Source organism: Ictidomys tridecemlineatus, unplaced genomic scaffold, assembly GCF_052094955.1.
Source record: "Ictidomys tridecemlineatus isolate mIctTri1 unplaced genomic scaffold, mIctTri1.hap1 Scaffold_85, whole genome shotgun sequence".
NCBI lineage: Eukaryota > Metazoa > Chordata > Mammalia > Rodentia > Sciuridae > Ictidomys > Ictidomys tridecemlineatus.
Window position 1 is genome coordinate 6,556 of NW_027526100.1, and position 207,427 is coordinate 213,982.

A 207,427-nucleotide genomic window follows, 5' to 3' on the forward strand; every position below is an offset into this window, starting at 1 on the left:
AAAATGAAAACAATTAAGTGCTATGCAGTAGGTCAACAGCTGATCAAACAACCAGCCAACAAAGTCCCTGCCTCTTGATGAGCTTATAGATTTATTAATAAGACAGACATTTATTAGATAACGATACACAAATATGTCATGACAAACGAACTTACATGATCCTTCTCCTGCACATCTCTTGAACTTTATATCTAACTCCTCTATGACATTACCCTTAAACTTAATTGGTATATTTTTTCTTCTGTTAGACTTAGTTGCTTAAGGGCAGGGACAAACATTTGTGACTATAATGTCTAAGTGGATCAGTTTCTGCAGTCAGACAATCTTAACGTACATCCTGTCTCCACACTTATTATGTATCTTTTGGATAATTTTTTGGCCTCTCGTGCCTCGGTTTCTTAATATATAAAATGAATGGGGATAGTTATAATATTAACCCTATAGTGCTGCAAAAGGATTAAGTCCTAGGACACGTACAGAACTGAGAATAGTGCTTGACATATGGTAAGTGCTTAAGAACTATTAGCTATAATCATCTTTCCAGATCTAGTGTAAACATTTTGTAATGTCTACTGCCTAGCTTAATAGATAAATGCATTTAACTCTATCAATAATTCTGAGTTCTTTAACATAGTCAACAAATTGATAAATGACTAGTCTTAAAAATTAATATGTGCTTTTGACATGACATTAAATTGAAAGTTTGATTATAATATAATCATTATTTTGCCTCTAAGAAAAATTGTTGTCAGCTAAACAATGGCATAAATTATAATATCAAGTTAAAGAGTTAATTCAAAGATGCAACATTTTATGTGCCATTATAAGTGAAAAATCATTACCAATTAAACTGTAATAATATTTTTTGTTACTTAGAATTTTTATTTTATGTTTATTGAAATAATTTTCTTAAACTTATTTGTTCTTGGATTTTTATCGTGCATCACAATATAAAGAGCAATGGACAAGTTCATGCAGTCCCAAGCAATGTAATTGCATCACAATTGCTGCCTAAGAGTGATTGAAAACATCATTTATTGGATGGTATATTTTGATTTTAGAGATGATAAAAGGCACATGTTAGAATTGATGATATCACATATATATTTATATGTTACATATGATAGGGAGACCCTTAGAATATAAAGATTACTGATTCCCACACTTTCTCAGAAGTTGGGGTAGTCTGTGATGGGTGATGGTTTTAGCTTTGCTGAGATACATATTGCACATATTTTCTGTCAGGAGCACAGGGCATGGTTCTGCAGTCAGTGAATCAATGTGGTGGGTTAAGCACTCAATTCACATAGCTATGAGTGCACCCATGCAGAAACTCACACTTTCCTTGTCATTGTATTCCTAAATATAAGAGCAGGCAAAGATTTCCTGTAGCCCTCTTAAATAACAAAAGTCTATTGTGGAGTAGTTATACACAAACAAACAAGCAAAACTACTCTCGAGGTGAGGTAAGGAAGCAGGGCTGGGGTACACTTAGAGGGCAGCTGGAGCAGCATAGTTCACGTGGCAAGTGAGGTCTTCCTGAGGAGCAGCCTGGGCAACAGCGGCAGCCTCCTTCAAGCAGTGAGGTAAGGTAGTGAGGCTGGGATCAGCATGGAGGGTAGCCGTCGCAGGGGGGGGCGGCGGTGCCACAGCAGGGCAGTTTAGCTCCCACCAGGAGGTAAGGGGCTGGGGAGGAGCCTGGGGTCCGCTTGGTGGTCATCCAGGGCGGTGGCAGCGGAACCTTCTTTCCCACAGGGAGGTAAGTTGGCAGGGTTTGGGTACGGTGGTCGTCAGCCAGGGCGGAGGCTGCAGCTTCATTCTGGCCCTCGGGTAAGGGTCGGGGCTGAGGTCTGCGTGGGGGGTAGCCGGGCGTGGCAGCAGCAGCTTCCAAGTCCACGTGGGGGCAGTGGAGGGGGGGCGGCGGCAACTGGCTTCCTTCAGGCAGTGAGGAAAGGCAGGAGGCTGGGGTCTGCATGGGTGACACAGCAGCAGCGTCCCTCCCGCCTTGAAGTAAGGCAGCGGGTCTGGGCTCCCGTGGGCGTCACCCTGAGTGGCAGCGGCTGCTTCCTTCTTGCCCCAAGGTAAGGCGGCCAGCAGCCGCAGCGGCGTGGGGGCCGGCGTTGGCGAACTCAGCGGCCTCCTTCGGGCTGGCATGGGAGGGCTGGCCAGCTGGGTTGGGGGGGCCGGCCAGCGGGGGTGGGAGGGCCAGCCGGCGTAGGGGCCTTCAGCAGCCTCCTACCAGCCGGACGGCGGTGTTGGGGGGGGCCGGTCTGCGTGGGGGCCTTCAGCGGCCTCGTTCCGCCGACTGGCGGGGTTGGGGGGGGCCGGCCGGCGTGGGGGCCTTCAGCAGCCTCGTTCAGGCCGGACGGCGGGTTTGGGGGGGCCGGACAGCGGGGTTGAGGGAGCCGGCCGGTGTGAGGGCCTTCAGCGGCCTTCTTCAGGCCGACCGACGGGGTTTGGGGGGCCGGCCCGCGGGGGGTGGTGGGGTCCAGCCGGCGTGGGGGCCTTCAGCGGCCTCTTTCGGGCCAGCCGGCGGGGTTGGGGGGGGCGGCTGGTGGGGGTGGTAGGGCCGGTCCGTCCACGTTGCAGGGGCCTGCCAGCGTGGGGGCCTTCAGCAGCCTCGTTCCGGCCGACCAGCGGGGTTGGGGAGGCGGCCGGCGGGGTTGGGGGGGGCCGGCCTGCAGTGGTCGGGGGCCGGCCGGCTGGGGGCCTTCAGCGGCCTCATTCCGGCGGACCAGCGGAGTTGGGCGGGGCCGGCCCGCGGGGGTGGGCGGGCCAGCCAGCGTGGGGGCCTTCAGCGGCCTCTTTCAGGTCAGCCGGCTGAGTGGTGGGGGCTGCCGGCGAGGTTGGGGAGGCCGGCGGCGTGGGGGCCTTCAGCGGCCTCGTTCCGGCCCACCGGTGTGGTTGGGGGGGCCGGCCGGCGGGGTTGGGGGGGCTCGGCCGGCGGGGTTGGGGGGGGCGGCTTGTAGGGGTGGAGGGGCCGGTCCGTCGTCGTTGCGGGGGCCGGCCGGCGTGGGGGCCTTCAGCAGCCTCGTTCATGCCGGCCGGCGGGGTTGGGGATCCGGCAGGCGGGGTTGGGGGGGCCGGCTGGCGAAGTTGGGGGGGGCCGGCCAGCGGTGGTGGGGGGGCCTGCCGGCGTGGGGCCCTTCAGCGGCCTAGTTTCGGCGGACCGGCGGGGTTGGGGGGGGCGGCCCGCGGGGTTGGGGGGGGCGGCCGGCGGGGTTGGGGGGGCCGGCTGGCGGGGTTGGGGGTGGCCGGCTGGCGGGGTTGGGGGGGGCCGGCCTGCGGTGGTGGGCGGGCCGCCGGCGTGGGGGCCTTCAGCGGCCTCATTCGAGCCGGCTGGCGAGGTTGCGGGGGCGGCTGGCGGGGGTGGGGGGGCCGGTCCGTCGGCGTTGCGGGGGCCGGTCGGCGTGAGGGCCTTCAGCAGCCTCGTTCCGGCCAACCGGCGGGGTTGTGGGTCCCGGCAGGCGTGGTTGGGGGGTGCGGCCGGCGAGGTTGGGGGGGCCGGCTGGTGGGGGTGGGGGGGCGGCTGGTGGGGGTGGGGGGGCGGCTGGTGGGGGTGGGGGGGCCGCCCGCGGTGGTGGGGGGCCGGCCGGCGTGGGGGCCTTCAGCGGCCTCCTTCCGGCCGACCAGCGGGGTTGGGGGGACCGGCAGGCGGGGTTGGGGGGTGCGGCCGGCGAGGTTGGGGGGGCCGGCTGGTGGGGGTGGGGGGGCGGCTGGTGGGGGGGGCCGCCCGCGGTGGTGGGGGGCCGGCCGGCGTGGGGGCCTTCAGCGGCCTCCTTCCGGCCGACCGGCGGGGTTGGGGGGGGCTGTCCGGCGGGGTTGGGGGGGGCTGGCCCGCGGGGGTGGGCGGGCGGCCGACGTGGGGGCCTTCAGCGACCTCATTCGGGCCAGCCGGCGAGGTTGTGGGGGCGGCTGGTGGGGGGGGCCGCCCTCGGTGGTGGGGGGCCGGCCGGCGTGGGGGCCTTCAGCAGCCTCGTTCCGGCCGACCGGTGGGGTTGGGGGGGCCAGCAGGCGGGTTTGGGGGGGCGGCCGGCGAGGTTGGAGGGGCCGGCTGGTGGGGGTGGGGGGGCGGCCCGCGGTGGTGGGGGGGCCGGCCGGCGTGTGGGCCTTCAGGGGCCTGGTTCCGGCTGTCCGTCAGCCGGCGTGGGGGCCTTCAGCGGCCTCGTTCTGGCTGACCGGCTGGGTGGTGGGGGCACCCGGTGAGGTTGGGGGTCCGGCTGGCATGGGGGCTTTCAGCGGCCTCGTTCTGGCCGACCGCCGGGGCCGGTGGTGGGCGGTCTGGCCGGCGTGGGGGCCTTTATCGGCCACGTTTTGCCTGACCGGCGGGGTTGGGGCGGCCGGCCCCCGGGGGTGGGGGGGCGGCCGGCCCCCGGGGGTGGGGGGGCGGCCGGCCCCCGGGGGTGGGGGGGCGGCCGGCCCCCGGGGGTGGGGGGGCGGCCGGCCCCCGGGGGTGGGGGGGCGGCCGGCGGGGTTGGGGGGGGCTGGCCGGCGTGGGGGCTTTCAGGGGCCTCATTCCGGCCGGCCGGCGGGGTTGGGCGGGGCCGGCCGGCGGGCGTGGGCGGGGCCGGCCGACGTGGGGGCCTTCAGCGGCCTCATTCGGGCCGGCGGGCGAGGTTGGGGGGGGGCGGCTGGTGGGGGTGGGGGGGCCGGCCGGCCTGAGGGCCTTCAGCAGCCTCGTTCCGGCCAACCGGCGGTGTTGGGGGGGCCAGCAGGCGGGTTTGGGGGGGGGCGGCCGGCGAGGTTGGGGGGGCCGGCTGGTGGGGGTGGGGGTGGGCGGGGCCGGCCGGCGGCGGTGGTGGGCGGGGCCGGCCGGCGTGGGGGCCTTCAGCGGCCTTGTTCCAGCGGACCGGCGGGGTTGGGCGGGGCCGGCCCCGCTGGAGTGGGGGGGCTGGCCGGCGTGGGGGCCTTCAGGGGCCTCATTCCCGCCGGCCGGGGGGCGGCCGGTGGGGTTGGGGGGCGGCCGTCGGGGTTGGGGGCGGCTGGCCTGCGGTGGTGGGCGGGCCGGCCGTCGTGTGGGCCTTCAGGGGCCTCATTCGGGCCGGCCGGCGAGGTTGGGGGGGGCGGCCGTCGTGAGGGCCTTCAGCAGCCTCGTTCCGGCCGACCGGCGGGGTTGGGGGGGGGCCGGCAGGCGCGGTTGGGGAATGTGGCCGGCGAGGTTGGGGGGGCCGGCCGGTGTGGGGGCCTTCAGCGGCCTCGTTCCGGCCAACCGGCTGGGTGGTGGGGGCAGCCGGCGAGGTTAGGGGTCCGGCTGGCATGGGGGCCTTTATCGGCCTCCTTCCGGCTGACCGGCGGGGTTGGGGCGGCCGGCCCTCGGGGGTGGGGGGGGCCCGCCGGCGGGGTTGGGGGGTCTGGCCGGCGTGGGGGCCTTCAGGGGCCTCATTCCGGCTGGCCGGTGGGGTTGGGCGGGGCCGGCCCGCGGGGGTGGGCGGGGCCGTCTCGCGGGGGTGGGCGGGCCGGCTGGCGTGGGGGCCTTCAGCGGCCTCGTTCCGTTGGACCGGCGGGGTTGGGGGGGGGGCCGGCCCGCGGTGGTGGGGGTCCGGCCGGCGTGGGGGCCTTCAGGGGCCTCGTTCCGGCTCTCCGTCGGCGTTGCGGGGGCCAGCCGGCGTGGGGGCCTTCAGAGGCCAACCGGCGGGGTTGGGGGGCTGGCCCGTGGGGGTGGGGAGGCCCGCCGGCGGGGTTGGGGGGGGCCGGCCGGCGGGGTTGGGGGGGGCCGGCCGGCGGGGTTGGGGGGGCTGGCCGGCGTGGGGGCCTTCAGGGGCCTCATTCCAGCGGACCAGCGGGGTTGGGTGGGGCCGGCCCACGGTGGTGGGGGGGCTGGCCGGCGTGGGGGCCTTCAGCAGCCGTTCTGGCGGACCGGCGGGGTTGGGGGGGCGTCCGGCGGGGTTGGGGGGGCGTCCGGCGGGGTTGGGGGGGCGTCCGGCGGGGTTGGGGGGGCGTCCGGCGGGGTTGGGGGGGGCGGCCTGCGGGGTTCGGGGGGCCCGCCGGCAGGGTGGGGGGGGGGACGGCTGGTGTGGGGGCCTTCAGCGGCCATCGTTCCGGCCGACCGGCTGGGTGGTGGGGGCAGCCGGCGAGGTTGGGGGTCCGGCCGGCGTGGGGGCCTTTAGCGGCCTCGTTCCGGCCGACCGCCGGGGTTGGGGGGGCCGGCCGCGTGCGTGGGGGGGTTGGCCGGTGTGGGGGCCTTCAGGGGCCTCATTCCAGCCGGGGTTGGGGGGGGCGGCCGGCGGGGTTGGGGGGGGCGGCCGGCGGGGTTGGGGGGGGCGGCTGGTGGGGGTGGGGGGGCCGGTCCGTCAGCTTTGCAGGGGCCTGCCAGCGTGGGGGGCCTTCAGCCGCCTTGTTCTGGCGGACCAGCGGGGTTGGGCGGGCCGGCCAGCGTGGGGGCCTTCAGCGGCCTCTTTCGGGCTGGCCGGCTGAGTGGTGGGGGCTGCCGGCGAGGTTGGGGGGTCGGCCGACGTGGGGGCCTTCAGCCGCCTCGTTCCAGCCGGCCGGTGGGGTTGGGGGGGGGCCACCGGCAGGGTTGGGGGGGCGGTTGGCGGGGTTTGGTGGGCCGGCCGGCGGGGTTGGGGGGGGCCGCTCGGCGTGGTTGGGGTGGCCGGCCAGCGTGGGGGCCTTCAGTGGCCTCTTTCCCGCCGGCCGGCGGGGTTGGGGGGTCGGCCGGCGTGGGGGCCTTCAGCGGCCTGTTTCCGGCTGGGTTGGGGGGGCGGCTGGCGGGGGTTGGGGGGCCCACTGGCGTGGGGGCCTTCAGCGGCCTCGTTCCAGCGGACCGGCGGGGTTGTTGGCAGCTAGGGCTGTGGTGGTGGCGGCGGTGGCGGCAGCTTCCTTCCCGCCACGAGGTAAGTCAGCGGGGCTGGGGTCCTCTTGGGGGGAAGTAGGGGCGGCGGCAGCTTCCTTCAGGCGGCAAGGTAGGGCAGCGGGGCCGGGGTCCTGGGGGGTGGGCAGTTAGGGCACTGGCGGTGGTGGTGGCAGCTACGTTGTCACAGGGTGTCCGAGCTACCGGTGTCCGGGAGCTGCGGGGCCTTTTGGATGCTCCTATAACTTGGCAGCTGGGGCTGCGAGCTGTCTGTGGGCTGCCTTCCCCACAAAGGGCTGCAGAGCTGTGTGGTCATCTGCGGCAGTAGCGACAGCAGCTCGCCTATGAGGGCGCAGACATTTGTTGCAGTTCTTGGGTCTTTGTTGTTTTTCCTTGGGTTTTTACCCTTCTTTTCATTAATTTTGGATAAAATGACCCCCGTGATGTAAAGATAGAGCAAGGAACATTGGTGACATGGGGAGCTTTGCAGAAAGTGCAGTTTGGATTCTGCTTTTTCATTGGTGATGGCCAGATGAATCTTCACTGCTGGCCCTGGAAAAGGCTAGGACAGCTTGTTAGTTGAGTTTTAAATTTCCCAGTTTGTGTTTAAAGGTTTTAAGTGCATAGAAGAGGAATGTTCGCCTTAAGTAAGCATATGAGCGGATAACAGGGAATGTTTTCCTCTGGAAAGGGAATTTGGTAGCTCTGACCCATGTCAGTCTGTGAATATTTAGACCTGTAGTGACTTTTTAACATTTTTCATAAAAATCTGTTATTTACAGTGTGTCATATGTTGTTAATACTCCTTGCCTTAAGTTCCCCAGCAAATCTTTTTCATGTCTTCTGAGAAAGTAGACAATTGATAGATTATCCAAGGAATGGAAAAAAACGTGAGTGGGTTATTTCCACAGTCCCTGAGAGCTGGCATTGTAAGACTCATCCTATCCCCAGTAACATTTTCATACAATAAATGTGAACACTTTTGAAGCCTTTTTATAAAGATACAATTTGGGAATGATATTAAGATAAGGAAAAGCTCTTAATTGATTTCTTAGATTAACATGTCTTCCCTTTTCTCTTTTCTGTTCAGTGGCCTCGTTCCTGCTAGAAAACTTGGAAAACTTATCACTTAGAAAACTTCATGAAGATGGCCAGTGATAAGCAAATGTCCGATGATGATGACAGCCCCAGCACCAGCACTGGCAATTCAGATTCAGACCAGCAAGACCCTGCTGCTCCAGAGCCTGAAGATCATGAAGAAAGAACCTTCTGCCACCCAGTGGAAGAAGAGCACCAAACTCTCTAGCAAAACCACTGCTAAGTTATCCACTAGTGCTAAAAGGTAACATTGTCAGGTTGTCTTCCAAGCAATTAGATGCTTCCTTTTGTTTCCTTTTGTGAGTTATACTCTTGAGTGAAATTAGCATGTGTCCACGTGGGTGTCAGTCCAGGCATCTGTGGTGGCAGCTTCATAAAAAGAAATGTGTAACTTTTCATGAAAGGAAATGATCAAAAAAGTTTATATTTGCTAAAAAATGTTGAATGTCAGGAATTGGTTTTTTTTGAAAGCAGATTTTAAATTTGCTTAGTTTTACAAACAAGTCTTTAAATCCTGCATAATAGATATAATTTTTTGTAGTTATAGTTATCCCTCCTTGTTCTTGTGAGAACAAATAAAACTGAAAAGTAGCCATTAACAATCTCAGGTGTCACTTTGCTGTTAAAACTTTGCACATCTTTAAAACTCGTGGATGTTCTTGACATAGTAGTGAAAATCAACAGCAGGAAAAAACATTTTGTTGGTTGTAAGTGAAAGATTATTTGTTTCCTGCTGACTTTTATTTTCTATGATGGCAAAAAAAAATCCATCAATGGGACTCCATCAGTGATAGTGGTTGTATTGAGTAGAACTCTTGTATCAAACATAAAATGTACCTATAGCATTACCTAATGTTGATGTTTTGTTGTTTTTCATTGATCACAACTAAAAGAAAAAGAAAATATAAAAACTTATTATTGTATTTTATAGCGATTCATGTTCTTATTTTTCTATACATTTTTACCGTCATTGCACCATTAACCAAACACTAATGAACTTGAGAATATTATATTGAATAGCAGCAGTCTTTGAAATAATTTAAAATTCTTCTCAGTGTGTTGTAATCTTATGGAGAGAACATTAAACAACTTTTGAAAACATTTTAAATTTCAAGAAAATCAGAGAAATGCTCTTTTTCCCCTTACCTCAAGGCCCTCTTTCCTCCAAGAGTATGAAATTTAAATTTACGTGCTGTACCTAAGATCAGAGAAAAGAAATGGTTAAGATTGCTAAAATAGTCCTTGAAAGTTTTTCATTGGTAAAGGTATTTGTAAATTTTAAACTTTTTTTTAAACAGATAAAATATTGACAAAACTATTAATGTACTCTTGCAATAGCTTTCTAATTTTTACCACAGTAAAAGTGGATTGAAGTCATTGTCAAAAATATTCTAGTGCTTTTTCTCCTTCCGTTTTGTCTCATTTGCATATAAGCTTGAAAAGAGAATTTCTTTGGTAAGAAGAGTTTTAAAATAGATTTTATATCCTTTTGTTGAGTAGTAGTGGAGGACTTTCTCAAATCAGGTGTAAATGACTTATCTATTTACAGTAGCAAGTGAGAAAAAAATCTGCAATTTTCTGTTAAGGAGTTTGGGTTATGCCTCTGAGAACAAAGAGGAAGCAGCCATGTTAGCATTACTGAAGGCAAAACCAGCCTTGCATTTACCTGCATGATGGTAGAGGGCATTCTGATTTTCTGGTTATTCTGTAGACTGTCTCAAATCTTTTTTGTCTGTTCTCATTTCACTAATGGAATTCAGAAGGATTTAGCTGAAGTAACCCTTAATCCTCTCCTAACTGCAGGTAAGAAACAAATTTTGTTGTTTTGATTTCTAAATTGTGGAACAATATCAGGAGATGAATGTATTATCCTTGTATGTATGTGCAGCAGAAGAGGCTAGCTAGCTATGTTTGCTTCCTTAAAGCTTTGCAAGTGCTTTAAACAAAAATTGCCTAGGTGAATTAAATTAGGAGAAAAATACTATTAGCATGTATCATATATTCTGTACTTATGAATATAGTGATCTTGTGCTTCTTGCTGAGATTTGTTTGAGTGGTGTTGATTTTTCTGTTGTTTTCATGTGGAATATATTTATTCACAAGTATTTTGTAGAAACCTGTAAGGTTTTAAGATTTAAAGTTAGTGCTTGTGTGCAATCTGAATTGATTTTCCAAATTTAGAAATTTTTAAATATGCTGTTACAAAATGTAAAAGCATTAAACAGGAGTATAGTTGTATCTGTTTGATTTATTCAGTAACTTGCCTAAAGGAAAAATTTTATGTGCTAAGCTATGGTTGTAGTTGTTATTTTCTAGAAAACACATTGTTGGAATTATTTACATTTTAAGCAAATATCCTAATGACTTGGGAAAATTCTTAGCAGTAAATTAATTGGAATTGTGAGAAGAATCAAATTCAGTGGAACTCAGAATTTAAGATTGGTTGACAAATTGTATTAAAAGTAGCTGATTGATTTTTTTATTTGTGTCTTATATAGTGTTCTGTTTATTTTTGAATGGTGACTGTGTGGTTGACAAAATTTATCAAATTTAGAGAGCAATATTATAAATAAATTGCATAGAAGTATGTGCTCAAGAATGAGAGGGGAAGGGATGCTATAATTAAGGAAGTGTTATGATTTGATATAAAAATATTTTGGTGTTTAACCTGTGTTTTTGCTACAAATTGTGTTTGCTCATGTTGATCAGCACCATCTCTGAAGTCTACTTGAGACATAATAAGGAATAATCCATTTGCTATTTATTGTGTTAACCAGATCCCCAGATAAAGGGGATCTGATCCTGATTTATCCAGTGAATTAACAGTTTTGCTTATATTTGTAGTCGCAGCCATTTCAGTTTAAAAGGAGACATGAATGTGAATTATAATTATTATATAATTATAATTATAAACAGAGTGATATTTCAGATCTCAAAGTATTACTTAAAAAGTATACTGCTCAATAGTGTAGCCACTAGCCACATTCTGACTATGGACCAGGATGTTGTGGTTAGTTGAAAATGTGATATGCTGTAAGTGTGAAATGCATACTGGATTTTGAAAACTCAGTACAATTTGTAAAAGAATAAATATTTTAAAGATATTTATTACATGTTGAAATAATATTTGGCATGTTTAGTAAGTGTTTTAAAAATTGTATTTTTATCATTTTAGCATAGTTATTAGCAAATTCAAAATTACGTGTATAACTTGCATTATAATTTTGTTGAACAGTATTGCTTTAGAGAAGAAGTAAATCAGTATTTCTTTTAGCCTTCTAAATGGTGTGTCAAATCTGTACCATGTAGGAGGTCAAGTTAAATTTGTTCTGTGGAAGAATCACTTAACTTTCAGAGTATATTCTGATAATTTCCATTATGAAAGATGTAAAGATCTGTCAATTTAAAACTCACATGTCTTAAAGTTGCATGTCAGGTCAAACTTTTTTAAGGGTTTCTGTTGATTTTCTGCAAATGGCTTAAACCAGTGTATGAATATACATCTAGAGAACATAGTAGACATATTGAATGCTTTCAGAGCAGTAATGTATTGGTACATTTGGTAAAAGAATGTACTTTAAGTGTTTAACCCAGGACTGTTTCCACAAGGTCACAGGATTATTTTAGATGGAGTAAAATCTTTCTGTGAAATAGAAAGTAAGTTTCACTTATCGCATATTTTTTCTCTTTATATACCAGATTTCATTTAAGTTCATGAAATAATGCTTAACATTTAGTGATTTAACTAGTGAAGCAGTAAAACTTTGGGCTTGGCTTGTGCACAGTATCGTGGAATACTTATATCTATTTTCTTTTGTCACAGTCTTTGGTGACTGTTGGCTATTGAAAAGGACATCTTTTAACTTCTCTTGTTCTTTAATATCTGAGTTTCTTTGTGGCTGTGTATTCAGGAAAAAAAAAACAAATGTAAAATACAAGTTTCTTAGGAAATTAGAAGTTGTTTCTTACTACTTTGGGGAGAGACTTTTTTCCATATACCTCATATGTAAAATAATGCAGATGTTTTGTGTGTCTTTGGTTTCTTCTGGGTAGAAGGTTACTTCTTGTAATTTTGATAGAAAAGCCTAAATTTGTATTGTGTTTTTGCTTTCATGCCAGAAAATGCAATAGATTTTGGTATTATATTTCTTTTAACTCATAGCTGCATAAATGAGAATTTTAGCTTTATGGTGGTTGTATTATTAGATTTGTTAATTTATGTTGTAATTAAAAATGGGATTCCACAGTCATAAGTACATCTATAATTTGTGGGTTAATATTGCATGAGACCTTTAAAACCTTATGCTTGCTACTTCCAGGTACAATTATTTAATTATGGCTTTTGGTAAGGTGTGTGTGTGTGTGTGTGTGTGTGTGTGTGTGTATAAACTTGTCAAAGTATGTGACAGTGTTAATTATCCCTCAGGGAAGAAATGTTAATTGTATCTGGGTACATTCAGGAAAATGTTGAATGAGATATAGGAAAACTAGATTTACTTGTACTAGGGAGATTTGTCTTAAACCCCATCTTTTGTTTTAATTAATAAGTTATTCTTTAGTTACATAATTAGGTCTATATACACATCCAGGATGGCCTTTGGGTAGATATCATTGTCAAATTAAATGCAGGACTTTAAAAGTGTTTGATTATATGTCAATAGGAATACTTCTTTTTCTTTTAGTAAAAAAAGGTTTATAAATATTTAATTTCTAATGATTTGATGGTATTTTAGGTTTTAAGTATTGAAGGCCTGTGGGCCAATGCATTTTAAACACAGGGAAATAATATATGTTTTTTTGGTTTACGTTTATACTTTTTACATTCTATATTTTAGATTAGGGTATAAAAATCAATTCACCAGTAAGGGGGAAGGGAAATTATTATGAACATCCCTTTGTTTTACAGAAAGTTATGGACGATAGTTGTTTAGTAATGTGTTGACATTTATGTTCTATTTTTCAAAGGATGTGCTTCCTTTTTCACTTACAGTCAGCACTTGTGTAAACAGCAAAAGTTTAGAAAGGAGCTGGATTTCTAAGTTAATCTTGAATTTCTTTTCCTGTATAGAGGGTACAAACATGTACTCCTAAATATTAATGGGTTTGGACTGAATCTATGTTAAAGAAGATATTCAAGAGTAATTGTAAATCATTTTTGGTTAAGGAGAAGGCCTTATGGGGGGGTAGATATTACAGCTTCAAGTTTATATTAATCATATGTTGACTATCAAAACCTGAAATCAGCTACAATGATACTTGTAAATATTATAATACTTGCAAATTTTGTTAACTTCCCTTTTTAAAAGAAAGAAAAAGAAGTAGCATAAGTTCTAAGTCAGATGTTGGCAATTTGCACATAAGAGTAATTTTCTGAGGATAAACTGTGTTTCTGATGGTTGCCATATCTCTCGCTATTGTCCAGTGTAGATTAGAACTTTGCTAATTAAAGGGTGATCTTCAGACTAGCAACATCTGTATCACAGGTGTGATTGTTAAAACTCAGTATGTTGTTTTCCCCTAACCAGAAGTACTGAGTCCAAATCTGAATTGAGTAAGATTGCTAACTGAATTGTATGTCTATTGAGGTTGGAAAAATCCTGCTACTGAAGCAAGACTGTTCAGATCCATGCTGTGCCACTATTGGCATGCCACTTTATAATCCTGCTACTGAAGCAAGACTGTTCAGATCCATGCTGTGCCACTATTGGCATGCCACTTTATATAAGTTATGGGATATTTTTGTTCTTCAGTTTCCCAAGTTGTAAAATGAAGATTAAGTTGATCTCCCCATTGTATAATTTTTGTGAGGATGAAATGAATTTCTTGAAAGTTTTGTTAACCACATAAATTGGATCCCTAAAGTGGATACAGCATGATAAAAGTAGGTGAGACAGTTTATCAGCATGCCCTCACTCTTGCTGGTGTTTGCTCCAGTGCATCCACATCCTACTTATAGGAATAATTGCATCTTAATTCATCATCTAATTATTCAGTATATATCAAGCAGTTTGTTTTTAATGTGAATAAAAGCAGGATTTTAAAAACTTGAGTTAAAACAGAAAATTAGCCTAAAAGTGTTGATCATAGATGAACAAATACTCAATCCCTTCCAAAAAAATATCTATAAACTTAATGATACTTAAAAAGAATGCCTTGGGGCTGGGGCTGTAGCTTAGTGGCAGAATGCTTGCCTAGCATGTGTGAGGCACTGGGTTTGATCCTGAGCATCACATAAAAAAACATAAAATATATGCATTCTGTCCATCTACAACTACAAAAAAAATGTTTTAAAAAGTATTTATAAGAATACTATGACTATGACTGCCCAGTAAAGTATAAAAAAAAATTTTAGATAGTTGTATTAGTTAATGTTTTCCCCTCTTTAAATATCCCATTTTAAGAGTTTGTGATTTCATTCAGAACACAGTAATTTCAATATTTGTAAAATTTACACTCATAATAGTATAGTTTACCAATTACTTCAACATAATGTAGTGTAATTCCAGGCAAAACAGTGAGTTGGAATTTGAAAAAAATATTAAGTAACTCATATTCGTTACTTTTTTCATAATTGTGATATTTAATATTAATCACTTAAAGATTTTTTAGCTATCATTTCTATTTGCTTATAGAAAGTAGTTGATAATTACAATAATCCTAATTGTGTCTCCCATATATGCCAGTGGAGCAGAAGGACTCAGTTACCATTGAATAACTCAAAACATTTATCCAAAGAGTGATTGATTGAAAATAATATCTCCCCCACATAAGGTCACATTTTTATTAGCTGTCTATTATGTTCAATGACGATAATGTAAGGAGAAAGTGGGTGAAAACCTTGGGTACTTTTTAAAAACCTAAATGGTTATTTCAAAGCAACATGAAGTAAATTGTTAATTTTCTTTCTGCAAGTAAATGATTGGTACCTTATTCTCTCCTTGAATGTGTTGCTGTAACAAAATGTAGATTATGTTTAATTATGAGGAAAATCAACAAGTCTTGCTTAGAGTACAAGAGCATTCAGATTGAGAAAACTGAATGGGAAAACTTTATCTTCCATTCTTCTCTTTTCTATAAATATGATATAACAAAACCACTTGTAGATCTATTAGATCTACAGGCATATAAAGTGATGATTTTTCTTTCCGTATTACTTTAGACAATAATTGTATTTGGCGGGGCTGGGCTTGTGGCTCAGTGATACAGTGTTTGCCTAGCATGTGCGATGCCCTGCGTTCAATCCTAAACACCACATAAAAATAAATAAATAAAATTAAGCTATGTGTCCAACTACAACTAAACATTAAATTAAAAAAAGAATTGTGTTTGGGCATTTTATTAGAATTTAAAAGATGAAATATCTTTAAACATTTAATGTTTTTTTGCATCTTGATCACAGAAGTTTTTGCCTCTACCCCATATTCATAGTCTAGGAGATAGTTGACAATACCTGGAGACATTTTGCTTTTCAAAACTTGGGGGAAAAGGCTCTAGTATACAACAAAGAATTGTCTCCCTTCAGGAGATCTTACTGAAATAAAACATATATATGTTTCTGTTATGTTTTACTAGGAATATTGAAGTAACTTGTGACTACAGAATGCACGTCGCCTTTGTATTTTCTTAGTGATGAAAATAAAAACCAAATGAAGAACATGGCTTTCTCTCCAGTGTGTAATTTAATGTCAGAATCTAATATAATGTAATCATCACTTTCTGCAATCATAGAAAGTAATGTAATTGCCTCTTCGGTAAAAGATGGGAAGAGAGTATCAATATCAAATTTGGAGAAATGGTAAGAGTAAGGGAAGCATCTAGAAGAGATGGGAAGGCTCACTCTCTAACCACAAATTCTGCACACCTCTAGTTTTCCACCTCCTACCACATATCAGGCTTTCTAAAACTTTACTTTTTATTTTTTGCCTTAGATAACTTAACTAAAAATTATTCCAAAATTATGTAAAATAAATGTAATTTTCCATTACTAAACTTTTGTTTTCCATAACACATTAAAGGGAAAATTAAATAATAAAAACAGACATAATAAATTCTTGTTTGATATAATCATTTAAATATCTTTTTTAGACAGCAGTAATTCAAACAAAATACTTCCCTGACTTAAAATGTAATATTTTATATTAATGAATCAGGAGGCTAAAACACTAAAATTGTCAGACTTAGTAAATCCTTCAAATATTTCATCTATAGAGGCACAGTACACACTTAGTGTAACTTATAAAAGTTTTTTTTTTAAAATATATAAATTCCAGGTCAAAATATATCAAATCAAACATATATCAACTTTGCTTCTCAATTTACTTCTCAATTTACCTCTCAATGTAATCATATTTTGTTGACTCTAAATAACATCGTCTGGTAACTGATAGTGACATTAAAATTTGTATCATCTTTCTGCTAAAATATAGTAAGCTCTACTCTGAACCCCTCATTCATAGGTCTTACATCTGTTATCCCATCGTCAGCAATAAAGCCAATGAGATTATTCTAAAATGTAAACGTCCCCATGTTATTCCTGTCTTTGCTTATTAAAGGAGCAAGCAATGTACTCTCTAATTTCTCTTTTGCCTATTTTCCCTTTGATATAGAAATATAATGTGCATTTCAATCAAATTAAAATCTTTCAGTTCCCTTAACTGTCTAATATATTTCTAGTTAGGCAAATGATGATGCACCTCCTGAAATCCTATTTTCTTTTCACAGACCTCTCAGTCTCGCTCTGCTCCATCTGTAAATATCCAACTCCTCTTTGGGATCCTTATAAAAATCTCCCTTTTGTGGATACACTTTATACAGTCAACTTGATGACTTGATGCTTCCCGTCGGTTCTATTTTGGAAATATTTGCAAAACTGCATTTATTACCTCATATCACAGTTATTCATTCACGTCACTATTTCCATTTGCTGACTATGAAAGAAAACCTTTCTGGTTTTGGCATCCGCCTTGGCAGCAGCAGTCGGAGAAGACAGCCTGGAAGACCTCCTCTTGGGCTTTTACTTAGCCTCACATTCTTCAGAGCTGACCTTCCTCTGGAGCTTCCTGGCTGAGAGCACAAGGCTCACACAGGTGCTGCAGGCAGTGGCTTTTGGGAACCTTCTGAAACTGTGCTGCCTGGCCACTGCTGCTGTTCCCACCACATGAGTTGCTGCGACACACCAAGTATTCAATTGTTTTAATGCAGTTTTTATCATAATTGAGACATAACTATAGGCAATTTTAAATCTCTAAATTTTGTGATTTTAGCTACAACGAACCTTATAAAAATCAAATCCTTACTCTTATGTTTTGTTTATTCTGCTTTCTAAATAAGTTCTCATTTTGTCATTATTGCCAGTGCTTACAACCCTCCTTTCTCTTATCTCTAGCCTAGAGAACAGTGACCTGCCCCTAGTTGCTCTTCCTGTCATGAGCCTCTCTCAAGTGTGCCATTCTCCCCTCTCACAAGCATTAGTTTCTAAAATAAACATTTAACCATGTCATACCCACAAAAGTGAGAAAGTATTCTATTATTTATACAATAAACTCAATATTTATTCATATGTCCCCCAGCTCTTCCAAGCATGATCACAAATAGTCTTCCAAATTCCCCGTAGGAACAAACTCAGCCCCACTAATACTTGTTCACATAATTCCTTTGCTTCACACAATTCCTACCTCTTCTGATTTTTATTGCTTCTCTGTCTCTATTTATGGTTAACATTTGCCAACATAGCCTCCATTGCCTCTAGCTCTTTAAGCTTCACCTTGAATTCTCTTTTTTTCATGCCCCAAAGAATTTCTGCTGCACCATCATTGCTTTCCCATCCTAATAGAAGTGAGAGCTTATTAATCTAATATCCATATACTTTTTCAAAAGCTTTAATCATAACATTAAGTGTGCTTTGTCTCAGTTTTTACAAATAGATATCTTCTCCATTATGATGCAAATTCTTTTAAGATTGGTATCATATTGTATCATTTTTTATATCATCAACATCTAGTATATAAAAGGAAAAGTGAAAGAATAATCTAAATATAAAATATATCTAAAGTTTCTAGTTACTGTGTATTATATCCAATATTCAGAGCTATAATATTAGTTCTATATTTTGTGACAAGGAACTTCTTACAATAATTCTACAGTGCAAGTGGACACAAACTTTAAAGCCCAAATGAAAGCCCCACACCACTTACTTTCCCCAGTAATAAATGCTACTTTGGGATTATGCTAATAAAATCTAACCTTCCATTAGATACATGATTTCTGACTATTCTTTAATAAATTACCTCTTAAACAGAGTAAAATTAGAATAAAATAGACAACAATGTTCTATTACAAAAATGCGTTTCATATTTGATGTTAGAATACAACACATTTGTTTTCTAAGTTAGATTCAATAAAGATAAGGAGCTTAAAGTTATCTGGACAGAAGAAGAGAAAGGAATCAGTCATCAGTTAGAATGAAAGAAAGCCCATGATTGCACTTGAAAGGGTGTTAGCAGAAGCTGTCCAATAAATTCACAGAAGATGCTTCTGCTTTAATAAATTGTTGTGCTATCAGCCAGGCACGGTGGTGCACAACTGTAATCCCAGTGGCTTAGAGGCTCATGAGTTCAAAGCCAGCCTCAGCAACAGCAGGGTGCTAAGCAACTCAGTGAGACCATCTCTAAATAAGAATACAAAATATGAGGGCTGGGGTTGTGGCTTATAATATAGTGTTTGCCTAGCATGTGTGAGGCACTGTGTTTTATTCTCAGCACCACATATAAATAAATAATAAATAAAGGTCCATCAACAACTAAAAAATATCTAAAAAAATGCAAAATAGAGTTGGGATGTGGCTCAGTAGTCCAGGGCCTCTGAGTTCAATCACTGGTACCAAAACAAACAAACTGTTGTACTATCAAATCCTTTTGTAGCACTTGAGCTTCACTTTCTCTACTTGTGCTGACAGATCAAGGTTTTGTTTGTCCCAAATCTATAATTTGGTGCCAATTGTCTGTTTATCTTCTGAGCAGGAAAGGGAAATCTCAGCCTTGAAAAAAATTTTATTATTAGTGTTATTATTATTGGCCTGGTAAGAACAACAATAGTACTTTTATGAAGCATAAGAAAATTTAGGGTTCTAAGACTTTATTCTGGAAAAAAGTAATTTTATAAATATTATTTCATGTTCAAAGTATATTCATATACAGCCTTACATTTTCAAATGACCAAAGAATGAGGAACACTTAAAAATAATGTGTTTCATTATTCACATAGGTGGTAATAAAGTTGTAGCTTAAATTTTAGCATTAGTACTCATTCTATAATTTTGTGTTATTTCTATTTATTGTCAAACATCTAACAATACTTTAGGAATAGGATGTCAATTTTTTATGTTCATAAAGTTCAGTGTAAAATAAAAAAGAATTATCCTCTTGATTATGGCTAATATTTTCTGTATAATCTTATGAATCATTACTACTGGATTAGCATTTTTCAAAACCAGGATCAAACATGTTTTTTTTTCAACTTTATTACCTTTTTATACCTATTATTAGAGTAAATAAATTGGCATCATAACTTTAAGTTAATTTTTTTTCACATAATGGATATGCTAAAATTAAATCCATTCCTTTATATAGACTTGTAGAAGCTACAAGCAATTTTCTGATGCTATAAACAATGTCACAGTAATCTTCATATATAAATACTATATCTATATATATATATATACATACATATATATATCTATATCTATATATATATATATATATATATATAACTTGGAAGAATATTCATGAGCTAAAAGTTGTTCATATTTTTTAGTATTTTTTAAAGTCAGAAAATACATTAATTTGTTCTTTGATTAGTCCAAATGCAGCTTAAACTTTTCCCATTGTCCTCCATCTTTTACAACACAGTTGTTTTCAGCAATTTAATTGTGGAAACAGTAAAGACATTACACTGAAACAACTCTTAGTAGGCAAAAATTTTTAAAAAAATGTTATCACTAAGAGATAATCTCCATTGATAAAGCAGTGGATGAGTTGGTATTTTTATTTGATCAAAGTTATTACTCTGATCTGTTTAATCTGTTCCCATCTTGAACACCCTTCATTCTTCAAACCTCATTCCTGCTACTCTCTCTGAATTGGCCCCTGGGCTCCTCACTGTTGCTCCCATCAGGCCAGGCCCATTTCATTCTGTTTTTGCTCTTTCCTCTGCCTCAGACACTTTACCCCTAGAACATAGCTAGCTCCCTTATTTCCTTTCATTCTTTATAGAACATCCTTTTCTCAATGAAACCTTCCCTGGCCATCTTATTAAAATGCAAACCCTGCTCCTTTGAGACATTTCCTATCTTCTTTCCCTTTTTTCCTCTTAGCATTTGGCATATTATTGAAAATATTGTTACACTATTCAATATTGTTACATTATTTATTTATATTGTTTATTGTGACTTCCAGTGTAATGTGGGCTTTACAGGGAAAGGCTTTTTCTTCTGGTTTGCTCTTAAATCTGGACTGTCTGACAAGTTGCCTGGTTCATAGCAGGCACTCAGGAGTAGTATTTGTTGACTTAGTAAATGAGTAGTTGAATATTAGATTGTAGTTGACTGGCATATCAATATTTATGGATTTGAAAAACAACATGAAATGAAAAAATAAATAAAAGCCCAATACCCATGATAGTGTTTGCATTTGGAAAGTCAGGGAGGGAAAGGAGATTGAAGAGATTCCAAAGCAGCCATATTGATATCATTGCCTTTCTCTTATTAAAAGAGAATTTGGCCAGGCACAGTGGTGCACACCTGTAATCCCAGCATCTCAGGAGGCTGAGATAGGAGGATCGTGAGTTCTAAGCCAACCTCAGCAAAAGTGAGGTGCTAGGCAACTCAGTGAGATCCTGTTTCTAAATAAAATACAAAATAGGGCTGGGATGTGGCTCAGTGATTGAGTGTCCCTGAGTGCACTCCCCAGTACCAACAACAACAACAAAAAGAGAATCTGAGCAAATATTACAAAATGTTATAATGTTATAAATGTTATAAAAACAAAATTCTGGATGTTTATTACATTATTCTCTGTATTTTTCCAATTTGTAAAAATATTCAAAAAGTTTTTCAAAGTAAAGATTCAAATAAGACACACAAAGGCACATGTCTTTCATACTGTATTCCTGATTTTACATAATTAAAAAAAATTACAGTGAGTAGGGCCTTAGAGAATTACTCTCATTCATACTTCCATTACTGCTTTGCAGATAGACTTCATTAAATTCTTTGCAGGACTTAATTTTATTTTGTTTAGTGTTGTTAAAATTATATTTTTTCTTTATATTCTAATTTGCTATGATAAAAAAAGAGAAAGTACAGAAGGTTGTGAAGTAAAAGGGAAGACTCAGCCTGGGAATCTTTTAAAGATGTTCTTACCCTCCCCTAAAGTTACAATTTAGGCAGCCTAGGAGTGTATCTAGTGGTCTGGAGATGGTGAAGTTTTCCAGGTGGACTTCTACATCTAAGTTTTTGAGTAATTTTTTAAATGTCTAATTTTATGCATCAAGAAATTGAGTTCAACAGATGTGAAATGACTTTTCAAGGTGTCATTGCAAGTGAAGGATGAAACTGGATGGCGCTTGCATTAGAGGGTGATAAATTTGTTGGTATTTCCATTATGAGTCATTCTTTTGCTTGAAACAGTATCTTTGCTGATGACTACACCTTGCATTTTGTGGGTTCTCTATAAATATTTGTAGAACAAATGAATTGATAATGTTCTGAATACTGAAACCCAGTCTATATACTGGTTTTCCAGAGATACCTCTTGCAAATTTTAATCTATTATCAAATTTAGGGAAGAATATTAAGGCTTTCTGAATTATTTTGAAGACTTTCATAGAGTATTCCTGGTTTTGTTTCTCAGACAAAATATTTACTAATTTTTAAGTTGGGATGTTTTATGATATGTCATATGATTGCAAAAAATTTGCATAGATTAAAAACATACAACCACTAGTTAAGTATTCACAAAATTCGGTAACTATATATGTAAGCTATTTTTCCTTTTTATTTTACCAGATAGAAATATTCATTGAAGAATATTTTTACTTCAGAAGCTAAAATAGAGCATGCATCTAGGCATGGTGGCACACACTTATGATCTCAGAGACTCAGGAGGCTGAAGCAGGAGGATCACAAGTTTGAGGCCAGCCTCAGCAACTTAGTGTGAGCCCCTGAGCAAATTGGCAAGACTGAATCTGAAAATTAAAAATAAAAAGGGCTGGGAATGTGGTTCAGTAGTTAAACCCCTCTGAGGCCCCTAATGCCAAAAAAAAAAAAAAAAAAAGGAGAGCATGCAAGGTGCGTTCTTTACTTTTCTAAGAATATTTTGTTTGAGAATTATGAGCCCAAGTCTATGGGGTCACAGCTCTAAGATATAAGCTATAGAGGCAGGTACTTTCCATTTCTGCATGAGGATGGGCCATTTTTGGTTTCTTTGGTTCAGATAGGGGAGACTACTAGAGGGTCACCTGTCTCTAGACGTACTTTCAGGCTTGAGAGAGGATAAGTCATTGTGCTTTAAAAAATGAGAAATTTTATGGTATAGTCAATAGAGATATGTAAATGTTTCTGTGCGTATTGTGTTTTGCTGTAGTTTACAAGATACAAAATAATAGACTCACTAAAGTCCTCAAGAGATGGAGTTCTGAAGGGTATGTTAGATTCTTGTTTGTGAACGATAGAAACCTGACTCAGGTCCTTGGTGTAGGTAGTAGAGAGAATCTGTAGGCTGTTGTACCTGAGAAGTCTAGGGGTTGGCTTCAGTGGTGGCTGGGCAAGAGCTGTGTGTGTCCTTCTGTTTCTCAGCTGTGTTTCCCTGTTTTGTCAGTTTCATATTTCGTTCTTTTTTCTCTTTTCTGTTTGATTTTACAAAGTTGTTTTTTCCTGTATCTTCAAGTTTGTGGATATTTTCATCTATAATGCTTCATTTGCCTTTCTTAACATTCAGGTGTTTTTCATCTTAAATACTTTAATTTTTATCTATAGAAATTAAATTTGGGTCTTATATTTCATGTCTTTACTTGCTTCTACAGTGAATGGAATGTGATTATAGCAACTGTTGTAATATCCTGAATTCCATCATTTGTGTCATTTATGGGCTTCCAGTTGATTGATTTTTCTCACTATAGAACACATTTCCTTTCTTTGCATACCTGGCATTTTTTATTGGAATTCAACATTGTGAATGTTACTTTGTTTAGTGCTGCATATCTTTGGTTTACTCTGATTACCTTTGAGCTTTATTTTGGAATACAGCGAAATAACATACAAGTAGGTTAGTTTTTAATAATCTTGTTTTTTGCTCTATTATGTGGGGCCATAGTGTCATTAACCTAAGGCTAACTTTTTCCTTCACTACTGAGGCAAAACTTTCTGAGGACTTAATGCTCCCTGAATTCTGACATTTTCCACTCAGGTTTGTGGGTGTAGCAGCACTGTATGAGTCCGACTCTTGTACTGTTAGCCTTTCTGATAGCTCTTTCCCTGATAGAGAGCTCTTCCCACAGACATGTGCTGACAGTGCTCAGCTGAAGACCCATTGAGGACTCCTTGAAGTTCTCTCGGCAGCTCTCCCCTCTATGGTCCTTGCTTCATGAACTCAAGCTTGCCTTAATCCTGCCTCCCACCTCTCTCTCCTTAGCTGAGAGAGACTGCCAGTCTTTGAGTAGTGACTTTTTCCTGGGCTGAGGGTTTGTCTCAGTACGCTGGAGCAGTCTTAAGTCTTACTTTGTGTGTTTCTCTTCTCTCAAGGATCACTCAAGTTTTCTTGCCCAGTGTCCAGTGTTTTATAAGCCAGGGAATCATATCTTTTTTGTTTTTAAAAATCATTTTAGGCAGGATGGTAAATCTGGTCTCTGTTACTCCATCTTGGCCAGAAGAGGAAGTTTGAGTATAGGTTCTTGTGACTTCATTTAAAAAAAGACTTTTAACCACATGATTTTATTCTCTTTTATGGCTGAGTAAAATTCTGTTTTGTATATATTTGCCACATTTTTGTTATCCATTCATCCACTGAAGGGCATCTAGGTTGGCTCCACAGTTTAGCTATTGTGAATTGTGCTGCTATAATGCTAAGTGAAGTTAGCCAATCCCCAAAAAACTAATGCTGAATGTTTTCTGTGATATAAGAAGGCTGATTCATAGTGGGGTAGGGAAGGGGAACGTGGGGGAAATAGACGAATTCTAGATATGGCTGAGGAGTGGGAGGGCAAGGGAGGGGCAGGGGATTAGCAAGGATGGTAGAATGTGATAGATATCATTATCTAAAGTATATGTATGAAGACACAAATTGGTGTCAACATACTTTATATACAACCAGATATATGAATAATTGTGCTATATATGTGTAATAAGAATTGTAATGCATTCCACTGTCATTTATTATTTTTTTAAATCACTCAATAAAAAAATAAATATACCCTGTCGCTATTTAGATAATATACACAGGATAAAGTTTTAATCATTGGGAATAAGTTGTGGTCCTTCAATATGAGGGATAAACTGACAATTTCCCTCTCCAATTATCTTCTAAATTAAGTAATTTTTATCAGAATGTGACTGCATACCATATATATACACCAATGCACAAGCAGAAGCATGTCATACATGAAAAAAAAAAAAAAGAAAGAACAAGTATAGACCTTTGCTTGGCTGTGTATGGACATTCCACTCTAGATGTGCCCTGATTATCTCTAAACTTTACAGTTATATATATAGAAAGTAAAGCATATTCACATTAAAAAAAAAAAAAACTTTGACTTTGTAGTAGGAGCCCCAAACCAATATCCGTCATAGCTATTAATTCTAATGAAAAGAAACCCCTGTCAGTTTCTATATAATAAGCCTAAGGCTCAGGCTGATTTCAGTTGGGTCATGTGTCCCAGCATGGATCAGTTACAGTGACCTGGGAAGTGGTATGTTTCCACTGACCAATCAGAGCCGCTATCCCTTGTTGGGATGGTGCACTAAAACTGATAGTACTGCCATGCCATATCTATGAGGAGTGGGAAATGTTTACCCCTAGGTGAGGGGATGCTAGACCAAAAGATAGTAGGGAATGTCCATATATGATAGAGAATGAGAGTGTCAAAGAAGAACAAAAATTTTTATGGTAGTTGGGTTCAAGAAACTGAGATACTTTAATCTGAGCTTCATTAAGCTTCAGCACAGGGGGCTGGATAAACCGCTTTCCCAACCAGCAGAAGTTACATGGGGTCCAGGGAAAAAGATCCAATAGGTGGTGAGAATAGTAGGGGAAAAGAAGAAAGTATTCACTATAAGTTTAGCAGGTATGTTTTATGATCTAACATTATTTCTATTCTGTGTTTTATTTTTTTAAATGTAGTAATCTGAACTTGAAAGTTGACAAATATCTAGTGGTAGGATTTTCCACCTTTTAGTATATATGAGAGATCTCTTTGTCCTCTTATACTGCAGGTGTCAGGAAACAGGACTTCTACCCTCTAAGGGGAAGCAGAGTTTAATGAAATGCATAGTCTTTAGAATAAAATCTTCAGAATTCGTAGGTCCACAAGAACACAGTACTGACTCTGAATAAACGTGCCAGTGATTCTTTTAGCAAAAAACTACTCCTTTTTAAAAGGTTCACTTATTTTTGATTTTTCCACTTAAAGGGTTCACTTATTTTGATTTTCTCCCGGGTTTTCATCTAATTAGAATGTTCTTTGTAAAATGTGTAGTAAGGGGGCTGGGGATGTGGCTCAAGCGGTAGCGTGCTCGCCTGGCATGTGTGCGGCCCGGGTTCGATCCTCAGCACCACATACCAACAAAGACGTTGTGTCCGCCGAGAACTAAAAAATAAATATTAAAAAAATTCTCTCTCTCTCTCTCTCTCTCACTCTCTCACTCTCTCTTTAAAAAAATGTGTAGTAAGTAGGAAGGAGATCTGGACTAGGTATCATAAAATCATTGTTCTTTAGTTTGTTTCTAACTGTGACTTGAGGCCAGGTTCTGGCCTGTTTTTTTTACGGTAGATTGTCTCTCTAGAGGAGACATGGTACCTAAAATGGAAGTTTGATTTGTGAATAACTGGGAGCCGGGTTAGTTAAATTCGCTTTCTAGACTAAGATATTAGATATAATGGATTTTCCAAATATTGGAGTCAGTAAGGATTTGGGTTCTATACCAAAAAACAAAGACAAGAAGCCAAAACCTTACCATTTGAATTGAGAATAAAGTCAGTGATTTTTGGACCTTTTCTTAAAGCTAGGAACTACACTTACAGATAAAATAAAAGCTGATTGAAGGGGAGAGATGGAGAGAAGAGTTAGCCTGACTACACCTGTTATTTGAGCCTGTGTTCTTGGAGGCACTGGGAATGCTGGCCAAGCTGGTTGCTCCTTCCAGCTCCAAAATCTTGATTTCCAAAGTGTAGGGCATGTCATGACTTAGTGAATATTATTCCCTTAAAGTATTTTTTAAAAGTTTGTTTCTTATAATGAATTACTTTTATTCACAAAATACTGTGTTTAGTACTTTATTAGTAAAATATAACAGAAGTTAAATACTTCGCTGGGGTACCAAAATCTCTTAAGCAAAAATATTTATCTCTAGTTAATTGTTAAAAATCACTTGCCTATTTATAACATTCTACTAATTCATTAGTTTTATTTCTTGAGGTGTTAACATTTTTATTTATTTTTCATGATAGGGGCCTGATCTAACATTTTAATTAATTCATTTTCAAACAATATTTTTCCTTACCTATTATTTAATTTAAGCATATTTTTGAGAAAAAAAATTAAATTTATCTTTTTGGAACCGGGTCATTATCATTATCATTATTGTGCTGCTCTTTCTATGCTGGGGGAATATGACTGGGCCCTGGAAGCAAACATAAAAGCTCAAGAACTCTGTAAAAATGACCCTGAGTGAATCAAGGATCTAATTCAGCAGCATGTAAAGTTACAAAAACAAATAGAAGACCGACAAGGTATTTCACCTAAGATTCTTTTGGTTACAGTTGAGTTTTCTTTAAAGTTTCAAAGGTGGGTTTCTTGGATTATCAGAGGATCATAAATCAGTTCTCAGATGATTTGTGCTTATTTTGTTATGTTATCTTCAAGTTACTTACGTTTTCTATATCTTTCTGTGTAGAGTTAGTAATATGTTCCATTAGGTTATTATACATGATTTGTATTTTTTATTTGAAACAGCCAGTAACTAAATTATTTATTCTTCTATAGAAAAATATTCTTTTCAGAAATTTTGAATAAAATAAATGCTTTTGAAAGGAAATTGTGTAAAACTTTTCATCATTTAAGTTATTTCTAAAAGAAAGGGCTCTTCAATAGAGTTGCTTAATTTGTTTGCACCAAGTTTGCAAATAATTCTATAGCATGTTGAACATCTATAATCAGAAATTGGCTGTGCAGGCTAGGACTTGTAAATTTCCATTCTTCAACCTTGTTTTCTGTACTTAGTCATTTTTCTTTCTCAGTGCTTGAAAAAATTTCTTTACACTTTGAGTATCTAGGTCTTTCCTTTTTTTTTTTTTCTTCTTTGGATATTCAGTGTCTATCGAGCTGAGCTGAGCAGTTTTGTAACTAGCGGATGTTGTCATCCAGCTGTTAACAAGATTCTTAGATTGTGAGCTCCTTGAAGACAGGTACCGTCTCTGATTCAAATCAATATATTACTGTCATCTTGTCAGTAATCACATGCAGTGGGATGTCAGACATGGTGTACAACAGTTTGTTGACACCATTCTGAAATTACTGACATCTAGGATTGTAAAATTGTTTTATTTTTCAACTTTCTAAAGTTGTTTGATGTTCTTAACTCAGCTTAAAGGAAATTTGAAAATGTGTTGAAGTCTGTTTTGCCAATCCATTGATTACTCTGTGTGTGTGTGTGTGTGTGATTGATTTTTATAGGTCGAACACCAAATAAGAATCCAATTAAAGCTTTTTATGAAAGCAGGTGAGTTAATATCAGATCAGTAGCTACTACTTGGAATTACTTTGCCCTGTGAACTTAAGAATCACTTGTGTTTGTCATTTTAAAAACTTAAGCGCAACTATAGTAAATTTAGGGATGGGAGAATAAGAGGGTTCTTTTTTTTTTGGTGTGTGTGTTTGCACACAAAATATCAGGTGATCTGTGAGTTGTCAGATTTATTTTATTGAACCACTTGGATGATTAGTAGCCTAATTTAGTGAGAAAAGAGGAGTGGAATGTTAATTTGAAGTTATTGTGCTTGACGAGGAGCAATTGGTCACGGGGTCCTGGCAGTAGAGAGCTGATACACAGCCTTTGCCTCATGCCCGTCCTCTCTGCCCTGGAAACGTTGCCCCAGCCTCTTGATACTTTTCAAAGAGCACAAATCGATTTAGGAATGCTTATAAGAAAATAAATAGCCAGGATTCTACATTTGCTTATTTGGCAATTTAAATAGATTAAGCCTTTCTCCCTTGATAAGCACACAGGATAGTGAAGCTGTTAATATGTGAAACATGAAGATTTATTTACTTTAATATTAGAACCCAGAATACTAGCCTTGAACTGGTTTTAAATAGTACTTATGTATAAAGGCTTATCTGAGAGGTAGAGGATCTTTTCAAAACAGTGGTACCTTGCTTTCAAGGAAGAAAGGCTATAATTGCTGCAACCTGTTTGTTTGAAGGATAACTTTTAAAAATGCTCATTAATTAGTAGGAATAAAGGGGTCATTTCTTTTATCCCATTTTAGGGCCTATATACCTAGGAATTTATCAGCACCTGCTTTTAGTACTTCACTTAACTTTGTTGAGACGGAAAGAGATCTCAAAAATACTAACTACAAGATGGCAAATGGTGGTAATCAGAATCTAAAGGTAAGCTCAGTTAAAAACTTAAAATTATTTCAGCTATTAATAGTAACATGTTGGTGATAGTGGAAACCAACTATTTTGGTGGTATAAACTCTTACTTGTTGAGATCAAGAAAATTATTCTTGTTTTGGATTTTGTTTTGTTTTGTTTTTGGTACCAGGGAATGAACCCAAGGGTGCTTAACCACTGAACCACATCCGTAGTGCAATTATTCCTCATATAACTACAACCAATTATACCTCATACAAATACATAAAAATAATATATTTAAAGTCACAGAATTTCTTCTGAAATCACACTTACATATCTTTTTTTTTTTTTTTTTACCAGGGATTGAACCAGAGATGCTTACCCACTGAGTTAACCACATCCCCAGCCTTTTTATTTTTTTTTATTTTGGGCCTTTCTAAGTTGCTGAGGGTGGCTTTGAACTTGGAATCCTCCTGCCTTGGCCTCCTGAGTTGCTGGGATTATAGGAATGTACTGTCAAGCCTGACTATATTTACAGGTATTAAAAGTATTTTTTTCTAGATATAATTTTGCCATTTAGTCCATTTTTATACCCTCCTTTTAGGTCACCCAGCCAGTCTCAGGAATGAGTGACAATGGGGTCTGTTGGCCAAGTCACTTCTGCCCCTCCCTGTGTTTTGGATTTGTCTTTTTCTCCCTTTTCTGATTTGTAATCTGTTTGTGACCTGGCACTGTAGCAGCTCACCAGCCAACTTGTGCTAAGCTGGTGTGCCTAGGAGGCACTCCTTCCCCACCTCTGCCAGGGTGTATCTACAGCTTCTGTTGCCCTTTCATGGCTGTGCTCAGTAGCAATCTTGGTCTGATGGTTTTTTTCAGAGCACCACACTAAGGCTTCTAGCCTGCCTCTGAGGTCAGGTGACCCAGATAAATGTGTCTGAGTTTTCCTCTACCTGTGATATACATCCAACACTCAGAAGCTATCACTAAGTCACATTATATTTCTCTTCAAGATTTGAGGAAAGAAAAGATCATGATGTTTTGGCATTGGGTGGGTGATGGGCATTGAAAGGAACTTTCTTAATATACCGTTAAGTCCTCAAAATTTCCAAGAGGCTGTATTAATTTAGGGAGAAGAGCACAGGAATAATGTGGTAATATTCAGTTTAGTCATTGTCGAATAGCTGCCACATGAGACATTGTTCTAGGCATCAGAGATAGAATTGTCATTCAAGAATTTGTCATTTGTCTTGATCTCTGGTCACTAGTTATCATTTTGTATGCTTACTTATACTTTTAGACTTAGTAACTAGATGCATATTTTAAGCGCTTGAGTGAATTCTATCATATTCTACTACAAATTCTATTACACGGCCATTGAATTCTTATTTTTTTTAACAGTACATTATAATTATACATCAAGTGGAATCCATTGTTACATTCTCATACATGCATATAACAATTTGGTCCATTTCATTCCCCAGTACTTCCTCTCCCTTCACCCTGGTCCCTCTCCACTACTCTGCTGGTCTCTCTTCTATTTTCATGAGACCGGTCCTCTTTTTTTCTTTATTTTTTCTCTAGCTCCCAAGTGTGAGAGAACATATGACCCATGACTTTCTCAGTCTGGCTTCTTTAACTAAACATGATGTGCTCAGGTTCCATACATTTTCCTGCAAATGGCATAATTTTGTTCTTCTTTATAGTTGAGTATAACTCCATTGTGTGTATGTATCACATTTTCTTGATCAGTTCATCCATTGATGACCACCTAGACTGGTTCCATAGTTTTGACTATTGTGAACTATGCTGCTACAAACATGGATATGCATGATCACTATAGTATATTGACTTTAGTTCTTTTGTATAAATGCTGAGTATTGGTATAACTGAAATGGCTATATTATTTTTACAGTCTCACTAGTTTTATTTTCATGGGCAGGTGGTAGATGAGGCTTTGAAGGTAGATGATTGTGACAGTCATCCTGAATTTTTACCACCACCAAGTGAGTATTTTTTCTTATATAAATTGTTGCTGAATTGTCATAGTATTACCTAAACTTTATGCCCTAAAATTTGTACAAGCCTCATTTATATTTGCTCTTGTTCTCATTTTAATTTATAATGCTTCTGTATAAGTCAGCTTTCCATCACTATAATGAAATATTTGGCAAACGCTAGCTATGATGTAAAGAGAATTATATTATGGCTCATAGTTCTGGAGATGTGAAGATATGGTGCCTGTATTGGCTCAGTGCTGGTAAGGCAGTGGATTGCAATGGCAGGGAAAATGTGGTGGAGCAAACTCCTCATATCCTGAGCCAGGAAGCAGAGAGAGAAGACAAGACCAGGCTCCCACATTCCTCTTCAAAGGCATTTCTCCAGCGATTTAACAAACTTTCTTCAAGATTCTACAGCACTTCTTAATATTGCCACCCTAGCGACTAAGCCTTTGCACGTGGACTTTTGGGGAACACTCAGCATAAACATGGCAGTTTTTATTGTTAAGAAAACATTGAGTATTTGAAATCAATGCTCGGTCTTTTCATTACTTAATACATTTAATTTTGGAACTTCAATAAGAAGAATGGAAAGGAACACTTAAGCACATAGCATTTCTTGATCTGTCCTTAATCACTTTTAGGCCACCTTTGTTTCTTGTTTTTGAAAGTTTTCATTATTATCTCCCTTTCCTTAATCTCAGCAGCCTTTATTTCTTTTTTTTTTACATTTTCCCCCTAATCAATCTCCCTCTGAAATTTTTAATACCATACGTACTGCTTGTCTGTTTACATACAATATGTTCATCTGTGCTTTATATATAAAAAGAACTAGGCTTTTTCGTCTCCCAACAACTTAATTTTTTCACTGTATTTGGGGTAATACTCAACTCCTGTTGAGAATGGATGTCTGTTGTCAGGTGTGGTGGTGCACACCTGTAATCTCAGCATCTTGGAAGGCTGAGGAAGGAGGATTGCAAGTTCAAAGCCAACCTAAGCAATTTAGCAAGGCAATCAACTTGGTGAGATGCTGTGTCTAAATTTAAAAAACTTTAAAAGGGTTGGGGATGTGGCTCACTGATTAAGTACCCCTGAGTTCAATCCCTGGCACCAAAAAAAAAAAAAAAAAAAGAATGGATACTTTAGTCCTTTGGACCTACTGTAGCAAAAATACTATAAACTGGGTAGCTTTAAACAACAAACATTCAATTCTCACATTTCTGTAGGCTGGGGAATCCAATATTGTGGTGCCAGCAGTTTTGATATCTGGTGAGGCCTCTTTTCCTGGTTAATGGATGACCTTTTTTTGGATAATGGGAATTGAACCCAGGGACTTACTATTGAGCGCAATCCCTTGCCTTTCTTATTTTTTATTTTGAGAAAGGGTCTTGCTAAGTTGCTGAGGCTGACATTGAACTTGGGATCCTCCTGCTTTAGTCTCCAGAGTTGCTAGGATTACAGGGTGTACTACTGTGCCCAACAGTAGATGCCTAACTTTTTGCTGTGTCCTCACATAATAGAAGGATGGGGGCATCTCCTGGGGCCTCTTCTTATAAGGGCACTAATTCCTGTACAAGGTCTTTACTTTATGACCTAATCACCTCCTCAAAGTTCCACCTCCTAAAACCATTGGGGATTAGATTTCCAACATAACAAATCTTGTGGCAACACATTCAGCCCATAAGAATGCTTTAGGCTAATTCCTTTTTAGTTTTAATTTTGAGGAAATCTTTCTCACGTGGATTAAATGCTTCTCTGTTTTTTAAAACAAGAGTTTAAGGAAATAGACTTTTTTTAATGATTCTAAAGGTTATTATACCCAATAGTTATTTATCTCAAGCTTTCATATAGAGTACCTTTCAAGGTTATTGAAGTGAATTGTTGGCCTCCAGTTAGTGATACCCTGTTGCTCTCTTTACTTTCTCTCATTTGTTTTCTTTTGAATGGCTTTGTTTCTATCCATTTTTATCTTTTACTACCTACATTCTGTCTTCTCTGGTGTCTAATTCCACATGTTGAACCCCTGAACATTTGCAGTTCGTTAGCAATTAGTGTGCTTACAGTGAGTGGGAACTTAGGTGTTTGTCTAACCTATTGTGATTCCAACACCATGTGAAACATCTTTGAGGATTAAACTTTTTTTTTTTAGAATGGTAGTTTTTAATTTGTTAATATTTCTTAGGCCATTTTTAGCAGACAACACATTTAACTAATTTATTTAAATACTATCTTCTCATCAGTATCCACGTTCAGTAAAAGAACTTGAAATCCCAGGATTAGGGTTAAATAGTTTTGCCCAACCTCACAAGCAGAAATTACACTAAGACACCTGTACCTTTCGTTTCTGAAGCTACTGAAGCCAGCTTGGGCTCCACCCTTCTTATTTCATTGACCTTGATTGGCTCTGTGCTGTCCCCACAAACCTAGCACATATTCTCTGTCCTTCTGCCATGCTCACTCTTCCATGTAGCTTTGAATGTGTCACTCCCCTGCTACACAGAGGCTTGATTCCTGCCAGTGGGATAAAGGCTAGCCTGATGACTCATGGGTATCTGAAGCAAAGGGTTTGCGAACACTCACCCCAGCCTGCCTTTGCAGTCATTTTCTAGCCTTCTATCTTGCTAGAGCTCTTAAGATTGTACAGGTTTACTTAGTATTTATAAATGAACTCTACTCTTGGGTTCCAACCAGTCTGTCCAAATCATTCATCTTAAGACCAAAGAAAGGCTGCATCCTCACCAACCCTTTCCCCAACCACTCTGCCTTAGGTGGGTGATTTCTTCCTTCTGTAGTTAGGAGAGAAGTCACTGGCTGTGGAATTAATGTGTCAATAATGTCATAGTCTTTTCTTATCTTCATTACTAAAATGATGTGTCCTTTCTTTCTATCTGATTGTAAAATCATTTCCATTTTACAGTTTAGATAGGTGAAGTGATGAGCTCATGGTTAAGCATCAAGGAAGTAGTAGAGCTGGAACTTGAGTTCAGGCATTCTGACATTAGAGCATGTGTTATTAAGCAGGATGCTGTACTGGTTGTACTTAGAGGAAGGTACAGTATTACTGTTTTATTATATTAATATAATTATTGAGATGGTACCTGAGTTTATGAATTGAATTATGAATTTAGTGTCATTTTTGGAGCCATATGGATTCTTTACCAATTCTAGAAAAACTAATAAATTTTTTCTCATGTACCAGAACTTGCTTTTGTATGAAGCTTTTAAAAGTACAGGGGCCAACTTTTACAACTTAATAGTAAAAAGACAAATAATCAAATATACAAGTATATAATAGACATATCTGCAAAGAAAATATAGTGATAACCCATTAGTACAATATTGTTAACCATTAAGGAAATGCAAATAAAAACACAGTGAGATACTGGTTCATACTCTGAGGATATGCATAGATATTAAGTGTTGGCAAGGGTATGGAAATATTATAACATTCATACTTTGCTGGTTGTAATGTAAAATGGTGCAGCTGCTTTGGGACAATAAGATTGGCAGTTCCTCAAATAGTTAAACATAGGGTTACCATGTGACACAGCAGTTCCACTCCTAGATTTGTACAAAAAAAGGAAAACATGTTCTCCCCAAAACTTGTACATGAATGTTTATAGCAGCACAATTCATAATAGCCCCAAAGGGGGAACAACCCAAGTATCCACTGATGAATAGATAAACAATAAGTACTGATATATGATACAACATGCATGAATCTTGCGAACACTGTACGAAATAAAAGAAGCCAGACACAAAGATCACATGCTGTATGATTCTGTATATATGAAATATCCAGAATAGGCAAATCTGTATACAGAGACAGAAAATAGATTGTCTAGGTCTGGGCATTAGGGGAAAAAGATGAGGAACTGCTAATGGTATTGAGTTCCTTGTTGGATGATGAAAATGATCTAAATTTAGATTGGTGATGGTTGTACAACATTTTGGATATATTAAAAGTCACTGAACTGTATTCTTATGTAAGTTTTATTATATTTATATCAACAAAGCTGTTACAGAAAAATAAAGCACAGAGATTATTAGATTTTTCTCTCATTATACCATATTGGGATGGAGATATACAAGTTATTGTCAACAAAAAACCAGTACTGAAAGCATGGTGTTAGTCTCTTGGGGGCTTCTAATTCTCTAGAGTATTAACAAATACATGTGGCAGAGATAGATGAATGTGAGTGTTAGGATTTTAGATCAAGTTACATTGAGAAAGAGATGAATCATAGGATTTTCAAGCTTGCCCTAAGGCTTATTTTTATCTTAATTTTTCGATTTCTCTTAATTCTTTCCTTTTTTTTCCTGGTTTCTGGGCTGTGAACCCAGAGATATTTTACCACTGAGCCATTCCCAGCCCTTTTTTGTAGATTATCTTGAGACAGGTTCTTGCTAAGTTGCTTAGGGCCTAAGATGATAAGACTAGCCTTGAACTTGTGATCCTCCTGCCCCAGCCTCCTAAATCACTGGGATTACAGGCATGCACCATTACACCCAGCTTCCCTCTTGATTCTTAAAGGAGATTTATAAAAACTATAAATTACAAAACCAGTTTTGATGATAACAGAGGACAAGATTTTGATTCTGACTGAAATTCTAAAAACAAGAATTTTGTTCATTTCTCTTTGTTTACATATCTTTGTATCAGCTTCCTTTTAAAAGGAAAATCTTTAAAAATTGTATACATATAATTTGTCCTGGGTAAAAACATTCATTTCTATGCTAAAAATATTTTGATGGCAAGAGGAATCACAAGCATTTTTTATTGACAAATCAGTGTTGTGATACTATCAGATTTGCTTATTTTGCTTTAGATGCTGTTAGAGAAATTTGTTGAAGAATGCAGGTTCCCTCCAGTGCCAGATGCTATTTGTTGCTATCAGAAGTGTCATGGATATTCCAAAATCCAGATATACATAACTGCTCCAGACTTTAAGGTAAAAAATGAAATGTACAATGGAACATTAACTTGCAAAGTCATGCCTTAAAAATGAATCCAGAATAAATTCTGTAATTGGAGGCACCCAAGTTGTCACCCTGCTTGCCCCTTACCCTGGACTTTTTTAGGTCATCTCACATGGGAAGCCAGGGACACTGAAATAAATGTTTGGGGCTGGTGTGGTGACCATAGAAGACAGGCTAGCTAATTTTATTTCCTCCTCTAGCCATGTTTCATGTAACTGCCTCTTCCTTAGGAACATAGAAACAAAGTGAGATTGTTACCTCTAATTTGTTGGATTTCTAATGCCTTGTAAAAAATTGAGTCCAAGAATATAAAGGCCAGTGCAATCACTGAATTAAACCCAAAAACCTAACTTGTGCTTAATTAAGTGATTAACTTTTTGGTTTATTCAGGAAGATAACTGTCCTACTCTTAGATTAGTAGATCAGATGAAATGTTTGTTAAGATATTTGATATTCTGTAAAGGCTAATGCAGATGTCAGCTGTGGAAATGAAGATTTTTGCCAAGTTCTGTATCTATAGAACTCAGCATTTTGTAATACAGAGTATTTTATCCCTCTTCAAGGAGATAGATTATGTAGTTATATCTGCCAAGTGAATGCAACAGTTCTTTTTATCTTAATATGTGTGCTATGAGGGAATGAGTAAGTGCATGTGCATAGACATCTTTAAAATGTGAATTAAAATGTTTTGAAATCCAGGGTTTTATACGAATCAGCTATTGCCAGTATTGTAATATAGAATTTCACATGAACTGCTGGAAGTTTAAAACAACCACCTTTAATGATAAAATTGACAAGGTGTAAACCACAATAAAGATTGTCTGGATTTTTAAAATATGTATATTGAATGTTTAAAAAAAAATTTTAAAAAGTCTTCAAGTGAATATAAATTCCTTCTTGAGGATTCTAAACTTCATTAGAAAGTTTTAAGTTATGATTTTAACAATAAAGTGGAAAATGAGTTTTTAAATTTTATGCAAGTATGAAGGGAGTAACTGTAGAGGCCTTTAAAAATTATTTAACTAACTTTTGTATTGTGATGTTATAATCAGAAATAAAAATTTAATTTTTTCTTGTTTTAAAATACAGATCTTAAATTATGCACTGACAATTCAGCTCATCATAGATTGAAAGCGTTGATGTAGAATTAAGGTTCCAACATTTTAGTTTTTTTTACCAAAATTGGTTAAGGTAATTTGTCCTAAGAAATTAACTTAAATTTTATACTGCCATTTCTCAGGGGTTTATTCTTATTATCAATATAATGATTAGTTAATGCATTAGTTAGAATACTTTGGAAGAGGGCACAATTTTACAGTCTTATTTCCTTGTTACAATGTTTATTTCTGATATATATAATCTGTGGACTTACCAAAAAGCCTTTTTTAATAGCCCTATGCAAACCATTATCTCTAGTGGGAAAAATGTGATTATATTAGGTGTCTTTTAGCAGTTGGAATTATTTAAGTTTGGTAGAAACTAATTTTCACATAGATAGCTAGAGATATAACTGTAACCCTGGAGCCACTTCTACTGTCTTTTTACTTACATTGAGTTTTGTAAGCTATATACTCTCCATTAGTTGTCTTAACCATTTCCAGAATTCTAAATACCTTCTATTAATTAGTCAGCTTTCACTATGATATGCTGAAGTAATATACAACCCAAATATTATGACTAACAATGAGAGGGTCTTTTCTTGGTTATATTACTTGTCCTGAAGTTTTGTCGTTGTTGGCCAGGATTGAGCTGCAGCCGGGTCTATTCTCTGTGGCCATGTTCTTTATTTCCAAATCCAAGTTGTACTTTTTTTGGAACATGTTTCTTTAACAGAGGGAAAAGAACAATAGCCAGTTCACACTGTGTTTCCTAGAGTGCTCATTTAGACCTGGTGTATGCTATGGAAGTTTGACTTCCTTTACCACAAAGCAAGTCACAGGGACAGGTCTGCCCCATACGTGTGGATACAGTCTTCCTATAAGAAGGCTCTGAAATAGCAGCAATCAGGCACTTTCGTTGCCTCCCTAAAGGAAATTTCATGGTATATTTTGAATGTACTTTGTGGTTAAAATAGTATATGTGTTGGGGCTGGGATTGTGCCTCAGTGGTAGAGCACCCACCTAGCATGTGTAAGACACTGGGTTCGATCCTCAGCACCACACAAAAATAAATAAATAAAATAAAAGTATTGTGTCCATCAGCTAAAAAAGTAGTTTAAAAAATTGGTATACATGCATAGATTTATCCCTCCTACACATACCATTCTTCTTTTAAATCAAATAGGATTTTCTACAAGGAATTTGTCTTACCCCTGACTGTGAAGGTATCATTTCTAAGTTTATCATCTTTAGCAGTGGTGGTCAAGTTAAATGTGAAGTAAGTATCTAATAAAGGAGAAACTTTATTAAATTTGTAACCAAAATGTTTACACCTGTTAAAATGTTTTAAGTTTGAGGAAGTTGTGTGATTTGAATCTTGTCTTTTGTAAGAAAAAAAAAGTTATATCATTTTAGAAAATAAATATTAGGACATGCATTGCAGTGAAGCATTTTCACATTCTTTTATTTCCTCCTAGGAAAAGCATACTTTTTATATTGTGGTTTTACTCTTTTTGATAACTTCCATTTTATTAATACCCCAAAAGGGGTAGTGGTGGAGGTGTGGGTTTTAGAGAAGGGGAAGAGTGCCTTGAGGGATTACCTTTAACATCACCATCTGAATGTGGCAGGAGTGGGTAAATTATAATATATATATAATTTATTGGATCTTCTGCTTACCCTTAATTATTTAAAGTTTCTTCATAAAGTGTGTCTACTCTCTTCTTTCTCTTTTCAGTAAATTATTTTGCTAAAGCTTTCTGGGCTTTTGTCTGGGTCAAAACATCATCACTGTTCTGTATCAAATTGAACATTGTGTGTGCTTCTGAAATATTTGTTACTTGTGGTTTTGTGCTTTATGTCATGGGAGTATGAGACAAATTTTGAATGTCTTTGTTTTATTTAAAGTTTGAACACAAGGTCATAAAAGAAAAGGTTCCTCCAAGACCTATTCTGAAACAGAAATGTTCTAGGTAAGATTTTTATCAATCAATCAGTAGTTTTTATATTGTCTCTTAGTATATAACTCTGTTAAATGCAGATTTCTAAATTGTGCTATTTTTAAAAATTGGCTGTGTACACATATATAAATAAGTATTTTAAAAATTATTTTTATGGATATTTAAAACAGAACTAGCTTTAGAATGATTAAATACTGAAAATTTGAAAAAGTCACTATTTAGTGGTGGAACTTGTAAGTAAAATTATAACATTTCATGTTATGAAATTACTTATCAACAGATTTGGCATTTAACAAAAATTATATAGTTAGCTTTTGGCTTTTAATTTCAAAAGCATTTTTGCTTTTTTATGTTTCTCCACTTTAAACATTTTGAACCAATGACTATTTCTTACCTTGAAATACTTAGTGTATTGTCAAAATTATTCACCTCTGTATCTTTCTGTTCAGATCAAATAATTCCAATCCTTTTTTCTTTTCTTTTCTGTCCTGCTTCTTGTTTTTCATCCTAAAAAGTGATTTTTTTTCTTATAATTTGTGACCAAGAAAAACCAAAAGAAAAGATGTATAGAATTATTTGTTGAAAAGGAATCAGTGTAACCAAATCAACCAAATTCCCATGTTGTTATTGGGTGAAAATAATATTTTATTATGGGATCTTGCTTGCAGAGTACATGTACTATTCTTATTTACCCTACACAGTAATTTATATACATTATGTACATGGAAATAACATCTATACAAATTATACATAGCTTTCTTAATTAAAAGTCACAGCCTATTGCTTGGAGAATGTTTTCTATAGTAGGCAACAGAAAGTAGTTCATTGAGCAATTAACAAAGGTAAATTGTCACTAATTGTAAATGTTTATCAGCCTAGAGAAGCTAAGACTGAAAGAAGACAGAAAATTGAAAAGAAAGATCCAAAAACAAGAAGCAAAAAAATTAGCACAAGAAAGAATGAAAGAGGACTTAAGAGAAAGTAATCCACCCAAAAACGAAGAACAGAAAGGTATGCAGAAGTCCAAACATGATAAGAATAGTATGCATTTGCTTAAACGTACAAATACAGAATTATAAGGCTCATATTATTATTTAATTGAAGTATAGATTTCAGTTAGTATTTTCATACTATCACTAAAATATAGAATTCAGTTAAAAGCGGCGCTCCCAGGGTCCTCCGGGGCTCACAGGAAAGGCTGTGCACACCCAGCGCACGGGGCGGAGCCTCTTGCAGCCAGATGGAGGGCGAAGTGCCGGGCTTCTTAGTAGCCTTCCAGGCGAAGGGCCAACCGGAGGCGATGAGGACGAGGGTGCAGGAGCAGGACTTACAGCAGTGCGACCTGACAGGTAAGTGGGCTGCAGGAGAAGGGCCGCCCAGACACGCCACGTGGTGCACACCAACTTTTCGGGAGCGGGGTCTCCAAGGAGGTTTTCCCCTGGGCGCCGGGGCTTCCCCTCCACCGGTAGGGGGTGGGTGGAGCTCGGCCTGGGGCACTTCCGGGAAGGGGGGGGGGGTTGGCGAGGAAATGTGCCTGGTGGGGCCCTAAACCCCGGTCCAGGCGCTCTGGCTGTGAGGGTGGCGCTGCGGTCGGACTTGGAAGACGCACCGCCCCTTTGACTCTCCTGAAGGAGCCTGCGCGCCCCGCAGGTGGCTGGCCGCTGGGTGGTTGTCCTCCCCGCACGTTCGGACCAGGGACGCTCGCGCCTTCCTGCGCGGTCAGTCCGGGTCCCGTCCTGCCCTGGGGAGACACCGCAGTGACCCTCGCAGGCCTCCCCGGCCCGTTCCTCACGGGAGCCTGGGACGGTCGCGGCGCCCATGGGAGGCGGAGTCGCCGTCAGTCGTCTCACGGAAGCTCTGGTGGAGCGCGCGGGGAGGGGGGGGGGCTGTGCGTCTCGGTGGAGAGGGCTCGGCCCGCCCCTGACTGTGGGGTCCCACCCGCGGTTCAGTGGCTCTCGGGAAACGGGCGGGTGGAGAGGGGCCTGTGTGCGGGCGCGCAGCTGGTCCGCCACAGTGACCCGGAGAGACTGCAGGGGACTGCGGAGGTGGCGGGTCGCCGGGAAGCCTTGGGAAGAGCAGTCGGGGTGTAAACTACCAGGCAGTGCAGGGAAGAGGGGGAACACTGGACCCAAGGGTAGCGACTGGTCATCCTGTTTGTTAAAGTAAATGGATATTTTGGGAAACTGTTTGTGAGCTAAGATTTTTCTTTTCCTGATTCCAGCAGTCGTGTGTGTTCTTTGTAAAACATTTGGGGAAATAGCCTATGCCTTTGGTGGGTTCCTGGATTCCTGGTCCTGGAGGTAGATACCACCATCATGAGCCAGTTCTGTGATGGTTATCCAGCAGTTGTACCAGGAAGCTAAGCCGGGGGCTGCTTTTCCAGCCCTTCCTACAAAAAATTTTATGGTGACCTAATTCCCTATATTAAATCCTTTTCTGTCTAACTTCTTTTTGGATAATTTTTTTTTTACTTTTGCAGTCATCTTCTAAGTATTAAATATTGTTATCTTTGTATAGTTTCATATCATTTTAATTAAACATGTTATTATATACTAATTACAGATTCACATGCAGTTTTAAAAAAAGAGATCCCATGGAACCTTCCTCAGTTTCCCCAGTGATAATATCTTGCAAAACTTCTGTAGAATATCATAGTCCAGACATTGACTGGAGTTTTAGAACAGAGGCCTGACTCTGGAGAGCCAACAGATCATTTAGAACAAGAGGAAGCTTCAAACTGCAAGGCATCCTGATCTCACAAGAGGGGAAGGTTAATCATGGCAAGGTCTTTTGGGCGGGGGTACCTGGACTGCCTCATTATAGTCACCTCCTCCTAATCACATCTGGTAAAGGGTGAGTGATTAGATTGGGTAATCCAGGGTAACTCAGTATCGTCTCCCCACCTCCAGGCCCTCAACCTTAGTCAGGGCTGTGGAGTCCTTTTTGCCAAATAAGGTAACATTCACTGATTCTGAGGTCTGTGCATGAACTCTTTGAGGGTCACTCTTTATCCACCACTTTAACCTTTTACTTTTTTAAATATATATCTTTATTTTTACTTATTATTTTATGAGGATCGAACCCAGGACCTCATATGTGTGACGCAAGTGCTCTTTCCACTGAGCTACATCCCCATCCCATCAACCTTTTACTTTTGTCTATTTTATAGAGATAATTATAAATATATATATATAACATAAATATTTATAGTGTCTTGCCATCCTTGTTCAGTTTTAAACACCCTTTATGTAGCAGCATCTCCATTCTTAACCCTGCTTCTCTGTTGGCGCACAGTGTAGTCCTGTTTTCATTTTGTCCTTTAGCAGGAGCAGTCCACATCCCAGTTGTACTAGGTTGTGGGGAGGCCAAATAAGGTGCTGGAGACAGCATGGGAGACATGGTTTATCTGGGAAAGCTTCTAACAGATCAGTGACGGTTCCAGGAAGAGTTCCGTGGCAACAGACTGAACAGATAGCATCTGGGTCCCTGAAGGTGCTTCTCCAAGCAGTACCTCTCTTGCTCCTGGTGTTTTGCCTGGTGGCTCTGGCCAAACAAGTGATATGTATCCTTTCCACAGAGCTCTCAGTTCTCTGCCCAGCCCCATTAAGGGAGGAGGCTTACATGTTAGACTGAGGAAGCAGTGACATCAGCATTAGTTTGTGTGTATGACCAGCATACATGCAAGAAAGTAGCTTTTTACAGATAACACTAACTTGCCCTAGTGCCCAGTGTGCATAGAGAAAGCCAGTGTCCCTCAAGATGATATGTATCTGGACTTTCCAGCCTAGGCTTGATCTCATTGGTCCCTTAATTTTGCTAGGTTTTTGTAAACAGAAAGGGAGCATTCAGGATCATGATGTTTTACTGTCCCCCTTTTCTTTAAGGGACAATATAGCAGGAATGGCAGATTTAGATGAGTGCCATTAAGCAAGCATATGAACAGTCCATGTGTTGTTTGTCACATCACTTCCAGGAATACTTATTTCCAGAAAAGGACAGTGGCTTGAGACTGGGTATTATAGAACAAATCCCAAGCTGAGTTTCTCATTGATCAAGAAGATTATATAACAGTGACTGGCTATTTCAGGGCTTTGAATGGTAACCCAAGTCTGCCCAAAAAGAAATTTGGAAATCAACTAATGTTTGTATACATAGAACGTCCCAATAAAAGATAGAGCCAATAAAGTTTGACATTAAGGGAATGTAAGCCATGTTCTTCATTCAAAGCCTTAGAGCTTAGCCCACATATGTGCTGAAATGTCTGCTCTCTGGTTTTGCTCTATTTTTTATTTCTAGGAGTTCATTTATGCCCTTATCAACTGAAGGGAGTCAACTGGCTAGCCCAGGGATTCCACTGTCAAAATGGCTGCATCCTGGGAGATGAGATGGGCCTTGGTAAGACCTGCCAGGTATGTTACTTTGAAGAAGCACTGTTTACCTACACCAAAACACCTCCTCACAACTCATTACCATATATATATATATATATATATATATATATATATATATATATATATATATAATTTTTGGTACCCCAGATTGAACTCGGGTGCACTTAAAAACTTAATCATACATCCAGCCCTTTTTTGTATTTTATTTGAAGACAGTGTCTCACTTAGTTGCTTAGTGCCTCGCTAAATTGCTAAGGTTGGCTTTGAACTCATGATCCTCCTGCCTTAGCCTCTGGAGCCAATGGGATTATAGGTATGTGCCACCACACCTGGCTTAATACCATCTTTAAGTGCTGTTACATATGTGTGTGTGTGAGGGTGTATGTGTGTGTGTATGTATATATATACTAGAATGTGAAATGCTTAACTTTTAAGAGATCACAACCTTGGGATTGATTTTTCTAGTTGTAGGGGTAGTTATTAATTATGTCATTACCTTTATATGAGCATTGACATGTGTCTGTGAGAAAAGTTACTTGAGTTACAAGTGCAGTTAATGGGCCCAGGTTTAGGGCTTTTCTCTGTGTGAAGCATGTATACTTGCCCAAGGACCAAATTGACTGTGCTCCTTAGTAATACTATATGAAGTTAACTGTATTACTTCTAATATTACTCTCTCTTTCTCAGTGGGGGTGGGTTGGGGTCGGGCTGCTGTCCATTTTTCTACAGTGATAGAGAAATATGGAGGAAGTACCCTATGTTTTCCAAAATAAAACTTAGACTCTCTGACCTTAAAAGGGGAGAATGAGATGTGGCCCCCTCGGGCATTGATCTAGTGATTAATGGTGGAGTGTTGAAATTGATGCTTCTGCGAGAATAATAAGCAATACTGCCCTGGGTTGACACATGGCCTTTGATTAATGGAAAATTCAGTCACAACACCTCTTGGGTTAATCACATAAGGATTACTTATCTGAAGGATACAAAAGATATCTTGGTATAATCATGATATACGTCAGAGGCAGCTTGATCAGAAATCAGGAAGATAAAAACTTTTCAATCCCAGGAAAGTTTCACCAGTGGTCACTGGAGAGAATGAGCAAGGGTCTCATCATCCTTTTAGAAGTTCAACTGTCCCCTCCAATGCTCACTATATATATAAACTTTAAGCTGGAGCAGCGGTGCACATAGGCTAGTCTGATCATATGTTGAAGCCTCCTTTACTTAGGCCCGATGTATCTCATCAATCTTGGCATTATTCAGAAACAATGCAACCACTTATATAAGGTCCCCTGAGATTCATCACTTCTCTCTCTTGGGCAAACAAATCTGTTCCTGGTATATTCCTGAACGAGAAATATGAAACTAAAATCAGTTTCCTGGAGGTATCCTCCCTATAATCTCCTTTGTCTCAGTCATTGAAATTGTCCTACTGACTTCACAGAGAGCCAGCAAATTCCACTTGTCCTTTGCCTTTCCACCTCTACTTTAAATTCTCTAAAAAATATACCAACTCCAAGTCTGTTTTGGTAAAAGAATGTTTAGAAATTTTGCATCTATATTATGAAGGATATTGTTTTGTGATATTCCTTTTTTATACTAATTTTGTCTGGTTTTAGTATTTGGGTAAAGCTGGCCTCATAGAATATATTGAAAAGTGTTCCTCTTCAATTTTCAGCAAGAGTTTATGTAAAATTGTTCTCATTTCCATTTTAGATGTTTGATAAAATTCACTAGTGACTCTAAATTTATTTGGTAGACGCTTCTGATTTGTGGTAATAAAAGACAAACTTTCTCTAAATTGCTTCTTCAGGGAGCACTCAACAGAATGGTTTTAATCCAGTTAAGCCACTTATTAGAGGGATGCTCTGGGCACAATTTGGGCTGGGATAGTTAAATGAGAAAATCATTTCCTTTATAAGATTAATATGATTGTGTCAAAAAAAATGAACTGTCACTCTGTCATCACAGCACTCTAACCACAGCCATAAGCAGCAAGGTATGTTTTACATCATTGAAGTTACAGTGCACGCCTAGCCTATATGGTTTCTATTCATTAATGTAACATTGGCACTGTAGTTTTGCATTTTATTATATTCACAATCATTCAACTGGCATCGAGAATTTATAATTTGCTTAAACGTCCTATTGATGAGGAATCATGAGTTCCCCCTTTTTGGGGTTACTTAAATTAATTTTGATGTGAACACTTTTGAGCCTATAGTTTTCTCAGGATTTTGAATTTGATCCTTAGGGCATATTTTTTCCTCAGAAATAGCACAGTATTTGGGGATGCAAGCTCTTCACATGTTTTTGTTTGTTGAGAGCAACTTTAGAGACATAAGTGTACTCAAACATGTCCTGAAGTATGCACATTTGGCTTTGCAAAGTTTCATTTCATACTCCTACTTCTTGTGAGAATGATTTATTGTCTGTTTTCTGCATTTGAATATGTGTTGTAGATATATGCATGTACAACTATGGCATATAGATCTCGCTATACAGTATGATTATAATGCACCCATTATGAAAGACCAAAGGTTGTATCTGTTTTGTTCACATATAACTTGAGCTTAAAACTTGAGCCAGTAGAAGGCACCCTCTAAATGGTTATAGAAAGAGGGAGAAAGTTGGGGAAGAAGGAAAGCACTCTCATCAGAGCAGCCGAGCCAAGGGCCAAGGCTGTGATGTGCGGGTACTGTTTGCTGTCAGGTCTTAGCACTTCTGGCTTAATAGTTTCAAAGTACTCCTGCTGTTTTCCAACAGGTGTATTGGTTTCATTGATTTTTGTTCTTTCCTGATGTTTTTCCCTTTGGTTCAGTTACATAAATATTGAGCCTCATTGCTCGTTAACTCTTGAAGTAATTAAACACTATCAATTTCCTTAGCAAAGACACTGAGCTTACCTGATGTCGTTCTAAGAACGTACTAGTTTCCTAATATGTGGAAGATTGTATGGAATTTCTTTATAAAGCAAGTCATGTATAACAGTTTGTGTTCTCTGCCTATGGTTGTGGGAACTTTATGGTTGTGTCTCCTGGAAAGGTGATCTAAACTGCCTGCTTTGTTTCAGACGATTGCTCTCCTCATTTACTTGACGGGAAGGTTAAATGATGAAGGACCATTTCTGATTCTTAGTCCTCTGTCTGTTTTGGACAACTGGAAAGAAGAAATGGAAAGGTACAGAGTAGATGTAGCTGAACTTGTATTGTTTATGTTAAGATATTTTTCTAGATGATGGATAGAAGATCATAAAGCAAAATCTTGTCATATTCAATGATTTTATTCCAGAAAGGTTGAACTGAAACAGTGTAGGCAAGACACAAGATCTGATAGGGGAGGATCCAGTGGGTGTTACTGTTACCCTTCTACAATTTAAAGGCTAGTACTTATTCTCAGTAAATTTTGCTGATGTAAAGGAGAAACTGTCCTTCTCACAGTAACATAGGAAGTAACTAAAGTGAGAAACATCATTGCATTTTTAGTTAGCACAAGACCCTCTTAGACCTGATCCTTCTCCCTGCTTAACACAGACCTTATCCTGGGGTTTAACCATTATTCTAGGTACAGTTCTGTGACCAGCACCTAATGAATGGCGTCTGCACACTGCAGTCCGTCCATGACATGCACACACCATCTCATGGCTGTGGCATTTGGGTTCATCTGATTCTTTCCTTGGATTTAGATTTGCTCCAGGTCTTTCTTGTGTAACATATGCAGGGGACGAGGAGGAAAGAGCCCATCTTCAGCAAGACCTAAAACAGAAGTCATGTTTTCATGTGCTGCTGACTACTGATGAAGTATTCATTCGTTTCTCCTAACCTGGGACCTTAGAAGTTGTAGAACCCACTGAATTATATTGACTTTTTTTTTTTGAGAGCACACATTTTTCTAGGAGGACATCCACCTTCATCACATTGTCAAAGAGGGACTGTGACCAAACGAAGTGCAGGATCACTGTGCTTCAAGGTAGCTAGACATATTTCCCTCTCTACTGGTGGATTAAGTGGAAAGCTTCCCAGAAAGTGGCACTTTAGCCCTCTTTGTTGATGAACAAGAGGAGTCAGGTAGCAGGGCAGAGGGTTTCATGTACAGAGGCATCATGTCTGATAACCGGGGGATAGGAATGCAGTATGCCTAGTTTCAGTCTTGTTTTAAATCCTTATCTAAGTAAGTCCTTCCCCCAGCTCTTCTTGGCTACTTAATATCCAACTTGTCTTGTTTTGAAGTCTCTACTTAACCATAACTTCTATCTGTTTGTGTGATAGTGCTACTTAGAAATTGTGCTTAGTTTTTAACTTAGTAAACAAGTTAAAGGCTTAGATCCTGTGGTTTAAGAGAGTTAACAAGAAATAATCAGAATTTATCAATACCAGTCTTTATTTTTTTAATTCTAACTTTTTTTTATTTTGGTACCAAGGAATGAACCTAAGGGTACTTAACCACTGAGCCAATCCTCAGCCCTTTTTGTTTTTGAAGACAAAGTCTCAGTAAGTTGCTAAGGCTGGCTTTGAGCCTGCCACCTTCCTGCCTGAGTCTACAGAAGCTGCTGGGATTCAGGTGTGGGCCACCATGCCCAGCAATACCAGTCTTTTTAATGTGTCTTCCTTAATTTTTCAGATTTGCTTGAAAGATGCACCGTTTCTAAAATCGTGAGTATACTGTACCTTGTCAGAAACTGTGCTGAATGTGTGGAAGTCTTGTCTTTTCTTACATTTTTTTGATACTTGGCCTCTTTCCTGATATGTCTGGTCTGTCTTTGGGTCCTGTGGATGTATAGGCAGGCATGGTGGGAATTCTGTGATCTAACCTCTACTGATTAGCTCTGTGTTATTGGGATGGTTTCTTAATTTCCATCAACTTCAGTGTCCTCATCTGTAAACTGGGGGCAGTTACCTTTTTTACTTTGGATGACTGTTGTGACAACTGAGATTAAATCTACATGGTTGATGTTTAGCAGATTACTAGAGATTTTTATTACTAGCAGATTTTTATCATTTTTTGGTTTTATTTTGGTACTGGGGATTGAACCCAGGAGTACTCTACCACTGAGCAACATCTCCAGTCCTTTTTATTTATTAATTTTTTAAATTTTGAGACAGGGTCTTTCTGAGTTGCCAAGGAAGGCCTTGAATTTGTAATCCTCATGCGTCAGCTGCCAGAGTCTCCAGGATTACAGGTGGGCCACTGCATCCAGCCTGGAAACTGGATTCTTTACACTGTAACTTGCACAGACACGTTCTCAGGACTGCTGCTTGAGATTTCACTGTAGTATAGGAGCCTTTTCCTGGCAATTACCAAGCATCAGTCAGTGCTGTAGAACTGACTATTTGGAAAAGAAGCTTGAAGTATACTTGTAATTTGTCCATTTAACTATGTCTTGTTACTGGGGATTGAACTCAGGGGCATTTACCACTGAGCTGCATGCCCAGCCCTTTTCATTATTTATTTTGAGATAGTCTCACTAAGTCGTTGGGACGGGACTCAAATTTGCAGTCCTCCAGCTTCCCAAGTAGTTGTCATTGTAGGTGTGCCCCGTTGTACCCTGTGTGCATCTTTCATACTCAGAAGGTTTTGTTCTCAAAGGGCCTTATCAATATTTTAAATATTTTTTCCTCATCCAGATTGTTGTGAATGAGTTTCTGTTTTACTCTTACTTTGATGACTGGGCCCAAGATTTTATGATTCCCTCCGGTATTTTGTTTTACTTAATTTACATTTAAATGAGCATATGATGTGTTCCCTCTTTTTCTTTCTTTTTACTTTATTTCATTTTATGTCGTGTCACGTTATTTCATGTCATTTCATTTTATGGTTCTGGGCATTGAGCTGAGAGCCTCCCAACTGCTCTTCCACTCAGTCCTTCCCCCAGCTCTTCTTGGCTACTTAATATCCAACTTGTCTTGTTTTGAAGTCTCTCCATGGAAAGGGAGAGTTACTGGTAATAACCAGGAAAGTAAATTATAGAGCTGCCCCATGGTCTGTACAATAGAGGGATGAGGAGTACAAAGATATCCATGAAACATGGTACTATCTGGCAGGTCTCAGAAGGTAATAAGATTGGGACATAAATGTTCTTGGGTACTTTATGTAAATTGTCCCATTTTGGTTTCATGAAAATCCTAGTAGGCAGAGATTATTATTCATTTTACAAATGAGGAAATTAAGAGATTAAGAATCCAAGTAAGGCAGAGCAGACATTCAAACCCAGCACTTGGTGCTTTGGGCCTCTTTTTTTTAATGTTTATTTTTTTAGTTGTAGTTGGACACAATACCTTTATTTTATTTATTTAGTTTTATGTAGTGCTGAGGATCAAAACGAGGGCCTCGCACATGCTAGGCAAGTGCTCTACTGATGAGCCACAGCCCCAGGCCCTGGACCGTGTTTTTAAGAGAGTGTCTCTAAGTAGGTAGAAGCATTGAAATGTCTTATTCAGTAGAAACACATTTTTACATTTCAGTCTGTTCTGAATGCATTTCTGGGTGGATTTAAGAGCCTTAGTAATAAAGAGACATTTATAATATTGACTCATATCAAGAATCCCAACAACATAGTTGTTTCTTTTAGTATGTTTGTTAATGTTATATTTCTCCATTGCTATATTTTACATTCTGAAAATAGGCAATGTGATAAAATCTGCACTCAAGAGGTTTATGAAGGCCATTTAAAGTTGTATGTTATTGCCATGAAATATTGAAATCTTTTGGACAACAGACAGTAGACTTGTAAAATCTTGGATCGAGAAGATCAGGAGTTCCCTTGTTGGACTCTCCATTCTTGTGTTGGAATTCCCTCTACTTTCGTTTCCGGGAAACAATCTTTAATTTCCTTTGATGAGTGATTCAATCCACTTTCACTCATTGAACCAAAATCCACTTCACTTAGCCTTTTGCGTTAAATAAGCATTTTTAGATGTTTGTGTATATACATATCTGTGTCTAGTCCTTCCAAAAGAATAAGACCTAGTCTGTTTTGAGTGGAACTATACTATGAACGCTCACCACCTATGTCATAACTACTATCCAACCTCATGGGGACCCTGTCTCCTTATAATCCTAAATATATCCCCTGCTTATTCTGCCCAGTGCTCTCCTTGGACTTCCTGCCCTCTCTTTGGATCCCCAGTTCAGTCTTCTCCTACTCCACTCTCATTAGCTGAGTGTCTATCTCTGGCTCTCTTCCTCTCAATTTTCTCATTTTTTCTTCCTCTGAGGAGGAAGGCTTCCTTTTTGTTGTTGTTGTTTTTCTGCAAATATTTATTGAATCATGGTCCAGATGAGGCCATAGGGATAGAGAAAATTAAGACATTGACCTTGACTTTCAGGGGTGTGTAGTCTTGTAGCAGATGCAGACAAACAGAAACAAAGGCAAAAGGGTGGCATGTGCTCACCAGTAAGTAGAGTGCCAGTGTATTTATTAACCTGCCCACCGCCTATACTGTGAGCCTCTGTGATCAGATTTCCCACATTTAATTCCTTCCCTCCAAAATTCCTCTTACAGTGCTTGTGGGACACAAGAACTGTGTAAACATATTTATTAAATGGTTTAAATAAGAGGGAAAAATGGGAGATGCTTAAAAAAGAGTTGAGTAAAAGTGAGGAAGAAGTTGATATTATTAACAGCTAGTACTTATTGAGATTTACTGCTATAGTTTGGATCCTATATATCTCGCAAAGGCTCATATGTTAAAGTCTTGGTCCCCAGCATGAAACTGGTGAGAGTGTGTGGAACCTTTGAAAGGTGAGCCCTCATGGGATGTCTTCTGGTCATTCATTGAGGATGTGTCCTTGTAATGGGTAGCAGGGATCCAGCCTCTTCTTTGCTCTCTCTGTCTCAGCCTTGAGATAGCTGGCTTGCTCTGCCATGCCCTTCTGCCATGGTGTGCTTAACAGCAAGGGGTCCAGCTGATGGTGGACTGACCCTCCAAAATTGTGAGCCAGAGTAAAACTTTTTACTTTATAAACTCATTATCTCAGCTACTTGTCACAGTAGCAGAAAGCTGACCAACACATTCATTATGGGTTAATTATCTTTCTTTGTATTAGTTTTTTTATTTATGTATGACAGCGGAATGCATTGCAATACATATCACATATATAGAGCACGTTGTTTTCATATCTCTGGTTTTATACACAGTATATTCACACCATTCATGTCTTCATACATGTACTTAGGATAATAGTGTCCATCACATTCTATTATCACTTCTAAACCCATGCCCCCTCCCTTCCCCTCCCACCCCTCTGCCCTATCTAGAGTTTGTCTGTTCCTCCAATGTTCTCCCTCCCTACCCCACTAAGAATCAGCCTCCTTATATCAAAGAAAACATTCAGCATTTGGATTTTTGGGATTGGTTAACTTCACTTAGCATTATTCTCCAACTCCATCCATTTACCTGCAAATGCCATGATTTTATTCTCTTTTATTGCTGAGTAATATTTCATTGTGTATGTTTGCCACGGTTTTCAATCCATTCATCTACTGAAGGGCATCTAGGTTGGCTCCACAGTTTAGCTATTGTGAATTGTGCTGCTATAAACATTGATGTGGCTGTGTTCCTGTAGTATGCTGTTTTTAAGTCCTTTGAGTATAGACTGAGGCGTGGGATAGCTGGGTCAGATGGTAGTTCCATTCCCAGCTTTCCAAGGAATCTCCATACTGCTTTCCATATTGGCTATACCAATTGCAGTCCCACCAGCAGTGTATTTTCTCCCACATCCTCGCCAACACTTATTGTTGTTTGTGTCCATAATAGCTGCCATTCTGATTGGAGTGAGATGAAATCTTAAGAGTACTTTTGATTTTTATGTCTCTAATTGCTAGCATTGATGAACATTTTTTTTCCATATATTTGTTGACTGATTGTATATCATCTTCTGAGAAGTGTCTGTTCAGGTCCTTGGCCCATTTATTGATTGGGTGGGTTGGTTGGTTGGTTGGTTATTTATTTATTTATCTATCTATCTATCTATTTATTTATTTATTTTAGTGTTTAGCTTTTTGAGTTCTTTATATACCCTAAAGATGAGTGCTCTGTCTGATATATGAGGGGTAAAGATTTGCTCCCAAGATGTACACTCTCACAAATTGTTTCTTTTGCCTAGAAGAAACTTTTTAGTTTGAATCTGTCCCATTTATTGATTCTTGATTTTAATTCTGGCACCAAAGGAGTCTTATTAAGGAAGTTGGGGGATAATCCCACATGATGGAGATCAGGGCCTACTTTTTCCTTCTATTAGATGCAGGGTCTCTGGTTTTATTCCCAGGTCCTTGATCCATTTTGACTCGAGTTTTGTGCATGGTGAGAGATAGGGGTTTAATTTCATTTTGCACGTGGATTTTCAGTTTTACCAGCACCATTTGTTGAAGAGTTTATCTTTTCTCCAGTGTGTGTTTTTGGTACCTTTGTCTAATATAAGATAATTGCAATTTTGTGGGTTAGTCTCTGTGCCCTCTATTCTGTACCATTGGTCTACCAGTCTGTTTTGGTGCCAATACCATGCTGTTTTTGTTACTATTGCTCTGTAGTATGGTTTAAGGTCTGGTATAGTGATGCCCCCTTCTTCACTCTTCCTGCTAAGGATTGCTTTAGCTATTCTGGGTCTCTTATCTTAGCAGATGAATTTCATGATTGCTTTTTCAGTTTTTATGAGGAATGCCATTGGGATTTTGATTGGAATTGCATTAAATCTGTAAACTGCTTTTGGTGGTATGGTCATTTTGATAAAACATTAATTCTGCCTAACCTAGAGCGAGGTAGATCTTTCCATCTTCTAAGGCCTTCTTTGATTTCTTTCTTTAGGGTTCTATAATTTTCTTTATACAGATCTTTTACCTCTTTCCTTAAGTGGATTCCCAAGTTTTTTGTGTGTGTTCTGGGGTTTTTGTTTTGGTTTTGGTTTTGTTTTTGTTTTATTTTTATTGTTGTTGTTTTGAGGTTATTGTGAACGAGATAGTTTTTCTCATTTCTTTCCAGAGGCTTTGACACTGATATACAGAAATGCTTTTGACTTATGATGTTGATTTTATATCCTGCTACATTCATTTATTTACTAGTTCTAGAAGTTATCTGGTGGAACTTTTAGGGTCTTCTAGGTGTAGAATCGTATCATCATCAAATAATGCCAATTTGAGTTCTTTTCCTATATGTATCCCTTTGATTTCTTTCGTCTAATTGTTGTGGCCAGTGTTTCATGTACTGTGTTAAGTAGAAGTGGTAAAAGAGGGCATCCCTGTCTTGTTCCAGTTTTTAGAGGGAATGCCTTCAATTTTTCTTCATTTAGAATGATGTTGGCCTGGGGCTTAGCGTAGAGAGCCTTTATGATGTTGAGATATGTTCCTGTTATCTTTAGTTTTTCTAGTGTTTTGAACATGAAGGAGTGCTGTATTTTGTCATATGCTTTTTCTGCATCTATTGAGATGATTACATGATTCTTATCTTTAATTCTATTGATGTGATGACTTACATTTATTGATTTCTGTTGAACCAACCTTGCATCCCTGGGATGAATCCCACTTGATCATGGTGCACAATCTTTTTGATGTTTTTCTATTCCATTTGCCAGAACTTTATGAGAATTTTTGTATCTTGTTCATTAGAGATACTGGTCTGAAGTTTTCTTTTTTTGATGTCTTTGCCTGGTTTTGGAATCAGGGTGATATTGGCCTCATAAAATGAGTTTGGAAGTGCTCCCTCTTTTTCTATTTCCTGAAATTAATTAAGAGTATTGGTATTAGTTCTTCTTTAAAGGTCTTGTAGAACTCGGCTGTTTATCCATCCAGTCCTTGGCTTTTCTTGGTTGGTAGACTTCTGATAGTATCTTCTATTCCGTCATTTGAATTTTTTTTAAGAGAGAAAGAAAGAAAGAGAATTTTAATATTTATTTTTTAGTTCTCGACGGACACAACATCTTTGTATGTGGTGCTGAGGATCGAACCCAGGCCGCATGCAAGCCAGGCGAGCACGCTACCACTTGAGCTACATCCCCAGCCCATCGTCATTTGAAATTGATCTGTTTAAATTGTGTATTTCATCCTGATTGAATTTAGGCAAATCATATGACTCTAGAAATTTGTCAATGCCTTTGAGGTTTTCTATTTTATTGGAGTACAAGTTTTCAACATCATTTCTGATTATCTTCCTGTTTGTCTGTAGTGTCTGTCGTGGTATTGGAAGGAAGGCTTCCTTTTTATAGGCCAGCCTTTACACAGACGTTTGTTTTAATTTTTCAGGTATTGTCCTTCCTTACCCACTTTTTTGTTTGACACACTTAGTTTTACAAGTGCAAAAATAATGCAGTGGGATTCCATAATGTTTACCAATAAAATTAAAAACTTAAAAGTCTTATAACGCCCACTTTATTATCTTTTGCATGATTTTCACATTTTTAAAAGGATATTCAATATTTATACCTTTTTCATTATTGTATTTTGCAGCTACCATTTATCATTTTATCACCTATTATTAGATAGTTTATTTTCATTTTTTGTTATTTTAAGTTAATGCATCTATAATATCATCCAATCTTTTTCCATATTTTGGATTTTTTAAACAGCTTTCCACCAGTAGCATCTGTTAAAAATATGATTCTAGTACTGAAACTTCTTGAGAAATTGCTCTCGTGACATACCATACTATAAACTTGCTGTGGCAGCAGCCCCCAGTGACCTCCACGTTAACAAGTCCAGTGGCTGCATCATCCTGGACATCTCCGTGATCCTGTTCACCACTCTCCCATTTTAAAGTCCTACTCCTTTAGCTGCTGTGACATCACTGTCTCCTGATTTTTCTTATGGGTTTGAATCTCTGCTCTGCTCTTATGATCTTTACCTAGTTACCTAGCCTTTCAGAGTTTTAGTGTCCTTGTTGGCACGATTATGGTTACTTGTCTTATTCCTTGGATTAAATTGCACACAAAGCCACAAGCACAATGTCTGTTACAGAGTACAATATGATAAATGTATCCTTCCATTTCTGTCTCTGGCTCCTTACTTTCTGCATAGAGCTCTCTCATATGAGGGGAAAACAAAGCACATGGTAACCTTTCCAGATAGGAAGGTCATGATGCCAGGTATGCTTCTATCAGAGTGGGCTGTTAGTTTTTCTAACAAGTCATAATTGTATAGTAAGATGTGATTGTGAAATATATTTGAGCTACATGAAGCTGAAAGTTTGGATTTTCTCTCACAGTTTCTCCTAGAGTGTTCTTGTTGTGGATGAAGCCCACAGATTGAAAAGCCAAAGCTCTCTGCTGCATAAGACACTCTCAGAGGTAAACTCAAAGGATAGTCATAGTTTTTACACACCCCCCTTCCTTTTTTAATATACTTTATTTTTTAGAGCAAGTTAGGATTACAACAAAATTGAATAAAAGGTAGAGAGTTCCCATATATCCCCTGCCCCTTTACAAGCCTAGCTTCCCCCATCTCAGCCTCTCCCTGAAGAGAGATGTTAAAACTAATGAAACTACATTGGCACCGCAGTGTCACCAGAGTCCATAATGCTGGATTCACTCGCTGTTGCATGTCCTGTGAGTTTGAACAAACAGGTGATGGCATGTTTCCACCCTATAGTATCATGCAGAGCAGTTTCCTGGCTCAGAAATCCTATACCCATCTGTTCACCGTTCTTTCTCCCCTCTAACTCCCCTTTAAAACCACTTAGTTTAGTCTATACAGAGCCAACTAAATTGAAACTTTATTATTATTATTCTAATTTGTAATATATGATAGCAGAATGCATTACAATTCACATTACCCATATAGAGCACAATTGTTTATATCTCTGGTTGTACACAAGTAGAGTCACACCATTCGTGTCTTCATACATGTACTTCGGATAATGATGTCCATCTCATAAATTAAAACTTCTGTATTAAGACTTCTGCAGAGCTAAATAAACCTATTTTGGAGGGCAGTGACAAAAGTAGTATTTAATATGGCTAATTACTATTCCTTTCTCTTTTATATAGAAGATAACATTTACTAAAATCTAGTTATCAAATGAGTCAGACCCTACCCCAATAAAATGCATTGTATTTTTGGAGATGTTTCAACTCTCTTTTGAGTGATTTTAATTTTTCTCTCTCTTTTTTTTTTTTTTTTTTTTTTTTTTACAAATAAAGATCTTATACTCCTGTCTGCAGTTGTAGATGCATTGGATATACCTTATGCCTCCCCCAATTTACCTATTTAGAAACTTACCTTTCACGTGGAGTCATGAAGAGACCAATTTCTTACAGCATATTGCCTTCAGTCTCTCGTCTGTTGTATTTTTAGTATGATACACTTGATTGCATTCCCTTCTCTTGATCTCTTGTATCATTCAGCAAAGTAGATGAGAAAGATCATTGTGGCCTGGACCTGCCCTTGTTTCTGAGAAGCCAATGAAATGTGAAGTACCTTGTTGACTTGAAAATTTGCTCATTCATGAGACCACACTTGTTAATTTCTGAGATAATCAAAATTTGGTCCTCATCCTATAATAAATCACTTAAATTTAGAGGTCATTTAGAAGAAGATCTTAGACCTGGATTATGTATTTTAATATTTATTGGCCTAAAAGTTGCAGTGTTTAGAGTTTTTACTGAAGATATCATCATTTTTATTAGTTTCAAATATTGTTATTTCCTGCCTGGTAGGGCATCCTCTATCTCTGCTGTCCTCTTTGCCTTTTTTTAGGGACCCTTGATTACATGTCCTTCCCAAGAGTTTGTACTCTATATTTAAAATAATACACATGCATAGGATGTGACTTTTCCACATTACTTAATTCTGCTGGTGTAAGTTCTTGTTAATGTCAGCTCAGAGGTTGACCTTGCTTGGCCTGATATCTGTTGTTACTGTTTTTCTTCCTTCATTAGTCTCTTATCCTCCGTGTTCCTGTCTGTTTCTCAATGTTTTTCCTTTTTCTCTTGGAAATGCTGGGGTTTGACCCAGGGCTTCATGCATGCTAGGCAAGCGTTCTGCTGGTGACCCACATTCCCAGCCCTGTTTCTCAAAAATTTACAAAATCCCTTTTTATATTGGACTGTCCATGGCTTACTATCCAGAAACATCTAGAAATCTTGATATCTTGACTCTGATATATTGCAAAGTTTATGAACAGACATTGTGTCAGTGTAAATCTTGCTGTTTGCTTGTAGCAGAGAGGCCTGATGCTATAAATAACTTTGGCTTCTTAAACTCTTTGAATGAATGTGTTTACTCAGATACTCCCATTAATTCCCCCATGTAGGTCATAACATAGTTTGACTCCTCACATAGATTGCATTTACTAACCCTAGTGAATACTCATGTAATACTCAAGAGTTTACAACTCGATGTCACTTACATGCTTACAAGAGTGTCTTCTTACAGATTATTATCCCCTCCTTATGGTCGAAACTGGAGAGGTATTATTTCTCAATTAAATAGAGTGTACAACTTGAACCTGAGCCTTCTGATTTCATTTGCCTTGGTTCATTGTGTTATATCATGTCCCTCTGTGTTCAAATAAATGTTGTGATGGGTCACTTTGTTTTGCTTACCAGTGGTAGAGATTTTTAATTGTGTTAATGTACATATTCTAGTTCTCGGTGGTCTTCAGTCTCCTGTTGACTGGAACTCCTATCCAGAACAGCCTCCAAGAGCTCTACTCTCTCCTCAGTTTTGTGGAACCTGACCTGTTTTCCAAGGAACAGATGGAGGATTTTGTTGAACGTTACTGGGATATTGAAAAAGAGTCCAAATCAGGTTAATTCCCATTTAGCAAATTATCCCCAAGAGATCTTGACACAGAAACTTCCCTAATGCATAAGAGTTGTAGATTGAAAAGGAAGAGAATCAATGACTGGAGAATGCCTTCCAGGGAGAAAAACCACCACAGATATAAGGCATATGATGGTCCCTCATGTGGTATCCACTTGTTTGCTATCCATGGCTCTTACTTGTTTGTTACATGATTCTGCAGTGGGGCTTATTGGTTCACTTTTGGAAAAAGTAGAAAGTACCCACTGATATGTGTGCTTTTTTAAAAACCAACTTCTAATTTTTTTTCATTTTTTTTCTCTTTGTGGTATGGAGATTGAACCCAGGGGTGCTCTACCACAGGCATACATTCCCAGTCCTTCTGTAAAAAAATGGAGACAGGGTCTTGCTCAGTTTCATAGGCTGGCCTTCAGCTTACCATCCTCAAGCCTCAAGTTCATGTTACCATGCTGCTTCAACTTGTAATTTATAAAAATTATAGACTTTGTTAACTTTCCATTCCACTTGCCAGTGGAGAAAAGTAAGTGCATGCTATAGATCCAGACTACTGTTAAGAATTCTACAACACTGCTGTTTTCTTTTAACCAGAAGTTCGAGATGATTGGGATGTGGAAGGGAAAAGGGAAGCCTTCATTCGTATAACCGTAGCTTTTTCTTATACCTTTGCCACTCTGCCTTGTGGAACATTCCCATAATATCTGAATACCCTAGGATGATTGTCCAAAACAGATGGCAGGGGGCCTCCCAATGATTATGTGTGTGCTGGTTAAATATGAGTTGCAGAGGGTTCTTAGAGCAAAAATTCCCAAACCACAGGGTAAAGATGACCAGCAAACCTGCTCTGATTGATTACTCCCATGTTTAGAGTTGTCAGATATGGGACATCTAATTACAAATGACAAGGGACACACTGGTACTGAAGAGCTATGAATTGTTTATCTGAATTTCACATTTAACAGGTTGCTTGTATTTTTGTTTTCTGTTTCTGGTTTTCCTACATGATGTATACTTCCAACTTAGTGTAGCTTTTGAAGTCTAAGATGCCTGTAAAAGAACAAGGGATTAGAAGTTTTTAAAAATCCACTTTTAATGCTCGCCATTTTCACATTCACTTGTGTGTCCATGGATAAGTGGTCTGATTTCTCTGAGCCTCACTTAACTGTCATAAACATGGAGACAGTATTGCTCACCCTGCATTTCTACGCTGTATGCTGATCAGTGAGATGGAATGAAGAATACCCTGGAAAACAGTGTCTTGAAAATGAGATTATTCCTAAGAAGAATCCAGTTCTTTGAGTGTTGTAGTTTGGGTATTAAAAGCCAGTAACAAGTCCAGAATGAATAGGAAGAAACCAGGAAAGGGAGAAATGATTGGTCCTCTAATTATGGTGGTTCAGCTTATAATTTTTTGACTTTACCACTTTACAAAAGCAGCAACATTCAATAGAAACTGTACTTTGAATTTCAAATTTTTATTGGTGTACCTATTTGTACCTATGTTTGAGGTACATATTTATACCTGTTGATGTTTTGCATAGTGATCACTTAGGTCATTAGCATATCATATAGCAAAACCTTTATCATTTCTTTATGGTGAATATATTCAAAATTCTAGATTCTAACTGGTTTAAGATATAAAATGCATTATTGTTAGTTATATTAGAATGTTCAATATAATCATCAGGGAAATGCAAATCAGGAACATAATGGGAAACCTCCCCCCCCCTTAGAATGGTTATTACAGACACCAAACACTGGCAAGGCTGTGGTGGAAGTGGAACTCTGAGACACCCGGGTGGGAATGGAGATGGTATGGCCATCGTAAAAACCAGGATGGCGTTTCCTCAGAAAACTAAATAGAACTGCTGTACAATTCAGCAATCCCATACTGGGCATATAGTCGAAGAAGGGGATCGACATGTCAAGAGATGTCTGTGCTCCTGTGTTCATTGCAGCACTCTTAACAGTACCCAGAGTGTGGAGCTCACCTAGACGTCCATTAGCAGATAAAAAGGAAATGTGGTGTAGATACAGGATGGGATGCTCTTCAGCCATAAGAAGGCATGAGTTTCAGTCTTTTCCCAGACTTGGGATAGGTTGTAAGGTACTGTCCTGTGAGGCGGGGTGGCAGCAGCGAGGCACCACTCCCCAATGACTCAGAGACCCTGAGGGTAAGTAACTGATACCACACAGTGCTCTGTGTTGTCAGTTGTTTAGTCACAGGCATTCAGCACATTACATGAAGTATTCACAGTTTTTCATAGAAGAGGCTTGGGTTAGATTATTTTGCTGAGTGGACTAATGTAAGTGCTGAGCACATTTGAGGTAGGGTGGGCTGAGCTGTGGTGTTTGGTATGTTAGGTCCGTTCAAGGCACTTTTTACATCTAAGATATTTTCAGTTTGTGATGGGTTTATAGGAATGTAATCCCTTTGTAAGTCCAGGAGCATCTGTAACTGAAAACTTACTGTACAGACTTAGAACACAGAATTAGCATGAAAATGAGGAAAGTGAGTTGCTCCATGTTCTCTAGTAGTTCGGCGCCTCTGCTGTATTTTTGTACCACACTCTTTTATGTTGTTTCCTTCCACAGCAAGTGAACTTCACAACCTCTTGCAGCCGTTTCTGCTGAGGAGAGTGAAAGCAGTGGTAGCTAAAGAACTTCCCAAAAAGACAGAAGTAGTGATATACCATGGCATGTCAGCATTGCAGAAAAAATACTACAAGGCTATTTTGATGAAAGACCTAGGTATTCAGAGGACACTTGGTCCATTAAGAAACTAAATGGGGATGTGATTTTTGTGCAGGGAAATATTTATGATTACACTCACTTTGTGTAGCAAGAATATAAGGTAGAATTTTGTATTCTGAATGATATGCCAATCACCTGATGTGGAACAATAGCAGTGTTAAGTGTAGCTCAGACTTGGTTGTTGCATGATGGAATTTCTCTTTTTCCTCTTGCATCGTTTTTCTTATGCCTGCAATATAGCAAACACTTTTAAGTGTCTACTCATGATTTTTATCCTCTATTTGCTTTTTTTTCTCCCATCTTAAAACCACAATAGCAGTTAAAGAAGAAATTTTAGAAGTTTACAATTGTTTTAACAAAGCACTGCTAAGTTCACCTTGTAGACTTCCTTCTCAAAACAAAGTGAGGAGTAAGAAAATCCCATATGGATATGATTTTAATTCTCAGTGCAATTGATTGCCATTTGGGAGGGTAGTATAAACTTGAGGGAAATACTATGAAATGAGAAAGGTTATGTTTGTGTTTTGTTTGTGTTTTGATTTGTTAGTCCCTTTTCCTCTCTATCTTCAAAATTTCAGATGCATTTGAAAATGAGATGGCAAGGAAAGTTAAACTTCAGAATATCTTATCCCAGCTTCGAAAGTGCGTGGATCACCCGTATTTGTTTGATGGTGAGCCAGTGTCCTGTTTCCCCCCATTATTTTTCATTAGTAGTTCTGTAACCAAAATCATAGCCAGAGTCTTCAACAGAACTGCTGCATTTATGTGTCTACTCTGCTTCTTCTCATTTTCTGTATATTAATGATATCTCGTGTTATTCATACTGAAGATTTCTTCACATGTCCCGTAATATTCCTTAAGCTGCTTTCCTTTTTCTCTCTTAATGCAGGATCCATTGCATTTGCCTGGACTCTACTTTTCTGCAATCTAGAAATGTTTCTAAGATTTTTTGGAGGGCAGGGAGCTTTTCTTTCTTTCATGATAGTGACAGTTGTGGAGAGGAAAACTGGCAGCTTTACAGAATGGGTCATAATGGCGATTCATCTGACCCTTCTTTAGGATTGGATTTCCTTTCGTCTTGAGCCCTCTTGGTCACTACGCCCAGTTCTCTGTGTTCTCTGTGATGCCCAGGCATTGTCAGTTCACGTTTCGTTAACCTCTCAGATCCCTTGACACAGCAGATGGCTTCCTCCTTGGGATGCTCTTCACTCAGCTTCTGGGGTAGCAGTTTTTCCTGCCTTTCTTCCTGTCTGCATGCTCCTGCTCTGTGTCCTTTGCTCTCTCCTTTCATCCTAGTTACTTCTGTACATGTCCCTCTAAGCACTGCTCTTGTTGCCACAAATTTATGTGTAGTGTTTCATTTTCATTCCCATTGGGGTTTTTGGATGCACTCTGATGGCTGGCCCTGGAATTCCTTAGTGTAGAAAGATTGCAAAAGGTCTGCTGTACTTGTTTTAAGGAGTCTGCCAAGTACCATTAGGAGCTGTTTAAAAGTTTAACAGAACTTTAATCAAGTGCACATTAGAACTATTTTTTTAAGGGAGAAAGGCCATTAGGAACATAGATTTTGAAGGACATCTTCCAGAATATTCTGACTGCCGCCTGTACCTTGAGAATCACTTTTATACACACCTAAGCCTATTTCTTGATTTCTTATCTAGAGTGAGAGCCTTAGAATTTCCTTTGTGGATCTTCTTGATCTCTGGCATCTTCCTTTCCCTCAGTTTCCTAAAGAGTGAGTTTGTTTCTTAGATAAATATTTATTAGACTTTTTGGATGTGCCAGGCTCTGCAGTTGATATTAAGCAAATAATTAGAAAATGCCTCAAATAGGTGAGACTGAAGGACCTACTGCATTAGAAAGAGCTTGGGCTCTCTCTGTTGCCTACCTATTGGGTTTTCTACTTAAGAATTTTGCCCTGACTCAGGGCACACAATTAGGATTGGGCTCTCTGCTTTCCAGGTGTGGAGCCAGAGCCTTTTGAAGTTGGAGACCACCTGATTGAGGCTAGTGGGAAACTTCACCTGCTGGATAAGCTGCTGGCATTCCTGAATTCCAGGTAGGAATAGGTTGACATGTACTGCTCTTGGGGAGTGACTGGTTCAAACCTGAGTAATGAAGAACTTACTGATTCTTGAGACTGATTCAAGTTCCCTTTTTTAGAAGCCTGGAATTCAGGGCCTACTTTCTCTGCAACTGTACACCCACCCCATTCTATCTCATCCAACCCCACTCCTCCACCTTGATCCTTTCTTTCCTGAATTCCTGCAGCATTTAGGATCCCAGTCCAGGACTTGGCAAGCCCTACCTTACTCTGCTACCTTGTTGATCAATGTGTGTTCACCTCATCTGTCCAGCTATGTTGGTTGCATCCACAAGGATGAGTCAACATTGAGCATTTCTTTTAAAATTGCCTGCTGGTTCCTTGAATTGAACTGACACATAATAAAGGTTGAGTAAACATTGGTTCTTGTTAATCTTTGGGATTTGATTTAAACTCAAGGCGTAGTTGGGGAATACTCTTTCCCTGAAATGCAAGTTGGGTATCAGAAGATGACATTTGGTTAGTGTTCAGCAGCCTGGTATCCAGCATGTACATCTTCATCACCACAGGAAAGGGGGAGTCTAGGAAAAGACAAGAGACTCAAGAATTTCAGAATTGTGCCTTTAGGATGATTGCCCCAGGTGTGGCCTGAACTAACTTAAAACTTCAGATTTGTCAAAATTGCCCAGTCTTTTGCAAATTAAATAATTGCATGTCCTGGGGCTGGAGTTGTGGCTCAGTGGTCGAGTGCTTGCCTAGATAGCACATGTGAGGCCCTGGGTCCAATCCTCAGCACCACACAAAGATAAATAAATAGCTCAGTGACTAAGCACTCGCCTCACATGCGTGAGGCAGGAGATTCGATCTTCAGCACCATGTACAAAAATATAAATAAATAAAACAAAGTTATTGTGTCCATCTACAACTAAAGAAATTAAAAGAATAAAATAGATAAAGGTATTGTGTTCAACTATGACTAAAACGTAAATATGAAAAATTGTTAATAATCATAATTACATGTCTTACTGTATTTTATGGCCTTTGACGTATCTACCATAAGTGTGTGTGTTAGAGATGGAGAAGAACCTATAGATACCTTCCATCCAAGTTTTTCATGACCTAGAAAGGTCACGCCCAATGTCATTATAGGTAGTAAGTGGCAGAGAGAGATAAGAATCCAGGTACTCACCTTCAAACTCAGTGCTTTTTCCAACAATATGGGGCTGGAGTCTGGCCGATGTTCTCCCTAACTCTTGGTCTTACTCTCCTGGCAACATTAAGGTAAGTTCGTTTTCTTAGAAAAAAAATTTTTTTGACAGCATTGTCCTTGTTTGTTCAGGTAAATTTAAAACAATGTCTGATGATAAGGGCTGTCACCCTGATTTTGTTTCTTCTACATTATTTTGAATTATCCTTTCCTTTATTCACACTCTATATGTAAGTTTCTTGTGTACCATGGGGGATTGCTTCTCTAACATGATGCTTTTCAACTTTTCTAGATGGTAATGACTTGTACCGCCAAGTGGGAATAGCAGTAGATAGCCTTCCATAGCTCTTCAGGATCTTGGGGAGTGGGTGCACACACATTTGTACCTTGCCTTTACTCTTCACATGTATATTTATTTTACTATTGAAATGAAACTTCTGTCTTCATTGAGTGAAGTGATATTCCGGAAAGAGGATCCTTGGTTACGACAGGGCTTCCACACTCCCTGGTGAATTGACAGGTGCCCTGGGACTGCTCTGAGGGATGCAGCTACATGTGGAGGCACTTTGTCTTCTTGTATAAAGTATTCAGAGTTTCTGAGAAAGTACAGGACATTGATATTTCTACTTTAGCATTTCCCTTATGTGTAAAGTTATCCCCTTTTGTCATGTTGCCTGAGGGTCACTCCCCGTAAACACTACTAGAGTTGGCAGTTTCTCCTTTTCTTCTTCTTGCCAGGGGCCATTGCGTCTTACTCTTCTCTCAGATGACCCAGATGTTGGATATTCTCCAGGACTATATGGACTGCAAAGGTGACTCCCCTTGGCCACTACATCATCTGAGAGTCTTAAGGGGTGTGGGAAGGTTACCGAGGAAAAAGTTAAAGACAAAGAAGGTGAAAAGGCTGAGGAGAGGGGACAGTGGTGTGTGAAGCAAGATCAACAGCAGGGTAGAGACGCATGGGCAGAAGTAACACCCACATTCTCACCAGGTGATGTAGGTGATGGGTATGGAGCAGACATTGTGAAAATGTTGAGTGGCTTCAAAAATGTGTGAGTCGAGTTTCAGCGACAAACACTTGCAGCGTCTCTCGACAGCTCAGCAGTTGTGTACTTATGCAGGATTAGTAAGAAAGGGAAGATAGATAGTATGGAGATCCCACAAATCAAGCAGAGGGAGGGTGAGAGCAGTTATTTCTGTGACAATAGGGGATGTAGGCAGTTACTTGAGAACTCTGCTTAATATATAATAAAATTGATGTGGGATAATGGGACAAAGCTTGAACAGGGGTTGATTTTTGAGCCTGTGGGAGAGTATCAGCCGCAGAAATAACTGTTTTAAAGTTTAGTTCGGAGTGGTCTCTCAGATCTACTTGATGCCCCCCAAGTACTGCAGTAACTGGACACTTCAGCTACTGGCACATTGAGGAATCTCGAGTACCAAAACATGAATTGAGATTATAATTCCCCTTCCTGACCTGATGCGTGGTGACAAGTGGAGAGCCCTAGAGCTTCACTAAAAAGCAGGTGCTGGGTCATCAGGCAGGCTCCCAAGCGCTTGTCTTACTGCTTGCCTAAGTCAGGATTGTGTCTCAGTAGTCACCAACTGCCAGTGTGTGGATATTTAGGGTGGCCTGGGAAGAGTCAAAACCAAATATTACCTATGCAAATGCCAAAGACTTTGGCTGCCTGTGGTTTTAAAACCCAGGATAGTGTGTTATGGTGATTTTTTTGGTGAAGTGATGAATTTTTTTTTTTTATTGGTTGTTCACAACATTACAAAGCTCTTGACTGAAGTGATGAATTGTTCCCCTAAATTTAGATCTTTCAGACTGGGGTTGTGGCTCAGTGGTAGAGCCCTTACCTGGCATGTGAGAGACACTGGTTTGAATCCTCAGTACCACATAAAATAAGAAACAAGATCAAGTTATAAAACAATTGAGATTTTTCCTTTGGGCTTTATTGAAAGTAGGGCAGGCTTGGGTGTGGAAAGGACAAATAGGCATTGGCTTAGGAATGACTCGATTATTTTATTTCCTAAGAGTCCTTGCAAAGAGTAAGGACCTGTGTGTGGTTGTTGTCTTCTCTACGTAAAGGCTACAGCTATGAGCGTGTGGACAGTTCTGTGAGAGGCGAAGAGAGACACGTGGCCATCAAAAGCTTTGGACAGCAGCCCATCTTTGTTTTTCTCCTGAGCACCAGGGCAGGTAAGCCTATGGGTGTTGAGGAAGCAGACAGTCATCCCACCACTGGTACATTTTCCCCTAATTCTCTGAAAGGAGAGGTTCTTACCAAGGAGTATTGAAAAAGGAGAGAATCGAAGCACTTACGTAGCCTAGTACTGGACTTCTCGTGTGGAGCTCTTTTCTGTTCAACCTGTGAAGCTGTGATCGTGAGAAGGGAGGCTGAAACCTGGGCCTGTTGGAAAGTAATTCTAATCCACTTAGACCACTGACCAGGAACGTCCTGTTTTGTTTTGTTTTTAATTTGGGGGAAAGTTTTATTCACATTCATTCATTCTCCTTTCTAGCCATGAATTTGGAAAATAAGATAATCTCTTTTCTAGTTTCCCTTCCTCCAGGAGTACCTCTGAAAGAGTGTTATAAAGTTTAATAAAGATTTGTTTAAAATGTGACTAGAGTGAAACTGACAGCTATTTATAATTATTATGGTATTGTCCATATGACTTAATCATAAATAAATGACACTTGTGGTTTTGCCAGTTGCTTTCACATAGTATTAAATAATTTGAAATCGGTTTGGGGAAATGGAATTTTTCTTACATTCTGAATCAAAAAACCCTAAATTAATTTTGAATTCATAGTCTGAGTTTCATGATCTTATTTTTTTGATGGTAATCCTGATGGAATAGATATAGGAACACAAACAGGAATTGTGTCCTTGATGATAAAGAGATTAATGTCTTTATGGAATGAAAGGTCATCCTTATGTAGAAAGCACTTAGTAAGTGCTTTGTACTATATGGGTCTATAAAAGAAGTGTTAGATATGACCCTTGAGTATCAGGAGATCATTTCTCTAGTGTGTGTCTTAAAGCCAATAATAAGATACAATCAGATTCCTTTGGTCCAGTCTCTTCCCAGGTCATATACCACACCCTGTCATTCAGTCCCATTGTCTCATGATTAGTCTTTGGGGAAGCTCAAAGGATGTGGTCAAAGGCATGGTCAGTGTTGGGAGAGGAATTCCATTTATGTGTTTAAGATTTTTTTTTTTTAGAGGAAGAGAGAGAATTTTTTTAATATTTATTTTTTAGTTATCGGCAGATACAACATCGTTGTTTGTATGTGGTGCTGAGGATCGAACCCAGGCCACACGCATGCCAGGCGAGCACGCTACTGCTTGAGCCACATCCCCAGCCCCGCGTTTTAAGATTTTATTTTTCATATTTAGAGAGCAAATAATGTTTGAAACATCTAAAATTAGTTAATCTCCTTGGAGGCCTCAGAGTAGATTATCTAGAAGCTGAAGCAGTCCTGGACATTAGCCTTTTTCACGCACTAACTGTCATACGTGCCATCGTGTTGTAGCTATACCTGTGCCGCGTTTTCATTTAATGTTTCCTTCCAGCTTTCCACGAGGTTGTTACCACATATTGCCGGCAGATGGCAGCGATAGCTTAGGAATATGTCCCAAACAACTAAATGCAGCTTAAAATATCTTTGGTGAGGAAGGGCTGCACTAGCCACTATTAACTCAAGAGAAAGATAATTTTTTTTAACTTTTTTAGTGATGACAAAGCAACTTTATTATTATTATTTTTTTAGAGAGAGAGAGTGAGAATTATTTATTTTTTTTAGTTTTCGGCGAGCACAACATCTTTGTTTGTATGTGGTGCTGAGTATCGAACCCGAGCCACACGCATGCCAGGCGAGCATGCTACCGCTTGAGCCACATCCCCAGCCCAAGAAAGATAATTCTTATGGAACACAAACACATTTTCAAATGATATGACTGCCTTGATAATTAGCATACAGTGGACAAAAAGGTTCTGGAGCCTGGCACATTAGTGCATGCCTACAGTTCCAGCTACTCAGGAGGCTGAGGCAGGAGGATGGCTTGAGCCCAGGAGTTCAAGGCCGGCCTGGGCAACACTGTGAGACCCTGTCTCTGTCCCAGGAGTAATGACCTCAGATTCTGGAATATGGGATGGAATCCTGACTGTTTTATCTTCTAGTGGTGCGACTTCAAATAAATCCCTTAATGTAGCTGTTTCCATTTCAGCATCTGCAAAATGAGAATAGTGCTAGCAAGGACACAGGGTTGTTGTGAGGGTTAAAAGAGTCAACACATGTAAAGTGCCATGAGCAGTGCTTGGCAGTAGTAAAATAGAAGTGTAGCTCTTATTATTGGGTATAACTTAGCCTTTCTCCGTATTCAGTCATTAGTATTTCTTTATTCCAACTTTGATTTTATAGGAAGACTTCAATGAGAACGTTCCTGCCTGGCTTGTCTTACATCCAGCCAGGAGTTAATAGTCCTGTAGAAAGGAACCCTTCATTCAGTTCTTGGAACAAGCCCTTTTAGGCCTGTTTTAGCAATGAGCTCCAACGACCCTGGCTAGAGTGTGTTCTGTACAGTTTCCACATTTATCAAAGAGAAGCCTGTGGTTTGCTTCTTAGTACTCTAAATTTCTGAACCCAAAGTGCTCTTTTGGCCTTTTCCTGCACCATTGGAGAAAGACCAGAGAGTTGTTGCATTGAGTGTTCTTGTCTTGAACTGATTTTACGACATCTTCTTTGATCAATGTGGAAACCAGTACAGGAAGACACTCTCAGGTTTTCTCCACTCAGAGGCAGGTATCATCTGCTCTAATCATAGCTAGTGTCAGGTCTTCCTACCTTGTTGAAGCTGCAAGTGTGGTCATGTGTGTTTCTTACTGCCCACTGCAGACCTCTCGTTGTTTTAAGATACATTTTTAGTTGTAGATGGGCACTGTTTTAGTCAGCTTTTTCACCTCTGTGACCAGAACCAACTGTGGAGGAGGAATGTTTATTGGAGGGCTCATGGTTTCAGAGGTCTTAGTCCATAGAAGGCCGACTCCATTCCTTGGAGCTCCAGGGGAGGCAGCATCATGGCTGGAGAGTGTGACTGAGGGTACCAGCTCACATCATGATCAGAAAGCAGAGAGAGAGAGACTCCACTGTCCAGATACAAAATATATACCCCTTATCCATGTGCCTGCTGAACCCCTTTTTCCAGCCACACCCACCTGTCCCAGTTACCACTCAGTTAATCCCATTAGCAATTCATTCACTGATTAGGTTAAAGCTATATCCCAGTCATTTCTCCTCCAAACCTTCTTGCATTGTCTCACATGTGAGCTTTTGGAGGACACCACATCTAAACCATAACAGATGATACCTTTATTTTATTTATTTTTATGTGGTGATGAGGAAGGAACCCAGTGCCTCACGTGTTCTATCACTTGTGTTTTATCACTGAGCTACAACTGCAGCCCCCAGACCTCTTATTTTTGTAGCTGTTTTCTGAAAGAACTTGTGTCCTTATTCACAGACTGTTTGAAGCAAAATCCAATCAAGGTTTTCAAACAAATATTAAATGTCTTCGTGCAATTAACTTAAGCATCCTTTTCTTCTGCTTACTTCTCATTCTGTTATATTTGATAATTAAATTTTCCCAGTTCACACAATGAAAGGTGAGGTAGCACTTTTGACCACTGTAGGGTGGTCAAAACCTGAAGTTTGGGGCAGAAATTTCAGTTTGAAGGATGAAACCAGTCAGTTGGAGTGATTTCAGATTTTCAGTAGGACCCAGTCCTGCCTTGTGTGTTTTCTAGTTCCTTATTTGTGTGTTGCTGATCATGCTCCTTTTTTGTATGGTTTTTAGGTGGAGTTGGCATGAACTTAAAAGCAGCAGATACTGTTATTTTTTCTGACAGTGATTTTAATCCTCAAAATGACTTGTGGGCAGCTGCCAGAGCTCACCGAATTGGCCAGAACAAGTGAGTGAGTTAGTCATTGGCACCTTTCTGCTCTGTTGGCTTGCAGCTGTGGATTGGGGAGGAAGGTGGACCATGTAGTCCTGACAACAGTGCCACGTTGGAGTTAGAGTCCACTGGGTTTGAACCCTGTTGTGCTGCTGGCTTGTAGAATCATGTTGGTGGATCAGTGGTCCCATGATCAGTTCAGACTCACTTTGTTGAAAAGAACAGTTAAATTCCAAAATGATTAGAAGAAACTTAGAATTTATTTAGTTCATGTTTCTCACGTTAGATCCTAATTCAGTTTAAAAATGAAGTTAAAGCCAGTGGGTGCACATGCCTGTAATCATTATCAGCATGGGAGACTCAAGCAGGAAGATCAAGTTTAAAGCCAACCTTGCAACTTACCTAAACCCTGTCTCAAAACTTTTTTTTAAGGCTAGGATTATAACTTCAGGGTAAAGCTCTCCTAGGTTGGGTTCCCAGTATCACAAAGAGGAAACAAAGTTGTGTTCAGCTACCCTTTGACTTGAGGTAACATGCCTGCCAGGGGTTATCCTGGCTACAGATGAAGGCCCAATAATGGTCACTTCATCTTCCTTCCTCTTCCTCTTTTGGGGAAAAGTTCAGAAAGAAGTTGAGGCCAGATTTCTCTAACAAATGCTCAGGTCCCAATGAGCAGTGTCCTTTTCATTGTTCCCTGAATGTGTCATTTGGTTTTGCTTCCTTTTGGGTGTATTTTCCTGGCATGCTTTTTTCCCCAGCTTTGCAGACTTCTAACACTGCTCTCATTTGACTCCTGTACAGGGCTGTGAAAGTGATCCAGCTGATTGGCCGAGACACTGTGGAAGAAATAGTTTATAGGAAAGCAGCCTCCAAACTGCAGCTCACCAACACAATCATAAAAAGAGACCATTTTACTCTGGGAGCCCAGAAACCTTTGGCTGATCCTGACCTCCAGGTAAAATGTGTTCTTTTTAGAGTCTCATGATTTATAACCAGTACTATCTTTGGATGAGAATGCAAATAAAAGATGAGAATAAAATAAAAGCATTAACCACCCATTGTTGCAAATTACACATTTTTTTCATTGGCCTAATTCTTACCCTCTCAGTACCTAACTACATGCAAGGTGCCATACAAGCTAAAAATGAAGGTGGCATTTAAAGGCAGAGAAAATAGAATAAAGAGAATGAGCTTTGAACCATCTAACTTGGATTGAAATTCACATCTTATCCCTTATTGGATGTATGACTTTGAGCATGTATCTGAACATCAAGAATCTAATCTCTTTATGGCTTCTAAAGATGAGTGTGCCACGAGTTACCTCAGAGAGAATTTGTTTAAGTTCTTTTTTTTTTCTTCCTTTTTTTTAAATCAGTGATGATTAGTTCCATAGCTCCTCTTTAATCCCAGACGCTTTGAGTAGTGACTTACAGTACTCATTCCATACTCAGAGATGAGTGAACAAGATTAGGAATTCAAAATTATGCCATAGGATATAGGGATGAAAGCACTAGAGTTAATTTGTTGAAGAAGGAAAAATTAGATGGGAGTCAAATGCTGTCTTAGAATATCCTAGAGAACTCTCTTTTGGTAGGAGGTTTAGAGTTATTCCTTAGCAGCAGCCTTTGAGATAAAATTGAACCTATATTATAATATACCCCAAGTCCTTCTGAGGGATTAGATGCAGAGAGATCAACCCCTAGTATCTAGTATGATTCAAGCATGAAGAGAGTAATAAATGTCTGAGAAAAGGTAGTAGCTGTGGGAAAGTCTGCTGTAGGAAACTGCAGAGAAATGACAGGAGTTGGCTATTGTTTTGAGGCAGGCAGTGAGAGAGAGCAAGTTCCAAGATGGCTTTAAGCCTTTAAGCCTGAAAGATGAGAGTAGAAAGTAGGAAGATAGGGATAGAAATTAGAAAGATGAAGATAATGTAGGCTTTAGTCAACAGAATTTGTAGTAAAAATCAATATACATTATTGTTAGAGGGAGACTCAGAAAAGAAAGGAATTAGAAAAATTTGCAAGAAAAAACAGGCTTTAAAAGGATCAGCTTATCAAACAAAAAATTCAAGAGGTATATGAAAGGGAAAAAATTACACAGTATTACAAGCAGAATCATCAAATTTACAACTAGCCCAAGCATGAGTTTAAAAATGGCAGTTTTCTCACATCTGTATCTTTACACATCAGCATTGCAGACAGGGAAGGCGCTGTTTTTGTTAGGGAGTCACTCACCTGCAGGAAAGGGTCACAGATTTGGGGGTACTAGAACCCGAAAGAAGAACCCTAGGTTTTGTTTGTTTGCTTGACTTTAGTTTATCTTAGAGAGTAACTGGAGTCTTTGGCCTTTTGTGTTTTGAGTCTTCTGCATGCTCATCTGTCATGGTGGCCGGGCAGGCTGTGCATTTATTTTCACACTATTGAAGAGGCAATTTCAAATGGAAGGTGAAAGCTTGAGAGAGAGGTGCGTGTACACTGTAGGTGTCTAAATATACTTCTTTACAGGACCTTTGGAGAGGAGCTCATCATGGGCTGTTGTGAAGGCACAGGCGTCAGGAGTTAGAGGAGATGCTTCCCCAGTGGAGGGAGCTCCAGGCATTCAGTCAGGGGTTTCCCTGTGGCATTAGCTGCTAGCACATCATTGTGAAATGCACAGGCACAAACTCTGCCATGGGACCAGATCCTGGGGCCAGTACAAACTATGGGCTGGTGGAGAGGACCTCGGTGGGACTTCCTGCCCAAGCCATGGCAAGAAATCACACTCTGGTTCTGTCTTGATTCTTTCCTCCCCACCAGACTGTGAGTTATTTATGGTTGCCAGGAACAAGGGTGATAACTCACTGCCTTGTCTCAAAATACAGCAGGACATTTTTTTAAGTTATTAAAAGAATCTAATAGTAAAAGACGTGGTTCTGGTTTGATAAATCTAAGCAGTATAGAGCAGTGAAGTCCTGAAAAAGTAAAGCAGGTTCCTTGTTTTAGAAGGAGAACACAACAGAAACAGAGAACAGATAAAGATGCGGTGAACACTTATTGAATGCGTACTGTGTGCTAAGCATTGTGTGATGTGCACTTTTTCCAGTTGTTTTAGAAGAATAACAAAAAAATGAGATAGACGTTGTCTTTACCTCCATCTTAAGAAATTTTCCAAACATCAGATTCATGACTCTAATCCGAGCACTCTTTAACTTCCAACTACATGCTCTTAGTTACTATAATAAAGTGGTTTTCATTTAAAAAATGGGTAGTTCCTTAAAGACATGTTGTGAGTGAGCAGTAGCGAGGGAAGCCAGGAGACATAGTCCAAGGAGTGGAAGAGGGAAGGGTCCCAGTATGGACTGAGCCTCATCATAAATACTTGGCTTTCTTCTGTTTTGGGTACTAAATGCCAAAGCCATTTGGCTTGGTTATATATATGTACACCAAAGTTAAATATAAATATAACAGGTATGGTTTTGCTTAGTTTTTGTCATAGTTTTCATCTCAGGTATTTTCAAGCTAAAGTTTCCAAGTTACAGAATAGGCAATCTAGAGATAATTAACCAAATCTAAAAGGGCAAAATGAAAATGAAGTCCCATGATGTGGATCCCAATTGGTTCAGAATTCCTAAGAGATAGTACTTAGAGAGGTGGAGAGTTGCAAGTAGCAAATGAAAGCCAGGTAACACTATCTAAGATTCTGGTTCCTGTAGCCATAGGAAGTAGGCTGAATATATCCCCTAGGGGGAGCAAGAGGGCAGGATGGGGAGTGCCGCAGGACTATCCAGGGAGATTGAAATTGAGAAAGGGCTTTTGGGTCTGGTGATCAGGGTGGTTATGGTTTTGCCAAAGTGGGTCTCATAAACCACTGTAGTATCAAAGCGGCTTGGCAAGGACAGGTGGCAGCTCATGGTGAGATGAGGTATTCAGTGGCACCTTCTCTTTATAAGAGTTTGGCAGTGGGAGAGGTAAGAAGGTAGCCAACAGGTTCTCTGAGTTCTCTCAGGACTGCTGGAAGTGCCTGTAAAAAATGCTGGTGAGAAGTGCTATAGAAGATGCTGGAATCATTTTATCTGCCCCCACTCCTCAAAAAAATTGGAGGCCCAAATTTTTTTTGGTATTGTAAATAATTGTCAAAGTCAACATCTCTGACCATCATTTATCACCTCTCTGCTTATTCCTCATCCAACTTCAAAACAGCCTGGCAGGTGTCATTTGTGATGGAAGAGAAGAAAATCCATCAGGGAAAGAATTACCTGGTATCATTTAGACACTTAGCAAGTCACACATCCTCATCTGTGTTTTCATGAGAACTAACTGGGTCTCTCGTTTTCTTCATTCAAGTTGAGTGACATACTGAAATTTGGCTTGGATAAACTGCTGTCCTCTGAGGGGAGCACCCTGGAGAAGGGAGACCTGGAGTCCATCCTGGGAGAGACAGAGAATAGCCAGTGGGCCTCTGATGCCCTGCCTGCAGCTGGAGGAGGGATCAGAGAGCAGGAGGAAGGAAGTGAGTTGGGGTTAGGTGAGCCAGTGACTCCATCACCTCAAGGTAGGGTGTGAGTGAGATGCGTCCCCACGGGAAGTCTGGGACCTTTCTTTCCTACCCAGCCCTGTAGTCATCTGATGACATTCTTAAGGCTTCCTGGTCCAAGAACTGCCAGAGTAATCCTTGTTCCCTTGAAGCTGGACTTTGAATCCAAGTGATGGTATTAATGTTTATGGTCCTATCAGTCTCAAGGATTAAATTTGAACCTTTTCTCCCTTGACGCAGACATCTTCTCTGGAGTTTATTTGGTAAACCTCCTATCTTTATGATGGTGCTTTGCACAGTGATTCCTCTTCTCAATAGTAGAATGTTTTTTAAATTGCAACTGATATTTATGGACATTTATTGTGTTCATCAACAGTACTACTATGTCATGTGCTTTAGGTCGTTTAAGACCCATGAGGTGGGGGGCTGGGGTGGTGGCTCAGTGGTAGAGCACTCACCTCGCACGTGCAAGGGCCTGGGTTCAATCCTCAGCACCATATAAAAACAAAAGTAAAAATAAAGGCATTGTGTCCAACTTCAACTAAAAAAATACATATTAAAAAAAAGACCCATGAGGTGTAGGAGATCATTTTGTCTTCCTTTTTCTTTTTTCTCAAATTTGGTGTCCCCCCCTTCTCTCTCTCTCTCTCTCTCTCTCTCTCTCTCTCTCTCTCTCATATATATATATATATATATATATATATATATATATATATATATATATATATATAATTTAGTTGTAGATAGACAGCATGCCCTTATTTTATTTTTTTAATGTGGTGGCTAAGGATCGAGCCCAGTGCCTCACACATGCTGAGTAAGCACTCTGCCACTGAACTACAACCCTAGCCCCAATATTTATCTTTTTGTCCATTTTCTGTTCTGAAATATTTGAATTTCAGACTTGAAAGGGTTTTTTTTTTGTTTCTCATGATTATTTTTAAAATGACTGTTCTCCTGTATCAGCAAGAGGGAGTCAGTATGGGCTGGTGTGAGAGGGTTTTACGGACCTTTTAAAACATTTTTATTCATATATGACAGCAGAAAGCATTATAATTCTTATACATATAGAGCACAATTTTTCATATCTCTGATTGTATACACAGTATATTCACACCCAGTTCCTGTATTCATACCTGTACTTTGGATAATAATTATCACATTCCACCATCATTAATAACCTCATGCCTCCTCCCTTCCCCTCCAACCCCTCTGCCCTATCTAGAGCTTGTTGTTCCTCCCATCTCCCACTCTCTATCCCACTATGAATCAGCCTCCTTATATCAAAGAAAACATTCAGCATTTGGTTTTTTGGGATTGGCTAACTTAGCATTATCTTTTCTAACTCCATCCATTTACCTGCAAATGCCATGATTTTATTTTCTTCTATTGCTGAGTAATATTCCATTGTATGTGTGTGTGTGTGTGTGTGTGTGTGTGTATACACACACACACACACACACACACACACACACCCCACAGTTTTTAATCCATTCATCTATTGAAGGGCATCTAGGTTGGTCCCAGAGTTTAGCTATTGTGAATTGTGCTGCTGTAAACATTGATGCATCTGTGTCCTGTAGTATACTGTTTTTAAGTCCTTTGGATATAGATTGAGGAGATGGACAGCTGGGTCAGACGGTGGTTCCATTCTCAATTTTCCAAGGAATCTCCATACTGCTTTCCATATTGGCTGCACCAATTTGCAGTCCTATCAGCAGTGTATGAGTGTGCCTTTTTCTCCCACATCCTCGCCAACACTTATTGTGGTTTGTATCCATAATAGCTGCCATTCTGACGAGTGAAATGAAATCTTAGAGTGGTTTTGATTTGCACTTCTCTAATAGCTAGTAATGATGAACATTTTTCATGTATTTGTTGACTGATTGTATATTATCTTCTGAGAAGTGTCTGTTCAGGTCCTTGGCCCATTTATTAATTGGGTTATTTATTTATTTTTTTTTTGGTGTTTAGCTTTTGAGGTTCTTTATATACCCTAGAGATTAGTGCTATATCTGATGTGTGAGGGGTAAAGATTTGCTCCCAAGATGTAGGCTTTCTATTCACCTCACAGATTTGTTTCTTTTGCTGAGAAGAAAGAAACTTTTTAGTTTGAGTCCATCCCATTTATTGATTCTTGATTTTAATTCTGGCACCAAAAGAGTCTTATTAAGGAAGTTGGAGCCTAATCCCACATGATGGAGATTAGGGTCTACTTTTTTTTCTATTAAACGCAGAGTCTCTGGTTTTATTCCCAGGTCCTTGATACATTTTGACTCGAGTTTTGTGCATGGTGAGAGATAGGGGTTTAATTTCATTTTGTTGCATATGGATTTCCAGTTCTCCCAGCACCATTTGTTGAAGATGCAATCTTTTCTCTAGTGCATGTTTTTGGTACCTTTGTCTAATATAAGATAATTGTAGTTTTGTGGGTTAGTCTCTGTATCCTCTGTTCTGTACCATTGGTCTACCAGTCTGTTTTGGTGCCAATACCATGCTGTTTTTGTTACTGTTGCTCTGTAGTATAGTTTAAGGTCTGATATAGTGATGCCCCCTGCTTCACTCTTCTTGCTAAGGATTGCTTTAGCTATTCTGGGTCTCTTATTTTTCCAGATGAATTTCATGATTGTTTTTCTATTTCTATGAGGAATGTCATTGGGATTTTGATTGGAATTGCATTAAATCTGTATAGCGCTTTTGGAAGTATGGTCATTTTGATAATATTAATTCTGCCTATCCAAGAGCAAGGTAGATCTTTCTATCTTCTAAGGTCTTTTTTTGATTTCTTTCTTTAAGGTTCTGTAATTTTCATTATATAGATCTTTCACCCTTACTGAGATTCTTAATTCAAGAGTTCCTTCTAGCCTGGCACAGTGGTGCACACCTGTAATCCCGGTGACTCCAGAAGCTGAGGATCATGAGTTCAAAGCCAGCTTCAGCAAAAGCGAGGCACTCAGTGAGAACCTGTCTCTATTAAATACAAAATAGGGCTGGGGATGTGGCTCAGTGGTTCATGCCCCTGAGTTCAATTCCCAGTACCTCCCTCCCCACCCCATCCCACCCACCACAAAAAAGAGTTCTTTTTCTCATCAATACAGAGAAGCACAGTGGCTTCAGTAGGGTGCTTCCTTTACTGGTAGGGAAAGGGCTGGGTGAGGCTTTTGGTTTTGTCCTTCTGAATTTTCTCCCATTGCTTCTCTCTTTCTCCCTGCCATAGACTGTCAAAGGCTGTCTGCATTACCCCTTTCTCACCCGAGGGCAGAGCGTCCCTAGATGTCTGACTGCGTCTCCTTCCAGCCCTTCCTTTGAATTCCTAAGCAGCCACTGCTCTGAACTACCAATCTCAGTCATCCTGGGGTGACCTCATTCTGGAAGATGAACTTCATCTGTCTGGCACTGCTAGAGCCCCACTGTCCTGCTCCTGTGCAGTCTCTGTCTGCCTCCCCAGACCAGTGAGGGCTTCAGAGCTCAGCTGGTTTGGGATGTTCATTCTCTGTTTACCTCAAGTGGAAGTTTATAGTAGTTCCCGACTCCTAATTTTGTGGTAGGCTTAGATTAGGGGTGGTTTCATTATCCTTGTTGACTGGTGTGGTTTTTATGGAATATATGGAGAATTCAAAATCTAGGCAATTGGCATTATTTTACAGAACACAGTTCTTGGACTTTTCTTGTGTTTTATCTTTAAAATTTGTTATGATACTATCACATTTATATTCTTCAAGAACTCTTGTTCTCAGCTTGTTGTTTTAATCGTATCCTATTCCCATTTCAAGGATATAATATCCTCCCCGAGGACATTTATTATAGCTTTTTAAAATATATCTCAGGGAGGATATTTATTATATCTTTTCAGAAAGTGTTACCCTGCCCACTGTATTATCTCTTTTTCCTCTATTTGCTTTTCCTTCTTCCTCCTCTTTTTAAAAGTTTTGTTTTGGAGTCTCTCGTTCTTGTTAGCAGTTTATCTGAAACATCTGGTGTCCTCTGATCATCGTGCTGGTGAAATTCCCCAAAGCTGACAGGCAGCTCTGTTGTGAACAGGTGGGTGGCCTTTGGGCCTCATGCCAACAGCACTGGTTGGCAAGCCAGCTCTTGCACTGGGGGAGTCAGATTTGAAGATTTCACTGGACAACTCATTGTATCCTAAGACGAGTCCTATACCATTACAGTGAAATTGGTGGTTTAAATTGGAAAGACAGGGAGCTGAGGGCACATGGTGCTCTTGGTGTTTGGTGTGCTGATCCTCTCAGTTCCTCCATACTGTGGTGCCTGTGCTTGTGCATCTGAGTTTTTGGAGGACTGAAAGGGTTTCAGTTCCTGCAGTCAGCCCCAGCTAGATACCAGTGTTTTGGTTCCACAGCTCTTTTGAATCTGTTGTCCTCTTCTTATCCACTTTTTATCTTCCAAAGAATTCGTGCACTGTTTCATCTACCATTGCCTCATATATCTTTTTAGAAATCTGTGTATTGTCCTTTTGCTGTTTCGGGTGAGAGAAAAAATAGATGTGTGTGGTCATATTTTTAAGTTGTATTTGGTTACCTTAGTACCAAGTTTCCACCCTTTTCTGTACTCATCTAGATTGACTTTATTTACTAGAACAAAATAAAATTGCAGTGTTTTCAGAAAGATAATTATGTATCTCAGTCTACCTACAAAAAAAGTTACATTTTTGCAGACAGTTTAACTGTTGGATTCTCTACTTGGATAAAAATTTGGAATGTTGTCTTCGATGACTGTCTTGATTCTCTTTGTGGTAGATGGTTCCTCTGGCAGGACCCAGATGAGGGTCTAGACCTGTGGGCTCCAGCTGCCTCTTCGAAACAGAGTGAAGACATAAAGCATGGTTAAAAATAAGAAATGAATATGAAAGAGGAGTAGTTAGAGCAGCCCATTCACAATTAAGTATAAAGTAAGGTTGCTTTATCTTTAATGCCATGTTTTTTAAAAAGCACAGTTATATGGTAAGCTGAGCATGCCCAGAAACCTGCCTTGGGAGCATGCGCAAAACCTAGCCCCGCCCAACTCCTCCTTTGAAGGTGGAAGTGGAGTTGCCCTCCCCTTGAGCCGGTACTGGTTAATGGAAGTGAACCAGGAACTGAAAATAGGCTACTGCCTTCCCATTTGTTTGGCCAGCGATTTACATCATTCTGTCTCATCCAGAAGGTGTAAGATTTCCATTGCAAATAGAGATTGTGGAGAGGGGTCAGCAGCTGGACTAGGGGAGTAAGATGTTACTTTTCCTGGTGGTCCTTTGGATTTTGCTTCGCTTTCCAACGCCCTGTGCAAACGGAAGCATGGCTGATGGTTCTTAGGAGAAAAATACATGAATAGTCTTTTAATTGGTTCCTTGATCATTCTTTTCTCTTTTATTACAATTTTAGCTTTTAAGTGACTCGGCTGCCTTCTCTACTATTTGGTCATGAATTTCTTTTTTTCCTTCTCAACAAGGATTGTTCTGGGGACCCAAGTGCTGTCAGCTTTTATAAGGAATGTTGATTACTTTATATGAAATAGGATGGAAGGAGGTTGATTAAACCCTGTGAAATGAGAGACAGTTGGGGAATTCTGGGAAAGATGGCAATGGACAAAGATTAGTGGGATCACAATGTACTTCTACAATATTTGTGAGAGGGATGTGTGAGATAAGGATCAGATTTTTTTTAATAGCATCAGGTATCAACCAGCACTAATGAGTGAAAGCTAAAGGGAGGCAGCTTGAAAGTCTTTGCAAGAAAGGATTTTGTTCATAACTATGACTTCACAAATAATGACTCTCCCAGGATTCTCTGAATTTCCCCTCTGAGAGTGGACCATTTGAGTAGAACCAGAGTATCAAAGAAGAAATTTTAAAGTCTAGTAAAAATTTATATGTGGATTTTTCAAAATGCTACAAATAGTTGATTCTTTGCTGTCTTTAAACAATATACAGTAATCACAAGAAAAGTTCCTTCTGTTCTTTGTGTCATTAGTTCTTGGCCTCACTCAAACCTAAGTGATGATGTGGAGGAAGAGAGCACACAAGATAACCTGGCTATTAGCTTCCAGTTTAGAGGCTTGTCCTGGCGAACATTTCTTCTCTTTTCATGAGGTATAAAAATATAACCAAAACCCATCAGGACAGATTTTACATGGCTAAAAATTTATGCTTTCATGAAAATAGGAAAGAGTATTTCTGATTTTTCTTAAAGTTTTCAAATACATCTAAATAGTAGATAGAAAAGACAGTGGAATGAGATTACCATCATTACCCTAAGTACACATATAAAGACACAACTAGGGGCTGGGGATGTGGCTCAAGCAGTAGCGCACTTGCCTGGCATGCATGCAGCCCGGGTTCGATGCTCAGCACCACATACAAAAAAAGATGTTGTGTCCGCCGAGAACTAAAAAATAAATATTTAAAAATCTCTCTCTCCCCTCCCTCCCTCCCTCCCTCTCTCTCTCTCTCTCTCTCTCTTAAAAAAAGACACAACTGATGTGACTCTGTATACAACCAGAGATATGAAAAATTGTGTACCATATGTGTAATATGAATTATAATGCATTCTGCTGTCATATATAACAAATTAGAATTAAAATAAATAAATTTTTAAAAAAGATTTAAAAAAGTGGGAAAATCAGAAACTAATATCGTTTCATGCTGTACATATCACTTCCCTTTCTCAAGTACAATCTGGCACAAAATGTGTTGAGAAGAGATTCCCCTCCAAAAAAAAAAAATCCACTGGGGCTGGGGATATAGCTTAGTTGGAAGAGTACTTGCCTCACACGCACAAGGCTCTGGGTTCAATCCCCAGCACCACCAAAAAAAAACCAAAATCTGATATTACATCCAATGGTATGAACAAGATTTAAAAAGCCACATAACCATAATGAGAGCACAAAGCACACAAAAGGCTTTTTAGATTCCAATCCAGAAAAAAAAAAAAAACATATCCCAAGGAAGGAGAACAATGTTCTTGCAATTACTTTTCTCTAAGGAGTGTCTTAGTATGGTGATGAATGACCTTTTTTAACCCCCAGCACTGAGGATTGAACTGAGGAGTCCTCTACCACTGAGCTACGTCTGCAGTCATTAATGTTTGTTTTGTTTTTATTTTTCTTGAGACAGAGTCTCACCAAGTTGCCCAGGCTCTCCTCAAACTTACCATTCTCCTACTTGTCAACCTCCTGAGTAGCTAGGATTATAGGCATGCACTATTGTACTGGCTACAAATTATGTTTTTAAATCAGGAAATTGTCATTTAGAGAATATTATTCCCATAAGTTCTTTCTATATAAATTATTATAGAGCAAGCTTCACACAACCAATTGAAGAGACATTATTGTTAATAGATTATCCTATATTGTAGTTAATTGTATGGAAAAGAAACAATGTAGCAAAAATGAAATCATAAAAACAAAGACATTTCACATAGTAATGTAGATTAAAATGTCATACAACTATAAATTCCCCCAAAATGCATGGACCAAGATCCTACCCAAGATTGAGACTTGAGGAAGGACTGACTGTATCCTTTAAAGGCACAAACTCATTTTTTCTTCTCTGTGGTACCCTGTACCACACTGTAAAGAAGCCCAGGCTATCTTGCTGGAGGGAGAGTCCATTTGAAGAAAGCCCCTGATATATGAAAGACTACATGGAAAGGGAGACTACAGAAAGCCAACAGTCAGCACCTTAGTTCCGGACATACAAAGCCATCTCAGACCTTGTAGTCTAAATCAGGCGTGTGCTGTATGGGTGAGCCTAGGTGACACTGGAGCAGAACCTTGGTTAAAGTCTTGACTTACAAAAGTATGAGAAATAAAATGGTTGTTTGTTTGGTAGTGGGGATTGAATTCAGAGGCTCTCGACCACTGAGCCACATCCCTAGCCCTATTTTGTATTTTATTTAGAGACAGGGTGTCACTGAGTTGCTTAGTGCCTCGCCATTACTGAGGCTGGCTTTGAACTCTCGATCCTCCAACCTCAGCCTCCTGAGCCACTGGAATTACAGGTGTGCACCACCACTCCCGGCAAATGGTTATTTTTTAAAGCCACTAAATTTTGGAATTTTTAAAAATATAACAATAGATAACTAAAACACTGTTTATTGATGATTTGTAGGGCTTTTATTTAATGACCAGTTTTATTAAAGAATACCCCATTTATTTCTACTGTGATCAGCAAACAAACTGAAATTCAATATTTAAAATTTTTTGCCAGGAATATAACCTATCTTGCAAATTTCCATGAGGACTAGAAAAGAATATATATTCTGGAGTTGTTGGGCATTGTCAGTCAATGTCAATAAGGTTAAGGTGGTTGATAGTTTTGTTCAGACTCTTGTGTATCATTAGTGATTTTTTTATAGTGTTACTATCAGTTGTTAAAAGGGTGTTAAAAATTCAAAGTATAGATTTGTCTCTTCAGTTTTGTCAGCTTTCATATATTTGGGGCATATAAATGTTTGGTTGTATGGTGTCATGTTTCTGTGTTCTTAAAAACACATTATGGTATTATGAAATGTCTTTCTTATCTCTTATAAAACTCTTTATCTTGAATTAAATTCATCTGATGTTAGTATAGCCTCTGCATTCTTCTTGGCTTACTATTCATGATGTATTTTTATCTATTTCTTGTTTTCGTTCTATTCATATTTTTATTTAATGTAATTAAATAAAATTACATTAAATAAAAATTAAATTTTATTTAATTTATCCATTAGCTTTTAGCTTTATTGCTTTTCATTATTGTTTTAGCAATGTTTCCAGGAATTATGAAATGCATTCTTTAATTTATCACAGTTTTCATAATTTAAATTGTGTTACTTTCTCACATCTCCCCAAGTCCTTTGTGCTTTGTTGTCATACATATTACAGCTGTATACCCTATGTTTTTTACCTTAGTCATGTTTCCAAGAAATTAAAAGAATAAATATGTATACATATTGCCTTTTATATTTACCTACATTTTAGTATTTCTAGTACTTTTCATTTCTGTTTATGGTGCATTGTCTTTAAAAATATCTACCCCAAATTCTCCACATTCGTGTATCATGTTGCTTCTCTCATTATGAAGTAATATCTATTTTCCCACCCGCTGAGTCTGGGCTGGTCTTTTGTCTTGTTTTAATGAACAAAATATATTTTTGGTGAAAGTGATGCCATACCAATCCTAGACCTAACACCTTGGGAAGGTGTATACCTTCTACTTTTATCCTCTAGAAATCTAATCAACAAATAAAAAATTTTAGAATGACTGAATGACTAAAAGCATTTGAGGAGATAAGCCTTACCCAACCAGTTGAGCTAGCAGACATGTAAACAAAGCTATTTTGTCAGTTCTACCTTTGGTTAAACAATCCCTGCTAAAGGAAACCACATAAGCACTAATAAATACCTAGAGCAAAGGACCCATCAGGTTATGTAAAGCCAAATCATAGAATAAGGAGAAATAACAAAGAATTTTTATTTTAAACCATTAAGTTTATTACACAGTGAACTAAAACACACAGTGCATCTGTTTCTACCTGATGGATCATCTCCTTTTATCCTGAAGAGGTTCTTTTAGCATTGTTAATAGTAGAGATCTATTGGTATTGAATTTTCTTACTTTTTATTTATTTGAAAATGTCTATTCTGCTTTCAGTTTTGAAGAGTATTTATCCTGGATTAGCAGTTTTTGTCTTCTAGCACTTTAAACCTTTCCGTTAACTTTAATCTCTCATTTCTGATAAGAAGTCAGCTATCATTTTAGTCATTTTTACCTATGTGTAACACACCACTTTTTTCTAATTGCCTTCAAGACCTTTTTCTTCCTAATTGATTATTTACAGTTGACTCTGATGCATCTAGATGTGATTTGCTTTGTAACTAACTTTAGTATTCACTGAGTTTCCTAAATCTGTTAACATCTTTTTTGTTAATTTGAGATAATTTTAGCCATCATTGTCTTAAATATTTTTTCTGTAAAATTTATGCCTCTATTCTTCTAGAAATATAATTATATGTATGTTAGGTCACTTTGTCCTGATAGTAACCAAGTCTCTATTTTTTTCTTTCTGATTTTTAGACCAGATAATTTTTATTGGTCTATCTCAAGTTAACTTTTTGCTGTTTTTGCACTATATAATCTGATGATAGATTTGTTTCATGAATTTTTCATTTCAAATACTATACTCTTTATTTCTTTTAAAAGAAATTTTTCATTTATATGTTGACACCCATATCTACTTATTCATTATGATTAAGCTTTTCTTTAATTCCTTGAAATTAGTTATAAAAACTTTATAAATTTTTTTTCTGCTAATCCTAACATCTGGGTCAGCTCACGGAACTTTTTTTATATGTGACATTTTCTCTCGTGGTTCTCATTTTTCTATCTTCTTTGCATTCTGGCAAAATTTAATGATATTCTACATGCCTATAATCCCATCGACTCAGGAGGCTAAGGCAGGAGGATCAAGAGTTCAAAGCTAATAAATTATGCATGGCACACATTGTTTAATTTTGCATGTAACTTCTTTTTAGTGCATCAATGAGGTTTTAGTGACATTGTCATCCAACACTTGGCCTTTGTTGTTCAGGGAATGCCTTCATGATTTTAATACTGGTTTTCCTATTCAGACTGTGGATTGGGTTTGAATATACTGTTATCAACCACCTGGTCTTTTAATTACTCATCCCAGTAAACTTATAGTTTGTGAAGCATTTGTTTCTCAGATTCATGACACTGTTAGAACCTGAAGTAGTAGCTGATGGGTATCTGTGAATTCTTTTTTTTTTTTTTTTTACTTGTAGTAGATTGTCTGAAACAGGCATATTCTCCTCTGTGTTTATCCAAACCTCCCTGTCATGTGCACTACAAGTTACAATTTGGAAGTTACTGTATTAAAATTCTGTCTGTTCATGGTTCTAGAAGAGTGATGTTCTCTCCCAAACACTGGTTACTACAGCAGCATTTTTAATGTTGTAAAATAAGAATAAAGGCTCTGAAGGCCAAAGATTTTAAAAAGTCATTTTACAAATGTTACGTTAAATTAAAACTGAGCTTTGCTGTAATACTGTTTTCTCTTCAAAATGTAATGGTACAGGAAAGGTGTTATGTGAAGGGGTGGTATTGCAGGGGAGCATTTTATATTGAAGAAGTAAAAAAGTTATAATATTTATAATTTTGATGAGTTTATTTTTATAGGGAAGATTTTTCTCCCCTGAAATTTTTTCTGGTATAGCAAAATGTTTCCATTATTAAAAATTGAAATTGTTAAAAAAAAAAGAGTTCAAAGCTAGCCTCAGCAACTAAGGGATGCACTTAGCAACTCAATGAGACCCTGTATCTAAATAAAATGCAAAAAAAAGGGCTGAGGTTGTGGCTCAATGGTTAAGCACACCTCGGTTCAATCTATGGTACCAAAAAAAATTTTAAATTATATTCTGATCATTTATAGATGATACATCATAGGAAGTCTGGATTATATTGTCTTCCTATAAAGGATATTCTGTTTTATGTGTCATGCAGGCTAATTACTGGTGAATTGTTTTGATCATATTAGATTTGGTATTATTATTATTATTATTATTATTATTATTATTATTATTATTATTATTTGGTACCAGAGATTGAACTCAGGGTACTCAATTACTGAGCCACATCCCCAGACCTGTTTTGTATTTTATTGAGAGACAGGGTCTTGCTGAGCTGCTTTAGCACCTCGATTTACTAAGGCTGGCTTTGAGCTCGTGATCCTCTTGCTTCATCCACCTGAGTCACTGGGATTATAAGCATATTCCACCTCGCCTCACTAGGTTTGGTATTTTTCTTTATTTCCATATTTCATGGTGCATTATACTTGTACATAATGGTGGGATTTGTTGTTATGTTTTCATACATATGTACAATATAGTGATAAAACTTAGCCAATATCATTCTCGAGTATTTCTCTTTTACCTGCTTTCCTCTCTCCCTTGATCCCTTTCCTCTATTCTACTGATCTCCCTTTGATTGTCATCAGATTCCTTTCACACACACACACACCTTTCTTTTCTTTTTTCCTTTCTGGCTGCCACATACATTTTCAGCATGAATCAATTTTGATTTCAAATTTAGGTCTACCATTTTCCCTTTACTCTTTTGTGTGTGGTTCTTTTTGCTAAGGCTTATTCCTGAATTCTTAATTAAGTACCTGATATATTAGTGAAGCTGTTGCAACCTGACTCTGCTGGAAACCATTTCTTCCAACATTGCCATTTAGCATCATCTTCAGTCTCCTTTATAGCAGTCAAACTCTGCTAAGCCTTAAAGAGTCTCATCTGGTACATTCCTATCAAAAATGAATTTCCTCCAGGCTTTTAGTATTCTCTCTCTAACACACACATAATTACATTGCACCCACCATAAATAGCTCAGACATTCTTGTCCACAAAATTCCAACCACTATGATAATCTTGCACTTTGATAATTTTCTCCTTAACTCAGTATGACCACCATCTTACTTGAGCTTCATCTCCCTAATTGTGTTTTCTGCACCAGGCCTACAGTCATGTCTGAAATTAATACCTGAAAATGTTTAGTTTTTCTAGTTTTATACTCTTTTGTGTCAGGAAAACAAATCAAGTACATTAGATCTATAACAGTTTCAAGTAAAAATACTAACTTACTTATATCTTTGCCCATCAATAGTGGTAGAGACACTTAGGTCAACTTACATAGAAACTGCAATATCTTATATACTCAACAACAATTTCATTGTCCATGGAACGAAAAATTAATTGAAAGAGTAAACCCAAAATGGATATCTGAAAAATAAACTGGTCAAAATTAGTAAGGCAATCAGACTTAAATAATCATATATTTCACCAATAGCACTAGCTTAAAAGTATGAGTCTACAATAACTAGAAAAATACATGTTAATGGCTAGAGGCATAAAAGTTTCTATTATGATAGGCAGTCTCTTATGATGCTTTAATATTATATGATAGTTGTGAAATGATTACAAACTAATAATGAACATAATCTATTTGCAGATTAAAATGTTCTTCCCTGTATTATCTATAAAGTTTAGATAAACCTCAAAATGCCCTGGAAAAGAAATTTCTTAAGTCTCATCAAAATGAACTGCCAGGTTTTTTCCTACATTTGACATGACACAGTGCCAAGATTTCTAGTCCTGAATACACACTTTCTATAGGGAAGAGACTTTTATCTTGGCAATTAATAGATCATTTATCTCATTTCATACAGCCAATTTTAGTCATAAGAAAAGAAATGTTTATATATTTATTCTGCTGACTTTATAATCTAATCAGGGATCAACAAACTTTTCCTGAAAAGAGACTGATAATAAATATATTAGACTTTGTAGGCAAGTCTTCATTGCCACTCAAGTGCCAATGTAGCACAAAACAGCCTAGACTGTGGGTAAATAATATAAGTTTCTGTGTTCTAATAAAACTTTGTTTACAAAAGCAAGTGTTATTGTTGGACATCGTGGTGTGCTCCAACAGTCACAACTACTCAGAAAGCTGAGGCAGGAAGATTACTTGAGCCTAGGAGTTTAGGCCAGCCTGGGAAATAAGAGAGGGGGGGGGTAGGGGAGAGAAGAGACAGGAGAGAGAGGGAGGGAGAGAGAGAGAGAGAGGGGAAAGAATGAAAGAAGGAAGGAAGGGAGGGAGGGAGGGAAAAAAGGAATAAAGAGAACAATTAAAAAAAAAACAGTGTCAGGCTCATCACTTTTCCAGAGTATTAATGTCTATGCTCACAATAGATGTTTGGCTAGGCTGTATACATACATACATACATGCATACATGAAAGCAATTCTGTTCTTTTGTTTGCTTTCTTTTATTTTTTCCATTTTTTTGTTGATACATTATAGTTGTAAATCATGGCAGTATTTGTCGTTACATATTTCCCCATGCACAATATAACACTCTAGTTTGGCCTATATCATTCCCCAGTATTTTCCCTTCACTCCTCCATCTCCTGGTCCCTTTCCTACACTCTACTGATCTCCTTTTGATTTTCACTTTCTTTTCCTTTTTCCTCTCTTGCTTCCACATCCGAGAGAAAACATATGCTCCCTTGATCTTATGAGTTTAGCTTATTTTGTGTAACAGAATGTTCTCAAGTTTCATCCGTTTTCCAGCAAATGACATAATTCATCTTTATGGCTGAATAAAGCTCCATTGTGTGTATATGCCACATTTTCTTTATTTATTCATCCTTGATAAGCACCTAGTTTGGTTCCATAGTTTGGCAGCTGTGAATTGTGCTGCTATAAACATGGGTATGCATGTACTACTCTAGTATTATGACTTTAATTCTTTAGGATAAACATTGAGTAGTTGTATAGCTGGGTTATATGGTGGTTTCCTGCCTAGTCTTTTGAGGAACCTCCATACTGATTTCAGTAGTGGTTATATTCATTTACAATCCTATCAACAGGGAAAAAAGTGTCCCTTCTTCTCCACATTCTCTCTAGCATTTATTATTGTGCATATTCTTTTTTTTTAAGTAGTTGGACACAATACCTTTATTTTTATTTATTTATTTTTAATGTGGTGCTGAGGATCGAACCCAGGGCCTCGCACGTGCTAGACAAGCAATCTGCTGGGGTTTTTTTTTTTTTTAAGGGCGGGGGGAGAGAGAGAGAGAGAATTTTAACATTTTTTTTTATTTCTTAGTTTTCGGCAGACACAACATCTTTGTTTGTATGTGGTGCTGAGGATCGAACCTGGGCTGCGCGCATGCCAGACAGGTTCGCTACCACCTGAGCCACATCCCCAGCCCCAGCAATCTGCTGTTGAGCCACAACCCCAGCCCCATATCGTTCATATTCTTGGTGGCTGCTATTCTGACTAGAGTGAGATGAAAGCACACTGTAGTTTTGATTTGCATTTCCCTAATTGCTAATGATGTTGAACATTTTCATAGATTTGTTGTCCATTTTTATTTCTTCTTTTGAGAAGAATCTGTTTAAGTCATTTGCCCAATTAAGCTAGGTTATTTGAGGTTTTGGTATTAAGTTTTTTAAAGTTTCTTATATAGTCTGGATATTAATCCTGTGTCAAAGAGTAGTTAGCAGGGCTGGGGATGTGGCTCAAGCGGTAGCACGCTCGCCTGGCATGCATGCAGTGCAGGTTCAACCCTCAGCACCACATACAAAGATGTTGTGTCCGCCGAAAACTAAAAAATAAATATTAAAAAATTGTCTCTCTCTCTCTTTTTTTTTAAAAAAGAATAGTTAGCAAATATATTTTCTCCCATTCCGTAGGTTCTTTCTTCATGTTACTAATTGTTTCCTTTGCTGTGCAGAAGCTTTTTAATTTGATGCCATTCTGTTTATTAACTTTTGTCATTATTTTCTGAGCTTTAGGAGTTCTACTAAGAAAGTCATTGCCTGTACCTATATGCTGGAGTCTCAAACCTATATTTTCTTCCAAGGATTTGCATAGTTTCTGGTCTAATTCCTGGGCTTTTGATCTCTTTCAAGTTTATACAGGGTCTAGTCTTATTTGTCTACATATAGATAACCAATTTTCCTGGCACCATTTGTTTAAAGCCTGTCTTTTCTCCCAATATATTTTTGGCATCTTTGTCAAGAATCAGATGACTGTTAACTGTGTTGGATCTTTTTCTGTGTTTTCTCTTCTTTCCCATTGGTCTATGTATCTGGTTTTATGACAGAGCCATGCAGTGGTTATTTCAATAGCTTTGTAGTACAATTTGAAGTCAGGTATTGTGATGATGCCTCCAGCTTGCTTATTGACTTAGAATTGTTTTGGCTATTCTGAATATTTTATTCTTCCAAATGGATTTCAGGACTGTTTTTTTCTAGGTCTGGAAAAATGACATTTATTATTATTATTATTATTTTAAATTTATATATGACAACAGAATGCATTACAATTTATATTACATATATAGAGCACAATTTTTCATATTTCTCTTTGTATACAAAGTATATTCACACCAATTCGTGGGCATTTTGATGGGAATTGCATCAAATCTGTATGTTGCTCATAAAACCAATTTCAAACATATACAATCATATTAGTAGTGATTTTAGTGTCCAAAAAGAGATCTACTAAACAATAATTACTGGGCTGGTTTGGTGACTTGTAGTCCTAACTACTCAGAAGGCCAAGCCAGGAGGATTGCTTGAGTCCAGGAGTTGGAGATCAGGTTATGCAAAATAGCAAGACCCCCATCTTAAAAATAATAATAATTACTGATATCAAAACACATCTCAATCATTATGATAGTCACTAACTCTTCATTGTTTTCCTTGAAACTCTAATATACAATTAGTGAATGTCAATTTAGGACTAATTGTGCTGTGTTATAGAGGAGAAAGCTGATTATAATAGTAAATGAAATCAGCTATCATGAACTGATTTGTGTTTATTTAATTACAATTATCATGCTGATGACTCTACATATTAAGTCTCCACCTATAGTCCCCTAGGGGCTAATTTTAAAGATATGAGTTTTCATTAAAAATAAGAAAAGAAACCCCTCTATGCATTTCAATAATTCAAATTGTATCATAATTTGACTATTAACACAAGGGAAAATCAATGCAACTAATTCAGATTTAAATTCAAGATTACACAGTGCAAAAGAGGGAATAGTCTTGGAAAGGGAAGTAGAAAAATGTAAGATCCCTCTTAGAGGTCAGCAAAAATAAATTAAAAAATGTGATTTTTTTTAAAGGTAGTGTTAACTTGAAGTGGAAAACAAAAAGCAAAAAACCTTTGAAGCAAAGTCAGTTGTGTTTACAAGGACCTTTGAGTTTCTTTGATGTTTTAGTGATTCTGGTTTTTAAAATGTTGATTTGTGGAGGATGGGCACAGGGGATTGAATCTAGGTGCTTAACCATTGATCCACATCACCAGCCCTTTTTTTACATTTTTTTTTTATTTTGACATAGGAAATCCATAAATTACTTAAGGCCTTGCTAAATTGCTGAGGGTGACTTTGAACTCAATATCCTCCTGCCTCAGCCTCCAGAGCCACTGGGATTACAGTGTGCATCATGAAGCCCGGCCTTAAATGTTGATTTTATAATCCTTTCTTTTTTAGCTGATAAGAGAAATTACAAAATACAGAATACTTGCAAACTACAAAATATAGGATACTTACAACTAAAGGTGCTTTGTTAAATGATCAGAGTTTAACTAACTCTGCAAGTGACTCTCAAGCAGTGACTCTCAAACTGGGAGAGTAATACTAGTCTTATAAAGAGAAGTTTAGAAATGCCTGGGGGCATTTTGTTGTTGTTTCACCATCACTGAGGAAACTACTAACATTTTTTGGCCAGGCCCATAGATAGTATATAACCTTCAGCTAGTAGGAATAGTCCAAACCAAAGTACCAATAGAGTTCTATCAAGAAACCCTGGTGCAAAGAAGTAATCTACCAAGGAAAACACAGTTGCAGTTAAGTAAGAGAACAGAGCAGGTGCCAGGTGCAGTGCTGCATGCCTGTAATCCCAGTGGCTCTGGAGGCTGAGGCAGGAGGATCATGAGTTCAAAGCCAGCTTCAGCAAAAGTAAGGCCCTAAACAATTCAGTGAGACCTTATCTCTAAATAAAATACAAAATAGGGCTGGAGATGTGACTCAGTGGTCTAGAGCCCTTGAGTTCAATCCCTGTTACCAAAGAAAAATAGACCACCCAGGTGACTTGTTTGTACCAGTAGGTCTACCTAAAACGAGAAGGGATTTTATGCAGTCAAATTTTTTTATTATCCATTTAAATATAATTCTTTATTTCTTTATGTTTGTCAAGAAGTAAGTATATTTAAGATAACAATGAAAATAATAAAAGAATGACAAGTGTAGGAACCTAATGATGACTTACACTTTTTGATTATAGACTTGAGATTCATCAAAAATGACAATGCAATCCCTAGCTATTGCAACAGAAATCTTAACCTCTGAGTGAAAAAAAAAAAGAGGGATGTTGAGATACCTTCAATCATCTTTTCTCACTTCTGCGTAAGTACCAAGAGAGGTTGGCCAAAAATATTTTAAAACCTAAAACATACTATTAAACTTGGCTTTTCTTTAAAATAAGTGCAAGTATATGATATGGCCTAGTGTTAATTTACAATCCCTACTTTCTTATGCTGCGACTGTCTTTAAATGTGCCCAGTTTGAACTGAGATGTGCCATAAGTCAGATATCAAAGACTTATTATGAAGAATGTAAAATAACAGTTATATTTTTATTTTGATTACAAATTAAAAGGATGACATTTTGAATATATTGAATTATGTAAAATGTGTTATTAAATGAAGCTCATCTGTCTTATTTTTTAAAATATGACTTCTAGAAAATTTAATTTACATGTAGAGTTAATATTATATTTCTATTGGTGGTTCTAAGGGATCAGTGAGAAATAAGAGAAAGATCATGTTCAGATTCCCTATTTCATCATTTGGGTTTGATGTCATTCACTGATCTTCTTATGTATTCCAAACCATTTCAAATTTCATGTGGATTTGGGTAAGACTGAGATTTCATACTAATCACAGAGAACTTACTTTCCCATATATGTTTGTTCAGTGTCCCCCACTGAGTATAGTCTTCATAATAGTGTTTATGGTCCTGTTTCTAATTTTATACTGCATGCATCAGTTAAAATGCTGAAGATTCAGGAGGGTTTGCTTTGCTTCAGTGTGTGCTCTGGTAGACTATATGTTATCCCGAAGAACATATTTTCTCCTCCACTCTCCCTGTCTCCTCCAAGAGGTGCTTGTGATCTTCCAAGCACACTTTGGGAGGATGTTATCAGCCTTACTTTGTTTCAGTGAGAAGAGAACAGTTTCCAGAGTAGGAACTATCTAAAAATGTCTCCTTAGTAATGAAAGCATTTATTGCCAAGACTTTTGTTGCTTTGTCAATTGTCTATATTGGCTGTAACCGCCAGGATTTTGCTGTTTAATTATTTAAACCACATAAATGGGCAATCTTTCATATATTATCTCTATTTCTTCTTTAAAAATGAATTATAAAATTTTAACTTTGACCCATATTTGTATAGATGAAATATCTGAGACTCAGAAAAGTTAATGATTTGCCTATAGTCACACAATTAGACTTCTGACTACAATCCTTTTGGCTGTATTCCTTACTTCTGCTGTTGTTCTCGTAAGGAAGTAATTTATATTTCTGAAAACTAAATGGATAAAGCCCAACAGTGCACTGTGGAAATTGAGATGTGCAGGCCACAAGTCCCCAATGTCTGTTCTGCATTTATTTCAACACACCAAATATTTGACCTCTGTGAAAAGAATGCCAAGGTAAATTAGGCAGAACCAGAAACAGGAACTCATATTCATGCCATATATTAGTGGCAATTTCAGATGTTTGAGTTTCTTTCTTTGTACAGTTGAAAGTGGAATAATATTTGTCAGGGCTAGACAAACAGTAGATGCTGGCAGATAACCTTGCCTTGTATATGACTCACTTCCATTAGTACAGTACACTTCAACATGACTTTTTAATTGTGGGGAGTGCCTCAGCCCTACTCATTATGCCCAGCCTAAACCTCCATCTTCCCTGGATTTAAGGACAAGATACTTGTTTAAATTCCACTTAAGTTATATGATCCCTTTACTTAAAGTCTAATATTTTATGCATTTTTATTCTATTAAGTCTAAATCCTTATGCTTGATTTTCAAGGAATTTCATAATCTGACCTAAGCACACAAATATGTCATCCTTTATAGAATCCTTTCCTCTTAGCAAAATGAGGTGTCCTTACTGTCCTTTAAACATACTTCTTTCTGCTGAGTCTTTTATGCCGTTTAATTCACTTGCCTTTTATTCTCTTTTTAGAATCTGAATCCTATGTACTTATCCAGGTCTAGCTCAAATCCCAAGACTCATCTCTTACTTTTAACTCTTTAGTGTTTAAAATTTGTACCAAAATACATTTTAGCATTTATTTTGTGGCAGGGTAGGGCCCTTGCCACCCTCCCACTACACTAACTTTTACCAAGGAGGAAACTGGTGTTACCAAGAAAGACCTGTTTATAATTTAGGAGTTCCCATTCTCGAGATTATAATGAGGATCTAGAGTCACCTCCACCCTTGGAGATAGATCCAAGATTGGGGTCCTTCGGCACAGGTGTAAAGGTTGATCCATTGCCTGAATCTCTTACATTGGCACAGAAGATGATGTACACACACACACACATACACACACACGCCAAAACTCAGGAAGGAAGGAAGGGAGGGAGGGAGGGAGGGAGAGACGGAGGGAAGGAAGGAGGGAAGGAAAGGTGAGCGGGCGGGGGGGAAAGAAAGAAGGAGACCCTTTGAAATCCATTGAGAAATGATACTGTTCTGGTCAACCTCACAGAAAATGGATATTTCTTGTCATTTTCTGACTTACCATATTGTGACCAAGCATAGTGCTATTATTTTATTTTTTTTTTACTAAGACCTTTACTAGGATTCACCTGGTTTATAACTTTCTACCTTTAAATATAACTGAATCTGCTGGAAGGTGGTGGCAGAGTCTGTAATCCCAGATATTCAGGAGGCTGAGGCTGGAGGATCGCAAGTTTGAGGTAAACTTGGGGAACTGAGCCAGACTCTGTTTCAAAATAAAAACTAAACTGGGCATGGTGGCACACATCTGTAATCCCAGTGGCTCAGAATGGTGAAACAGGAGAATTGGGATTTCAAAGCCAACCTTAGCAACTTAACGAGGCCCTGAGTAACTCATTGGGACCTATCTCTAAATAAAATACAAAAGAGTGCTGGGGATGTGGCTCAGTGGTTTAGTTCCCAAGAGTTTCATCTCTGATAGCAAAAAAAAAAAATTAATAATAAATGAATAAATAAAATAAAAAGGGCTGGGGATGTAGCTCAGCAGTAGAGCACCCCTGGATATTTGTACTAGGGAGTTCAAAAAAAAAAAGAATTTTCAATACATATTACTTTTTGTCTAGTTTATTTCATTCAGAATCTCCCTGTTTTTGCTATTATCAATAGTTCTTTATTCTTGCTAAGTATGTTTCCAAAATTTATTATCTATTTTCCTATTGATATACATTGGGGATTTTTTTTTAAGTAAACCAGGTTATATTTATACAGTGGAAAATTATTAAGCAATGAAAATAAGAAGTACATTCACATTCAACAACTTGGAAAAATCTTATAAAAATACATATGGAGCTAAAAAAGCCACATGCCAAAGAACACATGTGTATGATTACACTGTATAAAGTAACAAAACAGGCAAAACTAATCCTTGTTATTAGAAGTTAAAATAGTGCCTAACTCTGGGGGAGCAGAGGGAATAATTCGGGGAGCAATGAGAAAGGGCTCATGAAAGTGCATTTGATGTCCAATTTCTTGACCTGGGTTAGGGTTCAGTGGATATGTTACTTTGTGATAATTCATTGTGCTATAGGTGATTTTCTTTTGTCTGTTATATTTAATAAAAGAGAAGCTCTATTAACAGTAAAAAAATCAATCTCTACATTCATGTAATAGTAATCAAATGTCTATTATATGGTTAATATGAGTATAAGGGTTCTGAGGCATGTAAGACAGACATGTTCCCACAGTCCAATATTGGGGATTTTTTGACTATTACAAATAAAACCACCATGAATAGTTGTGCACAAGTCTCAGTGTGGATGTATGCTTTTATTTCTCTGGAGTAAATATCTCGACAGATTTGATTTAATTTGTAAAGCAACTGCCAAACAGTTTTCTAACAGTTTGTGCCATTGTTTATACTACATGTTATAGTCTGCAGTTCTAAGAGAGATACCATAGTCTTCATCTTTGTCAACATTTGTTATGATGAGTCTTAAATTTTGTCCATCCTACTGTATGTGTAATAACATTGCAGTTTTGATTTACATTTCAACTTATGTTGGATATCCTTTCATGTGCACATTCACCATATTTGTGTCTACTTTGGTGAAGAAAAAAAGTCTTCTGCCCATCTTTTCAAATTGGGTGATTTTTCTTATTAATAAGTTGTAAGAATCATTTGTATATCCTAGATATCATTCTCTTGAGAGAGATATGTTTTGCCAGTACATTTTCCTAGTCTGTCAGCTTACCTTTCCATTTCCATAACAATGAATATACAATAGACAAAGTTTGTTGTTGTTGTTGTTTTTGGTACTGGGGATTGAACTCAGGGTCATACCACCACTGAGCCACATCCCTTTATTTAGAGACAGGGTCTCACTGAGTTGCTTAGTGCCTCACTTTTCCTGAGGCTGGCTTTGAACTTGCAATCCCCCTGCCTCAGCCTTTTGAGCCACTGGTATTACAGGTATGCACCACCACGCCCAGCATGAGACAAAGTTTTTGAGGAGAGGAAAAAAGAGAGCATGAGGCAGAGAGAGCTAGTTAGTTTTAAAAGCCTCTGCCAAGCAGCTTTTTATATTTTCTTCCAGAAGTTGTATAGGTTTAGCTGCTACATTTAGGTCTGTAGTCTATTCCTACCAGTAGTGTGTGAGGGCTCCCATTGATCCACATCCTTGCCAACTTATTATTATCTTTTTGATTATAACCATCTTGATAGATGTGAAGTAGTATCTCACTGAGGTTGTACATTTCCCTAATGGTGCTGGGTATCCTTTCATTTGCTTATTTGCTTTTGCATATTTTCTTTGGAGAAATGTCTATTCTAATTTCTTGCCATTTGTCTTTTCATATTGAACAATAAGAATTGCTTGTATATTCTAGGTAGTTATATATATTCTAACTACATGAATTGTAAATGTTTTCTTCTATGATTGTATTTTCACTTTCTTCGATGGTAGCCTTTAAAAGTTTTAAATTTGATGAAGTTCATTACTTTAGTATTTTTTTCTTTTGGTGCTTGGGCCTTTGGTGTCTTAAATACAAAGTCATTGTCTACCCCAAGATTTACCTATGCTTTCTTACATTTAGTTTTGGTTCTTACATATATATGTGTTGTCCATTTTGAATTCTTACATTTATGTCTGTGGTCCATTTTGAGGTAATTTTTATGTGGGGTAGGGCTTAACTTAATTCTTTTGCATTAAAGACTATATAATGTTGAAATAATATTTTCATTTGGAATGCAATTCTAGGATATCAGTTTTATTTTTTTCTTTCAGAACTTGAAAATGTTGATGTACTGTTTTCTGGTTTGCATGGTTCTTGAATGAATTTTGACATTTTACTTTCACTCTTTTGTACATAATGGTATCTGTTTTCTGTAGATGCTTTTCAATTTTTTTCTTAGCACTGGTTTTAAGCATTTAGTGTAAATTTGTGTCATCTTTATCATTTTTCTTATTCATTGAGCTTTTTGAATCTGAGTGTTCATCAGATATAGAACATTTTTATTTATTATTTCTTCAAATGTTTTTTTCCCACCTCTTTTAGGAACTACCATAACATATATATTGGACTGGTTGAAGCTGTGCATACTGATGCTTTGTTCAGTTCAGTCTCATTCTCCGTGTTTGATTTTGGAGTCTTTATCACTGCATATTCAGTTTGCTGATATTGACTTCTTCAATGTTGAATCTGCTGTTAATCTCATTCAGTGTAATTTTCACCTTAGCCATTGTTTTATCTGATTTTATCTAATTTTATCTGTTTTATCTAATTCAGACATTTTTATATCTTCTTTTTCTCCTTTACATGCTTATGCTTTTCCATAGCATCTTGAACATATGGTATACAACTCTATTAATGTCCTTGTATAATAACTCTATCACAGTGTAATTAATGATCATTTTTATTAATTTTCTTTTCAACATGGGTTATATTTTCCTCGCTCTTTGTATGCCTCATACATTTTTATTGGATTCCAAACATTGTAAATTTACCTTGTTCAGTACTGGATATTTTGTATTCTTTTAAATATTCTTGAGCTGTGTACAGCTTTTTGCTGAACTATCTTGGAAACATTTTGTATTCTTTTAAATATTCTTGAGCTGTGTACAGCTTTTTGCTGAACTATCTTGGAAACATTTTGTATTCTTTTAAATATTCTTGAGCTGTGTACAGCTTTTTTCTGAACTATCTTGGAAACATTTTTATCTTTTTAAGATTCTTCTAGACAGGAGTTACCTTCAATCTTGGGCTATTTTGTCCCTTTTACTGACTATGTTACTTGATGCCCTTTTATTATAGATTTTCCATTCTAGCTGGTGATTACAAAAATTGATCTGCATGCCAACAATCACCACCACCTTCCATTCTGTTCCTTTCTGAAAGTTCTTTCTCTGGCCTTACATGTGAGCCCATTGTTACATAGCCGCAGACTTCAGGGGAACCCTCCATAGATGTCTAGAGAGCTAGTGCATGTACACACTCTCCCTCCCTCTGCAGTTCTCTACTCTCTCTTTTATTCTGCTCTGGGACTTCTAGCTGTGTCGGTCTCTTCAGACTTTAAAATCCATCTCTTCAACTCAGGAGATTTTCTATTTGAGTTTTCCTTCTCTGGATGTGGCCTGAAAAATTCTTTCCAGGGAGTAAATTGGGATAATCCTAGCACTCATCTCTCATGCCTAACTTTATCTTAGAGGTCACTCTTATGCTGCTTATTATCTAATATCTGAGAACTGTTGTTTGTATTTTGTCCACTTTTTTTTCCAATGTTTCATATGCGAGGGTAAATCTGTTGCCCCTCTTGGAGAGATTTAGTCTTCCATAAATGTTTAACACTATTCTCTGGCACATCATTTACAATAGATGAGGTTCTTCCTGGTAACAGCAGCGGTAGGCCTACTGAATGCTCCTAGGCAAGTGCCTTCACAAATTTCCAATGGTATATGTTATTATGCTGCCAATTATTTGTTTCAGATATGTTTTTGTCTCATTTAGATTGTACTCTGACATTAGGAACCCTTCATATCTTAGAATTTTATGTCCCCTCCACCCAAACTGGTCACATTTACCTTTAACAATTACTCAACCCTTACCCCGTAAGAATTCCCTTTGAGGTATTAAAGAATAATTCACTTGAGATTATTTATCTCCATGCCAACAATCACCACCGCATTCTATCCTGTACCTTTTCTGAAGGTTTTTAATATAACCTTATATTAAACATGTTAAACATCAATGCCACATATTTAAATGCTATGAGTAAAAGTGAATGCTGATTCATCCACTAATTGTATGTATCCTGGTAGAAAGAACCACCACTACTTTATTGTGGCCAGTTGAGAAATTTTCTTCTCATTATCCACCAGACTAGTTAATATGTCTTTAAGGCAATACGTTTAAAAAATAATACTGATAAATCAAAATATTGAAAACTCTACAAACTAAGCAGCTAGTTCTTCAGTAACTGGAAGCACTGACTATGCATATAAAAGTATATCTGATTATGAGTCAAAGTAAATATCAAGAAGGTAATATGCAATTAGATCATTTTGCTCTTCTGATTTTTCCACCAATGAATTATCATTAATTTCTATTCTACAATAAGAAAAAATCTACAACATACCATATTCTATAATAAGAAAAATAAGAAAAAAATAAAACTAGTTTTAAAAGATCTACTTAAATATTCCAGTATCATGTAACCAAACAACTACTCTCCACACAAGTATGTTTTTATTCAACAAACACATTCAGGGGTACATTCCTGGAGTTGAGGATGCATGCTGCTGAGAGGTGGACCTTAAATGCCTTGTTCTCATAGCTTATTTCCTCTCAGTACTATTTATATATGGGGGCTTAATAGTTAATATATGTGTTTAGGTTAATAGTGTAGTATATTTATAATATTATTGGAACCATGAGTTTATCCAACAAATCATTTGTTAACTCTCTCATACATTCTAGGCATTTCCCTAGTCACTGATGTAACAGTAGTGAACAAAACAACTAATTTCCTGCTCCTGTTGGAAATTGTGTTGGAGGTTGGGTCAGAGCATTCAAGTAGATAAACAAATGTAAGGCAAGTGGTAAGAGAAGTCTAAAGTGGTAAGGCAAGTCTGAAGAGAAAGAAAGGCAGGGTAATGGGCTTGATAGTCATGACAAGAGGCTCTATTTTGTGTAGGATGGCCAGGAAAAGTCTTTATCACATGAAATGCCACTGTTACAGAGACATGATAAAGTGATAACTAGTTAGCTAGTTAGATGATTTGGGCAGTTAAGGTTGAGGCAAAGTTGCAAGTATAAATGCTCTGAAGCAGGGGTGGGATTGGTGTATTTAAATGGAACTAACAGACTAGAGAAGAATGTTAGGAAATGGGGAGAAAAGGATGAGGGGAGTCACATTGAATAAGAACAGTCCATAATAAGGCAGGGAAATCCATAATAAAGTCATGGCTTTTTTTTTTCCTGATACCAGAGATTGAACCCCCAGGGGCACTTAAACACTGAGCCACACCCACAGTCCTTTTTAAAATATTTTATTTAGAGATAGGGTCTCACTGAGTTTCTTAGGGACTCACTACATTTCTGAGGCTGGCTTTGAACTCAGGATCCTCCTGACAGCCTCCTGAGCTGCTGGGATTACAGATGAGTACGACCAGGCCTGGCTAAAGTCATTGCCTTTTATTTGGAAATGGGAAGCTATAGGAAGATTTTGAGCAGAGAGACACAATCAAATTTATATTTAAGAATATCACTCTAGTTGCCATCAGGACAATAGATATTGGGGAAAATGAGGGCAGAAGCAAGGACAGAAGAAGGCTATGGGAATCATTCAGGTGACTTATGATGTGGGTTTGGCCTGTATATTGGCTTAGCAGATGCAGAGGAGTGGTTAGATTCTGGGCATGTTTCAACTGCTTATTTGGAAAGAAGGAAGTCAGAAAAATAAATAAATAAAATGCTTTATAATTTATATCAAATTCTAGAAAATGCAAAACAATCTATGATGACAGGAGATGTTTGGAGACAGCCCAGAAAAGGAGAGGGGAGGGATTACAAAGAAGGATGAAATACTTTTTTGATTTTGGTGATAGTCTCATGGGTATATTCATGTCAAAACTTATCAAATCGTACACCTTAAATGTGCAATTTATTGTAGGTCAACTATATCTCAATAAAATTATAAAAATAAAGACATAATATTGTCTAATGGACTGGAGTTGGAATGTGAGAGAAAAGAGATCAAAGGTGGTTTGTAAGTTTTGGGCTTTGAGCACCTAGATAATGGGAATTAAATTGTCATTCTTATTTCTGAGATAGGGAAGACTGAAAGCAGATTTTGAGAGAAAAATGAGTTCAGTTTTCAACATGTTGTTAGAGATGCCTACTAGATACATTTTATAACATAATAAATACATGGTAGAAAAGAAATGAAGAATGACTCAGATAGACAGTTTCTCTGTATGATCCACTGGTTCTCCAGAAAGCGCAGAAGTACACTGGACCAACGGGGACCTCTCATGGCCCCTGTAGACAAATGTTTGTGCACACCTTTTTTTCCCATCGTTTTCTTTATTTAACATTATGAACATGGTGGACTACATTCTTTTTTCTAAGTTTTAAAGATTCAGTTAATTTGGAGAAACAACTGATGGGTTCATTGTTGGAGGTTGATGAATAACCTTAGCAGAGACTATAGTAACAAGAAGAAGAGAGAGAACTATAGTAACAAGAAGAAGAGAGAGAACTATAGTAACAAGAAGAAGAGAGAGAACTCAAATTACTAACATAAGGGATGAAAAAGGCAATATCACAACAGACGCCACAGAAATACAGAAGACAATTAGAAACTATTTTGAAAACCTATATTCCAATAAAATAGAAGATAGTGAAGACATCGATAAATTTCTTAGGACATATGATTTGCCCAGACTGAGTCAGGAGGACACACACGATTTGAACAGACCAATATCAATGGATGAAATTGAAGAAGTAATCAAAAGACTACCAACCAAGAAAAGCCCAGGACCGGATGGGTATACAGCGGAGTTTTACAAAACCTTTAAAGAAGAATTAATACCAATACTTTTCAAGTTATTCCAGGAAATAGAAAAAGAGGGAGTCCTTCCAAATTCATTCTATGAGGCCAACATCACATTGATTCCGAAACCAGACAAAGACACAGCAAAGAAAGAAAACTACAGACCAATATCTCTGATGAACCTAGATGCAAAAATCCTCAATAAAATTCTGGCGAATCGGATACAAAGACACATCAAAAAAATTGTGCACCATGATCAAGTAGGATTCATCCCTGGGATGCAGGGATGGTTCAATATACGGAAATCAATAAATGTAATTCACCATATCAATAGACTTAAAGATAAGAACCATATGATCATCTCGATAGACGCAGAAAAAGCATTCGACAAAGTACAGCATCCCTTTATGTTCAAAACATTAGAAAAACTAGGGATAACAGGAACTTACCTTGATATTGTAAAAGCTATTTACACTAAGCCCCAGGCTAGCATCATTCTGAATGGAGAAAAATTGAAGGCATTCCCCTTAAAATCAGGAACAAGACAGGGATGCCCTCTATCACCACTTCTATTCAATATAGTTCTCGAAACACTGGCCAGAGCAATTAGACAAACGAAAGAAATTAAAGGCATAAAAATTGGAAAGGAAGAACTTAAATTATCACTATTTGCAGATGACATGATTCTATACCTAGAAGACCCAAAATGGTCTACAAAAAAACTACTAGAACTAATAAATGAATTCAGCAAAGTGGCAGGATATAAAATCAACACGCACAAATCAAAGGCATTTCTGTATATCAGCAACAAAACCTCTGAAATGGAAATAAGGAAAACCACTCCATTCACAATATCCTCAAAAAAAATAAAATACTTGGGAATCAACCTAACAGAAGAGGTGAAAGATTTATACAATGAAAACTACAGATCCCTAAAAAGAGAAGTAGAAGAAGATCTTAGAAGATGGAAAGATATACCCTGTTCATGGATAGGCAGAACTAACATCATAAAAATGGCGATATTACCAAAAGTCCTCTATAGGTTTAATGCAATGCCAATCAAAATTCCAATGGCATTGCTTGTAGAAATAGATAAAGCAATCATGAAATTCATATGGAAAAATAAAAGACCCAGAATAGCAAAAGCAATTCTAAGCAGGAAGTGTGAATCAGGTGGTATAGCAATACCAGATTTCAAACTATACTACAGAGCAATAGTAACAAAAACAGCATGGTACTGGTACCAAAACAGGCGGGTAGACCAATGGTACAGAATAGAGGATACAGAGACTAATCCACAAAGTTACAACTATCTTATATTCGATAAAGGGGCTAAAAGCATGCAATGGAGGAAGGATAGCATTTTCAACAAATGGTGTTGGGAAAACTGGAAATCCATATGCAACAAAATGAAACTGAATCCCCTCCTCTCACCATGCACAAAAATTAACTCAAAATGGATCAAGGACCTTGATATCAAATCAGAGACTCTGCGTATGATAGAAGAGAAAGTTGGCTACGATCTACATATTGTGGGATCAGGCTCCAAATTCCTTAACAGGACACCCATAGCACAAGAGTTAATAGCAAGAATCAACAAATGGGACTTACTTAAACTAAATAGTTTTTTCACAGCAAGAGAAACAATAAGAGAAGTAAATCGGGAGCCTACATCATGGGAACAAATTTTTACCCCCCACACTTCAGATAGAGCCTTAATATCCAGAGTTTACAAAGAACTCAAAAAATTAGACAATAAGACAACAAATAACCCAATCAACAAATGGGCCAAGGACCTGAACAGACACTTCTCAGAGGAGGACATACAATCAATCAACAGATACATGAAAAAATGCTCACCATCTCTAGCAGTCAGAGAAATGCAAATCAAAACTACCCTAAGATACCATCTCATTCCAGTAAGATTGGCAGCCATTATGAAGTCAAATAATAACAAGTGCTGGCGAGGATGTGGGGAAAAGGGTACTCTTATACATTGCTGGTGGGATTGCAAATTGGTTCGGCCAATTTGGAAAGCAGTATGGAGATTCCTGGGAAAGCTAGGAATGGAACCACCATTTGACCCAGTTATTGCCCTTCTTGGTCTATTCCCTGAAGACCTTAAAAGAGCGTACTACAGGGATACTGCCACATCGATGTTCATAGCAGCACAATTCACAATAGCTAGACTGTGGAACCAACCCAGATGCCCTTCAATGGATGAATGGATTAAAAAAATGTGGCATTTATACACTATGGAGTATTACACAGCACTAAAAAATGACAAAATCATGGAATTTGCAGGGAAATGGATGGCATTAGAGCAGATTATGCTCAGTGAAGCTAGCCAATCCCTAAAAAACAAATACCAAATGTCTTCTTTGATATAATGAGAGCAACTAAGAATAGAGTAGGGAGGAAGAGCAGGAAGAAAAGATTGACATTAAACAGAGGCACGAGATGGGAGGGAAAGAGAGAGAAAAGTGGAATTGCATGGAAATGGAAAGAGAATCTCATTGTTATAAAAAACTACATAAAAGAGGTTGTGAGGGGAATTGGAAGAAAAATAAGGAGAGAAATGAATTACAGTAGATGGGATAGAAAGAAAATATGGGGGGGAGGGGGATAGTAGAGGATAGGAAAGGTAGCAGAATACATCAGTCACTAGTATGGCATTATGTAAAAATGTGAATGTGTAACCTATGTGATTCTGCAACCTGTATTTGGGGTAAAAATGGGAGTTCATAACTCACTTGAAACTATTTTTCGAAGTATGATATGTCAAGAGCTTTGTAATGTTGTGAACAACCAATAAAAAAAAAAAAGAAAAAAAAAAACCAACCAAACACCACCATTAGAAAGCCTAAAACAAACGAGTGCAAATAACCCAGTAGGAACATAGTGAGACCCCCAACTTAGCTGTCAGAAAGTCTGTGACTATGTTACCAGCTTGTTGGTGGCTTTAGGAAATTACCTAAATGTTCTTGAAATATGGAGAGTAAGATAGGTGATCAAATAGACTCTGGGAAATCTGTAATGGACAATATAAATAACTTAATAGTTTTTACCCCTTTCATAAAGATAACAGTGATAGGTAATTTAAGATAATTTAAACAAAAATGTAAAAAAAAAATTAAAAAATGGTCATCCCAAATACCACGATTAAAAAAATATATATATTGTCTAATGGACTGGAGTTGGAATGTGAGAGAAAAGAGATCAAAGGTGGTTTGTAAGTTTTGGGCTTTGAGCACCTGGATAATGGGAATTAAATTGTCATTCTTATTTCTGAGATAGGGAAGACTGAAAGCAGATTTTGAGAGAAAAATGAGTTCAGTTTTCAACATGTTGTTAGAGATGCCTACTAGATACATTTTATAACATAATAAATACATGGTAGAAAAGAAATGAAGAATGACTCAGATAGACAGTTTCTCTGTATGATCCACTGGTTCTCCAGAAAGCGCAGAAGTACACTGGACCAACGGGGACCTCTCATGGCCCCTGTAGACAAATGTTTGTGCACACCTTTTTTTCCCATCGTTTTCTTTATTTAACATTATGAACATGGTGGACTACATTCTTTTCTCTAAGTTTTAAAGATTCAGTTAATTTGGAGAAACAACTGATGGGTTCATTGTTGGAGGTTGATGAATAACTTTAGCAGAGACTATAGTAACAAGCCCTTGGTCACAGACAAACGAGAATGGCTCCACCCAGGATGGGAGCATTGCAGACACTCTTCCTTGGGCTGGCTAGCTTGTGCCTTTCCCCCCTTAACTGTACATATCAGTAATTCAGCTATATTATGATTTAAATCAGATTTTGCTCCTCTTGTCAGAAAGTACAATTGCTTGTTAGTTGATAGGTTGTGATGAAAAGGAGTCTACTCCTTGGGCTTGATACTTAGCTCCATTGCTCACTGGATGTGTGACTGCCTCAATTTACTCTAAAATAAGGATTGGAATAGGACCTACTACTACTGTAAGGTACTATTGTTATGAAAATTAAATGAATTGATATGTATAAAACCTTCAGAATAACAACTGGACATAAAGAAAGCATTCAATAAATGTTAGCTACTAGCTTTCTTCTCTGACAATCGGTTTTGTCAGTTGGTTCCCACTAAGTTGTGGACTTTTTTGGACCAGGATCAGATATCTTGTCTTTTGATTTTCACCCATTCCCACACCATGCTAGGGCTTTGTCCAGCGTCTGGCATGAATGGTAGCACAAAATGAGAGTTAAAAATATGCTTTTGAATTAAATAATTTCTTCCCTTACGGATAAAGATAAGAATCTCAAGATCTTAGCCTGAAGACTAATGTCCATCTCTCTGCCCCCACCTGTCCCCGCCTTAAAAGAAAGCAGGCCACTGTCTCCAGTTTATACCCTCACTCACAGTTCCATTCACCTTCCCCTTTCCTAATCAGAGGGATCTTGGGGTGGGGCTTCAAGGAACCTCTAGGAGTTTGAAGGGGAGGGAGCCTGGAACCATAGACTAGCTGTGACAAGTCAGGGGTGGGATTTGGTAGTTCAGAAAAGGAGGTACCAGACCAGGAATGGGGGATGGGAGTGATGGTGGAGTGGGCTAGTTCAGGATGAACCAGAAATGAGACGTTGAGGAAAGCCAGAAAGGACCAGTTGGCAGGGGGGGGGATGGGTGGGTGATGACTAGAATCATGTGGAGGGTCGCTTGTGAGGGCACAGAAGCAAAGGCAGGTGATTGGACGAGAAGGAGAGTCCTAGTTGCCAAGGCAGCAACTAGAGGAGAAGGTCTTCAGTCGAGGAGAAGGTCTGGACTAGAGAAGGACGGAGCTCCAGCTCTGTGCATTCTCCAGTAGAGTCTGTGGATCAACCCCCAGATATCCCTGCTGAAGTGTCACCCGGGAAAGGCTTAAGCCTTCCCGGGTGCCACCCCTCTGCGCTTGGCTACCCACACGCCCCCTGAGCCCTACCTCCTACGCGCCCACAGACGCCCGCCGAAGCCTACTTCACCGGCTCACCCAGGTGACCACAACATGGCTGTGGCGCAGGTGCTGGTCTTCTGGCTGTTCATGGTGCTCTTCTGGCTGTTCGTGCTGCGGCCGAACTGGCGAGTGCCAGGCCAACCGGACCCGAACACCGGCCAGCGCTGGTCGAAACACAAACTCTGTGCAGACGACAAATGCAGCAGTGAGTGCGCAGGCGGGCGGGCAGCCCAGGGTCTCCACTGTGGCTCTTTGGGACCGCATGGGGCTCCGATCTCCCGGTCCCCAGCCCCGAGGGCTGGGTGAGGGGGTCGCAGGATGACGGGTGGGGAGCGGGAGTGACAGAGCCTCGGGACCCTGCTTGTGTCCCCTCTGGCTCTGCTGGCGCCCCAGCCAGCCCGCTCGGGTTGTGGGGGGCTTCGACTCCCACTTGATGCCAGCGTTTTATTTTTCTCTACTGACTGAGACGGGGGGTGGGAAACACGATTCCCCAGGGACAGCTCTCAGTTTATTCCCTTCCAGGATTCGCCTAGGATCTCAGTAGGTGATGGGGTTGTGCCCACGCTGTAGCAGAGCGCTTTTCTGCCCCCTCTACAGGGACCTGGGCCGGTGCAGTATCAGGGCAGATGCTCTCCAGGGCTCGGTGGCCCTAATTCCTGCGGCAGGTTGATGGTGGGGCTCCTTGGGAAAGGCTCACTGGCCCCTTCGTCCTTTTGCATCGTTAAAAGGCTGGTTTTGCCTTTTAACAGGGACTAGAGTTTAGGCTTGGGAAGAGCACCGAGTCCAGGCACGCAATGTGTTCTGAGGTCTCGGCCCCGACTCTGCTTCAATCCTGTCATTTCTGTGCATAGAAGCCTCCCTTCATATTTGAGGTAGGGTAGCAGGTGGGCCAATAATATTTTGCTTTTGAAAGAGGCCAAGGATCTGCACCAGCCACCTGGGAACTGCAGCCTCTTCTGTGCGCAGGAAGCGGACAGAATTCCTGGATTGGAGGTGGGCAGTGGGGAGGATGTAGCCATTCAGATTCAGATGAAGAGGTTTGTTGCAATAACAATAATAAATACTCCAAGATTTTTATAAGCCAATTCAGTTTTAGACTCAGTCACTAGTGTTGTTGGAACCTCTTTCCTCTATATATTTACTGGCCCAGAATACTTCTTATGGACTCCCGCTTGGTTTCTAGTAACCTTGCAACTTGATGACCGTGTTGTCCATAAATTGTAAGCAGTACATATTTTAAAATATTCATGCTAAAAAGGCCAAGAAGTTTACCATTGAGCTCTTTATGTCTAAATTGGTGTTACCAAAACCAAATTTTGTAATTTGAATTGTTTGTTCCACTCCAATAAAGAAAAAAGATGTCTCCAAAATATGTTAAGAAGTTCCTAGAGGTAACCCTAAGGCTGGAATAAATAAACACTCAGAGAAGCAAAGCAGCTGCCATGATATTTTCTTTCATTTTTGCTATTCTTTGCTATTGAGCGCTATCCTACGTGGGATACCTGGACAATTTCATCACTGATGCTTCGTCAGTACTAAGATATGGTGTTGGTTAGGTTCAGTGGGGTAACATAACTTGAGAAATGGCCTGTGTCCAAACAGATGTGACCAAAAACAACAGGTGGGTCTGTGTTGCATTGTAGGAAGTAGTGAGGTGTGTATGTAAGGTGTCCTTGTGTGCCTTCCAAATAAGTGCTCCAAAAAAAAAAAGAACTAAATAGGTGCTCCATAGTATGCATTATGTTGTCACCTAATATATTACTGATTTATAAATCCTCTATGACCTAAGGGGGAACAAGAGAAACATTGCCATTTCCACTTGTGATGAAAATTCCCCACCTTAAAGTGTCTCTCACCTTCAACTTGGCCTCTTAATTACATATGAATTAGGATGCTGACAGTTCTGAAAATAGTCCTATTTTAGCTTCAAAAAAACAAGTTACCCTCTCCAAATCTGTGTTTGTTCCTCAGACATATATTTTTATAAAACAAACATTCTCGTGTATTTTACTGCTAATTGGCTTTTAGAAAAAGTGTTATTTCCATTTCTTTGTGCTTTTTACATACATCTATTGTCCATTTCATCTTAAATCAGAAACTGTCTATTTGGTCAACCAAAAGAAAAATGTTGCTTCTACCAGTTTCTAGATCAATTGTGATCCTAGTCCTGCATTTTAAGCATGAAGGTATTGCCTGACCTTTTCTCGTGGTTAAACTTGTTCCTTGTCAGATAGGATACCCACTTTTGATTTTGTTTATTAAAAAAAAATACGAATGAGGATGTTTTGAAACAATCTTAATGTTGGATATAGTCAACAATATTTGCTCAGAGAAAACATATTTCCTGGTTATTTACCCAGATCCTGAACCCAGAGACAGCAACTCTGCTGCAAATGAAATTGACAGTGTTTACGGCTGCATGGTAGCACTTGCAGCCACTTAAAGGTAATGTCTTTTAGCAGTTAGTTCAAGTTAATTAACCCCTTGGGGGTTCCTGGATATTCTAACCTCTTCCCTATTACCTCTGCATGAAGCCATACTTAAGCCTGTCCATGTCTACACTTGGATTTACATATTTGCAAAATGAAGCTTTCTATGATTATGAAACAGAAAAAAATTGAGGAGGCCTGCAAGAACCAAGAGTTTCACTGAAACCAGCTATGGTTGGTGGTTGCCACTTTGCTTTTTATTTCTCAGCACAGAGAAAAATAGAGAAGCTTCCTTTTCCCTCGTCTAATTGCAGGGAATATTGTATTTTATAGCAATAAAATCTCTAAGGATTTTAGATACTTTGAGCAGGTGAATTAAAAGTGATTCCAGAGAGTACTGGAAAAACTTGATTTTTGTTCATAGTGGGATTCATATTTCCTGATGAGTCAATATGGACTGTGAAAAATCAAATCCTAATGTTTGTTTTTTTTTCTTTTTTCAATGTTTATATACAGTGTTAATGTATCGAGGTGAAGCTGTTGAAGATTTCACAGGACCAGATTGTCGTTTTGTAAATTTTAAAAAAGGTGACCCTGTATTTGTCTACTATAAACTTGCAGAGGTATCACCAGAACTTTGGGCCGGAAGTGTAAGTAAAAGTTTGACAGGTGTTATATTCTTACTTTTGATGGGTAGCAGTGTAGATTTAAATGACTGATTTCTTGGGGTCTTTGTAGAGTTAACCTGACCTCTTTGCCAGGCCCTGTGCTCCTAATACACCTAAGGCCTGGCACAGCATAGAAAGTCAGGAGACTTTCTGAAACAGAACTGAACTGGTTGTGGTTGCTACCCCTCACATCAAGTTCCAGAAGGCTCTACACATCATAAAGGTCGTCATGGTGAAAACATGACAATTCTTAGCTTTGCTGTTTCAAAAGGGAAGGATTCATGGACATTAGAGTTAATCCTGTAAATTAAGTCTGAGATAGTAACTCAGGCATGCATATTTAAAGTTGATTTTTTAATATCAATTGTGCTGTTTTTACTCTAAAAAAGCAGAATATTATGTCCATTGTGTGCTTTTTCCCCCCCCTTTTTTTCTTTTTTGCAACTTCTGGGTCATCCATTTTCTGCTTTTCCTATATTCTATGCCTGAAGGTTCCCCCAGGGGTTCTACTTCCAGCCAGTTGTATGGATCTTCTGATGAAAGACATGACATTGTTTATATCATGCTTTGATATTTTAAATGGGGAGATTCACTAGGAGTGTCCTCCTAGTGGCTTATGAGTATTGTCCTTTTCATTTAAAAAAATGTGATATGTGGATTGTTTACGTAAAATAGTAGCAAGGGTTTTGATGACTGTAGGAATGTTCCAGTTTAGAGACATTCCGGGTTGCATCCTTGAAAGTTCTCACCCTAAATAAAACACCACACAGCAGAAAATAAGACAGAAAATAAGAGTAATCCCTATGGAAAACTAGTTTCATTTTGTTGCCATTTCTGACTCTTAGGGAATGATCTTGAAACATGGTGCCTCTAGGTACAAACTTTATATTTAGACAGAGTCCCAGTTGCAGTACTCCATATAAAGAACCATCTATTGTTTCTTTCAAGTATACCAAATAGGATTGGTAACCTTTAAACTTGGAACTGTTTTTCCATGTACCTAAGTGGCATTTTTCATGTAGTAGTCGTCTTTCTTTCCTTCTTTGAGCTTTTGGATAAATGGGCTTGATTTGCATTTTCTCCTCTCACATTGTAGCCTGTTAACTCTGTTCATCCCTAGGACTCTTGCCATTCTGGGTGGCAGCACTCATCCTGTCTTCCTGAGGAGCCCTGCTTTCAGCACCTGACCAGAAAGGATCTTTGCCAACTGATGAGTGTTTGGGTGGCACCTTGTTTGCATTGCTCCTCTGGCATTCATTTGTCTTCTTTGCCTTCAGTCAGGTTGTGTTTTATCTTAGCTCCCTATAAAATGAAAAACTCAGTTAGGAAAGGACCCCTGTCTAATCCATCTTCCTTTTGAATATTTCCTTTCAGGGCAGTGGCACTTAAGTACATTTGTTCTGATAGTAGCTTATGCAGAATTAGTTCTCTTGAGGCAGTTCTTGGCTCCCCACCCACAAATCAAATCAACAGCACCTTAGCAGGGATGATGTATGGAAGCAAAATTAGATATAAAAATTATTTCCAGTCATGAGCCTCCATGATTCTGCATCATTTTTTTCATATCACAAGAAATGGGATACCACCCAGTGTGTAATTATGGAGCTTTATATAATCTATGGTCTCATTTGACACAGATTAAGAAGAGATAAATGTGTTCCCTTTCTCCATACATCTCTGGTTTCTTTCCCTTTTCCAAATTTAACCTTAATAGAATTTTCATCAGAAGGGAAAAGTGTATTTCCCCTCAGACTCGCCTCTCATGTCATAAGTGTTATACTTAAGAAATTAAAAACTCTTTAGTTTTCAAAATGATTCTCCTTTTGAGTTTTTAGTTTTCATTCTGCACTGTTGTTGGTTTTCTAGAGTCTCAGACTTTATCTGCAGTGATGAAACTTTTAATTGCTCCGTCTTATCTAATCTTCATGGCAGTATTCTACCACTAATACTGGCTCTCAGATGGTTTCTAGATATAACAAGAACATTCATGAATGGGGATATTTTAGAGGTAGTGATAAGATGCCTTTTTTAATTTTCTTTTTTGGGCATTTGATTTGCCTATCAGTTTCCTTTAATTATTGGCAAGAATCTTCTGTTGCTTTTAGTCAGTAGTTAGAAATAGGAGTGTCTTCCTCAAGGGGAACTTTATATACCTTTTGTATACTTTATGTAACTTCATATAATTTAACTGTTGGTGCTGAAAATAAATGGGGTTCTTTTCTGCAGAGGATTTATTTTGGGTGAAACTGAAGCTTGATATGTGGTTTCATATGCATTATATTGTAATATTATTTTCTCCCCTGCTGAGGGCCATTGTCAAGTAGGAATGAAGCTTCAAAATTTCCTTGCCAGCGTACCCCATGTTAAATGGATTTCACTGTTGACATTGCATGTAAGGTGACCTTGCTCAAGGACCAAGGCAGATCCGGGTTTAGAGCTGATCAGGTTTGAGGAAGTATCCCACTCCTTAGGGTGTTCCCGGTTTAAGACAAAAGGAGTTTTAGGGAAGTTGGAGGTTGAAGATTATTGCTGCTGGGAGTAGGGCGTGCCTGCAGCCTGAGTTCCCGCTGAGTTCTCCTGGAGAAAAAGTTTTTAGGAGGTGAATTGTTTGGGAGATTGGATTGCCCCCGAACCTGTGTGGAGGCGGTGTGAGTCGGGAATAAAGAATAGCTGTTTGAATCTACAAGGCTGTGAGTGCCTCCTGATTCTGTGCCCAGCCAAGACTGCAGCATTAATTTTCTCCCCCCTTCTGATTAATTAAACAACAAGCAATGTGGCTAAAGGACCGTGCCAGGTAGGTTGTCCAATTCAACATATGGTTCTTACCCGTCATGGGAGAACTGACCTTTAGACGTCAGTTTCCTGTCTTGGGTTGAATCCACTGCAACCAGATCAACCCATCACTGACTACCGGTCCAGCATTCAGCCATGCTTGTGGATAGGCCTAAGCACCAGTGTGGGTGGGTGAGGTTCTTGTCTCACCTCTGTTGGCCCCCAAATTTAACCTTGGTGCCAGTGGGGGGGTGAGGTTCTTGCCTCACCTCTGTTGGCCCCCAAATTTTAGACCATCACTAGTAGAAGGGAGGAGGATACAGAAATGCCACGACACCAAGCCAATTGACGGCTCCTTTGGAAAAATTGAGTCACTGGTGACACCGTCAGCAAAGATGCCAGCATTACCACAATTAACATAGGGGGCGCTGGCAAGGAAATTGCATCACTAGTGACACCATCAGCAAGGATATGCCAGCAGTACCACAATTCGCTGCACCAGATGATAGTTCACAATGCATGCAACTCATATATAGTCCAAGCAAGTTCTGCAAGCAGTTCAAATCGGAGGAGTCTATCAATATGTTCATTTCCTCCCAAAGTAAATCAAGTCCTTGATTGAGCATTACTTGTTGAATTATATTCATTGATGCGTCAGTTTATACAGTTTACTGTGATAGCTATCATAGAAGCTGTAGTTTGGTTTTCTTAGTCTTCACTGGCACTGGGATGGAGATGGGAATTCTGGCAATGATGTTAAAGAGACATTATCCTGAACAGAATTATTAAATATAATGAAAAAGAAAAGTGAAAGTAAACAAACAGATCTGTTAATCACCTTTAAAAACAATAGTAAGCAAACAGATCTGTTAACCACCTTTGAAAACAATCATTAACAGCTGTTTACCTAATTTAGATTAAACCACTTAAATCACGTGAATAAAAAAAAAAGAAAATTCGGATCCATTTTTTCATGAGCGCTCCTCATATAAAAATATGGACATACACACATACTGACATGCAACACAAAACAGTGCACTCATAACATACAACACATAAGACAATAATAACAGCCTTGTAGCTTTACCTAGGTAAAAATCTCCATTGCAATGTTTAAAAACTCCACAGTCAAAAAATAAAACACAGTCAAAAAACCAAGCTGATCAGAAAAACATTAACCTAGGTTTGTATGAGCTCAAAAAATAAAATAGAATTTTATGATGTGGGAAAAATGCAATAATAAAATAGATATTGAAAAAAGGCACCGTGGTTAATCACTGTCGCAGATGTAAGAATAGCCAAGCTGGAGCTCTGGATATCAGCTGTTATGGATTTGAGTCAAATTATCTTCTTTTTGGTCTGTAGAAATTGTTTTAGTTAGTGTCTCTGGAATCTAAATCGGCTGCTGTTCTCCCTGTGGAAACACAAAAACAGAACCCCGACTCCAGACAAACACTGGGTCAGGAGCTTTCCAATGTCCTGTTAGAATATCTTTCCAAAGTACCTTAGGCTTATGTACATTTTTTGGATACATATGTCTTTCCGCAGCATTAAGTCCTGATGAATCCAAATTTAAAAAGTTTAGAGTAAAAAAAGGGTTATTTTAAGTTTATCTTTGGGGGATATATACCCCTTTAAGATCCTTTTAAATTTAAGTCTTTCAAAAGCATTTTGCCTTAGTTTTTAGAATTACTTTAGTCCTTTTAATTTTTAGATGTGGTTTGAAACCATAGTTGTCTTAGCCCTTTGTATTTTCTATCTGAAATACCTTTACTTGACATTTTTAACCATTTTCCATCTTATTTCTATCTTCTAGTTTTCTTCTAAGGTTTTTATATTTACCCTTAGTTGCTTTCTTCTCTCCTAGTTTTCTTTCATTTCCTATTTTGTGGGTATAAAATTCTTGTCTTTCTACATCTTTTTATCTTCCTATATCTTTATCTTTCTACATCTTCTCTCTTTTTTTTAACCTTTTTGTACTTCTGTTTTTGAAGTTTTCCACTTCAAATTTTTAATCTTCTTTATCTAAATCTTTTATTATCTTCCCATTTTCATGGGTTATATTTTTTTTCCTCCATTGTGAAGGCATCTTAACCACCTTCAATTTAACCTTTTAAAGCTTTTTGCAATGTACTTAGACATTTTACAACTTTTTACTTTACCAAACAAAGATTATCTCATCTCCCTCTTTTTAGTTTAATAAGTACATTTTAATAGTTTGATGAGTAAAGCAATCTTCCTTCAATTTAACCATTTAAAGCATTTCATTTATCATCTATACTGTACTATTAAATGTACTTTTTCACCACCTACAGCTTCACTCTTTTAAACGAGGCTTAGATTTTGTTTAAATCACTTAATATTAGTTTACATGGCTGCCCTTCAACCAAAGGCTCTTTTTTACTCCATTAAGAAGCTTTGTCTCAATCTGCCATGTACAAATACCTTTTTTTTCTTTCTACCTTTCTCAAGCTTTTAAATTAAATCTAGTTTCCTCAAAATCTTTTTAAATGGCATTTTACAAATTTTCACTTTACCACACAGAGATTATCTCAACTAGAAACATTTATTTTTCCTTTAACCTTTTATATTAAAATATATTTCCACATCTTGAATCTTTTTATACCTCTTTTTTAACCATTAACCCTTTTTATAAATTCACATTCTAAAACAACCCTTATAAAATTACTCCACTTTAATAAGATGAAATACTTTCATGTTTTTTAAGGTACTGTTATACTGTAATTGAAACCCAGCTGAAACTTCTTATACTCTCTGTATATAAATTACACATGATAGAATCTTAACACTTAGTAACCTTGTTTCAGCAAAGACACAGACCAAAGCAATATTAAACATTTTTCCATTTGCCAATTTATGAAAACACACATAATGTTTAAATATATTACCTTATGGAACTTAATAAGTAAAGAGTACTTGATTTCATATTTAGTGGTTGATATTTTAACATTTTAGCTTTGTAAATGAATCAGCTGTCTGTAAAAACCAAGACAAGTATAGTGAACAGAACTAGTCATCTCTTTCTTGTTGAAGAAAAATCCTTCTACAGGATACCATAATGGTCCCATTGATATACTTAATAACTCATCTTTATAAAGCCATGGGCTACATTTTTTGTATTGTATCAACATATGCCATAGTTTTTCTTGGTCTTACTGGGGTACCTCCTTCCTCTAACAATTTTTCTTCCTCGGAGGCGAACAACTTCAAACCTTGAGTCAAACATTTTCCTTAGTTTGCCTGAGAAAGTTCTAGGAACAGGCCACTTGAAATGAAAACAAAATAAATCAAAACAAGAACACATTGTTTTTTGAAATGGTCACCCATTTTTTTGCTCTCTTTCAGGAGCGAGCAAATTCACTTACCCCCAAGCTTCAGACATCCCACGTACGGGCCACCATAATGCCGCAGTCTTGGCTGGGCACAGAATCAGAAGGCACTCACAGCCTTGTAGATTCAAACAGAAATTCTTTATTCCCGACTCACACCGCCTCCACACAGGTTCGGGGGCAATCCAATCTCCCAAACAATTCACCTCCTAAAAACTTTTTCTCCAGGAGAACTCAGCGGGAACTCAGGCTGCAGGCACGCCCTACTCCCAGCAGCAATAATCTTCAACCTCCAACTTCCCTAAAACTCCTTTTGTCTTAAACCGGGAACACCCTAAGGAGTGGGATACTTCCTCAAACCTGATCAGCTCTAAACCCGGATCTGCCTTGGTCCTTGAGCAAGGTCACCTTACATGCAATGTCAACAGTGAAATCCATTTAACATGGGGTACGCTGGCAAGGAAATTTTGAAGCTTCATTCCTACTTGACAATGGCCCTCAGCACTCCCCAAGTACTTGTAAAAGTAGATTTGGACAAAGCTAGGAAAGCATATACTATCAATACATCTGCTATAGTGGTAATACATTTTAGAGATTTTTGTATTGTTTTTACTTATTAATTTTTATGACTGTTGTGTATTGGTTAAGAAAGACATAAATATTGGTTTATGAGCAATGCTACAAAATGTACAGGTAAATTCTTGCTAGAGGTTATTTGGAATTGCATTTATAACCAGCTTTGATTTACATTGTTTTAACCATATAGTATCCAATAATCTTCTATGCAGATCTTTTATTTACTTCAGAAGTCTTAACTTTATATGCTCTGTGTTGAGAATTAAGCTAAATGTAAAAAAGAAAACTTCAGTGGTTGGAAATGTTGCTTTTTAATAGTTCTGTACTTAATTTTTATTTGGAATAATAATCTCAGTGTAATTGTTATAGCAACTTTCTTTCTTGGTTATACCATATACCTATCTATTATGTGTATATTTCCTGCCACTTCTGAGAAATCTCTTATTTATATTCCTTGTACAGAATTTATTTGATATTTGTCTCTTTTGCACTATAGGTTGGCCGTATGTTTGGATACTTTCCAAAAGATTTCATCAAGGTAGTTCGTGAATATACTAAAGAAGAGCTACAAATTCCAACAGATGTAAGTTATGGATTTCTTTTTTGTTCTCAGTTGTAAACTGGCTTATAAATCCATCAGTTATATTCAGTTAACTGCTTCTGAATGTTTTATAATGTGTTTTGGGGGCAATCTAACATTTGTGTGTCAGATTTTCATTTGAAATCAGACTACCTGTAAAAAAAAAAAGTTTGAAAGGCATTCAAGGGTGATTATATTATAATCTGAGAGTTGTCTAATATATTGAAACAGATATTCTAAGAGGCAAATAATTTCATTTTACAGGCAAAACTCATTGGATAGTTATTAGACATTTTAAGTATATTTAGGTTAAATTAATAAACTCTAACTTTTATACTAGGCTAGAAATATGTACTTACAAAGGTTTTCTTATTCTTAGTCATATATGGGATCATAGTCATGTTATAGATTTGGAAAAGGGGACCTGAGCGTTTCAGGTGATGTTCAGTCTCAGATCTTTTAAGGCCCCAACTGCTTCCTTTATACAACATTCCTGTATGGTGCTCTGACTTAAATTGATTTTGTGACTGAAAGGATTTCGTGTTCTAGAATTCTCGCTTCAGCTGATTATTTTCTAGAGTTTTAAATTGTATAGTAATTGATGCCCACCAACACTGAAACATCTTTGGGCAGCTCTTTGTAGTGGCTGTAGAATATGCAAACTGCTAGGCTAGGACAGTTCTTAGATTAGATGGACTGAATGGATAAAGTCATCCTGTTTGTTGTTGCTGTTCCTAAAATTTCTTTATAATCTCAGGGGCCATAAAATCACTTCTGTTGCTTGTTGGACTTCATTGTTGGTAAAGAGAGTTCTTGGGATTTAAGCTGTGACAGCAGTTCACTGATTACAGAGAACTCATTTGTTTTGAACTCTGCCTTCTCATTGTATTTCCCATTACATGCATCCCTCATGGCTTAGAAATGCATGTGATGAGGAGAGGAAATCACTCATCCCTACTACATTGAACTGCCTCCCCCACCCCCGGAACCCCCGCAGAATATTATGAAGATTTAATTAGGAATGGAAATTTTTTAAAAACATGTCCATTCATACTATGGCTCCTTTTATATCAATTTGCTTACTAGTAGCAAGAAGGAAGACTAGATAATATACACATAATCCTGAGAGAGATCTTAGTGACTGTGAAACCCTGATGAAGAGAAAGGTGTATACCTTGTTGAATCTTGTTTTCAGTTTGTTCTTGTGGTAATAATAATGTGAGGAGCCTCCTTAATATCATTCTTTATTCCATCCAATGTACTTGTATCTCAGTAAGATACTTTAAAACTGATTCATTTTTCTCAATGCTGCAGGATCTTCCAGCTTCTACTGAGCAAATGATTAAGAGTTCAATTTCTGAAACATAGGTGTAGATATTAAGAGCTGGAGGATCCTATAAGTGATACCTTGCCTTTCCCTACTTATGTTCAGAGCAAATTGAGAGAGACCCAAGAGTCAGGCAGTTGGAGACCAAATTGTTGCCATTTTTACTCATTATGCTTTTTAAAGAATATGACCCATGTTAAAAAAAGAAAGAAAGAAAGAATAGACTTTCTAACACTGTAGTCTAGAAAAAGACAGATTTACTCAGCCATAGATGGAGTTAGGCAGTGGGGGTTGGAGGAGGGTAATCTGGTTGACCTCAACGATTCTTTAGAACCAATCCTGAATTTGGGAGCGTGGATGAGTTTGCTTTTGTGATACTTTGTTATTGACACATTAATGGTTTTCTTTTCCTTACAGGAGACAGATTTTGTTTGTTTTGATGTTGGAGGAGATGATTTTGATAATTATAACGTAAAAGAACTTCTAGGATTTTGGGAATTGTATGATTCTGCAAATGAAGATTCTGAGAAAGCTATAGAAAAAGTGGGACAATTTCCTGAAGTCTCCCAGGATGTTGAACCTGAACCTAAACCAGTAGTAGCAAACTCACAACAAATTGAAAGTGCATTCTCAGAAAACACTGTGGATCTTGAGGAACAATTTTTGGCTCAGAAGAACCATCCTCATGCAGATAGTCAAACAGATAATGCTCAGAGTGAACAAACTTCACTTGAACTTTTTGAAGAAATACTACCAGATAAATTGAAAGTGCCAGAAAGTGAAAAAAACAAAACCAGCAACATTTCTCAGGTCTCAAACGAACAGGAGAAGACTGATGCTTATAAACTTTTGAAAAAAGAAATCAATCCTTATCTAGAAACCAAAGAAAACAAACAAGAAATGAGTATAATTTGGAAGATTTTAAAGAAAACTGAAACCACAGCCAAAAGGGTAGACATGATGGACAAGGAACGAGGTGATATGGAAATGGGAAAGGAGGAAAGTCCTCTGGCAGATGAGGCTTCTTTATAAATTTGACTGTATAGTTCAGTCATCCTTTAAATGGGATGAAAACAATTAACCCTCCCATATCCTTGCCCAGTTGTTCTCATGGGCTCATGCCAGGACATGGAGGGCAGTGTTGAGGTATCTGGAACTGTGTGCTGAGGGGGAGTGCTGATCATTGGGCTTAAGTGGGGGTAGATAGTGTCATCCATCTGGCTCAATGCATTCTTCTCCCTTGTAGAGATGCAGCCACCCCATGAAGATGATTTTCCTAAAGAGAACACAAATCGTCTTAATAGAAATCTTCATGAAGAGCCAAACCTCCTGCGTCATCATTTTAATATGAACCATCCTGAAGAGCCCAGCCTCTTGAATCAACCTGTGACTGAGGACATGGGTGTTTCAGAAGTGTCTCAGATCCCAAATACTGAGAAAGTAGACCCAGGTAAAGCTTGCCAATTTTTCTCTACAAAGTAGAGGCATTACCATAATGAAGGCTTTCAAGGATATTTGTTGCCAAAGGTACGAAATAGAGCAGAGAGTGATATAGGTACATGTGAGTTCAAAAAAAAATATATCTTAAGTGAGAGAAAAGCAAGAATAAAGATGACTAGAAATCAAAAATAGGCCAGAGACTGTAACTCACCTAAAAGCAAATGTTTAGGTATGACTAGCTTGTGTAAACCATTTACAACTAAAATATTTTTCTTCAAAGGCCTTATGCTCTAAAACTGTAGTTTTCAACCAGACCAACAGCACCAGAAACTCTAGGGGTGGGACCCACAATCTGTGTTTAGCAGGCCTTCCAGGAAAGTCTGGCCTAGTACAAGTTAGCTTGAATAATCACTGTTCATAGTCTCATAAATTCTGTGTTTTTCTTCCCTTTTCTTCTAAATGGAATATAATATAGCTCAAGTCCTGTTTTGACTTGCTTCCTGGACATTGTAATTAAACTTTTTCAAATGCAGTCAATGGTCCAGATCTTTATACTATATACTTACAGCAAACAGTACAGAACTGCAATCGATTTTAGATTGACACTTACAAATACTTCATCATAGTGCACAGTATCCAGTGGGAGATGAGAAACAATTTTTCAAAAAAATCCCCAATAATGGCATCAACAGCATTCTACTTTAGTGTTGCTCACTCTCATTTTATCAGTAAATTAGATGATGACTAATTGTTTATTTTAATCCATCCAGTATGGTGCTATGAAGCCATAATTACTGTATTTTGTGTTTTTAAAGGTTCTGGTCTGTAAGCATAGCTATAAGCATTATCCTTCACCAGTGCATGGCTTGGCAGCACTGATCTGAACCTCCCCCCCCCACCATCTGCACACACAGAGTGTAGGAGAACTCATAGCAAGGGGGGATTCAGTTAATTTGAGAAGGAATAACATATGAGTTCTCCCATTTTCCAGAAGACATTGCATCCATATATGAACACTACTGACTTCTGAACTGTCTTTAACTCTATAAGGTTATGAAAATGAATCACGCACCATTACGATTTGTTATTTTCATGCTCCAAAACTTTCAAGAATAGGGAAAACTTGACTTACAAAATTAAGAATGAATTATTTCCCTGGCCTTTTAAGTTCCACCACAAAATGATGTCAATGACCTTTAATAGGTAAAATCTTCCCAAATGTCATTTAATGTGTCTCAGGTGCTGAGATGCTGAGCCAATGGGGCAGACTTCACCAGCAGTCAAATTCATAGACCAATAGTGAATGGAGGGCCTGGGGTTGTAGCTCAGTGGTAGAGCGCTTGTCTAACATATGAGGCACTGAGTTTGATTCTCAGCACTGCATACAAATAAATAAAATAAAGGTCCATCAAAAACTAAAAAAAAAAAATTAGGCAAAAGCTTAAAAAAATAGTAGTGAATAGAATCTCAGGGTTGAGAAAGACCTGAGAGGCAACTGGTCCAACTTCTTAATAACTGCATGCTGGACTCCTGCTGTTTAATCAAACATACCCCAGGCTCATGTAACTCATACTGAAATTCCACCCCTACAAGCTCTCAGGTCTAACTGGAATTCTACCTCATTCACAGAGCCTCAATGCAGGTCTGTACCCAATTCCCTTTAGTCTCTCTTGGTAATACTGTGTTCTTTTTAAATAGTTGTCATCTGTCCATTCAATAAATAATTGTTGAGTATCTCTGCCAGGTGCCAGATACTGTGTTAAGCCTTGGCCCATTCCACCTGCAAATCTGCAAACCAAGACTCCCTCTCTTTCAGCTTTCCTAAAATTTTAAACACAAAGTTTCACCAGCACTAAATCCATGTTTTTTGAATGTGACCCTGTCTATATGTCTCTGGTTTTAAAAATTTTCCTTGAGTAAATATTGTTCTGGTAGCAGTTGTATGGCCATGGAAGTAGTGGAGAGTAGACTGGAGATTGTTCATTTTATAATTGAAGGGTTTGACAGCTCTAATTAGGATTTTGAAGTTTTCTTCTCTGTTGTGTTAATTGTCTTTAGGAGAGCCACATATTCCAGGCACTGTGACTCATATATTTAGTGAAACACTCAATGAATATTGAAACTGAAGAGAGACAATTCTTATTCTATAGCATAAAATAAAATAGCAATTTCCCCTTTCAATTTTAGAGCTACTTATAACAGAAGGTACTCCTGTTGATGCTGCTGATACAGAAAACCAACTAGAGATAAAGGTCGAAGAGCCAGCAGATGCCACCCTTTTGGACAACATACTTTTCTTGTTATATTCATTCTTGCTTTATTTGTCTAAGATGGTAAGTTTGACATAGTTTCTTCAATTAGAATGTTGATTATTTATTAGTTTTTAAGTGGCTTCTGGTCATGAAGTGAAAAACTTAAAATGTCTTTATGAAAATGACTCTTGACCCTTTGAGTAGATAGCTCCTGAAACAAAAGCCATAGGGGTGTGGCTTTAATGGCTACTTGGTTTAGCACATGAGGAAGATTTGCTGTCTACCAAGGCTGGACATTTACACACCTGTAAAAACTTGGTTCTTCCCCTCAGAACCTTTCATTCTGGCAGGGAGATAACAGCATTCACTTGAAACACAGTATGATAATGGCAGAAAGAGAGATATTTATTCGATGGTAGAACATTATTGTCCATAAATGCATTTATTATGGTTGGAAGGGTGATCAGTAAGGTCAGAAAGTGGTTGAGATGTGTTTGAAGCACAGGCAGAAGGCAAACAGGAGTCTGACATGTGGTTTGTTGTTGATTAGACAGGCTGGGGTGGTGGGGGAAGCTGGCAGTCAGAAGAAATGTGTTCAGAGAAATGGAAACATGAAGAAAGGATATTTGGGGAGGGCAGGAGAATGTGAATAGTTGGTGTTGTAAAGTGTGAAGTTGGAGGGGGATGGGCCTTTTGGAGAGGCCAGCAAATCTTAAAGGAAGTCATGAGCCAAAGTAGCATTAGACCATTAATAGTGGGGATCCTTAGAAAGTTTTAAGAATGAAAGGAATTAGGTTAGATCTGTTTCTTAGAAAGAGTCACTTAAGGCTGATCTTTCTAAAGAAAATCATGATCCAAACAAGACATTTAATCTGTCTAGAAGCTTATCTAAGCATTTTAGGACTTACCTCCCCCCTATTGGTATTTGTTGATATTGGACTTTTAGAGTTTAATTATAGGAATGAGAAAGCTTTTAGAGGTTGGAGGATAAGATGGTCCTAGGGCCATTGTGACAGTAATCCTCCTCAACTGAAGTTGTTTCCTGTAGGTTGTGTTATTTCAAGGCTTGTGTAAGAAAGATGATGTTGTTGTTTTCCTTGTAAAATGTGTAGATTTTGAAGCCAGGTAGATCTGGTTTCAAATCCCAAGGTTATCATTTAGACGTTTGGGCAAATAACTAAACTTTTGAAAAAAGTTTTCCTCATCTGAAAAATGTAGATAATGCTTACTGCAATCATAAGAATTAAATGATTTGACAAGGTAAAATGTCTGGTGAGGTGTCTGGCATTTTGAAGGGTTTTACCCCTACACATGCCCTAATTCTCATGTAGACAGTCAGAAGGTGATATAAAGACAATGAATACCTGGGGAGGAAAGACCACCAGGGTGGAAAAGATGTGGTGGGGAGAAACAAATCATTTTTCAGTTGGCTCCATGTTTGTTCATGATGGTGGCAGCCACCTGGGTAAGGGGTATGTACGAGCCAGGCAGTTAGAATAATTATATTTCCAGTGATTAAAGCAGTCTTCTACAGTCATAATTTGATTATCAGAATGAATCAGCATCACTTGGAAAGTTAACAGCCTCATGATATGGGAAGGATTTCTTTATTCATATTTTTTAGGTATGCACAGAGCCCTCCTCTAGGTCTAGGTCAGGGGACATGAATGTGGTGCAGGTATGGTCAGTGATTGTACGGTGATAGGTAAGACATAGACGTGAGTGGCAAAGAAGAGGCACAATGTTAGGAGACTGATTTGAAAGGAGATTTCAAAAAGGCATTTTGATGGCCCAGTATGTACAGGACATTGTGCGAGGACTAAAAGAGTCTAACAGGTGTAAGGTATGATTGTGATTTTTGAAAGCCTTAAGAAAAGGACTTAACAAATATATGCAAAAATTATGAACAAGTCAATGTAAAATCTTAAACAAGTAGTATGATATCTGATAGGACTGGAGAGTAATAGGCTCTGATGTGTTTGGGAGATGTGCACCAATCAGATTCATTGATCAATGGAATCTTAGCAGAATCTTAGTGTTAGAAGAAACCTTGGAAGGCTGTTAGTCTAGTTTCTCACTCATTGCTGTTATTTTCTTTACTGTGGCCCTGACGAATAGTTATGAGGCCTGTACACCAGTATTTCCTAGCATGAGTCACTCTCTTACAAGGCTATATGTTCTTCTGTTGTCTAGTTCATCCTTGTATTGACTCCAAATTTTCCTCCACATGATTTCCTCTATAAAATTGAATTCTTTTCTACATAGAAATCCTTTAAATATTTGAAGTTATATCTTAATTTAAAAATTATTTTTAGTATTTTTATCATGGAAACTTTCAAATAAGAGCAGAGAGAATAGTAGGGGACTATAGGTAACCATAACATACTGTATATTTTAGAATACTAGAAAAAAAGATTGTGAAAGTTTTACCATAAAGAAATGATGTTTGAGGAGGTAGATATATTTAACTGATTTAAATGTTACATAGTGTATACATGCATCAAAATGTCATGTTACCTACTTCAATAATTATAATGTTTGTTTCTATGTACTAGTTAAAAAATAAATTTAATTAGAAAAGCTTTAAAGAAAAGCATAGAGAATAGTATAATGAACCCACGGGCCATCACACAACTTAACAGTAATTCCTTGATAGCCAATATCAGTGAGTTTTTTAAATTTGTTCTAATTGGTTATACATGATAGCAGAATGCATTTCAATTCATTGTATATAAATGGAACAAAACTTTTCCTAGTTGTACACAACACGTGTAGTCCTACATGTACCTCGGGTAATGTGGTTCATCTCATTCCACCATCTTTCCTATCCCTCTGCCCCCTCACCTGTCCTACCTCCCCTTTGCCCAAAGTTCCTCCATTCTTTCCATGCCCCTTACCACCCACCTCACCCCCATTATGGGTCAGCATCCACTTTCAGAGAGAACATACAGCTTTTGGTTTTGGGGATTGGCTTACTTCCCTTAACCTGATATTCCCATTCACCCGCAGATGCCGTAATTTTTTTCTCTTTTAATGCTATAAGTAATATTCCATTTCATATATGTACCACGGTTTCTTTATCCATTCATCTGCTGAAGGGTTGGTTCCACAAAACTATGGAATACTTCACAAATGTGGGTGTCATCCTTGCTCGGGGACTATGCTGATTTTTTCTGTATTGTTCCAATTTTAGTATATGTGCTGCCAAAGCAAGCACACTCTGAGTTTTAACAAATGTAGATACCCATGTAAAAACTACCATAATAAAGATATAGAACAGTTTTTTTTTTCACTAGAAAAGGGGTTTCCTTGGGATCCTTCCCAGTGAGTGCCTTCACCACCTGTTCCAGGCAACCATTGATAACTTTTTTTTTAAACTATAGATTCATTTTTCCTACAGTACTGTTTCATATATATGCCACTATAAGTGGACTCATATCTAGGAGTGCAATTGCCTCCTACGTTTAATGTATGTTTTTGTCTTATGTGATACTGTCAAGCCATGCTAAAAAATGACCACAATCATTTTATCCTTCCACCAGCAATTTAGGAGACTTCCACTTGACTTCATCTTCACTAGCACTTGGGCCATTCTAGTGGGTATTTTTTTGTGAGTTTATTTCCTGATAATTAATGATATTGAGTGAACTTTTTTTTTCTTTTGAGATAGGGTCTCACTAACTTCCTTAGGCCCTTGATAAGTTGCCAGCCTCACACTTGGGATCTTCCTGCCTCAACCTGGGATTGATTGCTGGGATTACAGATATGTGCCATGATGCCAGGATCAAATACTTCTTCATGAGCTTGTTGACCATACTGTTTTTGTACGTCAACTCTCTCTGGCTAGCTGGAATCCAGACTTCTCCCAGCTCAGTGCCAACTGTGGGATTGGTTAGCTTATAGTTGTTCTTGGCCCTCACAGGTACTGCTTAGAATGTAGCCCCAAACTGAAGACCGCCTCCATGCAGATTTCTAGAACTCGTTTTCTTTGTGGCTCCCATGTTTCTGGTAGTTTTCTCTACATATTTTTGGCTGCTTAATCTCCTGGAACTCTGGTCTCTCTCTCCTCAGTGAGACTGTTGTGCCCCATTTGTGTTCCCCTTTTCAAACTGAGGTCTAGAGGGTGCCTCCAGGTAGAATGCTCACCTATTTGTTCTCCTGCTCTTAGGGGTGACAGTTGCATGTTCCTTGTGGCTTTCTATCTGAAAAATAGCTCTTTAAAAATCTTTTTTGACTGGGCATGATGGCACATGCCTTAATCCTAGTGGCTCGGGAGGCTGAGACAGGAGGATCACAAGTTCAAAGCCACAAGTGAGGTGCTAAGTAACTCAGTGAGACCCTGTCTCTAAATAAAATACAAAATGGGGCTGAGACTGGGGATGTGGCTCAGTGATCAAGTGCTCCTGAGTTCAATCCCTGGTACCAATATATATATTCCAACTTTCTGGTTGCTTTCAGTGGGAGAACAAGTCTCATATAAGTTACTCTCTATTGATTTCTCCTTTTGTTGTAACTTTTTGCAATAATTGAAAAAAATATGTTTGTGGGACTTCTAGGATATATTGTAGTTTGGGTGAATAAATGACATCCCCCTGGTACAACAATTTAACCTGTTTTCTCTATTGCCTTTTTTTTTTGGTGGTGCTGGGGATTGAACCTCGGGCTCCATGCATTCTAGGCAAGTGCTGAGCTAACAACCTCAGTCTCTCTCTGTTGCTTTATATTTCTTGGAAATTGGTAGTCATGTTTAGGTTCAATTCTGTTTCTTATGAAAATTTAATAGGAAATATTGCATTGACATCTGCATGTCCTCTCCTTTGATGTTGACTACTAGTCAACAGTGACCTTGGTGAGATTTGCTAATATATTACAGGTTTCAAAATAGCAATGGTCTGAATTGCTGGGATTTTTCTTTCTTCATTTAAAGGCTGGGATGCCTATACAAATAAAAATTTATGATTGATTATTCTTTCTTTTTTTTGGTACTGGGGATTAAACTCAGGGGCACTTGGCTAGTGAGCCATATCCTCAGCCCTATTTTGTATTTTATTTATATACAGGGTCTCACTGAGTTGCTTTAGCAATTCACTTTTGCTGAGGCTGACTTTGAACTTGCTATCTTCCCTCCTCAGCCTCCCAAGCTACTGGGATTGCAAGTGTGTGCCACAGCGCCTGGCTATGATTGATTATTCTTTACACAGATATTCGGTTTGTATAGTTAAGGCAGGAGATAAACATTTGATTCCTTTTCTTCATTTAAACACTTTTCAGAATAGTAAGGTATTATTCTAGCATTATCAAATGATAGCCAAAGGGGCTTTTGAAATCTTTTTAACTTTTATTTAAGAGTCAATATGATGTCATGCATTTAAAAATATTTGGTGTGTTTAATCCAGTTAGGAATAGTAATTGTTCTTATCTGATGCTCAATTTCTCCCCCTTTTGCCTTGTAGAAGCCTCTTTATCTTGGCTCCTGGGACCCTTTGCCACCACCTAGTGGTCATTGTTACCTGTTTCCCTTGCTTTTGAACTATGAGATGTTCCAAGTTCATCTTAAACATTTCCTATCCAGACCTTGAAGGAACTATTTCTCTAAAAGAACTTTGGTTTCTTTCAATAGGAAATGATATTTAGAGGCTACATTCCAAGTACTAGGATTGCTTATTGCTCAAATTGACTGTCATTTGTAAGCCATTTTAGTGAACAAAGCTCAGAAATATGTGGGGATTTTTGATCATGTCATTTAGATAATTCCCATGAAAATTCAGGATGTTAGAGAGATTTTACTTCACTTCATCTATCTTAGATTTGTGTTTTCTTTCTCTGAGGTTGGAGTTCCAGTTTTCAATGACATAAATATAATTGTTTACAGTCTTGTGCCACTTAATGACATTTTGGTCATTAGTGCATAATAATGGAGCTAGAAAATTCTTGACACCTAGTATTTTTAATCTTTTTTGTGTTTTGATATGTTTAGATATATAAACATTTACAATGTTACAATTGTCTACAGAATTCAGTATAATAATATCTTATAGGTTTTTATCCCCAAAGCGATGATATACCATATATGAATACCTACGTGTGGAAATGGCTATATTTTCTAGGTTTGTATAAGTATACTCAATGATGTTTACACACTGAAATTGCCTAAGATGTGTTTTTCAGAATTTATTCCCATTATTAAGCAACACACGACTATATTTATGTTGTTTAAAATACTTTCAGAAATGTATTCCTGAAATGAAATGAAATTCTCTTGTCTTTAAGCTATATCCCACTAAGGTATGTTTGAAATAATTCATTTCTGTGGTTTGTCACCAACATGATATCACAGGTTGTTTCATTTTTGCTTTCAATATTTAGGTGTTAATTTTTAAAGATTTTTTTATTTATTTTACAATTATTTAAATATTTAGAAGAGCCAAAGTTAATTTGTGAAAATAAGTTGTTTCTGTTTTCTGGTACTGGTGATTGAACCCAGGGCTCCTATCCACTGAGCCACATACCTAGGCTCTTTATTTTTTATTTAGAGATAGTTCTCACTAAGTTGCGTAGGGACTTGCTAAGTTGCTGAGGCTAGCTTTGAACTTGTGATTCTCCTGCCTGATTTTGAAAGAACTCTAGCTTTTGTCCCAGTTCTGTCTACCCTGATATTACTCTCTTTTATAGTTAACTTTTAAAATTTATTTCATTATGCATTCTGCTATTAAAAAAATAAGCAAATGAGAAAAGGGATATGCAGCTCAGTGGTAGAGCACTTGCCTACCACACAGGAGGCCATGTGTTCAATCCCCAGCACCATAAAAAGAAAAAGAAAAGCAAATGATTTTTACATCTAGCTATGATAGCTTTATATAGGTACTGGCTTCACCTTCCCAACTGAAACAACTAAAATAAATATGAAAAAAACCCACAAACATATAAAATTTTAAGATCCAGTAACATTGAAGATCAAGCAACAAAGAATGATTCTGGAAACATAAAGAACAAATGCTATGAGCTCTTTAGTTGCCCCAGCTTTTACTATGTTAAGAGATTCCCAAGCCATGACAAAGAAGGGGAAGTCAGGCAGAACCAGAGGATACCATGTATTGAGAGATGGTGCTGAGATTCCAGGAAAACCAAAGTGACTAGAATTCACAGGGTGGAGTACCAAAAGAAGGTTGCTACATTGAGAGACAATTCTGGAAATCTGTGAAAGGCTCTCTGAGTGTTCAGCAGGGTATTGATCTGCACATAAGTGTGATGAAACTGCTTAGCAAGTCAGAGAAACCATCTTAAGTGATTAGAAGGAACAGGTCTTAACACAGGGAACAGAATAGCACCTGGAAAAAACTATCTAAGGAAGTTGGGTAGAATAATCAGAAGGGTGTTACCTCGGACTGACTATTACAATTTATGTCATACCTAACAAATATTCAGACCCAAGAGAATCAAATTGTTTCCAGTAATTTAATTGTATACGAAATATTAAGAATAGTAATTCGTAATGTATGGCATCGAATCAAAGCTTACCAGGCATGCAAAGAAGCAAGAAAAATACAATCCACAATGATGAGGAGAAGAATCATCCAATCAAAGCCAACTGAGAACTATCGGAGATGTTAGAATGAGGTAATGGCATTTTTAAAAAAGTCATTACTACTATATTTCGTGTGTTAAAAAGGTAAAAAGAGATATAGAAGATATATTTTAAGAAAATCAGACTTCTAGAGTTGAAAATATATGATAAACACAGTGGATGGGATTAATGCCAGAATAAGCATTGTGATGAAATTGTTAGTGAACTTGAGGACATAGCAGGAGAAGTACCCCAAATGAAACAGGGAAAATTTCTTCTGTTAAAGAAAAGTGAACCAGAGCATCAGTGAGCTGTGGGACAGTTTCAAGTTGAGCTATGAGAGGTATTCAGAAAAATATTTTAAGAAATGATGGCCAAAAATTTGTGAAAACTGTACATCTGCAGATCCAAGATATTAAATGGGACTACAGTACAAAAAGCATGAATAAAGCTATATCAAGGTATATTATATCATAAATAAATTGCTCAAAACCAGTGATAAAGAGCAATCTTAGTAGTTAGAGAAGACATTTATGTAGAGAAGAACTAAGGATGACATCAGATTTCTTGTCAGAAATTAGGCATAAGAGAATATAGTGGAGTGATACCTTTAATATATTTGAAGAGTAATAATGTTGGCCGATAATATCATGCCCAGTGAAATATCTTTCTAAAATGAAGACTTGTACTGACATACAAGCTGAAAGAATTCACCTACACTTGCACCAAGACAGCAGATGGAAATAATGGAATAAAGGAGTAAAGAACACTGAAAATGGTGACTGTGTGCATAAATATTTAAAATAATTTTTCTTATTTGAACATTTTAAAAAGTCATTGACTGTTTAAAGACAAATATCAGTGTAGTATGGGACTTAGAAAACATGTAAAGTAAAATACATGACAACAGTATAAATCTCAGAAGGGTAGTAACTATTGTAATGTTCTTATTGAATATGTGAAGTAATATAGTATCATCTGAAGGTAGATTGTGACAAATTAGAGATGTATATTCTAAACCCTGAAGCACTAAGATCAGAAAACAGAGTTATAGCTTAATAAGCCAATAGAGGAATCACTAAAAATACCGATAGTGGTATTTCTGCAAAAGAAGACAGAAAGAAAAGAAAAAGAACAAAGAACAGAAGGAACAAATAGAAGATTATATTAAGCTTACACCTATGCACGGCAGTAATCCTATTAAGTGGAAAGTATCTAAATACATCAGTTAAAAACAGAGATTGTCATATTGCCTAAAGAAGCAAGACCCAAATAGATGTCTAAGGGAATAACACTGTAAATAGAAAGACACAAAGAAGTCAAAATTAAAATGATTGAAAAAGGTATCTCATGTTAAACACTAGTCAAAGGAAATCTGGAGTAGCTACATTAAACCAAAAGAGGTTGTGGGGCAAAATATATCATCAGGACTAAAGAAAGTTATTTCCTAATGATAAACGAATCAGTCAAGATTATATAATAAACCTAAATGCTTGTACTTTTAATATTAGACCTTCAAAATACATGAAGTATCAAAATTGATAGAATTATGAGGAAAATGATGAATCCTATAGATTACATTTAGAGATTTCAATATCCTCTCCTCAGCAATTGGCAGAAAACGAAAAATAAAAGTAAGGTTGTAGAAAGTGTGAATGACATAATCAATCCATCCATTTGAAATTAATTGACATTTATAGAAAACCCCCAAGGAGCTTAGTACACATGGAACATTTACCAAGATAAACTATATTCTGGATCTTAAAAAAATTATCAGTAAATATAAAAGTATTCAAAGTCAGGCAAAGCTTATTCTCTGAACACAATAATGAGAAATCAATAATGGAAAAATCTGGAAAATTCTCAAATATTTGAAAACTTAAGTGCCAGGCTGCTATCTGCTATCTATCTATATCTATATGTATATCTGTATCTATCTGTCATATATATATATATATATTTGGTATAAATGAACAACACAGTACATTTATTTTTATGTGGTGTTGAGGCAAGCACTTTACCACTGAGCTACAACCTTAGCCCCCACTGCTAAATAATTTTTTAGTCAAATAAATCAGAGAAGAAATTCATATTTTGAGTTGAATAAAACTGAAAACAACATATCCATTTGTGCAATGTCACTAAAGTGTTATTGGAAAACTTATAGCACTACCAGGCCCAAGATAGCTTTATTAAAAAATAAGTCTCCAGTCATTGACTTAGTTCCTACTATGAGAAACTAGAAAAGGAAAAATAAGTTAATCTCCAAGTAAGCAAGAAAAAAAGATATAATAAAGACCATAAGTCAGTAAAATTTTAAAAAAAGGAAAATAAAAGAAAATCAATGAAACCCAAAGCTAGTTCTTTAAGATGAATAAAATTGATCAACATCTAGTGAGGGAAATAAAAGAGGAGACACGGGTTACCAATATTCGCAATCAGAGAAGGGATATCACTACAGATTTCACAGATACTAGACTGATAATGGGGATATTATGAACAGTTTATGTTAATTAACTTGACAATTTAGATGAAATGAAGAAATTTTATTTAAGCCACAAATTGCAAAAGTTCACTCAAGAAAAACAGACAATTTAATAAACCTTGTTGACTATTAAAGAAATTGAAGGTATAGGTAAAAACCTTTCTTCAAAGAAAAAAATATAAGACCAAGATAGCTTTATTGGTGATCCAATTAAACCTGTAAGGAAGAAATGATACTAATTCCTAATAGTAGTAATAATACTAAACCCTTGTAGAATATTAAAGCAAGGAAATAGTTCTCCTATGAATCCAGTGTTATCACTACACCAAACCAAGACAAAGATATAATAAGAAAAGAAAACCACATACCTCTCATGGGATCTCCAATGAATCTGTACAGAAATTCTAAACAAAAATTTAAGTCAAATACAACAATATGTAAAAGGAAAATACATCATAGACAAAAACTAGACGGATGATGGGGATTTATATCAAGAATCCAAAATTTATTTAACATTTGAAAATCAATGAAATTTACCACATTGATGTACCTAAAAGCACAATCTTTGTGTTTAGCTCGAGAGATACAAAACAAGCATTTAAAAAATATAGCAGAGGGGGGAAATGTTGGGGAGTAATATTGGCCAAATTATATTGGTATTTTGTGTGCATGTACAAGTAGGTGACAATAAATCGCATCGACATGTAAAAAAAAAAATCAGCCCTGATTATTATTTAAAAAAATTTTTTAGATGTTGATTAACTTTTATTTTATTCACTTATTTCTATGCGGTGCTGAGATTTGAACCCATGCTAGGCAAGTGCTCTACCACTGAGTATCAACCCCAGCCCCTCAGCATTGATTATTGATGTAGAAAAACAAACAACAAACTAGGAATAGAAGGGAGCTTAAAACATCCTCTGAAAAAATGCAGCTAACCTCATACTTAATGGTTGATGATTGAATACTTTTCCCCAAGATCAGAAACCAAACAGAGATGTCTACTCTCATTACATCTATTCAGCATTGTACTGGGGTGCAGTAAGGAAATAGCTAGTATACTAAGGCAAGAAAAAGAAATAAAATGCACTCAGATTGGAAAGGAAGAAATAAAATTCTCTTTCTTTTCAGATAACATGAATATATATAGATACAATCTGGTATGATCTAGAAAAAAGCTATTGTAAGGTTGACAGATAAAATTTACATCTAAAAGCAATTATATTTTCTATATATTAACAATGAATAATTAGAAATTGAAATTTTAAAGATTTCCATGTACAATAGAATAAAAATATGAAGTATTTAAACATAAACGTGGCAAAAACTAAAATGTATATATTAAAAACTATAAAATATTGCTGATAGAATTTAAAGAGAACCTAAATGGAGAGATATACCTAATTTATGAGTCAGAAGACTAAGGTGTCCATTCATCCCAGTTTAATCACCAGAGTCAACATTATTCCAATCAAAATCCCTGCAGAGTTTTGTAGAAAATGACAAGCTGATTGCAACGTGGCTTCAAGACTTAATCTAGGGCTGGGGATGTAGCTCAGTGGTAGAGGACTTGCCTAGCATATGCAAGGTCCTGTGTTCAATCCCTAGTACCATACAAAGAGGAAAAAAAATATTCTAAAGCTACAGTAATCAGGATTGCAGACAAAACATATTGAAACAGAGCCAAGAATTCAGAGATAGATACACAATATATATGGCAACAGTCATTGACAAAGATGGAAAGACAAGTAGAGAATGGAAAGTTTTTTCAGCAAATGGTACTGAAATTACTGCATATTTATATGCAAAATATTGATCCATGCCTTGCATTAGACACCTGAATTAACTCACAGACTTAAATATTAAACTCAAAACTACAAAACCTCTAGGAAAAAAAATAAGAGAAAAATTTTTGTTGAACTTAGGTTTGGCAAAGATTTCTTAAATTTGACAACAAAAGCATTAAAAAGGATTTGACAATGTGGGATTCATCAAACTAAAACCTCTGTAATTCAAAATACACTTTGAAGTCAATGAAATAGACAAAACACAAGCTGGGAGGAAATTACTGTAAAGCATTTATCAAGACTTGCATCAAGGATATATGAAGAACTCTTAGAACGCATTAGAAAAAAATATAGTCCTGTAAAATAACACTTCATCAAAGAAGATAAACAGATAGTAAATACATTAAAAATGCTTGACATAATTATCAGGGAAATGCAATTTTGAAGCATAAGAGTTACCACTACACACTTATTAAATATCTAATATTAAAGACAATTGTGCTGAGTGGTTGGAGAAGAGATGGAGGAACTGGATGGGTACACATCTGGTGGGGATATAAAGTGCTAGAATCACCTTCTTAAAAAGGTAAACATACACCAGTCATATCCAACCATTCTTTTCCAAAGAAAAGATAAGTTATATAGCAATAGGAGGAATTTTATATCAGTGTTCTTGGCTATTTTATTTGTAAAAGCCCCAAACTGGAAAAAAATCCAAATGTCTATCAATAGATGATAGACAAATTGTGGTATGTACATGTAATGAAATGCTACTCAGCAATAAAAATAGATGATAGATAAACTGATGTAGATGAATCTCAAATTATGCTGAATAAGAGAAGCCATAGAAAATGCAATATATTATCCCATACACATAAAACTTGAGGAATACAAAGCAATCTATTAAGATAAGACATTTTGCTGGAGGAATGGGAACGTGGGGGGCAAGAAAGAGGGGTGACAAAGGGCAAAATTACCTAGAGAATGAGAATATTTTTGGAAGTAAAGGATGTGTATATTATCTTGATTATAATGGTGATTTTATAATTTCATGTTAAAATTCATCAAATTGCACACTTTAAATACATGTAATTTATTGCATGTCAGTTTTACCTCAAAGCTATAAGAAATAATATATTCATCTTTTTTCATTTTCTAAGATACAAATAGTATTCTATAAATATTTTTCTCTACTTCATTTTTAAAAAATGTATTCCGGAAACCAGCTCTTAGCAGTATTTAAAATTATTTTCTTCTTTGGTTTATTCAACAACTTTCATTGATGACGGTTGTTTCAGCCTTTTGTGACCATCTTGTATTGTTATAATTAATGCTTGAATAACATAGTTTTGTACATACAAGTTTTAAACATTTGTTGTTGTATTCCCAGTATCTTTAGAAATTAGGGCTGATGGACTATAGCTCAGCAGTAGAGCACTTGCCCAAGATACCCTTCCCCAGCACTGAAAAAGTTAAAAAAAAAGTGGGATTGTTGAGTTAATAGGTAAATATATAAGCAGTTTTGGGAGATGTTGCCAAATCTCATTCATAAGGGTTGTATCATTTTGTATACTTATTAGCAGTGTCTGAGAATTTGTATTCCCCCACATTCTCTCACCTACTGAGTATGTTGTCAAACGTTTGGATCTTGCCAATGCAAGTGAGAAATGGTGTCTTGGTGTGGTTTAATTTGTATTTTGTTCATTATGAGCTAAGCAGAGCATGTTTCCATATGTTATAGCTATTTGCATTTCTTTTCCTGAGATCTGTTTATTTCTTCAGCCCATTTTTGTATAGGTTTGCTGGCCATTTTATTTATAATGTTCTTTATATTTCAGGAACATGATTCTTTGGACAATAATATGTTGCAAATATTTTTTCTCAGTTTGTCATTGTCAAACTGCGTGTGTGTGTGTGTGTGTGTGTGTGTGTGTGTGTGTGTGTGTGTGTAGCAGGTTTAGATACAGCCAGGAAAGATTTTTTCAATGAGGCAGGTTTTGCCCACTCATAATACATAGAAAATTTCACTTAATATTTTCTAGTACTTGTTTATTTTCTATTTTTACATTCATGTTTCTTATCCATTTGTAGTTTATCTTTTGAATAAGTAGAGAAAAATCCAATTTTATAATATTCCATGTGGTAACGCTACTTATTAGAAAGTCTACTTTCCCCAAACTAACTTTTATTGTACCCCAAATGTCCAGTTGGTTCTGTTTCTGGATTCTCTATTCTGTCCCACAATCTCTATGTATTCCTGGGCTTGGACGAGGGTACATGAATTAATTATATAGTCTGCCCTCCCTGTACCCTTCATTGCTCTTCTTTTTCAGTGCTTTCCTGCTTATTCTTGTTCTTTTGAATTGACTATATTCAACTTGACGACAGATTTTTAAAGATCCACAGATGTTCATTTCCTCCCCAAGTTAAATGTCCCCAGTTTCTTCAATTTTTAGCACGTGCTTTTCGGGCTATTCATGATTCTGTTCTTTTCCACAAGTCATGCAACCCTAAAATGTGGCATCCAGAAATGAAGCCACCGGCGTGGGGTGATAATGACATGATTCCTTAGGGTTAGGCTTTTTTAAAAAGAGTGTCATCCACAATTGGAGAAAGTAACAGGACTAGAGTGAGCAGGGAAGGAAAGCCCAGCAGTAGTCTTTTAGAAGGGAGCAGGAGAAGCTTCTCCTCTTCTGTCTGCACTTTTGGGCCAGGTAGGTACCTGGTGTCTCAACACGTTGACAAAAGGGTTTTGCTCTGGGAGGGGCTGGGAGGCCTGACTTTCTCCTTTTTCCTAGTCTCTGCCTATAATCCCCTTCTGCTAGTTCCCTGGCTTCCTCCAGGGCCTTCTAAATCGCCGGTCCTCTCCTAGTTCCGGGGACAGGTGAGCCTCTTTCCTTCTGGAGTCCTTTCATTTGGACTCTTCCGCTTGGCTCTACTGGCGCTGTCCCCCGCCGGGCTCCACAGTTGGTTCTTCCCGCTCCCCGCCACGCCCCTCAGCATCCTCTGTCTGCTCACTGCAGTCCACCCAGGGGCTTTCTCTGATGACGGGTTTCACGTGCCTTGGGCGGAAAGCGCCTGTGGTGGAGGAAGGCAAAGTTCACTCCCAGTACCTGCCCCCTGCGCTGGGTCCTACTGAAGTAGGAAACGGTGAAAGAGAGGGTCCTGTGCTGTTCTGCAGGGAAGCGTCGCTTCCACTCAGCTGTCCCTACACCATGGACTCAGTACCTGCCACTGTGCCTTCTGTCACTGTTTCCCTGGGGGACCCAGAGCTCCTGGGACCCCTGTCGGGTGGCTGAGTTCTGGCAGAGTGGGTGCACTGACTGTCGTGGCGACGGAGAAATGGAGTGTGTCAGGCCCAAGGCAGGCAGGACGTGACTGTATGGTTAAGCGAGACCGGTGAGAGTGTACTTGAGCTTTCCCCACTTGCACTTTTTTTTTGACGGAATAGAGGTGACAACCTCATGGTATGTTCTGAAATGCAGCCAACAATCCAAACAGCTAATGTTACTACAGGTCTTTTCCCTAAGGAGACTGCTGGGGAATTGGGCCCAAGTGACAGTTATCTCCTATTACGTGTAGAGGGCGGTGAAAACAGGGAAGAGTAGGCAGGTGTTTACTGCACTGCCTTTGAGCAACCATTTAAAATTAGGCTCTGAATTTTATAGAAGGATGTTAAATTCAGAGAAGTTTATCTAAGCCAGTTTTCAAGAGTTGTCTGAAATTACATGTCACGTATCTGTATATAAGAGTGGAATGGAAGTAAGATTTAAAATCTTATACATATATCGTCATTGTTTTTATTTGTTGCCATAAAATTAATTAGTTCTTTCATATATTTAAGTTTTGTCTTAAATGAATATTTTAAATTATAAAAACCAGGTTATCTAAGAGAAAAGAATGATCCAGAGGGATTCTAGCCAGGTGTTAGACAATGTGATGATATAGGGCCTGTTACAAACTGGAAATGTATGCTCAATTTAAAATATTTAGATTCGGGCTGGGGTTGTGGTTCAGTAGAGCGCTTGCCTAGCATACATGAGGCACTGGGTTCGATCCTCAGCACCATATAAAAACAAAACAATGTGTCCACCCTAAAACTAAAGATACATAAATAAATATTTTTAAAAAGTATTTAGATTCATTATACTTGAAAACACTGGAAGCAAACAAAAAATATGAGACTGCCAGTATCCTCTCTCTTGAAGAAGCTATTGGAAAATATTGAGGAGGTGGATTTCTGATGAGGAAGTTGGTTTAGAATTGCCATGATTCTTTGTGACTGTTTTGTTATGAATTTAAGGTTTCCCATTTCTTCTAATTTGTCTGTTTAAGCTGTTTACTACATTGCCTGATGATACTCAACCTGGGCCTGATTTTTATGGACTACCATGGAAGCCTGTAGTATTCACTGTTTTCTTTGGGATTGTATCCTTTGTCATTTTCTCTTGGAGGAGAACTGCTCTTGTGAGTAAATTAACTTACTTATACCTTAGCACATAAGCACAAAGATTATTTTATATAGTCACTGCCCCCCCTTTTTTTCTTTTTCAATTGCTAAAACACAAAATAGTGGTTTAAGTCAAACTAACATTATAAAATAATTTAGTGTGGGTGCAGTTGATAGAACTGGTAATTCTTACAGCCATCCTGACCAGTAGTTTCATATGTATCAGAAGTCTTAAAAGTGGGATAAAAGATGGGATAGGTTAGATAAATATCCTTTTATGTAGCATATATGTCTAGTAATCTATCTTAAAGAAATAACTATGCTTTGAAGATTTTGGTAATGTTTTTCAATGGAACAGTGTATTAGATTGAAGACTTAGCACAACATAATTCATTTAGGGGTTATTGTATGTTCGATTAGTGGAATAGTAGGCAGATTTATTTATTTCAAAGCTTTGAGCTACAGAAAATGCTCACAATTAAATGTGAAGTGGGAAAAAAAGCAGAAACTAAGATTTAAATGTTGATGAACTGTATGTTAATATAAACATACAAACAGGGGGAAATGCTGCAAAGAAATACAGTAAAATGAGAAAAAGGAGATGATATAATTTTTCCAGTCTTTTATATAAATTTTTCCCAGATTTTATGATTTGATCATATGTACAGAAAATACCTTTTTATTTGGAAGTATAGATTATGTGTTGTCCAAAAATCCATTAAATGTTTTGTTCATTAAGGTTTTTTTTTTCCTGAGCAGAATTAGTCTATCTCTGTGTATGTGTGTACATATATGTATAAGTGTGTGTGTGTGTGTGTGTGTATATATATATATATATATATATATATATATATATATATATATACACACACACATATATATATATATGCGCTTATACATACTTATGTTTGTACTGTAGGTCATTCTGTTTCATAGTTATTTAACATAATTGGAAGAAAATTATTTTAGGTAAATGGACTTTGCATATGAAAAGCCTAACAGTTAAAGAGGCCAAAAACATTGGATACAAATCTTTTCAAATCTGAGTGTTCTTTTTCTGATTTCTTAATTATTTCAGACATATCATTGTTAAGATAAGTTTCCTCTCCTTGTACAATTGAGTGTAAAATCTCTTAAAAAGTATTCTCTTCTTAAATAGAAGAATTGTTTGCCTGGATTCCTGTGAGGAATTTTCTAATCTCATTGAACTTTTTCTCAGCTAAAAGTAAAAAGGAAATAGAAGGATAAAGAGAAGGGAAAAACATGAAAACATTTTATATTTCTCTCTCTTGTTTCTTTCATTTCAAGAACCCTGGTACCTGTTTCTCTTTTCACTAGGTTATGTGGGATGTGGTTCCTAGCTTGTTGCTCCTCAGTTTCAGCATTTGACTTTAAAACTTTAGTCTCCCTACCTTAGATGACTGCTTTTATGCTACTTCCCATTTTCCTCTGTTGTCATTTTGAGTAAAAGGTTAGCAAGGCTATGACATTAAAGAAATGTTCATTTTTTCTGTGTTGGAGTTTTCTGAATGCAATTTCCTGTTACGAAGATCCCCTGGATGATCCGTGGACACATCTGAATATCCCATCACCATTTATAACATTTGAAAGGACAAGTAATATGCTAAGTTACAAAGAAATTTAGTGATGTTTTAAAAAAATTTCTGCTTAGGTTTTATTATCAGGTAGTTTATTGCTGTTTTTTGGAAACGATTGTTTTTGTCCTTTCCAGAATATGTTAATTGTCATTTTTCTTATTGCTTGTGCATTTTCTTCAAGCAGTCTTTCCTTTCAGATTTCTTGCTATATATTTAGTGGTTTGCAGAAATAAGATGATGTAGCCTCTTAGTTTCTAAATTCAGCCAATAGCCAAATTTAAATTGGAGTTCTAAGATGTTTTCTGGTGAGTGAAAGTGGCATATCTTAGTACAAAGATTATGCATTTAATATTGTTTCCTCAGATTTCTTTTGAATAGTCATTGTTTCTAGGCTTTATCCTGGTTATTTAGAATTGTCAAGTAAATGATTTTGAGTATACACACACACACACACACACACACACACACACACACACACATACACACATCTTTGCTGTGAAATAAGGTACATATCTTAGTGTTTTTATGTCAGAGGCTATTTATGAAATATCACTACCAATTAAATTTAAAAGGCTTGTTAACCTTTACTTATTTTTAATCCTATAAATTATTATCCTGAACCAGAATGTTATTAAATTCTCACTTGGTTATGATTCTGACTGTTGTTTTAGGAATGCTGTTTCTATTGAGCAGATGTTTGACATCAAATTTAATCTTTTTTCTCTCTTCTAGGTAAAAGATAGAGTATATCAAGGTAAATTTTTAGGTTTCTTAAACTTGTAATAACCCTTTGTATTGGTGTTTGATGTGTGTTTTATGTATGTTAGAAGTAGATTCAGTGACTTTTAATGTCTATTATCTTTTTTACCTCCTGAAAATTTTACTATTCCTAGGTTGCTAGCATGGATAATAGAGTAGATGATGATGGTTCCAACTCTGAGATAGGAGATAAAGAGGAGGAACAAATTGTGGATAGGGAGATAATGATAAGTTTTAATTTGGGGAAGATTAACTTTGAATATTGATGTAATGCAGATGTATTACATTTGAAGAGTATTTCTATGCTAATGATTTAATCATGCATTAAGTAATTGAGTAGATAATTTGAAGAATGGTAATGTGAATCAGTATGTTTTCATTTCTGTTTTTCTTTGCAAAGAATTAAATGATTCCATTTTTGGAAAAGAAAGTGTTTTGAGAAGGGGGGAATATCAAGCTACAACACTTTACTGTATTTCCCATCTGTGAAATAAGCTTAAATTGAAATATCATTTTGGATGAGAGGGGTTCCTGGGATTGAACTCTGGGGCACTCTACTGAGCCACATCGCCAACCCCCTATATTTAGAGACCAAGTCTCACTTAGTTGCTTAGTATCTCGCTCTTGCTGAGGCTGGCTTTGAACTTGGAATCCTTCTAGCTCAGCCTCCTGAGCCACTGGGATTACAGGTGTGCACCACTGCACCCAGCAAAATATCATTGTTCTTATATTTTTCTTAAATTCTAATAATTTTTATACTCTTATTGCTAATAAGCATAGATTGCTTTTTAAAAGCATAATAGTTATGCTAAGAAGTATTTCCTCATAGTACCATATAACATGTCTTTGCTTTTAGTAGATTGAGTAATTGAATTTCATTTAGTGATTGTAATAATCTTGTGTATTTCCCCCTTTTAGTCAATGAACAGCAAATTTCCAAAAAGGTGAACAATTTCATGAAAGAAAATGAAGAACTAATGCAGAAATTGTCAAATTATGAACAGAAGGTATAATTATTTTTTTCTTTCTTTCTCCCTTGGTTCTAGCTTGAATCATTCCTACCTGTTTTAATTTAAAAATCATATTTTAAAATTTTTGTTTTATTATTTCCTACAAATCATCCAAATTCTAAACAGTCATATGTATTAAGTACTGCTTTCTTCTGGAGAAAGGGTCACTTGTCTGGAAGTAACTTGTATGGTAGCACTATAATTTGTGTATCTTAATTCTGAATGCTTTATTTACATAGATGAAGGAATCAAAGAAACAGGTCCAAGAGACCATGAAACAAAATATGATTCTTTCTGATGAAGCAACTAATTATAAGGTAAAAATCCCTTCTTTGGGGGGAATTACATTCTAAACTCAAAAGTAAATGTAATGAGTGAGTAATCTTGACACCTTTTTTTTCCAGGATAAAATGAAGCTTCTTGAAAAAGCTAAAGAACTTCTGGATGAGGGAGCTAAAAGTCTTCATGTTATGTTAGAATCTGAGAGAGAACAGAAAGCTAAGAATCAGGACTTGGTAAGAGTTTTGCTGCTAAGTATTACTGCAATTTGGCTTTTGAAATATTTTGTAAAATTGGTTAAGTTGAACTTAGTCCAGCTGTTAACTAAAGTAAGATTAGGAGTCAAGGAAGTTGAACCCACTTCTGCCCATTTTGTGGAACTTTTAAGTACTGATACAACAACTTAAAAAATTTTTACTTACATATTTCATTTTCAATTTCTATAAGTTTCTGTAATTACATAAAAGTTGCAAAAGATGGTAGAGAGTGTGTTCTGAAATATCCTACCCCCAAGTAAGCTTGATCACCTAGCTGAGGTAGTATTTATCAGATTTCTCCACTGTAAAAATTCTTTCCAATCCTTTTCATATTGTATTCTTTGGAAGTTACCATGCACAGCCCACAGTTAAAGTATGAAGAGTTACAAGCTCAGGATGCAGCTCATGGTAGAGCACTTGCCTAGCATGCATGAGGCCCAGGATTCAATCCCAGGCATTGCAAACAAAGATTGCAGATTTATGTCCACTTCCTTAAGGAGCAAGTATCTTTATAATTTTTTTGGAATTCTTCTGTATGTGAGATTAGTCTATTCTTCCTTAAATTTTATCATTTTTTACTTATGATAAGAAAATTTTAAAAATGATCTTGGGAAATTTTTTTCTCTATCACTAGAAAAAAAATTACTAATTTGAACTGGTTTACTTGAAACAGTAATTAATTAGTTAATTTTCTATGCTTTAAAACATTTTATTTACTTATTGCATTATGATTTTCTATACTTTGAACTTTTTTTCTGGTTATCTCATAAACAGTAAGGTTGTGGATGCCATGAAATATTTATGACTTCATTTTTCCCTCATCTCTTTCAGTTTTTGATTTTTTGCTTAGTCCAAAGCTGGATCCCCTGCATTTACCTGAAATGTAATGGGATGGCTTGACAAAAATTTTGTTGTGTTTATCTTTTTTAGTATATATATGTATGTGTACGTACACACACACACACACACACACACACACACACACACACACACACACATATATATCAGTATTTCTACTGAAATCCTAATGCATATTTTGTGTTCTGTTTTCACCTGGCAGATAATGGAAAATAAGAAATCTATAGAGAAGCTTAAAGATGTCATTTCAGTAAATACTTCTGAACTTTCAGAGGTAAAGCTGCCAACTATTGCTAACGGATATTAGTACTACATCTTAGTTTTGTTGCGGACCAAAAATTTGAGGTGTGCTAAAATGTGCAAAAAATGAGAACTATATGATGTCTTGTTTGGGAAAGTATAACTTTGTTTCTTCTTTGGAATTAATTCACTAACTGTAGTGTTTTTCATTAGCTTCAAATTCTCCTTACTGAAGCTAAGCTTCGTGAAGAGAAGGTGAAGTTGAAATGCTGTCAGCTTCAGAAAGAAAATACCATGCTTAAGAAGGAGAAAGAGCAGGTAAAGAAAATTTGATGTCATACATAATGTAAACTAGAGAAGTGAATATCATTATCTTGTATCTTTCCTGGATCTGTTTCTGAGGTAAGGAATTTTCATGTAGGACCTTTTCTAGATATGCAAAGTTTAAACAATGCTCCCCAAATTGAGTGCATATATATGGTCTCCATCTGTTTTGGATTTTTGGATTATTGCTTTTCTTATCAAATGTCAATCAGTTATTAACTTGCATAGCCTCAAAGAAACTTTTTAAACCAGAAAATTAAGTATTTTATGATCCTCTTTTGAATAGTTACTGATTCACCGGCCAAGGGAAGATTACATGATAAGGAATCTAAATTTAGGAGACAGTCATATGTGCCCAGCCATTCCTGCTGGAGATAAATTATTTGAATTGGCAGCAATTTTCTGGGGAATGCAATAAACAGGCTCAACTTCCTGATAGCTCTGATGTTCTTACTGCAGCTGTGAGAGTTGGGGCCACTCTGCCCTCTTCCTTAACCAAGGTCTCAACCCCCTCGATTGAGGCAGGCCACCGAGGAGTATGGCTCTCTATTTCTTTGTCTAAGTCTTGTAGTCCTGATATATCCAGTGCAGAAACCCCTCCCTAACCCATGGGAATTCATGTGTTTTGACTTTTCAGTTGCAGCAGGAAGTAAAAGACTGGAGTACATCACACGCTGAGCTCAGTGAACAAATGAAATCATTTGAGAAGACCCAGAAAGATTTACAAGTAGTTCTTAGTCAAAAAGATGATACTATTAATGTAAGTTTATACTCCAAATACATGTTTCATCTCATGAATTCTCCTGAAATCTTCTGAATTAAAATCCAGAGTCTTCCAACCTTTTGCTTCTTTTCTAGGCTTTGACTAATCACATTACACAGTTGAATCGGTTTCAATGTGAATCTGAATCTGAGGATCAAAGTCGAGATGAGTCAGATGAATTAACCAATGGAGAGTTAGCAGGTAAGATCAGTCTCAGGGAGGTTGAATCCTTTTTTGCTTTCCTGTCTTTAATTAAGTATACAGATGCCACTTTTCAGCTGGCTTAATTTTTTCTTAAGCTTCAGGGTTGTAGACACATATCACTGGATCTATAGATATGTCTGTTGCATTGGCAGAGGTGGGTTGTTGGGGTATAATGTAGCAATAGGCATGTGAAGAACACTGACTTTTTCTATCCTATTGAAAACTAGTAAGTACACTGCAGCTACAATAGTCATATCCTATACCTCTAAGTATTGAACATTGTACAGTAAGAGAAATTTATTTCTTAACTTATGCAGATGATACTTGATTTTGATACTCATCATCTCTATGGCTCTGTGGTTTTAAGGTCCACAGTCAGTCCGGAGGCAGTTGGAACCATAAACTAAGGCTGTGAGAACAGAGGCTAGAGACTATCAGAAAGCTAGAGAGGGAGTGTAACAGTGTTTACTGATGAGGAAAATATTTCCAGATATTTTCTCCCAAGTTGGATATTGCTTACATAGCAAGTATTTCAAACCACACCTGGTAGTAGATTCAGGGAGAAAATAGAGGATTGAATCTTTCTAAACAAGACACTTATTGCCCAGGTGAAGATAGATCTGAGAGAGAAGAAAAGCTTTTATCTTACAAGAATAGCATAGATAACATTTTAGTTGTGCAAACTAGAAATTCACCTTTTTTTTAAGACAGACACAGTACTTTTATTTATTTTTATGCTGAGGATCAAACTCAGTGCCTCACACATGCTAGGTGAGCACTCTACCACTGAGCCACAACCCCAGTCTGAAATTCACCTCTCTCTCTTTTTTTTTTAAATCTAAGCTTGCAATTCTCTTAAAAGTCATTAGTCTAATCAGTATAATTATTTAATTGATTTTTTTCTTCCAGTGTTTGAACACAATCATTCTTTAGTTTAGGGAAGTTAGGAGAATATAGAGTTAAAAGTAAGGAAAGAAAAAGCTAAAGTCTTTTGTTTTTTAGGTGATCGGAACGAGAAGATCAAAGATCAAATTAAGCAGATGATGGATGTCTCTCAGGTATAGTTCTTTGTAAGAGTCCCATAGTACCTGTGAATTCTTCCTGTGCCTCACTTTTAAGAATACCTCTCTTTTCTGCAATTTTTAGACAAAAACTACAATATCAGTAGTTGAAGAGGATCTAAAACTTTTACAACTTAAGCTAAGAGCCTCGATGTCCACAAAATGTAATCTAGAAGGTGGGTTCTTCTTGAGAAGAAATTGCCATGTTGGAAAGACTTAAAAATTTATTGGAAAGATAAAGAATGGCTTCTTGCTTTCATGCTTTTTACTTTTCTTGGCACTACTCCCTCAAACAAGTTCTTAAGTCCTTGTACACATATAGAGATAAGCTGTTTTATTCTTTACAGACCAAATAAAGAAATTAGAAAGTGACTGCAATTCACTACGGTCTTCTAAAGTTGGACTGGAAGAGGAATGCAAAACTCTTAGGCAGAAAGTGGAGATTTTAAATGAACTCTACCAGCAAAATGAGATGGCACTAAAAAAGTAAGATTTCCATTGTTTGTTATTGTTATCATTGTGTGAACTAACAGATAATTTTATCTAGTAGAGATTTGTCTTTTTTCCTTTGTGTTTTGTTTCCTATAAGTTGCATTTTTCTTTCCATCATCAGTCTTAAGAGTCCTGAGGTAGTTGGAACCATAAACTAAGGCTGTGAGGACATCGTAATCAATTGTCAAATTCATATGAAGGCAAGAAGTGGTAAACTGGTATTAACAGTCACTGATGTGGAAATACCTCTCAAAGATCTAGACCCTTTCTATGATCCCACTATTTATTTTAATTTCCTTTCATTGTGATTAGTTATGTAATTCTAATATTTTGAACTTGTATCTCTAACTCTGGACCTTTAAAAATACTGAGTGTTTTGGAATGACATGTTTTAGTAGAATAAAAACTTCAAAAAGGAATAATATTTACTTATTGATGGTACAAGTTTTGGACTTGAGTATCTCAGATGTTCACACTAAAAATTGAACTGTGGAAAGGATTTTAGGAGTTACGATTACAGAAGTACTTGTTTGTAGTATATATTTATATATTAATCTTCTCAGTGTGGAGCTAGTTATTTTTTGGAAGTTCATTTGAAATTTTTAATCCACAAAAATACTTGAATTCTCTAAAAATAGTTTTTTTGTGTGTCAGATTTTATTTGTTTGCACCTGATTTATTAACAAGATATATATATATATATATATATATATATATATATATATATATATACAGACCTTCTTATAGACTTAACTACAGACCTTCTTATAGACTTAACTACAGACCTTCTTATAGACTTAACTATTTTTAGGTATTTTGACTTCTGTTGCCTAATTAATGCATTAAATATTGAAACCTTTCCATTAACTTTTCTAAAATTCTGTGATCTCCAAGCGACCTTTTTAGAATCTCAAATTTTTGTTCAGGCCAGTTCTAAATGCCTGGCCTGTTTCAAAGAAACATTTCTCATTTTATCACTTTTTTTTTCAAAAGAACACTTGTTTTCTCTGTCCCTACAAGTAATATGAATGACCTAAATGGCAATTAATTTTCTTTGTAATGCAGTTAAATTGTAGCACTATTTTCCTCAACTCCTCCAAAATTCATTCAGTCATCATCTGTGGTTTGTACTCTTTTTTTCTCATTCCCAGGTACTATGTTAGTTCATGCCTGTGTCATCTTTTCTGTTTCTAACCTAGGTCATCTGTCTTCATTCTCCATTATTTATATTTTTATATAATTTATTTCAAATTCTTAGTAATTTTCTCTATAGCCACTTGAGTGGACTTTCTAAAATATAAGTCTGTCCATGTCAATATGTGCCTGTGGTTTATGAAGAATTTGCTTTCTATTTGATGACCTGTTCTTTTTTTCTTCCTTGTATCTTTTTAATAGTTTAAATATTTTTAATTATTTTCCTCATCACCTGTATAAGCTTGATGTAATCATAAATTATAATGGAATTATAATTATATAATTATAATTATAATTTTATTCATCTTCTCATAATTTAAAGGCCTTGGTATATATTCTGGATTTAATAAAAACCTGATAGAGATTAATAGGTTTATTACTTGTTTTTATGGGCTTTAAGTAGCTCCTGAATCAGATAACTGTTGTGGCATCATATGTTAGTACTTCATATACTGTGAACTCCACAAGACATTCATTCAATTTATACACATATTTAAAGTTTCTGTAGTTCTGCATTCTACACTGTTGGTTTCTTATTTGAAATTATTTTCATTCTATTTGAACATTGTCCTTTAATGATAGATTTGATTAGTGTATCAAAGTAGTACAAGGATAAACAGAGAATAGTATTTTATCCACTAAATATTGCTACCTTTATAATCTGTATTAGGTTGACATGAACTTCATGATTAGAGTTAAAACCAGTTTCCATTTTTAAAGGATCTTTCTTTTGGCTACTGAATTTTGACTGTTACTTAGTTTTAGCAATTTGAAAATATCCAATTAATTACCATCTGTTTTAATTTAAGGAGTCCATTATCATTGTTGTTTGGTCTTATCTCCCTCCCCTAGTTCCTGTAGTCATTTCTCTCTTTTTTTAACAGTTGTATTGGGAAGTGCCTAGGTGTAGTTTTCCCCACCCCACCCACTTTTTCCTCTTGCAGTTATGTTGCTTGGGACCATTAAACATTTCTTGAATTTTCGAGTCTTTTTCTAAATGTTGATTTTACCTCATTCTCTCTTCTGATTATAATAATGCATATTAGAATTTGATTTCCCCTGCCTCCTACATTCTGGATTTACTTCTTCTGGATATTTTCTTCTGACCTGTCTTAAAAGCGGTAGGATTTATTTTACTTCCCAAATCTGATGTTAAAATCATTCATTGAGTTTAGGATTTTAAAAAGTTCAGGGTTTAAAATATTATTTTAGTTGTAGATGGACATAATATTTTATTTTATTTTTTATAGGATTTTTTTAAGAGAGAGAGAAAGATAATTTTAATATTTATTTTTTAGTTTTTGGCGGACACAACATCTTTGTTTGTATGTGGTGCTGAGGATTGAACCCGGGCTGCACACATGCCAGACGAGCACCTTACTGCTTGAGCCACATCCGCAGCCCGACACAATATTTTATTTATTTTATGTGGTGTTGAGGACTGATCCCAGTGCCCCACACATGTGGGGCACGTGCTTCACCACTGAGCCACAACCCCAGTCCTATTTCAGTACTACAGCTCAAACCCAGGACCTTGAGCCATGTGCTCTACTATTGAGCTACCTCCCCAGACTCCTTGCTCTTTCTCATAAGGGACTAGTGTCTTACTGCTTTCCAAGCTATCTTTAATCTCATCATTCTGCCTCTGCCTCCAAGTATCTTCAACTGTATGTAGATCACCACACCCAACTATTTCTTGGTTTTATAGTTTCTAATCCTTTGACAAAATTCATAATCTTTTTTTTCCTCTTTTGTGGTGCTGGGGTTTGAACTCAGAGCCTTGTGCATGCAAGACAGCACTCTACCAACTAAACTATATTCCCAGACCTGAAATTCATAATCTTGACTTTACTTTTTTGACTATATAAAGCACAGTGATTTTAAAACATGTGCGGTTAACCCCATTAGGTGGTTTCCTTTTCTGTGGGATTTTTTCTCACAGAATTTTGTCTTATGGAGTGCCTGGTCAGTTTTGATTGGCTAACATTGTTGTGATAATTATACATGAAATTTGAGGACTAAGATGAAGTTATCTTCTTATAGAAAAGTGTTGAGGTTACTTGAGTAAGATTGTCACTTCAAACTTAGTCAGCAATTAAGATAATTCAAAAATGACTTGTCTTTTCAATGTTTCAGTATTGTTACTTTTGGATTTTTTGCCTGTTCATCACTTAAGTGTGCAGTACTTTCTAATCTAAACTCAAAGGCTAGGGCTTTTATTAAGGGTCCCTTTATTTGTAGCCCCAAACACTTCTTTTTTCCTCTAAGCCCAGGAATTTGATGAAGGCTTAGTTCAGACTCATTATATCTTTGTGTTATCTTCAATATGTGGGTAAACCTAGGAGAAAAGTACCTTAAAGTGCCAGCTTTACTTGTAATTCTGAGATTCCTTTTTCTAATGGATCTTGGCCACATACATATATCTTCACTGCCTTTTTAGCTTGTATCCTTTCAAACACAATTTTATATTCTTATAAAGATGTTTTGATTGTTGTTAGTGCTCTCAGACTAACTCTTTGGTAATTGGAAACAAAATTCTCTCTGTCCTTCAAGATTCAGTTTTCTCCATATTCCTTCTTAAGCCAGTGGGGAAAATTATTATATTCCTTTAGGCGTCATTTATACCTGAAACAGTGAGCTCTTTTATTCTTTAGCATCTTACAAGGTAACTAGTATATTATAGCCACTCATAAAATACTTGCTGAAGAATTAAATGAGAAGCTATATAAGAATATATAATCCCCTTTTTCTATTTGGTATCAATAATTCTTTTTTACTATAGTTCTTCTGATTTATGGAAAATTAAGTTTCAAGTTAATTATCTTTTGAATTGGAACTATGGCTAAAGTAGTACAAGGATAGCAGAAAATAGTATTTTTAAAATCATTAAATGTGGCTACCTTTGTCTCAGTAGATGAACATCTTGAGTTTCATGATCAGAGTTAAAACTTGTCAGTAGATAATACTCTGATCGTGGGTCAGTTTGGCTTCTTTTTCTGGTTGACAGACATTATCAAAACTCAGATTTGTCTTTTTGCTTAATTGCAATTCTTTTGAAATATATATCTAAAGTGTGAAAAATGTTCTGTGGCTAATTGCATAGCTAAAAGACATATTCTAGAAGATTTTTTCTTTGATTGACTATATCTTTATTATGGTACCAGTCTTGGATTGAGAAAAGAGTTCCTCCATGACAAAGATATACTTAGTGTCCTACCCATGGCAGAAACGAGAAAAGAATTATCCCTTGCTTTATCCTAATATGTTTAATTATGTTTGGTTTATCAGTCCTGATCTTCCACATTGAAGTAAAGTGAGTTTTTATTATCTTACACACAGGAGACTTGCCCTTGGGGCACATGTTGTTTTCACATTTATTTTATTTACTGGTAAATAGAGAATTAAGAGGAAAAATTAGAAAATGTAAGTGATTTGCCAGAGTTTGATTTACGAAATTGCAGGTTTGAATTCCTATTTTATGTGCCTAAGCATTTTATAGAATTGTGGGAAGTGATATTCACAGAGAGAAACTTTTGATTTGATAACTGGCTTTATTTTAGGAAAGTGAGCCAAGAAGAATATGAGAGACTAGAAAAAGAGCAGCAGCTGTCAGCTGCAGATGAAAAGGTGGTTTCCGCTGTACAGGAAGTTAAAAATTACAAGTGAGTTCAGTTTCTAAAGGAGGGTGTCAATGTCTAATAAACTAGTGGTGGCTTTCTTTTTTAATCTTTTTTTACATTATGTAGATAGAAGAAAATAGCATGGAAGTATAAATAACGAGAGGATATGAATACATTCAATTCACACAGGAGAAAAAATAAATTTCAACTTTACAAATGAAAAATGTTAACAAAAATTTACTTATACCCAATGGGCAAGACCATAGGGAACTTGGTCAATGCAAACAGTTCTGGGGGTTTTGTATGTTGTAGTAATTCTTTAAGAAATCAGTTTGCTGTGTGATGTATCAAGACCCACAAAAGTGTGGCATTTGATAGACCTTGGAAATCTTTTATGGATAAAATTTGAAAAAAAGAAAAAAAGTTTTAAGGAGGAAGATATTTCTAGCAGAATTACTTGAGAACACACTGATGAACAGTTAAGGAAATTATAATTTATCATTCAGAATCTCTAGCAATTAAATGATAAAGAAGTTATTAGTATTGGGTCTTTATTTTATTTTATTTATTTATTTATTTATTTTTGGTGCTTTACTACTAAGCTACATCCTTAGACCTTTTTTTTTTTTTTTTACTTTGAGACAGGGTCTCAGTTGCATAGGTTCCCACTTAATTGCTGAGACTGACCTCGAACTTGTGATCCTCCTGCCTCAGCTTCCCAATCATTGGGATTACTGGCATGTGGCATTGCACCTGGCCTGTAGTATTAGTTTTGATCACACTGGATTCATATAACTATAGAAATGTTTTTCTTATGTATGATAAAGTCTTTAAAAGTATAGCTGATGGAATAAAGGGAAAATGGTCAGAAATGTTTCAAATGTTATTCAATTGTTGTAATTCTTAGGCGGAGAATTGAAGAGATGGAAGAAGCATTACAGAAAACCAAGCACTCGTTTAAGAACCAGGTAGTAATTAATACTGTCCTGTAGTTGCAGAATTTCTTGATATCTAATACAGACAACTATAGGCTATTATAATGAGTCCCTAAAAACATATTTTTTAATGTATTGTCTTTTTCAGATTGCTATGCATGAGAAGAAAGCTCATGATAATTGGGTAAGATTTTTTCCCCCTTTTCTTTATTTTGTGCATAGCCTACTGATACTGAATTTGAATATTTTCTCTTTAATAGCTCAAAGCTCGTTCTGCAGAAAGAGCTATAGCTGAAGAGAAAAGGGAAGTTGCTAATTTGAGACAGAAGTATGTGATTTTGGTATCTTCCTATATGTTTTATAGTGTTTTAAGGTTATGCTAGATATTATCTATGAAGGAATAGATTGCTGTTTCATAATTCAGTCCATTCTTTCTCAATATTCAAGACTATTGGAAATGACCCAAAAGATCGCAGTGCGTCAAGATGAACCCGGGATTGTAAAACCTATGCTGGGAAGACCAGATTTACAAAATCCTCCTCAGAGAGGTAGGGGGCACTTTGTAAAAGGAGCTATTTTATTTCTTGGTGCAGAATGTATGTAAATTACTTTTTATTTCTGTGTGTAATGGTTATGAAATAATCTGAATGATTTGCTAAAGCAGGAGGTGAGGGTTGGTGTCAGGGAGAAGGCTGCCTTAAAGTAGTAAGGTCTTTAGGTCCACTGAGCCATAATGGCTCTTTTGGTCCATCCCCCATGAGTGGTGGAGAATGTTCCCCTCCACTGACAGCAGAGCCAGCTGGGAGACCTCCTTCTGCTACTCTTAATCAAAAAGATATGCCTAGAAACGGATTTGGTGAGCATTCACATGTTGCTTTATAGTAAACTGCTTCAAGGTTTTTTTTTTCCCCTTTTGAATATTCTAATGAAAACATTGAATTTGGGCCTGTACAATATATAGAACATAATTTCTTACTTTATCTTAGTGAATGTTTTCTGGAAAATCTGTTCTAGAATAGAAAACATTTTTTTTTTTCCTGGAGGTCCCTGTATTGTTTTTTTCTTTTAAATTTTACACTGCGAAGTGTAAACCTTTATCTTTAAATTAAATCTCTATGGTGTTCCTTTCCCAAATATTATAAAAGTAGCCTTAAACTTTATGTAGCATACATATTTCCAACATGAAATACTGAATCTTATTTCAAATTCTAAATAGGACTGTAGTCTTGGTAAGATTGGAAGTCAGGTTATACAGACTAAAGAAAAGCCAGCCTACACATACTTTAAGTCTATAGCTTAAAGTTTAGGACCAGTACTTATTAATCTCCTGTTCTATCAACCCAAGGCAGTTCTTTATTTTACTTAAGTCTCTTCATAAATTGTGATTTATGTATTGGGCAACCCATTTAAAAAATATTTTTAATTGTAGATGGACATGATATCTTTATTTATTTTTTAAATGTGTGCTGAGAATCAAACCCAGTGCCTCACACATGCTAGGCAAACACTCTACAACTGAGCTATGACACCAACCCCTGGGCAACCCATTTTTCATGTTGCTTTCTAGTTATTGTTGAACCCTGACCTGTCCACCAGTGGTTTATTTCTTCTGAAAAATACATACAAAGGCTCTGATCTTTCTTTCCCAAGGTCAATGGATGGACCTTTACCTCGTACTGGTCTTCTGAGGCATCTGGGAAACCCGTTGCCTCTGGTAAAGGGACCAAGTAATTTCAAAGAATCTGTAATTGTGGATGGAGGATTTTTATTCTTTTCATGTTAGAATAGTCTGAATCCATTCTTTGATCTCTAACAGACTCAGGATGTGGTCCAGCTCACATGAACAGCAGCTCCAAAAGTTCTTCTCCAGCTAAGGTGACGAATGAGGGCAAGGTAAGTTCTGTAGTTACTGTGAATCATGTGGTCATGCAGGAACATGTAGCTTTCCTACAGTACTTGCTCTTTGCTTTATCCTTCTTTGTGTTCTATTTGTACTATCCCATTTGTTTTTTAAAAAGCAAACTGTTCCCCAAGAACCTGAGACCCCCTCAGTCTCCACCCTTACTTCTTTGACTGAGCATCCAGTTGGAGTAAGTACTTAGAGGTTGAGAACTGAATTGGGTTTTATTCTGTGCATTTATGGGAAGGATATTCAGAACATGACACTGATCTTGTTTGCTTTAAACTGCATGCAATATTGAGCTTACTTTTCTCTTTAACTTGGGAATGTTGCTTAAGTGTGTACAACTATAATGAACTACAGAATGTGAAAAGTTATCACTCTAACTTTATATGGTGTTTTGTGTTGAATGTTCTAAGGCAAAGTAAATTCATTATAAATTATATAATTCATCATTTTTATTTTTGTTTGGAAGAATGTTATTTAAGAATTCCTCCATTTGTGCAAACCCTATTTTGAGTGATTTGAATTAGATTGGTATCAGATTTTCTGTGAAACAATGATCATCTGAAATGACCTCTTGAGCCAGTCCCAAGAAATGGTCTCATTTGTTCACATAAGTGTATTCTCTTGTAACTGTGTTGCTATTATATCTAGTAGGTCTTCTGCAGCTCTATAATAAAATAAATTTTTAATTGTTTAGTTTCAAACCCACTACTCATAGGAAATGATAAATCAATATCTCAAATGGTGTACAGTAAATGAAAGTAAATATTAAAGGCTTGTCTTCCTAATTTGTGTATATAGCACTGTGATGGAAAATACTTCTCAAGTTCCAGTGTACATATATTCCAGGAATATACATCTCTGGAGAAGTCTAAGGGCAGCTTAGATAAGACCCCAAACCCCTTTGTAGTAGAAGATTTAAAAGAGAGCAAAGACCCATTGTTAGAGAGGAATAGAGGTGGGAAAAGCATGGCTTGGAGGCAAACCTGGGATTGAGTTCTTTAATATGCAGTGTGGCCTTCAACAAATTATGATATCCCATTTGCTTTTGTTCCCTCTTATTTAAAACAAGACAGTCTACTTAAAGATCTCAGAGGTTGAATAATATATGAAAGACTTACTGAAGATATAGTAGAATAGTAGCTATTATTACATGAGTAGAGAATGGATTTTTCATTTTATTCTGTTCATTCTTAATATGGAAGTAATGAGCTATTGTGATGAAAGGGAAGTGATGGGGATGGGGGGACACCCTTTGAAATAGATTGTAGTGAATACAGCATGACATACTGGTCAGAAATCACCTCTGTTAATAACCCCTGCCAGTCCTCTTGCCTTTCCCTTTCCTGTGCAGATATAATCAGTAACAAACTGCTCCCTCTTGTGGCATCCTTCCAACTTCTGTAAGCTGTCAGTGGGAATACACAGGAGGGGTGGGTAGAGTTTTGTTGCACTGATGGTGTTCTCTGGACAGGTTTTGGGTTTTAGCTTTTATAGGTATTGGTACTTTGTCTTAATACATAGGAATTTTAAAACTTTTAACTGCTTTCAAATCTTAAATTACAGGTTCATATGGCTATGAAGGGGCCCCTTCCTTTCTCAGGGGTACCCTTCATGGGACCCCCGATGGGACGGCCTCCACCACCTCCCATTTGGTATGGACCGCCACTTCAGCTCGGTGGGCCTTTTGGGCCTCGGCCAATTCCTCCACCATTTGGTATGATGATCTGAACAGTAGTGATTGACTTATAAATCACATTCATCTTCCACTTCTATTGCTTGCTAAAACAGTTGGTTGCTATCTCAGGTCTTAACAATGAAAGGATAAAGCTGAGTACATTTTAACTTTTCCTCCAGTTTTCTGGGACATATGGGACACTACATAATCTTATACTGAGATAGACAATAGCTATCTCTCATAGACAAGGATAAGGGGCTATATACAGAAAAGCCAGAAATATTACTTCTGCAGATGTTTGTTGAAAATCTGTTGATATGCACTGCAATAGATGGAAAGGTGGATGAGACGCATGCCATAACTTAAAATTTTGTCACAGATATGAAAATCCTATAACATAAAGTTTGTAATCACCCATAATGGAAGCATAAGCAGTAGGTTATAGAATATAGAAAAGGAAAAGTCAAACCCTCCTTACCTTGAAAAAAGTCAGAGGGAAGTGTTAAAGAGGATTTAACAATTACCTAATAAATGTTCCTGGTTTAATTAGGTGGCTGTGGAAGGCCTTTTCCAGGAGGGCATGCGTGCACCTTGATTCTGATGGCATGTGTAAAGTCCATGCTGAAATACTTCATGAATTTTTAATGGATACAGTAATAGATAGTGAGATTTCCTTTTATCAAAATTTCTTTGATGTAGTAAAGTTCTTATTTCATAATCTATCATCTTGTCATGGTAATACTTCCAAATATAAATGGAGCTCTTGTGAGATAGAAATAATTCTGCAATTATATAGTAGGGAAAGAAAAAAGACAAGCCTGGAGCTAGGTAGAGCCATGTTAAATCCTTAATATGTTGCTTCATGGCTGGTTGGTCAAAGGCTATAACCTAAACTTGTTCCATCTCAGTTTGCCTCATCTGGCAAGTCAGGATGTTCACCAGCTGATGTTCTAGGCTTGGGAGAAATTAAAGACTATATTAACATACTTGAAATCACCCTAGTTCAGAAATTTCTGGTATTTACATAACTTCCTTTTTATTTTCCAGGTCCTGGTATGCGTCCACCAATAGGCTTCAGAGAATATGCACCAGGTGTTACACCTGGAAAATGGGATTTGCCTTTTGACCCTCGTGATTTTTTTCCAGGACCTGCACCAGCACCATTTAGACCTTTAGGCTCATTTGGCCCAAGAGAGTACTTCATTCCTGGTGCCCCATTACCACCTCCAACTCATGGTCCCCAAGACTATGGGCCACCACCTGCTGCAAAAGACTTAATGCCTTCAGGCTTTAAAGATGAAACTCCACCTAATTCTCAAGAGTAGTGAGGGCTGTTCACAGGCCTTAAAAACAGGGCCCATAAAATTAACCTCTGACACTTAGTCAGAGTTAAAGGATTATTGGCTTCAAAATATAAAAGTTTATTTTAAATGGTTTATGTTTTCAGAATGAAGCTGCCTTGGTGCAGTATACATTTTGAGCCAAAATATTTTCCCCCTAAATATCCCCCACTTAAGCTAGAGTATCCTTCCAATTTAAAAATGTGCAATAAGGAATACCTTTGTTTTAGTTAATGTAGCATATACAATTGCTAAATGATTTAGAATGTCATAATTATGGACATTTCCTGTGGAAATGCTTTAAGAACATGTATTTCCATTATCCTATTATTAGTGTATTCCAGTTGATAACAGAGAAATGGTGTTTTATAAGCTTGATATTTTTTCTCTTTCAATATCTGGTCGCAGAGACTGTTGGGCTAAAAATGTTTACTCAAAGATCATAAACATCATTTTCCTTCTTGCTGAAGTTCTTTGTTGTAATAGTTCATAAAAATTGTTTATTAATATTTCCCAAGTGTCTGTTGATTCATTGGATCGTCATGAGATTTTGTGCCATTGAGGAAGCATGTAAACGCACTCTCAGAACTGAAGATAGTGACTTGGCAGCATATTCCCTGTTGCTCACTGTTAAGGAGGCTGGACCTTGGTCAACTGTGGACTTCTACAGAGGATTTCTTTTACTTGTGAGAAGTCTTGTGGCTCTATTTTTGTAGCACATTCATGTACTTTTTTCTAACCACTGTCCATGTGAGAATGCTTTTCTGAGAATGAGTTTACATTAGTAGCAAGAGCTACTGCTTTTGCCATTATTGCATTGTAACAGTAAAATATAAGGTGGTATGTTGTGTCTATAAAAAATAAGGAAATTTCTTTTTAAAAATGTACACAACACACTCTTCTCTTTCCCATACCTTCCCACTGATTTTCAAGGAATATGATAAAAAAATTAGAAAAGTATAATCCTCTAAGAATGAATGAAACTCTAAGGCTTATAATGTCTTTACTCAGCAACTACGGGCTGAATTAAATTCTTTTTTTTTGATAGATACTCAAACATATTTTATTTAAAAAACAATTAAAGCAAGTCCTGGATCTGTAACTACTGTCTTTAAAACAATGTTTCTAAGAACTAGCTCTCCAGAACTGTAATTTTAATTACAGCAATTTTAACAGTACATTTTAAGAGGTTTAAGATTTAAATAAAATTATAAAAGCCTGATACTTTTGTTTACTGCTAGACCATATTCTTCCATTCTTTTAAATTCTAGAAAGTAATAGGATTGTTGAAACCTAGAACATAACATATCATTGTTTTTTTATGTCCCCTAAGTATTCTCAAAATAGGGGCAAAAGCTTCAGTGTGAAACAAAATCTCTGTGAAACAAAATCTCTAAACTACTGAAGATAACTCAGAATAAAAATGAATTCTTCCTAAAGGACTCAAATTCTATCTACATAACCTCCATTTAATATTAGAAGCAGCAGCTGTGTGTAAGAGGAAAACCATATAATAGCTTATGCCATTTTTAACCATGTAAAATAAAATTTAAGTCACAAACACATTTTGAATGTATCTTTCAACCTCTACAGGACACAAGGCAATGCTGAAGTTACTTAACTTCTAATTTTAAAATAGCATTTAAATAAAGGTGATGTCAGCTAGGAAGATAGATTTTCAAGAAAAGGCAGATTTATTATTTTATTCAAAGCAACAGTAGTTTTCCCTCTAAAGCCTTTTTTGTATTTATTCTATTAGTAAGTTATAATGCATTCTACGTAGTTTATCTGAGCAGTTCTGAACCCACCCATAGTTGCCTCTCCTTACATCCATCTGATTGATTGTACCACTTCTGTAGCAAAGCCCAAGGTAGCTGCCCATATACAGGTTGTGTAGAGAATACTGTCCCTTGATTCAAGTATACTTTTGTATCTCAAAAGTTTTAGAAGTCCTCTCCAGCAAGTTGTGTTTGAATTTAGTTACTAAAATCATTTCATTTGTGAAGCAGTAGTGTTTCAACCTGAAAGTATTATTGCTATAGTTGTAATTATTGTCCAGTAACTCATCTCCTCCCACACTAGAAAGTAAATTTAAACAACTAATTTGTGAGATACAGATTGCTTTGTGTTAACTGCTTCAAGATAAAATCACCTTTTTTTTGGGGGGGGGAGGTTTGGTCATTCAGGTCTGAATTAAAGGTAAGCTGATGACAATGTTCAATTTAAGTTTGTTTAATGCTGATGAAAGACATTCATACAAAGCATCCTCTTTTTTTTTTCATATAACCCCATTCTTTGGTGGAAGCTGGGGTTGTGGCTCAGTGGTAGAGTACTTGCCTAGCACAGGCAAGGCCCTGGGTTTAATCCTCAGCACCACATAAATAAATAGAGGTTAAAAAAAGCATTCTTATGTGAAGGATACTAAATGTTTCTTCATATAAATTATCACTTTGAGGGGCTGGGGTTGCATGTGAGGCACTGGGTTTGATCCTCAGCACCACATATAAATATAAAGGTACTGTGTCCATCTACAACCAAAAAAAAAAAAAGGTTTGTTTTTTTTTTAAATTATCACTTTGATATACATGTTTTATAGTATGAGAGAACAGAAAGAACAATGTATCCGTTTTGCTACATTTTAATAGCAGATTTTAAGGGAGCAACATCAAACATCAGTAACATCAAACAAAAAGGTACTGAGTACTCCACAGGGTACAGACTGCTGCCAAGCACCTTGGAAAGTTTACATGACATGGAGAAGATGAGGCCCTTCTCTTGAGAAGTTTACAGTCTGGAAATTTTGACTACTCAGAGTTTCAGTTGAGTGAACATTTTATTAAGGCAAATTCTTCATTTCCTAGAACTACTGTAGACTGAACTATTTTTGCACTTGTGAAATTAACCCAATCCAGATTAAAGAAAAGATTAAATTTGGTTGATAATTCTTTCAGGCTCATATAGTTTTATGAGTCTAGTAAACAAAACTGACCTAACAGACAACTGAAAAATTAAAGAATAGATCTCTTGAAGTGCAAGGGCTAAAACAACTGTTATTTGTTTTAAAAAGCAAACGGATGGTATGATTAGGGTTTACACTAGTTTAAAAATAGGCCAAGTATTGCATTCCCTTCATGCATTGTTCATTTAAAATAGTGAATATTAAAATACGTGGGTTCTACATGTAACCCACAAAAAAGCTCCTCACAAATCTTTATGTTCTGTGTATCAAATATGCACCTTGTGTACTATGAAAGTTTTATTTATGTCTCATCAAGTTAAAAGTAATGTAAATAGTGAAATTATAATAGGCTAATGACCTGCATATTTTTATATGAATGTCAATATATCTAAATAGGAAATAAATGGCAGTCATATCTACCTATATTAAAAAAAATAAAATATCTTTCCAGATTTTTCATACTTGCCAAAGTCTGGCTTGGCACAAATCAGGAACCACTTGTCAAAAAGAAACTAACTTTATTTTTACAACTACAAACGCCAAACAAAACAGCTCCTCAGGGAAAAAACCCTCAGAGCCCAACTGCCACCACCGGCTTCCACAAGCCTCTCACCCCCACACCAGCCTCTCAGCCTCCCACAATCCTCCTGCTCTTGAGGCCGATTGGCTGGGTTGCGTGGGAAGAGCCAAAGAAGTCACCCAATGAGCAGCTCCCTGGAGGAGCCAATCAGCTAGATGTTGCTGGGGCCGCTGTGAGCCAATCATCAGCTGGCAGTCTGAAGGGCAGGGAAACAGCCCAATGAACATCACCGCAGAGGAGCCAATCAGCTAGATGTTGCTGGGGCCACTGTGAGCCAATCATCAGCTGGCAGTCTGAAGCTTGCTGGCAGCTGGAAGTTTGCTGGGGCCCCTTTGGCTGTGGCTCTCAACACATACTCATCACTTTATAAAGACAAGGTATGCAGGTTTTAAGGTTTCACAATCAGTTGTCAGAAAAACAGCAGTTGTTCCTAAAGTATCTCATTAGCATCTGACTCAATTTTTTAGATGACATGATTTAGAAGACGTAAACCCACCCCAAAATTTGTAATTATTCTGAGAGAGATGGTTTTAATGTTAACCCTAGAATCATTAATGTTAACCCTAGAAACAATAGCAATGTGATGTAGAACAACTAATCAACATGACTAAAAATGTGCTCACTTTCAGAAAAACAATCTGGTCATCTGGAAAAAAAAAATCACAGCTACAATCTGGGGAACACTCCCATATAGGATATTGATCTAATCAAGGCACACTATTTCTAAGTAGAACTATCAGATGAGGGTGAATTTAGGCCAGCTCTAAGGAACAGCCTATAAGACAGACCATAACTAATCCAATTTCCTTTCAAAGCAATCTGGTACTATCCTACCCACTTCAATTCAAAAGTTTGAAGTTAATTCAAATCAAAAGACCATATTGGAGCAAAAGTGAGCAAATGTGTAAATCCTAGCACATTCTTATTGCTGTATTAAGTTTGAAGATGAGCATACCTACCACAGCAGTATTGTTCCAGGAAGCAGGGTAGGAACAGTGGTAAATTAGGAAATAGACTATTAATTGCACAATTAATAGGAAAGTAAAAACAAGTTTCAAAATCTACAATAAACCTGTATCCAAAGGAGTCATAACAATGAGGTGCTGGACTTTAGTTCTGTGGTACAGCTTTGCAATGGACTCACTGGCCTATAGGTACAGCTCACTTCCTGCCTCCTGAAGGATGAATATGCTACACAGAGCTTTGATGGTTTCTACTGAGTGGTAAAATTCACAGAAATTAGACATTACTCATGTCAGAATCATTCCTTGTGCAAAGTTTGATGTAGATGAAGATAAAGTGGTTTCTTGGTCAATAACTGCAATTTCTTTTAAAGTCAGTGGGTTTCTTGTATCTGTAACCACAATAGATTTAAAATACTTTGATGATTGATCTACTCCAATGTTACATTCTCGATAAGAGGGACTAAGAAGAAACATGAACTAGTAACCATTAGAACAGTATGAATCCTATATGTATATCACTTACAGTTCTATTACAGTTGGCCCAGGTTTAATCTCATCCATCTCCATGAAAGCAAAACATTTGGTGCTGGTAAACCTTTTTGTAAGCTTGTAGTGTTTGAATTCAAAGAAGATAGCTGCACCTAAGGAATTAAAACAAACAACATAAGCCAGAGACCACACATTTCTTATGTGTCACCAGAAGCCTATGATTTTACAAAGTAATGTGTCAAACAGTCTGATGACACAACTGTTGATAACTCACTGTGGCTGTCACTCCAAGCTCTGGTACTAGCATGTCTGAGTGACATTTCTCCATATCATTTAATTCTACAAAGTACAACAAAATTGTATAGCAAGAATGTAAGTTATGTACACAGGTAGAATCATAAACTACCAAAGAATATAAAATATTAAATACCACAAAAAAACAGAAGTTACTTAAGTATCAGCAGTACCTATAAAAATTGTTTCAATAAGCACCTATATTAGATAGAATAGAAATTTAAGAGTTCCTTTAAAAAAAATTCTACCTTATATCATTTCTCTCCCTCCTGAAACAACCACGCCCAGATTGTCCTTTCCATATTCTTACAAACTAACTGCCAGTTATACTATCTTTTTACCCAATGCATCTTATTGAAAGAAAAAAAATAATTTAACTGTTAGAAAGTAATCATTAGGTTCCTAAAAGGACTTAAGGTAATTATTAGAGAACCTGCTTCCTTAACTCTGTATTATGAGAAAAACTTCCCTATCAAATAATATTTTACCACATTATTACACAACTAGATAATGCAACTGCTAATTCTCATATTTTAAAAAAATTGATTTGACTTTAAGTCAATATTCATAACTATGTGACATAAGATCTTGTGTTAAGTACACTATGAACACAAACCCAGATAAGTACTGTGTCCTTAAGAAGTCAGTAACTGATAATTACAAACCTTTGGTTAATTTTTCAATATGCTTCTGGAGCTCAATGTCCACATTAAAATGAACATATGTATCTTCTTTTCTTGAAGCCACAGGAGTATCTTGCACAGGAGTTAAATCTATGCCATTCAGATCTGGAGAAAAGTTTCTGCTTATGAGCATTCACATATACAGACGGAAAATATAGAAACTGCAAAGGTTACAGTTCCTAAAGAGGCATGGAAAGAGCTGAGAGGAGATTCTCAGGTTAAGAGATTCCTATTTGGTGTGAGCAAGTATGTGACAGTTGTTGAAGTTCATGGGGTATGTGGAGAGAAATGAATATAGACTGGATAGGAGTCCTCATGAAGGGGACAAGGAAGCCTTTACATGGCCAAGTGGACAAAACTTGATCTTCATAGTGAAGTGGTAAAAAGAACAAACATGTTTTTCTTAGGGAATAGCCCACTATATTTTTCTATGCAAAAAAAAATCTGGAGTATTTAATTTGCCACAATGGAGCTCTGCCACCAATTTCTAACTTTGATCAAGTATGACTTATTTAGAAAAGCCTTTAAACCTAACCTTATCATAATTTCCCTGTTAAGAACCAAAAATGGATGAGAACAGCCAACAAAAACCCTTTTGTTAATGAATAATTTTTCATATATATTATCTAAATTCTGGTTATACTGTTTACAACATACCCTGAATTTACAACAACCAGATGGTACGTTATATATAGTTTTAATTTTCTGGTTTTTAAAATCTCAGTTTAGTCAAATGCAACATGGACTCATTTAATAACTCCTCAGTGTTTATGTGTTATTCATTTATGTGTCTCAAAAAGCTCAAAAACAATTTAGTACATTTAATAATTAAAAAATATTTACATAAAAATATTTCAGTTTAACATATGCAAAGGTAATTTAACATTTACAACATCATTAAATATTTTTGTGTTTTAAGTATACTTTCTGAATGAGTATGCAGTTTTACAAATGGCCTATCAAACAATGTAAATATTTTCCAGTATACTATATATTTGATAACTGGTAACATCGGAATTTAAAAGTGTACCAGTATTAGTGCTGTGGATTCTGTTCTTTAAATAAATGTTTTTCTTTGTGGTCAATTGATAAAAGTTCCTCCATTTAATTTCAGCACCAATCTGTTCCTTTGGTGCAAAACTATAGATTAAAATAAGCCGTTTGTACTAACTATAGTTATTTCTGTAAAATGGTATAATTTATTCCTTAATCACATCATCATCCCACGGGATTGCTTTCAGGGCATGGATGTTATGGACGCACCCTACTTCCCTGTCCCCTGATTTTCATCTGCCTCTGTAGGACTCACCTAAGTAGATACCTCAGTAGCACAGGAAGAAGAAGGGGTTGAAGCAGGAGAGATGGGAAAACAGGACATTGGGCTTTGTGGAGAGAAATGAATATAGACTGGGTAGGAGAAGGTGAGGGGTGCTATTGTTAATCTACATCCTGAAGGCTGTAGCTGCTTTTAAGGACAATGTGTATGTTTAGTCTGCACGTTAGATGGAATCTGAAGAGCAAAAATCTATACAAACTCAAAAGCAAAAGTGAGTGTATAAGTAGGAAATATTTTTTGTAAGTCTTTCGAACTATGTTCTGTTATGATCTCTTCTAGGATTTTGCCTCATTATAGAATGCATTAAAGTAAGTTGTCACATATACAAGATCATCCCCTGTCAAAAACTTTGTCCCATATGAGAAAAAACATAATGCAATTTGCCAGTTATTTACCCTTTACACTAACTGTAATATAGGGATCGATGCACTGTCCAGCGTCTTTCAGACCAATTTTCTCAATCCTGATAGTGAGTAATGTCATTCCCGGTTCTGATGGCAACCTTGGTAATAAAGTACCTGGCAACAGAGAAACCTCAATAAAAGTTAGCTCCACCAATAATGCAGAGTAAATACTTTCACAAACAGAAGATATAGCCTACCTCTTAGGAACTAGCTAGGCATTATGTATTTTTATTTCCAAAATTCATGAACATCTGATGTTATACATTTTTAGAAAAATATTTAAATTTACACATAATATATCTGCATTTCCCAACCATACAATCACCTTTAAGCAGAAATAATAATTTCTATAATAATAGTATATAGTATGTATAATAAAAGTATGTTAAAAACATCACTTGAGGAAGCCCAATGATACCTAATAGTATAATATGCTCACATAATATTTATATTCAATATGTACTTCTATATTATATTCAGCATCTTAATATGAAGTGGTAGAACAAAGACAAGAAAAGCTTTTAAAATACTTGTTATACTGTTCTAAAGTCTGAGACATTTAATATCACAGTTGATCAATACATTCTTCTCTTTAGTTACTCCTAATAAAGAAAATAATTTACAATTTGATATTTATGTTTTAATTTAACTATATAGTCTAACTTCTATTCTTCATTCTATTTTGTATGATTTATTCCCTCAGAAATTAGTACTATACAGACTGACATATAAAATGGCCATTTGTATAACTGAACATTTTTTCCAAAACCAACTAAAATTTTTAAAACTAAAACCCACCCAGAACAACATGACAACATTCACCCACCAAGAACATATGAAGGAAGAAATCAACTGTTCAGTATGTTCCCTTTTTTGAAACTACCAATAGAGAACAGATGCAAATAAGCTGATTTTAATCAAGTATGTATACAGAACCTCAAAATACACTTAACAAAAGATTTTGGTTGATGTTTTTCAAGTTTCTATTCAACAATGTGTTATGCTACTTTTAATGATGAGTTATTTGAAATACATGAAGTAATCAACACACTACATTTGAAAATACACATTTGATTGATGGCAAATGTGGCTTGAGGAAATTTTGGGAGATGATGGGAATGTTCTGAACTTGTATAGTGATGGCAGATGCAAAACTCTATAGAGGTGTCAAAAATCGATGAATTTTATACTTACAGAAGGGAAATGTTATGAAATGCAAATTGTACCTCAACAGTGCTGTTAAAAATGTATTACTTTCTAATTTAAACAAATATGAAGACAATACAGACAAATGCAATAATAGGAAGGCCTGGAGGCTGCATTCCACTGTTGCATTAACAAACCTAAATGGGCTCAGGCTGATATCATTAAATATATACATAATACCTTTTATGCATCTTCTTTGATTGACAAATGAGGGTACTTTTAGAAGAGGGGCTTGTACCTGGACATCTGGGATGAACTTCAGAAAGTTAAGAAACACTTCTGAAATTTTATGAAAAATGTGAATATGTATACATTTATATTTATATATATACATACATATTCATATGTATGTATATCATATATGAATTTTTCTGCAGAAAAGTTCATTCTATTATGTAGTACATGGCTGTATAAATATGCTACAGTTTATGTACACATTCTTGTGTTGATAGACATTTGAATTACTTCAAGTGTTTGGATATAGTTAACAGGCTATTATAAATACTCTTCTAACATCTTCTAGTGCCCATAAGCACCCATTTCTGAAACAGGGGAATCACTAAGTCACCTGGCATGTTACCTCCATACCTACTATGTAATGACAATCCATTTCCCAAGGTGGTTGTGCCAACTTTTATTCCTAGCCCAAGTGCAGTAGTGTTCCCATTGCTCCACATCCTCACTAGGTACTGTTTTCTCAGATTCTTCATGTTAGCCAATTTTGGTATAAAGAGATCAATCATTTTAATTTGCATTCCTCTGAAGATTAATAAGGTTGAGCACCTTTTAGAATAAATCAAATGTATGATTTCCTCTTTTCTGAAGTGTGTTCAATTATTTTGCTCGATTTTCTATTGAGATGTCTATCTTATTGAGCTGTAGGAGGTCTCTATTATTTTGCTGGACAAATGTTTTACAAATAGCTTCTTAGTAGTTTTCCTTTATAAAGACTTTTTGTTGAAGTAGAGCATATACATTTTAAAATGCACAAATTGTTAGTACAGTTTGCTGAACTTCCACAAAGTGAATACACCTGTATAACTAGTATCAGATCTAGGAAAGATATGATCAGCCTCCTGGGAGTGTCCTTCCCCCCACCCTATCCAATTCACTCTTCCAAAAGATAGCAACCATTGCTAACTTCTAACACCAAGTGTTAGTTTTGAATGTTAAGAATGACTTTTCTCTGCCATGGTGTCTTCTGATTATGATAAATACTTACTGCTAGTAATATTCAAATTTCTTAATATCTTCCTTTACAATCAGTGCTTTTTATGTCATATTTAAGAAAACTTACCCCACTCCAAAATCATAAAGGTATTATCTTGAAAGCATAGTTTTGCCATTCACACTTAATTCTATATGTCACATAGAATTATTGACTACGGTGTATAGTAGGAGCTTTAATTTTATTCAATTTCACATAAATACTCAATTGTCTCAGCACTACTCATTAAAAAGACTGACATTTTCCACCACTGATCTGCAGTCCCACCTCAATCATAAATCATGTGGCAATCACTTTCTGAGTTTTCTATTCTGTCTTACCGGACTGTTTATCCTCTTACCACTAATACAGTATCTTAATTCTACAGCTGTATAAAAGGTCCAGGAACTGCAATAAAAATTCAGATGAGTTTCAGAAAGAGTCTATCTTTATAAACTGCTTCTTCTAATTTATGAACTAGTATATATCTTTACATTTTAAAAATCATAACAATTATTTAATAGAATTTTATTTGACCTAAAAGCCTTCAGAAATAAAGACCTACAGATCCAGGGAAAACTCCTGTTTTTTTGTTTATGTTCCATGAAGAATGTATGGCCATGTAGAAATGACTGGAAAAGGGGGTAATGGTAAAAGGCTGCCAGGGTCCCAGCAAGCCCTGTCTGGTCAGATTCTTCTTGGCCTCTCTGTATAGCTTTCTTTCCTTCTGGACCTAAGGCAGGTCCTGTCTGGAATGAGGGTTTGTAAGGGAGGGGTAAGGGAGGGTAGGGGGACAGTAAGGGAATAGCAGGGAGGGAATGAAAGAGAAAGAAAAAGAGAGAGAGAGCGCTTTCTAGGTTTTATGACTGGCTTTGGGAGAGAAGGGTGAATGGACAGGAGGGCAGGAGGAGAGCAGAGGCTTTGCTGCTGAGGTTGCTTTTGGGATTCCAATCTCCTTTAGTTAGAAGTTCTCAGCAGGCCAAAACCTCACCCTTTGGGCTATCATATTCTGATCTGACCCTGCCCACCTTCCCCCTCTCTCTCTCCCTCCTCCTCCCTTTCTCCTTTTAAGAAGGGAATGTGTAGATCTTTCCATCTTCTAAGATCTTCTTTGATTTCTCTCTTTAGGGTTCTGTAGTTTTCATTGTATAGATCTTTGACTTCTTTCATTGATTCTCAAGTATCATTTTTTTGAGGTTATTGTGAATGGAGTAGTTTCCTCATTTCCTTCTCAGAGGCTTTGTCACTGATATACAGAAATGCCTTTGATTTATGGGTATTGATTTATATCCTGCTCCTTTGCTGAATTTATTTACTATTTCTGGAAAGATCGACCTTGCTCTTGGATAGGCAGAATTAATATTATCAAAATGACCATACTACCAAAAGTGCTATATAGATTTAATGCAATTCCAATCAAAATCTCAATGGCATTCCTCATAGAAATAGAAAAAGCAATCATGAAATTCATCTGGAAAAATAAGAGACCAAGAATAGCTAAAGAAATCCTTAGCAGGAAGAGTGAAGCAGGGAGTATTGCTATATGAGACCTTAAACTATACTACACAGAAATAGTAACAAAAACAGCATGGTTTCAGCACTAAAACAGACTGGTAGGCCAATGGTACAGAATAGAGGACACAGAGACTAACCCACAAAATTACAATCATCTTATTTTAGACAAAGGTGCCAAAAACATGCACTGGAGAAAAGATAGCATTTTCAACAAATGGTGCTGGGAAAACTGGAAATCCATATGCAACAAAATGAAATTAAACTCATAACTCTCACCATACACAAAACTTAACTCAAAATGGATCAAGGACCTAGGAATTAAGCCAGAGACTCTTCGTCTAATAGAAGAAAAAAGTAGGCCCTAAACTTCATCATGTGGGTTAGACCACAACTTCCTTAATAAGACCCCTATGGCACAAGAATTAAAACCAGGAATCAATAAATGGGATGGATTCAAACTAAAAGAGTTTTTTTGTCAGCAAAAGAAAACAATCCGTGAGGTGAACAGAGAGCCTACATCCTGGGAGAAAATTTTTACCCCTCACACATCAGATAGAGCACTAATCTCTAGGGTATATAAAGAACTCAAAAGCTAAGCACTGAAAAAACAAGTAACCCAATCAAAAAATGGGCCAAGGACTTGAACAAACACTTCTCAGAAGAGGATATACAATCAATCAACAAATATATGAAAAAATTTTCAACATCTCTAGCAATCAGAGAAATGCAAATCAAAACTAAGATACAACTCCAGTCAGAATGGCAGCTATTATGAAGACAAACAACAATAAGTTTTGGAGAGGATGTGGGGAAAAAGGCACACTCATACATTGCTGGTGGGACTGCAAATTGGTGCAGCCAATCTGGAAAGCAGTATGGAGATTCTTTGAAAATCTGGGAATGGAACCACCATTTGACCAAGCTATTCCTCTCCTTGGACTATACCCAAAGGACTTAAAAACAACATACTACAGGGACATAGCCACATCAATGTTTATAGCAGCACAATTCACAATAGCTAAACTGTGGAGCCAACCTACATGCCCTTAAGTGGATGAATGGATTTTAAAAAATGTGGCATATATACACTATGAACGTTTTTAAAAGAGAATAAAATCATGGCATTTGCAGGTAAATGGATGGCATTGGAGAAGATAATGCTAAGTGAAGTTAGTCAATCCCCCAAAAACAAATGCCAAATGTTTTCTCTGATATAAGGAGGCTGACTCATAATAGGGTAGGGAGGAGGAGCATGGGATGAATAGATGGATTCTAGATAGGGAAGAGGGGAGTGAGGGAAAGGAAGGAGGCAGGGGATTAGCCTCCTAATAAATGTGATGGACATCATTATCCAAAGAACATGTCTGAAGACACAAATTGGGTGTCAACCTACTTTATATAGAGAGATACGAAAAATTGTGGTATATATGTGTAATAAGAATTGTAATGCAAAAAAAAACAAGTACATGAATAACGTGAATTGGCGTGAACATACTTCATACAAAGATAAAAAAATTGTGCTCTATATGTGTAATAAGAATTGTCCATTGTCGTGTATTAAAAAAAATAAAATCAATAAAAGAAAAAGAAGGGAATGGGGAGTGGGTAGGGAAAAACTGTGGAATGAACCCAAACTAACTTTCCAATGCACATATGTGAATACACTATAATGAAACTCATCATTTTGAATATCTATAAGATACTAATTTTAAAAAATGTAAATAAATAGATCAGTAAAGTGGATGAAAGGGAACAGTGGGAGGGAGGATGAGGAGGGTGAAGGGACTGAACTGGAGCAAATTATATTCCATGCATTTATAATTAGTCCAAATAAATCTAATGTCAAGAATAACTATTATGAACAAATGAAAAAAAGAATAATGACTTCACTGTTTTTATAAAATGCATTCTCATAAACAATTCAATTGAGAGAAATGAAAAAAGTAAAAGAGAATGTATAATTCAACATCTCACAAACCATAACAATTATTAAGTCACTCTTCCATCTTTTTCTCTAATTTCAAGATGGCTCCAGTTTCATTTTCTTTTGATATTCTTTTATTTTTTCAACAAAGGTTTATTTTCTACATAAAATTCTTATATTTCTTTTGTTGAATTTATAATAAGGTCCTTGATATTATTTAATACTACTATAAATATTATAATAGTTCATTTTCTAAGCAACTATTACTTGTTTGAGATAGAATTGATTTGTCTGTACAGATTTTATATCCAGGAACTGCATTATCTTATTAATGAGTTATGAATAGGTTTTTGCATATATTCTCTATATATTCATAAATATGCAAATAAAGAACATCCCCCCTTTTATATTTCATTTTCTTGTCCTAGTGCAGTAGCTAGGGCTTCCAAAACAATGCTGATGAAAAGAAGTAATAGATAATCTTGTTTTGTTCAAATTCATCATTAAATGATTTGGGCTGTAAATGTCATGTAGCCATGTTTTATCAAGTTAAGGATGTTTTTCTGTTCTTTGCCAAGAATTGTTTAAAATCAAGGCTGTATTTCAAATTTAACTGAAAACTTTTTCTGCATTGTTGACAACTTTATGAAATCTTTCCCCTTAATCTGCTAATGTGAACTACCTTGATAAATTCTGCTAACAATAATTTGAAAAATCACTCATTAGTTCAGGGAGATTTTCTGAATTATTTTCCACAGCATCCTATGTTTATTCAGTCAATCTTCATTTGGCAGTTACATTATTTCTATTTTTTTATCATTATAAAAAACACCTAAACAGAGAATCTTGTGTATATGCATATGTTTTCCCCTCTTTTTCCTGTATTTTGGGGGTGCATCTTCAGAATAAATTCTCAGGAATGGGATTGCTAAGGAAAAAATATGTACTTATATGTTGTTAGAGAATGCTCAATTCCCCTCCAAAGGAACTGTACCATTTTTCTATTCCCACCAGTGATTAATAAGTATCTATTTCCCCTAAGACTCTCCAACAGTAGCTTTAATTTATGTTTTTATTAAAAATAAAGTTGAGTATCTTTTTATATGTTTAACGGGTATTTTTAAAATGTGTGTGTGTGTGTGTGTGTGTGTGTGCACGCTCACGCACTTGCTCATATTGTCTGTTCCTCTCATGTATTCTGCTTTGGTTATTACAATTAAAATTTTTCTTTATACATTAAGAATGTTGGGTTGGGATGTAGCTCAGTGGCAAAGTGTCTGCCTTGCATTTGCAAAATCCTGGAATCGAACCCCAGTTCTAAAAAAGACAAAAAAGAACCCACCCCACCCCACCCCCCAAAACCCCCAAGAATGTTACCTCTTTTATGTATTACCTCTTTACTACCTGTTTTGACATTCAAAAGATGATTGCTTTACAACTTTCAAAAAGTCTTTTTGATGTTAAGATTATTTTTTGCCAAGTTGATATTAAACTTGTTGTTACTTTGGGGTGAGTCAATTTTATAAGCTGTCATTATCTAGATCTTTTAGTTGAAATGGTAGGGCTGATGCTACATTCCTTACCAACAATCTTTTTGCCTGAGACTACACAGTAAGGTTTAATGTAATCATTATGCTTCAGATAATTTAATATGGAGGCAGTGATTTCAAGTCTGAATTTCTTGTTTAATTCAAGGTAGAATGTCAAACATTGTGTTCCATAATGAAGGAAGCTGACTGTAATTAAGATCATAGATTACATAGAAAGGTGCCTATTTAAGGTGTTTCAGAATGCTCTATGATGTGCTCTCTCTACATGGTCAACTCCTACATACTCAGTGAGTCGTAAATCTGGCCAGATTTAATGAACTCCCTCAGCCCTTCTTTTTTGCCAACCTACGACATTGGTGCACATCTCTAATCATAATCATGTGCTTTTGGCTCTGTCTTGCTGACTACACAATAAGCATCCTGAAAGGTGTGGGAACTGTTCCTTTTGTGGTATGCACAAGGAATAAACAGATCTTTGTTGAAGAAATATTTTATTGAATGAATGAATGAATTTCCAGTTCTAGAGGTTATCATGCTCTAGTAAACAAATGGCTAGAGAATCTATATCAATGAGTGAAGAAATAATAAACATAAAAGAAGATCAAATACTAGAATAATACCATACCATCTATAGCTCCCAGGTAGATGGAAAAGGGTGCATGTTTTTGCATCAAAGATAGAACCATGATAGTTGTAAATTGAGCCAATGCATTAAAAGGAAGATTTCTAAGTGAAGAATTAACATATCCAATTACATAGTGTAATATGAGAACAAGTCAACTACATTCATAAAATTCGAAGACTAACAAGGATAAGAAAGAAATCACTACACACAATCCAGTGTAAACTGTGCTATTCCAGCTAGATCATCTGCTCTCATATCTAGAGCAAAGATCAGAAGAAATGTTCTTCCACATGGAACTGCTATGTAAATAAGAAATAGCTAACACTTGTGAGTATTTGTGTTGTGCCACATACTATCCTACTCCTCTCATCTAATCCTCACAACAATAGTTTAGTTCTATTTTTCAGAGGTGAAAAGTGAGGCATAGAAAAACAAATTATCCATAATCACACAGCAGTTTGGCTACAGATTCCATGCTTTTAACCATCATGTCTCATTTTAACATTTTTATTTTAATTGTCCCTAAAGCCTTAAAAGGAACTGCAGGAGAACCTCCCTATCTCAAGCTTCTGCAAAGTTCCTTTTGCCATGTAAACATAACAGTCACAGGTTCCCAGGATTAGAATATAGACATTTTTGTGAGGCCACTATTTGTGCCTCATACTTTTAAATATGGAAAACTCTAAATGGCTACAGCTGTCCAAACCAAGTTTTCAATAACATCTCAGGGATGTTATTGAGCTGTCACTAAGAACTCCCAAATAAGGGATTGATTAAAAAATAGTAACATTTGAACTTTGTACACTGAGCAGTGCACATTCACAGGAATGGACAGAGACTGAGTAGCCCAGATAGCAATATGATAGGTCTTTAACACTCATATAGCAGTGAGCAGCAGGACTGTGTTCATTTGGTTAATTCCATTTTCAGTTTTTACTGCAAGACAAAGGAAGCCATTGGTAGCTGGTGAGCCCCAAGTTGTACTGAACACAGAAAGCACGTCTTTTTCTGACTTATCTGCCCCCAACCACCTCTTATGCACCAACCAGAGCAAGCATGCTCTCACTGGTGTCAAAAAGAGTTGGAAGGAATTACTGAATTCAGTGTGATTTTCTGTGAGAGGAAGATTCTAAGCCTAAACCTAAAGACAACTCTGATAAAATAATGACAACGAATTGGAAGGTTTGGAACCATTTTACCACACTACTGTAATAGGGGATACCAAAAAGTCCATCTTGTTGATGGAAACTGTTTATTAACAGGTGGTACTTGGGTAAAAACTTAAGTTGCTCTATTTCATTGTGCTTCATCTGTGGAAAACAATTTATGAAGGTAGCTATGGATCCCCCAAATGGCTGTTTGTTAAACATAGACAAGTTTGCTTAAGAATGTTTTAAAAACTGTGTAAAAGCATCTGACCTAGCCAAGAATGTTACAGCAACTGCCACTGTGGAGAGGAAAGGGAATTGTGCAAGTAAGGCCTCTGCCTCTGCTGGGCACCCAACAGCACTGACACAGACCGAGCAATGAAACACCACTGTACCTGCAACAGGTACAGAAAAACAATGGGAGAACATCTGAAGCCCCTCACCCCCCCCCCGCCCATAACTTCTTTGTTCCAAGAGGGTGCTGAGAAAAATGAAGGTCTAAGTATCAAGTAGGATGGCCTCACATTCAATAGTCTCTGTGTAGCCATAGAGATCATGGAGAATCAGACAATAAAAGGACCACCAACCCGAGGATGAGTCTGGAGTGACATGGATATGAAGGTCAGTGGGATCCTTAAGGCCCTGTCCTCACATGCAGAAGAGGAAGTCATTCTTTTCTTTCAACTTTTTATTTTTGCTTTTTAAAAATTTCTATTGTTTATATCTCATATCATACCATAAGGACAATTTCTAGTCCAAAATTGGAAATGGCATGACAGTCTTTGTTCCAAAATAGTACATTATTGTCTAGGTAAGAACATTAAAAGAGGAAAATTGCCAAAGATTATATTTTTTTTAAAACACTGATTTGAATTTGCTTTTTACATGATATTGTACAAATGTTTGTCACAGGCATTTACTTCAATAAGAGGTGAGTCAGTCTTCATTTTGCCTTGGTGTTTGGTGAATTAAATGTCATGAATAAGGAGTACAAAATTTGTTGTCCATACTTTTAGGACAGAGATGGACCTGATATCTAAAATGTAAACTAAGCATTATCATATGTGTGTGATTATATATTTATGTCTTCTTTGTTTTAGATTTATCATACTTGCAATTAAATTCAGATGTTTGATACTACCAATTCAAAGTCTGTCACACACATTTTTTAAGTGCACATTTCTTTGTAATTTTAAAATCCAATAAAAAGGATATATAAAAAATAATATTTTCTATTATTTTGGGATAATTTTAACATAATTTAAAATAATGGTATTGTCAAATCATTATTTGGTCATAACATTTTGTAAATGGCACAAAACATGAAATGGGTCTTAAAAATCTAGCAAGAGAAAAATTTTGCAATTTGTACTGCACATCTGCAATTTGTACACACATACAAATTGTGTGAAAATATGAAAACACATGCACAATTTCTTTTGGTTGGTAACTGATTAGTAGTTGAGGAACTGCTCCAACCTTTCAAGATAAAGAGTAAAATCATAAGAAGTTTATTCACTTTGAAATTATATTAAAAGTTTGATAAAAATCTTAGGGGTCATTAGCATTCAAACAATAATATTTCTAGGTCTGTCAAAAATTATACTTTATTAAAGTTGTTTGTATATAGGTTATATGAGTATATTCTTGTTTTTATTTTCTTTATTGACTGGTACTAGAAATATGTATTTTTCTGTGTTCAGAAATATGTGATTTGGATAATGGCTGAATTCTTAAGTGTCACCATCATATCTGGAAAAAAATAATAAATACTCTCACAAAACCTAAGATGAATCAGTGGGTATATGCTTCATACACAGATGCCATTTAGCATGCAAGGAAGAGTTACTACAGGTGTTGGGTTAAAAATTTGAGTGGCCAGAGGACTTTCAAGAAAAAGCAGGCCTGGGGCTGGGGATGTGGCTCAAGTGGTAGCGCGCTCGCCTGGCATGCCTGCGGCCCGGGTTCGATCCTCAGCACCACATACAAACAAAGATGTTGTGTCCGCCAATAACTGAAAAATAAATATTAAAATTCTCTCTCTCTCCTCTCTCACTCTCTCTTTAAAAAAAAAGAAAGAAAAAGCAGGCCAGATGTTGCTTAGAGCCTTGATGAAGAGCCTACTCAATAGACATTTCCTATGAACCAATTTCTGCAAAGCTCTGGAGAAAACCTTTTGACTTCAAGTGATAAGATTCATGGATTAAAAAACAAAACAAACAAAACAAAACAAACTGAGCCAGACATAGTGCTGCATGCCTGTAATCCCAACAACTTGGCAAGTTAAGGCAAGAGAGGCCAGCGTGGGCAACTTAGCAAAACCCTGTTTCAAAATAAAAAAATAAATCAAAGAGCTGGGGATGTAGCTAGGTGGTAGAGCATCCCTGACTTCAATCCCCAGTACTACAAACAAACATGTAAAACAAATTATAAAAAAGAAATCTTTCAAAACTGCTTGAGAGTAATAGAATATTAACAAGCCTTAAAACTATTGAAAAACAGCTAGGAGAACTACCAGATAACATTGAATGGTATTTTCCTTTCCTTTCAATATAAGTACATGACTGGATGAGGGACTCTGGCTCTGACTGTTTGGCTCAGTCTGAGAATTTGAGACTTTGAGAGAAAGGATGTGCTCGGAGAGCCAGAGTCTATCTGCACACTTTGGTGGTATTTACTGTTTAACCCTAAATATATTCTGAAATTCTGTGAAATAAGGATGCCCTAATATTCATGGAACAGCAATGAATATTTTGTTGCAGTTTTCAACTTCCTATATGCATGGGTAAGAAAAAAACTGCACTTTAGCTGAAAATGAAATACATATTTGCTTAACTCTCAAGTTCAACTCAGAATTGAATATTTATGCAGGAAAGAAACAAGTACAGGTTTGATATTAAAGAAGTAAGATTCACTCTTCATTTTGAGTTTCAAAAAAACATTTTTTGTACATATCTAAGATTATATAAAAGATGAATAACCAATACAAATCTAGAATAATGTTGAGATTGCTAGGCTTATGTTTAGGTCACTCAGAAACGTTTTTTTAAATTTTGTCTAAAATTGTGACATGGCTATTTGTGCATGTGGTACTAGGAAATGAATGTAGGGCTTCACACAGGTGAGGCAAGCACTCTACCACTTAGCTACATCCCTAGTTCTTTCTATTTTGAGACAAAGTCTCTCTAAGTTGCCCCCACTGGCCTCAAACTTGCAATCCTCCTGCCTCAATTTCTCAAGTAGCTAGGATTATAAGCATATAATCCTGGCGAGCTATTTTTTTTTAAATTTGTATTACTTTGGTTTATCATTTAGAAGCTTTAATATTCAACATGATAAATAAATTTTCAGGTAATAAATAATAGGTTATAAATTTTTATCCTCTATTTAAATGAAATCTACTGAGATTACCTTAAGAAAATTAAACTACTATTTGGACTTAAGCCAGTTAGTGTTTAAAGCAGTACAAAAAAGTTACTGTCTTATGAGAATTGAAGGCTTTGAAAATGATAATAATGTCAAAGAAAGGTTCAACAATTTTTTATTCTTTTCAAGAAAGGTTGGATAAAAATCCATTTTTGATTTTAAATGGGAATTAACTACTCTTGATCATACCATATTCATATATTATACTTTATCTCATTAGCTTAAGAGTAGTAGTGTTTACCATGTGTGTTTGTCAAAACTTATAAAGCTGTACATTAAAAAAGATGCCTTTTATATATGTAAGGGACACCTTAATAAATCTTTTTTTAAAAAGATCACAATAAGCTAGATGCTATAGCACAAGCCTGGAATTCAGGTGACTTGGGAGGCTGAGGCAGGAGGATCCCAAGTTTAAGACTAATCTCAGCAACTAAGTGAGGCCCTAAGCAACTAAGTGAAATCCTGTCTCAAAATAAAAAATAAAAAGGGCTGAGGATGTGGCTCACTGGTAAAGTACCCCTGTGTTAAATCCTCAGTACCAAAAAAAAAAAAGTACAACAAACTTACAATTATATAAATTACATAAAATAAAGGTAATAAAAATGTTATAATTCTTAGAAGCACCCTGCCATGATAATGTAGACACAACAGCCTTATCACAAATAAAATCTTGGATGTCCACAGTATAACAATTTTTTTCCCATTCTACAATTAAGTTAAAGGTAAAATTGTCCTTCAATGACATTTTCAATTTTATAATGACACAGGCCCTGGAAAATATGATCAAAAATCAAATATAGCCAATTGAACTATATGTACTCTTTCTTACTTTGAGGAAAATAATTCATGGAATAGAAAGGTTTAGTGAGCTTTCTGTATCTCTGAAATAAAATACCAAAATGCTATATCAGAATAAAAAAATCTAATTACTTTGGGCTTAATCTTTCATAGCAAATAGACTTAATTTACAGAGTTTCTTTTCAACTCAGCAACCTGAACCCCATAAAGACCTGTCCATTTCATGACTTACATCATCTGCTTTAAGGATCTTGTTTGCTACAGAAGTATAACTAGTGAACAAATAACCAAACCCAGAAATTTATAGAACTGGAATCTATTTCAATTACAGCATGTGGTTTGAAAAGGAAATAAAAAATGCAGAAAAATTTTAGCAAATTTATTTACCTCATCATCTCAGCAATCTTGAATTTCCTACAAATATAACAAGTAAAATATAGCTCTTTATTCATAAAGACAAGCAGATTGGAAATAATTACCTTGTACCAAAGAAACAATAACAATAACATTTTATAGTGATTGTAATTTTTCTAAAAATCCTATGGTGTAGGACTGTTAGCATCATTTATAGGTGATAATGAAAATACAGTAGCCACCACTACCCCAGCAAATGAAAAGTATAATGCCAAATGATTTGTATGTGGTGCCTAATTTTCATTGTGACCCTATGAATTAGACATTGTCAACATCTCCTTTTATAAAGAATTAAGTACAGTCACTTAACTACTGATTGGCAGATGTTAGACTCAAAAGCGCAGGTATCTTATTGGTCTAAGCCTATACTGTTTATATTTCAAACGTCTTCTACCAAAGAGTATTTAAATTACTGGAATATGACTTTAATTATGAAGTTTTCTGGATGATATGTATATTATATTTAATTATACCATAAAGCATAGAGTCTTTTAAAAAAATGCATCACAATAGTACAGTGCTATTTCTACACTTCCAAAAATGAACTAATTCATCAGAAGTAAAAACTGTGCACTTTATAAGAACAGAAGAAAGTATAGAAGTAGAAGAGGCAAATAATTTAATCAGGGTGCTTGACTAGGGTATTTTACAACCTTGTCAAGATCTTCCAAAAATAAAAAGGACTTGCTATGTATTCTTTATTTCCCTGTTAAGGGCAACTGTTTAGTATCTATTCCTCCAGGTCCAGGTTTCACAATCATATATGATTATTTAAAGAACAGCTAGATATATAAAGAAAAGAATTAACATAGCAAACAGTTACTCTAGAAAGCCTACTTACAATGTTGGTCTATGGCTAGCATCTGGGAACCTGGATTTCAGCAGGATTCCCATCATGCCCTGTTAAGAAGATCACTGTGCCTAAACCGTCCATGCAAACAATATGGTTTGTGCTGAACACTTGCTTTCTTCCTGGAGTCTGTAGTTTTGGTTCACGCTAACCCCAATAAGTGTCTTGTGCACTGAATCTCTACAGTGCTTCCCCAATAGACAATATTTTTTCATTTCACAGGTGTGAAAGAATGTTGAGAGAATCAAATACATATTTGACTCTGCTGGGAGAGGACTCTTAGAAGTTTGGTTTCCTCTGGAATTTGCCTGTGTGCCTTTACCCTTTGCTGATTTTGTTCTTGTGTTTTCTTGTTGTAATGACTCAGAATACAACTGTGAGTACAGCTATATGCTGAATCCTGTGGGTATTCCTAGCCAATCACTAAACATGGGATGTTTTGAGGATCCCTGACACAAATAGTAAGATACTTTCACAATAAACCGATAGCTACTGCTAACAGAATGGCCATGATAATTTGCTTAAGATTGGCAAACCTGGAGATGTTTTACCCGCCACTAACAAGTACAAAAGTAAGTTCCAAACACCTGACCTTGAATTATATAATGTACATTTTTTGTACCCACCAGGCACTCTAGCAGGAAAAGAATTAGGAGACCCTGCTCCAGCACCACCTTCTTCTTCATCTTCTTCAAATTCCAAATGCTCTTCCTCACCAGGGGCTAAAATTCTCCTATATAAAAAAGGACAGAAAAATTAGTGAGCTACTCCACTTAATACACCAGCTAACCCTCATAGCCACTAACTTCCCAGATAAGATGCTGATTATTAGGTTGATGTTGATATAAATGTCAATGTCAATCATCTCATTGCTACCAGTCATATCACCAATACCAAATTTGATAGGGAAAAAAATACAGAAATATTTGAAAAACAGGCATAAAATAGATAATAAAATCAGAAGACAAAATATGGATGCTTATTTATTTACCTTAATGGGCTAGGCTGAACATCAAATGGAAATTCTTTATTATATGTGAGAATATTTTTTAGGACTAGAATAAAGACATAGACAAACATTAGTCTTATATCTTAGTCTTACATGTTATGTAAGTCTTATATATTAGTTAGTCTTATATGTTATATCTTAAATTGATACTTTTAATCATATTTTATAGTGTATTAAGCACACATTAATATATGTATTTTAAATTCCGAGCTTCACTATCATTTTAAGACTCTGCAATTGACTACTGAGTGTCTTAGCAAAATAAAAATGTCCATAGTGGACTGCAGGTACCAGTATTTTCAGAGTACTGTAAGATCTCCAAGGAAAGTCTCAGAGCCCTCATAGAAAATGAACCATAAAATAGTTCTCCAATGTACAAGGTCCTAGGTGATATGGGGTACCAGTGAAAGAGAATACCTCTTCTCCTGAAGTATTTTAATTAAAAGATTGATACTGAAGATGACTAATTAAAGAGAAATAGATAATCACATCTTATTCTTTATCCTAAATAGATTTCCCTCAATACTTATGACACTGGTAAGGTTTGTAGCAGCAAGGTTATAATTCCAATATTCCTTTTATGATGAAATTTATTGTATATGTGTGCACACATATATACATGCATATATATATATATATATATATATGTTTGTGTATATATATATATATATATATATATATATATATATTTACACATGTGTACACACACACACACACACACAGCAGACTTTCTCCTCAGGGAAGTCATCAAACAACATAATGCTATCACCTCTTGTGTCCTGGTTGATTACTTTCTGGCATGTAAGCCTACAGACAGATGTTCTACAATTCTATCTGTATCTGGAAAAGTATTTTATGAAATTTATTGTTTCATTTCCCAATTTATGGGTTCCTAGTGACTACCTGCAATTATTTCAAGGTGAATATTTAGCATTATTAATTGGGCAACCCATGGTTTTTACTCTAATTACTCAGACTTTAATTTTGGAGTCTTGCAGATTTCAGTTAAAAGGAGTATGGCATATTGGGTTCCTAAATAAGGAAATTCAAAAAGAACAGGTTGTAATTACATAACTTATTCCAATAGGAGTCAATCATACAGTGAGAAAGAAGTTGGAAACTTGTACCCAGATTCTCATTACTCACTCTTATTCTCTCTCCCTTTAGCTCTTCTTCATCCTTTATCTCTTTCTTCTTCTCAACAAATGCATACGGAGTACTCACAATGTTCCAATCACTGTTTTAGGTGCTAAAGATACACAGTAATCAAGAACTCATATTTGGACCTTAGACCTTACTAAGGAAAAGTAGACAATAAATATGCCAACAAATAAACAAGATAATGTAAGATGTGATTAGTGGTATGAAGGATACAAGCAGGATGCTGTGTAAAAGCAGAGAGAACCTGGTAGAGTAGCTAAGGTAGACAGGGTGCCTTTCAAAACTAAACTGTAAGAAGACATTTGAGCCAAGACCTGAGATGAGAGGAATCATCCATAAGTGGCTCTAGCATAAGGCTTCCCAGGTATTAAAGAACAGGCTGGAGCAACAACAAAGGTTCCAAGTAGGAAACAGTTTGCCTTATTCAAGGCACAGAAAGGACTGTGGGAACTTAAGTCTGACAAGCAAAGGGGAAGCAGCAGGAGATCAAAGTAGAAGTTTTAAACCAAAACCTAGCCCTACAATTACAACAATAACTTGAACATTTACATAAATACTCTAATCTCCCCAGTTCTTAAATGAGAATGCTACTTCCTTTACAGGCTATTGAGAGAATTACAGCCTAAATAAATGTATACAAAATGGCAAGGGAAAATATAAAATGGACATTCACTCTCTCCATGACCTTTTTGATCTAGTTGACTAGAATCCTAATATTTCTTATCTCACTAAGAAGTACTGTTTATTTTTAATACAGGAACATCTTTTCTATACTTCTGCATGATCATTGTTACTAAACTATTAAATCAACTCAATATTAATAAGTAATATTAATAAATATTGATCACTTACACAACAATGGAATAGATACCAAGAATGGGGAGCAGGTAACAAAAAGATCATGTCTCACTCATACCAGAAACAAACACACAGAAATGATCATATTGTAATAAGAGTTTAATGAAATGAGCAAAAAAATCAACCATTAAAAATGTATATAACAATAATTTTTAAAAGCTGATCCTGTTATGGTGGCACGTGTCTGTAATCCCAGGTACCAAAAGCCTGAGTCAGGAGGACTAGAAGTTCATCTTCCTAAGCAATGTATGGAGACCCTGTCTCAAAATAAAAATAAAACAATAAAAGGGCTGGGGTTGTAGTTCAGTGGTAGAGTGCTTGCCTTGCACATGTGGCAATGGGTTCAATCCTTAGCACTACATGAAATGAATAAATAAAATAAAGGTATTGTGTCCATCTACAACTAAAAATGTTTTAAAAAATAAAAATACAAAGGACTGGAAATATAGCTCAGTGGTAGAGCACCCCTGGGTTCAATGCCCAGTACGTCAAAAACAAACAAAAAAGTTGAAAAATATCTTGGTTATTAAGAATATCTTGGCTGAGTGTGGTAGTGCACACCTGTAATCCCAGAGGCTTAGGAGGATTAAGAATTCAAAGCCAGCCTCAGCAAAAGTGAGGCATAAGCAACTCAGTGAGACTCTGTCTCTAAATAAAATACAAAATAGGGCTGGGGATGTGGCTCAGTGGTTATCTTGCATTTGTATTGTAACAGAATAATTAAATAGTATTTTCATTTCTTTAGTATCAAAGCTCTGAAGAGGATGTATTTGCTTTAGAATAATAGCTTTGTTATATTATTTTTACAAGTTAAAGTACTATGAAACATTTAATTTATGTGAATAGCTTTAGAACAAATTTAAATAGCTTTAAAACAAATTCTGTTTTACTTTCTATAACTGTATTATAGGTTTACATTTTCAACAACTATGGAATAACAGATTCTATTGTTCTTTTAAAATAGCTTAAACTTTACATAGAGTTTTCTTTCTACCAATACTAGCAATGATGTCTTAGGAGGAATTGAAGAGGAGCTTGAATTTTACAAGACATTATCGTAAGTATGAAGCATGTCATGGGTTGGAGATTCATTGGCTGATTTGGTAGGACTTACACACTTTGGATCACTACATGGCAGACATCTGATGCTACTCCACCATGGAAAATTCAGCACTCCCAGCTTTTCTCTTGGAGCACAGACCTACCAACCTCCTGAAGCTAACCCTCAAAAGATGACACACAGGCAAATATCAAAATGCATTTTGCTTTTGGTGACTGACGTGTTTCATTTTTGTGGTAGGAAAATGGGCAGCTGCCTCAATTTTGAAAGGTTATTTTTTAAATTATAGGAAAAGATTCCTTCAAAACATTCAAATCTATTTAACTCAACACAATCTTACCAAGTTCATACTACACTTAAAGCATTCAATAGGCTCTGGGGTGGGGGAAGAGTCCATTCATAATCTCTTTGAGGACTAAAACAAATACAAGTGAAAATAACACATGTGAGAATCTGACAATGGATAGTTAAAATGATTCTATACAGGAGAGGAGGCAGAGTTTAATTATGCCTCTATAGAGAAAGCAGAGAAAGCTTTCAGGGAGAGGTGGGATTTCTGTGAAGCCTTGAAGGGTGGCTTAACAGAAGGGAATTTTGCAGGGTGGTGGTGGGGAGATATGCTTGAGTAAGCAGCAGTACATTACTGCAATTAACATAAGAAAAAAATGTCTCAGACTTTCACAATCATAGTTTTAGTATTTTCAGCAGAATTTAAAAGATTTCAAAATGTTCAAGTAAAGAATACATCAGCCTAATAAACCAGCCAAGAGCTAGTGATGTAGCTCAGTGGTAGAGGATTTGCCTTATATGGGAAATGCCCTGGGTTCGATCCCCAGCACCACACACACGCATTAAATTTAAAAAAAAAAAACTTTTTTTTAAAAGAAAGGAAACCAGTTAAGTTCAACATATTAAAAGTTAGAATTCACTATTTTCCTTAGAAGAGGCTTAACGTTTTAAAAAGAAAGCTTGAATAAGTATACTTAATCTGAAATATTACTAAATACCAATTTGTAGAAAATATTTAATTCCAACTCAATAATTAACTCACAACAAGTGCCCTGCTTGGATAAATTCCAAATTACAGAGTCTACCCTACTGAAATACAGAATACTCACTTATGTTTCTTTGAGAAGCAACAGCAAATTAAAATCATCTAAAAAGATAACTATCAAGAAGGGAAAAGTACAAATGAAAAACATTATATAAAGTATAATAAAGTGAATCTCCAAAATGCTCTTTCCATTTCTATTCCAAATCTTTTTTAAAAAGCCAAAAAAGTAATAGATTTTAACCTGATCTTCGACTAATACATGGGTCAATAATTTCTTAGGAATTTGAACTGGAGAGCTGTACTTAGGAATGATGTAGTACAGCACCACTACAGGTATTACTAAGAGCATAGTGAAAGAACCAATCCAGGTGACCCTAAAACTCATTGCTGGGATTTACAAGCTAGTGTCGGTGTTGTCCTTAGCAGAATGTTACTGAGAGGATTCGAGTGCTTAGCATATAGATGCTATTCTAAAAAAAAAAAGGCAATTAATGAAAGATCTTGTGAGGCAATAGAAGTACTTGAGTATGCTCAGAGGAAGAGAAGAGATAATACATATATGAAATAAACATCCACAGTCTTTACGGCCACTCTGTGTATCTATAAGATTCTTAAATTTTGTTTGGAAACAAACAACTAATAGGAAATAGTGACTGAATAAGAAGCCAAAATCCTAATAATTTTTATCATAAAAAACTGAGGGCTGGTGACATAGTTTATGGTAAAGCACTTGTCTAACATGCCCAAAGCCCTTAGTTCAATCCCCTGCATCATCTCTCTCTCTCTCTCTCTCTCTCTCTCTCTCTCTCTCTCTCTCTCTCTCACACACACACACACACACACACACACACACACACTCACACACAAACATAATTTTCAGTAGAACCACCATATAAACAACTGTTGCAATCTTTTATTTAAAGCCATCAATGTGTTTTTCTCAAAATAATCTTATATGTAGTCAGTCATAAAAGATCATATATCATATGAGTCCATTTAAATAAAATGTCTACAATAGGACAATTTATAGACAGAAATCAAACTAATGGTTTCATAGGGCTGGGAATTGGAAGGGATTTTAGGGGGATGGCAAGAAGTGAATGACTGCTCATGGGAATAGGGTTTCTTCTTGTGGTGATGAAAATGTCCTAAAATTGATTGTGGTGATGTCTGCATAACTCTTCCAATTTACTAAAAAAATTGAATGATACGTTAAATTGGTGAATTGTGCTTTATATAAATTATATCTCAATCTTATACAAAGTATTTATTAATGCTTTTGAGAAATAAAGTTTTAGGTACAAAAAAAACCCAAAATTTGTGAGAAATATTACATTGATTAGTATCCTTATATACATTGGATATAGGCATAAGAACTATTTCTGAATATAAGTTGTGTCTCTTATAACATCTCCAACTCTTATGATCTAGGGCTGGAGATGTAGCTCAGTGGTGAAATACTTGCCTAGCATGTGTGAGGTCATGGGTTTGATCCCCAGAACCACAAATAAAACAAAACTTTATGATCTGGATTACATAAAGAAACCAAAACTATTAAAATGACAGAATTCTTGCCATATTCAGAAGAATGGTGTTCTGAAGAAATGAAATATGATCATCTAAAACTGTGGAAAAGCCACCAGAATCACAACAAATCTGCTATGCATTCCTTTGTTGTTGTCTGTTGTTGTTGTTAACTTCTCTTTTCCAACCCAAACAACAGAAAATCAGATCCCCTTCAGTATACTCTGAGAATCCTTTTTCTATCCTGGATCTGCAATACAATCACATTTCAGCTATCTCAATAATATATGTCTTTGTTAGAATTGCTATAATGAATTAGATATTGGCAGTTTGTGGAATTTATTGGAACATTCTATTTAGTTCTTTTTTGGCAGGGGGTACTGGGATTAAACTCAGGGGCACTTAACCACTGAGCCACATCCCAGCCCTATTTTGTATTTTATTTAGAGACAGGGTCTCACTAAGTTGCTTAGTGCCTTGCTTTGCTAGGTTTGGCTTTGAATTTGATATCCTTCTGCCTCAGCCTCCCGAGCGGCTGTGATTACAGGCATGCGCCACTGTGCAAGGCTCTCTTTAGTTCTTAAATTAATATTTTATCTCTTACTCAAAGCATGTTTACATTAAAAGGATTGCACTAGTGTGAACTGAGATACACTGACAAATGTTCTGAGATTTAGGCCCTGCTCAGTTACTGGAGATTGAAGTGAAACAGGACAAACAAATCATTTCATTTCTTTCCTCAATAGAGAATGTGATCACAAGTCTGAGACTCCTTTCTGTTTGAAAATGCTTTGATTTTATGATTCCCTACTTAAAAATCTTACTTAGTTGGATAAATAAAATCTACTATTCCCTAGTCACATAAATGCACTGAGATGTGCAATCTTATCTCAATAAAAAAAGAGTACAGGAGCTGGGTTATAGTTCAGTTGGCAGAGCATTTGCCTTGCATGTGTGAGGTACTGGATTCGATCCTCAACACCACATAAAAACAAATAAATAAAATAAAGGTATTGTATCTGTCTACAACTAAAAAAGTTTTTTAAAAAAGGCTACATTAACTTACATTCATTCAGTTATTCACACTGTGCCTTTGCCCATACTGCAGACAGTTCTAAGAGAGCAATCATTTGAAATAGCAGAAAGGCTTTATTTGGGAATATCCTAACCAACAAGATAACTGAAGGAATTGTTTACTTTTTAAAATTTTGAAGAAGGGAAAAAAATGGAGAAAACAAAAATACACTTTGTAATGCATTCCCAATATTCAGACTGTAGTTTTCAATAACATGTAATGTGAATGGGCATTAATGATTGTAACCTTATATTCTCTACTGGACTCTACTGAAAATGTTTATCAAAATAATTATAATCTTATTAAAGCCATTAAGACAAATTAAAGGTTAATTTGGATATTTAGATGAAGTACAACATATATATTCTATAATAAAGATTAAATCCAAATGGTAATTAAAAATACAAATATTGTAGGAATTTTAAAAGCACCAAAAAATAAGAGAAATAAATCCAATCACTTTCTGTGATAAACAATCTTAATATTCACAACAGATAAAACTCTCTTCCTAAAGGAATATCACTAAAAAATATAAAACAAAACTTACTTGGTTCTAGCTTCTTCAGGTCCTCCAGTTTAAATTCTTCCTGGGACTGTGTGGACTAAATTTAAAATATGCATATTATATCTTTTCATTACAAAGATTTCACTGCACCCTATGTCTTTTAAATGGCAAGAATAAAATATTTAAAATAAATATATTTCTTGTTTTAAAGGTAGAAAATGAAAAGTTCCAAACTGATTTTTGGAATATTCAAGCTAATAGAAACAGAAAAAATTAGAATCATATCTTTTATTTCTACCATTTACAAAGTATGAACTAAATCATTTAAGTGTGAGTTCAACTGATCAATTCCAATTGTTATAAAACCCTTCTGAGATAATATTGCTTTGGGCATGAATGTCTAATATCTTATCAGAACAATTTAGAATAATTCATTTAAAAAAATCCATTTATCTGTAAAGCTGCACTTTGCAATTCCAAGCATGTTGCAATTTTGCCTATGGTTTTCTGTAGGAAAAAACATGCTATAAATCCCAAGATAATTTTAACTGTCAGTTACTAAAATCAAGAATTTTTATTTATAAGAGATCTATAGGGACTGGGATTTTAGCTCAGTGGTTGAACACTTGCCTCACATGTGTGAGGCACTGGGCTCGATCCTCAGTACCACATAAAAAAAATAAATAAAACAAAGATATAGTGTCCATCTACAATTTTAAAAATTTACAAAAGAGATCTATACTTCTTTAAATAAATTATTATTCCTTTTCTAGCACCTTGCAGATTTTAGAGAAGAGAATCAGAAGACAAAGGGCTGAGAAGTGGGAGAGAGATGAGTATATATTCTCTTCTAAACTAATATGCCACAACCAATTCTAAATCAAGTTTGGTTTGGTGATAGGTCTAGATATGATTTAATTATATATAATTTAATTATATATTATTTTAATTATATATAATTTAATTATATATAATTTAATTAGATATGGTCTGCAGTTACACCTGGCAGCCAGAAATGCCTCCTGGGCAGATATTATAAATAATATGTTCCTCAGAAATCAGGCTTCCAGCAAAGGAGGAGGTACAGACCACTTCACAGGTAGAGGTCACTGGAGTTTTAGGAAGGAAAAACCTTTTAAAGTCACTTAAGAGTTCTCTAATCTCTCATTTCTTATATAAGGAAAACCAGGCCCAGAGCCAAAGCCAGGATGCAAGACTTAAGTCTTCTGACTCTAGGTCTCAGCTCTCTCCCCTAGGTCCTGCAGCCTCCTGGATCTTTTGGAGTACAAGATCTGGGGGTCTTTATAACCAAAGACAAGCTGGACAGCTATAAATTAAAGAATCAATAGCATTATCAACAATAACTCTAGTCTCAGAATAATAAAGAAAATGAAGAAAAAGTTAATTTTTTCCTCATCACTTAACAAGGTTCATTTTTTGATATTAACCTGTTTGTTTTGTAATTTTAAAATGTTTTAGGAGGTCAAAAGACTTTAATCTCAGGCCATGTGGCTCACAGGTTCTACTCCTGAGCAACAAATGCTGGAGAAATCTAACTAATTGAAGGCAAATAGGTGACTAAAATATGGGATCATTAAAACTTTTTTACATTTTTTATTGTCTTCATATTCATAACATACTTCATTAACTATTAATTTATGTACCTGGATATCTAAGATTCTATTCATCAAGATTTAGATATTTTAAGTCTTAATTCAATGATGCCAGCTGATCACTTCCTAATCAGTTCCTAGATAGATTTCACAAATCTTACAGAAGTGGGATAGTGTATAGTCTTTGTTCCTTTCCTTAAGCATATCAGCTATTTCCTTTGTGATAATTATTTTCCAGGAGTAACATCCTAAGTCTCTTAAATCTATTGTGGATATTAGCACTTACTAAGGAAAAACGAAAAACACCCTTTCAAATTGTAGTAACATAATTTTTTAAGTAGATTTTAAATATTTTAAAAATACAAATATATTTGGGCAAGAAATATGGCTAACCCTCTGGGGGCTTTTTCTCCCCAAACTCCTGTAACTAAGAATCAATAAACACAGGCCTATGGATTAAAAACTTGCTTAAGTTTAATTAAAAAGTTATGCAAAAAATTACTCCCATTTCCCCTTGTGCAAAAAAAAGAAAAGTATTAATAAGACTGAATTAGGTCACCAGGGTTTTCACACTGCCTTTTCTTTAGAGATGAGGAAAAGGGGGATAGTAGAGGATAGGAAAGGTAGCAGAATACAACAGTTACTAATAGGGCATTATGTAAAATTGTGGCTGTGTAACCAATGTGATTCTGCAATCTGTATTTGGGGTAAAAATGGGAGTTCATAACCCACTTGAATCTAATGTATGAAATATGAAATGTCAAGAGCTTTGTAATGTTTTGAACAACCAATAATAAATAAATAAATAAATAAATAAATAAAAATAAAATAAAATTTATTCAAAAAAAAGAAATGAAGAAAAGACTAACACATATTTTTCACTATCTACAAGATTAAAAATTGACTTAACACTACTTACTCTGTGCCAGGAGAAAATGGGTGTTGTTTCCTCCCATTTCTTCTCTTCTTTTAGAATAAGTTACTTTAAAGTATCTCCTTTTACATAATCTCTATCAGGGAATCAACTTGACATACAAAAATTTTAATTCAAGGAAGAAAGAACAGTAGTGAAACATTTTGCAATCTTATATGTTTATTTAGCTGACAGGTTTGTATGCCAAGTTTTTGACTTGACCTAATTTTTTTTCCATTTGTTTTTTGGTTTGGGGGGGTTTGTGTGTGTTTTCTTTTTTGCTTTTAGAGGTGATACATAAAGAGTTATGAAAATTCAGAGTTAAGCATTGAGGTGGAATGCACTTATTCCCAATCCTTCTGTTTTTCCAAGTGACTCGGAACAAACTCCAGTCTTTGGGTTACCCATGCTTTTCAACTAAAGTGTGGATGACTTCCATTAGAGTTAAATAAGGCCTAAATAGTTAAGAAAAGAAATTCATTAAGTGATAAGTTATATATCTGTATAAATGTTCACTTAATGTTAGGCAAAGCATGATCAATCTGATTTTTTTTACTTAAATATAACAGTTTTTTGTTTATTTTTCTGCTTAATGGACTCAAGAGCAATTTCATTTGGAATTGAATATATCTAGATATTATTTGATGGTACCTTTTGCTCTTCTGTGAATTCAGAATTGTTGTGTTGAGCTTGGGCCTCTTTTTGTAGATGTCTTGCTAATCTGTAAGAAAACATTTTTTTTAAGGACTGAAAGCAAATTATCTCAACTGCAACAAAGTAAAACAAATTAAATCTCTTAAAAACAATAAAGTACATAATACTTCGTTCTGTTTTTGAAGTAATTCCACATTTTCAAGGCAAATCTACATTACCCTGAGAATCAAACTTTTTACAAAAAAAAGTTTGTACAAAATAATGATGCAATAAGATACTTTTCATACCATTCACTGGGACAAATTTCAGAATCTTAAAGCTGAAAAGAATCTCAAAAAGCACATAATTTAACTTTCTTTATTATGCACTAATTTCTTCTATAAACAACCAATAAATAGTTTTCTAGATTCTACTTTAACACTTCCAGTGAGCACCAATAAGAGTATCAACCATAGATACGTTATCATTCTATCATAATTAATTTCCCAATAAGATTTTCCCAAATCCAAATTACAACCATGACAATAACTCCATCAAAATATGCTTTTGAAACATTTTTTAATGGAAAATAAAGAAAAGCTGTCCACCAATCAAAAACAGAAAATACTGCTTGCCCAGTTATCATCATATCTAAAAATGGCAGGTAGGCCTTGAGTGAGTTTTCCAGGATGAATTTATGATGCTAGTCCAAGCTCAACAGTGAAGATCCAAAGCTATTTCTGAGACAGTAAAAGGCAAAAATTTACTCTTATGAAGAAAGAGGGGAAAAAAAGACCAATTTTAGACACAGTATTTGATTAGACATGTTTCTAAACAAGATATAAAAATGGCCAATAAACACATGAAAAGATATTTAGTATCATTAGACATCAGGGAAATGCATATCAGAATCATAAAATAATTACTTAGCACCCATGCAGATGGATATAATTTTAAAAAAAAGAGATGAAGAAAATAATAGGCGTAGAGAGAGTACGGAAAAAACTGGAACCCTCATGCATTGCTGATGGGAATGTAAATTGGTGCCAGCCGTTGTGGAAAAGTTTAATATAGTTAAATACAGAGAAACTGTATGCTCCATCAACTCCTAGATGGATATATCCAAAAAACTAAAAATAAATGTTCGCACAAAGCACATGTACACAAATGTTTATAGCAGCATTATTTGTAATGATCAAAAAGTCATACAACCAAATTGTCCATCAATTAATGGATGAACAAAACGTGGTACATATATTCAGTAGAATATTATTCACTCATAAAGAGGAATGAAACTCAGATAATATGCTAGCTACAGTATGAATGAACTTCAAAAATATTATGCTATATAAAAGAAGTCAGATGTAAATGGTCATGTTATATGATTCCATTTACATGAAATGTCCAGGAAAGGTAAATTCATAGAGAAAGAAAGCAGATGAGTGGTTGCCAGGATATGGAGAAATTTAGAATGATTGACACCAGGTATGAAGTTTCTTCTGGGAGTAGGAGAAATTTTTAGGAATTACAATAGTGATGGTTATAACACACTGTGAATACATTAAAGACCACTTCACTGTACACATTAAAATAGTGAGTTTTATGGTATATGCTAAAAAAATGCAAGAAAAAAGCTAGCAAAAGATTTTGAAAATAAGATTGCTATTTTGGTTGAGGTATAGGAGTAGGAATGGCAGCAAGTGCTAGCTAGAAAAAGGCAATTAAAAAAGAGAGTTCATCACAGTTTCAAAAAACAAGTACTAGATAAGAGTTCTACTCTATGCAATCATATCCTTAAAGATCTAGTAGTATTCTCAATGGTCTCTATCCTCTTTATGAAAAGTCTGCATCCTTTATCATTAAGCAATAAATTCTTACAAGAAATCTTAACATTTGCTAAGATAGCTCCACCATGTTACTTAGTCAAATTTTCATCCATTTACTTACTTGCTTCCAAAGCTGGAAACCACACAATATATTTTCCTAAAATGTCATTCACTTACTCACAGTCTCACAGTTTTATGAATTCTTATGCAGGAGAAGGTACAAATAAATATGGCCCATTGTCCTTTTTCTGGATTTGCTTTCTTTTTTTTAAACTCTTGCTGACCTATGTGGACTCTTAAAGGAATTCATGGTCTATACACCCTTAGCAATGTCAACTATACATCCCTGAGTTCAGGAAAGTTATAGTGTAATAGTTTCTTTATTTGAATATTTCTACATATAATTTGCTTAGTGTTGCTATCAACCTAAGCAGGATTCTTTTTTTTCTTTAAATAGTTTTGTTTTGTTATTTTTTTAGTTGTAGTTGGAGCCAATACCTTTTATTTTATGTATTTATTTTATGTAGTGCTGAGGATGGAACCCAGTGCCTTGCACATGCTAGGCAAGTACTCTACCAATAAGCCGAAGATCCAGCCCCAGCCCCTAAGCAGGATTCTTGTCAGGAAAAAAAAAAGTATAGTTTTCAACTCCTGTTTAAATACTAATAATCAGGGCTGGGGTTGTGGCTCAGTGGTAGAGTGCTCGCCTAGCATGCACAAGGCACTGGGTTCGATCCTCAGCACCACATAAATGTAAAGAACACCTACAACTCAATAGGTAAGAGATAATTCAATTTAAAAAATAGGTAAAAGATTTGAACAGACATTTCACAAACAAGATTTACAGAGGGAAAAATAAGCATATGAAAAGACATTCAACATTATTAGACATTAGAAAAATGTAAATTAAACCTATAGTTAAGTATACTGATAATAGCTACAATCAAAAAAAATAATAATAAATGCTGCTATACAGAGAAACAGAAAACCCCTTCATACTGCTGGTAGAGATATAAAATGGTACACCCAATTTGGAAAATTTGACAGCTACTGTAAAAAGTTACAAACTGAACATATGACTCAGCAATTCTACTTATAGGTATTTATTCAAGAGAAATGAAGAATGTGTCCACATAAAATATTGACATGAATGTTCAATGCAGTTTTATTGATAATAACCAAAATTCAAATGTCAACCAACTAATGAGTGAATAGGCACATAAAACATGAGACAGCCATACAATGTAATACTGTAAATTCACCAATAAAAAGGAATAAAATCATAATATATGCTAACCCTAACCCTAACCCTAACCCCCAACACTAACCCAAAACCCTAAACCCTAACCCTAACCCAACCCTAACCCTAACCCCAACCCCTAACCCTAAACTCTAAACCCTACCCTCACCCTAATCCTAACCCTAAACCCCAAACCCTAACCCCAACCCCAACCCTAAACTTTAACCCCCTAACCCTAACCCCCTAACCCTAACCACCCCAACCCCAACCCCAACTCTAACCCTAACCCTAACAACCCTAACCCTAACAACCCTAACCCTAACAACCCTCACCCTAACAACCCTAACCCTAACCCTAACAACCATAACCCTAACTACCCTAACCCTAACCCTAACCCTAACCCAACCTAACCCTAACCCTAAATGCCTATTCTGTCTCTAGAAGCAGGTTTCTGCTCTAAAGGTTCTTGAGACAAGATTTACTTATATAATTAACCAGAGAAGAAAATAAGGCTATGTATAATGAAATGCTGAATTAGCTAAATGAACACAAATGAAGTAAATTCAGAGTTAGGACAGGATCCAGGCTTGAAAAAAATTGGCTATTTGCAGAGATAGAATGTGGATAAATAGGTACCTTAAGATAAACAATAAAGCTGGGCCTGGTGGTATACACCTGTAATCCCAGTAGCTTGGGAGGCTGAATCAGGAGGATCATGAGTTCAAAGTCAGCCTCAGCAAAAGCAAGGTGCTAAGCAACTCAGTGAGACCCTATCTCTAAATAAAATATAAAAAAGGATGGGGATGTGGCTTAGTGGTTGAGTGCCCCTGAGTTCAATCCCTGGTACCATCTCCCCCACAAAAAAAAAAAAAAGATAAATAAGAAAGTTTTCAAACCCTGCTCTACAGGAATCCTCAGGATCTTGTGAAGGGCAGGGCTACTATGTAAAAGTGGAGAAAGGACACTGCCCCTGCTCCTACCCTGGACTTCAATCAAAAAAAGCTCTACTTTTTCTTGAAGTCTGATACTGGGGCTGGGGATGTGGTTCAGTGGCAGCAAGCAAGCCCTGGGTTCATCCCCTGCACCACCAAAAATAAAATAAACAAATAAATAAATAGCGTGACAAGCTCCTTAATTTACAAATGCATTTTTTTAAAATCCATAGAGAAATGTCTCAAAGCTATGCAACTAATTAATGATACAGAACCCAGGTCTGAGGAGGGGCTTGAGGGGTCCTCTGGGCAGGGGCATTGAAGTCACACTTCTGTCCCCCTCTGGACTGCCATAGCCTTAATAACTGGCTGTTTCAAAGGGTCTTTGATGACAAGAGCCCTCTGCTACCCACACCCCCACAGGAGTCTTTCTTTTCCCTTCACCAGATTGGAAACTACAATGGTAGGTGCGATGGCTGGAGAAGGTGCTCAGAACCCAGAATAAGATTAGCTCACAGTCACTGACATCTCAGGGGCCCTGCAGACACAGAGGGGTGGTCCTGTGCATATGTATACACGTGGTCCTGTGCATATGTATACAGGTCCTGTGTTGTTGACCGGTGACTGTTGGCCGGTGACGAGTCCTTGCTTCCCCGATGTTGAAGAATAACACCAAAGAAGCACACCGAGGCAAGGTCAGAGTAGAAATTAGAAGTTTATTAAAGGACAGCAGAAAAGACTTCTCCCGGAGGAAGAAGGGGACTGAAGAGGTGGAATCTGTGGAAGTGCGGTTGTCTCCCCTTTTTATAGTTTTGGTGATGGAATGTAGGTTGGAGGGCCCAAGGGGTGGGACACAGGTGGGCCAAAGAAGTAATCTGATCAGGAAGGACTTCATTATCACTTCTTTGGGATGGACTTTGGCATAGGGCCTTTTTGGGACTTCATTAACATTCCATGAATTGTCCTGTGTTTTCCCTGAGTCATTCCCAGCATGGCCTCCATTTTGGATTTCACTCGATATTAGACCCAATTTACCTAACTACACTGACTACCTAACTTTAAATCTGGCTTCAGCATCACGCTATGATCCACTGAGTGACTGCAGCAGGCGGGAACACAGGCCATGCCCCTGGGGATCTAGCTGGAGGCCATGCAACCGCAGCTGCTTAATGGCCCAGTGTTCTTGTCCCCATCTTCCTTCGGCTGCCCCACTGGTCACCTGCTCTTAGTGCCTGCCTGGGACATTCTAGTCCCCATCCCCTGGCAGATGGGCTTGGAGTGGTTGTCACAGCTGAACTGATGAGCTTCTCCCCTTTTCAAGGTGATGTCCCCTCTAGGCCCTCTATCTACCTGCACCTGGGGGGACATGGGGCTCTAGTAGCTTAGAGTTTTTCAGAGACACGCTCCTCCCAGCTGTGGCCATGCAGGCCAGTGTGTGTGATGCACAATGACAGACGCAGGGGTACATGAGCTCAGGCTTCATTCCTCCCCGCCACCTTGGTGTCTGTAGGAGACACGTTCTGGATCCCTCAGAAAGCCAAATGTGTGGCTGCTCAAGTTCCTTATGTAAAGTGGCCATGTATTTGCACAGGACCTGTGTAAATCCTCCCGTGGACTTCAAACCATCAGATTAGTTATAATACTCACTACGATGCATGTGCTACATAAATCGTTGTTTAGGGGAAGTCAAAAAGTCAAAAAAAAGTCAAAAAAGAAAGTCAAAAGTGCATTTTGGTTTTGTTTTGTCTCTGCCAAGGATTGAGTGTGAGGAGGCAGAACCTGCCAGCAGGTGGACCAGCTGTGGCAGTGGCTATGCACAACCTGTGCTCCAGGTGGGTGAGCAGTGTTACTATGGTTCCTAGTACCTACCGGAGTCGGATGAAATAATTTGTGGAAGGAGAAGGGGCAGAGATGACTTGGTGATGGAAGGTGTTCCCAGAGGGCTGTCACAGTATTTCCAGAGCCAAGGTTACTGGGGTATTTCTTTCCAAAATGAGAAAAGTTTTCTCAAATAAAAGCTGGAGTAGATGAGAGATTTTAGAGGGCATGACCAACTTTCCTCCCTTGGTGACAGCAGCTTGGCCAGCATCCCACCTGCTGAGAAAACATGGTGCCCCGTGGGCCTGCCCCCATGCATTTGGAATGAAGGCAAAGGTGTCCTCAGTCTCACGTGGTTTAATGAAATTCAGGTGTCACTAGTTTGTTATAAATTAAAGATTAGTTTATGTTTTTCATTTGGCTCAAAAAACAAGGTGACAGCCAGTGGATTAATGTGATAGATGTTCAGGAAATCACATTAGCCCGACTCCTGTAGCCCAAGGGAGGGTGGTTAATAAGGAAATGGGTGTGAGTAGACAGGAGAGGTCTCAGCAGGCATCATCTGCTGGCTCCCTTATGCCAAGGCAGGTGTGGGGCAGGCTCGTGAAACTCAAGGAGAGCCTGGTGGCACAGGGCTGGGTCAGCAGCCCAGGCTGGGACTGGAGGGCCCAAAGAGCAGGGATCAGCAATGCACTTCCCACATTTCCCTCTCGAGGGGGCCTCAGAGCCGGGGAAGCAGGGGCTGGTGGAGAACAGGCCAGACAGGTGCCCCTGGGGTGGTTCTGCTACTATCCGGGGATGGCAGCTGGGGGGCATGGCCACAGGGCACAGTTCTGCCTGAATTAGGAGGATCTGAAAATTTGGTCTATGAGGATTCCTGAATTTTAGATTTTTAATTTTTTTTAAGTAGTAGACAGAAACAATACCTTTATTTTATTTATTTAATTTTATGTGGTGCTGAGGATCCAACCCAGTGCCTCCCATTTGCCAGGCGAGTGCTCTACCACTGAGCCTCAGCCCCAGCCCCCAACTTTATTTTTTTATTTTTTTTTAAAGAGTGAGAGAGGGGAGAGAGAGAGAGAGAAATTTTAATATTTTATTTTTTAGTTCTCGGCGGACACAACATCTTTGTTGGTATGTGGTGCTGGGGATCGAACCCGGGCCGCACGCATGCCAGACGAACGCGCTACCGCCTGAGCCACATCCCCAGCCCCAGCAGCCCCCAACTTTAGATTTTGATAGCTAATCCTGAAAGGGTAAAGTTTCTAAACTGCAAAGCATGGGTTAATTCCTGAGGCAGTTAGGACAAGGCTCCACTGGCCATTTAGTTGAATTATGGCCTGGAGTCCTGTGCAATTCCTCACGTAGATATTCAGGGTCCAAACCAATCAGTTTAAATGTAACCCCCTCCTTAGGAAAGACCTATCACTCCAGCCAGCCCTGTTCCCGCCAATAAATGTACTAATCAAGTCTAAGAATTATTGTTTGATTTTCCCGAGGTGTAAGGTGATTTGTTAAAGGAGACTGTGATGTATGCAAAGCCCCCCCCCCAGTCCTCCCCAAAAGGTGTACTTAAGAATTGTTCAACTCCTGCTCTGGGCTTTGGGCTGCTCTTGCTTCTTGAGTGGGCCTAGAGTCTTAGCGCGCTGAATTGGATCCTAAATTAAAAATTCCCCTTGTGTGTTTTTCATGAAGCCTGTCACTTGTAGTCTCTTTCTCCGATGCTCCGCCGCACCCTTACAATCCAAAACATTCCCTGGCCTAGAACCTTCCAAATGATTGACACACTTGATCAAGGAGATCTTAAATTATAGTCATCTCTTAATGGCCCCCTTACAGGACCCCCCTGTCTCCAGTCCAGTGGTGCCATCTGAGAATGGAGGTGGGTGTTGTCAGACCTTCCTGGCAGGAATCCCATAATTAAGGAGGAGAGTGCTGCCCAGGGCAAGGCAGGCTGGGGTTGCTGCCCTCAGCCTCGGGGGCAAGGTGTACCCACTGAGCATCCCTGGCCTGCTGTGAGGTGTGGCTTCCTCCCTGGAGGAGGCTGGAGGGGGAGAAGAGCTGAGAGGAGCAATGGTCAGCCCTGAATCAAAGGGTCCTGAGCTGTTTACACACCAGGACCATAGCAGACTGCCATGGGGGCCCAGCAGGGCTGCCCAGCAGGTGCTGGGGTTGCTGCCCTTGTTGTCCTGGCCCCGAAGTAGAACCGCTGGCTCACTACAGCACATGTCTTCCCCATGAACCACCCAGCCTCACAATGCTCCCCACCCCAGGGTGACTTTGAGGCCTTCTGTGGCTCCACTCCCAGGACACCTTGTCCTTGAGGTTTCTCTGGACCTGATGGCTCACTTACCCGTGCTGGATCCTGTGCAGGAGTTAATAGAGCAGGCCTGGGGCTGCCACCCTCAGAAAGAGGCTTCCATGACACGTGGGACTTGGTTCTCTAGAGTGTGGCACCCCTTCTGTGCAGGATGGTGTAGTACACCCTACTGCTGTCACTGACAATGTGGTTCATGCTGAGCACCTGCTTCCAGAGGTGCCCGAGTGACCCACGTCCAGGACAGCCCTGGACCTTGAGCCTCTGAAGTGCAGCCTGACACGCAACTTGAACACGAGTGGTCACAGCTCCTTGCTGGAGGAACGAGGCTCATCCTGTGGGACCCTGCTGGGAGGGGACTCTGGAAAGGTCCTTCAGGTTTGCTCTGGACCTTGCTGATGTGGGCTGAGTTTTCTGTGTGTGCTTCTATGGTCACTCAGGCGGTTGGAAGCACCCAGATTCTTGCCCCTGTAGGCACAGGTGGAGGCTGCAGAGCCTCTGAAAGCCCATGCCTGTCTCAGGGTGTCACTGTGGGGCCTTGGGAACAAATTGCAGGTCATCCTGAGCTGCAGCACGGCCAGCTTCTTCAAGGACCAGGCTTGTTCCACCCACGCTCTAGATCCCTTGTTAGCAAGGGAACAGGCACCCAAATCTCTGGCCCCAGGGGACTCAAGGACACAGGTGGCAAGGACACAGAGTCTCCTTGAGCCCTGCCTCTAGGGTAGAGCAACATAAATTTCCTGCTGCTGACATTCACTTGCTCAGGTGAGTATGACAGAGAACAGGCAGGGGAGAAGAGGCAGAGACCAGGACCAGTGCAGAGCTGCCTAGTGGTGACAGGAGGCCACCCTCACATCCTGACCCCGGAGCAGAACAGCTGGCTCATTACATCGTATGTTGTTCCTTTGGAAGGAATGATTTTCATGTTTTATAAAATACACTGTAGGGCTGGGCACCTCGGACCACAGTTTCCCACAGACTTTGGAGAACACCCACAGCAAGAGCTAAAGCCTTTGGCCTATGGCCCTAGTGACCCCAGGTGTCCTGCAGATTCAGTCAGGATGCCTTGGTGGCTGCCGCAGTCTGGCTGGGCACAAATCACGAGCCACTCAAGAAGGAACAAACTTTATTTCTGTTCTCCCTCGAATGCCACGCACATGGCCTTCTCCCGGGACACACCACATACCAACTGGAAATCCCTCCTCTGGCACTTCTCCAACCAATGAGAACTCCCCAGGAATCCCCACGAGAACTCCCAAGTAGCCAGCGCCTGAGGCGGACAGCAGGGGTCTAATATACAATTGTATACACAGCTTAACATAACCATCCCTGGCTTCACCTCTCAACCACTCCATTCTGGCAAAAATGCCATGCGTCATTCCAACTCAGCTATGGCTCTCAGCAGGTGGCCCTGTGCTCCTTGGTACGCAGCCATCTGCAATTTCATACATTTAATTTAGTTGACTTGTTTTCTTGACTTAAATATTTACTCATGGTTTGTCCCATGAAAGGATGCATTTGATGTGCTAATTATACTTCCCCCTCAACCTACAATTAGAATATGGCAAGCAATTAAAAAGGAGGCTTGGAAGCGAATACAACAAGGTGTTCTCAGTTGTAGAAACTGGGCGAGGGCCATAAGCACATTCACCCTGCTGTTACTTAAGTTCTTATTTCATGTTCACAAGAAAACGATGTGAATTGAGAAGCAAAGCACATGCCCACACCTCCCCAGGAATTCTCTCTGCTCTCCAGCGCACTCACACACTGGAGTAGCAATGACTGGCCTGCCTCCCTGTTCTTCTCCATCTCCACGGAAGCCAAGCAGTGTTCTGGGGCTGCGTTCCCAAGCTCCCTGAGGGTTCTGATGGTCCCCAGCATGTCCACCTGCCTGATTGCAGCTGAGTGGCTCCCCGCCTGCTGCCTGCCCCCCAGAGCCCCAGTTTCCTCATCTGTCAGAGGGAAGGGAGGCCTGCACGGGCCCCTGGCTCCTTTCCCAGGACAGCAAAACAAAGGGAGGCAAACAGGCTTGTCAGACCTTGAAGCGCAGTGAAAGTTGGGGTGTTCTGAGACCTACTGATTCCCCTGTCCCAGTTCTTCCAGGACTGTGCAGCGATGGTCCATTGGTTGCCATGGCAACCAACTCCAGGGAGCAGAGGAAATCTCCACCTCCTCCTGTACCACTGGCCCTGAAGTTGAACAGACATCGAGCCTCGCCCATGAGTGGACCCTGCTCGTGCTAAATGACTAGGTCATCACTGTGGTCAGAAAGGCTCATACTGTGCTCATACCTAGCACAGCCACATGATGACCAGTGACCAACACCATCTGGAGATGTAAGATGCTGCCCTCAGCCACACGCATGCTGCCCTTGTTCAGAGGGCGGCTTAGGTGTTTTTCCAAAGGACTCAGCAATGGGAGCAGCTCATCCTGCAGGTGCCTGAGGCCTCAGAAAAGAAAAATCAGCCCAATGAAACCAAATCAGGATTCAAGTCCAAATGATGGACCCATCATCATTCAGCAGGAAGCCAGTACCTCTGCACCCTTCCCTCTTTCCCAGCTCCTGACCCTCACTGGTCTGCTTTCTTCCCCTCTGGGTTCACATATGCTGGACATTTCACACAGGCAGAGTCAGAAATAGGGGCTCACAAGGCAGTGCTGGTCACCATGGACTAAACCTTCCCAAGGTCCCTCAGCCAAAGAATGGCTAAGGAAAGGGTAGTCGTCCACATTCCGGGGTGTCCTCCAGCCCTGGAAAGGAAGGAAATTCAGACCCGTGCTATGGAATGGGCAAACCTGGGAACACCCAGCTAGCTTAAGAAGCCAGATCCGAAGGGTAGATATTTCCATGATTTTTTTTCACAGTTAGTTTTCCACAGAACATTCTATTAATTGAAAAAAAATCAAAAAAATTAAAAAGTAGGTGTCTTAAAAGTCGTAATAATATTTTTAAATTCAAATACTTCACTTATACCCCACACAGATGTTATTATAACTGCTTTCTTGACCTCTTGAATCATCAAAATCTATTTTGTTAAAGCTTTGGTCACTGAGACATCCATGGAGCACACATGCAGAGGCATATACAGTGCCTTCGGTCTCGGGCTTCAGTACGACCCACAGGGAACCTCACCTTGTCCTTATTTGACATTTTGACATTTTGCCCATCATGGATTTTTTTCCTGCATTTATTATAATGACCTGGAGCTTGATTGCTAGTGTCTGTGACACCCTTCACTACTGTGTCTCAAGGAAAGCCCAAGTTTTCTTGCCAATCCCAGCATCTGCTGTTCCCCAGCTGCTGATGATGAGATGCACTAATCATGAGGCTCAGGGAGAAGCTGCCCAGGGCTGATGCTGGGCCAGGCCTATTCAAGGTCCATTTACTCCTCACCATGGTACCTAGCAAAAAGAGCGCAGGCATATCATGTTGAAGATGCAGCAGTTTTAGTCTTAGAGAAGCAAAGTCACTTGCTAAGCGGTAGGAAAACTGGACTTTAAACACAGCCTTTAGGTTCATGCAGAATCCACCCTCCTCTACCCCACTGTCCTGCTGTCCCCACAGCTTTGAATGCAGAAGGACGGTCACCTGGTCCCAGATTGTCTGGGACATTTCTGGCTTTACCACTCAAACATTTTTATCCCAGGGAAGCCCTGAGTCCTGTCAGAGGGGACTGTAGGTCACCTTGTCAACAGGGCACAGGGACAGGGGTTTGCAGACCCAATTCAAGTCCTTGTCTCTGTGGCGAAGTCCCTTCGTGATGGGGCTTTCCTGTCCTCCTGCAAGGATTCTTCCTAGGATAGTCGTCCTTTCAACCCCTGTTTGGCCCTGATGCGGATTCATAAAAGAACAAAACAGGCAGGTTAATGTAACTGGAAAAAATAATCCAGCTTAGAGGAGAGCGACGCGGGGGTAACAAGTTTAGGATTTTTAGTACGAGGCATGTTACTGCTAAATATGAAAACCGATGTCTGAGAAGGATGGGTTCTCCCCAGAGGTTCCCAGTCCCAGGGGCTGGAAGGGGGAGCAGGGCGAGGAGGTGCTGGGGAGGTAGATGCTGGGCTGGAGCTCAGGCATCCTTTCCCCTGTAGCCAGAAGCCATGCACAGAGGCACGTACAGAGGCCAGGGCCGTTTAGGAGGAAGATAGGTTTGGTGGCCGTTGAAGACACACAAGATTTACAGGGGAACAGAAAGCACTGGGAATGGAGACAAAGCCTGTAAGGCCCAAGCCCTCGAGAGGAGCAGCACGGAATGGAGAGAGTGGGGCCTGAGCCTTCTGTGAGAATGTTCTGGAAGGTCTCTTGTTCCCATGACCCAAGCCTGACAGACCATCAGATGTCCCATGTTCCCAATATCCCTGCCACTGGCTGATCCCTCCAGTGGTTGTGCTGCTGTTGCCCCTGAGTGGGCCCTTGAGTGCCCACGCTTGTGGGGTCTGATCTTCAGAGCTGGCGAGTCTCGCCCCTCCCCCTTCCTGAGGTCCAGCCCCACCTTCAGGAATCCCTCAGGAGGGCCCATTGATCTACTATGACATAACTCGTTTTGTTCTTTAAAGCCTAAGTATCAGGCTGCCCCCCCCCAGCCCCATACACTCTGGTTCCTAAGCAAGACCTGCTTCAGAATTCCCTGGAAGGCTGTAAAAACAGGGATTGATGTGTTACCTGTTTACCATCCGAGTAGCACGTGCAGTGCCCTCCTCTCCTGGAGGTTGTCAATTGCACTTTGCAGCATGGGGTGGCTTTGACAAGATGGCCTTTTGTCAGGTGTGGCCACACCTGGCAGGTGGAACCTGAGATGATGGTCAATTGGTACCTTGGGGAACATTCACTATGTTGAATGAAGATATTTTTCTTCTCTGTGTTTTTCCCTGGGGAAAAAAAAATGGATTCAGACAGCAGCTCCTCCCCTCATTGAACCTGCCGCCAGCCCCCCTGGCTGCCTGGTGGAGGGGGCTCCTTCTTGGCACCTGTTATTTGGGAGCCCCTGAGACCAGGAGCTGTAAGTGGAAGAACAGAACAGACCAAGGGAGGACTGTCAGAAAGCGACAGCCCAAGTCCCTGGCTGATGAGAGCTAAGCCTGCCTTCTTAAAAGGCAGAGAATCTGAACAAAAGAGCTCTTTACAAAAAAAATTTAAATGACTTCACAAATTTGGCAAGAAATTCCAAACTCTGTTCGAATGCCTAAGAAGCCATAGCTGCCCAAGGCCGTCCCTAATTACACTTCTGAAGTGGGCTTGAAACAATCCATTTCCATTATCTTTCTTTCTCAGTGGGTTCTGGTAGGGCCTGGGGAATCAATTGCAAAATTCAACTTCAAGTTTTCTTTGCAAGAAACCTGGTGACATGCGATTTAACTGAATTTCACTTGTTAGATACTAATGGCAGATCCGAGCAGGGGCTTGATAGACTGGGGGTTTTCTTTTTGCAGCTAACAAAAGCCAATTCCTGGGAGGTCATGAGTGTGAAGCATGGTTGGCATTCATCATTAGAGCCCTTTCAGTTAATCTTCAGTAAAACCTGGGTAAAACCACAAAGACCTAGAGTCAGCCTTGCAGCCATCATTGCTGGACACAGGAAAGGGGGAAGTGGCGTCTCCTTGGCGTCCAGGGACAAGAAGCCTCTAAGTCAATTATGAAATTGAGAATCCTGAACTTGGATTTACACAGGCAAGTCAGAGCAAGCCTGCTCCAGGCCTGGAGAATTGCCAAGGTGCGGAAGCTCCTGGAAATCACCTTGGAACCATGACCTGGTCTTGCAAGGTCAAGCTCCAAGGTGCCTCACTGGTTGGAAGTTTGGTAGCATGCTCATAATGCAAACCACTCAAGTCAGTATGGTTCAAGCTTATGGGTCTTAAGTCTTTTATTATAAATATATGTTTCATAGTAAATATATGAAATAAAAATTACTCAAGGACCAACTCTCTAAAGTCCACTGCCAAGGGAAACCAATATCATCACTTAGAAAGTATTCTACAGATTTTCTCTTGATCAGCCAAAAACATTTTGTCCTTAGAGCATATACATTTTAAATTACATAAGCATTTTGTTAATATTTATTATTAAATATGTACCACTTGACTCATTATTTCCAGCTCCATTACTATTCCAAATGGTACACTGAATTATAAATTAGAAAAATCTGCATCTTTGGTAAGATACTTAGCAGTAATCTGCAAGAAAATCACATGATACATGTTGAATGTTGCATGGACTATCAATATGAATGATCATCCCCCAGAGTTGTAAAGTGGGAAACCTGCCCAACTGGACTGTGGTCATCTGCCAATGTGGAACCTGTGTCATGGCCCCCGGTGAAAGTCTCAGGCTTAAAGACCTGGGTGGGCTTCCCTGGGTGAAAATGTTTCTTATGGATTGCTGAAGGTCACGGCTAGATGAGAAAACCACTTCCCATGTGACTCCCTGAGGAAGGGCTCTGGAGGTCTTAGCTCGCTCCTCCATGCTTGGTACACCTCTTGCTGTCCCTCCTGTCCACCTGCAGGCATGAACCTTAGCCAGGACAGTGACTTTGAGTCCTTCTAGCAAATCATGGTGAATTGGTCTTGTGAGTCCTTCTAATAAATCCCAAGACTTGAAGGTGGTCATGAGACACACTTCATTTGGAAAATGGAATAAATATCCCCCAAGGTAAGACATTTCTCCCAGAATTATCCATTATCACACAGCCACCAGCTGAGCACACTGCAGACTTGCTTAACGTGGTGCTCTGTTGTGACACCACAGGAACCAAAGGGAACAAAGCCTGGTGGTGTTACAGCACGGTCCATCCTGACCACACAGGCAAGTGTTGAAACCAGAGGTGACGGACAGCTGCAGCTTAGGTCCTCGGTGGGCATGACGAGCTGGCCCTTACCTCCTCATTTTACAGATGAAGTGATACAGGCGAGGGAGGAGTCCATGTCCCCATGCAGCCTGATCAGACGCAGCTGGAGGGCCCATGGTACGCCAGGCTCCAGGCATCACCTGGAGATAGAAGTACCCATCACCAGGACATCCATGCTGTGTCCAATCCATCAGCAGAAGGACCCCAACCTCCCTTCCCTTGAGTGACCACTGACACCTCTTCATAGATGGGTAGCCATGTGCCTTCCTGTCATGTCCTGTAGTCCTATGGACCCAGTCACCTCTTGGGGGACCTCACTGCTGCCCTGTAGTGGCGCCCCCTTCTCCGCCAATGCATCTTAATTAAGCTTCTACAAAGACCCTCACCATAATTGTTCTTTTTTTTTTTAAGAGAGAGTGAGAGAGACAGAGAGAGAATTTTTTAAATATTTATGTTTTAGTTTTCGACAGACACAACATCTTTGTTTGTATGTGGTGTTGAGGATCGAACTTGGGCCGCATCCATGCCAGGCCAGCGTGATACCGCTTGAGCCACATCCCCAGCTCACCATAATTGTTCTTGTTAACAAGATGCCAGAAAAGATATCTGCAGAAGAGTTCCGTGTGTTTAGAACGATCTATTTCCTGTTTCTCTGTCTTACAAAAAGCTCAGTTTAACCATGGACTTGATGGTGTTGCTCCCGCTTTTGTGGTAAAACATGTAAAACCTCTGACGGTTCCAAAAAAAAAATGAGACAAAACTTACGAGAATTCAAAGAAAAAAAATTACTCTTATGTAGACTCTGGCAAAAATGTAGACGCATGGTCCAGAGAGTTTTAGGCAAGAGCCCCTCTGACCCGACAGCCTTGGCCATGTCCTTCCTCTCCCGACCTTGGTTTTCTCTGGCTTCCTGATCCTGCGTGATTGCACATCCACGGACCACTTTAAGAACCTGCCACCAGCCGGACACAGCAGGTATGGACATCGATGCTGGGGTAACCACCACGATGGCCTTCTCTCTCCTTCTTTTAATGTGGAAGCACGTCTTTCAGATGCCAACTCAACTTGGGAAAGAGAGCGGAAGGGAACGTCCCCTCCCACCAAGCCTCACCTGCCTACTAAACAAATGCTCTGCAGAGCAGGCCCTGCGTAGCTCTGTGCCTGGTGAGGCCCTAGGCTTGCTGTGCAGGAAGGAGGCACACTTAACACTCATTGGTCTGTGCAAGACATTCGGCCAGTCCT

The 207,427-nt window shown here is 37.9% G+C and overlaps 1 protein-coding gene, 1 long non-coding RNA gene, 1 other non-coding gene and 1 pseudogene across 3 annotated transcripts; 1 reads left to right on the forward strand and 3 right to left on the reverse strand.

Moving 5' to 3' along the window:
- The first annotated feature begins 7,910 nt into the window (after nucleotides 1–7,910).
- LOC144364799 (transport and Golgi organization protein 1 homolog) lies at nucleotides 7,911–157,944 on the forward strand (annotated as a pseudogene).
- On the reverse strand, nucleotides 8,574–17,007 carry LOC144374743 (uncharacterized). The gene is made up of 3 exons (XR_013434062.1): nucleotides 16,771–17,007; nucleotides 9,035–9,086; nucleotides 8,574–8,774 (listed from the first exon to the last, which is right to left on the reverse strand). It is a non-coding gene; the product is annotated as an uncharacterized LOC144374743 (long non-coding RNA).
- Nucleotides 125,739–125,845, reverse strand: LOC144374753 (U6 spliceosomal RNA). Its single transcript, XR_013434068.1, has one exon. It is a non-coding gene; the product is annotated as a U6 spliceosomal RNA (small nuclear RNA).
- A 4,496-nt stretch (nucleotides 157,945–162,440) lies between the features above and the next one.
- LOC144374738 (axin interactor, dorsalization-associated protein-like) lies at nucleotides 162,441–183,886 on the reverse strand. The gene is made up of 6 exons (XM_078037486.1): nucleotides 183,880–183,886; nucleotides 180,797–180,860; nucleotides 180,432–180,538; nucleotides 165,134–165,256; nucleotides 163,385–163,507; nucleotides 162,441–162,577 (listed from the first exon to the last, which is right to left on the reverse strand). The coding sequence occupies exons 1-6, from the start codon at nucleotides 183,884–183,886 to the stop codon at nucleotides 162,456–162,458; spliced, it is 546 nt and encodes a 181-aa protein (XP_077893612.1). The 3' UTR covers nucleotides 162,441–162,455.
- Between the last annotated feature and the right edge of the window lie 23,541 nt (nucleotides 183,887–207,427).

Bases quoted from the DNA above. Each gene is read 5' to 3' on its own strand.
- LOC144374738 (XM_078037486.1), bottom strand. The intron at 165,257-180,431 runs GTGGGTACAAAA...CTCTGTTGCCAG, and splicing joins TTTTCCTGCTAGAGTGCCTG to GTACTTTATTACCAAGGTTG. The intron at 162,578-163,384 runs GTTTGTAATTAT...TTAATTCCTTAG, and splicing joins TATTGAAAAATTAACCAAAG to GTGCAGCTATCTTCTTTGAA.